This window comes from Phacochoerus africanus, chromosome 7 (assembly GCF_016906955.1).
Source record: "Phacochoerus africanus isolate WHEZ1 chromosome 7, ROS_Pafr_v1, whole genome shotgun sequence".
In the NCBI taxonomy this organism is placed as follows: Eukaryota; Metazoa; Chordata; class Mammalia; order Artiodactyla; family Suidae; genus Phacochoerus; species Phacochoerus africanus.
This window is the reverse complement of record NC_062550.1, coordinates 94,586,737-94,875,094: the sequence shown is the minus strand read 5'-3', so window position 1 is coordinate 94,875,094 and position 288,358 is coordinate 94,586,737. Positions and strand designations below refer to the sequence as shown.

The 288,358-nt window shown below is 40.7% G+C and overlaps 2 long non-coding RNA genes across 3 annotated transcripts; both read right to left on the bottom strand.

Annotated features, from left to right (window-relative positions):
• Window positions 1–32,173: 32,173 nt before the first annotated feature.
• LOC125131551 (uncharacterized) lies at window positions 32,174–36,503 on the bottom strand. Its single transcript, XR_007135968.1, has 2 exons — window positions 34,973–36,503; window positions 32,174–33,466 (listed from the first exon to the last, which is right to left on the bottom strand). It is a non-coding gene; the product is annotated as an uncharacterized LOC125131551 (long non-coding RNA).
• An 11,709-nt stretch (window positions 36,504–48,212) lies between these two features.
• On the bottom strand, window positions 48,213–280,914 carry LOC125131550 (uncharacterized). 2 transcript variants are annotated; one of them, XR_007135966.1, is made up of 7 exons: window positions 280,010–280,914; window positions 278,895–279,713; window positions 276,524–276,569; window positions 160,697–160,814; window positions 50,019–50,154; window positions 48,786–48,870; window positions 48,213–48,243 (listed from the first exon to the last, which is right to left on the bottom strand). It is a non-coding gene; the product is annotated as an uncharacterized LOC125131550 (long non-coding RNA). The 2 variants fall into 2 exon arrangements; XR_007135967.1 differs by lacking the exons at window positions 278,895–279,713; window positions 280,010–280,914 and adding an exon at window positions 276,684–277,317.
• Between the last annotated feature and the right edge of the window lie 7,444 nt (window positions 280,915–288,358).

Below are 288,358 nucleotides of genomic sequence, written 5' to 3'. Positions count from 1 at the left end.
TGGATTCCCACAGTTGACTCTAATGAGAAACACACTTTGAGCTATCAACTCCAGATGGAAATAAATACTAAGGATCCCACAAAGGTCCAGAGCCCCTCCACCACCCAAGACTAGCCTCCTCTAAGCAAGGACAGTTTCATTGCAGTGATCCAAATCTTGATTACAACATATCCTTAATTGTTGAGTCGGTGATGTTGCTTTTGGACCAGATTTCATTACCCTGATTTGCCTAAAAACAAATCCCCCAAACTGCCCTCAGAATCAACATACTGCTATTTGCATTTAAAAATTAAGGAATAGCTGATGCTCAAGAGAAAAAGAAAAAAAAAAGATCCTAGCTGTGAGAAGTTCACTTTAGGGCAGTTGCTCTGGATGGAAGTAAGGGCCTGAGGTCCCTAGGAAATGAGAAGTGTTGAGAACAAACAAAGGAAGGGTTATGCTTAACTCACTAATTAGAAGACTCGGTTTCTGAAATGAGGAGGTCATTGCAAGGTAAACAATGCCTGTGGGTGAATAGGGCTTTTAATGCATACTTCAGAAACTCACCCCCCACCTCCATAGGTCCCAAGTTATCTTGGAACTTATCACTTTATTTCTACGGCAGATCACAGAGATAACAGAATAACCAGTGAGACTATTACTCTCTCTAATTCTGACTGGTCCATTCTTTAAGTTTCAGCTCCAACGTCAAATTTCTCTAAAGTTCCCCTCAATTCCCAAAGAAAAGAAAACAAAATGTTGCACTAGGAAAGATGATGAACTTGGGATTCAGTTCAAATGTTGACTTTTTGGTCTACTTGCTGGGGACCCTGGACACATGACTTAACTGCTCTGAGCCTCAGATAGCTCTGATGATAATCTTAACTCACCAAGTTAGATTCGTATGTGATGGTACGTGATTAATAACTGTTAGCTCCCCGCCAGCACAGCATCCACACTGAAATCAGTACATTCATGTAAACATTTCGGGCTTTGCCTTATAATGGGATTTGAACATGCATAACTTGCTTCTCTTCCAAGTCATGCAAATTGCTTTTCAAGAAGGGGAGATGTACATCCTTGTAGGCTCAGTGTACCTTCTGCAGCATGTGTTCAGTGTGTGCTCTTTGCAAGGAATTCAGTTGTTTTTTATTCATGGTAAAGGAGCGAACTTTGCTTCATAAGGCAAAGCAAATAATCATTAGTATAGACATTTCTCCAAAGGAAACATACATACAGCCAAGAGTTATGTTAAAAAATGCTCAACATCCCTAATTATCAGGGAAATGCAAATCAGACCACAAGGAAATCACCTTACACCTGTTAGGATGGCCATTATTTTTTTTTTTTAAAGAAAAGAAAGAACAGTGTTGGCAAGGGTGTGGAGAAATTGAAACACTTGTGCACTGTTTGTGGAAATGTAAAATGGTGGAGCCACTATGGAAAACAGTATGGAGTTTCCTTAAAAATTAAAAATAGAACCACCATATGATCTAGCAATCCTGCCTCTGGATATTCATCCAAGAGAATTGGAAACAAGATTTCCAGGAGCTGTTTGCACTGCGGTGTTCATCGCAGCATTTTTATAATAGCCAAGAAATGGAGACAATCTAAATGTCCTTTGGCAGATGAGTGGAAACAAAGAAAACTTAACATATACATGCAGTGGGATATTAGCCTTAAAAAGAAAGAAATCCTGTCATATGCTACATGGTGACCTCTGAGGATATTATGTAAAGTGAAAGAAGCCACTCACATAAGGACAAATACTACACGACTCCCTTTGTTTGGTATATCTGAAGTCATCAAACTCACAGAAACGGAGCAGACTGATAGTTGCCGCGGGCTGGGGAGTGGAAAATGGGAAGGTGATGTTCAAATGGGTATAGAGTTTCAGTCGTGCAAGAGAAAAAAGTTCTAGAGCTCTGCTACAAGCAGGGTTAACCAATATGCACTTAAAAAAAAAGTATTAAGAAGGTACATTTCATGTTATGTGGTTTTTATCTCAATATAAAATAATAATTAATAATAATCTGTCACTAGGCCTGAATGCTTGTAAATCTTAACCTTTAGGACTTTCTTTAATATTTTTGGCACCCTGCTGCTTTAGTACCCCAGAGTTACAGAAAGTCAAAGTGTATTCGCCTCAGACCAGCACTCACCTCTGGAACAGTGGTTTTTGATCTGAGCGACAGTTCAGTCGCAACAGTTCAACCAGGCGGGGCACCAGAGTAACGTCAAATATAGGCGAAGGATTAAGAGTTCAAGCTAAGGAGGCGAATCCCAGTCACACCTCTTACTGGCTTTGGCTCTTGAGAGAATTACCTGGGCCTTTTGCTTCACCTCCTCAGATGTAAAACGAGAATAACAATGCTTCCTTCACAGCACTGTTTAATAACTAAGTGAGATAATGCATGTAAAGCACCCCACTCTGTCAATATATCTCTTACTTTTAATGTGTACTTAAAGTAGGTGAAGAACTCAGGCTGCCGATGAGTATGTGTGTATGTGCATGTGATTGGCTTGTTTTGTGCAGGTTAATCCTACGAAAGCATGACCGTCAACATTTCTGTATGGTTCACATTATTTTGTCGAGTTCCAATTTTCGTCACAGTGGGTTGCTTTAATTTTTTCATCTGCAAACTGTGCACTCCTGTGTGACACGCTGTACGTGCTTTTTCCCTCTTCACATCTCCTCTCCTCATCTCCACTCCAGTCTAGGAGGTTGTCTCTTACAGGCTCAGTAACATTTTTAAAATAAATCAATATTTTAAAAATTAATTTTTGGGAAAAAAGTACTGCAACTATTTCATCAGAAGAGAATAGAACTTTCTCATTTCTTTCCAAGTATTTCAAATTCAGAGTATTTTAACCGGAATATTTATGTAAACGTTTGCTTTCTGAGGGAGCTGCGGATGAGAGACTTTATTTAATAGAACCATACAGTGAAGGAATATAAGGGGGGCTGGACAGTTCATTTGTTTTGATTTCTAGGTTTATAATATAGGAAACCGAAACCTGCATTGACCTAAGGGCTTGACTACCCAGGGCTCAGGCTGTGCTCTTCAGGCTCCTGTGACTTGGCTGCACTGAATCAAGATGCCCGTCTTCACAACAACTGAGCCCATAGTTGACAGAACAGCTTTCAGTGGACTTTGGAGGATTTCTGTTTATGGGGGAAGAAATGTACTAGCATTTATTCCATTGTAACCTCTGAAAGTCTTTCTCCTCCTCTCCTCACAAAATTAAACACACACACACACACACACACACACACACTTTTTTACATATTCAGCCAAGAAACACATTCAAAGTCCTTCTGACCACCAGGGGGCCACCATGGGAACGGACAGTCCTACAGGGACTCCTGTCAGTGCTCTGTCGGTGCAAAACAATTGTGCGGATTACTAGAACTTGAAAGATACTGCTTTCCAGAAGCTGGAATCTTTGTTCGGATGATACAGTTTTAGCTGTGCAACGTCACTCTGTCGGTGAAACACAGTGTCGCCCAAGAGACCACACTGACATTGCTGACTCAGACGACACCATGCAAGCAGAGGTGGAGTTGAATGTTCTCTTTCATTAATTGAAGTATAGTTGATTTACAGTGTTGTGCTAACTTCTGCTGTATAGCAAAGGGATTTGGTATGTATGTGTAGATACACTCTTTTTTAATATTTTCATCAGGGTTTCTCACGGGATGTGGAATGTGGTTTCCTGTGCCACACAGCAGGGCCTTGTTGTTTATTCATTCTATATGCAGTAGTTTACATCAGCTAACCTCAGCCTCCTGTTCTGTCCCTCCCCCAACCACCTCCCCCGTGGCAACTTCAAGTATGTTCTCTATATCTGTGAATGTTCTTAAACCAGACTTTAAACACATATCCTTTGCCTGACATTCACAGTCTCTTGTAATTTTAACTTACACAAGCTGGAAAAAAAAAAATGACTTTCTAATAGAAAAGGTAGGTGTTCCCATAATTGTAGTGCTTAATCACTCCTATGACAGTTTGCTACCATTGGAAACTCAGATTTCTAATCCATCATGTGTAATGATAAGCACTGCATGTTTAGCAAAATTACATTAGCATTTCATTAAATATACACAGTAAAATGGGTGGCATTTCAAAAGCCCTAAAGACTTGTCATTTGCTGGAATCACTTAGGTTGGTAACTGTAATCACACTGCTCATTTGAAGCCAAGTCTCAATTACCCATGTATGGATTATCCACAAGAGACATTACATGATACTTCACATCAACAGTCACTGCTTCTTGTCTACAGATATGAGTCCAGAGGGCAAGAGGAGGGGATGCTTTAGAAAGCATTTGCTCCAGTGCCTGATTTCACAGATGAAGGAACTGAGACCGAAAGAGGTTAAATGACTTGTCCAAGGTCAGTCAGCTGATAAATAGTAAAAACATAGACCTAGAATTCAGGTTTGTTTGATGCTAAGGCCAGAGTCTTGCACCAGCACCTTCTAAATAATTTACACATTGTTTTATTTTTTGGTTCTTCAGGATTTAACTTGTTTTTAGTATGTAACAATAACCTGTTTATATCACACATGTTAACAGAAATATTACCACTACGACAACTATGCAAACAAAAATTGTACTTTGATGGAAAGTACACATTGTCTATAGCATGTCCCTCTCCATTTTAAAATGTTAAATCTGTGGAAGCTCTTAATACAACTTAGTAAGACATAGATAACTGAGAGTAGTGCAAAAATAAATCTTGTCTATAGACACAGAAGTTCTATCCAATGGGCATTCATGGCAATAGAAAAAAATGTGTTAGGATTTTGCCATCAGGGGTTATCTCATCATCATTATTAAGAATAAGGATGAGATGATATCACTCCAAGCCCAAGAAAATATAACTAGATTGTATACAGATGCACCTTTATTTCCAGCAGACACACTTTCAAAGGGGGGGTATTTGACAATATTTTGATACAATAAAATATGTAGCTCTCTCATTATTGTTTGTTCTGATTAGCCTTTATGCATTGCCCAATCTTTTGGCCTTTTATCTTTACACTTCTGCATTTCCAAATTTCCCCATCATCTAGATTTCTGCAGCATTCTTTTATGTTTTTCTCTTTGAGAATTAATCACATTCCAGCATTATTTACTGTCAGGGTCATTTTTACCTGGATCTTTATCTGCAAGGCACTAGCACAAGGATCTCAAAGTGATGTGGTAGCTTCAAGTCATACCTTCTATTTCAGTCCACTGATGGACTTATATGTCCACTAATACAGACATTCCCCCACTGAGAATTTGGTCCTCTAATTTGGCAGAACCAAAGGTGACGGGAAATATAAACAAACAGATGGGTTGTTCATTAAGAATGATGTTCGAGGCTAATGTTACTTCCTTTCTTTGCTTCTCAGACTCCTGATGCTCTAGCTGTTGGGTCAATATGTACCAGTCACAGGTTTAGTCTGTATCCCAAACTCTGCAAGGTGTTGTTCCTGGGCACCACGGCAGCATTTTTACAACTATCTCCTCAATCACATATCCATTGTTTATCAAGTGTGATGCAGTTTGCTTCCTAAATTTTTCTCACACTTGAACCCAGTATTGCTGTCTTATTTCAAGTCGTTATCATCTACTTAGATTTTGCAGTGCTTTCTAACTGGTACTTTTCCTTCTTGTCTCTCATCCACTTTCAATGGTGCCAATCACGATCGAAATAAAATGCCCTCCCCTCCAACTTATTTCTAGATCTGCGTTTGACACACTTCAATCCCTATTACTTTTTACTGCATTACTTATTATCCCACCCACAGCTTCAGCTGGCTCTTGAGACTTGACCACTGGCATTGCTTTTTGCTTACTTTGGATGCATTCTTTTACTGTGTTTCAAAACCTCCCTATACTGTCTCAAGTTATCCTGGTCTGGTCTACCCTGGACAAGGACTACTAGGTCTGGACCTTAGTACAGTGGAATGTTCTCTTGCCAAAAGTACCCTGGCCTACCAAGAAGGATCTGGATATTTCTTGCCACTGAACTGGTTGTTTCTTTATGCCATGGATGTTTTGTATATGCCATTCCTTCTATCTTAATGTCCTTTCCTTCTTCCTACTGGCAGGACCACCATTCAAGAATCAGTTACTAAAAGACAAAAAAAAAAAAAAGAATCAGTTACTGTATTGCTTTCTCTTATAAGCCTCCCATGGGCATAATAAAAATAAGAAGCCAGCCCTATAATATTTTTCACTGCATAGCAGTAGTATAATACTTGTCACAATAATAATAATAACACAATACAATAATAATGCAATGGCATAAAATTTGTTAATGCCTATTATATGCTGGTATCTGTATTAATTACAGGTATTACATTGGCCTGTGTGAATTAATATTCAAACTATAGACTTCCTGAGAAGAATCTGTTCTTTTCTCATTCAATATCTAACATGTGGTCTAATTTAAGGCTTCATGATTGGTGTTCAAATCTGAACTGAATTAAATTAAATTATTTGGGACACACTCAGTTTACCATCTTTCTTTCTACATGGTTCACAAAACAGTAATTCTTTGATATTATGTCACTTAACACATTAAAATTTCCAACTTAATTCTTGCCTGAGATTCCTTCTTCCAAACAACTGGCTTCAGTCTTGCATAACAATTCACTTTGCCCTAACTATAGCTTTTTGTCTCCACAATAACAGCTTCCAGGACAGCAGAAAGAACTTTAGAACTTGTTATTCCAGTAGGGATTGGTGAAGGTAAGGACAGAGAAGAGCAGGAAGAAGCCTCATCATGTTTGGCACATGGAGTGTTTGCTGTACTTTCTGTAACGTGTGCCTCTGTTAAAGTCGACGATTAATGTATTGAACAAGCAAACAATTGCTCAACTCCCTGCGTAGCTGGATCTCATTCAGTGTATGACAGGTAACTGTCATTTGAATCTGAGCTGAACTTGTTGGGAAATGCCTGTATGGCTTGTATACAAAGTCTTTTTTGCTCACCCAGGTTGAAAACATTTAGTTGTCTGCTCATGGGAAACTGAGAGTCTGCCTTGCCTCCAGGCACTGAAGCCTGAAACAAATTAAGTTTCCATCTCTCCTCTGGCTATTTGGGTTTGAACAACCTCAAAAGCAGTCTAGTAAACAAACAAGATTCCACTTGAGTTGCAGCCCTATTTATAATCTAAAGCCAAGGACTCCCAGACCAGGCTGGGGCATGTTAGATCTATAATAAAGAATCAAAGAATTGCAATGTAGAGGTAGGGGTAAGGCAGGGCAGTGCCGTTGAATGAAAATGGATGTGGTTGTCAATGTGTCTCCATGTGAAATGGAGGTCAGAAAAGCTGGGGAGTGTTCAGAAAGGGATCTGTGTCACAGCAGAGTGGCAGTGGGCCTGTGTCAATTAAAGAGCTAAGCCAATGTGAAAAGCATGTTTTCAACAAGTAAATAACCCTATTTTAGGAGACTGATTGCTAAAGCAGCTTCACTGCCTAATGGGGCTAGTCAGTCATTCAGCGTATATTTGCTGTCTGGCCTTGGAGCTGGCACTGCAATACAAGCAATGCAGTGGTAAGCCCCGTCCTGGGGCTCCAGTATTTTCATGTAGGACACTAGCAGAAAGGAATATAAAGAGATTTTTTTTTAAATCCTACAATTTGTAATAAAGGCCTGAAGGAAACAAAAAGTGTTGAGCTGTTTCTATTCATAGAGGTACTTGGGGAAAGAGCACAGAGATATTCCGATCTGTATCTGTAGAGTGCTCTCCCCACCAGAAAACTCCAAACACACATGCACTCACTTGAGACTCTGATCTTTGTGATACCTCATCTGAGGTCTGTTCCAACCATAAGTTTTTACTGCCTTGGACATTTCCATCATTCAACATGGGAGACCAGAGGGTCTGAATTATATTTATGAAGAACATAATTCCCTATTGAGATATGGTTCTAAGCTCCTAGTTTAATAGTTTAAATTGTTTGGATCAAGATGATATAAATCACATAAAGTAAATGACTGTCCAGTTTTTCTATTTCATTCAGTCCGGGTAGCCTGAATCCTGATTGCCTAATAAAGGTAATAATTATAATGTCACCTTCACATAGACTGCAGTAACTCTGCTCACAGCATGAAAGAAAAAAATATATATATATTACAATTATATCTTTATAAAAGAATTGTAATGGGAACAACAGGAAGTTACAAGAAACAAAATCATCATTAAAAGATAAAAACCTAATAGTATCACATAGAAGAATCAGTCTCTACTGACCGAATGATCTATATATTATGTTAATGAAACAGCATCTCTCTGAGGGAACATTCCTGCCCATCCCCTCATCACAAACAAAATTCTAATAAAAGCTGGATTTAGAAGAGGCAAGTACTAAACTGTGTGCCACACATCCTGCGATTGCTAGTAATGACATTAGATTGTAAATCCTCCAAAAATAAATTTCCATTCAATTGCTATTTTTAAGCATGTACAATAGATTCATTATGCCTTTTATTTCTCCAGCTGGAAAAATTAAAAAATTAAACAGATAAAATCAACTTTAGCTTTTTGAATTTTTCTTTTATTCTCTTGCTTGGTTTTTAAATGAACCTGTGGTATACAGATTTGAATTAATTTGTGAGTCATGGCACAACTTTCAACACTGATCCATGTGTGAGCCATCTTTTATTTTACTTAGTTGTTTGTTCATTCATTCATTTCAATAACTAATAAATATCTGTGAACCCAACATCCAGGCCAAGAACTAGAACACTGACAACTGTTTAAATGTATATTTACATACTTTTCTATTCTGTCCTCCTGTCTGTGGCTCCAGTGCAAGTTATCCGTCATACTGACTTTTGTACTTTTATTTGCATTGTTTTTTTTGTTGTTGTTGTTGATAGGCTAACTAGACTTGCCTAAGTTTTATTAAAAATAGCATATGCTTAAGCAAGTTTTTTTAATATTGAGATTTCTTTCTTTTTTTAAAGAGGATTCAAAGAAATGGAAAGATATCTCATGATCCTGACTTGGAAGAATTAATATCATTAAAATGGCCATACTACCCAAAGCAGTCTAAAAGTTTTGTCCAGATATATGCCCAGGAGTGCGATTGCTGGATCATGTGGTAGTTCTATATTTAGTTTTCTGAGGTACCACCATACTATTTTCCATAGCGATTGTATGAATTTACATTCCCATCAACAGTGGAAATTGTGGGATTTTTCTCTACACCCTCTCCAGAATTTGTGATTTGTAGACTTATTAATGATAATCATTCTGACTGGTGTGAGGTGGTACCTCACTGTAGTTTTGATTTGAATTTCTCTAATAATTACAGATATGGAGTTTTTTCATGGGCCTGTTGCCCATCCATATGTCTTCTTTGGAGAAAAGTCTATTTAGGACTTTTGCCCATTTTTCAACTGGATTGTTTGTTTTTTTGCAGTTGAGTTGTATGTGTTGTTTGTATAATTTGAAGACTAATCCCTTATCTGTTGCATCATTTACAACTATTTTCTAGAATTCTGTAGGTTATCTTTTTGGGGTTTTTTGTTTTTTATGGTTTCTTTTGCTGTGCAAAAACTTTTAGGTTTGATAAGGTCCCATTTGTTTATTTTTGTGTTTATTTCTATTGCCTTGGGAGAGTGACCTAAGAAAACATTTGTACAGTTGATATCAGAGAATGTTTTGCCAGTGTTCTTTTCTAGGAGTTTTATGGTATCTTGGCTTATGTTTAAGTCTTTAAGACATTTTGAGTTTATTTTTGCGCATGATGAGGGAGTCTGTTCTAGTTTCATTGACTTACATGCAGCTGTCCAGTTTACCTACTTAATGAAGAGACTGTCTTTTCCCCATTTTGTATTCTTGCCTCTTTTTTTAAAAGATTAATTTACCGTAGGTGTCTGAGTTAATTTCTGGGCTCTCTCTTCTGTTCCATTGGTCCATATGTCTGTTTTTGTACTAGCACAACAGTCTTGATTATTGTAGCTTTGTAATATTGTCTGATGTCTGGGAGAGTTATGTCTCCTGCTTGTCTTATTTCCCCTCAAGATTGCTTTGGTAAGCCTGGATCTTTCATGGTTCCATATACATTTTTGTATTGTTTGTTCTAGTTCCGTGAAAAATGTCATGGGTAATATGATAGGGATCACATTAAATCTGTAAACTGCTTTGGGTAGTATGGCCATTTTAATGATATTAATTCTTCCAATCCAGGATCATGAGATATCCTCCCATTTCTTTGAATCCTCTTTAATCTCCTTGATTAATGTTTTATAGTTCTCAGTATATAAATCTTTCACCTCCTTGGTAAGGTTTATTCCTAGGATTTAACTTTTTGGGGTGTAATTTTAAAAGGTATTCTTTTAATATTCCTTTCCTAATATTTCATTGTTAGTATATAGAAATGCAACTGATTTCTGAGTATTAATCTTGTATCCTGCTATTTTTCTGTATTTGTTGATCAGTTCAAATAGTTTTTATGTAGAGTCCTTAGGGTTTTCTAAATATAGTGACAATTTTATCTCTTCTCTTCCAGTATGAATACCTTTTATTTTTTTGGTTTGTCTGATTGCTGTGGTGAGGACTTCTGATACTATGTTGAATGAGAGTGGTGAGAATGAGCATCCTTATCTTGTTCCAGATTTTAGTGGGGAAGCTGTTAGCTTTTCTTGATTTAATATTATATTTGCTGTGGGTTTGTCATAAACGGCTTTTATGACGTTAAGATACGTTCCCTCCATACCCACTTTGGTAAGAGTTTTGATCATGAATGGGTGTTGGACTTTTTCAAATGCTTTCTCTGAATCTATTGAGGTGATCATGTGGTTTTTGACTTTTCTTTTTTAATGTGGTGTATTGTGTTGATTGATTTGCATATGCTGAACCATCCTTATTTACTTGGCATGAAACCCACTTGGTCATGGCGTATGATCTTTTTTGTGTGTTGGATTCAGTTGGCTAAAATTTCATTGAGATTTTTTGCATCTATATTCATCAAAGAAATTGGCTAGTAATTTTCTATTTTGGTAGTATCTTTGTCTGGTTTTGGTATTAGGGTGATGATGGCTTCATACAATGTCTTTGAGAGTGTTCCTTCTTCTTCAGTCTTTTAGAAAATTTTAAGAAGGATGGGTATAAGTTCATCTTTTCATGTTTTGTAGAATTTACACTGTGAGCCCATCTGCTCCTGGACTTTGTAGGGAGTATTTATATTATATATTCAATTTCATTTCTAGTGATGGGTCTGTTTAAATGATCTGTTTCTTCTTGATTCCATTTTGGTGAGCTGCATGTCTCTAAAAAGTTGTCCATTTTGTCTAGGTTGTCAAATTTGTTGGCATATAATTGTTCATATGCTCCTATGGTTTTTGTATTTCTGCAGTATCATTGAGATTTCTCCTTTTTCATTTCTTATTTTGCTTATTTGAGTTCTCTCTCTTTTGTTTTGGTGAGTCTGGCCAGAGGTTTTTCAATTTTGCTTATTAACCTTTCAAAGAGCCAGCTCTTGGTTTTATTGATTTTTTTCTATTTTTTTAAAAATTTCTATTTTATTGATTTCTTCTATGATCTTTATGATTTCCTTCCTTCTGTTGATTTTAGGGTTTTTTTTTTTTTTTTGGTTGTTGTTCTTTTTCTAATTCTTTTAGGTGGTAGATTAGGTTTTTGATTTGATTTTTTCTTCTTTTTTGAGGAAGGCCTATACTGCTATGAACTTCCCTCTAAGAACTGCTTTTGCAGCATCCCATAGATTTTTTAATGGTTGTGTTTTCATTTACCTTTGTCTCAAGGTATTTTTTAATTTCCTTTTGATTTCCTCATTGACCGATTGGTTTTTTAGTAGCATGTTGTTTAGTCTCCATATAGTCACTTTTTTCTCATTTCTTTTCCTGTGGTTGATTTCTAGTTTCATGCACTGTGGTCAGAAATGCTTGAAATATTTCTATACTCTTAAATTTGTTGAGGTGAGTTTTGTGCCCCAGCATGTGGTCAGTCCTTGAGAATGTTCCATGTGCACTTAGAAGGAATGGGTTTTTTTGGATATAGTGTCCTGAAAAATGTCAATTAAGTCTAACTGTTCTATTGTACCATCTAGGATCTCTGTTGCCTTATTGATTTCTGTCTAGAAGATTCATCCATTGATATGAATGGAGTGCTAGAATCTTCTACTATTATTGTATTCCCGTAAATTTCTCCTTTGATATCTGTTAGTATTTGTTGTATATATTTGGGTGCTTCTATTTTAGGGGCATATATATTGATCATTTTGTCATTAAATAGTGTCTTCCATTGTCTTTCTTTATTGCCTTTGTTTAAAGTATATTTTGTCTGATTTGAGTATTATGACTTCTGCTTTACTGTCTTTTCCATTCTCATGAAACAGCTTTTTCCATCCTCTTACTTTCAATTTATATGTGTCCTTTGCCCTAAGGTGAGTCTCTCATAGGCAGCATATTGTAGGCTAATGGGTTTTTTTTACCCAATCTGCCACTCTGTCTTTTGATTGGAGCATTCAGTCCATTGACATTTAAGATAATTCTTGATAAATATGTATTTATTGCCATTTTAAACTTTTGTTTTCCAACTGATTCTATGTTTCTCCTTTGTTCATTTCTTTTTTGGTTGGATGATTTCCTTTTATGCTTGTGTACTTTTCTTTTTAGTTTTTGTGAATGTAATGTGTGGTTTTGATTTGTGGGTTCCCTGTTTTTCAAGTATGTTAACTCCTCCCTTTATCTGCTTGCTTTAGTCTTATAGTCACATAGGCTCAAACATATTCTTAAAAAAAGAAAAAAGAATCTAGATTTTCCTACTTTCTTTCTCACATTTTGTGATTTTGATGTCCTTTTTTGCATCTTCATATTTATCCTTATCCTTGTGTTTATCATTGCTTTTACAAATTGTTTTTTTTTTCTTTCTTTTTTCCTTTTAGATCTGTAAGCAGGGCATGTGCCTTCTTAGGGGAGCGAGGGCAACAGGTGGCTCTCCACTGCAGTGCCCCTCTCTGTGGCAACCGCTGAGGTGACTGGGGCTGCGAGTGGTTCCTGTTCACAGACCCCTAGTAGTGATGGGCAGGGCCCACATCTGGAGTATGAGATGTTTGCAGCAATCTGCCCCAGTAGCCTGTACAGGAGGCACCATGCTGCCCAAGAGCTCATGCTAGAGGTCTCCTGCCATCTGAGAGCCCGTGTATGCTCAGAAAAAGAGATCTTATGGTATCCTGCCCTTCCTCCTCTAGCCCTCCCCAGCTGTGGCTTCCTGCTTCTCCTGTGGGCCCAGGCCTCCTCTTGCACTCCCTCGGCTCTGGTGCTCTGGTTCCAGCCCATGGTGCACTGCTCTCTAGCCCCTTAGGCTATCTTCACACAGCCCTTCTCCCTGGAATTCATCTCTGAAGTCTGAGTCTCAGCACCCAGCCCCCACCCAAGTGTCTAAGGCTGTGGTGTCCAGGGGCAGTGGTACCAATTGTCTATGCACCCCTCATTCTCCTTTGCCCTCCTCAGTTTGGCTGCTGCATTTTTCTCCAATTTGAGGTTCTCCTTCTCTCTTGGCTATTACCCCCTGTCAGTTAGGTGGCCTCCCAGGTTGTGGGTTCCTTTCCTCTTTTATAGCTTCTTCTCAGGAGTACTGGTCCTGTCCTCACTGTTTTTTTCTTCTATTTTCCCCTCTCTCTTTTTTTTTTTTCTTCCTTTTGTTCTACCTAGTTATGTGGAGACCTCACCCTCTTTGGAAGTTTAAGGTCTTTTGCCAGCATTCACTAGATGTTCTGTGCCTGTTGTTCTACATGTAGATGGTTTTGCGTGATGTGTTTGTGGGAGAACGTGAGTGCAACGTCTTATTCCTCCACTATCTTGATACTGCCCCCCCAATTTACTTTCTAGAATATTGGCTTTGTCATAAATAATAAATTGATAAGCATTCTATCCACATCATTTGACCTGTAGGACTAACCTATTTGCCTCTGCTGTGTGCTTATTGTTTTACCACCTGATAACTCCAGAAGTTCCAGAGTGAAAGTGGAAAGGCAAAGAATGGGTTCTGAATGTTGCTGATTCTCTAATTCATATATGGAAATTAGTTCCAACTTCTTGGAGGTTTATGTGAATTATGGAATTGAATTATCTTAGATCTGAAATCTGTTCTTGGGTGGATGTAGACTCTTTTCTATATCTTCAACTATGTCTGTGCTTATCTGAGGGCTGAAATATACAGATCAGCAGTAGAGACCATGTAAAAAGATAATTTCCTTTTTCTTTCCTGTTCTATAGGGATTTATTTGATTCCTAAAATAACTGAAGTAGCCTAAAACTTTTTAAGGAAGCTGTAAATCTCTGTTCCACTGGCATTGCTTAGGAGTATCAGGAAATATCTATAATTTATCACATGTACTCCATTATGGAAGCACCAGTTATTCTACGTTATGTCCAGAAGGCTGTAGGAGATATCCTCATATGTTGCAATTTTCCCCCTTGGGTATTCAATAGCAACAAACATTGTCATTTTTGCAAGGAATCAGTAAAGAGTCAAGAAGTAATTTAAAAGACAGAATCATATGGAGTTCCCATTGTGGCTCAGCAGGTTAAGAACTTGACATAGTGTCCATGAGGATGTGGGTTCAATCCCTGGCCTTGCTCAGTGGGTTGAGGATCTGGTGTTGCCTTAAGCTGTGGCATAGGTCACAAATGAGCTTGGATCCAGCATTGCCATTGCTGTTGCTATGGTGCAGGTGATAGTTATGGCTCCAGTTTGAACCATAGCCCAGGAACTTCTATATGCCACAGGTGTGGGCTTGGAAATAAAAGAAAAAAAGAAAAGATAATCACAGGCTCATGACATCCAGTCCAAATACCAGGGCTGCTACCTTGCTTGAGGGCCCAGGGCATCCCTTCAGGCAAATGGTGATATATTCATATCCTGAGTGATTGTATGGCCCCATTGGGGGAAAATGCAGAAATTGTGTAGTCAAAACTCAATTTACTCTCTTCTCAAAATAAAGAGCTGTTCCTTTTCATAATGATAATTTGCTATTAATTTTGGCAAAACTTAGAGTTAGATTTGTTTTTGAAGCTCATTCCAAGTATATTTTGCTATGTACTAATCAGCATAAAATTGTTTGGTGGCTTTTCAGAAAGAAAAAAAATATATATTTTAGTTATAAATAGTATCTCCTCACAAATGTGTCATTTTGAACAATTGATAATCCTTAGATTTCTTACATCTATTATTGTATCATGTTATAATAGCCAAACAAAAATAGGTCAATCTATATGAATTAGTTGAATATATTACTTATCCATTTTAACTAATTTAGACTTTCATAATTTTCCCATAAATAGAAATTAACCTTTTTATACACTGAATAATGTCCCCAAATTAGTTATAAAATATTTCCATTTAAAGTGTCCACTGTTAACAGCAACTTGTTTTAAGGCACTTGTTATATATAACATACTGTCTTCAGTAGATGCAAAAAATACTGCACAGTGGTGCCAGGGTGGTAGATAACTGGAACAGAAGAGAAACAGATTGGAGCATAAGTAGTTAGTCATAGTGGCAAATGGAACCTTGGCAGTGGAGCAGTATACCCTGCAATTGTTCTTCAAACCACACTCAAAGGATTAAATTCCTGACACACAACATGTGTGAAGGTAGGCAACAGGTACTCAGTGAATTCTGACTTTGTGTGTTAGAGGATATATCCCTTAGCTTTCTACTCTCCAGGGTAAAATACAGATTTTAACCAATCAACCAACAAATATTTATTGAGCCTCTGCTATGTGCCTAGCACTTGGAGAGGAACAAACAATTAAACAAATCCTATCCTCAAAGAACTCCTGATTTACATGAATAAGAAAGATTTATAAATATATAGATAATAGTTTTCAAATTTTTTTTTTGTCTTTTTGCTATTTCTTGGGCCACTCCCGCAGCATATGGAGGTTCCCAGGCTAGGGGTCCAATCGGAGCTGCAGCCACCGGCCTACGCCAGAGCCACAGCAATGCAGGATCTGAGCCGTGTCTGCAACCTACACCACAGCTCACGGCAACGCCGGATCGTTAACCCACTGAGCAAAGGCAGGGACCGAACCCGCAACCTCATGGTTCCTAGTCGGATTCGTTAACCACTGAGCCACGACAGGAACTCCGTGTTTTCAATTTTTTATTGTGTGCATTCATTTTATTTTTTTTATTCACTTAGTTCATTCAACAAATAGTGTTTTTCACATACCTAATGCATACCTATTTACCCCAACCTCTCCTAAACCTAGGACACTTAATCATTCTTAGAACTCGTGGGATCACATTAGATACACTTCGCATCAGCATCAGTGGCCATTATAAGTGATTTAAATTTTGCAAACAAAATCAACAGCTGGTGAAGGCATTGCTGCTTATATTGCAGAGCTGTGCCATCTGTTTCCATAGCACAATTTGCAACATTTCTTTAATGACACGTTTTATGATCATTTCATGTGTGGGGTTCATGATAAATCCTTGTAGTAGTGTCTTTGGTGGAATGAAGATTGGCATTTATAGTTTGGGGGAAAAAAAGCCCTACCTCATGAGATGATATTACTATATATCACTGAAATTAAAAGAACAATATCATTTAAATATCTTTAACATATAGGCATACCTCTTGACGCTGAGCACTGCTAGAGTAAAATCATATCATCAGAGATAATTTGCATTCATGGTCTCCAATGTCAGTTATTACCAAGGTATCTATTTCCCTGTGTTCTTCACTAGTCCCCTTTCACTCTTCCCTCAGATGCTGTATTACAAAATTCCACTTCTCCTCACAACCAGATTTGATGTCTCTTCCCTCACTCTTACTTATGGGCATTATATTTCACTTGATCAAAGTGAGACTAGAAAATAAGAGCTCTTTCGACGTTTGCTTCTCAGAGCCTACTGTGTATTTCATCCATCTGCATCCTTTCAGCATTTCTCCCTTTCTTGGTGAAAGATTATTTCCTCTTTCTATTTAAAGTTCTCTCCTACGAATTCCAGTTTCTCCTCAAGAACCTTGTTTCATCAGTTACCCTCCCTCCTCCCCCTCCTCCCTCTTCCTCCTCTGCTCTCTATCATCCTCTTCCTCACCCTCTTCCTTTTCTTCTTTCTTTTTCTTTCCTGGATCCTGCCCTGTAACTGATAGACCTGTCTATGTATATATGGAGAGTTAAGTCTCCCCAGTCTTGAATTTAGAAAATGCTTCTCTGTGACCGCATACTCCCCTCTACTCTGCTTCTTTACTTTCAAACGTCTTAAAGAATTTCCTGCTACACGCAGTCTCTACTTCCTAATAAGCAATTTATTCCTCACCCTGCTGTGATCTGGCTTTTGTTCCCTGTGGCCGCTAGAACTGCTTTTTACAAAGGTCACCAAGGGCTTTTGTATTTCCAAAGACAATGAATGATTCTCAGTTCTTATCTGACATGACTGTCTGCAGCATTTGACCCATTTGATTAGTCTCCCTCTGTTCTAAAACTCCGTCCTCTCTGTATCTCTGAAACACCATGACTCTTGGTGCTTTGTGCCTTTAAAGATGGCAGGCACTCTTGGCTTTCGTGGAACTTGATTTTCTTCTCTTGTCTTGGTTTCACTGGTGCCCCCCTTCCAGAAAACATGGAAAAGACTTTTTAATTTGGTTTTGTACTTGCACCAGAGCTCCCAGTAGAGTCAATGTTTTTCTGTCACAATTGTTATGTTCTGAACTCCTGCTTTTAATAAAGGCATCTAGACAATGCTGGCCAGACCCCTAGCCCTTTTCTGAGAGATGCAGAAAAGAATGTAGGAATTGATCTGTGTTCTGTAACTACTGATGGAGAATTAAGACTTCTCTATGAGTGGGATGGAAATCCTGTGAAATCAGATTGTTAAGATTATACAACTACAGATGTGGTAAATTCATTCGAGTAATAATAATAATAAAAAAGACTTCTCTATGAGTAATTAAGATGTGTGAACTGTTTGGCTCTCCATTCAAGGTCAGGGGTGATAAAATAATGAGAAATATGTAGTTTATTATGGGATTTCGCATGTGGAGTTCAAAACAAAGAGTAAGTAGTAGGAGGTGAAGATGAACACACGTCAAAAGCAGCATAGTCATGAAAAGCCTTGTATGTTATGCCAAGAGAGTAATTCTGTGCATTATAAACAAAGGAGAAAAATGTATGGAAGTTGTAAGGACACATAGCATTCCTCATACCCAGACATTTTGAATCATTTGGTCTGAGGTGAAGATCAGGAGAAAGTTTTCATGTAATTCTGAAGAAAACATTCAGTTGAGAATCATTATGGCAAGGAGTTTGGATTTTAAGAGAAAAAATTATATGACTAAGATAATTGACAGACCTAAACATTCATGTTCACCAACTTCAACAGGGCTCTCAGCACCACTTAGCAATTTCTGCAGTCTCTGCAAATAGCTTCTATCCTCACTCTCTATAAGTTGTGGCTATCAGATACATACTTTCTCATTTCCCCACAACCAAACTCACCAAATGTGTCTGGATCCATCCTTTACCTTTCTTCCTCCTATAACTATACAATCAATGTCCCTTCCCTCTCTTAGACTCATCTCTCCACCTGTGTTGCGGATGCCATTCCCTCCCATTCTTTCAGGGACTTCCTTTCTTTGGTAATAACCCCTCATGCTGGATTCTTCATATTATCACTTTTTTTTCTGCTACCTTTTTTTTTAATTAGCATTCAAATTTCTAGCAATTCTAATAACCTTAAAAAAAAGTCCCACAACATGTAACTCTCTCCAATTACCATACTTTTTCTTACCTACCTTTTGTAGCCAAATAACTTGGAGTTGCTTCTTTTCACATTTCATTCTCTCTTCTCTCAGCATACTACTAAAACTCTCCTTGCTAAGATCACAATGACCAGTCTGTAGCTGAACAATAATAAATAGCTCTCCGACCACTTAGACCTCTGCAAAACTCAACACAAAAGAACATGCCTTCCTCTGAAAAACCTCTTCACTAGGCATTTAGGATTCCCCCTTTCCTAGTTTCCCTCTTATTTCTTTAGACCCTTCTCCAGATTCTTTTCATGGGTTATCCTTCCCTACTTAACCTCTAATTTTTAGACTTCCCCATTGCTTCACCCAGGCATTCTTTTTTTTCCCCTCATTCTACATTTTCTAATGTCTTGGACTTTTCTACTCTCCGTTTTAAATACTATCTCCATACCAGAAGATCCCAAATGTATGCCTTTTTAGGTCTCTCTCCTAAGTCCAGATCCCTGTATGCAACTGCAGTCTCATACATAACTGTGTTTTTGTCCTTCTTTTCAGTATGCTTCTCTACCCATGCTGCTTCATGATCCAAAAGGCAGGATGTCACTTGTAAAAACACTTTATTTGCCAGTTTGTGTCTATTCAACAGATAAATATCTTAAATATATCCACTTCCTTTTGATGCTATAATTACCCTAGTCTAAGTTACCATAAAGAGTCTAAACCATAAAGTTCCCACAAAGTTCCCATAAAGTTGACTATCCAAACCATTATTTTAAAATGCAGACAGAGTAATTCTTACAAACTGCAATCAGAGTCTATCATTTTCTATTTAAAACTCCAAAACAATTTTCCATTGAACTGGAGACAAAATCCAATATCTTTTATATGGCAAATGAGAAGGAATTTTGTAGATATAATTGAGGTGCCAAACTCAGATAATCAAAAGAGAATTTTGCCTCAATGGATCTGATCTAATTAGGTGAGTCATTTAAAGTAGAATCTAGGCTTTCCTTAAAAGAGAGCTTCACAGCAAGATAGATTCTCTACAGCAAAAAAGAAGCAAACAACCATTGTGTGAACTGCCCCTCCAAAGGACCACACGGCAAGGACTTGGGGGCAGCCTTTAGTGACTGAGAGGTTGGCCTTTAGTACCCAAACCACAACCAGAAAAAAAAAAAAAAAAGGGACTTCAGTCCTACAACTACAAGAAACTGAACTCTGCCAACAACCCGTAAGAGCAATAAATATGATCCTGAGTCTCAGATGAGATCAAAGTGCTGACCCAAATTTTCGCAAATCCTAGGAAGACTCAGTTAAACCATATCCAGACTTATGGAGACCTACAGAAACTGAGATAATAAATATATGTTGTTTTAGGCCCATCAGTGTATGACGATGATTTGTTACTCAGCAATAGAAAAAGAATTCATCTCAGCTCATGGCTTAGCAACCAGAGATTTCAATTGCCTTGAGGTCTAGGAAGGAAGGCATCCAAGAAAATTCTTTAACTATCACAGATGCCACTTTGAGTCTCTTCTTAAGATTGCTACTTCGCAGAAAATAAAATTTAAAGACTTCATGTCCTCTATCAGTTTAAGTCTTCCCACATGGGTGTCCATAGGTTGATTCAGTTAATCAACTGTTTCATTCTATTCTGAGTTATTTTTTTAATTTTTTAATTTTTTTTTTTTTTGTCTTTTTGCCTTTTCTAGGGCCGCTCCCGCAGCATTTGGAAGTTCCCAGGCTAGGGGTCTAATCAGAGCTGTAGCCACTTGCCTACGCCAGAGACACAGCAACGCAGGATCTGAGCCACATCTGCAACCTACACCACAGCTCATGGCAATGCCGGATCCTTAACCCACTGAGCAAGGACAGGGATTGAACCCGCAATCTCATAGTTCCTAGTCGGATTCGTTTCCACTGCATCATGACGGGAACTCCTATTCTGAGTTATTCTTATGTTTTTTCCTATATTGAAATAATATTTCCACATAATAAAATCATATGGCTGAATTTGGGATAGCTTTCATAGTTTATACTGTCTTGTAGTTCTTCTACTAACAAGAAGAGAAGACTAATTTAAAGTTATAAGGTAAGAGGATATAATTCATGATGTCAAACCCAAGGAAGATCGGAGGGGATGGGCTCCAGAAAAGTGGAAGGAGTAGCATTAAACTGAACAATGGATATGCTGTCCATTAAGATGGGAGGGAAGAATGCAGAGAAGTGACTGGTTTACAGGATCCACTGCTGAAAGATCTCTGATTTTCTCTGATCTTTTAAAGTCAGAAGCTAACTCTTTTGCTCAGAAGAAGGTAGGTTACTGAAAAGGGTGAGATCTTGAAGGAAGTTATAAATGACATTTGGGGGAAATTTAGGAAGCATGAATTCAAGATATGCAGAAAGGATGAGGGATCCAAGAGGATCTACTAAAATATTGGAAAATAATGTATCATTGTTTGCCTCTATGCAAGGAATATATTTCTCTGCTTCATGTTTGGCTTAGTCTAGTGATTTGTTTTGGGCAATGGAGTGTGGGCAAAAAGGACAGTGTGTCAATTTGATCCTAAATAATAAAAGCATTACCTATTTCTACTCACTGGGAGTTCCTAACCCCTGGCATGAGAAAGACATGCCTCAAGTAGTTGATGCCCCTTCAGTCTGGGCATCAGGAGGAGAAATGAAAGAAGAACCAGAGTCAGAAGCCAAACCCAGTCAATCTATAGACCTGTCCAAACTAATACAAGGCATCCGCTGTGAAACTTGCAGCATGTGTGAATTTTATCTGGCAATGATCAATAATTGAGTAGCACACAGAGAGGTGAATGGTTAGGTCGGCCAGGGGCAGAGTTTTGCCAGGATGCAGCTGAAAGCAAAATGGTAATTGCAGGAAATGTCAGAGAGCCATTGAAATGAGGAGTATTCTGGTCTTGGCTGAATGCAAAAGGAAGTCAAAGTAGAAAGAAAGTGTAGGTTAAGACAAGATAGATCCACACACCAAGCTGTTTTTATGTCCAGAAGAAATCTCATTCATTATAAGGCTGATTCATTTAGTCAATTTTAAGTTCCTTTTTCTTCTCATGTTTCTTCTTTTCATCTCTCCAACCCTTATGCCTTCAGTTCAAACATTTGCTGAGTGCTTGGCATTGGGGATATAAAGAGACCTAGGTCAACATCCTTGAACCCGAGTTTGAGACCAGATGACAGACAGGTTCCATGTATGGGCTCTAGTCAACCATGCAAGGTGAGCTCAACTTTTGAATCATTATAGCCAGGCACCAGTTATGTGACTGAATAAGTTTCCGTATGATTCCAGCTCCTCAGACATTTCAGTTTTCCCAGTGAGGCCCTAGGGATTGTGGAACAGACCAAGCCATCTTTCTGAACCCTAACAGATTCCTGTCCCACAGAATTAATGGGTTCAATGAAATAGAGGTTGTTTTAGATTATTAAGTTTAGGATGGTTTTTACAAACTGGAATAATATGTGCTAGTACAAAATTATGGATAGCGCACGAACAATTGAGAAGGCAGTGGGTGATTCTAACTAAAGAACTCAGTGGGATAATCCAAAGAGACTTAGAGTGAAAGACACAACCACTGATCTCAGCAAACACCAAAACCGTTTGAAGGGTTGGATGCATTGATTTCATCACCATTTTATTAGTTAGCTGAGGCTGCTATGGCAAATTACCATAAACTTGGCGGCTTAAAACAGCAGAAACAGGTATTCTGTCACAGATGTGGAAGTCAGAAGTCTGAATTCAGTTTCACTGGGCTGATATCAAGGTGTTTTGGAGCAGCACTCCCTCTGGAGGCTTTAGAGGGAAATACGGTCCTTGCCCCTTACAGCTTTTGGTGGTTGCTGGCATTGCTTGGCTTGCAGCTGCATCACTCCAGTCTTCAAAGTCAGCATTTTCAAATCTCTCTCTTGTCTGTCTCCACCTGTTATTGTGTGTTGGACAATCTGCTGCTGCTGCCCTCTTATCAGGATATATGTAATAGCATTTAGAGCCCACTCTGATATTCCAGGATAATCTCCCCATTTTAAGATTCAGTCACATTTACAAACACCTTGTTTCCATATAAGGGATCACTCACAGGTTCCAGGGATCAGAATTTAATATCTTTGAGGGACCATTACCCAACCTATACAACCAATTTTAGGGTGACGCTTCAATTTTGAGAACTGTGTCTTAAAGTATATTGATATGCTCCTATTTCACTCATAATCCTCTGATCCAAAAGTCAAATAGTTCTCTAATTCGTCCAAAATTCAAAAGCCATATCTTGAATGGATGTGAGTTTCCATCAGCTAAAGTTTGGAATTATGTACCCATAACTCAAACATTACCCAATATGCTCTTCCGTCTCAAGCAAATGAGTAGGCTGTAAGAGAGTATACTGTATTTAAGGTTACTCTGATTGAAGTTGTTAGAAGAAATACATCAAGACATATTTTTTTCATATTACTCAACATGCCATTCCATATTTGACAACAGGAATTGGCTTGCTAAATTTTTATAGTAGAATAATGCCTCAGACAACAAATGTGTCTCACTCTACAGCCAGTCTAAGCTAAAATGTAGCAGAACAATATTTTATTTGATTGGCTTTTGGGCCCATATCTATATCTGTTTTGTGATCATCAGCATTATAATTTTATTCCTTTTTTTTTTTTTTTTTTTTACTTTTTAGGTCCGCACCTGCTGCATATGGAAGTTCCCAGGTCAGAGGCTGAATTGGAACTGCAGCTGCCGGCCTGCGCCACAGCCACAGTAACGTGGGATCCTTAACCCACTGAGGGAGGCCAAGGATGGAACTCGTGTCCTCATGGATGCCAGTTGGGTTCATAACCTGCTGCGCCACAGCGGGAACTCCATCATTATAATTTTGAATCACAGAATATTCTCTACCAGGATTCAAGAAGTTGAAGTAAAAAGTAGATTGCTGCTCTGTGATTAAAGTCATGAAGTATGTGTCCAGCAAGACTTGGAAAACTGAGTACCTAGGAAACCATTTTAGGCAACTTGCAAACCATCTTTTTTTGTTTGTTTGTTTGTTTGTTTGTTTTGAATCTCTTTTTTTTTTTTTTTTCCCACTGTACAGCAAGGGGGTCAGGTTATCCTTACATGTATACATTACAATTACATTTTTCCCCCAGCCTTTCTTCTGTTGCAACATGAGTATCTAGACAAAGTTCTCAATGCTATTCAGCAGGATCTCCTTGTAAATCTAGTCTAAGTTGTGTCTGATAAGCCCAAACTCCCCATCCCTCCCACTCCTCCCCTCCCATCAGGCAGCCACAAGTCTTTTCTCCAAATCCATGATTTTCTTTTCTGAGGAGATGTTCATTTGTGCTGGATATTAGATTCCAGTTATAAGTGATATCATATGGTATTTGTCTTTGTCTTTCTGGCTCATTTCACTCAGTATGAGGTTCTCTAGCTCCATCCATGTTGCTGCAAATGGCATTATGTCATTCTTTTTTATGGCTGAGTAGTAGTCCATTGTGTATATATACCACCTCTTCCGAATCCAATCGTCTGTCGATGGACATTTGGGTTGTTTCCATGTCCTGGCTATTGTGAATAGTGCTGCAATGAACATGCGGGTGCACGTGTCTCTTTTAAGTAGAGTTTTGTCCGGATAGATGCCCAAGAGCGGGATTGTGGGGTCATATGGAAGTTCTATGGATAGATTTCTAAGGTATCTCCAAACTGTTCTCCATAGTGGCTGTACCAGTTGACACTCCCACCAACAGTGCAGGAGGGTTCCCTTTTCTCCACAACCCCTGCAGCACTTGTTATTTGTGGATTTATTAATGATGGCCATTCTGACTGGTGTGAGGTGGTATCTCATGGTAGTTTTGATTTGCATTTCTCTTATAACCAGCGATGTTGAGCATTTTTTCATGTGTTTGTTGGCCATCTGTACATCTTCTTTGAAAAAGAAGACCACAGTTACAGGACTTACAGTTCTCGTTTTCAAAACTCCTTCACAGTAATCAAGACAGTGTGGTGCTGGCATTAAGATGAGACATATGGATCAAAGGAATTGAATTTACCAGTCTAGAAAAAAATCTTTACATTTATGCCCAATTGATTTTCAGGAAGAGTGCCAAGACAGTTCAATGGGCAAAGGAAAGTCTTTTCAACAAACTGGATGCCCACAGTCAAAAAAATAAAGTTGAATTCTTACCTTACACCATGTAAAAATATCAACTAAAAATAGATTACAGATCTACGTAGAAAAGTGAAAACTATCAAATTAGAAAAAAACTTAAGGATGAATCTCTGTGATCTTAAGTTAGGCATTGGTTTCTTCAATATGACAAAAAACAAACAAACAAACAAACAAAAACACAAGCACCAAAAGAAAACAGGAAACTGGACTCACCAGAGTTAAAAAGGATGCTATCTAGTGTGTGAAAAAACAACCACAGGATGAGAGAAACTATTTGAAAGCATATATGACTAAGGCTTTATATGCAAAATATACAAAGAATTTTTGGAGTTCCTTGGTGGTGGCCTAGCAGTGGTTCAGGTTATTTCTATGGCTTGGATTCCATTCCTTGTCAGGGAACTTCTGCATGCCATGAGTGTACCCCCTCCCCAAGAAAAATAATTTTTAATAAGTCAATAATGAAAAGACAGTCTGCTATAGACTGAATATTTTTGACTGTCCCCAAAATTCGTATGTTAAATTTTAATGCCCGATGTGATGGTATTTGGAGGTAGGTCTTTTGCTAGGTGATTAGGCCATGAGAGTAGAGCCTTGGGGAATGGAATTAGGGCCTTCATAAAAGAGACCCCAGAGGGCTCCTGTGCTTCACAGTGTGATGCACAGAAGGCAACCTAAAAGCCAGGAATGGGGGGAGTTCCCGTCGTGGCGCAGTGGTTAACGAATCCGACTAGGAACCATGAGGTTTCGGGTTCGGTCCCTGCCCTTGTTCAGTGGATTAACGATCCCTCGTTGCCATGAGCTGTGGTGTAGGTCGCAGACGCGGCTCGGATCCCGAGTGCTGGTGGACACAGCTCTGATTGGACCCCTGGTGTGGGAACCTCCGTACGCCGCAGGAGCGGCCCAAGAAATAGCAAAAAGACACACACACACACACATGCAAAAGCCAGGAATGGGTCCTCACCAAACACTAATTCTGCCAGCACCTTGATCTTAGACTCCCCAGCTTCCAGAATGTGAGAAATAAATTTTTATCATATATAAGCCCCTCAGTCTATGGTATTCTTGTTATAGCAATCTGAACTGACTGAGACATAACCAGATTTTGAAATGGGCACAGGATTTAAACAGACATTTCTTCAAATAAAATACGAATGGCAAATAATCACATGGAAAGATGCTCTACATCATTCATCACTAGGAAAAATGCAAGTGAGGGATTCCTGCTATGGTGCAATGGGTTAAGAATCTGACTGCAGTAGCTCAGGTCACTGTGGAGGCATGGGTTTGATCCCCAGCTGGGTGCAGTGGGTTAAAGGATCCAACACTGCACAGGTCAAAGCTGCAGCTCAGATTCAATTCCTGGCTGGGGAACTTCCATGTGCCGTGGGTACAGCCATAGAAAAGTAAATAAAATGTTTTAAAAATGCAAATAAAACCACAAGATACATTTTGTCTCACATTAAAATGGCCCAAAGGACAGATGATAAATTTGGATGAGGATGGGGAGAAATTGGAACACTTAGACGTTACTCATGAAGATTTAAAACAGTCCACGCATTTTAGAAAATGGTTTGGAAGTTCCTCAAAGTGGTGGTCACGAAGTTACCATGCACTTGTCTGTACCAGTACTAGATCGATATCCAAGAGAAACTAAAACACAAAACCCACTCATGAATGTTCATAGCAGCATTATTTGTTATGACTAAAACGTGGAAACAACCTAAATGTCCATCAACTGGTGAATGGATAATCAAAATGTGGCATTTTCAGGCAATAGAATATTGCTTAGGAATAAAAAAATAAAGTACCGACACATGCTATAATATTAGGCTAAATGAAAGAGCCAGTCACAAAAGTATAATTCCATTTGAAATGTCCTGAATAGGCAAATCCATGGAGGCAGAAAATTGAATAGTAGTAGTTCCCCAATTTGGGAATAAGAAAAGTTCACTAATGCATATGAGCTGGGTTTCTTTGGGGGATTTTGTAAATGTTCTAAAATTGGGCTATAGTGATGGTCATACAACTCTAAATATTCTGAAAACCCTTGAGCTTTGAGACAAGCAAACAAGCAGACCCACTTAGTAGTCAATAACAACAGAAATATAACAAATGCTCGAGAAAGTTTAGACCAGTGCTATAGTATTTTAAACAGCTGAGGAAAAGGCAGAGACTATAATTTAAGGTATAAAGGGTGAAATCATTCTAATCCAGGTCCAAGCATCCAGGGGAGTGTCCAATAAATCTACAATGATGACTGCAAGTTCCTTAATCTGGCAAGGTCCTCCTGAGATGGTAACATCCATCCCTCTGCCTCATAAAATCAAGGCCAGATAAGAAGGTCATTTTCAGTGCTGCTTTTAAAGCCATAGAAAAAAAGGTTCACAGCCACTTTCCATGTGGTCACTGGATCCAAGTGGGATGCTAAGTGGCAGGGGCAAGAAGTTCTCTGAGCCTTTGTAACCATGACGTTGAGGACTCTGATAAGCAGCTCTAGGTAAGAGATGGTGGTAGGACTATAGAGGTCCAGCTAAATGCTTTCAAGGAGAGTGTTCAAGACAGGGAGTGATATCCAGAAGATGCAAGAAAGAAAGAATAAGGCCAATAGTAGGCGGATGGAGAACCTAACAAGGGACAATGAGGATGGAATTGTGACAGCAGAATAAAAGCCTAAGTTTGAGAAGCTTTAATAAGGCTGAAAAGACGCGGGGTAAAAACAAACAAACAAAAACAAAGATTAAAGGGGGAAAAAGAGAACAGAGATTTTTGTTTTTCCTTTTTAACATGGCTACCTCTCTTTACTCCCAAATAATGATAAATATGGAGCCAAACCAGACATTTGGCCCTGCCATATGCTCTCTGCCCCACCAGGAGAAGGAGTTTTTTAAATTGCAATATTCAAAGTGATGAAAAAATATACAGTAGAATTGAGTTAGCAATAGAGTTGTCCAATCCTGGAATAACAGAGGTGAATTATGTACCACTTTCTCATAAGTTAGCTAAGAAATAAATACAAGCTGTTTTCTCCTATCCAATTTATAGTGAATATCAATGGTAAAGATAAGTATACAAATTAAAACAAAAGTTTTATGGTATGGTATAAATATGGCATGTGGTCATATTGGTTATCGACAAAAGCAAGTTTTTTAAAAAAAATTTTCTCTCTGCAGAATTTGATTTAGAGTAAATGGTCTGGGTAGAAATGATATCTATATATATAACAAAATTTCCAATTGTTGATGCAATCATTTTTGATATGAATAAAAACTTGATTAGCAAGAACTCATTTTCACTGAAAATCTTACATGGAAAATAATGATTCTGATGAGAATAATTTCAGCAAAATAAAAGTGAACATTGAAAAATGAGGTATGATTTGAGTGCTAGGTAGGAGTTGATTAAGGAATTAAATTGACTTGTGGGGGAAAAAAAAAAGTCTTCTCAGTACAGATTCCTTTTGTCTGAGTATATGCTTTTCATGTGCTGTGGATCCATTCTGAATATGTGTCTGCTGACACAATAGGACCCTCAGTATCCATTTCAGAGGAAGATTGATTTAGTTACTTTTCTGATAAACAGTGTAAATTCAAGAGAATAAGCAGCCCGTATTCCCTGTACTTGGCATGAGGAGGGAGCAGATGATCTGATAGGTTTTACTGCCTCTAATTTTTGTGACTAATAGAGAGGTTCTGTTTTGAAAGCACCCAGATCTGGCTCCATTCTGGTTTAGCTCAGAACAAGTGTGGAACAAACTGTCCTCTTTCTCAAGAGCCAGGCCCTCAGAACTATCTTAAGGATAATTTCGAAAGGCATAAGCAAACCAAGAATAGTTCAGAGTGGCCATGAAGCTTGCCAAAGGTTTAAATAAAATCAAAGTGGCCTAATTAAATTCAGTCAGGCAGAGGGGCTAACAGAAGTCTTTCAACATTAAGATGAGGGATACTTCTCATTCTCTGCCTTAAGTTTCCCCATGGAGGGACCACCACCGGAGAAAGAGCTCTGTCTGGCCCCTGCCCTCTCTTTCTCTTCTTTATGTGAAAGGTAAACTGAAAGAAGGAACTGGGAATCCTCCTCTTCCCTCCCTTTTCTCACTCTTTGGAAGCCAGTTTTCCCTCAAGGAAGATGCTGTCTGTTCTTCTTTTTGCTATAAAATTTACAGGGACATATACCAGTCCTTACTTCCATGTCAGGAACACTATGCTTTTCCTGCCTTTGCCTGATGAACAGTTTGATAAATGCCCCATTCTGGTGTGTATCGCGTTAGTAAGTCTGTTTGCCGCCTAGGTAAGTCGTTCTTCAATCCAGATCTTTGTCTCAAGTAAAGCGGATATTTCAATGATCCTCGTGATTCCCATGTGTCAGATGGTTTCAGACTCAGGCAGGGAAGAAAGAAATGGTATTTATAGATCAACACACACCCCAAGTTCCAACATACACCCCACTTTTCACTCTTGAGCTCTTTCCTTCTGTGGAAACCTATGAAATGTGTTTATGGTGTGTGGATGTGTATTTGTATGTGTGGGGGAGTGTGTGTTTGTTTTTCTGTTTATTTTTAGGCAAAGGAAATAAATGGTGGAATTGAAGATGCAGTTAGCATTTTGGAGGTCTTGTAGAACTTAAAAGCCACAGGCCTCTTTAAATTTTGAGGACACAAAATTCTAAGGGGAAAGAAAAAAAGAGGGATATGGGAAATGAGAAGAGCCTGAAGCAGGTGGGGCAGGAAACATGTGTTTATTAGCAACAGGCTTGTTTCATGTCGGAAAGACATTTGAAATAAATAGGACATCTTTTAAGATGTAATCTATAGGTGATATAAAATAAACAACATTCCCTTGAATAAATTTTCTCTTAAAATCTCACAGCAGACCCATATATTTTTGTGTGTGGGGAGCTGATCTGATTTGGAAAATCGGTTTGAATCTCATGAGACTTAACTTTTAAATAAAGTGGACATTGTTCATAGTATTATTATTTGGCGAACCAGTTGGTAGAATACGATGTAGGCTGTATCTTCAGACTCTATGGGGTGTATTCAGTAACATAATGGGAAGTATTCTGCCAGAGAAGTGTATGTACTCCAGGGACTCAGTGTCTATATGTGCTTGTCTTCGCTGTCAGCATCAATAAACATCGAAACTTGTCACTGCAATTAAATACAGAAAACAATATAAAACCTTTGAGAAACAAACGGAGAAGCGCTGAAATGAGACAGTGACGTTTCCAGTCTCTGTCTACACAGAGTGGCCCCAGATAAAGTTGTCAAATTGGTGAAGTTTGTCTCTCAGCTTCCTCTTTCTCTGGGTTCCAATCCTTAGGTATTTTATAATCTCAGGCCACTCTTTCGGGACTTTGAACTTGGCCTGTCTTGGCTGAGACAGAAGGAAGAAGGCTTTTCCCCAAATGCTCCAGTCCATTTCGCTGACTGCTACACATCCTTTAAGAATTAGCTGCAAGGTTTCCTTCTCTGAGTCAGAGCACCTGCGCTCTGTTTCTACAAAGCCCTGTGTGTACTCATACAAGGAAGAACAGAAGGGTTGTCTTAGCCCAGAGGATAAACTCTGGGTTTAACCTGTGCATGTAAAGGAACAGCGTAAGCAGAGAGCGCCTTCTCACAGCTCCAGTCACCACAGACACACCTGCCTGCTCTGCCTTTACCAGGTCTCGCCTTGCTCGGTTAATCCATTCCAAGCTGAGAGAAATGGGGAGAGAAAAGCCCTCTATCCATAAGACGAGCATCCCTAGTCACAGAAAACCTTCCCGTTGTTTTAACCTATGTCTAATGCAAAGTTTTGCTGAAATTACTAACAGGTGCAGCACCAATGAACTGTTTTGAATTTTATTGTCAGTGGCATTGTCAACAGGTACTTAACAAATATCCCTAGAGCCCTGCATGTTGCACTTGATGCTAAGAGCTCATCTTATTTCCCCTGAAGAACATTTTAATAACAATGAAATAGCTAAAAACTACACATGAAAGAGGAAAGGCTAGAGAAATGAAATAATCATTGGTCCCTAAGTAGGAACAGAGATCTTTATGACACGTCTATGCTCACAGATTTTTTTTTTTCTTTTTAGGGCCGCACCCACGGCATATGGAGGTTCCCAGGCTAGGGGTTGAATTGGAGCTACAGCTGCCGGCCCACGCCACAGCCATAGCAACTTGGGATCCGAGCCGAATCTGCAACCTATACCACAGCTCACGGCAACGATGGATCCTTAACCCACTGAGCGAGGCCATGGATCAAACCCCTCATCCTCTACTGTGCCACAATGGGAACTCCCTGTTCATAGATCTTTATCTAGACCTATATATATATATGTTTGGCGAACAAGTTGGTAGGATACAATATAGGCCGTATCTATACAACATATATATATGATTTTAGATACATCTAGATATATCTAAAAATCTTATTTGCAAGCAGAAATTGACAGAACATTGTAAATCAGCTATAATAGAAAAATAAAAATCAAAAAAATAAAAAATTAAAAAATAAAAATCTTATTAGAAGCTCTTTCTAGATTTAATATCAGAAGTAGATTATATATTTGATTTTACTGATTAAAGTTAATTGACTGGCATTAAGAATTTTTCTCAAACATGAATTAAATTTCCTAATTCAAAAGTGAGCTCTATGGTTAGAAAGACGGCAACAGTCTTGGATAAAATCCAGACAAGAGCAATAACATTGATTGAGGAATTTAGTGAAGAAATTTTGAGACTAAATCCAAATAGCTAAGGAAAGATATAAGCCTAAACCTATTTTAATTTGCAAGCCCCAAAGTAGTATGGAATTGGTTGATTCATACAAATGAATTCTCCAAAAGGGCTTTAAGATCTTTAGCCTAAATAATAGGAAGTGAGTAAATCCATGACATGGAGAGATCTGAACCACTGCATAGTAAGAGTTTTCCCAAGCAGTATGTTCACACTGAACACAATTTAAATAAAAATTTGACACAAATCATTTTAGGGATACAAGCTAATGATACCACCAGATAACTAAAAAAAACTTCATACCTAATGGGACACATTTGTCTGTTCACTAAGTAGCCTACTGTTTTGTTTAAGGTAGAATCTATTTAAGGACTGTTCAAAGGATGGGAATGATGCCTTAAGATGAGAGTAGGTCATAGAAGACATCACAAGATACAAATGTTTGAGCTGGTTCCTGAAGTGAAGAAAAAGGGGCTAAGAGCAGAGCCTGGAGGGGTGTCCAGAATCATTGGAGAGAAAAATATTTCACACCATGGGAATGAAATGAACAAATGTTTGGAGGTATGAGAGAGCTTGTTTATTGGAGGATTGTAGAAGAGTTAACAAGGGGCTAGATTATAGAACATAAGAGGGAGTATAAAACATCAGAGTCTGAAAAACTACACATCCCACCCTGAAGACTCTGAGTACCCACAGGCCTAAAAATCCCATCGTTAGAGATAGAAATCCTGTGACATCCCTCACCCACAAAATTATACACTATTTAATAGCCGATATTTTCATCTCTGTTCACAATGGGACATTGATCAAAACCTGATGGTAATTCATCATTTGATGAATGATGGACATTCATCAAAACACTGCCTTGGTTATAAAATTACATAAACAAGTTGGAAAGTTGGTGGGTGGGTGGGTGGGTGTGTATCCCAAAAAGGCTGCCTTCCATTTTTACCAAATTATCTTCTCTGTCTACCAAGGGATCAACCTCATTGTAAGCCCCAGTAGTATTCTATCTTTCCCGCAAAAGAATGAGAGGGAAAAGATAAATTTCCAGACATGGTTTTGCACACAAATAGCAGACATAGGTTTCTAAAGGACGATTTGCAACCTGTTAATAGTTTTTAATACACAACAGCTGCAATCCATGAAAGAGATAAATATTCATGGCACAAAGCATTTAGATGTATCAAATGTATATTCATGAACAAATGGCTTCCCCTGCCTTTAATAGTGGCTGCTGTGCAGTCAGTGAAGAATGGACCAAGCTTCTCCTGGCTGCTAACGCTCGGTCTCTATCCTACATCTCTTGACTGCCAGTTCTGCAGTGGTTACAGACAGGACCATACCCATGAAAAAACAAAACAAAATTGTACCCAGAATCACTCCTCACGCATTCCAGATTGGATAGCATCACATATTAACGGCAAATTCTATATGGCTGCCAACTTATTTTTCAGGAAAATGCATTATATATTCAAGCCTTGTGTGGCCATATGTGCGTGGTAATATCCGTGGTTGACCATCCTCTTTCAAAGACGCTTTGTCACAGTACTGCTCTCCCCATGGGCTGGACTAAGAATACTGGAAGGGGAATATGCATTCACTGAATAGCCTTCTCAGGTGATCGTCAGCGTCCAGTTGTCCTGCCCTCAATCAGAGCATTCTGTGCAGCCTGGAAGCAAAAGAATGACGGTGCGAACTCTTCTACAAAAGTCTTTGTTATTCAGTCAGGTTTGGTGGATGGCCTGTGCTTCCAAAAATTGGCATATTGTTTGATAAAAACTGTTGTTTGCTCCATTAATTTCTCCAGGAGAGAGGCAAGAATAGAATCAAGTGAGGAAATGTGCCTTTTGTTGAATAAGAATAAAGAGTCATTATCAGGTTTTAGGGCACTGAACAAAGCCTGCTAAAAATAAAAAAATAAGCATAATAATAATAAAGTGAAAGTATTTAAATTGTATCATGCAAGCAAAGGAGCTTGTCAGCTTCATAGATAGGGTCTCCTAGCTCCCTCTCTCAGTTCTTCCTGGTCAGCTCCCAGCCCTGCTTTGTAGTGTCACAAGAAAATAATTCTGACTCTAACAGAAACACTAGCTTTCCCCCTTTTTCTCTCTTGGCATTTGCTATTGATCCTCTCTAAGAGATGCGCTTTTAAGACCACTATGATAAACTGAAAATATGTTTTGATACCATTCCTTCCTACGTGTCTTTATAAGGATACCTCTTTGTATCTGAATTTTAGATTCCAAAGTTAAATTACACCCAATTCTTCTCAGTAGTTGATACATTATATTGCATCAGAATCTAAGTGGTAACCTACTGTGAAATCTAATAGCTCTTTGTTTTATGGGATTAAGATTTCATATAGTATGACTCACAGACATTGAAAAACTTATGGTCTCGGAGGAGACAGTTTAGGGGGTGGGGGTGTGTGCTTGGGTTATGGGATGGAAATCCTGTGAAATTGGATTGTTATGATCATTATACAACTACAGATGTGATAAATTCATTTGAGTAATAAAAAAATTAAAAAAAAAAAGATTTCATGTAATAACTAGTGAAGAGGAAGCACCTTACTGAATGTGCCAAGTTTCCAGAAATATCAGGAATTGTAGCTGTACTTGGCTAAGATGACATCACACCTTTCTATAAATGATACGGTTCCAGTATTTAAAATATAGTTTCAGTATTTAAAACAAAGCTAACTTTGCCTTGGATTATATTATGAAGATTAAACCTTCTATAAGGAGATGTTTCAGAAATTTCCAAAAATAAATAGAAGAGGCTGTCTATAGAAGGATGAATCCCTGAAGACCACCAGTTACTTCCCTAGATCCCTCCCTCTTCTAATTATACAACTGTATGCATTTCCCCGTCTCAGTGAAGTACTTAGTTATGTGTCAGATTCCTCTCTGTCAACTTTATGCATCCTACTGCTAATGAAGAGCAGTCCATGTTCATTTAATTCCATGCCACAATCGTTGCTTTATCAGAAGTAAAAATAATATAAAAGGCATAGGAATTGATCTCATCTAATTTCTCCATGTATTTGAATTATTTCTTACATGCCTATTATGTGCTGGGACTGTGCCATTTGCTACAGACACAGCATCTTCTCTCAAGATGTGTTTAGTCTAACAGAGAAGCCAAACAAAGTATCCACACAGTGAGAGTGCATTGTAGTAAGTGCTCCAGTGAAGGGAGTATAGGATGTTATGGGATTTGGAGAGTTCGAGACATTCATCTAAGGTCCCACAACAAGAAAGCAATGAAGTCTGGGTTTGATTCATTTTTTCCAGGATCTCAACACTGGGCATACTGCTTATGTGAAATACCAATTTAGCTTGTCCTACCTTACACAAAACAGCTACTTGAGAACAGACAGGAAATTCTCTCCCCGTGCTCTTGGGTAGAATTCGAATCATGTCACAGGTGGCAGATCTTAGCCATGGAGGAGGGAACAGCTGAGAGGAAAATAAGAACTCTCATGACCTGTTGAGGGAGAATCCCATTGTAAAACAGGAATGGCAGAAAGGCTGTGGCTGCAGGTGGGGTCTATTCCTGTTTCTGTGATGTGCTTTAATCTCCTTGGGTCTTGGGACCCGTCTAACTGCCCCCTGCATGAATCCACAGGCTGGAATGGGGTCGCTCCACCGGTTCACTGACCCATGGGGAAACTGTCACCACTGCTCTCTCTGGCTGCACTTGATAGGAAGCTGTTTTCTTGGGGAAGTTGGGATGCTGGCCCAGACCCAGCCTCTCACTGGCTCCATTGCTTTATATTTCCCACTCTCATGCCTGCTGGAGTCCATACTGGAATCCCCGTCCTAGCGCTGCCATTTTCCCCACATTCCACAAGTTGGTGGTTAGAATGTCCATTAATTTTTAGTCTTGTTAACAACCATCAACTATTCATGGCAGAAACTAACAGAAACACCTCACAATGTTTTACCATCATAGCCAACCTCAGAACCGTCCTTCAAAAGTTTGGAGGTGGGAATGACTTCTTCCCATTGCTCAACATTTTCAGAATTAAGAAGAGGGCCAGGAAGGAATGGAAACCAGGGCGTGAAGAGAAATGAGACTAACTATAAGCCAAATACCAGGCTGGGCACTTTCTAATTCTTTACTTCATCAACAACTCAAAATAACCCTTGTGGGCAGGTATTATTGTTTGAGAAAAAAATGAAATTGAGGTTAAATACCATTCCTGAGGTTATGCAGCCAAAATGTGCCAGATGGAAAAGTTAAGTCATGTGCCCCTTTCCACCACTGGTCCTTGGCCCTGAAGACAGAAGTGACCTGACTCCCAAGTTAAAGGAGAAGATGAGTGCAGCCTTTCCATAGAAACTGAAAGGCAGCTTGATGCACCTTTTCTGCTCTAAGTGCATAACAATGATAAACCAAACACAAAAAAAGGAAAAGAAAATAAGTCATGAAACTTCACTGGAAATGTCCTCCTGTAACACAAGGCGTTCAGGGCCTCTGAGTCACAAGTACTGGTAGTACCCCAGAGGGTCTGGAACTAAGCTCCTCTCCCCAGCTCCTGGGAAGACTGTTGCCCATGGTTCCTTGGAGCTATCAGGGAAGCTGGTGACTTGAGGAGAAAAGGGGGGTGGCCTAGACCCAGCCTCCCACTCACTCTGTAACTGGATTTACAACATTCCAGCTATCACCCCAGCACAGGATCCCTTTGTAAGTGCTGGTTCTGGACTGGGAGCTCAGGGGGGCTGTGCCAGGCATCACCTGAGGCAGAGGTGAGCATGGAAAGGAAAAGAAAAACACTGAAATGAGTGGTTTCTGTGATTAGCTCAATGTAATTACCTTACCCTAGCACATAATGGATTGATAGTAAGCAATAGATTAAGAAACTAAAGGCTAACTATTCTGAGTCCTCAAAATCTGTCATAAAGGATTATTAGAACTTGACCTTTTGGGGAGTTCCTGCTGTGGCACAATAGGATTGGCAGCCTCTCCGGAGGTCTGGGAGGCAGATCCGACCCCACATCTGGCACAGTGGGTTAAGGATCCAGCATTGTTGCAGGTGCTGTGAATGTCACAACTGCAGCTCCACTGCAGCCTGGATCTGATTGCTGGTCCAGGAACTCCACATGCCACTAGATGGCCAAAAAACAGAAAAAAAAAAAAAAGAACTTAACCTTTTTGTTATTTGAGAATTTTATACACCTTTCATTTTATACATATGCATATTTATATATTTTGTATACAGCACATACATTATACATGTATGTGTTTTATACATATACATTATATATAAATGTATATATAAATAAATATGTATATACATATAAGTGTGTGTGTATATATGTGTATGTATAAATATATATAATTAGCTAGCCTTAGAGAAATTTTATTTATAATTTGCAATTGAGAAGGTGTAAAGCTACTTAAGGTCACTCATATTGGGAAATTTGCCACTGTAGTTCTTGCAGTCATCTGCAAGTGTAGATGAATATCGTGGTTTTTCATTATTGGACCAGGAGAAATTGGCTCTTGAATTTAGGACAACTTTAAAACTAATGAGAACATTGAAGCTTCTATATCCTGAGCTAGTGTTCATCATGCACATTCTACTGACCTCCATTCAAGCACAGGGATTTTGTGCCAGACAGGTTTTGATGCCTCAGTGCAGTGGAAGCATAACTTTCATGCGTAGGTATATTAGGGTCCCCAGAGAAGCAGGACCAATGGGAGTATAGAGATATACAGAAAGAGATTTATTATGAGGAATTGGTTCATGTGATTATGGAGGCTGAAAAGTCCCATGATTTGCCCTTTGCCAGCTGGAGGCCCAGGAAAGCAGGTGGTGTCCTTCCAACCCAGTTCCAAAGGCCCAAGAACCAGGAGCACTAATGTCCAAGGACAGGAGAAGACGGATGTCTCAGCTCAGGGAGCAAGCAAAGTGGCCCTTTCTCTGCCCTTTTGCTCTGTTCACTCCCTCAATGATGCCTCATCACAGTGGTGAGGTGGTTTTTACCCCATCCACTGATTCATATGCTAATATATTCCAGAAACACCTAGAAATAATGAGGTGTGTTTTTTTTTAAATGTCAGGATATTCTTTATCTATACTGACAGGCAAATTTTATGAACAGTGGTCAGATCTGTATCAAGGAAGGCAAATAAGTTGATGTTTCACACACTGTGCAGGGTTTAGAGGCCAAGGTTTACAGATGAAAACCCAGAGAAATCCCCTACAACTTAAGTGCTTAACTGCTGACTTGGAAATAATGTTTTACCAGCTCTCTGGGCATCCCTTAGCCCCGTCAATTTGACACCTAAAATTGCCATCACCTAGGGAAATTTTCAAATTTTGAAATGCAAATTCTCACATGGCTATAAGTGACCTAGTTGTGGTGTATTTACACACCCATGTCAAACAACCAATGGAATTACTCAGAGCTGCCATCTTGAGCTCAGGATTCCTTCATGGGGTGAAAATTCATCTCCATAGGAACTGTCCACCTTTGGTCACCTACGTTCAAGCCTAATCAATTTCTCACTGGAATATACCTCTAGCTTCTAAGGATTCTGGGTTTACTGGGGACAGAATGGTTTACAATATGACTTTTGCTTAACTGAAAGAAGTGACTCAGGAGATAGGGAAAATCGACCTGAGTGGATTCAAGCTGACACGTCTTGTTTCCACATCATAAATTTATTCAGAAGCAAGAAGGTTTATGTGTTTTTCCCAGGTCTTAAAACTCCATAAAAGTATAAAAACAAGCAAAGACAGCCAAACACAATGACAAAAGTAGATAATCATTAACTGATACTAGTTAATGAATCCTATAGATAGGTTCTTGAGTAGGAAAGCATGACACGCTAGGAGCAGGTATGTTCCTTTAGAATCTAAGCTTCCCGATGCAGGCTGGCATAGGTATTTGTCCACAGCAGATGTGACCATGACCCTTTAGACTCAGTAGCTACAAAGGCCTCGGGAGACTGATGTCAGCCATGTCCAATCCTGCCACTCCCCGTTTTGAAAACCCCACTGTTAGAAAGGCACAGTGAGCAAGGGATTCTTCCAGCAGACTCGTGTTGTGGTCAGAGGACCAGCTGGAGCAGGTGTAGTAGGTAAATCCTCTTAGTTCTGTTGAGAAAGCCCATCCTTCTCCTGTTTCCAAATGGGAGCTGGATGCCCCGCATCTGAGGCAGGCCAGTAGCCTGGTCAGAGCTAGGGTGTTGCCACAACAGTGCTGATACAGCAAAAACACTGTTTAGTATAGACATTACGGTTTTTGTACACTCACAGTGAAGCAAAATAAAGCCAGTTAACTATCCCATGCCACAGCCCTCTAAGAAATACAGAAAAATTCCCACTCCAGCTATACAGCATATACAATTCACAATCTATGAACCCAAGGGGACTACCATTTAGGACTTACCCACACCCCCATACCCGGACTTCCATTGCTAGGTGAGCACGTGCTTCCTTTATGTCTCATTTACGTGTCAGCGTTGGCAACCTCTATTTTCATTTATATAAATGCACACTTTACAACAGGATGTTATAGCAGTCTCAAAGGCTCCATTCACCATTATTTGAAAGAGATTTATTCCCCTTCAATGACTCCTGTCAGGAAAAAAACTAATATGCTTTTTTTTTTTTTTCCTTCCTGAAGCAGGAGCCACTTTGGGGTGGAGGCAGCCAAGTTATTCCCTAATATATAAATCACACTTATTCCATCCTTTTGGAAGCCTAAGGGAGGAAAGGGGCTGATGTGTATGCACAGATCTTACAGGGCCAGGGGTTCTTTCCTGTGATTTCATTCCTTTCTCTCGAAACCCCATGAAATAAGTCATGTTATTAATGCCATTTTAATAACAGTTAATGATGAAGAAACTCAAGCATAGAGAAACAAAGTCATGGTCCCATCCAGTAAGTGTTGTACCTGGAGTTTAAACCCTCCTGATGTGCAACCAGCGTTGCTTTCGTGATACCACACTGTTTTCTTCCATTATAACACCTGTGTTTGCTTATTCTCCTCTCACGCCCCAGGACTCCACATCAAATAGAGGGTAAACTAGATGATGGAGGCAGTGTTTGAAAAGGGCAAGGCGTGCTGAATACGAAGCAAAGCTCAAAGGTTTGCAAAGTAATAATAAAGTATAGTTTTAGGGAAACCTTGTAAGACGAGGAGGGAGAGTGGGAAGAGGAGGGATGAAGAGGAGGGAGAAGGGGAACGTTTGACATGCTGAGGGCTGGTTCCAGTTTACTTTGCAAGGAAGGTCAGTGAGAACCAATACCATTTCTTTTCAGATTTCTTGAAACGCCCCCGCCGGTTATGTTTTTTGTTATCCTAGTCTTGTAGCAACTTGAAGGGGGAAAAAAAAACCTTTTCAAAGTTTAAAGAATTTTATTGTGGCTCTGCTGAGCTGAGGAGCAACTGGAATTAAATTAGGGGTACAGTGCGTCTGGCATTTGGAGGAGGCACCTAAATGGATCAGCGGGTGGTAGCAATGGAAAGGGGCAGATTTAATCATCCCTCAGACGTTGGGATAAGAAGACAAGAGTTCCACTATTTCCATTTCAATAATTTAATAAGAGCTGACATTTTTTGAGTATTTTTCATGTTCCCAAACCTGTTTTAAGCTTTTGCTATATCTGTTAATTCAAATCTCACAGAAACCTGTAGGATACATACTATTATTACCCTACCCTATAAAGGAAAAAACTGAGGCCCAGAGAAGTAACTTGCCCACAGTTACATAAGCTATCTTTTCCCCCCTTTTCTTTTCTCTCCTCTGTTTTTTCAACCATTTATTAAGAGAGAAATATGAGCTTACCTATCCCCCACTTACTCTTTAACCCAAGAAAATTTGGCTTCCATCCATCCTCTCCGCTCACCCCCAGTAGTACACACACATGGACCTTGCAGAAGCATCGTCCGTGACCTCTTCCAGCTCCAGGGACCTGTTTTTCTTCCTCATCCTACTTCACTGCTCTGAAGCATTTCATAATGTCGACACTCTCCAACCCTTTGAATACACAGGAGCTGCCTACACCTGGCTTAGTGCCTATTTTGAGATCCACTTGCCTTCTATCGTCTTAGTTATATCAGCCACTTATTACATTTCTGGGCCATTTCTGGCTCTGTCATTTGCCCTTTTCCAGTTCTAATGAGTGAGTCTCAATAAAATGTAGGAGGTGGGGACAGGGGAACATCAGGATCACTTGGATCCCTTGGGAGATTTTTTATTTTTTATTTATTTATTTGTCTTTTTGCCATTTCTTGGGCCGCTCCTGCGGCATAAGGAGGTTCCCAGGCTAGGAGTCGAATCAGAGCTGCAGCCACTGGCCTATGCCAGAGCCACAGCAACCCGGGATCCAAGCCGCGTCTGTGACCTACACCCCAGCTCACGGCAACGCCAGATCCCCAACCCACTGAGCAAGGCCAGGGATCGAACCCACAACCCCATGGTTCCTAGTCGGATTCATTAACCACTGAGCCACGACGGGAACTCCCTTGGGAGATTTTTTAAACTATTCATGCTCTCTTCTAAGATCCTGGGTGTTCTGATACATCCCACACGCTTCTGGTGAGTAGAGGCAGGAGGATGTATGTTTTCCTACCAGAATGCCTAGTGAATTTAACCAAATAGATACTTGAAAAGAAAGAGATTGCCCTTCCTTTTTGTTTGTTTGTTTTTTTTTTACAAAAGGTAATACCTCCCTCACTCCCACCTTCAAAATAGATACTCCTCCCAAGAATCACTTTTGCCTTCCTTTCCCTCAATTTTAAAAATCTTTCAAATGATGTATACTGAAAATAATGAAAAGAGGGAAGTAGAGGTAGTCAAGAGAAAAGAGAAATGGGTGGCCCAGGCCGGGTGTGTTTCTGCACAACACGGGGGAAAAGACATCAAGAAAGCCGCAGCCTTTAAAGCCATGTCTCTTCATTACGGGGAAATGGGCTGAGATGTGTAGCTAAATCTGGGAAGTCCAGGACGTCTTGGGGTGGAGAGAGGCTTGGTCACACCATCTGTTTGGGATTTCTGCCTTTACGTGTACAAGAGATTCCCTCCTTTAATTCTCTCCATTTCGAAATGATAATAAATCACGTGCTTGACTATTTAGGTGTCAATAAGCATAGTTCATTAAATAGTCTTACTGAATAGTAAAACTGCTCTTTTTTGGGTTATGTACTTTGCTAAGAACTTTCTGTGCACATATAATCTGGAGAAAATTCTAATTCAAAAAGATACATGCACCCCAGTGTTCAAGGCAGCACTATTTAAATAGCCAAGACATGGAAGCAGCCTAAATGCCCATTGACAGAGGAATGGATTAAGAAGATGTGGTATATATACACAATAGAATATTACTCAGGCATAAAAAAGAATGAAATAATGCCATCTGTAGCAACATGGGTGGACCTATAAATTATCATACTAAGTCAGTCAGACAAAGATGAATAACATGATATCACTTATATGTGGTATCTAATATATGATACAGGTGAAGTTATTTACAAAACAGAAGCAGATGCACAAACATAGAAAACAAACTTATGGTTACCAAAGGGGAATAGTATGGGGAGGGGTAAATTAGGAGTTTGGGATTAGCAGATACACACTACTATATATAAAATAGGGAACTATCTTAATATCTTATAATGGAGAAATATATATATGTATATATATATATATATGAATCACTTTACTGTACACCAGAAATTAACACAATATTGTAAATCTACTATAGTTTTAAAAAAATAAAGTCAAATGAAGAATCTTGCCAGGCAAGAACAGAGCAAGGATTTGAACTAGAGTCCATTCAGCCGATGCTCTTAAGCAATGCAATTCCACATCTAAATGTGATCACCCAAGATCATTAGTCATCAGAGAAATACAAAATTAAAACTACAATGAGACACAGCATGCACTAATCTGAATGGCTGAAATTAAGACTGGCATCACCAACTGTAACTCATACATCATTGGTGGGAGTATAAAACGCTGTAAACACTTTAGAAGTTTGGCAGTTTCTGATAAATTTAAATATACACTTGTCCTTTGACTCAGCAATCCCACTCCTATATGTTTACCCTCCAAGAAAGTAAAAGTATATGTCCATGTACAGATGGGCACTATAAAAACGTACGTAGCAGCTTTATCTGTAATAGCCCTAAACTGGCAACCTCCCAGGTGTGTGAAGAATGAAAAAATAAATTGTGATATATTCTTCTAGTGAAACACTACTCAACAATACAAAGAAATGAACTGCTAATACACTCAACACACAAACGCATCTCACAAATATTATGCTGGGGTAAAGGACCCAAAAGAGTACATGCTGTGTGATTCCATTTGCATGAAGTTCTAAAACTGATAAAACTCAATTTTGGGTAAAGATTGGAAGCTGTGGCTGTCTCTGAGGAAGGTGAGAGGGGCTGAACGGGAAGAGGTATGGGGGAACTAAGTCTTGATAGGCGTGTGGGGTTCTTGGGTGTATCAGTTCGTCAAAATTATATAGTTAATATTAGTACATTTTGATACTAGTATTAAAAGGTGAAACTAACCTTAAAAAGACCTGTATAAGGAAATAATAAAGTTTGGGGGAACAGGAAGAAGAAAAAGACATAGATGAAACAAGGACGGATGGCAGGGTGCTGATGCTGCTGAAGCCCAGAGATCAGCACTTGGGGAGACGTTCCACTACTCTGTTTACTTTGGATATCTTTGAAGTCTTCCATAAGAAAAACCTCCTTGAAATGATTACCAAGTCCTTAGTGTTGGATTGAGGCCAGATCGCTGAACCTCAGGGCCCAGTGCAAAAAAAAGGAAATCTCATCATGTTTCTCCCCTTCCGGGAGACTTCGCTGGGAAGTCTCTGCCCTGGAGAGAAAAGCGTGCGTTCCTCAGCACGGCTCTCAAAGTCCTTTACACCAAGCATCTATATCCAGAGGGGTATATGAGTTTTTTATGGTATATGATTGCATTTACTACTGAGACCACCTCTATGAGGTTCATCCCATTTTATAGGTGTAAGAATTTATATCTGTGAAGGGACCCAACTGTGGATGGATAACACGTGGCAGGGCTCAGAGAAGATTCAAGTTTTGGACCCCAGTTTTTTTGGGTTTTTTTCCTCCACTATTCCCGCTGCTTCCTCTGTGATAGGAAGAATACTGAAACAGTGACAAGATTTCAATCCCCTGCAGATATGCCCTGCTCTAATACCCTCCTTTGAATATGGGGCAGGGATAGTGAATATTATGGTGTACCTCTAGTTATGTACCACTTGACTCTGAGCTAATTTAAAGAGAGAATAGCCTGAATGGGCCATACCTAATCAGGTGAGTTCTTTAGGAGACAGAGGAAGTGTTAGGGGGATGCCCTCCAGATGACCTCAGAAGTGAAACAAATTGGCATGTTGCGACAGAGCCTATGGACCACCCATGTGGCAAGGACCTGAGGGTGACCTCCAGGAGCTTAGAGTAGTCTTCAGTCAATAGCTAGCAAGAAAAAAAAAAAATTTCTGGATCATACAGCCTCAAAGAAATGAATTCAGCCAACAATTCTGTGAGCCTGGAAGAGGCGCCTCAGTCTCCAAGAGATCATAGGCCCAAGCAGCTCTGCAATTTCAGCCTGAGCAGAGGACTCAGTTAATCCACAGAAACCTTGACATAAAAAACATGTGATGTTTTAAGTCACCAAGTTTGTGATCATTTGTGATGTAGCCATAAAAAGTAAATACCCTCTCCTCTGTCCCTTCTTTCCCTGTTCCTCTCAGTGCTGCAGTCTCAACTGTCCTTAGTTTCCTAATTAAAATTGTACTTCCATGACTGTGGCTTTGCAAAGAATGCTCATATTGTCTGGAATGCCCATTTCCTTTTTTCTGCCTCTTGAATATCACCCATCCTTCAGGACCCAAGTCAGCTCATCCTCTGCCAGAAGCCTGGACTGATTGCCCTAGGCTGACTACATTCCTTCCTGTTCTGTATCCCACTACACCCTGGGATCTCTCTCTCTCTCTCTCTCTCAAATGACTTAATTGAGAGCAAGAACTTAGAGTATTCACACTCATGACACTTAGAACTCGGACAGTGCTTAGAACATAGGTGACACTCCGTAAATTGTTGATTCGTTAATGCACCTATTGTTTTCTATTCAAACGCTTCTGTTTATTCAACTTAATAAACATTTATTTTTAGGGCCTTTTATAGCTGCTGCAGACAATAAAAAGATGAGTAGATCGTGTTCCCTATTTCAAAGAGGAGGAATGAGGTTTGCACACAAACAATAATTACGAGAGGCAGAACAACCTGTACTGCAGAAGAACCCGATCAGGGAGAGAGAGAGAAAGGTCCACAGGATGGAGGCGAGCACACATATGGCTTGTAGCCTCAGCTGTATTTTGGGGAGCAACATCTTCCCATCATTACAAAGCGGGTTGGGACAAGGACGGGGAAAGCAACGGCTGCTCTTCTCTCTCAGGGAGCTGGATAGTGAGCAGGGCTCTCGCAGCCGTCGCTCTTCTTCCCGGGCAGCTAGGAGCATGGCAGCGGTGCAAGTGGTTGGAGGAAAAAGCAGGTCACGGAGGAAGGGAGGGTTGTTGAGCGACGTCAGCTCTCCCCTAAGACCCTGTGGACACCAGGGCCGTGGGAGAGACAGAGCCCCGAAGTCTTGCTTGATGCTGCGTGTGTGGTGCTGCTCAAAGGAGCCAGTTCAACGGCTGCTGGTGTGAAACCCAAGGAAATGTCCCCACAGCGCTGATGTCAACATGCATCATGTGGGCCGCTTACACTGTGAGTCACACACCCACATCCTGTTGCCTTACAATCACATTACTTTTCCCTTTCAGTGACATATCAAAGAGGATGTGTCCTTTTCAGTTTGTTTCCCTTAGATGTCTGTTCTTTTTCAGCAGAAAGGAGATGTGTACATGAGTTCTGCCAACGACCACCACATGTGGGCCAGGCTTATTTCCCTCATGAAGGCCTGGAGCTGGTGCCACACACCACATGGTAATTTAATACACTTTGTCATTTGGTATCACTTGAGCACCCTCTTCTCTCAAAAACTCTCATCCATTTAGTTTGTACCATTCAGATAAACTTGCAGAGAATGACAAAGAGCATCTGTAATATTAAAATCCACTTGTTCCAGTTGTTCCTCTGAACTTACAAAATGTGGTGGATATAAAGTCCCCATTATATTTGACTCGATTCCATGTTTTTGAACCTTATCCACTTAATTAACCAAGCTGAAATAATCATCCGATTATTGGATCTGTGTAGGTGCTCATGGCAAGCCCTATTCTAAATTAAACTTCTTTTTAGCTCTGGAAGGAAGGGTATGATGGAAAAAGAAGTCAGGACTTACTGGAAATAAACCAAGACTATAGAGAAACTTACACCATTTTTTCTAGTGTGGAATATTTTCTCTGTTCTTACTTCTTAGAATCATGTGTGAGCTAAATTTGATAGTAGCCTGGTTACCTGGAGGAAAGGTCTCAGAGAAGCACCTCTTGGCAGCCCCCTCACTGGGGGACTTTCCAACACTCGTCCCAGCCTCCAGTGCACTCATTATAGTGATGACACATGTCTTGGCAGAATGTCTCCATGTTCAGAAGTAGAACAGCTCCAATGTTCCTGATTCTATTTTAGACTTGTACTAAAGTTATCTGCCCAGCACAGTCTGACTTCTTTAAACGTCCTCTAAATTTTTCAGACTTGGTTTGGTCAGCCTGCTAGTCTCATAGGATAAAGAGATAATATTGCCTTCCAGAGTTGGAGCCTAAATATTAGAGACGGTATTGTGAGAAGCCATAAATTTCCCCCAAGGGGGTCTCATTTACAGTGGTAGGATGCTTATAAGGCCAGCGTTGGTTTTCTCGCAAAATGGCATGTGAAACACAAGTTACAAAAATACACTCATGATTTGAAAGGTATCAAGGAGTTTTTAAAAATGTTCTACATGTTGTTTCTGTTCATTAACTGGTTTTAACTTTTCTTAGAGGACTTTTGTAATGAACCACTGGCTGGCCCAGCTAAATACCAAAGACTGAAAAGTCATTTGTGATGGGAAACAGGACAAATAAAAGAGGTATTACGCAAACATAATCCTTAACTTTCACAAGTTAATCTCTCAAAAAAAGGTCATCGTACTTTTATTCACTATAGAGTAACATCCCTTTTGGAAGTAGGTACATCAATTGATAAATAAAAAATATTTTGAATTTTCCAATGGGGGTACTTTTTCACTCACCAACAGTTTAAGTTTGGGAACTTATCTTTGTAGAGCTGAGGTGTTTTTTTTTTTTCCCCACTGTACAGCAAGGGGGTCAGGTTATCCTTACATGTACACATTACAATTACATTTTTCCCCCACCCTTTCTTCTGTTGCAACATGAGTATCTAGACAAAGTTCTCAATGCTATTCAGCAGGATCTCCTTGTAAATCTAGTCTAAGTTGTGTCTGATAAGCCCAAGCTCCCGATCCCTCCCACTCCCTCCCCCTCCCATCAGGCAGCCACAAGTCTCTTCTCCAAGTCCATGATTTTCTTTTCTGAGGAGATGTTCATTTGTGCTGGATATTAGATTCCAGTTATAAGTGATATCATATGGTATTTGTCTTTGTCTTTCTGGCTCATTTCACTCAGTATGAGGTTCTCTAGCTCCATCCATGTTGCTGCAAATGGCATTATGTCATTCTTTTTTATGGCTGAGTAGTAGTCCATTGTGTATATATACCACATCTTCCGAATCCAATCGTCTGTCGATGGACATTTGGGTTGTCTCCATGTCCTGGCTATTGTGAATAGTGCAGTAATGAACATGCGGGTGCACGTGTCTCTTTTAAGTAGAGTTTTGTCCGGATAGATGCCCAAGAGTGGGATTGCGGGGTCATATGGAAGTTCTATGTATAGATTTCTAAGGTATCTCCAAACTGTTCTCCATAGTGGCTGTACCAGTTTACATTCCCACCAACAGTGCAGGAGGGTTCCCTTTTCTCCACAGCCCCTCCAGCACTTGTTATTTGTGGATTTATTAATGATGGCCATTCTGAGGTTTTTTTAATCACATTTTGTCCCTATTGTTTTATTAAATGAATGAAAGTGAATAAATAAAAATAATAATATTGTGAATTGTAAATGTTATAAATTCAATACGATTGAAATGGAGATAAAATCATTATGATAAAATAGTACTAGATAGTTATTGCACTAAATCAAATCAACCATTCACTCAATTTTTTAAAAAAAAGTAAGTCACCAAAGATTATTCTAACAGAGATTTTACTTAGGAAGATCATAAGAATTATCTTAATCTCTGAAAATAAACAAATATGTCTTTGGTTTTCATACTTTAGATTATTGTGCTTATTTTCAGAGACACATAATATATAAAACAGAGTATTAATTATAATTGTTTAAAAGTTGGAGATAGAAATCAGACAGATCTGGGAGTTCCTATTGTGGCACAGCGGAAATGAATCTGACGAGTATTCATGAGGATGTGTGTTCAATCCCTGGCCTCTGTCAGTGAGTTAAGGATCCTGTGTTCCTGTGAGCTACGGTGTAGGCCAGCAGCTGTAGCTCCAATTCAGGCCCTAGCCTGGGAACTTCCATATGCTGTACCTCTGTACCTGTAGCCTTAAAAAGCAAAAAAAAAAAAAAAAAAAAAAAGAGAGAAAGAAAAAAAAATCAGACAGATCTGAATGAAATACTAGCTCCTCTGCTTACCTCTATGCAAGTTATTAATTATCATTGAGTCTTGGTTTCCTCATCTGAAATGTTAGGATCACCAAATTTGTTTCTTAGAGTTATTTCTGAAAGGAGAAAGATATCTTTTTGGATATAGAAGACCTATCCTGGTACTTACTATGCAGATGGATGGATGGATGGATGGATGGATGAATGGATGGATGGATGGATGGATGAATGAATGGATGGATGGATGGATGGATAGATAGATAAATAGATGGACAAACTACATATGTGTATATGTATGTATATAACTTATTTCTGAATACATTCCCAAGATAAACTGGAATGTATTTACTAAATAGTAAAAAAGAAAAAACTGTGGCCTATCTTAGGCTAGTAAACCAGGGAATAAGAAGTATTGTCATGCATTGGAGAAAAGGGGATTCATCTGCTCCTGGCCATCATGACAACACCTTGAGAAAACTCACCGAGACCCTTCATGCCCATCTGAGTCCAGGGTCCTGTGACCCACGGAGCCTCCCCAGGCAGAGATGCTCTGGCTCAATCTCTCACCTGAATCAAAAAGAAAGCATTCTGCATTAGGGTCAGGGTTCTCCAGAGAAACAAAACCAATAGGATGTGGATGTACAGAAAGATGTATTTTAGGGCACGGGTTCCCATGATTACGGAGGCTGCAGATCGGAGGTCTCCAGAGAGGGCCATCAAGCTGGAGACCCAGGGAAAAGACAACATTGCAGTTCAAGTCAGAGGCTGTCTGCTGGCAGAATTCCTTCTTCCAGGACTTCAGTTTTTGTTCTCTTAAGGCCTTTAACCGATGGGAGAAGGCCCACTGCCATCATGGAAGGTAACTGCTTTACTCCGGGTCTTCTGATTGAAATGTTAATCTCGTCTAAAAACACAGACATCTCTTCACAGAACTATCTAGAAAGATGTTTGACCCAATATCGAGGTACCGTGGCCTAGTGAAGCTGACACCTGCAATTAACCATCACACATCCCGGGAACATCATCCTCCACAGATGCTGAGTGCAGTGGTTCACATTCCAAGTCTCAGAGCCAGGCAGAAATGTATGCAGACTTTGCCTCTTTAACTTAGCAACTCTGCGAAAAGTATGTAAATGTTCTAAACCTTATCCAAGTAAAACAAGAACCAAAGCAAAGGATTGTTCGAATTGTTACAAGAAGAGAATTAAATCATCATGCAGTTGACATGTTTAGAATTGTACCTGGCATGTACTATGCATTCAAAGGTTAACAGCACCTTTTCAGGAGCTCCCGTCATGGTGCAGCAGAAACAAATCCGACGAGGAAGCATGAGGTTGAGGGTTCGATCCCTGGCCTCATTCAGCGGGTTAAGGATCCGGCGTTGCTGTGGCTGTGGTGTAGGCTGGCAGCTACAGCTCTGATTAGACCCCTAGCCTGGGAACCTCCATATGCCGTGGGTTTGGCCCAAAAAAGACAAAAGATAAAAAAAAAAAAAAAGTTAATAGCATCTTTTCCTGGTGGAATCAAACAAAAGTCTGGTTAAAAGGAAACAAGTCCAGGAGAGTCTATTGATGGTTTTGCCTTGCTTGGCTCCAATCAAACTCAAATTCTATTTCCTCTAAGTAATGCCTTGTTTTGTTGTTAAAATCAAATAAATAAAACATTGCATTTCATACTTTATAAAGACACTTCCCTCCCAGTTTGTCTTTCGGTACCTTTCCCCCTTGTCTCCTTGTCTGTCTGCTCACTGCTATTCTCTTCTGCACGTTTTTGCTCCAGAGAATGGCCAGGTGAAGGTCAGTAGATGTCACAGGGATAACAAAGGAGCGGAAAACTTTCTGTGCCTCTGTCCTGTAAGCACACAAATTAATCACACTTTCTTTATCGGTAAAGAGGCCAAGTAGGTCAGCCCTGCACTTGAACTTGTTCTCCCCAAATAAAGAGTGGAGATGGGAATGCTGGTTGATGTATTTGAACGAAATGTATTGGTGAGGCTTTCAAAGGAGGACCATTCTCTCCATTTCTGTACAGTTAGACCCACCAAGATGCACACAGACACACACTCACACACTCACACACTCACAGTTCACACTAGTGTTACTGAATTTCCTAGGAGTGGAATGTTTTTGCCCAACTGAAGCAGCAGCTTTCATTTGCATGCTTAGCTTCAAATTATCTCTGCAACAACCCATTTTCCATCCCAACCTACCTCCTCAGGAGAGCATGAGTGACAGAATAAAAAATATTTTGACTTTAGACTTTATCCAAGTTTACTCTAATTGTATGTGAATGTGGACGTTACTCCTAAACTGTTCAGAAAGAAATCATGATTACCCTTCGTCACCATGCAGTTTAAATAATAGCAGCTACTACATCAACATCAAAGACTCCTAGAAAATCTTCTAAAGATGCAAAATCTGGGGTATGAGCCGTCAAAGACTAATTGTATTGCAAGTGTATTATTGTGCCTGTGTAGCTGAAAGGACCCTGGGCTGGGAGACTTAGATGTGGATTTCAGTTCTTGATCTATCATCGACTGTTTATATTAAATAAGTCAATGGAAGCTTTCTGGGCCTCCATATTCATCCTGCTACCAGGATCCTTGTAAAGATTAATTGAAATATTGTACATGGAAAGCACTTTAAAAACTTAACTTATAGGCTAATAGAAATAGCCAGTAACAATAGCTAATATACATTGAGCACTCAGTATGTGCCAGCTACTTTTTCAGTAGTGAGAGTGTGTGTGTGTGTATCTCATGTAACTTTAGTAACGACACTCTAGAGGAGGAATTATTATTCAGTCCATACCACAGATGAGAAAACTGAGGCTTTTAAAGATAAAGCCACTGGACAAGTTCACAGCAATAGTAGGTGCTGGAAACAGGCTTCAAATCAGGCATGCAGGCTACAGCAATCCAACCACTAGGACCTGGAGAACTCACCCTGGCTCATTTTGCAGGTGACTCGGAGGCAAAGCAAATGCAAAGTTCACGCTGTAAAATGCTAGACACCTACAAGATGTTTCTCCTCCCATCAGTGCTCTCTTAGATGGGAGACAACAGCCAGGAGAATAAAGGGAAATTGTTCACCTGAGTGGGATGTCAGACCCAGATAGGAAGATTAAAAGGCTCAAAATGGGACTGTTACAAAGATAGATCGTGGGGCTGATGGAGAAAAGAACATGAAGAATATAGACAAAAGGACACGGAAACTTAGACAGGTGAAGACCTTATTTCTTGGCTTACTTTTTTCCCATGTTATTCTAGAAAGAACAGCTGAAAGCTGCGAAGTTCAGTGTGAGCTTTGGAGTCAGCCCTAAGCCCAGATCCCTGGTGTATGTGGGTCATGAAGCACGACATAAGCAACTTGGAGTATTTTCCCTTCGTGTTTAGACTAATAAAAGGGTCTTGTTTATTCCTTTCTGGATATACTTGAGCCCTTGTTAATACTTAATTGCCACAACAGACACAATGGGAAATAATGAGACAATTGGTAAGATGGTGCTTTTAAGGTTTTCCTGACAAGTTTGAAAAGCAGATCTAACTACAGACAGTTATCCATAGCGATAAACTGTGAAACCTGGGGAGTGACTGGTGACCCTCGTGAACACTAGCTGTAGTCATCCAACACTTGATGACTTCCGAGGAAGCCATATGGTGGTGGTTTAAGTATTAAGCTCCAGCCCAAGAAACTTATTTTGTATTTCGGTCAATTCATTTTGGAAACTTCAGTATTCATTTCATGTGTGGGTCAATAAAACATAACTTCCCCAAATTTAAAGAAACAAGTATTCTCTGGTGGCTTGGGGAGTCACTACTGTGGCATGAGTTTAATCCCTGGCTTGTGAACTTCTGCGTGTCACAGGCACAGCCAAAAAAAAATGTAAAGAAATTAGATATCGGTTTTAAAACCTGAGAAGATGGGAATTTGACTAACACAATGTGTTAATTATAGAGAAAAAAAATAGGTGGGTGCTCCTGCTGTGGCACAGAGGGTTAATGATCCAGGTTGTCTCTGTGGTGTTGTAGGTTCAATCCCTAGCCTGGCACAGAGGGTTAAGGATCCTGCATTGCTGAAGTTGTGGTGTATGTTGCAGCTCTGGCTCAGATTTGATCCCTGGCCCGGGAACTTCCATATGCTGTCAGTGTGGGTAAAGAAATGATGAAAAGAAAGAAAATAGGAGAAAAATTATAATCACTTATAATATTAAAAATCCAACTTTTCAACTTTGTTCCAAATATCAAAGTCCAAGGAAGGATGATCATTTGTGTTGGGCTATTTATTCATTCAACCTTTAAAATCATTTTAAAGTACTTCCTTTCTCAGAACTATCCCCAGGCATAAACACAAAATCAAAAGAAAATATTAATTAAATTGCATAATAGTCAATACTGTTATAATTTTACAGCTTAAAATTGTACACGAAAATAGTGTATGAAAATACTACCTTTTTCTATGCCTTCTTTTAGAGAATTCTAATTTTTAAAAGGTACTTTGCTTTGGGCCCTGATGACCAGAAACTGGGTTTAAGTCAAACTGACCCAGGGCTATAATCTTCCTTCTTTTGACAGAGAAAAATAAGGGCATGGTAATCATCGGGACTATTTCACCAAGAGAAGCTGAGCTGTATTTATTTCCATCCGAATGGAGAATCACTCTGTGAGCAGTAGTGTTTGTTTCTTTGCAGGTCTGGTTCCCTGGGGAAGGAGTTCCACTCCATCACATCTGTATCTCTCCCAGAGAGACAGAAGTCCTGTGCAATGTAAAGGCTTAATACTAATGAGATTGCCTGTCATTTATTAAGTATCTGCTATGGGCCTGTCATGACAACGTTTTAGGAGGGCATGATTTTCCTCATTGTACAGACAAGAAACTGAGGCCTCAACGACTTGACATGCTTTGCTTATCGGTAGTTCTGTTACCAACCAGGATTCTTAGACTCTTGAACAATAGAAATTGATAAGCAACAAGAAATCCAGGCAAGGCTTTATTGGGGCCCCTGCTGCAGCACGAAGAAGCAAAAGCAAGTAATGGTTTTCTTGCTCATTCCCTGAGGGGAGGGTTGAGCTGGTCCCTTACATGGGGTGAGGGCACAGGCAGGTCTAGGGGTTGAGCCAAAGAGGTGACTTGGGTGTCTGCCCACTGCCTTGATGGTGCTGTGTGCAAAGCATCCTGTTTTGCTCTGGACTTCTCATAAGTAGCAGTTGGGTTTTTGATCTTTTTGGTCTTCTTGTTCATAATTTGTCCCCACTGCACATGCGCACCATTATTTTTGTCCTTTATGGTTTCTTTGTGTTGTGTTACTCCAGGAGACAACTTGTCCAGGTGCAAACACCGCAGCAAAGGTTCCAGGTCCCTGGTTCCAGCCTGTCTCACTTCTATCCCATAACTCTTAACAGGGATCATGCCTATTATCATTATTATTAAAAATGAAATGACTTGATCCTGGAATTGTGTTGTAGCATGAATGCTAGCAGCTCATTATTTCACACAATGGACTGTCTCATTCACTGAAATGTTAACATCCATCTGTGATTTTGCATAAAATGAAAAACAGTCCTGGTAAACCAAGAAAGAATTCTGACAGCCTTTCAAATATATACTTGGCTAAGGTTCCTGGGAATAGTAAACCATGCAACTATACTTGAGAAAAGCCCATCCATGATGCAAATAAATGTCCCCAAATTGGGACCCCTGCATTCAGAATCAGTCATTGTTCCCTGTGTCTAAAAGGAAAATCTCTTAACTGAACATGCTTTTCAATCAGAACGAAATGACAGGCCAGACAGTGCAGGGTGAGGGATGTACTCTCCACAGGAAGCGAGATGGGAGGACGGGAGGATGGAATCTGTGCTTAGGACGTAAGTTGGCTGTTTAGTGTCCTCGTGCCGCAAATCCCCCCATGCCTTTCCCTTGGAGGGCTGTAAAGGGATGGGATATTTCCCCCCTTTGAAAAAAACAAAAACAAAAAAATTAACCTAGTAGGAGCATAAGAACAGAAAGTAAATGATTTCCAGTGAACTACATGCCATCTTAAAACAATGTCTCTGTCCAGTTTGATAGGAACTATACCTTCTTCCCCAGTGACAAGTGCCACGCCATCCACCACATCCCGGGGTCCATTCCTTTCTTCCTTTTCTTTTCCAGCTTTTATTTCCTTTGTGTCCAACCTCTCACTGTACAGTGTTAATCTCTCTGAAGTCACTGGGTACTTATTGTTAGGTTTTTTTTTTTTTTTTTTTGCCATTTAAACGAAGCATCATAAAGGGAAAACATGTTTTAAAAAAAACTAAGATCATTGATATGCAAGTATACACACAGAGAGAGCAAATGAAAACGAGTTTAATCAAACCATGCTGTTTGCTGTGAAGTGTTAGATTGGCTGACAAGAGACTATTTTATAATTTTCTCTAATGCTTTTTATAGATTTCTTAAAAATCCATTCTCATCTAATTTTTGAGAATGAGCAATTCAGCTTTTTTTGGAAAAACGTAACAAATTTGTTCAAAAGGAAAAACTACAGAAACATTTAAACTTGCTTCCAGTATATATATTTTTAAACAGTTTAAGAATATTCTATTTAGCAACATTTTGAGTGTAGCTTTAATAGCTTAGTTTCTAAAAAGGAAATATAATATTTATATCTCTGTCAGTTGTTGAGAAATTATTGGAGTTTTTGCTGTGGTACAAGGGGATCAATGGCATCGTGGGAACACTGGGACACAGGTTCGATCCCTGGCCTGCACAGTAGGTTAAGGATCCAGTGTTGGGGCAGCTGCAGCTTAGATCACAACTGTGTCTTAGATCTGATCCCTGGCCTGGAAACTCCATATACCTCCAGGCAGCCAAAAAAGAAAAAACAAAACACCCCCCCCCAAAAAAAATTCAAAAATACACTAAGTCCTACAAGTGCCAGATGAATTATACCCATTCACAACTCCTTTCGTAGAGTTTATTAATATGTTTGAAAAAAGAGTAGTTTAGGACCTCTCTAAAATCTGAGATTTATAAATCAGTGAAATTTATCTGGGTACAGCACAGACCTCAGGCGCTGCGCCACTGTTCCCTGGAACAGATGTTTTGGAAAACACATAATGATGGACAGACCTCTTTTATGAAAGTTTTCTAGAATGAGAGCTTTGGTCAAACTGGTCATGCCTGCATTAAAACCTTTTACTAAGCAGGACAGTATTTGCATTTTTGCATTTATCTCATCTGGCAATCTCATCTTGATTTTAAAAAAAGGTCAGGTTTCTTTTAACCTGATTGTATATTCCATGTTTTCTCAAATTACATTCCTAACATTTAGAATGTTGAGTCATCAAGACTGAATGTAAGACTTAGCATTTTTTTGAGCTATCATCTCAGATAATAGGCAAATGAAAAAATACACCAATCAAAATTCATCGAAAAATAATGACCTTTGAATAACTGGCACCTCAGCCTCTAAACAAGCAAGAGACACAATGGGTGACCTCTCCTGGGCTAAACTCTAGATCACCAACCGTGGGAGGGCACCCATGGCATAAAAGGGTACGTGTCTACTGTATAAAGAAAGTAATAAGGTTCATCTTCTCATAGTTTAAGACTGATGCCCACTCACTTCCTCACCAAGCACACAGCCTATGAGCCAATCCCTCCCAGACATCTTGGCGTGGCTTATAGAGTGATTGTTGAGAGTCTGACTATCTTTTTTTATAATCATGTTATATTGCTAATGGTTCCTTAGCCCGACCCCTCTGGTACTTGGGCATGAGGTATTTTCAGAGGCACACTGACTCATTCAAATGCTCAAGTACCATTTAGGACATTGCGGCTATAATCTAGTAAATGCCACCTGGATCTGGGCTTAGCCAAGCAAACATACCCAATTCCCATCTTTGACTTCACCGAGATGGAGGCGGGTCTTTACAATAAAAGGACAAGGTTTCTGTACGCAGTCTTGTTTGAGAACTGGAATTCAAACATTTCTAAAGGTTTTTATTACCTAACTTTAATTCCTATTACCCAGTGGACTCAATACAGTATTTCCTGATTTTACACAATTCCAAGGAACGAATAACACTGGGCTCCTAGAGTTAAATATATATATATATATATATATATATATATATATATATAGAAGGAACTAGATTTCACAAAGGAACTTCGCTAACTTTTAACTTTCCCTGTTTATAAAATAGCCAATCATTAAAAACCTATTTGGTACTGATAGCCTTACATTTTGCCTTTTTTCAGTCTAGAGAATGGGCTGTAGATTTGCTTACTGGCTCCTAGAGTTTTCTCCAACAGATTTTTACAAACATACATATTGTCGTATATGCATAATATCTGAGATGTAGAAAATCAGTTGCAAAGGAGAAAAGTGTGCTCCCAGTATGCATGTCCTAACTTAACACATCCTAAAGAATAAAACATGTCTTCATAATTTATGCAACATGAAGTTGGCTTCATCTGTATTAACCCATATTGGAATATTCATCCATGGTATTACATTTCAGAGAACTTACAGTGAAATGCTTTCAGTTATAAGTATTTATGGTACATGTGACAGAACAGCATCATATTCTAAATATATATTTATAGATAAAATCATAAAACACCTAAATGCCAGGCTTGGCTAAAATGTTAAAGTAGGAAATATATAATCTCCAAATGACAGCAATTGAATTCCTCTGATTCATTATATAGAATGAAGTAGCACTTTCATTATTAAATGTTTACAAACATAATAAACAATATATCACTTGTTCCATATGCATTAAAGTGTATAAACCAAAATAGACTGTTTTGAAAACTATTACATATATTCGTCAATCAAAAGAGTATTTAGATTTCAGCCTAGAAATTGGAAAATATAAATCAAATGTATTAGATATGACTGGGAAATTTATTTATTCTTATTTATTTTTTGGCTGCACCTGTGGCATACGGAAGTTCCTGGGCCAGGGACTGAACCTATACGATAGCAGTGACCAAACCACTGCAATAACAATGTCAAATTCTTAACCTGTTGTGCCACAGGAGAAGTATTAAAAATACTTTTGGGTTGAATGAAAGAAATTGAAAATTCACTTAGACATTCTCCAAGTGTGGAAAATATGGGGGGATGCATATCCCTCTACTCTTTGAAATAAATTTCATTTGAGGATGACTTGGGAGACTTATTTATACAGCAGCAGAAAAAATAAAATGAAAAGCAACAGGAGTTCCCGTCATGGTACAGTGGAAACAAATCTGACTAGGAACCATGGGGTTGTGGGTTTGATCCTTGGCCTTGCTCAGTGGGTTAAGGATCTGGTGTTGCCATGAGCTATGGTGTATGGTGTAGGTCGCAGCTGAGGCTTGGATCCTGCATTGCTGTGGCTGTGGCATAGGCCAGAAGCTGCAGCACTGATTCAACCCCTAGCCTGGGAACCTCCACATGATGTAGGTGCGGCTCTAAAAAGCAAAAAAAAAAAAAAAAAGAGAGAGAAAAAAGGAAGGAAGGAAGGGAAGAAAAGTTAACTGTCTGAAATTATCACTGCCCCCGTAAGTGAGAAGGATAAAGCTTAAGTGGGTAAGGCATTTTGACTAGACTTGGTGATTTCCTCAATCTTTACCTTTCCTAGATCACAGATGCCACTTGCCCTGGAGACTGGCCGAAGGACATGAGATGACAAAATAAGATAGTGGGTGAGTCATGAGAAATGAAGTAAAAAGCTTATCTCACTTTTTTCTAAAATATCCTTTTACTATGGCAACAGAGGAGGGAAGTCTTAAAATTGAACAACCAAAATCATAAAAGAAAGGCCTATATGTTAAGATTTTATTTTCAAAATAAGATTGCCTCATATAAGAGTCCACAAACACACACACAAATATTTCTGTGGGTTGATATGAACGTAAGCCCTACCATGCTTAGTGATACACTTTCTTCCTTTTTCAGAATCACTTTGCAATAAAAGGTAGACAGGTGGTTCCTCCTTCCTGTTGCTGATGCCCACACTGAAGCACTTTGGAAGGATTACGGAATAATGACAATATTCCTTAAAATTGAAAGTTTGTGAAAAATATTTGGAATATATGGATTATACTCGCAATTTTCTCTCTTTCTCTCTCTCTCTTTTTTTTCCAGCAACTAAGTAATTTTCTGCTCTCAAAAAGCTTATCAAGATTTTAAGGCATCCTGAGTTGCCAAGGTTGTTCTCAAGTGGGAAATTTATGGAGTGCTATTTTAACAAAAATTAAGTTTATATCTTCTCTCTGTTATCATGCAAACTTTCAAGAGTAAGAGTATTATAAACCCCTATATTGAAATGAGGAGAGCAGATGCTGCCAATCTGCTTTGTCCAATACAGCATCCACTAGCCATATGTGGCTATTAAAATGTTAAATTATTTTAAATAAGTTAAATGACATAAAATAGCAGTTCCTCCAGCACACTAACCAGATTTCAAAGGATTTTATAGTCACAAGGGGCTGGCGACTGTTATATTGGACACCACCAATATGGACCCTTGCCATCACTGCACAAAGTTCGTTCGCATAGTGCTGGTCTAAATTCTAGCTGTTATCCATCTTAGCCTCCTCCTTTCTCAAGCACCTCTAACTCACTGATGTCCTCTAGAATGAATGACACCGAGGGGGGGTGTGTGTAAAATGGACCATGATTCTATTCCCCCAAACAATGTTAAGAAAACCAGCAAGTCACAAAATAAACAGGGGCTGTTTGTGTGGATTCTCTTGATGTGGAAAGAGACCAAAATTCTGTTAATTAATATCAGTCAACGCTTAGACCATTTCAGGGATATACTGTTTTGTTTTGCTTTGTTTTGCTTTTTAAGGCCACATCTGAGGCACATGGAAGTTCCCAGTCTAAAAGTTGACTCAAACTGCAGCTTCCCACCTACACCACAGCCACAGCAACGCAGGATCTGAGCTGTGTCTGCAACCTACACCATAGCTCACGGCAACACCAGAGCCTTACCCCACTGAGCAAGGCTGGGGATTGAACCTGCATGCTCGGGATAAGCCTTTGGAGATGAGTTAGCTGGGGAGGCGCAAGGAGAAAACGTCTTCCCACAAGAGAGTCCCATGCAAAAAAGCCATCAGGTACAAGAAGCACCCAGGGAGTATGTTCCATCAGCTCCACCTGGGGATTCTCTTTAAGGAAGCAGATGGCTGCTTTGGCTGGAAGAGTGAAAACAGGGAGAAAGATGAAAACCTTAGTAGAAAGGACTGAATGTTGTTCTTACTGAACTGTCTGCCACAGATGGCCAGGCACTCCTGAACTTCTAAAGTAGGTTAATCTGAAGAGGCAGTGGTTTAGGGAATAGGAAAGCATTCAGGCCAGAATCCTCCATCTGCCACTTTCTACTTCTCTAGCTTTGGCCACATTTAACCTCTTTAAGCCTTCGTTTCAAATTGTATTCATTCTACTGAAGGTGAACCTCGTAAAAAGCATGGTGTAACAAAAGGAGAGGAATACAAAGAACTCCCACAAAGAGACGCTTAGCCTAGAGCTCTATGAATGTGATGACAGACATATGCAGAGTCTTGAAGGACACGATGGTGGAGGAAGTGGCATCTGGGCTACATCATGTAAGATGAACAGCACTTAAGGAAGGAATCAGTAGTTCATGGAGAGAAGACCATGACTAAAGAACGGAGAAAAACATATGGCTGTGAACAATTTTATCTCTGAAAAAACAGATCCTTCCCCAGTGTGAAAGAAGAGACGTTTATATAATAGGAAAACACAGGAGCCCTCTGAATCTGATTAGTTTTGAAATCTAAGGGAACCCAAGGGGAGCTTCTCTCTGGATAATCTGCCCTGGCCATGCCAGAGAGAGGTCAAACATTTTCAGCTTTCATTTTAAGAGGCTCTGGTTTTTGGTGTCTAGCCATGTATTATTGGGAACCCAAGGGTCCCTGGTTAATGTTTAGACAACTCACCCTCCAACCTCTGAGAAACTATTTGTGAGTCCCTGACCCTTTCCCCCAAGGAAATGTTCTTTTTGGAAGCAAGGATTAAGATGATGTGCTGTCATGGACAGTTGACCCACTAGGTCATCTCCACTTAATTTTTTATTAACACCAAGAAAAAGTCCCTGAAAAACACAAACTAATTTCTGACACTATTTTCTTTTTTTTACTTTTGAGGGCCACATCCGCAGTAAATGGAAGTTCCCAGGTAAGAGGTCAAATTGGAGCTGCAGCTGCCAGCCTATACCACAGCCACAGCAACTCAGGAGCCAAACCACATCTGCATCCTACACTGCAGCTCACGGCAACAGCAGATCCTTTAACCCACTGAGTGGGGTCAGGGATCAAACCTGCATCCTCATGGTTATTAGTTGGGTTCGTTATCACTGAGCCACAATAGGAACTCCCTGACACTATTTCCTATTGGTTATTTGTGACACTTGAACAACAATTCTTAAATTAAGGCTCCCTGAGAATCTTAATCCACAAATTTGTAGATATAAAGGAAGATACTCGTTTTCTCTTTGCCATTGTTGGTGGAGATGGGGTTGGAGAAGCAAGGTCTATATTCATCATCAGAGCTCTCTTTACTCTCCCATCCAGAAACAGGAAGGACAGAGCAGCACCACATTCATATTTTGAGGAGGGGACTTGGATCAATGGCAGACGTCAGTCCCATCACGTTTTTGTTAATACAGTCATCCCTTGGTTTCTACCAGGGTTGGTTCCAGGAACCCTTGAGGATACCCAAACCCAAGGATGCTCAAGTGCCTTATATAAAATGGCAGAGTACAAGGTACGTCATTTTATCATGCTTCTCTTATTGCCCTTTGCAGATACTGCATTTTCTGCAAATTAATTTGTGGCACCCCTACACTGAGCAAGTCTATCAGCACTGTTTTTCCCTGGCCTGTGTTCACATATCTGTCACATTTTGATAATTTTCACAGTATTTTACATTCATATTTGCATATAATCTCTGCACATCCTCCCAAATATATTGTTATCTCTAAATTACTAATAGTACCTAATGCAATGTAATTTCCATGTAAATGTTGCAAACACAGTGTAAATACTTGGTAAAAAAAACTGGTGGTGTGTGGCAAATTCAAGGTTTGCTTCTTGAAACCTTCTGGAATTTTTTTTAAAGTATTTTTGATCTGTGATTGGTTGAATCCACAGATGTGGAGCACGCAGAGGTAGAGGACTGACTGGAAAATTTAATGGCAACATAGCCATACGCATTTGTTTATACGTCATCTACAGCTGCTATCATGCTGGTCAAGTTGAACAGGTGCAACAGAGACCATAAGGTCCATAAAGCCTAAAACATTTACTATCTGGCCCTTTACAAAAAAAAAAAAAAATAGCTTGATCCTAGGTAAAGGAGAGATATACATACATGAGAAACAGTTTGCTCCGTATTTACCATGTTTTGGTTCATTTGACAAACATTTGTGAAGCACTTACAGGGGGATGTATCTGAGGATACAACAGGGAAGAGAACCAATAGAATCGTTTGCTTCACAAAGTTTACAGTTTTCTCAAGCACTGGTCCCTGATCAACTTTTCTCCTTCTTCTTTGTTTATTAAAGGGCACAAACAAGTATCTCTTCTCTTCCTATGTGGATGCCTTTTATTTCTTTTGTCTGTCTGTGGCTAAGACTTCCAATACTATGTTGAATAACAGTGGTGAGAGTGGGTATCCTTGTCTTGTTCCAGATTTTAGTGAGAAGGCTTTCAGCTTTTCTCCATTGAGTATTATCTTTGCTGTGGATTTGTTATAAATGGATTTTATTCTGTTAAGGTATGTTCCCTCTATACCCACTTTGGTAAGAATTTTGATCAAAAATGGATGTTGGACTTTGTCAAATACTTTTTCTGCACCTGTTGAGGTGATCATGTGGTTTTTGACTTTTCTTTTGTGAATGTGGTATATGACATTGATTGATTTGCATATGGTGAATCATCCTTGTGAACCCAGGATGAATCCCACTTGGTTGTGGTGTATGATCTTTTTTGTATGTTGTTGGATTTGGTTGTTTAAAATTTTGTTGAGAATTTTTGCATCTATGTTCATCAATGATATTGGCCTATAGTGTTCTTTTTTGGTGGTGTCTTTGTCTGGCTTTGGAATTAGGGTGATGGTGGCATCATAGAATGTCTTTGGGAGTGTTCCTTCTTCTTCAACCTTTTGGAAAAGTTTAAGGAGGATGGGTATAAGTTCCTCTTTGTATGTTCATTATACAGTAATGGAATAGGGTATCAAATAGAGTCACCAAATACAGGAGGCCCAGTTAAATTCAGCAAATATGTACTAAATTGAAATGGCAACTACGAATAAAGCCAAATCCTGTAAAATTATTTTCTTTCTGAATGGAGCTTAAAGAGAGGGCCAAAGAGAAGTGTTCAATACATTTAGAGTGTTTTTATTCCATGAACAAGGTGACAGAGGGTAATGATGGATAGAAGTGATTGATGGACTTTAACCATGAGGACAAAGTTTGTGTAGCTGTATGTGTCAAACTGTTTAAAAATGACACTAACAAACATTCTATTTTTTAAAAAAAGTAGTAATAGGGGAGCTAGGACTTCCCATTGTGGATCAGTGGAAATGAATCTGACTAGTATCCATGGGGATGTGGGTTCCATCCCCAGCCTCGCTCAGTGCGTTAAGGATCTGGAGTTGCCATAAGCTGTGGTGTAGGTTGCAGATGCAACTCAGATGCTGAGTTGCTGTGGCTATGGCATAGGCTGGCAGCTGTAGCTCTAATTTAACCTCTAACCTGGGAACTTCCATATGCCACAGGTGCAGCCCTAAAAAAAGCAAAAACAAAAGGGGGGAGGGATATAAAGAAAAAAGGAAGAGAAAGAGAAAGGTCCTTCCTCCTTTCTGGTAGAAGCGAGAAAAGAGACACTTGTACGTAGCACAGAGAGGAAAAAATCGAGTTGAATAATTCATGAGTGTTGAGAAGTGTGAGGAGTGCTCAGGTGTACAAGTATATGTCTCATACAGAAAACACCTGGCTTAAATCTGGGTTCTTAGTCCTCTGATAACCAGAAAAAAAGAATGGATGGGAGAAAATTTGATGGTGGCTGAACTTGCCATGTAGGTATAAAACCTAGACTGAGAGTGTTCACGTGGACAGAGTGGAAACCCTTCTAGCAGCAGGACAGTGGACCCTGCACAGCCTGTCCATAGAGATAGAGAGCATTCAAAAGGTCGTGTGGTATTTGCTGTCTAAAATAGAGGAAAGCATTAATCCGTCTCATCAGACTATTTGTGTTTACAGGCATCCGTAGATATTTAACTCACACACAGAGATGATACATAAAACCAGTCATAGAGACAGAGTTTGTTTGAGGCCTTTTAAAAATCAAACCTGGATTGAATTAGCTAAATCTTAAGCAGTCTCTAAATTTAAAACATAAAGAAGTGGCTTGCTCTCAGGTCATCCCTGAAGGAACTTCATCGGGGCTTTGGGTTGTCACAGTAGCAGACTGCAGATTTCTCCTCCCAAGCATTCCCCAAGAAGGAGTTTCTGATTCGTCACACATGTTCCCATTCACTGGTCCAGGGCCCTGGCAGAACCAGAGATTCTAAACTTGTCCGGAAAAGGGTTTCATAACACATCATGCATACCACTCTGCTTGGCGCCAAGAGCAGTGGCCTGTTCCAAGTGCATGCTCTTGGACATTCACGGTTGACTAAAGGGACCAGATTTTTGATAAACTAATGTAGGACAAAGGGAACGAGCCTGATAGCGCAGAGCCTGCAGCCGAGATAGGGAGGGAGGCTGCCATGGGGGAGGGGGGGGGAAGGTAAGGCTCCCCTGATGACAGGAATGTGTGACTCCTGGTTGAAGAAGGTTGCGCCCCGCAGTAAGAGGGGCGGGGGGGGGGGTGCTAGAAGAATAGTGGGAGACTTGGAAGAACAAGAGAGAAGAGAACAGGAAAAAGGAGAGCCTGGCGAGAGAGCAAATGTTCCAGGACAGATCATTTTGGAAAACATGGTGCCTGCCAGCTAGCCCAGGAAGTTCATGTTGAGAGCCAGCATCGGTACAGGGTAGCCATTCACCTTGGCTCTGGCAAGGCTGGGGAAGAGGTGAAGGAAAGGATGCACGGGGCACACATTGTGCTAAAGTTCTTTGAAAATGCCCGTTTACCTACAGAGGTAAGATATTCTGAAAAGTGTCCCTTTTCCATTGTGTTCATAATGATTTCAGCAGTGAACCATCTGAATTCAAAATTAAGATTTACTTTGTTTGAAATATTTCACCTTAGAAAGCTGGAGCAGAATCATAAGAAAAGGAATATGTTTAACTATTGTTGTTAAATCTAAGTATTCAGTCAGCCTTCTTCAGCCAGCCTTTTTCTCCTGCTGAATATTCAAATTGGAGAGCCACAGAGGACAAAGAGAGAAATAAATGCATTTCTGATTAGAAAATGCAAATTAATGCCTGCATTCTGGCTTAATTCCTCCAATATATCCTTTCAGTTGTTTTCTTTCATAACCACCTAACTAGAAAACTTATGTAAGTTTTTTTTTTTTTTTTGCTTGTTGGTAGGTGAGTGAGAGTCTCTCTGTAAATTTTCTTATTTAAAAAACATTATACTGATAATAAAGAGATGCAAATTAAAGCTGCAAAATAACAATTCCCCTATCAAAATGATGAAGATCCAATTGATAGTTCTCCAGGTTAGTATCGTTGTGACAAAACAGAACCTTCACATAGCCTTGGTGGCCTTGTTAAATACTATCAGTTTGGAATGACAGTTTGGAAGTTTACGCTCTAAATCCATTTCTCCCAAGAATTTTGCATCACTAGACTTACTCTACAGAAATAGTTGCCCAACTGAGCACTCATATATGAACAAGGATGCTCACTACAATATTTCATGGGTACAAAGAACTAAGGATGATTGAAATGTCCACCATGAGAACCGGCTTGTTAAGTTATGGTACATTCGTTCCGAAACATCCTGAAGAGCCTTTAAAAAGCTACAACATGGTTCAGCATATATTCTATATCCTCTCAATATATGCGATGAGGGGAGTGGGCTGGAGGAAAGGGTCACGGATTAGCATTCTAATATAATGATTTGAATCTTATTTTTAAAAACATGATCAGTGGATTGATTTCATGAATAGTTCACAGAGTTATTATACAAAGGAAACATCTGCTAGGATTCACAACAAAATATAAGCAGTAGCTACTTCTAAAGAGCAGCACGTTGAGTGTGGCAGAGACGGGGAACTTTTCCTTTCTTTTCTAACTCTACTATTAGTTTCCCTTTGTTTTTATAGGCCTGTGATTTCATAATTCAAGAATATTGATATATATACTCAGATGGTTTAGTTTACTTCTTTTCTGGAAAATTCTAGAATTTGCAGATTCTCCTAGGTGAGTGTCACCATATCTGGAAATTGCAGCATTTACCATTCAGTACTGATCCTGCTACTTTCTTTCGGTGATTTTTTCATTTCAGGCTCCCCAAATCCCTGGAAATAATGGCATCCTCTCAATCTAGCTTTTCCATCCTGCTCCATTCCTCCACTAACTCTACCTATGTCACAGGCAAGCCTTTGGGGATTCTCATGCAGAAAACAGGATGATATTCCTACCCTCACTTCCAAACTCTTACCATGGCAAAACTCTGCAAATTTTATCTCCAGTAATAACGATTGATGAGCTACCATTATATGAGAACCATTGTTGATGGAGTTCCCATTGTGGCTCAGCAGAAATGAAGCTGACTAGTATCTATGAGGACGTAGGTTCAATCCCTGGCTTTGTTCAGTGGGTTAAGGATCTGGCGTTTCCAGTGAGCTATGGTTGGGTCGCAAATGAAGCTTGGATTTGGTGTGGCTGTGGCTGTGGCATAGGCCAGCAGCTGCAGCTCTGAATCGATCCCTAGCCTGGACTTCCATATGCCACAGAGGCAGCCCTAAAAAGACAAAAAAAAAAAAAAAGTGTTGAATAGTAGAGCTAGAAAGCTAACAGTATCCAGTTGGGTGGTTTTCAACCTTCACTGCATGACAGAATCACCTGAGAAGCTTTAAAAGCAAAGGTGCTTAGGAGTTCCCATCGTGGCTCAGTGGTTAACGAATCCGACTAGGAACCATGAGGTTGTGGGTTCGATCCCTGGCCTTGCTCAGTGGGTTAAGGATCCGGCGTTGTCATGAGCTGTGGTGTAGGTTGCAGACGCAGCTCAGCTCCGGCTACAGCTCCGATTCAACCCCTAGCCTGGGAACCTCCATATGCCGCGGGAGCGGCCCTAGAAATGGCAAAAAGACAAAAAAAAAAAAAAAAAGCAGAGGTGCTTAGACTATGGCCAGACTAACTAAAACTAAGCCTTTTTAGAACCGTATCTAATCCTTTATAAGAAAGATAAAGACACTGATCAGCAGAGAGGATGAATTACTTGCCAAAGATCATTCTTGTGCTGATTGGAAGATGTGTTATTGACCAGATTTTAATTGCTTGTCTAGGATGCATTGTGATGAATAACCCAGAGACTAGAATTAAGCATAAATTTGCTATTAAAATTAGAAAACCAGGAGGTATATTTCTATCCCAAGACATATATTGCTTGAAAAGTACCTTTGTTGATATTTGTCCAGGTTAGTCCAATATTAGAAAAGTAAATCTCATGTTGCCTTGATTATAAGTAAATGATTTCTCAGAACATTGTGTCTAGAAGACTTTAATTGCCCTAGTAGCTTCCGTCATAACTCATCAGCCCGTCAAACATACCAATGGGAAGGCTCAATGGTAGATTTAAATGTCTTAATAAAAGAATCTTATAACAACCTGTATTATCTATGTTTATAGCTCAGAATTTATATTAGGCCAGAAAAGTAGTTTTTAAAATCATCCCCATATATTTAAATCTAGAAAACCATCTAAAATTAATCAAATTCCCACAGGGATTAATAAACAAGTCTTAATTTTTTTAATTTTTCTGCAAAAAAATCCCAGGGCAAATTATTATGAATTATTATGAATATTTGGGAGCCAGAGTTTGCTATTGATGGTTTTCAGGCAAAATTCTAAACCTTCTCTTGCAGTAGCCCAGCTTCCAGATCTGAGGTACCTACCTGCTTCCTGAAGCCCGTGTCATAAATAATACTCCCAGTGGATTAAGCGAATTGTTAGGGGCAAAGACTCTTTAAAAAGGATTAACTCTTTGGGATAGCGTTCATCAAATATGTCTTAATCCAAACATGGCTCGAGCTAGTACAAAACGTCACAACACATGAAAGGAAGAAAACTGCATGGTAGCATCTGACACACTCAGAGTCCACAGAAATCTGGAAGTCCATCTCTAGCACTTGCCATAACATGTGTAGATCAGCCATTCTAAAAATATGGGAATTATCTTTGATCAGCTGCTGCTTTTTGTTTTTTTCAGAGAAAGCATCAATCCTAATGAACTTTTCAAAATCCTCCATGAACAATATAGATAATCTAGATTCCAGCTTTAAATAGTTAAGTACTCACAGTTTCCTTCTCTTTGAATAAGGACGCTTTAGTTACTGCCTTGGGTGAATTCATTATCTTGCAGTTGTTTTGTTTTAAAAATTCATTGTTTTGGTTTATCTTTGTTTATTGTTTTTCCACATGAGGAAATAGTTAACTTAAAAACGAGTTACTCTTGGTGTAGTTGGGGCATCCTCGTTAAATCTCTCAGAACATTAATTTCTCCATCTTTTATTTTCCTTTCAATAAAATGATAAACCCTGTGGGTCTTTGCCTGAGCTAGACAATGTGGCATTTATTTATTCAAAAACAGTGCCCAAGAACCACCTAAAAAAGTTTCTAAATTCCTTAATAATATTATCCTAATCCATCATGTTGCTTGCTATTTGCATAGTCATTTCATTGGATAGTTTATGATAAATGGAAGGGAAAGGATTTTCTTACACGGCCATTTTTCACAAGGCTCGCTTTCTTATTAGAACAGCATTCAAGGCAGTTTCCTTCTGAGACCCCTTCAGTTAGTTCCAACTTTCTAAAGAGATTGAGGGGCTGTCCCAGCAGCCTGCTTATCTTATATACTGTCTGTCCTCCTCAGCCAAGCTCCCTCCCACGTTGACTCCCCAAAGACCATCTTCCGGAAAAAGTAATCATGAAACATCTCCTTCAAGTCTATGCAGCCGAGAGCAGAAGGGCCCAAAGCCCTTGTCACATCCAAAGCCTCAGGAGTTATTTTACTTCATTTGTCACCTCTTCCCAAGTACCTTATGACTAATATGGCCTGTCCAAACATCCCACAGCATATTCATCAATGGCTAGAGAATAAGTATTTTTATGGGTTGAATTATGCCCTGCCCCCAAATTTGTATGTTGAAGTCCTGTCCCTCAGAACCTCAGAATGTGACTGTATTTGGAGATAAGGTCTTTAAAGAGGTAAAGAAGGTAAAACGAGGTTATAAGGGTGGGCCCTCATCCAATATGACCACTGTCCTTGTAAGAAGAGACGACTAGGCAGGACCCAGACACACACACAGGGAAGACCGTGGAAAACCTAGAGAGATGGCTGACTGCAAGCCAAGGAGCCAGGCCTCAGAGGAAACCCTGCCCAAACCTCCATCTCAGATTTCTAGCCTCCAGAATTACGAGAAAACTCATTTCTGTGGTTGAAACCTCTTAGTTTGTGGTACTTGGTTATGGCAGCTCTAACAAACTAACAGAGCTATCTTCTCTCATTCAAGTCTGAGCACCACTTTGAAGCCCAGGACAAGTGTGGGAAAACCTAAGACGAGAGAGGTTTGGGCCAAGATCAGATACAGTCTCAGAGGTGTAGGAAGGAATTAGAATTTTATTCTGAATAAGACAGAGGGGGATGTGGAACATATTTGAACTGTTTGTCAACAGTATGGACAAACCCTTTTGAGAGAGTAAGATTTGAGCTGTTTTGATAGGCAGTGATAACAGCCAGACATGCAGTAGATTAAAAAAATCTAAGTGCGTGGTAGGAGCATGGACTCAGGGAACATACATGATGGAGTTACTTCCGTCTTCCGTCTAACAATAACCCATGTTGTGCTGGCTGGTATATAGTATGAGAAAGTCAACACGAGTTTAATGCCTTGATGCAACACAAATGATTCTGCTTCCTCAGTGAAAAAAGAAGCGGCAGTACCCAAACACCTGCCAGCAAAACAAGGCCGTTCTTTTGTCTTGTGAAGTTGGCTACTCAGAGAACAAATTATAATTTCTCCACATCTTACTTACATTCAGGTAATCTAAAAATATGTTTTACCTAGAGTCTGATATTTGTGGACTTGCAGCATTGTGCTAAACAGACATAGAATGGTAAGAAACTATAGGCTGGAGGACTTATTTTTCTTTTGCAGCAGGCATTAGGTGCTGTTAGGCTTACATTGCTAGTCATTGTATTTCACAAATAAAAACTAAAAATCATATTTGTGCTACCTTGTGACTTTTCTTTCTCACATCAAAATTCTCAGGTGACTCTATGAAACCTTCAGTAGGTCGTAATGATGGCGAGAGATTATCACCTGCTTGCCAGGGCAATCTGGGAGGATGGCACAAAGTTTTATAAATAGAAACGTTTCTTGCACTTCACCTAGCTGAAAGTAGTCCTAATACAATTGCGTGATACTTGAAAGATTGCATGATCGCCAGAATCAGTTCCCCAAGTTTTCCTGAGATGTTGTCCAAGTAGTTTAAATCTTGGCCATTGTTTCGCTATTGGGTTGGTGGGTTTGCTTTAGACTTCTAATTGGAACTCAGTGAGACGAAGTATGCAAAATGCTTAGCACAATGTCTGGTGGACCCTCAAAAAATGTGTCGTGAATGAATTATTGAATGAGTAAAGGAATATATCGTGGCTAGAGCAGGAATGCAGCTGGTGAGCAAGGAAACTGAAACTGTGTCCTAAAAGGTTGTCAGGAACTCAGGGCCGTATTATTTCTCTGTTTATTTCAGCGTCATTGTTCGTTTCTACTAACTGGCTTTCTCCACTGTTCTGTTTCCTTGGCTTTCCTAGTGCTCCTGAGTTTGAATCTGTTAACCTGTCAGTACATTATTATTTATCCACCCCTCAGAGACTGTATCTTATTCCCAGTTCTAAGTCTTTAGGATGATCTGATTGGTTCATCTTACATCAAGTGTCCACCAAAGAAAAGGTCCAAGTGACCTTCACCAGAGTAGGTTTGCACATGAAGATCACGGTTCCTGAGTAAATTAAGGAAATGGAAGACCACTTTCCAGATAAAAAGGAATTATTATAAGTTGAACAGATAACCAAATACTTTCTTCTGATGATTGATGGGGGGGAGGGAAGTAAAATGTTATTGAAGGAGGAATAAATGAAAGAACATGAGGAAAAATGTGAAGGAAAGATGAGAAAATTATCAACTTGGAATCAAAATGGAAGGAGAGGAGTTCCCACCGTGGCACAGTGGCAACGAATCTGACTAGTATCTGTGAGGATGCGGGTTCGATCCCTGGCCTCATGCAGTAGGCCAGGGAACACCAGTTCCACCCCCCTAGCCTGGGAACTTCCATATGCCACAGGTGCAGCCCTAAAAAGCAAAAATAAATAAATAGAAATAAAAGCTATTAAAAAATGAAAGGAGCGCTTTGGAGTCAATATCATGGAAGAATTATTAATAATTTAGTGGGTCATCTTTCTGCTCCTGGTTGCAAATGAACTTCAAGTTTTCTCAAATATACCTGTTTTAGATTAACTGTATTTTGGAATTCTGCTGTGTTCATCTCCTATGATAAATAAGCGATTTGTTGTCAAGAAATGTATACACATAGCATACACTTACGTGAGGATCAGGAAATGTGAAATCAACCTATGGATAATTTTTACATTTTTCTCTTCTTTCTTGCACATTTATAATTAAGAGTAGCACAAACATCCACTTCAGCATGTATTTTTGACATTTCTTCATTATTCAATGAGAGTAGCTTATAATTTTTTAAAAATCAGCTAAACTTGAGTTTCTGCTGAGGCAGCTGAGGATCCAAGCTGCTCTAGGCTACAAGCCGAAGTTTGGAAAAAATTCAACCTGCTGACTTTTATCCTCTCTTTTGGACAAGATGGCTGTGGGTAATTTGGTCCTCTGGCTATAGAACATGAACCTGTCTATCTGCATTATTAATGGATTTTTGATGGGATGAGAGAGAACAGTGATTTTGGTTTCTTTGTAAAGAGACTGAAAAGAATTTCTTCAGATGAAAAAAGTCAAGTGGACAGAAACACGATAATAACGAACATTTATAACTTGCTTATGATGTGCTGGGCTTTGTGCTGATTCATTCATGTAATATGATAATTAACCTATGGCATGGATACTAACATCACCCCATTTTAAAGGTTAGAAAACCAAGGCTTGAAGAAGCTGGGTAACTACTCAAGATTATAGCAGCTAACAGTAGGGCAGAACTGCAAGTTCACTGCATGTAATATACCTTTGCAACTATCATTCTCTGTACATCTTAACTTATTCTTCATGTTGAAGATTAAATTCCTGGCAGAGCCAAGTCATGAAAGTATTGGGGCTGAAATTTCTCTCTCTGGGCTGGACTATTCCTTGATTTTCTTTTTAAAGCATGAGATGAGGAGAGGGACATAGCACAAATGATGCTGAATACAGATAGAACTAAAACCACTTTCAAAAATCCCCAAAATAAAACAGTTGAAAAGGTTTCATGTGCACTTATTCCCTGGTTAATATAATGCACAGATTTGAGATACTAGTCGGACTTCAGCTGCTTCAATTTTTCTGAGCCCTAAAGCTGGAATTTCTCATTCATGGATAGGGAGAGGAGCAGCAGGGAGAAGCTGATAGAAGGGTCATGCCAAGACTATAATTAATTCTCCACAGGAAACACGAAAGAACTACTCCGTAAGAGGAGAAGACGTTTCTGACCTTCCTTACTCCTTAAGAGGGAAGAATGCTCTGGGTAGATTGTAAACCCAGATGCAAATGTACTTACAACTTCCAACGGCTCCTAATAAAATCCAACTATGACATCCATCCATGATGGAATCACATTAAAACTTTCTCCTGCTTTATTTTGGATAGAAATGGGCATATTTCTCCTTAATCTGTGTGTATACAATTGTCCCTTGGTATCCATAGGGATTTGATACCAGAACTCCCCCCCACCACCACAAGGAAACCAAAATCTGAGGTGCTCAAGTCCCTTTTCTAAAATGGCAGCATACAAGCATACCTTATTTTATCATGCTTCTCTTTATTGTGTGTATTTGCATTTAATCTAGGCACATCCTCCCACATACAGTCAGCCCTCTATTATCTACAAGTTTCACTTCCATGGAAATGGGGGGCCAGCTGTATTCACTGAACGATGCCATTTTATAAAAGGGACCTAAGCGTCTGTGGATTTGGGTACCCACAGGGGCTCCTGGAACAAATCCCCCACAGATACAAAGGGATGACTCTACCTTAAATCACCTCTAGGGTACTTAGAATACCCAATGCAGTGTAAGTGCTATGCAAATAGTTGCCAGTGCACAACAAATTCAAATTTTTCTCTTTGGAATTTTCTGGAATTTTAAAAAATATGTTTGATCTGAGGTTAGTTGAATCTACAGATACAGAACATGTAGATACAGAGGACCAACTGTAACTATGGATATGGATATATAAAGATACATATATATATCAAAAATATTCTGAACAGGAGTTACTGTTGTGGCACAAAGGGATCAGTGGTGTCTCTGGAGCACTGGGACGCAGGTTCGATCCCTAGCCCAGCATGGTAGGTTAAGGATCTAGTGTTGCCACAGCTGCAAAAAAAAAAAAAAAAATCTGAACAAAAAAAAGGAATTTGCATAGTTTGCATATTTTTATCATTTCTAAATGAGATAGGAAGATACAGATGTTATCTCTGTGATGTTGATTTCATATTTTGCTTAACATAATGGTCACGATTTATTGTTTCACCTATCCTTATAAGGAGAAAAATATCAACATATGGATGTTCCAAGAATTCCGGGCCCGTTTGTTTATTTTCCCAGTGATAGCCATACACTTCCCTCCCAGAAGCTTCTAGATTTGCTCCTAGAGTATGAATGGGAATAAAGGGAGACAGAATCCTCTCCCCAAGACACAGTAAATATGAGACAAGAGGAACAAGGGCAAAGAGATTTTCATGGGAAAAGCAGATGGTTTTGGTTTTAGAAGTTAAAACCAAAATCCTGAACCACAACTTCTTTTAACCCTACCATAGAAGTCTTCATCAAGAATACACTGGTTGTAAATCAAAGTAAATGGCACTCATCCTAAGCCTTCCTCCGATGCATAGTCTCCCTCTAGGCTAATGTGCAGATTCAGAATTGGAAAACATAATTAAATTGTATTGGATCAAGTATTCTCAAGTATTTTACAATCCAAATTTGAAGAGAGTTTGAACGTGCCCGTCAGCTTTGAGCTCTGCTTCTTTTCATTACTTTTTAGTGATTGCTTTGGAATTATACACTTGAACTTTCCACAGTCTTCTAAGAGTTAATATTGTGCTGCTCCATATAAAATGCAGAAATTTTCAGCCATATAGGTCCGTTCTCCCCTTTCCCTACCCTTTACATTATAATTTTAATATTCATTACATCTTGATATAGTAAATCTCCCATAGATAATACACTTTTTTCCTTTAAACATCATATGTTTTAAAGAAATGAAAGATAAACTAGTCTTTATTCTGATCTCTTCTAATGCTCTTAATTGCTTTCTGAAGCAACTAAAATGACATATATACCATACCTTTTTATATTGTTCCTCAGGTCCCTGGAACTCTGTTTTGTTTTGTTCCTCAGATTGAATAACTTATATCGCTCAATATTAAAGGTTACTAATTTTTTCTCTATTATTTCTATGCTCCTGTTAGCCTATCCAGTATATTTTGATTTTAGGTTTAAAGCTTTTATTTATAGAATTTACATACGATTTTTGATATACTGTTAATTTCTCTGCTGAGTTTTCTAGTTTTTATTTCTTATGTGTATATTTTCCTTTATTTTATTGTGCTTAGTTATAGCAGTTGCTTTAAATTCCTCAGTCTGCTAATTCTAACATCTGGTTATTCTTTGGATTGGTCTTGGTTGATTATCTTTTCTCTTCACACTGACCCATACTTTCCCAAATCTGTGTACATCAAATAATCTTGAATCGTGTCCTACACATATGAATGATCCAACAGTAATTTTTGCTGTTCTTATTTTATCAAGTAATTGATTTTGTTGCTCTCCAATGAGAAATTCTGTCTTTTGAGTGGCAACTAAAATATTAGTTTTCTTCTTTCACCCTCAGTTGGACTGCCTTATATGTGTCCCACAAAGGTATAGTTCAGGAGTCAGTCTAAGGTTTAGGCAGAATTTATATACAGAATTCAGAACCTCTCATCTCTGGCTCTCTCCTTTCCTGGATTCCCCCTCCCTTCACCTTCCCAGCAATTGCGACTTCCCTGATCTATGGCCTCTCACTTTTCAGGCCTGAAGGAATAATTCCACTTGGAAGAATGGGATACTCACCCATGCCATTCCATTCAGCCAACGGTCAACTTCTGCTCAGAATTAGCTCAACTTTCTTCACCCTCTAGAGTACTTTAAGTTACTCTTAAAAATCTGTCCAGAGATGTAATAATTACCTATAGGAGGTTTGGGTCAGTAAGAGATCACTAGGCTGTACCAGAATTCAAACCCAAAGTTATAAAATGTAGACATTGATTGTATTTATCATTTCTTTCTTTCTCCTCCTCTTTTCTTTTTTTTTTTTAATGCTTTATTTGATTGTAGAAACAAACTTTAAAGAAAGTTTGATGACTTGGGAGGGGCTGTGTTGTTATTTTAGTTTTTCTTTTTTTCTTTCTTTTTTTTTTTTTAGGGCTGCACATGCAGCATATGGAAGTTCCCAAGCTAGGGGTCACATCGGAGCTACAGCTGCTGGCCTACACCACAGACACTGCAATGTAGGATCTGAGCTGTGTCTTTGACCTGCACCACAGCTCAGGGCAAAGCTGGATCCTTAACCCATTGAGCGAGGCCAGGGCTTGAATCCGCATCATCATGGATACTAGTTGGGTCCAGTACTGCTGAGCCACAGTGGGAACTCCCTCATCTTTTTTTTAATGAAATGGGTAGTTTCTCTTTTTCTCAAATATATAAGGCAAATTTGCTGTGAAAATTGAAGTATTTGAATGGATTTTAATCAAAGAAAAGGAAATGTCAAAGCAGGGGTAGAGTGGGAGTTAATTCCAAACACAGTGATGATGCATCAGAGGACAGAGAATGTAAGAAAGGAGAACCAAGAAGAATTTGGCCAGAACTGGAACCCAGGTCTGAATTACTCCAAGGTGCATGCTCGTGACCATCCATGCTATAGTAAGGAAGCATATTTAAACTAAAGACTGAAAAACACCATTTAACATGAAGGAGAGAAGAAAAGCTAGTGAATTTTTTTTTTTCAAAAGAACATGAAGCAATTAGCAAAAAAATATTTTAGAAAACAGTGCTGTTTGTGTTATCTAATAACAGAAGCCAATTCTTTAAAAAAAGCTTTCCAATTTCTAAAACTGGAATGGCAAGCTCTTTATTTAGAGTTGGGCAAGGATCTTGAATGGAGTAGAAGAGGAGCAATGAGATCTAGTAAACGTATTTCAAGAAGCATTCTTTCTCTAGGATGTCATCTTTATTGCCCCTTATTAGGATTTGCTATTATTGTGGGAAATAAGGTAAAGTATTTTGACCATCTAAAGAAATTCAGGAATCCTGAGTCCTAGAGATAGTTGTAGCGCCTTCCTCAGAAGTACCTATTAGTTTATCAATAGAAAAGCTTTCTGACCACCTGCTTATATACAGACTCTGCTGCGGAGTCATTGACACATTAAAGACCACATTGATGTAGGTTGACAGAAACAACCTACTGAGCAACCCGAACAAGTGTTTGCATTAAATAATAATTTATACTATGCAAAGCAAGGGTGGGTGCATTCACTGCAGGGTGGCAGATAGAAAACTAGCAATTTCTTGTTTAGACAGAAAGCCCTGACAAGGAAGAGCTCATTAGGGTCTCTGGAGAGTGGCTGACAGCTGAGAAGCTGTCGGCTCTGTCAAAAGACCTTTGAAAATAATTCTTGTTTTTGAATCAGAATTTTCTGAATCACCAGCAGGATGCCAGAATCTCATTGTTTGCTTCCTTGTCTATTTCCTCACCCCTCCGTACTATTAGAATTTGCCCAAAGCCTTAGCTGCCTTCAAAACTCTTTGGCTTTGGCATGCATGCCCACAGACAAACTGGAATTTGTTTTCTCAGAAATCCCTTTGTTTATCCTTGCTTCTATTCTGGCTAATTAAGTCAGTCCTTGCTGTAAAATACGTCACACACACACGTACATTAACCTTGACTTTCTGTCCCTAAAATGAACAAAATGAAGATGATAGGAATAGAGTGCTAGACTTGCAAAAAGATTACTTATTCAAATGACTATTGTCAAAAAAAAAAAAAACCCCCACACATCCCTGCAGGCAAGTCCAGTGTAGGCACATAGTGGTCTGCCTCTCGGATTTCTTCTGCTTAGACAAGGCAGATTCTAATCTTCTATCCCAGAATTAGACTGCAATTCCAGAATCACACGGTGGTCCCCAGCACCACCCTTCCTAGACTTTGTCTGTTCCACTTCGGTGTCTTAATCTTCCCTCACATCCCCTCGCTGGCCCCGATGTGCCCACGCTCACCATTCGCTCACGGCACTGTGACCCCAGCTCTACTCCAGCTTCGTCTGTCCTAACAACTTCTGGCAGCACTTAGCTGGAGGTCACAAGGACCATCTTCATAAAGACGTTTATGTACCTTTTCAAATGTGAAGGAATGCATTAATAACAGTTATTATAAAAGTATGAGAATGCTTATCCTCATTCTACAGTGGAGGAAACTGAGGAATGTTCACTGCCAGCTGAAGGGTACATAGCCAATAAGAGACGACAAAGTCTAGATTCCTACTCAAAACTGGCTCCCAAACTCTGCCTTGGCGTAACCACCGTGCTAGACTGCCAGCCCAGAAGCAAGTGTCTCCACCCTTGGTGGATGGTTGGAGATGCTCTAAAGTTAGAGGATGTTGGGGACCTTACCTCCAAGATTCTGAGTAGTTCAAAAATGCCGCATCAGTAACCCTACCGCTGCTGAATGAATTCCTTTAATGAAATCACAGAACTTCTGTGTCCCCTTTGGTGTGTGGTTTCCTCGATTATCGTCACTATCGGACTGCTCCGGAGGTGTGGTAATGGTTGAGCTACCGGTCAACCGGAAACGGGTATAACTGCCACTTAGAGAAGACGACTAGGGTTTAGTAGAGTCATGGGCAGCAGTCATCAAGGTCTACTGGTCCACAAAACTAGTTAAGAATGAGGAGCTCATCTTTATGTTGCTCAGAGTTCTGGTTCACCCAACATATTTGTTAACTTAAATTCCCCTAAATAACTACTTTCAGAACATTCTGTTTTCCTGTGCTAATTTTCTCATGCTTAGCAGAAGCACCTATGTGTTCCAACATATTCTGACCTCTTGCAAAACCTTTTTTTCCTCCTATATCAGTCAAAATTCTTACACACAAAAAAATAGCATTCTCAAAGGCTTTAGATTTTTATAGAATAAATTTTTTTTTTCAGGAATGTGAGTAGGGCTAAGAGTGTCGTGCTAGATGGAAAATAAGTACCCAGGTACTAGCAAGAGTGGGCATCCATAACTACCTGCTGAGCCTAAAAAAGGCAAAGAAGAATAACTGGTGAGAGCTGCAGACTTGGAAGATGGACTGTCCAACAGGAGCTATGTCTCCAGAAGAATGGAACCTCTCTCCCCATGATGGTAAAGCAGGGAGACAACAGAATGAATAAATACTTTGATCTCTCTCTCTCTCCCCCCACCCCATTCTCCAGTCAGTTGCTGGGGCTTCCACTGGCTGAATCCAACCAGGAACTAAAATATAAGGAAACTGGAAATTAGGGTAATTCAGGGCACAGAGTATGACAGAGAAAAACAGAAAATTAATCTAGAGGGGCAAACAGAGAACCACCAGTACACCTCCCATCAAAACTACCCTCCCTAAGAAATGGCAAAAAGACAAAAAACAAAAAACTACCCTCCCAGGAAAGCGTTTAGGCATTTTCTACTGAAGCTAAACCTATATGTACCCTACGATCTGGAAATTCCACTCTTTGGTATATATATATATGTAATAGAAATATGTGCCTATGTCCACCAAGCTACATGTACAAAAATCATCAATAAATAGACCTATAAACAACCCAAATGTCTACCAACAGTAGAATGGTTAAGTTGGGTATTCATAGAAGAGTATACAGCAATGAAAAATAATAAGCCACTGATAAGTGCAACAGCGTGAGTGAATCTTACACATAAAATGTGAAGTTGAAAAAGCCAGACACCAAAAATAACAAACTGAATGATTCTGTTTTTTAAACAGGCTTAATCTCTAGAATATACAAGCAACTTATACAACTCAACAGCAAAAAAGCCAACCACCCAATGGAAAAATGGGCAAAAGACCTGAATAGACATTTCTCCAAGGAAGATGTACAGATGGCCAACAAGCACATGAACAAATGCTCAACATCCCTGATTGTTAGATAAATGCAAATCAAAACTACCACGAGATACCACCTCACACCAGTTAGAATGGCCATCATTAATAAGTCCACAAATAACAAATGCTAGAGAGGGTGTAGAGAAAAGGGAACCCTCCTGCACTGTTGGTGGGAATGTAAATTGGTACAACCACTATGGAGAACAGCATGGAGGTACCTTAGAAATCTATACATAAAATATAGAACCATATGACCCATAAATACCACTCTTGGGCATATATCCAGACAAAACTTTCCTTAAAAAAGACACATGCACCTGCATGTTCATTGCAGCTCTATTCACAATAGCCAAGACATGGAACCAACCCAAATGTCCATTGACAGACAATTGGATTAGGAAGATGTGGTATATATACACAATGGAATACTATTCAGGCATAAAAAAGAACTAAATAATGCCATTTGCGGCAACATGGATGAAACTAAAGACTCTCATACTGAGTGAAGTAAGTCAGAGAGAGAAAGACAAATACCATATGATATCACTTATATCTGGCATCTAATATACAGCACAAATGAACCCTTCCATGGAAAAGAAAATCATGGACTCAGAGAATAGACTTGTGGTTGCCAAGGGGGAGAGGGTGGGATAATGGAGGAGCTTGGGGTTAACAGATACAAACTATTGCCTCTGGAATAGATTAGCAATGAGATCCTGCTGTGTAGCACTCGGAACCATGTCTAGGCACTCATGATGGAGCCTGATAATGTGAGAAAATAGAATATGTACAAATATGTGTAACTGGGTCACCATGCTGTACAGTAGAAAAAAAAATTGTATTGGGGAAATAACAGTTAAAAAAAAAAAAGTCCTGAAATAGGCAAACCCAGGCTGTGGTGTTAAAAGTCGGAATAGGGTTTACCATTTGGTGTGTGTGTGGGGAGAGACAGAGCTGTGTACTGACTGGGAAGGGAAAGGAAAGAGCCTCAGTGTGGTGGTTACTTGCTTACATATACATATAAAAATTTGCTGAGCTGAACACTGAACACTGCTTCACTTCATGCAAGTTATATTTCAGTTCAAGCAACAATAACAACCCCCACTGCTACTATTACTACTCTCCCAGGTAGCAATGTCGTTGGCGAGAACAGCAAGTGGCAATCAAAAAATACTCTCTCCTGATTTGTACACTGGATATCCCTCACTGATAACAAAAAAGAACAAATTATCAATATGCAAACAGCAAACATAAAAGAGCTTTCAACTCCAGAAGACATTTAGGGAATAAATCCTACCTTCAGAACCAACAAGAAGACTGTGGATAGAGTTAATATTTTGGGATGGTCAGCCCTTGGAACCTCTTAAGTCATGCCTGGCTTGCTAATGCCTGTGTGAGCCTGGCTCACAGCTCTGTCCTAAAATGTTACTATATCGCATGGGGTTAAAGCCTCAGAATACGGTGACAGATAATCCATTTTCATGAAAAGTGGCCAGAAATACTGCATGACTGGTTTTCAAACATAATTTATTTTTTGCCTGGTAAATTGGGTAGAACATAGATTGAGTAAAATTATACAAACCCTCCTGGCTTGCTGTTTTCTCATTTACTACTAGGTTGGTTTTCAATGCAATAGTTATTAATATTTCTAAACAGGGTTTACAATTACATGACATTTTAATATCCTGACCCATGGATAAGAATTTAATAGATATACTTGCTATGCTTCTATCTCAATGGTCCTGAGCTGATGATGAAAAAAAACCACACCCTGAGAGCAAACTGTTCCTCATAAGAGTGGGATTAATGTTTCTGAGCACTATGGCTCCATTTTTCAAATTGCTTCTCCGTGGTATGTTACTGGGCAACCAAAGGGAAGTACATTGAATTGAAACACAAGAGAACAGACAATTAGAGTTGGTACTGGACAGATTTTAAGGATGCTCTCAAGACCAGAAGTGGAGTCAGCACGTTATTTATGAGTAATTTGCATAATCCATGAACCCAGGGCCACAGTAGCTTATAGACTCACAATATACAGTATTTCTCATATCTGTTCCCACCACATCTATTAAGAACTTCCCCCTAAGTTCCTCTCAAACTTGTATTCAAGTCCCAGGGAGTCATCTCCTATGGCCCTCATGAGCAAAACTGCAAGGCTACCATATGTCCTTCACCATTTTCCTCCTTTCTACCCAGCACAATCCAGGCATGTCTCCTAGTGGGCAAGTGCTGTTTTTTGCAGCACTCATGTCTGAGTTGAAGGCACTGTCTTTAGTCCATGCAGCACCGCACACAACACTGCTGCTGATGTCTTAGAGATATCAGTGACGCAATGTCATAGATTTTAGCAAAACCACCATTAGATTTGTTTGTTTGTTTGTTTTAGTTTCTCATAAAATATACGATACATACAAGAATATCATCTATAATTATTCTTATACAATAATACCTAAAATAATAAATAAAATAAGCCTCCTGTACCCACAATTCACCTTGAAAAATAAGATTTTTCTATAGCTTTTAAGCTTTCCCTACATCCCTAAACCCTTTCCTTTGTTCCCATGTTAACAAACTTTATCCAAGACATACTATTTCAGGTGCTGTTAATTTTAAAAATGAAGAGACACCTTTGTGACTCTCCCCCCAGAAAAGGTTAGCTAGGGTAGAACTATAGGGGAGCTCCCGTTGGAACAGCTAGGATGTAGGTGTGCAGCTTGTCTGAAGCATGGATCCCAGAGCACATGGCTGTTAGAACAATGAGCCCAGGGCCAGCACACGAGTGGTGAAGCCAAGTCTGATACTCCAGCAATGAGCCTAAAGCCTTAAGGCTAAAATGGTCCCAAGTTAAGGATATCTTGGCTTCTTGTAAAAACAGAGGCAGAAATAGAAGCAAACTCCCTCTGGAAGAAAGATACATTCATTTAGGTCCATGGATGTCGCACCAATTAAAATCAAAGTAAGTTCACAAGCTACAAAGAGTGAGTATCGACAGAAACAATAAATAATAGCTATTGACACTTCCCCATTCAGGGACTGTAGATACTGGAAATACCAGGTTCAGAATACAAAATAGGTATGTATGATATGTTTAAAGAAATCCAGGACCCAAAAACTACAAATGCAAACAAGAATTATCTAATATTGTAAAGGATCTGAACCTGGAGGTTTTAATCTTTTTGTGTGTGAGAATATTTTCAACTATTGTTTCAAAGTCAGTTGATCCTTTAGGAACATTCATGTTTCCGTATCCTTATGCATCAACTTCAGTAATTTCATTTTTCTTTGATATAATTGTTAGAGGTTTCCAAACTTATTGATATAAAGTTGTTCACATTTTCATCACATTTGATATCTTTGCTGTATCTTTAGCTACTTTTTAAAAAAATTCTAATGTTGTTTCTTTTTTTTCTCCCTTTTTATGACTCAAACTTCCCAGAGTTTTGTTAGTTTTCTCAAAGAATCAAAATTTAGTTTTGTTGGTCTTCTACAGCCAATGTCTATGTCCAATTTTATATATTTCTTCTCCTCCCTCCATTATTTCTATCTTATACTTTTGGCTTATTCTGTTGCTATTTTCCAAAATTTTTCCACTGAATAATGTGCCAGGTTCAAAATTCTACACTCTACTTTGTGATGAAAATTCTGCAAAAAACAACCAATTCTCTTTGTCAGAAAGTCTACCTTTTTCCTCAATAGAAGGAACTAGTGAGAGGACTGGATGGCAGGTGAAGGGGCTGGTTTATTGATGCTTGTTGATTTATCCTACCAGGCCACCCCACTTGCCTTTTATCCTGGCAGCAGAAGAATTAAAGTTTACAGCTTGCGGCTCACTGGGACACTCCCTCCACCCACCTCATTGTGCCCCCTCACAGCACCAACCATGCAGTGCCGATTCCTGATGTGTCAGAGGTGGGACAAAACAAGACCTCTCTGGATCTTCTGAAGTACCAGCACCAACTGGGCAGCCTCCCCTGTTCAGAGATTAGAGCCCCATTCTGTGAGTCCCTCCTCCAAGCCCCTGAGGTACCAGCAGCAGACAGTTAGGTGGCACCCTCCCTTCGAATTCTGAGTCCTAACTTTGTAGGCTCCTTCCAGGAAGCTTCTAAATTCTATTCATCTCAGCCTCTTCTTTTATTCTCTCCACCCCTAAGGGTGGTAGCAACTTTTCCTAAAGATCCCTACTAATATTCCCTTTGTTCCTTTTTAGTTCTCTAGCACTTGAATGACAAATTCCATGCATTAAATTCTTCCCATTGAGGGGAGACAGGATTAAGATGTGGAATAAAAGGACTAGAGCTCAACTTCTTGTATAGAAACAACAAAATTACAACCAAAGGCTGAGCAGCCTTCAGCCAAATGGACTGGAAACTTTCAAAAAGATACCCTACTCCAGAAGACAAAGAGGAGGCCACATCAAGAGGTAAGAGGGAAAATTACACAATATAAGCAACCCCATACCTCCCAGATGAGAAGCCCCACAGACTGGAAAGTAACTGTATCACAGAGACTCACATGCAGGAGTGAGAGTTCTGAGCCCCACGTCAAATCCCCATGCATGAGGATCTGGCACTGGGAGAAAGAGCCCCTGGAGCATGTGGCATTGAAGGCCAGTGGGGCTTGTGCTCCACAGGACTAGGGGAGACAGAGACCCCATTCTTGAAAGGTGCACACAGACTTTCACATGCGCTGGGTCCCAGGGCAGAGCAAAGGCACCATAGGAATCTGGGTCAGACCTGACTGCAGTACTTGGAGGATCTCCTGGGGAAACAGGGGGTGACTGTGGCTTGTGGGGGAAGAGCATTGGAGGCAGAGTTCTCGGGAATATTCATCAGCATGTGTTTCTCTGGAGGGGGCCATTTTAGGAAAATCTGGCCCCACCTATCAGCGGGGCGTTGAGAAGCCCCAGGCCAAACAATAATCCCAGGTGGGATCACACCCCACCCATCAGTAAACAGGCTGCCTAAACACCCCCCAGGCACACAGCCACCTCTACTCTCACCCAGAGGCAAGCCCCACCCACCAGAGGGATAGGAATTAGCCCCACCTACCAGTGGGCAGGGACCAGTCCCTCCCACCAGGAAGTCTACAGCAAGCTCCTGTACCAACTTCAGCCACAATGGGGACAGACATAAGAAGTGAGGCTACAACTCTATTGTCTGCAAAAAGGACACCACAGCAAAAACCTGTAAAAATGAAAAGGCAGAGAACCACAACTCAGATAAGGGAGAAAGGAAAAAACCCCAGAAAAACAGCTAAGCAAGGAGGAGATTATCAGCCTCCAGGAAAAAGACTTTAGACTGTTGATGCTGAAAATGATGCAAAACATTGGAAATAAACTGGAGGCAAAGACTGATCATTTACAGGAAACACTGAGCAAAGAAATACAAGATATAAATTCTCCCTGTGTAGCACTGGGAACTCTGTCTAGTCAATTATGATGGAACACATAATGTGAGAAAAAAGAATGTATACATGTATGTGTAACTGGGTTACCATGTGTTGCAGTAGAAAGAAAATATATATAAAGAAATTAAAATTAAAATTAAAAAAATAAATAAGTAAATTCTTCCTGTTGAAATACCAAGAGTGATTTGTTTCCCTGAATGAACCCCAACCAATTTAAATGTTCAGCTTATTTATTTTCATTTTTTCTTATTCTAAACATTTAAAGATTGTCAGATTCTCTCTTGGTACATCTTCCTGTATAACAAAGAAGAATCTGGAAACTACATCTCCCAGAATAATTTTTTCTGTATATTCTGTATTTGAGTGTGGATTAGAGTTTCCTTCTCTAAGAAAAGGAGAGGTGATTACTAGAAGCATGGGCAAATATCTGATATAAAATTCACAGTAGCTTATGGATGGATTCCCCCATTCCAGGGCTTCAGGCAGCTGAGATAATCAACAGGAGCTTCCTGAAGGTTTTTTAGATTCTTTGGGGCTTCTAATAAAGCACTGGAGAAGCAACTGGAATTCTTCTTACAACTGCCTTTTTTTTTTTTTTTTTTTTCTTTTTACAGCTGCATCTATGGCATATGGAAGTTCCCAGGCTAAGGGCTGAATTGGCGCTGCAGCTGAGACCTACACCACAGCCAAGGCAACACCAGATCCAAGTCATATCTGGAGCCTACAGCTCTACTTGCAGCAACACTGGATCCTTAACCCACTGAGCGAGGCCAGGGATTGAACCCACATCCTCACAGAAACTATGCTGCATCTTCAATCTGCTCAGCCACAATGGAAATTCCATGAAGTTTTTTTCTTTTTTTATAATTGTTGGCTCATCCTCAGGCCACACTTAGTAATTCTTTAGGTTCATCTTTTGTTTCCCACTAAAATACAATCATTTAGAGATAAACTGATTAACATCTCTTACTTTTTCTTGACTAATTATTAGTGAAGGGATTTCCAAATGGCTATTGATAAGAAAGTCTACTGAATATCTAGATTATTTTGAGCATTTAGAAATCATATCAAAGAAAAATTATGAGCTCATTTTTCAAGATTACACATGCAATTTAAAATACACAAATTGGCTCCCCATATATTAGCATGCAAATTTTTAAGCAGTAGATCTACACTGCAGCTGATCAGAATGGCCACAGGGGATATTTTAAATAGACACACACTTGGGCCTTATTTCTGGAAGCTCTGTCTGCAGTTGGGTTCGGATTTCTATATACATTTTAAAGCTCTCTGGGTGAATTTAGATGACCAGCTATGAATTGGAAGCACTACTTTGTACTACCTTTTGGTGTATATGTGCCATATGGTAGGTTCTTGTTAAATCGTCTATTTTATACAGTAGTCTGTATATGTTATTCTCACCCTCCCAATTTCTACCTCCCCCGGTGGTTTCACCTATGGTAGCCATAAGACTGGTTTTGAAATCTGTGAGTTTGTTGTTTCTGTTTTATAAATAAGTTCTTTGGTATCAGCTTTATTAGATTCCACATATAAATGATATATATTTGTCTTACTCTGTGTGACTTACTTCACTTGGTATGATAATCTTTAGGTCCACCCATCTTGCTCCAAATGGCATTATTTCATCTTATTATGGCTGAGTAGTATTCCACTGTGTGTATATACCACTTCTTTATCCATTCCTCTGTCAGTGACATTCAGGTTGCTTTCATGTCTTGGATATTGTAAAATTGTGCTGCAATGAACATTGGGAGTGCATGTATATTTTCAAATTATGGTTTTCTCCAAATAGATGCCCAGGAGTGGGATTTTTGGATCACACGGTAGCTCTGTATTTAGTTTTTTAAGGAACCGCCATACTGTTCTCCATAGTGGTGGCATCAATTTACATTCCCACCAACACTGAAGAGGGTTCCCTTTTCTCCACTCCCTCTGCAGCATTTAATATTTGTAAACTTTTTGATGATTGCCATTCTGACTGGTATGAGGCAATAAATACCTCATTGTAAGTTTGACTTGCATTTCTCTAATAATTAGTAATGTTGAGCATTTTTTCATGTGTTTTTTTGGGCCATTTGTCTGACTTCTTTGGAGAAATGCCTATTTAGATCTTCTGACCATTTTTTTAAATTGGATTTTTTGTTTTTTGGATATAAAGCCCCATGATATATGGGTATATTTTGGAGAGCAATTCCTTGTTGGGTGCTCCATTTGCAAAGATTTTCTCCCATTCCTTGGGTTGTCTTTTCATCTTTTTTTTATGGATTCCTTTGCTATGCAAATGCTTTTATGTTTAATTATGTCACATTAGTTCATTTTTGTTTCTATTGTACTACCTTTTAAATAATTTTGTGATCTTATGTTCTTAAATTTAATCCCAAGTTTTTTCCCTTACTTGTTTGCCTGCTTCATTGACTTCAGTGTTGAAGTCACTTGTAAGCTAGTGCTTTAGGGGGTACGAGTTAAAGAAAGAAAAAAAAAAATCCTTCTACCTGACATCGTCTCCCAAAACAAGGATCCTTTATTTTCTACACGATGTCCTTGACTATGTTTATTTCAGAATGAATGATAATGATAGGCTTGTGGAATCAAACTGTTGGGCTACATAGTTCCATTTTATAAATGCAAAACAAGTCAGGAATGCCAAATGGCAATGTCACAATCCTTCTGTTTCCTGCCAACTTATTTGCCTTATGGACTCAAATATGTTGCTCTCGAAGCAGATGGTTCTCCCTACCCTCCAGGTTATTACATAAGAAGGCGAGGTGCAGTGGATTGGGTCTGCTTGATTTCCAGAAAGACTAACACAATGCATGTGGCAAGGCCCCAGGTGTAGGCGAAAGAACAGGGCTTCAGAGCCAGACAGGCCTGGATTTAAATCCTGGCTCTGCCTCTTTCTAAACATGAGAACTTCAGCAACTCAGCTCATTTGGCCTCCATTGCCTCTTCTATAAGAATAGAGATGAACAGAATAGAGAACCCAGAAATAAACCCAGACACCTGTGGTCAATTAGTCTTTGACAAAGGAGGCAAGAATATAAAATGGGGAAAAGACAGTCTTCAGCAAGTGTTGCTGGGAAAACTGGACAGCCACATATACATCAATGAAACTGGAACACACCCTCATGCCAGGCACAAAAATAAACTCAAAATAGCTTAAAGACTTAAACTTAAGACACCATTAAACTCCTAGAAGAGGAGTTCCCATCATGGCTCAGTGGTTAATGAATCTGACTATGAACCATGAGGTTGTGGGTTTGATCCCTGGCCTTGCTCAGTGGGTTGAGGATCTGGTGTTGCTGTGAGCTGTGGTGTGGGTTGCAGATGTGGCTCGGATCCTGCGTTGCTGTGGCTGTGGCATAGGCCAGCGGCTACAGCTTGGATTAGACCCCTAGCCTAGGAACCTCCATGTGCCATGGGTGTGGCCCTTAAAAAAAAAAAAAAAAAAAAAAAAACCCTCGTAGAAGAGAACATAGGCAAAATGTTCTCTGATATCAACCTTACAAATATTTTCTCAGGTCAGTCTCCCAAAGCAACAGAAATAAAAGCAAAAATAAACAAATGGGACCTAATCAAACTGACAAGCTTTTGCACTGCAAAAGAAACCATTGAAAAAAAAGACAACTTACAGAATGGGAGAAAATAGTTTCAAATGATGCAACGGACAAGGGCTTAATATCTAAAATATACAAACAACTCAACAGCAAAAAAGCCAACAACCCAATGGAAAAATGGGCAAAAGACTTGAATAGACATTTCTCCAAAGAAGATATATAGATGGCCAACAAGCACATGAACAAATGCTCAACGTCACTGATTATTAGAGAAATGCAAATCAAAACTACCTCACACCTGTCAGAATGGCCATCATAAATAAATCCACGAATAAATGCTGGAGAGGGTGTGGAGAAAAGAGAACCCTCCTCCACTGTTGGTGGGAATGTAAATTGGTACAACCACTATGGAAAACAGTATGGAGGAGCCTCAGAAAACTAACTATAGCACTACCATATGACCCAGCAGTCCCACTCTTGGGCATATGTCCAGATAAAACTTTCCTTGAAAAAGATACATGCACCCCTATGTTTACTGCAGCACTAATCACAATAGCCAAGACATGGAAACAACCCAAGTGTCCATCAGCAGATGAATGGATTAAGAAGATATGGTACATATACACAATGGAATATTACTCAGCCATAAAAAACAACAAAATAATGCCATTTGCAGCAACTTGGATGGAACTAAAGACTCTCATACTAAGTGAAGTAAGTCAGAAAGAGAAAGACAGATACCATATGATATCACTTATACCTGGAATCTAATATACGGCACAAATGAATCTTTCCACAGAAAAGAAACTCATGGACTTGGAGAACAGACTTGAGGTTGCCAAGTGGGAGGGGGACAGAGTGGGATAGGCTAGGAGTCTAGGGTTAATAGATGCAAACTATTGCATTTGGAGTGGATAAGCAATGAGATCCTGCTGTATAGCACAGGGAACTATGTCCAGTTGCTTGTGATGGAACATGATGGAGGATAATGTGAGAAAAAGAATATATATATGACTGGGTCACTTTGCTGCACAGTAGGAATTACAGAACACTGTAAGTCAATTATAATGGAAAAATTAAAATCATAAAATAAAAAATAGAGATGATAATATCTACTTGTGTTAGTATGGGAAACTTGAATAATATATATATGAAGCAACTGGCAAATAGAAGACACACAATGAAAGATTTGCTTTTTAAGATTTTCTATATGAAAGGATAAGATTTCTCCTAAGCTTCCTCCAGAATAGCATTTTTCCTGAATTGAGGCAATCACCTGGCATGATTTGATATCATCATGAGCCAGCAATCCTTTTGCAGGAAGCTGTCACAGTGTTTGTTTTTAACCTGAGGCACCCAGAGACTGAGGACCCAGTCTATAAAAGGATGATACGTATCAGCGTCTGCTCTCTGAAAACACTGGAATCTTGACTTTGGTGGTCTACCCGAATTCAACCTTCCAGTTATCTAAAAAGAAATCTCTATGTGTGTGTATGCATTGTGGTGCTGTGGGAAGACAAAGGACTTTGAAAGGACCCCCAACAAAATTTGATAAAAAACACTGAAATGACTCAACAGGATGAGAACCATGTAGGAATAATTCAGCAGTCTATTTAAATACACTTACATGAAACAAATGACAAATAATAAGTAATGAGGGCAGTTGTGGCTCAATGGGTTACAAACCCTACTAGTATCCATGGGGATGTGGGTTCACTCCCTGGCCTCACCCAGTGGGTTAAGGATCCGTCTTTGTTGTGAGCTGTGGTTTAGGTTGCAGACAAGGTTTGGATATGGCAATGCTGTGGCTATGGTGTAGGCCAGTGGCTACAGCTTCAATTCAACCCCTAGCTTGGGAACCTTCATATACTGCAGGTGTAGCCCTAAAAAGCAATAAATAAATAAAGTAAGTAAGTAAGTAATGGGGAATTCAGAGTCATTTCCACTTTGGCTCCTGAAGAGGAATTAATAAAGCTACAGCAATACTCAAAGGAATAGTTCAACTTAGAAAATGTCTTGTTTCATATTCTGCTCAGTATTTTGTGTGCCTTGTACCCCTGTCCTCCACAAATAGGATGGTTTTCTTAAACTAGAGCCTTTGCATTGTTTTCAGGTTTGTTTGTTTTTTTTATCTTTTCTTAAGCAAAATTTTAAGTTATTTGCATTGAGTATTTCTTGAGCTACACCTCACATCTTTTACCCCATCAGAAGTAAAATCTGTCAGCCCTTTGCCTCTGCTGCACCCCATTCTCTTGCTTTCTGTGCTTGGACTTCTCTGACATCTGACATCTGATACCTGGGGAGACCCCACTGGTACCAATGCATGCATGAACCTGGAAAATCAGAGTTCTGTGGGGTAGCCTTGGGTCAGTGCACAGCTGGAGTCAGTGGGTAAATGCCTGCTCTTCAGGCTCACAGAAGTCAATTCAGAGTGCATTCTACAGGACACTTGGAGTGTAAAGTGGGACCAAGGTTCCACTGCCCACATCTGTGACCTGCTCAAAGATGTATCCTTGTCTGGGTGATCCCTCGTCCCCATTTCACTCTTCCTAGTCTTCACTCAAGACCCCCAGAGATAGCATCCTCAAGTGAACTACCTTCATAAAAGATCAGCGTCAGACTGCTTTCTCATGAGACCCCAGGCTAAGAGAGTAGCGCTAAGGCACAACTGCTGAGCGCCTGAGTTCACAAACCACAGGAAGAGTGGCTGGGCTTTGCTAGGCATGCACTGTGTCTCTCTCAGAATAGTTGACTATTCTGTATTTTCTCCCTGTGCTCTCTGTTCCTCTGAAGTGGCAGAGAAACTAATGTGCCTCTCAGTTCGGTGGGTCAGGACTGACGTTCTGCCTCTACTGGAGTCTAAACCAGCGACACCTTTGGGTGGAAAAGTGAAGTCATAACCACATTTGTTATACCCCACCCCTATTCTAGTAGAATGAGCTCTGAGACTTGCTGGTTCAGCCATTTTACCTACCATGTCAGGCGCTTAAACATTGCCCCTCAGCTTTCAGGGCCCCCAATTTTTTCCCCACAACATCCTCTCTCACCACCCCAGTAAAACAAGAATATGTCCTCCTAAAATTGTACTGTGTTGCTTTTATGTGAGCTGGACAATGTTACCAAACACTTAGAAACAGAAAATGATGGCACCACGTGGCACATTCTTGGCAAAACTTCTTTACCTTCTCTTGCTTTCCTGCTGGAGGACTTCCCAAGACCTGCTCTCCTCCCCATCTGCTCACAGCCAGGGAGTGTTGTCTCTGCTGTGTTCTCATGTTTACGTGTTACTCTGGGTGTTGTGCTTTTCCCTGCTGTGCCCCTTAGGGGTGGGTGAGGAGAATCAATCTGCAAAAGGGTAAAGCCACCCATAAGCTGCATATTTAGATCTGGCCTTGAAGAGATGGCTACAGATGGGGCTTCTTTCACTCTAAGCTCTATTATCACCCAACATATCTTCTGTTCTCTGGTGAGCTTCCGCCTTCTAATCAGCCATATGTTTCTGCTGGGCTGAGTCTTGTTTTTACCACAGGCAATCCTCCCCTCCTTCCGAAAGACTAAAGAATTTTCCCCTGATGGTTTTATTATCTTCCTTCATCTCCTGATGTGACCTCCCTGGTTCAGGATTCCTTTTCTTTACTCCCACACACAGAAGCGCAGAGAGAAAGTGACCTTTGGGTTCTAATCCAACTGGCCAGACCTTACTTGCAAAGCCTGGGGTCATGAAGTTCATGCAGGTCTGTCTTCTAAACCACAGAATACTGAAGACTAGATTTGGAAGAACAAATAGAAAGCAGCTAGTGTCGTATTTACTGAGGTTTCCCCCTAGCTATTGAGGGAAATGTTCAAATTGACTTTGACTATGTCAAAAGCCCAGGCCATCTCTGCTCAATTAGATGCTGCAGAACTCTGTAGAACACTAGGCATGCATGCCAACGGGTTCCATGAGGAAAATCCTGGCTTGCCCACAAGTCATTTTCATGTGAAGTATAGGGTGAAAGGGCAGGAAGAGAGTGATGCTGGGATATTCACCCCCTAACTCCTTCCCAGAGCAGCGTTAGCTGTGTCTCAATACCAAAGGTGACAGCCCCTATCAGAGTCCTCTCTGCACAGCTATCCACACCAGGTTCCTGAAGCCATGCCCACCCCCTACCTGTTCAGGCTTAAAAGTTGTAACTGCTCTCCCATATTTATTAACTCCAGGGTGTTTCATTATCATTCTTTCCCCCCTACATGGCCATAGCCTTACAAATGGTCCTTTATTAAACTCTCCTCCCTATTCAGTCTGAAAGTGTCACCTGTTTCCTGCCAGGACCCTGATAGCCGCTATGAAGTGGCTGGTGTTATCTATCTTATATCTATCTATCTATCTATCTATCTATCTATCTATCTATCTATCTATCCAGCTATCCAGCTATCCAGCTATATATCTCTGTTTATCTTCCAGTGTTATTGGATATAACTGACATACAGCACTGGTTAAGTTTAAGGTGTACAGTGTAATAATTTGACTTAAATACATCGTGAGGGGAGGTGGATCAAGAAGGCAAAGGAGTAAAATGGCACACACCTTCTCCCACAAACATTTAAAAAAAACACGTCTACCTGTAAAACACTCGCACAGAACATCTACTGAACGCTGACAGAACTTAACGCTCCAAAAAAGGCAAGAAACTCTTGACATAACTGGGTAGAACAAAAGCAAAAAAAGAGAGAGAGAGAAAAGGCCTAGCCTTCCTGAGAGGGAGCTGTGAAGGAGAAAAGGAACCCACATCCCGGGAAGCCACCTAACCAACGGGGAGCTCATCGGAGATGGAGAGACCTCAGAGTCGCCGAGAAAAGCGCAGCAGCTGGACTGAGGAGGGCAAAGTAGAGTGAGAGCCATCTGCATCACCACCCCAGACACCACAGCCTGAGATGCCCAGGCAGGGACTGGGTGCTGAGAGTTAGGCTCCAGAGGTCAGTCCTGGGGAGACAATTAGGGTCAGCTGTGGGGGCACAGCATCAGGGGCTAAGGAGCACTGTGCCACACACAGGGGAGCGGAACGCCATGGCAGAGGGAACCCGGGAGAAGGTCTGGGCCCACAGAAGCAAGGTGCCATTGTTGGGGAGGGTGAGAGGAGGAGGGGCAGACCACCATAGGAATCTCCCTGGGCACACATGCAGTGCAGGCTCTCAAAGAGCAGAGCACCTCTGGTGAGGGCAGTGGGTGGCAAGAAGCCACTTGCTTGGGCTACAAGAGACTGGGCACTTCTTGTGCAGGCCACGGGTGGCCAGGCACCTCTTGGGTGGGCTAAGGGCAGTGGGGGGCAAGTGCGGCCTGGTGCCTCTGAGTGATCTACAGGCAGCAGGGAGGATCGCGGCGGCCGTCTCAGAGGCCAGAGGAAGGTGTGGCCTGCCACCACTGGGGGCCTGTGAGTGGGCTCCACCTGTGGCCCCAGTCACCTCAGAGGTTGGCAAAAGAAAGAGGGCACTGCAACCAGGCGCCACATGTTGTTGCTCTCACCCCCCCGGGAATAAACCTGCCCCATAGCTGCCACTGCCAAATGCTCTGGGTAGTGCCCAGAGGCTTGATCTTTGTCTCTTCCCAAGCTGGTGCAGCACCTCTTGCGTAGGCTAAGCAGGGTGGTGTGCTTCTTGCATGGTCTGCAGGTGGCAGAGGCAAACCACCACCATTATCTCTGACTCCAGAGGTAGGTGTAGCACACTGCCACTGGGTATCCCTGAACAAGAACCACTTGCAGCCCCTACCACCTCAGAGGGCACCACAAAGGAGGACATTGCAATGGAACAAACACCATTTGTTGTTGCTCTAGCTCCCCTGGGAGCACACCTGCCCTGCTGCTGCCGCTGCCAAATGCTCTGGGCATTGCCCAGATGCTTGATCACTGTCCCGTCCCAGGAACCTGCAACTAGGAGCAGCCTGTGCAGCACCTCCTATGAGGGCTCAGTGAGGGGGGTGCTTTTTGCATAGTCTGCAGGTGGTGGGAGAAAACCACCACAGTTATCACTAACTCCAAAAGTGGAGCCTGGACTGCTACCCCTAGGGGTCTGTGAACAGGCACCACCTGTGGCTCCAATCACCTCAGAGGAGGGCACTGCAATCAAATACTACCTATTGTTGCTCTCACTCCCCTGGAACTCACACAACCTGATGCTGCCACAGCCAAATGATCTGGGCACGTTGTAAATCTGCCTAAGGCTCATTACCACTTCCCAGGGCCCTGCAAATAGGAGTAGCCTGCACCACCTTCCTGCAGGTCCTTGCTGCTATTAAGAGCCCAGCAACCAGGCACTGACTACTAGCCCTAACCATTGCCTCCTTCTCCCTGGAAACACACTCAGTACCCTGGGGATAACAGTCTGCTCACACCAAAGAAAGAGACAGCAAATATTCAAACTCCCACACCAAAAATAAATAGTAACCCCCACAAAATACAGACAGGTGCTCTTGCAAAGAAGTAGTCCCCGAAGACTACAGTTTGGCTTCCCTAAACTCACAAAAAAAGAAAAACATAAGCAAGGTGAAGAAGCTCAGAAACCATTCTCATGTAAGAGAACTGGAGAATTCACCTGAAGCAGCAAACAATGAAACAGACCTCTGCTGTCTGACAGACACTGAGTTCAAAAGAGAGACAGTGAAAATATTGAAGGAATTAAGGCTGAATGTCAAGGAATTAAGAGCAGATATGAACAGTAATGCAGACTCTTTAGAAAGGAACTAGAAAATATAAGGAGGAACATAGAAAAACTAGAAAATTCATTTGCAGAGATGCAGACTGAGCTAAAGGCACTAAAGAAAAGAATGAATAATGCAGAGGAACGAATTAGTGACGTGGAAGATAAAATAATGGAAATCACCCAATCAGGACAGCAAACAGAAAATCAAATGAAAAAACACAAAAGCAATATAAGAGACATATGGGATATATAAAGTGGGCCAATCCACACATAATAGGAATTCCAGAAGGAGAAGAAAAAGAAAAGGGGATTGAAAAATATATTTGAAGAAATTATGTCTGAAAACTTTCCAAATCTAAAGGAAGCTGATATCAAGAAACAGGAAGCACAGAGGACCCCAAACAAGTTTAACACAAATAGAATCACACCAAGACAAATTATAATAAAAATGGCAAAACTTAAAGAGAGGATTCTAAAGGCAGCAAGAGAAAAACAAAGTATTAATTATAAGGGAGTCCCCATAAGGCTATCAGCTGATTTCTCTACAGAAACACTACAGGCCAGAAGAGAGTGGCAAGATATATTTAAAGTTCTGAAAGGAGAAAATCTGCAGCCTAGAATATGCTATCCAGCAAGAATATCATTTAAAATGGGGAAATAAAGAATTTCTCCAACAAACAAAAGCTAAAAGAGAACAGCAATACTAAACCCATTCTAAAAGAAATACTGAAAGGGCTTCTCTAAAAATAAATAAATAAATAAAAAGAAGTAAGCAGAAATAGGATGGAGGAAACCACAATTGAAAAGCAAGTACTTAAATAAGTCAGCATACATATCTAAGAGGAAAAAAAGAAAAAACAACAACTGTAAAAGTGATGATAAATACAAGGGATTGCAAAAGGACAAACTTGAAGATGTTAAAAAAAAAAGGGCATCAAAATCATAGAAAGTGGCAAGGAAAATAAGAAAATATAGATTCTTTTTTTTTTTTCTAATAATGTACTTGAGCCTATAGGAAGGGGTTAACGTACTTAAAAAACAGGGCGACCATACATCAAAACCAAACATTATACTCACAAAAACTAAAAAGAAAAGTAGTCAAGCATAAAATAAATGGAAATCTTGCAACCAAAAAAAGAAAGGAAGAAAGAAGAAACACAGAATCAGCTGGAAAACAAGGTTTAAAATGGCAATAAATACATATCTATCAATAATTAACTTAAATGTCAATGGACTTAATGCTCCAATCAAAAGATACAGAATGGCAGATTGGATAAAAAGCAAAACCTTCAATCTGCTGTCTATAGGAGACTGACCTTAGGGCAAAGGACACATATAGACTGAAAATGAGGGGACAGGAAAAGATATTTCATGCCAATGGACAAGACAGGAAAGCAGAAGTTGCAATACTCATATCAGACAAAATATAGACTTTAAAATGAAGGCCATAAAGAAAGACAAAGAAGGACAGTATTTAATGGTGAAGGGATCCATTATGAAATGGATATTACAGGTGTTCCCATAGTAGCACAGTGGAAACGAATCTGACTAGGAACCATGAGGTTGCGGGTTCAATCCCTGGCCTCGCTTAGTGGGTTAAGGATCTGGTGTTGCCATGAGCTGTGGTATAGGTCACAGAGGTGGCTCGCATCTGGCACCACTGTTGCTATAGTGTAGGCCAGTGGCTGTAGCTCCAATTAAACCCCTAGCCTTGGAACCTCCATATGCCTCTAGTGTGGCCCTAAAAAGACAAAAAAAAAAAAAAAAAAAAAAAAAAAAAAAAAAAAACAGAAAAAAAGAAGGAAAGGAAGAAAAGGATATTACAATCATCAATATACGTGCCTCTAATATAGGAGCTCCCAGATACCTACAAGAAATACTAACAGACATAAAAAGAGAAATTGATGGGAATACAATCATTGTAGAAGACTTTAACACCCCACTTACATGAACAGACAGATCCTCTAGACAGAAAATCAGTAAGGTAACAGAGATCCTAAATGACATGATAGAAAAGTTAGATTTAATTGATATTTCCGGGACATTACATCAAAAAAAATCAGAATATACATTCTTTTCAAGTGCACATGGAACATTCTCAAGGATTGATCACATACTGGGGCACAAAGCAAAGCTCAAACTTAAAAGTACAGAAATTATTTCAAGTATCTTCTCTGACCACAATGGCATGAGAGTAGAAATTGACCACAGGAAAGGAAATAAGAAAAAACCAACTACATGGAGACTAAACAACATGCTACTAAAAAACCAATGGGTCAATGAGGAAATCAAGAAGGAAATTACAAAATACTTCAAGACAAATGATAATGACACAAACATTCAAAATCTATGGGATGCTGCAAAAGCAGTGCTTAGAGGGGAATTCATAGCAATACAGGCCTTCCTCAACAAAGAAGAAAAATCTCAAATCGACAATTTAACCAACCACCTAAATGAATTAGAAAAAGAACAAGCAAAACCTAAAAACAGCAGAAGGAAAGAAATCATAAAGATCAGAGAGGAAATCAATAGAGATTTAAAAAGTTAAAAAAAAAATCAATAAAACAAAGAGCTGATTCTTTGAAAAGGTAAACAAAATTGACAAACCTATGGCTACATTCACCAAGAAGAGGAGAGAAAAAACCCAAATAAACACAATAAGAAATGAAAAAGGAGAAATCACAACAGATACTGTAGAAATATAAAAACCCATAAGAGAATACTATGAACAAATGTGTGCCAACAAATTTCACAACTTAGAAGAAATGGACAACTTTCTAGAGACCTGCAATCCACCAAAACTGAACCAAGAAGAAATAGATCAACTGAACAGACCGATCACTAGAAATGAAATGGAATATGTAATAAAAACACTCCCTAAAAATAAAAGTCCAGGACCAGATGGCCTCACAGGTGAATTCTACCAAACATACAATGAGGAACGTTTACCCATCCTCCTTAAACTTTTCCAAAAGGTTGAAGAAAAAGAAACACTCCCAAAGACATTCTATGACACAACCATCACCCTAATTCCAAAACCAGATGAAGTACTACCAAAAAAGAAAATTATAGGCCAATACCTTTGAAAAATATAGACTCAAAGATTCTCAACAAAATTTTAAACAACTGAATATATAAAAAGGATCATACACCACAACCAAATGGGATTCATCCCAGGTTCACAAGGATGATTCAACATATGCAAATCAATCAATGTCACACACCACATTCACAAAAGGAAAGTCAAAAACCACATGATCACCTCAACAGATTCAGAGAAAGCATTTGAAAAAGTCCAACATCCATTCATGATCAAACCTCTTACCAAAGTGGGTATGGAGGGAACATACCTTAACAGAATAAAAGCCATTTATGACAAACCCTCAGCAAAGATAATACGCAATGGAGGGAGTTCCCGTCATGGCGCAGTGGTTAACGAATCCGACTAGGAACCATGAGGTTGCGGGTTCGGTCCCTGGCCTTGCTCAGTGGGTTGACAATCCGGCGTTGCCATGAGCTGTGGTGTAGATTGCAGACGCGGCTCGGATCCCGCGTTGCTGTGGCTGTGTAGGCTGGCGGCTACAGCTCCGATTTGACCCCTAGCCTGGGAACCTCCATGTGCCATGGGAGCGGCCCAAGAAATAGCAAAAAGAGAAAAAAAAATAATAATAATAATACACAATGGAGAAAAGCTGAAAGCCTTCCCACTAAAATCTGGAACAAGACAGGGATGTCCACTCTCATCACTGTTATTCAACACAGTGCTGGAAGTCCTAGCCACAGTAATCCGACAAACGAAAGAAATAAAAGGTATCCAAATTGGAAGAAAAGAGGTAAAACTGTCACTGTATGCAGATGGCATCATACTCTATATAGAAAACCCTCAGGACTCAACCCAAAAACTACTCGAACTGATCAACAAATTCAGCACAGTAGCAGGATATAAGATTAACATTCAGAAATCCATCTCCTTTCTATATACGAACAAGGAAATATTAGAAAAGGAATACAAAAATACAGTACCTTTTAAAATTGCAACCCCCAAAAAAATCAAATACCTGGGAATACACCTGACCAAGGAGGTAAAGGACTTATATGCTGAGAAGGAAGTTAAAGAGGATGCAAAGAAATGGAAAGCTATTCCATGCTCCTGGGTTGGAAAAATTAATATTATAAAAATGTCCATACTACCCAAAGAAATCTACAGATTCAGTGCAATCCCTATCAAATTACCCAGGACATTTTTCACAGAACTAGAACAAACAACCCAAAAATTTATATGGAAACACAATAGACCCAGAATTGCCAAAGCAATTCTGAAGAACAAAAAACAAGCAGGAGGCAGAGCTCTCCCAGACTTCAGGCAATATTACAAAGCCAGTCATCAAGACAGTGTGGTACTGGTATACCACAAAACAGACATACATAGAGAACCCAGAAATAAACCCAGACACCTATGGTCAATTAATCTTCAACAAAGGAGGCAAGAATATAAAATGGGAAAAAGACAGTCTTTTCAGCAAGCATTGCTGGGAAAACTGGATAGCTGTATGTAAATAAATGAAACTGGAACACACCCTCACACCATGCAAAAAATAAACTCAAAATGGCTTAAAATCTTAAATATCTGACAAGACACCCTAAAATTCCTGGAAGAGAACATAGACAAAACATTCTCTGATATCAACCTTACAAGTGTTTTCTCAGGTCAGTCTCAAAAAGCAACAGAAATAAGAGCAAAAATAAATCCATGGGGCCTAAATAAACTGACAAGATTTTGCACATCAAAGGAAACCATTTAAAAAAAAAAAAGACAACTTAAAGAATGGGAGAAAATAGTTTCATACAATGCATCTGACAAGGGCTTAATCTCTAGAATATACAAGCAATTTATACAGCTCAACAGCAAAAAAATCCAACAACCCAATGGAAAAATGGGCAAGAGACCTGAACAGACATTTTTCCAAAGAAGATATATAGATGGCCAACAGGCACATGAAAAAAAGGCTCAACATCACTGATTATTAGAGAAATGCAAATCAAAACTACCACAACATACCACCTCACACTATTAAGAATGGCCATCATTAACAAGTCATCAAATAACGAATGCTGGAGAGGGTGTCGAGAATAGGGAACCCTCCTACACTGTTGGTGGGAATGCAAATTGGTACAACCACTATGGAAAACATGGAGGTGCCTTAGAAAACTAATAGAACTACCATATGACCCAGCAATCCCACTCTTGGGCATATATTCAGACAAAACTTTCCTTGAAAGACACATGCACCCACATGTTCATTGCAGCACTATTCACAATAGCCAAGACATGGAAACAACCTGAACATCCATCAGTAGATGATTGGATTAGGAAGATGTGGTTTATATACACAGTGGAATACTACTTGGCCATAAAAACAAACAAAAGAATGCCATTTGCAGCAACATGGATAGAACTAAAGACTCTCATACTAGGTGAGGTAAGTCTGCAAGAGAAAGACAAATACCATATGATATCATTTATATCTGGAATCTAATATAAGGCACAAATGAACCTTTCCACAGAAAAGAAAATCATGAACATGGAGAACAGAACAGTGGTTGACAAGGGGAAGGGGAGGGAGTGGGATGGATGAGGAATTCGGGGTTAATAGATGCCAACTATTGTCTTTGGAATGGATAAGCCATGAGTTCCTGCTGATTAGCACTGGGACTATATCTAGTCACTTATGGAGCAGGATGATGTGAGAAAAAAATGTATGTATGTATGTGTGACTGGGTCACCTTGCTGTACAGTAGAAAACTGACAGAATACTCTAAGTCAGATATAATGGAAAAAATAAAAATCATTATTTTAAAAAAAGTTTTAAAAAAATAAAAGATACATGCAACCCCCGCACCCCCCCCCCCCGCAAAAAAAAATACATCATGGAATGATTACCACAATAAGTTTAGTGAATATCCATCATATCATGTAAATACAAAATAAAAGAAATGGAAAAAAATTTTTCCTTGGGATAAGAACTCATAGGATTTACTCTATAACAACTTTTGTATATAACATAAACAGTGTTAATTCTATTTCTTGTGTTGTATGTTACATTCCTCGTAATTATTTATCTTAGAACCAAAATTTTGTGGCTTTTTGAAGTGACTGGTTTTAAACAGCTCAGACTCCCAAGCTTCATGCAGGTATATGTCAACTGTAAAATATAGCCACAGGTAATTAAAAATAATTGTTGAATTAGCCAGTTGTTATTTAAATGAAACAGTGACTGGCAGCAGTTTTCATTTTGAGAAGGTCTGTGTGAACAATCATTTATTGCCAAAATCTACAAAAGATGAATATTAATTAATTGAGGATCATTAGTATTAAACGCAGCAAAAGGCTTCATGATTTTTTTTTTTTTTTGCCTTTTTGCTATTTCTTGGGCTGCTCCCACGGCATATGGAGATTCCCAGGCTAGGGGTCTAATTGGAGCTGTAGCTGCCAGCCTACGCCAGAGCCACAGCAATGTGGAATCTGAGCCACGTCTGCGACCTACCCCACAGCTCACGGCAACACCGGATTGTTAACCCACTGAGCAAGGCCAGGGAGCGAACCCGCAACCTCATGGTTCCTAGTCAGATTTGTTAACTACTGCGCCACGATGGGAACTCCATGGCTTCATGATTTAAAATAACTGGTAACTTACATTAAGTGCTGTGTGTCAAGCATTGAATCAAATGATTTACATTTTCAAAATTCTTACGAATTCACTTTTCCAAATTTTAAATTCTTCTATTCCTTACAGTTTTCTGTGAGGTAGATTATTTTTAGAATCTGACAGGTGTGAAAATTGAGACTTAGGGAACAGAAATACCTTGCCCAGTGCTACAAAGGCAGCCACTGACGAGCTGGTATTCGAACCCAGGCCATCAGAGTCCACAACCTAAATGCTATTCAGCTTCCTTCTTAGTTAATGAGGAAATAAATAAGAAAATATGACAAAGGGATATCTTTGTTTAAATGGAAAATATCTGCAAATTTCTGTATGGTATAAATAGGCTCTTCAGAATTATAAAGTATACTACTGCTTGTAAGACTTATTTATTCCAAGCTTATTTGTTGATTTTGTCCAATAAGGTGTGCCAAAGCTATTGCAAATTTTAAGTGCAGCTCGCAAATACAAATAACTCTTCTGAATTCACCAAATACACATGAGCACATGCACACACACACACGCAAACACCCGCACACACAGTCTAACTCTGTTAACTCTACTGCTTAGCAATTCCTCAACTGGGAAGCGGTTAGTCTTGGGTCTTCTTAAAAATCTCCTTATAAATGATGGCTGTGTTTACACACCTGGAAACATTGGGTTTTCCCTTAAATGAATCATTGTTTTGGAAGAGCATAAACAGAGCCAGGGTTAAGGAAGAGGATTTCTTTGTCTAGAGAAGGGTTGAGCATTTAAACAGCTGCTTGGTTTCACTCCAGAGGTGTTTGTATTTCATTGACAGATGGAGTAATTTCCAAATAGTTTTCAATCAATACATACTAGACGAGTAGTTGAGAATTATCTCTTAAGGGGAAAAAAAGAAAAAAGAAAAAATGCACTTTAAACACGGTGTCTTATTTCTTTTTTAACATCTGTTATTAAATAACCACCACAAAAACCACATGTTGGGACGTGAAATTCTATGCAGTGGTCCATATTAAAGCTGTTTATTTTCATGTCATTTGGTGGTTTTTGTCTGTGTGTTCTTATAACTGTTTTAAAGAAGAAGTGCTATATGTGTCTGAAGCATGGTTTTTGCCCAAATTTATATTCATGTTAGTCTTTACTTCGGCTTCTCTAGGAGGTATCAAATTATGTTAACAATATTTCCAAGGATTTTTAAAATAACCCCACAAGACATTATTATTGCTATTCTATACAGCCAGTGTTCACTTAGATTTACCCACATATTAACCGTCCTCTTTGGTCTTCATTTCTTCTTATGCTATCTCAGAGTATTTTCCTTTTGCCTGAAATATATCCTTCAGAATTAATTGCTTTCATGAGAGGTTGCTGGAGGCAAATTCTCTTTTTTGTTTTTGCTTAAAAATGTTTTTTTTTTAATTTCACATTTTCTCATGAAGTATAATGGACGAATATAGAATAGCAACTTAAGAATTACTTTCTGAGCACATTTCTGGTATTACCCACTGTCTCTGACTTCCACTGTGGCTGTTAAGTCAGCCATTGGCATCACTGCTTTGAGCCAGAGTGGATCTATTCTGTGCTGCCAGAATCCCGTTTTGGGATAGAAGGACGTTTATGCTCAGATGCTGAGAGTGCTACCAGCTGACAGCCTGTGCTTACCAATCTTATTAGAAATTGCTCTCAACTAAATAGACCCACCTCAACCAAGTTTATGTCTTATTTTTGAAGACTGCCTGTGTCTGAATACTGCTCTGACCCCTAAACCAGGTGACATGAAAGGCCGCCAGCTTTGAGTGAGGGCCAGCATGGGAAATGACTGTGATGCAAATGGCCATTTGGGCTATTTGACTCAGCAGACTCTAAGTTATTAGATGTATCAAAGGTAAGAAAAATACAGAGTGTAGTTTAAGGCAAGCCAAAATAGGAGAATCACCTTTAGAGTTCTGAAACAAAGCAGCATACATGTTTCCAAAACCTGCTTAAGCATGCTGCTTGGCCCAGGTAACGACTAAGTGCCTGCCCATGAAGCGCAAAGATACTGTGAGTCAGAGAGTTCCTAGTAGAAACTGGGTTCAGCCCAACACACCAGACTGGGTAAGCCCAGAGGAAATCAGTCATAGCTGAAAGTGAAATATTGGGATCAAAGAAAAGACATGGCCAGAGGTACAAATGTGAGACACAAGGAGATGGACCCATGTCACCCATCATGATCCCATTAGTACCTTTTCCAGCAGAAGACTTAGTTGATGGGCAGCCTATCTCATGACCTTGAATGTTGGCCAGTATCTGGGAATAGCTGAAAATGAACTTGGGCATACTACATCTCCAGATGGTCTGGAAGGTAAGGTCTGTGAGATAATACTGCTCCAGTGGGCAGATCTTTAGGCAACATACCTGATCTTCTTTATGTGGAAAGAAAGATGTCCTAGTATTAAATGTGCATGGACTCAACAAATAATTTGGCTGGTTAGTCAGAGGTCTGGAAGAAGAAATATTAGACAAAGACAAGAAGTTCTGAACAGACACATGCAGATAGGTGTTGGGGCATGAAGAGAAAAGATCTTTGCATTTACTTTACATGTTACCATGATCACAGAGTATCATCCAAGGATGAGGCACTAAACAACCAAGTAGAGAGAATGGCTGGGCCAGCTGACATCGACCAACCCCTGTCATCCACTAGCCCAGGGCTGGCACAGTGGGTTTGTAAATGTGGAGCCATGGTGGCAGGGAAAGAGGCTATGCCTAGACTAGGTATGGGAATCTACTCACTAATGTCCAGCCTGCCAGCAGCCCTGACTATTGCCGACTCCTTCTACAGGATCATCTCTCAAGGACACCAACAGCGCACTCAGTGGTGGAAGTTGCCTCCATTGGACCTTTCTGTCCGAGAAGGAACATAGATTCATTCTGACTCAACACCACATACTCTGGGTGTGAGTTTGACTTCTTATCCACAGGGTTTCAAACAGGACCATCGTTTGAGGGCTTTCAGAGTTCAAGTCACCCCATGGGATTCCCACACAGCATTATATCAGATCAGTGAGCCCACTTTATGACAAATACCATGGCATATGGGCAAATCCTATGGGATTCTCTGGATTTAGAGCACATCACCCTCAGGCTACAGGCCTGAGAGAGTGGATGAATGCTGAGTAGTCCAGGGGACTGGAGGAGGCTTAGGGCCCGAGAATTAAAGGTTCGGGGTCCACATCTTGTTACTACCATAGGGCATGGGCAAGGCCGTGGATATCACCAGCAAATTCTTGTACATTCCCAAAGGCGTGGCTAGTGCCATTCAGATATAGCAGTGATCAGGTTCATGTCAAAAGCCCAAGCAGAGGTAGTGGGGACCTGAGAAGGATGTGTGGACTAACCACTCCTCCTCAGTGTCATGATGTTCGTACCTTTCTGGGATGGAAGGAGGCAGTGAAGAGAGCCAGGCCCAGAACAGCTCTGGTAGGTGGTTTGACCTTTGATTTAATGAGTTCAAATCCCGAGTGGAGTTAACACGTTTTAATTACCTGTTACTATTTAAACAAGAAGAGACTATATTACTTTTCAGTGACAAGATGAAAAGGAAATTTTTAGTGTCAGCAGAAATGGGGCCACTAGAGCTAAGTTGGGCTCAGTTATAGAAAGGGTAAAGTTACATTTCTGCACTTTTAAAGCTGTGACTATTTCACAACACTACACATGTAATCTTCTTACATGTGGGTGCCCTGACAAGCAGCTTTGAAAACTTCTTAGAACCTAACTCAAAATTAGCCAACATGATCCATTCTCATCCCTGCAGGAGGGAAAATTTAATCATGAAGGAGGAGATAAATTCATCTTTTTAAAAATACAAATCAGTTTTCTTCATAACCATCTAAATGTCATTTAATGATTCTCTTATAGGCACATACGCTTTTTCAAAACACTCTTGAAATTCTACAAAACTCATCCATATACATTAGGGTAGCAGTGTAAAGTTGTTCAGCCACTGTGGAAAATGGTTTCATGCTTCTTCAATAAGGTAAACATAGAATTACCATATGATCCAGGAATGCCACTCCTAAGTATACTCCAAAGAATTAAAAACAAATATTCAAGCAAAAACTTAGCACAAATATCATAGCAGCACCACTCACAATAGCCTAAAGCTAGAAACAATCGAGATACCCATCAACAGAAGAACTGGTAAATAAAATGTGGTAGACCCAAACAGTGGAATATTATTCAACCACAAAAAAGGAATGAAACATTGATACATGCTACAACACAGATGAAGCTTGAAAATACTAAGTAAAAGCCAGACACAAAAGGCCACACATTGTGTGATTCCATTTATTTGGAATGTCCAGAACAGGCAAATCCACAGAAACACAAAGTAGAATTGTGGTTTTCAGGGGAAAATGAGGAGTGATTCCTAATGAGTGTGGAGTTTCTTTTAGGGGGAGGAGAATGTTCTGAAACTAGATAATGGTGATGGTCCCACATATCATGGCTGCCTTTAAGGCCCTTCATTGTACACTCTAAAATGATTAAAATGGTAAATTTTATGTTTATGTGTACTGTACCACAATTTTAAGAATTCTCCCAAACTCAATTAACAGGTATCTTTCTGGCTCCCCTAAGACCATTTTAGATCTCAAGGAAAGTTTCCTACCATTCTAACTAAAATGGCTCACCAGTTTTTCCTTTTAGGAGGCAACCCAAGACTCTGATTGCACTAAATAAAGTTATTCAGCTGTTTTACAAGGAAAACACCTGGCACCAAATCCTGTGCTCTTTAAAGAACTGCTAGCTAAGCCTCTTCCCCAGGGTAAATTCAGGGAGAAGCGCTATGAGTCTGAGCTTGCCAGGTTCGTGGGGACCACACCCAGAAGTTAATAAGTTGTTCCGAACTCTACTTGCCCCATCATAATAACTACTTCTCTTCCCAGTTTGTAGGTTCCCATCATCATGTGGCTACTCAAATGAGAACAGTGAAAACCACTAACAATTTGGAGACGAGACAGAGTCCAGAAAAGGAAGGAAAGTCATGAAGATATAAATTTAGCTTGAGGTGTTCCATGAACACAAGTCAGAGACCTAGAATTAGGGCTTGTCCTGAATTTCAAAGTTGACAAAATAGTGGCTTCTCTGAAAGCAGAGTCATTTGGGTAAGGAAGTCTGTCAAGGAGGCATCTGCATGAGCACAAGGGAATTGATCACAGAATGCAAAACTGTTGGAATTCAAAGCAAAAGACTCTTTGGGCCAACTGGTGACAACTAGTCAGACAGCGCACTGAAACATAAATCTGTGAAAACCAGCCTATAGGTAGCAAGAGAAAAAAGCTTCCTCTACTCCCAAAAAGAAAGTCACCAATACTGGCCAATACTACATATTTTTTTCTAAATCTTTACTGATATGAGAAATGAAAATGGTGCCTCATTATACTTTTAAAATCAGCAGTAGGTAGAGCACTAATTCGTATATTTACTGACCATTCAAGTTTCTTGCATTTGTTGTGTTTTCCCATCCATCTTTTCTTACTAGTTTACGAGACCTGATCACCAATCCCTCACTAAACCGTTGTCCCCCTCAGCTTTCTAGACACTGTCCTCCTTTTACCTGCCTGGCTGTTCCTGCTTAGTTTCCTTTGCTGCCTCTGTTTCCCTCAATACTTTGCCCCAGTCTGACTGCACCTTGCGAAGCTCTGTCCTTAGCCCTCTTCTTTCTGTAAGTGCACCTAGATGATTTCTTCTGTTCACAAAATTCAGCTGTTTTTTTCACATTCATCACCCTAAAATCTCTATCTTCTACCATGACCACTTTATAGATGCCCAAACCAGTGACTCCAACTGTCTATTCTGCTTTTTCATCTCTTTGTGCAGCACTTTCACTAAAACGTATCTAAAATTAAATTTCACCCACTCATTCCCTCCAGCCTACTTCTTATTTCCTGTTTCTATCCATAGTATCAAATTTATCAAAATTTCTCAGATTATAATTTCCTTCATTTGTTTACTTATTTTTTCAACAAATATTTATAGAGTATCTGCTATGTGCCAGGGACTATACTGATCCCTAATTATTTTATTTCCTAATCTTTTTTCCTTATATTAATTATATTATTAAATACGGTGAACTTTTCTTTTGAAATAATCTCTCAAATGTGTTACTTCCCTTTCACTCCTGTTGCCACCGTCTTAATTTCTAGACCTGCTTAATTTCCAGCAGGCCTTTGACATCTATCCATAGCCTCATCACATTCTTTATTCCTCACACCTGAGCAAGGTGAATTACCCTAAAACATAGCTCTGATCATCTCACTTCCTCTCTTAAAAACCATCTTTGGTGGTATATATACACAATGGAATACTACTTAGCCATCAAAAAGAATGACATAATGCCATTTGCAGCAACATGGATGGAACTAGGGAACCTCATACTGAGTGAAATGAGCCAGAAAGACAAAGACAAATACCATATGATATCACTTATAACTGGAATCTAATATCCAGCACAAATGAACATCTCCTCAGAAAAGAAAATCATAGACTTGGGGAAAAGACTTGTGGCTGCCTGATGGGAGGGGGAGGGAGTGGGAGGGATCGGGAGCTTGGGCTTATCAGACACAACTTAGACTAGATTTACAAGGAGATCCTGCTGAGTAGCATTGAGAACTTTGTCTAGATAACTCATGTTGCATCAGAACAAAGGGTGGGGGAAAAATGTAATTGTAATGTATACATGTAAGGATAACCTGACCCCCTTTCTGTACAGTGGGGAAAAAAAAAAAAAAAAAAAAAACATCTCTGAGGAGTTCTCTTATAGCTCAATGGGTTAAAGATCTGGCATTGTCACTGCTGTGGCTTGGGTAGCTGCTTTGGCGTGGGTTTGACCCCTGGCCTGGGAACTTCCACATGACAGGGGCACAGCCAAAAAAGGAAAAAAGAAAAACATCTTTGACACCAAATCTACAAGTAAAGAAAAATCCATTTCTTCAGCCAACTCTGATGGCCCTCAAGCCGTATCTCCCACTATTTGTTGTTGCTGATCCAACTGTCTATGAACACACTTGCATATTTGGTTTTCTTCCTCTTTTATGTTTTATTACTTTAGTTAATATATTTTTATTAAAATATAATCTATATACATAAAGATGTTTTCCTATGTAGTTCTATTTACAAATACCTATGAGATTAATAGTGTGAATGATTTTATTATCATTGCCACTGTTGAATATTTTGCTCTGAAAGATGATTTTTATACCTGTGTAACTTTTAGGTTCATGCACATTTATAGCTTTGGTACTTCTTGCACTGTCAAACACAATTCAATCAAACACAATTCAATCAAGATTATATTCACTTTCATGTATCGCCCAAAGTTGAAACAGAGTATAGGGTGGCAAAAGAGCAGTTCTAATAGACAAAATGAAATGGGAAGAAAATAATGGTAAAAGATTTAAAGAATTGCTCAGATTTTAAATTTCAATTGAACAGTATAATGAAGCCCCTAAAATCTCAACTTATTTGTGAAACTCAGTTTATATCTGTCTCAATTGAGCCCTATTTATTCTCTGAAATCATACCTTTGTTTTGAAGATTGTGAATCATTCCAGCTATCTCAGTATCTTAGAATTATCTTTCTTTTCATATAAAATGTATTTGTGGAAGTTCCCCTGTTGCACAGTGAGTTAAGAATCTGACTGGAGCCTCAGGACACTGCAGAGGCTTAGATTTGATACCTGGACTGGCGCAGTGGGTTAAGGATCTGGCATTGCTACAGCCATGGCTCAGATTCATTCTCTGGCCCAGGAACTTCCATGTGCCATGGGTGTGGCCATAAATATATATATATAAATATAAATATACGTGTGTGTGTATACATATATATATATTTGTGTTTGTAGGTAAGATATTTTTAAGTGGCTATATAAAAATAATCTAAGAATGGCTGCTGCTTTATTGCCAAAGTACATTTATTTTAAAATACATAGGTTCTCAGCGATGACTTTTTAATACTTTCTCAGAAAAAGTTTGCCATTTGGGTTGTTCTTCTGTATATTGCCTATGCATATCATTTGCCCATTTTTCTACTGGGTAATTTGCTCCTTTTTGACAATCTGTAAGAATTGTTTGTATATTATTTGATATATGGCTATTAATTCTGTTTCTTCATTGATTTTTTCCTATAGTATCATACACTTGTTTTCATGTCATTATGTTTGGTGAAATCTCTTTTTTGTTTTGTTTTCATAGCGTGGCAATTCCTGGTCTTGGTCAAGATCTCCCTGCCATCATATTGTACAAGTGAGATCCCAAATTCTTGTGTAAGATTTGCATTATTGTGCATATGAAAGTAACCCAATTTTGCTTTCCTCTAGTTTGAGAACCAGGGATCCCAGGACCATATTATTCAATCCAACTGAATTAAACTTCTGGAATACATTAAATTTTCACATAAATCAAAAAAATAAAATAAAATACATAGGTTCTATAAAGTACTGAGAAGAATTAAAGGGATTATCATTCTTTTATTTTTGTTGCCATCATGCTAGTGATAAGATTCTGCAGCAACAGCAGAATTGAGGGCAAGTCATCATTAATACTCTTGATGTGATTTCATAGCTGTTGGCCACCTGCCTGGTAACTCCATCTTCCTCCTCCAGAATTGGCATGTCCTTAATTTGCAGCACATCCCAGTCAGAGCAGAAACAGGCAGACTGAGTAACTGTAACATCCAGGGGCCAGGCTGTGTCACCCAAAACATCTCTATTTGTCCTTTTCCAGGGAATTTTTTTTCTTTTTCTTTTTCTTTTTTTTTTTTTTGTCTTTTTAGGGCCACACCTGCGGCATATGGAGGTTCCCAGGCTAGGGGTCAAGTTGGAGCTGTAGCTGCCAGCCTTCACCGCAGCCCCAGCAATGCGAGATCCATCCAAAGCACATCTGAGGCCTACCCCATAGCTCACAGCGATGCTGGCTCCTTAACCCACTGAGCAAGGCCAGGGATTGAACCTGTGTCCTCATGGATTCTAGTCAGATTCATTTCCACTGAGCCATGAAGGGAGGAACTCTCAGGGAAGATTTTAAATATTCAAAAATCTGCCTTTCTAGTCTTCTCTTTCTCAGGACAAAATTTCTATTTCCTTTAACTAGTCTTCATCTAACAATATTCTAGAAATAATACCTTCTGGCTTTTCATCTATACACAATGTAACTTAACTTTTAAAGCAAAATTTACATTGCCTTTTCTTTACTTTTCGTATTATACATTAAGGTACATTCTTTTTATAAAAATTAGTTTAATTTCCATAGGTATTATTTCAGAACCCCCCCATTTGACCATTTCTTTCTAAAATACTCATTTTTTTATATTTTTAATATAAGGCTTTAACATATGTTTGTTAGTCCCAGTATATAATGAAGAAAATTTTATTGCACTTACATAAACAAGAGAAAATTCTAAAAATTACAACAATACATTTCCAAGAGCATCTCACTTCATAGATAAAGAACACCCAAGCAATGGATTACAATATAATTCCTTTTTTACTTTTTTACATATAAGTATAGGCTGATTGTATTATCTGAGATAGATACTCCACAATTTATAATTTTATTATGAAAAGGAAACTTTACTCTGTGCTACTGTTAATGAAAAAAAAATATTGTTTTTCTGAAACCAAAGTAATTCTGACTTTTGAGTAGAATATCTCTATAGACATCCTTCTGTACCTTTAGTTATTTGTTCAAAGTAATTTTTAATGATTGAAGATATGTACTCTGAATATGCACACATATTCCTTCAACAGAAGTAAATATATCTTCTACACTGTTGAAAGTCTTCTGTCACATGTGCCTAGGGAATTTAGAGGGCTGGGTGGGGGAAGGTGTACATGGAAATTCTATTAAGTATTTCTTATTAATGTAAATATGGAAAAGAGTTTAAAATTTTCATCTGTTAAAATTCATATGATTTTAAAGCACAAACCCAGATCTGATGTCAGTTTCAATGATTAAATATTTTACATTTTATATCATGAGTTACAACAAAGTATGTTTTTAAAAAGTCATTTAGAGCATGAAGTCACATGACTGAAATAATTATTTCATTATTAGTCTCACATATATAATGTTCAATTATTATTTTCTCTTAATGACAAAGGGGGAAATCTAGCATTTGAATGAATCAACTAGGGCCGTGATTGGGGCCATTACTCACTTATCCCTAATTCAATATTCAATTCATTATTTCAGTTAAACTATAATGACAATCTTCATTCAGTTTAAAGACTTCATGGGGCCAGACACTAGGCATGCAGTCAGTCAGAAGACATTATTTTTAGTCTATTTAATATAGCACCACCCCAATCCAATGCTACATTTCCCAAGACCTCAGTGTGTGTCCTATTTTTGAAGGCTGAAAATATCTTTAGCTTAATCTTGCATTTTTGGCTGAGTCAGATAAGTTATTCTTAAGTCTGACATGCTTCCCTCAAGTTATGAAGGAAAATATTTTCAAAAATAGGGGTAACAGAAAAGGAAGGAAGGAGGGAAGAAAGAAAGAGAGGAGAGGAAAAAAAAAAATCCCCCATGTCTCCAAGTAAGTCAAGGCTATGAATCTCCCAAATGATAAACAAGCTACCTGCCTGGGCATGCTAGGTTCTAATTTTTATAGCCCATCATATAATGAGCCCTGTTCAGTGACTTTCAGCACTATGGCAGTCTATATGTCATGACAAGGATAGTTTAAAATTTACTGAGGTTTGCTTCTAGAAAACAGTGTGCCTTACAGGTAAAAGAGAATGATTTTATGTAACAGTAATGAGGGCCAGACATGTAAAGGGCACTCTACTAGCCCAAGAGTAACCAAAACATGGCCTTTTTTTCCCAAAGAGGTTACAGTTCAGTGGAGAAATAGGAATGAATATAACTCATTATGATATAAAGTATGGTCTGCATGGCAAATGCAATGTCAAAAGAGTCATTAATTTTGACTACAGTAGGGGTTGAGAACGGCTTCCCAGAAGGAAGTAACATTGAGTGTGGTCTCAGAGATCAATTAAACGGAGAGAAATGGAAGAACCTTGAAGACTGGGATTGATAATTTCAACAAAGATGCAGAGTCAGGAGAAAAGTAAGTCCGATTTAGGGAGCAGAATTGTTTCTTATGGGTAAAATACATGGTGACTCAGAGAGCTTAAGGCCAGACATTAGGGTAGAAAGAGGGCTGAGATGAGCTATGGAAAGGCCTCAGGAGCAGATGGAGGGATGTAAACGCTATTCTGTAACCAACGCCGTAAGCAGAGAAAGAGCACCATCAGTTTGGGGCTTGGCAAAGATAGTCCTAAGAGCAGTGTCAACAAACCAATTAGAAAGGAGATGGGTCAGAAGCAGACAAACCACTGAGAAGTCAGTTGCAATTGTGTGGGAAAGAGGAAAAAAAGGGTAAAGGGGCTTGAACTGAGGACGTGACAGCAAGAACAGAAGACAGTAAGAGACAGGTCAGGTGTTACCAATAGAACTTGAAGGCAGATGTCATAGGAGTGAGGAAGAGGAGTCAAAGGCAATCCCCGAGGGTTCCTGCCCCACGGTCGGGGTGGATAAAGAGCAAACACATTTACACCATTGTGGCTTTGCGAAGCCCTTCCTTCCCAATGTACCACCTACAGATAGTCCAGCCCTCTTTCAAAGCTCGGGTCGCAAACCTTTCTGCATAGCAGCTTCCCAGATGCCCTGTCCTATGCCTCACCCCAAATGCACATGAAATACTATTTTTACTTCTCCTGTCTGTCGTAGGTGGTTACTTACATGTCTGCGTCCCTGTGGATATGTAAGTGCTTTGAGAAACCAAGTTCCACTCGTGTTTGTATTTTCATAATACCCAGTGTGGTAACTGTTCAACAAATGCACGCTACGGCTATTTCATTTGAGACATTGCTCAATATTGTCATGATCAAGATGATTCAAAGAGAGGCAATACTGAGCAATGATTCTCAAAGTGTGGTACCTGTGTTAACTGGAGAAATATGGAAAATGATTTGGAGTATGGAAAGATTTTTAATGCTTTCTATTTTAAATTCCCAAAATGGAATAATACCCAGAAATGTAAGAAGAATGAACTACATTACATGACTAGGATAAATCACAAAAATATTGTGTCGAAGAAATAAGCTAAACATGAAAGAATGCCTATCACATGATTTCATTTCTATGAAACTCACAAGCAGGAAAAGTAATCTATATTGATAAGAATCATAACAGTAGTTGCCTATAGACGTAGGATTTGACTAGAAGGGTGGGCGAGATAACCTTCTAGGGTAATGGAAAAATTCTATATTTTAGATTAGGGAATTGATTTTACAGGGTTTTTGTTTTTGTTTTTGTTTTCAGAAGTGTTTGTATTGTAACCTTAGGATTGTAGTGTTTAACTCTGAGTAAACTTTATCTCAATTCAGGGGGAAAAAAAAACCACTCAGGGTTTGAATTTGAATACCATCTTGGTATTGTTCTTATTTTACTAGAGTATGATGACAACATTATGTAAGAACATGTTCATAATATTGAGAGATATTTACTTACATATATGTGGGTGAAATGATGTGATGTCCAGATTGCTTTAAAACAGTTCCTAAAATATGAACATGATTCAAAAGGAGATAATGAAAGCAAATATGTCAGAATATTTATAGATGGGAATCTGGGTGAGGGGTTGATGGGGATTCATTTTACTACTCTAATTATGTGTGTATTTAAATTTTCAAAATACATTTTACAAGAACTTCTTAGTAAAACATAAATCACCACCTAAATATCAAACTCCATACTCAAACAGCAAATTCTTTTGCCTCCAACTTGAAAACACATCCACAGTTCATCAAGTCTGCCCCCTCCACTGCTGTCTCCCTGAATTTCATCTCTCGGCAGAACTATTAGAGTAACCCCTGGAACCACTCTCCCTATGTCCATGGTTTCCCCATGGTGTCTATATTCCACTCTAAATTCAGAACCATCTTTTTTTCTTTTTACCACCACACCTGCAGCATAGGAAAGTTCCCAGGCTAGGGGTTGAATCAGAGCTGCAGCTGAGGCCTACACCACAGCCACAGCAATGCGGGATCCAAGCCGCATCCATGACCTACACTGAAGCTTGCAGCAATGCTGGATCCTTAACCCACTGAATGAGACCAGGGGTTGAACTCACACACTCATGCACACAATGTTGGGTTCTTAATCTGCTGAGCCACAACAGGAACCCCAAAACCATTTTTAAATAACCAAGTTATAGTACACATGTTATTCTACTACTCAAAATCATCTCATTTCCTTTCTCTTGAAAAGTTAAAATTCAAATTCTTTGCATTATCCTTGAAGGATCTCAGTGAACATGGTTTCATGCTTCCTCTTTGAATTCATCTACTACATTGTCCCCTTTTGTTCATTCTGTTCCAACCACACCGACCTCCCTTTATCTTAAAAAAAGAAAAGGCAAGCATAAACCTGTCTCGAAGCCTTTGAATTTGTTCTGCTCTCTACACAGAAAATTCTTAGCCCAGGTGGCCACATGGCTCACGTCCTCACTCTCTGCTCAAATGCCACCTGAGCAGAGACGTTTCCCTTGACCACCCGTATGAAATAGCACCATCCCACCCACACTATGCATTCTCCATTCCTCCACCTGTGCTATTCTTCTTCCTATCCTTCACCACCATCTGACTTGTTACATACTTTTTTGTTTGTTTGTCTCCTCTGACTGGAATGCAAGTTCCTACGGAGGAGGGCCATGGCTAGTTTTGTTCACCATGGAATCCCCAGCACCTAGGATACTGTATGACACAGAGCAGGCACTCAGTATTTATCCATTGTTGAAAATGAATCAATTGGTTCGTAGTAAATTTGGATTCAATTTTGGATTAGAAATTCAGGTTAGGCCCCAGCACAAAAGGAATTCTTTATTCCTCTCACTCTGAAAGTGTTAGCCCCCCAGGAACAGGATGGAGAACCATGGCTGTTTACCTATTTCATGTCAACAAGATTAGGTTACAGAATAGACAAGATCTTGAATTAAAGAAAGGCAGGTCCCAACAGGACTCTCCACTGGGTCCAGCCACCCGATGGGCATGTGAGTCATTCCTCACCAAGCAAGGAGGAGTAAAACTGGGCGTGGGAAACACCCACGTTATCTTCCTAATATAGTCTGGAGGGCCAAGCCCCTTTTTATGAGCTCAGAAATACTGGGTAAGGGATAGAACACTTCCTACCACAAGGAAGAGAATGGTTATGACTGTAACAATAGAGAAAATAGTGATGGGCCTTTTCCCATCTCCAGTTCCCTCCTAAGTCTATCGGAAACAAATGGCATTACAGGAATTTCTTTTCTTCTCCACCACCGTGGTTTCCACCATTTGTGCTCTAAGTCCAGGAAATCTGCCCCCCTACCCACAGACATGCACACAGAGAGAACTGTGTGTTGTATTGAAGGAGATGATGGTCCTTTCTAAGGATATGGCTATGTGTTAGGTAGGACAGTAATGGTCAGAATTTACGGTAACCATACACTTGAGAATCTTCTAGAACCAAGCCTGATAAGCCTTATAACTTACTAACTGTATAAACTTACACAAGTCAGTTAACCTCTGTGATTCAGTGCCTTATCTGCAAAACATAAATAATAATACTTCCTTCATAAAGTTGTTCTGAGAAATAAATTTATATATATATATGAATATATATATATGTCATACTATATATATATATATATATAAACACCTAGAAAAGAGCCTGGCTCTTGTAAAGACCCAATATTAATTATCAATTTATAGTTTTCTATAATCAACATTAAAATTGTTTTATGAGATTCTGAAAAATGTAATTATAGTATTTCCTCAGTACAAATAATGGAATAGTTTTCCTTGAAGCAATGATAAATAGAAATTTTATGTTGCAATTATTAACACAGGAGCTCTGGTGTAACCAATGGATAGTGGCAGTGTTCTTATATTTATATTCCGCTTTAACAAATAAAATGTATTTAAGGTATTTAATTCTTTACTGGGTGTTCAGTGATGAAAGAATGAGACTGATGCTGTAACACAAGGTTTCATTAAAGATTTACCTGACACCGTCTTTTATTATTATTATTATTTATTATTATTATTATTTTGTCTTTTTAGGGCCATACCCACAGCATATGGAGGTTCCCAGGCAGGGGTCTAATCGGAGCTGTTGCCCCCGGCCTACACCAGAGCCACAGCAACGCCAGAACTGAGCCATATCTGCAACCTACACCACAGCTCACAGCAACACCAGATCCTTAACCCACTGAGCAAGGCCAGGGATCAAACCTGCAACCTCATGGTTCCTAGTCGGATTCGTTTCCACTGCACCACGAGGGGAACTCCGACACTGTCTTTTAATGAAGACATTAGGTAAGGACATTTGTGAAGGAGGAGATATGACAGTAGGTGGAAATCAGATGCATAAGTTCCCCCAGAAACTGAGCTATTTAGCAAAAATGACTTTATTTCAGCAATTTGTGAGGGGAAAAAACAAAGAATAATAAGACATTAGGTTCTAGGATACCACTCACCAGCTCTAGAATTCTAGTCTAGGAGCCATTCTATTCAGCATTTGCTGTTAAGGATTTGGATAGAGACTAAGACGGCATGCATATCTAATCCCCAGTACCACAAAGGACAGCAAGGTAAGGAACGACACTGACAGTCAATCTGAGAATTAAAAAGAGCAGGACAGCCTGGAATGCTGGTCTGAAATAAGCTATCTGTAACAAAATATGAAGGCAGAATGATATTTATAAAAATGTAGAATGATGTAAATAGCAAATGACCATTCAGTGGTTAGTCATTCTTCCAGGCCCTTGGTTAGGAGATAGAGATACAAAAAAAAAAAAAAATGAAAAGCATTTTATCCCAGCTCCTCACAAGAATCAGTCTAATTGAGGAAAGAGAATCCTAAAAAGTGCAGTGATAAGCATATTTATACAAGTACAAAGACGTAACATCTGCCTCATCCAATGGAGAGTAAAGAGATAAAGACAGGTGTCCCAAGACAGTTACTGACTCACAGACTTGGAAAAGCTCATGGTTTCCAAATGAGACAGGTTGGGGCGTCGGGGGATGCACTGAGGTATGGGATGGAAATGCTATAAAATTTGGTTGTGATTGTTGTACAACTATAAATGTAATAAAAATCATTGAGTAGTTAAAAAAAAAGGAAAACAATATGATATGATATTTAAATGCACAAAACCAAATCTATAGACGTATTGAGGAAATGGATTATGGTTTTAAAATGTTGTATTGAAATAGAATTTTAAAATATTTTTAAAAAAATAAAAAATAAATAAAGGCAGGTGTCCCCGTCAAACAGGCACTCAAGCTAAGGAAGGTTTTAGTCCAGCCAGAGGACGCAATCTGAGAGAGACACATGGGTGAAGACTAACATGACGTGTGCAAAAAACTGTAGGCACTAAAACACAGTGCAAGAAATGGTGAGCGATGATACGGAGGAGCAGAGTGAGCCATGGAGGCTCTAAGTCACGTAAAGGAGTAGGACTTCCTCACTGGAGCAGGAAGAGCTGACGCAGAGATTCGGCCCCCAGAAGTGGCACGTGACCGCTCAGGAAGCCAAGTGGAGGATGATTGTGATGGGCGGGTGGAAAAAGGAGGGAAAGAGGAACCAGGGAAGACGGAAGGCCCAGACCTGGTGAGAGGAGCCAACGATTTCAATTTGTCCAGCGTTACTGTGGGCCACCCAGGCTCAAAGAGCCAGAAAGAGGGACTGAAATCCATAGAGAAACAGAGAGCCAAAGATTTCAATTTGTCCAGCGTTACTGTGGGCCACCCAGGCTCAAAGAGCCAGAAAGAGGGACTGAAATCCATAGAGGAACAGGGAAAGATAGTCAGAGAGATACACAGAAAACTCTTAGGGTCCTGGGGCATGGACGCCATGGAAAGAGAGTTTCAAGAAGGAAAAGTGATTTTTCGTATCCAACACCACATGTAAGATAAAGACTTTAAAATGACATTCAAATTTCACAGTCAGACAAATTGTTGGACTTAACAGGAACAATTTTGGTAGGAGTGGTTGAGATGGAAGACAAGCTAAAGGACATTTTAAAAAATAAATGAAAGGTGAGTAAGTGTAGCATGTAGGTTCTTTAAGAAGTTTGATCAGACAGAAAGGAACAAGGTACGGTTGTAGCCACAGGAGAGATCATTTCATTTGTAATGGAAGAGATGTGACACAGTTTAGAAGTAAAAGTGGCAGAACCAGTCAAAGAGAAAAGAAGAAGAAAAGAAAAGAATAAAAAAGACAGAGTCTCAGGGAGAAAGGAAAGAATGGATTTACACGGGTGGAGAGGTTAGTTTTGATTTTTAAAAAAGAGGGTCAGCTTAGCCTGTAAAAATGGGGAAGAAATGGTGATAAGTTGTGGTGGAGTCAATGGGTAAGAGCATATGGGTAGTGGAAGGTGGCCAGTTTCCTCAATGATATGCTATTGTTGTGGTGACAGTTACATTAAATCCCACATTTCTTTTCTTGTTTTAAGGTCTTACTACTCAGGATTCAGGAGTCCTGACTTGACAGTATAAAGTGAAAAAGATCTTACGAGTCAACCAGACACCAGGAGTGTTAGAAGAATAAATATGGTCCTAACACACTTCTGCAGAGACAGGCATCCAGGTCCCATTCCGTCACCATGTCTCATTTTCAAGGGCCACCTGAAAGAAGGTCATCGTGAAATAAGGCCACGGTCAGGAGACGAACGGGAGTGACTGTAACCCCACAAACCCACTCAGCAAAGATCACTTAAAGGACTTCTGGCAATTGTAACGTAACGTGACTTGGAGGTCTTTTAGCACTGACGTAATTGCTGGTGGTGAGCACATCATATAACATACACAGGAATAGAAATATAATATTGTACACGTGAGGCTTATAGAATGTCATAAACTAATGTTGCCTAGAATCTAAATCTAAAGGGTAGGAGTTCCTGTCGTGGCTCAATGGTTAACGAATCCGCCTAGGAACCATGAGGTTGCGGGTTTGATTCCTGGCCTTGCTCAGTGATTTCAGGATCCGGTGTTGCCATGAGCTGTGGGAGGTCGCAGATGCAGCTTGGATCTGGCATGGCTGTGGCTGTGGCGTAAGCCGGTGGCTACAGCTCCAATTAGAACCCTAGCCTGGGAACCTCCATATGCCACGGGTGCAGCCCTAGAAAAGGACCAAACCAAAAAACAAACAAAAAAAAGACAAAGTGTAAAAAAAAATAATAATAAAGGAGGTTGCTATTGTTTACCCAAAGAAAGGAATATTTAGAGATGAAGCCTTGCTTGTAGCAGGGAGTATATTTGCTCTAAAGAGCTCCATGGGGCAGGCAGAATTTGGATGTGACAAAGAGGTAAGTCTTATTTTAACAGGAGCAAATAGTCATTATCAAAGCCACACAACTCTCCATCACCGAAAGTGTATGAGGCTAGATGACCAAAAGTCAGGACGCTGTAGCAGGGACCCCTGCAGTGGGGAAAAGCTGGTTATCTTTCAACTCTAAATTTCCATAATTCTGTTTTTAAACTTCACGCACTCATCCTTGAGACATTATAGGGTGAGATACGGAGCGTATCAGCCTTGTGTCCAGTGGGACAGGAAAGCCAGTCACAGTGGGATGTGTAGGGTTTACACTGTAGGGATTTGGCCCTGAATTTTACATTTGGTTTAACTGCATGAGCCACTAAAAAGGCGATTTGCTGTTTCAGAGCAGTGAATTCCAACCTGAAGGGATGGTGTTTGAGAGGATGACTGGAGGCTTGTCATGGGGGCCAGAGAAGGGGAGGGCGGTGTGCAGATGCCCAGAGATGGAGAGAGGGGGCAGGAGACAAGCACCTATCTAACCCAGCATCCAAAGAGCCAAGTTTACCTCAGAGGAAAGGATAAGGAAACGAAGTCGACAGGACCTAAAAAGATCCTGGGCAGCCAGAGAAAAGTCATGAGTCCAACAGTCTTACGGGAGGGGCGAAGTTGCCTGCAGGTGTCTTCCATCACTCAGTGAGATGATTAATTGCAGCGAACTGAAAACCACCAAGCCTTGCTTCCGTGAGAAAGAGAGCATTTATATATGAGCTATAAGGATGTTCTAAGAAGTAGGACTTCAGGAAGGAACTAGGACCAGGAACTGGAGTAGGTCAAGGATTTGCATTTCTAATACATCCCCAGGGGATGCCCATGCTGCCGGTCCATGGACCTCACTTCAAGATCCAGTTCTTTAGAGCTTGTGAAGCATCTTTGCAGGTGCTTATTTAACCTTTACCACAATTCTGTGGAGGGGACCTTATTATGCTCATTTTTCAGGAGAAGAAGCAAAGGAATAAAGAACTTTAACACCCAGGCTCTTGCAGCTTCTAACCAGCAAAACAGAAGCAGGAATTTGGTTCTTATATTGCCAACTTCCATCTTTTCTCTCTACCCCACAGTTGTTTAGTGTAGGGTGGATGGCCAGCATCTGCCAGAAACCAATAAAAATAAATACTTAATGGCAGATCACTAATTCCATTTGTTCAATAATAACACAGCTAATAAAAATGTCGTCATACGCTTTAAGGACAATGGCTGTTATCTTATTATCCTACTAAGAGTGGGACTCAAAACTATCTCCTTAATTGTTTAGTGTGCTTTTATATCAGATGCAAATACTACAAACCTAAAGAGAGCACTGGGACAGCTGCATTAATGGACTGATTAAATTCTCTGTAGTTAAGCTGGCTTTTTTCTTTTCAGCATCTTTTTCCCTATAACCTGTACCTGTAGCCATAACTATGCTGAAACATTATGAATACTGTCTTGACAAAAATAATCAATCAATAATAAGAATAGAAATAGTTTTATTTGAGCCAAACTGAAGACTAGAGCCTGGGAACCAGCTTTTCAGATTACTCTGAAATACTGTTCTGGAGAAGCATGGTTTTCAGTCCATTTTCTTATCTTGTCAGAACAAACACCAAATAGAGATACTTTTCTTTACAGTTTCCAAAATGAAAACAGGCCGGTACGTACACAGTGAGTCAGTAAGGCTTTGGCACCTGGGGAGTCTTTTCATCAAAGGAATACCAGCTTCGGCATCCTAGGAAGGGAGGCATCTGATCTTTAAAATGGACATTCTTGGAGTTCCCTGGTGGCTTAGTGGGTTAAAGATCCAGTATTTTCACTGCTATGACTCGAATTCCTGCTGTGGTGCATGTTCGACCCCTGGCCCTGGAACTTCCTCATGTCACAAGTGTGGCCCCCAAAAAAGTGGCCATCCTTTACTTCTGGTCAATATGCCCTTTTCTTTAGTAATTAAAGCATATGTACAATGTATATTTGATAGATTACAAACAGGCTGTTTCAGTCAGCATGAAATTCAAGTGAAGTCCTGGATCAGCCAGAATGACTTTCCCATACCTCAATATGTGAAAATTTCTTTCATCAGTTGCCCTCAATGAAAGTAAATTTCTGTATATAAGTTCCCTTTGCAAAACCAACTTCTTTATTCTGTTCCTTCATAAGTTTCAGTGAAGTGTTATTTAAAAATGGTCAAGATATTCAGGCTACTTTTCCAGACTATTTATTTTCTAACTTAAAATCAGACTTGATTTGTAATAATTTGGTATAAAACAATGCTACACATTTTAAACTGTATAACCATGTAGTTTAAAAATAGCAAATCATGGTTCTAGAAACTTGCAAATTGTTGCAAGAATGGGTAAGAACAAAAGATGATAGCGGGCAGGAAGAGGTCTTCAGATTTTAATTTCTAGAGTGTCTATTTCAGCTTCATTTTTTTTTGTCTTTTGTCTTTTGTTGTTGTTGTTGTTGTTGTTGCTATTTCTTGGGCCGCTCCCACGGCATATGGAGGTTCCCAGGCTAGGGGTCGAATCGGAGCTGTAGCCACCGGCCCACGCCAGAGCCACAGCAACGCGGGATCCGAGCTGCGTCTGCAACCTACACCACAGCTCACGGCAACGCCGGATCGTTAACCCACTGAGCAAGGGCAGGGACCGAACCCGCAACCTCATGGTTCCTAGTTGGATTCGTTAACCACTGCGCCACGACGGGAACTCCCAGCTTCATTTTTTTAATGTAACGATGATTTAACAAAGGATAAGTGCACTATCAAGCAGCTTTCATATAAACAAATACAATTCCTTAGAGACACATGGAGTGTAAACAATTATAAGAAACAATGAAAGCCAGTAAGTTCTAAGGAGTTTCTGGCCTGAAAAGTAATGCTCATGTAAGTTGATTCTGCAAACTTCCATTCAACAGGTATTTATTTGGTACTTATTTTGTGTGAGGAACTATGCCAGCATTGATTCAGCACATCACAGCAAGCAGGACAAAGGTCCATCAAGGCCTTGGGTAAAAACAGAGTATATGCTGCAAGACTCTGCAGCCTTGAGCCTATACCACCCACGGGACCCGGACTCCTGCATCACCCAGAGTGTGGAAATTCGAAGCCATAACTTGAGCAAACACCAGTAGGAGATTTATCTTCTCCAGGGCTCGACAGGCACTCATGACGTCACCCCTACAAAAAACTCTGCAACCACACAGGACACACGTGGGACGCCCATGCAGAATTGTCATGCCAAATGTACACAGACAGTAACCTAGTGTACCGAAAGGAAACCGGAAGAAAATCAGAAGGAGAAATTGTACCCAAGGAGCTTCAGAAGAGAGCAAACAGAACAGTCTTAAAATGAGTATGTTTACTTATTCATATAAAGAAAGAATAGAAAATAAGGTAAAAAGGAGTAAATGATGATTTTTAAGAGAAAAAAGATAGTAGATTTTAAAGGGCCAAATAGAAATTCTAGTAATAAAAATTAAACTAAGCACAGCTAAAGAGAAAATACATGAAAAATAGATCTGAGAAAATCACCCAGAATGCAAGAGAAGTATTTAACTGAAAAACTGAGTGATGGAGGAGTTCCTGCTGTGGCTCAGTGGGTTAAGAACCTGACGTAGGGAGTCCCTGCAGTGGCGCAGCAGAAATGAATCCAACTGGGAACTATGAGGTTGCAGGTTCAAGCCCTGGCCTTGCTCAGTGGGTTAAGAATCCGGTGTTGCCACGAGCTGTGGTTAGGTTGCAGATGCAGCTCAGATCTGGTGTTGCTGTGGCTGTGGTGTAGACTGGCAGCTGCAGCTCCGATTCGACCCCTAGCCTGGAATCCTCCATATGCTGTGGTTGCAGCCCTAAAAAGCAAAACAAAAGAACCTGATGTAGTCTCCACAAGGATGCAGGTTTGATCCCTGGCCTCAGTCAGTGAGTTAAGGATCCATTGTCGCTGCAAGCTGCAGTGTAGGTCGCAGAGGCAGCTTGGACCCAGCATTGGTGTGGCTGTGGGGCAGGCTGGCAGCTACAGCACCAATTCGACTCCTAGCCTGGGAACTTCCATATGCCACAAGTGCAGCCATAAAAATAAAAAAATAAAGTAAAAATTAAGTGATGGAAAAATATTATTGAGAAGTTAAGAGACAGGAAGTACAGAATAAATTCCAAAGTATGCTGAATAGGAGTTCCAGAAGAAGATACTAGAGGAAGTGGTGGAAAAGGATATTTTGAATGATACTAACTTCAGCCTACCCATGAGCAGCCAATTCAACATGGCAACCTAACATCAGACATAATGGAGAAGGTCAAGTTCCTACCTCAGTGCATAATAGTACAGGTATAGAGCAGGAAGGATAAAGAGAGGATCCTAAAAGCTACAGAGAGGAAAGATAGATGATCCACTCGGGAATGACAACCAGACAGACACTGGCTTTCTCATTGGCAACAACCACGGAGTCACCCCCCAACTAAACCATCCTTTAGGAAGGAAGGCAGAATCGTGCTTTTCTCAGATGCACACAATATGAACAGTTTTACTCCTCACAGGCTCTCCCGAAGGAACCATGGAAATATACATATCAGCAAGAAAGAAAATGAACCCGAGGAGTAAAGAGAACAGAAGCAGTTGTGAGCAAATCGATCAAGAAAACAGACTGACAATTAACATTACATAAATATTCATGATAACAGCATTAGAGCAGTTTCAATACTTTTCTGCAATGTAATTATCCTTAGCAATTTTTTTCAAAAACAATACTAGCAGCAGTTAATATTTATAGATGCTTGTCATGTTCCAGGCACTATACTTTTACAGATTACCTCATTTAGTCCTCCCAACAGTCTTGCAACACATATCTACTTCTTTTTCCATTTTACAGACGTCAAAACTGAGGCATAGAGGAGTAATTTTTCCAAGGTCATGCAGATAGAAAATAATGAAAATGGATTTGTGCGACCTGGGAAGTCATTTAGCATTAAAGTGTCAAAACTCAATTTCCTCATCTTGAAATAAAGATGTGGATATTTGCTCTGACCATGCTACAAGGTTATAGGAAGATAAATAATACTAATCTGTGTTCAAATGCTTTAGAAATTGTATGTTACAATTTGAAATTATAATAAAAATAAAACAGAATATGTGTACCAAATTTTAAAAAGGGAATTTGGCGACACGATTAATAAATAATAGCATTTTTTATTTATCTATTTAAAATACTTCTTTAATAGGGCTTCAGTCAGTAAATGTAATTTGGAAATAGAGAAGTGTTTCACATATTTATTTGTTTGCTTGCTTATTTCTAACCCACCTTGATCCAGAAAAGATTTTCAGGCAGCCAACAGGGGAATACAAAAAAATTTAATATACAAGTATTCATTGCATTTTTTAATTTTAAAAATATACCTTAGAATTTCATTTCTAAATATATAGATACTTTGTAAGAGCAACTTGTGAGTTAATTTAAAATAAAACTCCACTCTGCATACTCTCTATCACCACCCCATCCCAACACGTACACACACACTCAAGGAACAAATTTAAGGAGCAGGAAAAGTTCATATTGTCTCTTTTAAAAAATGAAAATTGCTCATTTTCATACTGCTTTGGCACGGTTCAAGCTAATGATGTGCTAATGTGACATTAAAGCAGTAACTCCTGCAGCTCTAACAGCCTCATTGGGCCACTGACATCACAACACTGTTACTAAGGCATTGGATTCTACTTGATTTCCATAAGTAAATGGGATCTGAGACTCACTGCATGTTAATCACTGCAGTTTAGTAGGTCCTTATTTATTTCGGATCAGCATTTCATTGGCAAATAAAGAATTAAGTGAGAAAATGAACCAGAATTCAATAGAGACACTGGGGACTAGCCATTTCTTCTGGTGCCCATAAGAGAGACATTTTAAGCCTACAGCAAATGAGAACAGACATGGATAATAACACAATTTGTTACTTATGAATGCAAAGCTTTTCTGAATTTTTAGGAATTATCATGAAAACTATGCGTTGAACCTCAAAAAATCAATGAAGATTAATATCTGAATGCAAACGTTTGTACTATAATTTGAAACATGAGAAATATCTACCCATCATGCTTTTGAAAAATCCTGGGTATCCTGAATGCTTATGAACTGTGTGGCATCAGATGGTTCAGAGAGCCTCTCTGATTTAGAATTCTCAGGCAGAACGGAGAGAACACATGCTCAGTAAAGAAAAGCTTGTGCATTGTTCTGATTGAATGTTCACTGGCTCTTAAGGTTTAATTAAAAAAAAAAAGACTGAATATGAAATAAAGAAAACTGGGCTTACATATTGGCCTTGCCACTTAATAGCCAATGTGATTGCAGATAAATTCTTTAAAGATGAAGTTACACTTTCCACATCTAGAAAATGACAATAATGCTACCACCTACAGAGTTATTTGAAGATAAAATGAGAGTAGAGTCTAGTATCCAGTTATTTAAATCTGATTTTGAATTGAGGAGAGTCCACAAAAATTTGAACTAATCTTATTCACTTTGGGAATTTTGTTTTGACCTGTATGAAGCTGATGACATCCTTCTGATGGAAATGAAGTAACAGATTAAAAATAGATATTGGCTCAAGTTCCCATTGTGGCTCAGTGGTAAGGAGCCTGGCTAGCATCCATGTAGACTCAGGTTCGATCCCTGGCCTCGCTCAGTGGGTAAGCGATTTGGCGTTGCCTTGAGCTGTGGTGTAGGTCACAGATGCAGCTTGGATTCTGCGTTGCTGTGGCTGTGGGTAGGCCAGCAGCTGTAGTTCCCATTCAACCCCTAGCTTGGGAATTTCCATATGCCACAGGTACAGCCCTAAAAATTAAAAAAAAAAAAAGATATTTGCTCCACATTACCAATTATGGTAGTTATGATTGTATGGGACTGATTGAAAATACACGTGTGTGTGTGTGTGTGTGTGTGTGTGTGTGTGTGTGTGTGTACTCCAAGCTGTTACAGCATGTTGATTTAATCTTCGATATAATGAGTTCTGGGCAATGGGTTGGGTCACTTAACTTACTTAATCATTAAAAGGGATTGTATCAGTCTATCATTTTTGTTATAAAGACTATTGTTTGGGTTTTTTTTTCTGAGAGAGACATAATAAACTAGTGGTTTAAGAAAAAAATCACCTGGCTGATACACTGTACAAACATCAGAGCCGAAGGACTTATTACAAAGCATCTTGGCAATCATGATGCCAACAAAATTGACAAACCCACTTCCCATGCTCTGCTGAGCCCAAGACATCCTAGGAGGTGCTTGGACAGTCCTGGGAGTGGTGAGTGGGGAGGCTGGGGTGGGCTTGTGTTCCACTTGCTTAGTTTAACCCCATCAGCCCTGCTTTCATCCCTTTCAAACACTGACCTTTTGTCTAAGACATCAGTTACACAAAGGGTTGGGTTGCTATAAAAATATTTGACTAGCTGATCTATTCCAACTTTCTTATTTCAGAAATGAGGAAACTGAAGGCCAGAAAGGTGACACACCTCACCTATGATCCCTCAAAGTCAGTCCTCAAATCAGGACCAAATAACAGGTGTCCAGACTCCCAATCCAGGTTATTTCCAACACGTTGTTCTCTCAATAATAAGATTTATCCTTATCAACTATTGAAGCCTGAGTTCCATAGTAGTGATTATCTGCATATACTAATGATTCCAGAAAAATCTCTAAATATTTTCACCATTTAAAGATGAGGCTCAAGAAGTCAAACAATTTCCCAAGCCCACATTCAAATCCAGTCTAATCCAAATCTTTTAAGTGTATTTGCCAAATTCCATTTAACTTGGATGTTTCCTGTTAGCCAGCAAAACAACAGACCGTTGTAATACAATCCAGAGGGACACATAAGTGAATGTTTTTAATTGCCAAATTTGGACTCTACTCTTTATGTGTACTTTATTAAAATTGAGACACAATGAATATGGATGTCGAAAGGTCAAATGAAACCTTATTTGAGAATTGCTCTTGTCTCTTTCTGGGCTGGGATGATCAAAATCACCTTTTATTTTATGTTGGTTCTTTATTTTATTAGAATAAGCATGTGGATTTTCCATTCCTTAATGTATCATAGATTATGCATTTGGACATATTAATTTTTTTCTCATTCAAAAAGACTGATCCTCACATTACAAATCAAATCTGTACATGTGCTTGTAGAAAGACAATAATGCAAACTTTTTTTCCCACTGCAATTTGTCAAGTTTCATGTTTCAGACAGTTTTCTCTGAGTCATGGATCCACTAACACAGATAAGTAGTGTAGTTTTCACTATAACTGTGATATAAGTCTGTTTTGGTCCTATTTTATTTTTCTTCAAATGTGAATCCACATTTCATTTGTACAGAATGTCAAGGTAATTTCAAGGTGCATAGTCCTTAAATATCTCTATGATATGAAACAACTGCAGAGAAATCTTAAAAGAGGCTATAAGAGAAAAAATGATCTATAAAAGAAAATCAAATAAAAAAGCAGAATGACATAAAATTCATACCAAGTAGAGTTAGATGACCAGAAAGAGGATACTGTTCATCTTTTTAAAAGTTTCTTGATATTGTCTTTGGGCTTGAAACATTACATTTTAGTTAAGGAGAGTCTACCTTCAAATAATATTGTATTTAAGAGTATAGAAATTATTTCAAGTATCTTCTCTGAACACAATGGCATGAAACTAGAAATCAACCAGAGGAAAAGAAATAATAACTAACTGCATGGAGACTAAACAACATGCTACTAAAAAAACCAATGGGTCAATAAGGAAATCAAGAAGGAAATTAAAAAATACCTCGAGACAAATGATAATGAAGACACAACCACTCAAAATCTATGGGATGCCACGAAAGCAGCGCTTAGAGGGAAATTCATAGCAATACAGGCCTTACTCAAAAAAGAAGAAAAATCTCAAATCAAAAACTTAACTCACCACCTAAATGAATTAGAAAAAGAACAAACAAACTAAAGATAATAGAAGAAGGAAATCATAAAGATCAGAGAGGAAATCAATGAAATACAAATTTAAAAAAAATAGAAAAAAAAATCAATAAAATCAAGAGCTGGTTCTTTGAAAAGGTAAACATTGACAAACTTCTAGCTAGACTCACCAAGAAGAGGAGAGAAAAAACCCAAATAAACACAATAAGAAATGAAAAAGGAGAAATCACAACAGATACTGTTGAAATATAAAAACCCATAAGAGAATACTATGAACAAATGTATGCCAACAAATTTTACAACCTAGAAGAAATGGACAAGTTTCTAGAGACCTACAGTCCACCAAAACTGAACCAAGAAGAAATAGATCAACTGAATAGACCAACCACAAGAAATGAATAAAATGTAATAAAAACACTCCCTAAAAATAAAAGTCCAGGACCAGATGGCTTCACAGGTGAATGCTACCAAACATACAATGAGGAACTTTTACCCATCCTCCTAAAAATTTTCCAAAAGATTAAAGAAGAAGGAACACTCCCAAAGACATTCTATGACACAACCATCACCCTAATACCAAAACCAGATGAAGTACTACCAAAAAAGAAAATTATAGGCCAATACCTTTGAAAAATATAGACTCAAAAATTCTCAACAAAATTTTAAACAACCGAATCCAACAACATATAAAAAAGATCATACACCACAACCAAGTGGGATTCATCCCAGGCTCACAAGGATGATTCACCATATGCAAATCAATCAATGTCACACACCACATTCACAAAAAAAAGTCAAAAACCACATGAACACCTCAATAGATTCAGAGGAAGCATTTGAAAAAGTCCAACATCCATTCATGATCAAAACTCTTACCAAAGTGGGTATGGAAGGAACATACCTTAATAGAATAAGAGCCATTTATGACAAACCTACAGCAAAGATAATACGCAATGGAGAAAAGCTGAAAGCCTTCCCACTAAAATCTGGAACAAGACAGGGATGTCCACTCTCATCACTGTTATTCAACACAATACTGAAAGTCCTAGCCACAGTAATCCGACAAACGAAAGAAATAAAAGGTATCCAAATTGGAAGAAAAGAGGTAAAACTGTCACTGTATGCAGATGGCATCGTACTCTATATAGAAAACCCTCAGGACTCAACCCAAAAACTACTCGAACTGATCAACAAATTCAGCACAGTAGCAGGATATAAGATTAACATTCAGAAATCCATCTCCTTTCTATATACGAACAAGGAAATATTAGAAAAGGAATACAAAAATACAGTACCTTTTAAAATTGCAACCCCCAAAAAAATCAAATACCTGGGAATACACCTGACCAAGGAGGTAAAGGACTTATATGCTGAGAAGGAAGTTAAAGAGGATGCAAAGAAATGGAAAGCTATTACATGCTCCTGGGTTGGAAAAATTAGTATTGTAAAAATGTCCATACTACCCAAAGCAATCTACAGATTCAGTGCAATCCCTATCAAATTACCCAGGACATTTTTCACAGAACTAGAACAAACAATCCAAAACTTTATATGGAACCACAAAAGACCCAGAATTGCCAAAGAAATTCTGAAGAACAAAAAACAAGCAGGAGGCAGAGCTCTCCCAGACTTCAGGCAATATTACAAAGCCACAGTCATCAAGACAGCATGGTAATTGTATCAAAACAGACATACAGACCAATGGAACAGAATAGAGAACCCAGAAATAAACCCAGACACCTATGGGTCAATTAATCTTTGATAAAGGAGGCAAAAATATAAAATGAGAAAGAGACAGTCTTTTCAGCAAGCATTGCTGGGAAACCTGGACAGCTACATGTAAATCAATGAAACCAGAACACACCCTCACACCATGCAAAAAATAAACTCAAAATGGCTTAAAGACCTAAACATAAGACAAGACACCATCAAACTCCTAGAAGAGAACATAGACAAAACATTCTCTGATATCAACCTTACAAATGTTTTCTCAGGTCAGTCTCCCAAAGCAACAGAAATAAGAGCAAAAATAAACCAATGGGATCTCATTACACTGAAAAACTTTTGCACAGCAAAGGAAACCATAAAAATACAAAAACAAAAAGAAACAAACAAAAAACTTACAGAATAGGAGAAAATAGTTTCAAATGATGCAACTGACAAGGGCTTAATTTCTAAAATATATGAACAACTTACACAACTCTACAGCAAAAAATCCAACAACCCAATGGAAAAATGGGCAAGAGACCTGAATAGACATTTTTCCAAAGAAGATATACAGAAGCAAATGACAAGCACATGAAAAAATGCTCAACATCACTGATTATTAGAGAAATGCAAATCAAAACTATTGTGAGGGACCACCTCACACCAGTCAGAATGGCCATCATTAACAAGACAACAAATAAATGCTGGAGAGGGTGTGGAGAAAAGCAAACCCTCCTACACTGTTGGTGGGAATGTAAATTGGTACAACCACTATGGAGGTACCTCAGAAAACAATACATAGAACTGCCATATGACCCAGCAATCCCACTCTTGGGCATATATCCAGACAAAACTTTCCTTGAAAAAGACACATGCACCCATATATTCATTGCAGCACCATTCACAATAGCCAAGACATGGAAACAACCTAAATGTCCATTGACAGATGAATGGATTAAGAAGATGTGGTATCTAAACACAGTGGGATACTACTTGGCCATGAAAAAGAACAAAATAATGCCATTTACAGCAACATGGATGGAACTAGAGACTCTCATACTAAGTGAAGTAAGTCAGAAAGAGAAAGACAAATACTACATGATATCATTTATATCTGGAATCTAATATAAGGCACAAATGAACCTTTCCACAGAAAAGAAAGTCATTGACATGGAGAACAGGCTTGTGGGTGCCATGGAGGTGGAGGAGGGGAGGGAGTGGGATGGACTGGGACTTTGGGGTTAATAGATGCAAACTATTGCCTTTGGAATGCATAAGCCATGATATTCTGCTGTATAGCACTGGGAACTATATCTAGGCCCTTATGATGGGGCATGATAATGTTAGAAAAAGAATGTATGTATGTATGTGTGACTGGGTCACCTTGCTATACAGTGGAAAACTGACAGAACACTGTAAACTGGCTATGACGGAAAAAATAAAAATCATTAAAAATATATTGTAACAATTTACTCATAGTGCAAGCACCTCATACCAGTATATTACCAATCCTTCCCTCTCATTCTTTGCACTATTATTGTGATGTATTTCACTTTTACAAACCCAGAATCATTTGCCAATATTTTTGCTTTAAGCAAGTAATGATCTCTTGGTTATTAAAATAATGAAAAATAATACTTATTTTATCCTTTATTTTCACAATGTTTAGCATTCTTCATCTTTCTGAAGATATGTTTCTATGTGGTATCACAGTCCTTCTGAAGAACTTCCTTTAACATTTCCTGTAATACATTTATCCTGCAAATAAATTTAGTTTTTGTTTGTCTGCAAAAGTCTGTAATTCTCCTTTACTTTTTTAATGCTTTTTTTCTGAGTAAAGAATTTTGGATTGCAGTTTTTTTTTTCCCCAGTGCTTTAAAGATGTCACATCAGTGTCTTATGAATTGGATGGTTTCTGATAAGGTCTGCTGTAATTCTTACTCTTATTTGTTTTCTTTTCCCACATCCTTTCTCTCCTAGATTTCCTTTAAACAGGTGTTAGTTTATGTGATACTGTCCCACAGCTCTTAGATATACCCCCTTTATATTCCTTTTTAGGAGTGCACCTGTAGCATATGGACGTTCCCAGACTAGGGGTCAAATCGAAGCTGCAGCTGCCAGCCTTTGCCACAGCAACACTGGATCTGAGCTGCATCTGAGAGCTGCACCACAGCTTGAGGTAATGCTGGATTCTTAACCCACTGAGCAAGGCTAGGGATCAAACCCACATCTTCATGGACACTATGTCAGATTCTTATCCCTCTGAGACAGAACAGGAACTCCCAGATATCCTATTTTTTTATTTGTGTTTTTGCTTTTCTCCCTTTGTGTCTTACTTTGAGTAATTTGTTGACCTGTCTTCACTAATCTTTGCCTTGTCTGTGCCTAGTCTACTGATAATGCTATGAAAAGTAAGCACCTCTGTTACCATGGTTTTCCCTACAATTTTTATTTGATTCTTTCCTCTTTTTTTTTTTTTTTTGGCTGTGCCTGCCATTTGTTGAAGTTCCTGGGCCAGGGATCAAACCCATGCCACAGCAGTGACAGAAAACTCTGATTTAATTCTTTCTTAGAATTTTCATTTTTCTGGTGAAATTCTCCAGCTGTTTATGATTTTCACCCAAATTTTCACTAGAGACATTCACATAATAATCACAGGAATTCTAAATCCCTGTCTGACACTTCCAATACTCAGGTCATATCTGAGTTCCGTAGTTGCTTTGTCTCCTGATGATGAGTAGGGTTTTTTTCTTGCTATTTTGTGTGTCTCAAAATTTTTAGTTGAAAACGGGACATTGTATGTAAGACAGAAGTAACAGTAATGTAAATAAATATTATTTATACCTGCAAATAGGCACAGCTCTTCCTTTGTATAGATGGCCATAAAAGTTTTATTCATAATTGCCAAAACTTGGAAGCAGCAAGGGGTCCTTCTGTAAGTGGGTGAATAAATATAAACATTCCAGGCAATGGAATTTTATTCAAAGATAAAAAGAGATGAATTAAAAAGCAATGAAAAGATATAGAGCAAACTTCAATGCATATTATGAAGTGAAAGACATCAATCTGATAAGGCTACATACTGTATGATGCCAAATATGGCAAAACCATGGAGACAATAAAAAGATCGGTGGTGGCTAGAGGTCAGGGGAGAGGGAAGGAAGACTAAGCGGAGCAAAGAGGAATTATAGGGCAGGGAAATTATTCCATACGGTATTATTATATAGTAGCTAGTTGCCACTATACACTGGTCCAAACCCACAGACCAGTGGGTGAACACCAGAGTGAACTCTAATGTAAACTACGGACTTTGGATGATGTTGATGTAAGGTTTATCAACTGTAACAAATGTAAGGCTGCTTTGGGATGTTGATTGCAGGAAAGGCTGTATGTGGGAGGGAATTAGGATTCTGTGCACTTTCCACTCCATTTTGCTGTGTACCTAAAACTGGCCTAAAAAATAAAGTCTTATGAAAGCAAGGAGTAGGCAACACCCAGGCCCAGAAATCTAGACAAACTTTATGACAACCCCTATACCTTCCTAAAAATGTACTATGACAATGAGAAAACCAAATTTGAGAAAAACGATAATTACCCAAATAAAACCATGTGCAGCCAGGAATATGTAAAATACGCTTGGAGAGCAGTAAGGAGGCAGTAAGAGCGAGTGTCTCACCCTCCAGGAATGTTAGAAACAACCCTGGAAAAGCAGGCACATTAGACCAGATGCGTGGAGTCACCAGTCAGATGTGGGAATCTTTAACATTAGATAAGAAGCTCAAACTTAGAGGCCATGAAAAAGCCATAGACATTCTGTGCAGGACAGTGACATGGAAAAGACGGTCCTTTAAGAAAATGCGTCTGGTGGCCTGTGTAAGACAGAACGAAGGTAAGAGGAAGCAGAATCAAAGAAATGAAATATTAAATTACTACAGTAGCCTAGGAGTAAGGGGGTCAGGGGCTAAATTGGGAAGGGGAAAGGGGGAAGAAAGGGAACCACTGGGAGACACTGTAGCGAATGTGTCGGACTGGTTGACTGATTTGATAAGAGTGATGAAGAGAAGGAAGAAATCAAATACGCAAGACTTCACGCTGGGGTAATAGTGGTACAATTTTCTCACCAGTATCTTCATTCCCTCCCTTTCCAAGAGCCTTCTCTTCTGCCTTTAAACTTGCCCATGCTTGAATTAGCATAAATGTTTGGAAAAGGTAAAAAACATTTATCCTCAAAATGTTCTTGAGGTAAACCATTTCTGAAATATGAATGTGTTCACAGCTAAAACTCAATTTATATTCAAACTGTGGGTTAAACACTCTGTCCAAACATGACAGATGTTGGAATCAATTGGTTTGCAAGCCTTTTTTTTTTTTTTTTTTGGTCAGCTTCAGTACGCAAAATGTTCTGAAATTATCTTCTGTCAGATGCATTTACCAAGTCTTCACAATGCATATCTACCTCTATAACGTTAACTGAAAATTAAACTCTTGGCCTTTAGGAGCCAAAAAGAAAGGTAATTTTTTAAAAAGGGGGGGTGGTTAAAATTGGTAAGAGTAGACTAGAGACAAAACAATTAAACCAAAAATCCCTCACACATAAGAAAAGAATTTTCTCCTGTTGCAACCTCTCTATGTATTTTTCCTAATATTTTTGCTTAAGGTTCCAAAAAAATTTAAGGTTGCACTCGTAAGATCCTATAGGATTTTTTTAATCAGGTCCTATAAATTACATAGAAAAGCTTGACGTGTTTATAATATTGTATTTTAATTCAGTAAATCTTAATATCTCTTTACTGATTCGTATTATCTCAAATACGCTAGAGTCTGCTAAAAGTAATACTGTATACATGAAATGAGTCTGAAACTATTCCTATAGATTATCATAGGAATAAATAAATACTTATTATTTATGATAATAAATAATATCATAATTTATGATAATAAATATCATATCCCCTCTTTGTAAAAATAATGAGAATAGCAACAGCCTAAATAAATGCAAAAAGAATTGAGAGAGAACAATCAGCCACAAAGTCACCTGGCCTCTCATGCCTATTGACTCATCTATACACCAGGGCTCTTAATAGAACGTAATATAAAGGATTATGGAGATTAAATAAAATAATAAGTGCAAAGTACATAACCTGCTGTCTAGCAGATAACAAATTTTTAATATTATCTAATATTATTATATTATCATATCCCTTTAGGTTATCTATTTATGTTTATTTTTTATAAAAATCTCTTCATGTTTACTACCTATTGGGATCCTAACAATTTTAATTCAGATTTAGTGTGTTCTTTTTGTTTTAAAATATTAGCCCTTTGTGGAGTTCCTGTCGTGGCTCAGTGGAAACCAATCTGACTAGCGTTCATGAGGACGCATGTTCAATCCCTGACCTTGCTTGGTGGGTTAAGGCTCCAGCGTTGCCGTGAGCTATAGAGTAGGTCGCAGTCTCGGCTCGGATCTGGCATTGCTGTGGCTGTGGTGTAGGCCAGCAGCTATAGCTCCGATTTGACCCCGACCCGGGGAACCTCCATATGCTGCGGATACAGGCTTAAAAAAAATAAAAAGACCAAAAAAATTAGCCCTTTGTTCTGTTTACTACAAATACATTATCAGTGTTTTATTTTGCTTCTCAACGTGAGAATTGTTTTGCTTTTAATGATCTTACTTCTCTTTTCTTCTCAATATTTACATTGCTTTTTTTTGTTTTTTGTTTTGTTGGCTGTTCCCACAGCATGTGGAAATTCCTGGGCTGGGCCAGGCGAGGGATTGAACCTGCAGCACAGTAGCAACCCAAGCTGTTGCAGTGACAGTGCCAGATTCTTAACCCGCTGTGCTACAAAAGAAATCCCTACATTGCTTTTACATGTGGAAAATCTTCCCTGTTTCAGAATTACATGGTCACAGAAGTTTATTTGAAGTGTTTCTTTTTTTCTTTTCTCTTTGTTTTCATTTTTGTGGTAATAACTGGATACTTTACATTTAATTCTTTCGTGTAACTGGAATTGGGCAAAGGCAATAAGGTGAGGACCAAAATCTAATTTTTCATCAGTCATTGCTTACAATACAAGCATCACATATTAAATAATCCTTTCCTTCATTATTGATTTCTTACTATAGGCATACCTTAGCGATATTGAAGGTTCTGTTCCAGAAAACCACAATAAAGTAAATATCGCAAAAAAGTGAGCCACATGAAATTTCTGGTTTCCCACTGCACATAAAAGTTATGTTTATACTGCACTGCTGTCTACGAAGTGTGCAAAGCATTATGTCTAAAAATATAATATACATACCTTAATTAAAAAATACTTGGAGTTTCTGTCATGGCTCACTGAGAACAATCCTGACTGAAATCCATGAGGACACAGGTTCGATCCCTGGCCTCGCTCAGTGGGTTAAGGATCTGGCATTGCTGTGAGCAGCAGTGTAGGTCACAGACTCGGCTCAGATCTGGCATTGGCTGTGGCTGTGGCAGAGAGGCAGATGCAGCTCCAATTCAACCTTTAGCCTGGCAACTTCCATATGCCACAGGTGCGGCCCTAAAAAGATTAAAAAAAAAAAAACTTTATTGTGGTATTCTCAGTGGTTCAGTAGGCTAAGGATCTGGCATTGTCACTGCTGTGGCTCAGGTTCAATTTGTACCAGGAATTTCCACATGCTGCAAGCTCAACCAAAAACAAACAAACAAACAAAAAATCCACTTTATTGCTAAAAAATGCTAACCATCATTTGACCTCCAGTGAATCACAGTAGAAACATCAAAGATCACTGATCACAGATCACCATAACAAGTATAATGACAATGAAAAAGCTTGAAATAGTTTGAGAATCACCAAAATGTGACTCAGAGACACAAAGTGAGCAACCACTGTTGGAAGAATGGCACCAATAGTGTGCTTGATGCAGGGCTGCCACAAACCCTTCATTGTAAAAACCAAAAACAAATAAAAGAGTATCTGCAAAGTTCGGTAGAGCAAAGTACAGTAAAATAAGGAATGCCTGCATATATTCATCCTACCACATCAGTGTTCAGAGATCTAGCTGCTCAAATACCAACTATAAAAATCCAAGTTTAAAATCTGGAACAAGACAGGGATGCCCACTCTCACCACTGCTCTTCAACATACTTTTGGAAGTCCTAGCCACAGCAATTCGACAAACAAAAGAAATAAAAGGCATCCATATAGGAAGAGAAGAGATAAAGCTGTCACTGTATGCAGATGACATGATACTATACCTAGAAAACCCTAAGGACTCAACCCCAAAACTACTTGAACTGATTCATAAATTCAGCAAAGTAGCAGGATATAAGATTAACATTCAGAAGTCAGTTGCATTTCTGTATACCAGCAATGAACTATTAGAAAAGGAATACAAAAATACGATACCTTTTAAAATTGCACCTCACAAAATCAAATACCTCGGAATACACCTGACCAAGGAGGTAAAGGACCTATATGCCGAGAACTATAAAACTTTCATCAAAGAAATCAAAGAAGATGTAAAGAAATGGAAAGATATTCCATGTTCCTGGATTGGGAAAATCAATATTGTAAAAATGGCCATCCTACCTAAAGCAATCTACAGATTCAATGCAATCCCTATCAAATTACCCAGGACATTTTTCACAGAACTAGAACAAACAATCCAAACATTTATATGGAACCACAAAAGACCCAGAATCGCCAAAGCAATCCTGAGAAACAAAAACCAAGCAGGAGGCATAACTCTCCCAGACTTCAAGAAATACTACAAAGCCACAGTCATCAAAACAGTGTGGTACTGGTATCAAAACAGACAGGCAGACCAATGGAACAGAATAGAGAATCCGGAAATAAACCCTGACACCTATGGTCAATTCATCTTTGACAAGGGAGGCAAGAACATCAAATGGGAAAAAGAAAGTCTATTCAGCAAGCATTGCTGGGAAACCTGGACAGCTGCATGCAAAGCAATGAAACTAGAACACACCCTCACACCATGCACAAAAGTAAACTCAAAATGGCTGAAAGATTTAAATATACAACAGGACACCATCAAACTCCTAGAAGAAAACATAGGCAAAACACTCTCTGACATCAACATCATGAAGATTTTCTCAGGTCAGTCTCCCAAAGCAATAGAAATTAGAGCAAAAATAAACCCATGGGACCTCATCAAACTGAAAAGCTTTTGCACAGCAAAGGAAACCCAAAAGAAAACAAAAAGACAACTTACAGAATGGGAGAAAACAGTTTCAAATGATGCAACCGACAAGAGCTTAATCTCTAGAATATATAAACAACTTATACAACCCAACAGCAAAAAAGCCAATCAATCAATGGAAAAATGGGCAAAAGACCTGAATAGACATTTCTCCAAAGAAGATATACAGATGGCCAGAAAACACATGAAAAAATGCTCAACATCCCTGATTATTAGAGAAATGCAAATCAAAACTACCATGAGATATCACCTCACACCAGTCAGAATGGCCATCATTAATAAATCCACAAATAACAAGTGCTGGAGGGGCTGTGGAGAAAAGGGAACCCTCCTGCACTGTTGGTGGCAATGGAAACTGGTACAGCCACTATGGAGAACAGTTTGGAGATACCTTAGAAATCTATACATAGAACTTCCATATGACCCCACAATCCCACTCTTGGGCATCTATCCGGACAAAACTCGACTTAAAAGAGACACGTGCACCCGCATGTTCATTGCAGCACTATTCACAATAGCCAGGACATGGAAACAACCCAAATGTCCATCGACAGATGATTGGATTCAGAAGATGTGGTATAGATACACAATGGAATACTACTCAGCCATAAAAAAAGAATGACATAATGGCATTTGCAGCAACATGGATGGAGCTAGAGAACCTCATACTGAGTGAAATGAGCCAGAAAGACAAAGACAAATACCATATGATATCACTTATAACTAGAATCTAATATCCAGCACAAATGAACATCTCCTCAGAAAAGAAAATCATGGACTTGGAGAAGAGACTTGTGGCTGCCTGATGGGAGGGGGAGGGAGTGGGAGGGATCGGGAGCTTGGGCTTATCAGACACAACTTAGAATAGATTTACAAGGAGATCCTGCTGAATAGCATTGAGAACTTTGTCTAGATACTCATGTTGCAACAGAAGAAAGGGTGGGGGAAAAATGTAATTGTAATGTATACATGTAAGGATAACCTGACCCCCTTGCTGTACAGTGGGAAAATAAAAATAAAACAAAAAACAAAAAAACAACCCAATTAAAAAATGCTCAGAAGATATAAAAAAAAAAAAATCCAAGTTTTGCCTCCAACTCTCCTTCTGAATCTGCCGGCTCTGGTCTTAGCGCTTGGTCTACTCCATGGCTTCACACTGAGGTTTTCTTTCTCCCTACAACAAGCACGCTGATGTTTAACTTGGGTGGAAATCTAGGTCTCTGATGTCACTGCGCTTCTATGGAGCCACTGGCCAGCATCGCCAGTGGTGGTGACCAGATCTGGCGTCCGGGGGGAAGGAACAGATATGGCCAGATTTGGTAGGCTCTGAGCTATCACTCTGGTTTCCCTTAGTACTAAGCCCTTCAAACCCCCAGCTGTGTTTGACAGCTTAATTTAAACTAGGGGAGCAAATGTCCTCAGGGCTAAAGCAGTGATCTGCTCACCTCTCTAAACCATAGCTCTTAAATAAGTCCTTACTATTCCCATGTTAGATATTCAATGCCTTTATGAAAGGATTTTGTATTTTATCTCGTACTTGTAGTTGTTCTTGGCCTTTCCTGACTGGAAATAGACTTGCTCTGCATTATAATTTATCCCTTCAATTAAATTCATGTGTATTGGCTACCTATCTAAGCTGTGCATTTTTTCAATGCAGAATAATTCCTAGTTAAAGCAGTACCTAACCCATGGTAGACACTCAAGTACTATTTGATAATAATTATGAAAACAGTACTGAAGTTATCTGCCAAACAGAAAGCTTCAGATTGCCAAAATGGTTAAATAACTATAAAATCACTGAAATGCTGGCTCTTAAAAATGATATTTTGGAGTTCCCTGGTGGCTCAGCAGATTAAGGATCTAGTGTTGTCACAGTTGTGGTGTGGGTTTGATCCCTGACCTGGGAATTTCCACATGCTGTGGGTGTGGCCAAAAAATGATATTTCTTACCACAGAATACTTTGAACAAACGTGATTGGGGGAAAAAAGAGAGAAAATCTAGATTGTGTCTATAATATTTCTCTATTTATTCAATTCAAAAGTATTTATGAAACAAATGCAAAAGAAGTACAAATATGAAGATCAGGGAGTGAGAAGAGGAACAACAATAAATATGTTTTTTTCTGTTCTCCAACAAGAGTTTAAGAATGAATCGCTTTACATCTTTGATTTCATTAATAGAATGGAGGACTCCTGGATGTTCCAAATGTGTGTGACACTATGTAATTATATTTTATTTTTTACAGGTCTTCTCCACTCACAATGGAATCGTGTCCAGATAAAGCCATCCTAAGTTGAACATATCCTAAGTTGAAATTGCATTTAATACACCTTACCCACCGGATGTCAGAGCTTAGCCTAGCCTACCTTAAATGTGCTCAGAATACTGACATGAGCCTTCAGTTGTGGCAAAATCATCTAACACAATGTCTATTCTAGAATAAAGTGTTGAAGATCTCCAGTAACTTACTGGATACTGTGCTGAAAATGGAAAACAGACTTGGCATCTGGGTCTAGGATGCTCATCACTGTACTTGTTGTTAACCCTTGTAACCGCAGGGCTGACTGGGAGCTGCAGCTCCTTGCTGCCCAGCCTCACGAGAGAGCCTCTGACTACACATTGCAAGGCTGGGAAAAGATCAAAATTCAAAATTCGAAGTACTATTTCTACTGAATGTGTGTGTTGCTTTCACATCATCTTCAAGTCAAAAATGCTTAAGTCAGGAGTTCCTTTCATGGCTCAACAGAAAGGAATCCAACTAGTATCCATAAGGATGCATGTTCAATCCCTGGTTGTGGTGTAGGCAGGCAGTTGTAGCTCCGTTTGGACCCCTAGCCTGGGAATTTCCATAGGCCACAGGTATGGCCCTAAAAAGAAAAAAAAAAACTTAAACTCATAGGAGGAGCATTCATATATGTTTACACTCTGCTAGAACTTAAGTCCAAAAGGAAAGGGAAGGTTGGTTGGTTTGTGACTACTCCCAGTACTGAGTTCATTGTTCAGTACAAAGTAGGTGCTAAATAAATATTTATTAAATGAATGAGTGGATATAGTATGTCCAGAGGTGTAAGACCTGGTTCTGCCTTAGGGAACTTAAAATCAACACCAGGGAAAAATGAGGGACTAGCATCTGTTGAGCGTTTCCCACATGCCTGTTTCTATGCATTAAATCATTGATTGCTTGCAAGGACCTCATGAGACAGCTATTATTACCATAATTTGCAAGGACTGCTGCCTGCTTTTGAAGATGAGGAAGCGGAGAAAAGAGAATTTATCTGAGTGCAGTGTCCATGCTCATTCTTGGATTCCACAGTACCTCTTTATGAGTGAAACACAAGTGATAAAATACAAAACATAATTAAATTTTAAAGTGTCCAGGGGTGACTGTAAATGATTTAGAAATTCAAAAAACGAGAAGAGTGAAAATAAAAGAGTCAGAGTAGACTCATGGGGGAGTTGGGATGTGAGTTAACTCCTCACGTCTCTAGCCATAGAGTAGAGCAGAGGTCGTTTCAGGAAAAGCAATTGCAGAAGTCCCATCAGGACACGTTAAAGTCAATAAATGTGTTTTTTAATGGTGTTGTTTGATGAGCACTATAAACAAGCTGGAGGCCAGAAATGGTTTACTCATGAGCCGCATAATATAGCATAGGTGTTACATGGGCATGGGAAGAACAAGATTGATACAATCTTGGCTTTTGCTCTACATAAATCACGGAGTGGGGACTGCTTAGGATAGTCACACAGTACTTTACTAATCTAAATGATAATACTCAATATTTGAGTCTGCGTTATGCCTCATGATGACTGCATAGAAAAGCATGAAGAGCCAATAATACGCTCTAATTTCTTCAAAGAGCTAACATGATAATTTCACCCCTTGATGAGAGGAGTAATGCTAATTGCCCAGTGCAAAATGGGCCATGACCTCGATGAGGCTTTGAAAGGACAGCGTTCTCTAGATTCAGACAAAATGTAGACAAGTATCTTATTAGTTAAGCTTTTCTTTTTTCAAAGCAATGCTTATGGGCGTTATGCTGATTTGAGAAACCCCGCTCTGACTGTTAATGAAAACTTAATGGGGCTGACATAAGTAAGATGATCTTAAGACTGCCTCATTCTAAATTGCTTTTTGCTGTTGTTGTTGTTGCCTTCTGGAAAATTGCTGGGTCATTGAACACGGACGTCCTGCCAGGGTGTGGAAGGAAAACTGGTAAACAACCCTGAGAAGGTGAAGGAGATCCAAAACAGAGCCAGGCAGATCTTAGGGTTCTATGAAAGATAAAGCAGTAGCAACCAGGAGATCAGAGCAAAGGCTAAGAAACTAGTAATTTAGAAGTGATCCAAGCAAACCTAATTTTGCTTCCCAACACTACTACTTAATAACTTTGTTAATTTGGGGAAGTTACTTAACTTCTCTTAACCTTTAGTTTCTTTATCACAGAGATAGAGTTTAAAAATAGGGTCTACTGCAAATGCTTATTGTGAGGGTTAGGTGGAAAAATTCAGGTAAAAGTAGCATTGTGCCTGACACACATAATATCACCCCCCCCCCCAAAAAAAGATAGCTTTCTCTAATCATTATCAGCAGCAGCAGCACTGACAGGAGCAAGACAAATGTCCAGAAAGTAAGATATGTGAAAGGAAAAGAGGATTAACAAATTCTAGCTCCTGAGAACAGGCAAAGATCAAAAGGTCAAAAGTTCAGAACAGTAGGTACTAGAGTCACAAAACAATGTTGGAAGGGAATTTAGAGATCCGCTAGTCAAAAATCTTTGGTTTACAGATGAGCATCCCAACATGAACAAATGTTGGGTACCACTACTTTTGAAAAGATTTTGGCCATTTCTAATAAAATTCAACATGGACTTACTACATTTATATGGACAACTTAGTACGTCCATCCCTAAATGTCTACCTAAGAGAAATAACTTATCTTTACTAAAAGACCTGCACATAAATGTTCCCAGCACCTTTATGCATAACAGCCTAAACTAGAAACAATCAAATGCTCGTCGGCAGGAGAATAAATAAATAAATTCCACACAATGGAATAAATTAGCAAGTTAAAAAAAAAAAAAAAAAAGACTTACTGGTACATACAACCACATGGAAAAATCTTAAAACTCTGTGCTGAGCAGAAGCAGCAGCACAGAGGCATACATACTGATTCCAGTGATCTGAAGTTCTAGAGAATATAAACTAATCTCCAGAGATCCAGAGCATGCCCGTAACCTTCTGGTGCCTCGGGGGTAGGGAGGTGGGGAGTGAGAGTATGACTGTGAAAGTGCACGTTGGAACTTTCTGAAGTGATGGCAATAGACCTTTTAGCAATGTTTTGTATCCTGGTGCTGGTGGTTACAGAGTGTATAAACTTGTCAAAACTCATTAAAACTGTATCCTTAAATGAATATATTTTATTGTAAGTTAATTATATCTGAATAAAGATTATAAAAACAGAGCAAAAGACAGTGAGTTTGGGATCTGGCATTGTCACTGCTGTGACTCAGGGTCACTGCTGTGGTATGGTTCCCATCCCTGGCCAGGAACTTCTGCATGCTACAGGCATGGCCAAATATATATATATAATTTTTTTTTGTCTTTTTGTCTTTTTAGGGCTGCATCCATGGCATATGAAGGTTTACAGGCTAGGGGTCCAATCAGAGCTGTAGCTGCCAGCCTACGCCACAGCCACAGCAACACAGGATCTGAGCCACATCTTCAACCACATCATGGCAATGCCGGATCCTTAACCTACTGAGAAAGGCCAGGGAATGAACCCATGTCCTCATGGATGCTAGTCGGGTTCGATAACCACTGAGCCACAACAGGAACTCCAATAAATAATTTTTTTTAATTAGAAATTAAAACAGAATGAGAGAGATGGAGAGAGAGAGAGATGGCTTGAGGTCTTATTCTTTTCAGGGGTGGAGCTAGGATTCCAAGTCAGGTCCTTGTTAGTTAGTGAGTCAGCTAAGTCAGCACTTAGGTCCTGCTCCTTAGGCTGAGCATTGCTCAGTAATCAGTGAAACATCTTGCTCTACTTCCACTTCTTCTGAGAGCTAGTCTGGTGAAATGGCATCAGCCTTTTGGCACAAGGATATGGCTTCCCTTTTTACTTGCTGTGTGGCTTTGACCATGTTGTTGGACCTCTCTGAGCTACCTTTTACTCATTTTTCAACTGAGGATAAAATTACTATCACAGGATTCCTGTAAAGAGAAGGCCAAAGAATATAAAAAGTGACCAGAAGGAGTTCCCTTTGTGGCTCAGTGGTAACCAACCCAGCTAGTATCCATGAAGACATGGGTATGATCCCTGGCCCTGCTCAGTGGATTAAGGATCCGTGTTGCTGTGGCTGTGGTATAGGCCAGTGGCTACAGCTCCAATTTGACCCTTAGCCTTGGCACTTCCATATGCCATGGGTTTGGCCTGGCAAGGAGACCTGTGGGCCGTGGGTGTTGTTTTCACAATGTTAGCACAACACCAGCTATTTGGGCAGGTGCGATGACATATGTAATTTACTAACTGTTCAGAACATTGAACTCTACCTCTTCACTATTTGTACTTGGATTTGCAACATAGATACAAATCTTCGTATCAAATCCCTACGGTTCTTGTCATGCTTAGTGAATGTCTTTGGCACCAGTAGGAAATAGTTGCTTATCTATGTACACTTTGTAAATAGTCACCATTTGTTAAAATAAAAATGAGTAGATGGCAACCAGTGACCTCTCATCCTGGCTATTGCTAGCTATTCAAGTTTCCCAGGAGGAGAGAGGACAAAAAGCTTCTTTATCTTCTGCTACAAGCACAATCCACGTAAACACTGAAATGCCCTCTGGCCAAGTGCTGGGACACGGTAGAAGGCAACCCCAAGAAGCCTTGGGGTCATTCCTAGAGAGCACCAAGCTAAAGCCAGGCAAATCAAAGGAAACCATTAAAAAAAACAAAAGACAGCCTACAGAATGGGAAAAAATAGTTTCAAATGATGCAACTGACAAGGGCTTAATTCCTAAAATATACAAACAACTTATACAACTCTACAGCAAAAAAGCCAACCACCCAATGGAAAAAATGAGCAAAAGACCTAAACAGACATTTTTCCAAAGAAGATATACAGATGGCCAACAAGCACGTGAAAAAAATGCTCAACATCACTGATTATTAGAGAAATGCAAATCAAAACTATTGTGAGGGACCACCTCACACCAGTCAGAATGGCCATCATTAACAAGTCCACAAATAACAAATGCTGGAAAGGGTGTAGAGAAAAGAGAACCCTCCTACACTGCTGGTGGGAATGTAAATTGGTACAACCACTATGGAAAACAGTATGGAGGTACCTCAGAAAACAATACATAGAACTTCCATATGACCCCACAATCCCACTCTTGGGCATATATCCAGACAAAACTTTCCTTGAAAAAGACACATGCACCCATATATTCATTACAGCACCATTCACAATAGCCAAGACATGGAAACAACCTAAATGTCCATTGACAGATGAATGGATTAAGAAGATGTGGTATCTATACACAGTGGGATACTACTTGGCCATGAAAAAGAACAAAATAATGCCATTTACAGCAACATGGATGGAACTAGAGACCCTCATCCTGAGTGAAGTAAGTCAGAAAGAGAAAGACAAATACCATATGATAGCACTTATATCTGGAATCTGATATAAGGCACAAATGAACCTTTCCCCCGAAAAGAAAATCACGGCCTTGGAGAATAGACTTGTGGTTGCCAAGGGGGTAGGGGAGGGGGAGGGAGTGGGATGGACTGGGACTTTGGGGTTAATAGATGCAAACTGTTGTCTTTGAAATGGATAAGCCATGATATTCTGCTGTATAGCACTGGGAACTGTATCTAGTCACTTATGATGGAGCATGATGGAGGATAATGTGAGAAAAAGAATGTATATACATATATGTGTATGTGTTACTGGGTCATCTTACCATATAGTAGAAAACTGACAGAACATTGTAAACCAGCCATAATGGGAAAAAAAATTATTTAAAAAAATGAAATAAATCCAAATAGTAAAAAAATAAAATAAAAAATAAAAAGTGAAAAATAAAACCAGGCAAATCATGGCTGGGGTGGTTAAGAGGTTCAGGCAGACTGCGAGCAGGCAAACCATTGGAAACAAATGTTGGCATCATGTAAGTTGAATCAGGATCCAGGAGCAAAAAAATGAAAACCCAGGGGGAGATTCGAGGGAATTTCCTCTTTCATTCTCAGAGAAAGAATATTTTGATGAGGGTTCTTTTTTTCCTTTTTTTTCTTTTTCCTTTCTTTTTCTTTTTCGGGCCACATCTGGGGCATACAGAAGTTCCTAGGCCAGAGGTCAAGTTGGAGCTGCAGCTGCCAGCCTACACCATAGCTACAGCAACACCAGATCCAAGCTGCATCTATAACTTACACCGCAACTCACAGCAACACCAGATCCTTAACCCACTGAGTGAGGCCAGGAATCGAACCTGTATCCTCATGGATACTAGGCAAGTTCTTCACCTACTTAGCCACAATGGGAACTCTGAAGGTCCTTTTAAAGGGCTGAGAAAAATCTTTTCTCAAATCTACTGCTTTGCATCTTAAAGTAACTTTTCACAGGCAATCTCATTCACCTTGGCAATCTGCGTCTAAACTCCACTTTCATTAGCAGATAGTGAAAGCTGGTTGTGTTCATAAATGTCCTAAAGAAAAAATAGTTGAGAAAGAGTGCAGTGAGGGACTCGGTTTTTCTGTAGGAGGATCTTGAGTGTTTAGTCAATTCAGCCCACGCACATAGACTAAACATTAAATAAACTGATTGCAGTTTATTTGACTATTTCTAAACCACAGAAGCACTGAGCTGAAATCCAAACTTAATTTTAGACAAGCATGAAGACAGGACACGGCTTCATTTCCTGAAGTTCACTGAAGATTGCCTATAATTGTCCCACATATTGGCCAACCAGTGGTGACCACCGTGCTTCTGACAAAAGCTGCTGCCGAACCTATGTTGATTTGGATATAATGTTATCAAACCCAGAAAATTAAAAGGAAATAGAAATACTGTAAAGCATTACCGAAGTTCAATGATACTGCGTATAAATGATATTGACAATACATAGAAAGCTCTGTATTTTAAAACTTTGATTCACAATTGAAAATAAATGGTCATAACAATATTGATGTACAACAATAGATACTGACTGGGTGTTTTATATTTTTGTAAGTACTCCACATACCATTTATCGAAAATAGTTTGGAGTTCCCGTTGTGGTGCAGCAGAAACAAATCTGACTAGGAACCATGAGGTTTCGGGTTCAATCCCTGGCTTCACTCAGTGGGTTAAGGATCTGGCGTTGCTGCGAGCTGTGGTGTTGGTCGCAGTCATGGCTTGGATCCTGCATTGCTGTGGCTGTGGCGCAGGCCAGGAGCTGTAGCTCTGATGAGACCCCTAGCCTGGGAACCTCCATGTGCCTCGGGTGCAGCCCTAAAAAGAAAAAAAAAAAAAAAGCTCATTTTGGTCAATACATTACAGGTTCAAAGTGTCAGAAAAGTTCACTCTTTTAATACTTGTAAATATCCTGAAAGATAAATATTATTACCCTGCCAACCATTTTTCCTAAAGAAACCGAGTCTTTGATACGGCAAATTATTTTCCCAACTTTCCACAGGCAAGCACCAATGGCATGCTAATATTCAAACATCTTTGATTCCAAAATCCTTTTCAACTTTCCCATTCTGCCCTTTCCAGTAAAACCTGAAAACAAGTTGACACAAAACTGATGAATGAAGACTCTGCCCATGAGCAAGGCATACTTCATTATCACAGGACAAAATAGAAGTGTTTTGGGTGTATGGGGTGGGGGGTGCGAGAGGAAGAGAGAGAGAAGCACTCCTCATAGGAAGAAAATAATAACTGTTTCATTTCGTCCCTTATAACTTTCTCTGCACTCAACCTCCACACTGTTTTTTGTTTGTTTGTTTTTTTAATTTAAGCACTTTTGTATCTTAGCATTCCACGTTTCCCCTTCCGAACTTGAAAACTGGTTAACTAGGATTTTCCAAAATCCGTAAAATGGCAGCCCTCAATGTTAAAGAGGTTTTGCTGATATCAATTCTAATACATAGGTATAAATTAAATGGTGCATTTTAAGACTGGTTCACCCAAGCATTGTTCACTACGTGGTCTCATTTAACTTATTCACTTAATTAATGCTTATATTAATTTTAAGTATATTTTTATTTTTGTTTAGTTTTGTTTTGTTTGACCGTGCCCACAGCATGTGGAAGTTCACATGACAGGGATCGAACCCGCACCACACGAGTGACAACTCTGGATCCTTACTTTTTGGCCATCAGGGAACTTCTAAATATATTATTTTAAGGTATATCATACACATAGGATAACATGTGAGGAGATCTTGCTCTTTTGTATAACAGTGGTAAGGTAAAAGAGAATGCTATGTAGTGCAAAGATGGTAAGAAGGTTTCCATTCCAATCCTACTCCATCCGACGGGTAGCTGCTGCCTGAAGCAGTGCTCTGTAAATTATTTTGGGGCCAAGATCAGGATCCAAGAAAGGGAGTGTGGAGATTGATTGAGAATGTCTGTCTGTCATGGCTTCAGGAGTAGGGAATGACACATCTTATCCTGAACGTATTCTATCTTGCCAGACTAAGAAATAAAATATTCAATGTGTTCCATTAAAAGGCAAATTCATAATTTACATGTCAGTCTATAAAGAGTATCACATACTTATTTCTAACTCCCTGAGGTAGACTTCTGGATGGACTGAGTGATGGTTTTAATCCACGGCACATCGGGTCATTGGCGAGCCTGAGACCGCCCCCGTCTGGCATCTGGCTGGGGGTGTTTCGCTATGCGGGGTAGTAAAGCAGAGAGGTTGGAAGGAGAAAAAGGAAGGGAAAAGAGTGGAGTTCAAGACTGATCAGGATGTTTAGCAGTGTGCTCACTCTGCATGGGCAACATCTGACGTGGGTGCTGCCACATCAGCGTTCAACACACGTGGTCAGTGCAAGCGTTTGGCGCATTACTCTCCATTCCTACCTTCACCCCTGCCTCCTACCCCTGGACTCTCTCCAATTCACCCCGACCCTGCTTGAATCAGCTTAGAGTTCATACATTAATATTGAAATGAAAAACAGTGTAATCAAATAAAAACTGCAATCTATATGCTTATTTTTTTCCTAGTAGCATTTCATTAGATCCATCCAATTTTGGTTTACTTTTCTGAAACTGCCTACATTTGCAGAGTTAGCCTTTAACTTTCATATAGATTTGGACAGAGAGATGTTTATTTGTTTGTAGTATCTTAACACACAGAAGATAAAGTACATAAATGAAAAGCTGAATGAATATCCAAGCCCTCCCTTTCCTTCCAATTACCAAGAAAATGCGAGGGTCTCTGTTTCTCCTTTATTTGGCATTCATATATAAAAGCGGATTCTTTTTAGGAGTTGGTATGAGGGGATGAAATCATTGAGGTGTCCCTGACTTAAGTCTCAAATGTGCTACCTTGACAGGTAAGGTACAGTTTCAGAACTCATTCCTCTGTTGGCCAGTTCAGTTTTCAAGATCTTTGGTGCTGGATGTAGTTACCGGAATACTCACTAGACAGATACAATCATTCCTGTTTGTAAAGTCCCTGTAAGACAAGAAAGCAAACCAAAGCTCCCTGCTGTGGACTGTGGATTGAAATATATTTAGCCAATGAAAATTCAAGTCACAGTAAACACTGGAGGGAGGGGATTGCATGTATTTCTTGGCCAGGAGGTCACTGGGCCTTAAAATGCAAGGAGTTGAGAGGAAAATTTGCTCACTGCAATCTCCTCCAATTAAACTCCCAGGGAAATTTCTCATTAATCACTTGCTGCTTCAGACATGACTTTCTAGTCCCTTGTTTGGTGTTCAAAATCATATTCCTCTTTTCATCATACAGTCATCTTTAGGGTGCCGTAAATCTGGAAGCATATTGGGGAGACATAAATAAACCAAGCCCACCTTTAAAAAAGAGATCACGGTTTTTTTGTGGTGCAGAAAATAATGTCATTTAGTCGGGTCTCTGCTCATATATTCCCTCCTCAGAGCAGCTTTCCATCACTCTGCCACTTAAAATAGCAACTCCCAGATGTCCTCTCTTTTCTTCTTCTACTTCTTTTTCACTGCACTTACAACTTTCTGGAATTACATTGTATTTGTTTATTGTCATTCTCCTCCAACAGAATGCAAACTCCATGAAGAGAGAGACTCTACCTGTTTTGCTCACTGTTGTATTTTCAGGTGCAAGAGTTTTCTTGACTAAAGGAAGCTCTCGAATATTTGCAGGACAGATGAATGAATGGGTGCGTGAGCTGCAGATAGCTCACATGCGGTCTGAACTTGGCTTTTTGGAGTAAGACATCTGGGACTGAATTTTGTTTACACAGATTACCTTGGGAGGATTATTAACTTAGGCCTCAGTTTTCATCTGTTATATGAAGATAATAATACTTAGCTCATAAAGTGGTTGTGCCTGATGTGTAATGAGCACAATGAGTTAATAAATATCAGGTTTTATTATTGCCACAGAGGCATAGATACAACACAAGAAAACACACAGTCAGCTGTGTCTTAAAGAGGGGAAGGTATGACCTGTTTGTCAATTCTGCCAGCATTGACAAAAATACATGAATGTGAAACAATTTGAAGCTTTGCTTTTTTTTTTTTTTTTTTTTTTTGCTTTTTAGGGCCACACCTACAACATATGGTAGTTCCCAGGCTAGGGGTCGAATTGGAGCTACAGCTATAGTAGCTCAGGATCCTTAACCCACTGAGTAAAGCCAAGGATCAAAGCCACATCCTCATGGATACCCGTCAGGTTTGTAACCTGCTGAGCCACAATGGGAATTCCCAATCCAAAGCTTTTGAAGGGCAATGGAACACAGAGGCTAAGGCAGCCATCCAGAATGCCCCAACATTCAGAGCTGCCAGAGAGCGACATCACTGTCCTGGCTGGAGCAGAACCGCATAACGTGTTCTTATCAGTCACAGCAAGAAAATCCTATCTTCTCTGTTCATTCGTAGGACCCATATTTAATAAACTGGGAAGCTCTAGAAGAGTCTTTTCCCTAACTAAATACCATACGTGACCCTGAGACTTAAGATGATGAGATGATGGAAGTGGTCAAAGACAAAGAATCTGAGCCTCTTCCACCTGCCCCAGGCTGTTTAAACTTGCTTGAACCTCCCCACCCCATACACCACCCATCTGAAAGATGCAAGTTGCAAAGAGCAATGATAATTGAGACAGTTGTCTGGGACTCTCTCTTGCCCATTCTTGACCTGCCTTGAGCTGTCCTCACCTAACTCCAAATTCTTCCTATGCAATGCAATCTCAATCCCTACCTCTTGTGACCATGTAGTCTTAAAAGCCATCACTGGGGTTTGGGTCTTTTCTGTTGTAAAGGGGTCCTGGCTTAGTCTTTCGGCTCCCAAGACCCATAACTACATTGTGCAGATTAATCTTGCTGGAACCTCAAGCCTTAGATACCAAGACCTACCTCCATCCATGAGGTCTACACCCAAACAACTAGCCCCAAACATCATCTTTCAATTCTACCTACAAGGAAGAATATGGAGTCAGGAGACATGGGTTCAATTCCAGTTATAGGTCTTATAATTATATTCCAAGACTCAATAGGGGATTTCTCTGGTTAAGGAAACCCAACAGGCAAAGCAAGGGAGCACAAGACCTGACCTGTGACCACCCCTCCCCTAGGAGCCTGGCAGGGGCAGGCACAGAGGCCCAAGAGGGGGCACCCTGATGGCCTGTGTTTGAAGGAAGTCCAGCTGGGCAGGTAGAATATGGTACCTTGAGGAATAGCAGCAGGAGCAGGTGAAGAATGATTCAGGAGTTGCTATTGGAAGAATCTGACATAGAGTTAGAGGAGCCCTGGAAGGTTGGGCACACTGGGGACTTAACACACAGTAGTGCCTGGACAGTGGGATGAGCAAGTTAGAGAAAGAGAGGCATGGGTCAGTAGGCCACGGAGCCCCAGCTTCCTGGTGGCAGGAAAGACCTTGGGTTTTTTCCCCTGTGGGATGAAAAGAAGGAACTGCAAGGCACTAGTCTGAGTCACCATATTACCAAGGAAAGGAGGTGATGGTGAGGTTTATTTACCAGACCTGAACAGGTAGCTGATACACAGAAATAAAAATCTTGATTCCCCAGGTCACCTGCTCACCGTCATTTTTGTGGTTTCACACCTCTCTGTCTCCATTTCCTCATCTATAAAATAAACTGAAAATGTTTTCCATCCTACGGAGTTTTGGAAGCATCACATAATATTCAGGTGAAAGTCTTATAACAGTGTGTGGATTATATAAGCACTCAATAAATGTGTGCTCTGATTATTAGTTTGTAAGGTATACATCATTAAGATTTAATTAGCATTTATTTTTGGCCAGACACTCCAAGTCCTTATATAAATTACTTCATTAAATCCTTAAACAACCCTGTGAAATCTGTTCTATTATCATCTCCGTTTTGCCAATAAGGAAACTGAGGCACATGGAGCGAAAGCAACTCGTCCCAGGTCACACTGTTAGCAAAAGGCAAGCTAAGATGTAAGCCCAGGCAACCCGATCTCAGAGCCTGAGTTCTGAACACTCTGCTTACTCTGCTGCGCCTCTAACCAAGAGGTATAATCTTGGTCTCTGAGGGTTAAGCTATGAAATAAACACAGAGACATGCAAAATCTCTTCAAGCTGGAAGTCGAATCACCATCTGACTAGAGACAGCCTTCTTTGTAAACTCATTAGAGTTATTAATGTGATGATCTCAAAAGGGAAGTTGGTCAACCACAGAACAGAGAAAAATGAGGCTCCCAGAGACAAAGATGAGCAGTGCATGTGCAGCCCTAACCAAAGGTGAGAGGCCTTTGGTCACCAGACAAAAATATTAAGGAAATATTTTGTCCTACAGGAAAGAAAGGACCCCCAGACACCTTGGCCGAGGTATTCTTAAGATCAACCAACTCCCTCTGCTCTGATGTTTTGCTTACCAAGCAAATGTTTGATTACTTTGCCTAAGGGGGGAGAAATGTGTTGTTCTAGAAATTCAAGCATTTGGGGTAACTTTAAAAAGCAGGATTCTAGCTTAAATACCAATTTTTTTTCTATATTTATTTAGTGCCTCTTCTCATAAAGCTTTCTCAACCCTCAGTCAACACAACATCAAGTCTTTGAAGCGAAAGGCCAGACATGCAATTATACAGAGAATCCACTAAAGTAAGGGCTACTGTACAAAGGATCTAACAGCCAGCTGTTCAACCTCCCCTGCTGAAATGCATTCACTCCACTGACCAACTTTGCAAGGTCATCATGGCTCGAGATAAGGCCAAGCCAACCCCAAGATCATGAATGCTGCATCCTGGTATCAGAACAGAGAATTGTAAATCCTTCGAACAGTCTGTCCTAAGATTAGAGGTGGAAGGACTGAGCCTACACATGGGTACTCGTGGCTTATAGGACCTTTATAAGAATCAAAATCCAGGAGTTCCTGTGTGGATTACTGGGTTAAGGATCCAGCATCATCACTGCCATGGTGCAGGTTCAATCCCTGACCTGGAAACTTTGCATGCTACGGGCATGGCCAAAAATAAAAGAACCAAAATCCATGTGAAATTATCCTGTGGACTGTGTGTAACTACACAAAGCTAAAAAATGCTAACGTGGACCTCGAGTGCCTCAGGGCTGTCATGTACACAGCACTTGGCACACTCAAGGTACTGTTCTGAGTGTTTCTATCTATTAATTTATTTCATGCTCCAATCACCCTGTAGTGAATGCTATGGTGTGTCACCTGGAAACTGTCTTTAGGACAGACAGGCAGCCAAGACACTAATTCCCCAGCTACCAAGGTAGGGCTTGTGACAGACTACTCCGAGCCCAAGTTGCTCTCAAAAAATTGCTTTCAGCCACAGGGAATGACCTCACCAAAGGCTATGACCCCTGGCTAGTTGCTAGGGTGAGAGGGGACCAAGTCTCAGCCCCCTCGCCTTAACATCAGACCACAGTGAAGGACTATCCAGCCCCACAGTTCCCGTGGGAAGGGCTGAGGCCCCAGCTGTACCAGCACTGCCTGTCAACTTCTCTCTCTGCCCCTTCCTGCTCCTCTCACTCCCTTACTGTGCTACTTCCGGCAGCCTTCCACGACCCCCCATCTTTCACACATGTCTGCCTCTGTGTCTGTTTGAGGGGGTACCAAACTTCAGACAGACATTGGCAACTATTATTTTCTTCTCATTTTAGAGAGGTGAAGTAACTGGTTCAAGGGCATACATCTAGTAAGTAGCATAGCCAAGACTGGAAACCACACACATCTAGAAAATGTTCTTACTGTAATATCTGGCACAGGAATTCCTCTAAGTGAATGGACTGTTTGTGTCTGACATGTGCTTTGATTAATGGTTGGGCTAGAAGCTGAGCCTAGGATCTGATGTTGGTTGTTGCTCTAACTTCAGACGAAGGGAGAAGCTACTCTGGAAAAAAAAAAAAATAGCAAGACAAATGTGAAGCTGAGTCTTTAGAGATGAACCCAGGATGGAGGAAATAAGAAGGAATGAGAGTGGAGGCAGGGATGGGGCAATTTAAATGGGATGGAATCTGTGGGCTGTGTGATGTGATCCCTCCCCATGGTATGACTCCCTCCAAATATCCTCAGTAAAATCTACCCAGCTCGGAACATGTTTAGTGGTGTATTCACTTACTAGAGCTATCATAAAGAAGTACGGCAAGCTGACTAGATAAAGAACACGAATTTATTGTCACAGTTCTGGAGGCCGTATGTCCAAGATCAAAGTGTCAGACAAGCTGGTTCCTTCTGGCTGCGAGGAAAGGATCTGTTCCATGCCTCTTCCCCAGATTCTGGTGGTTTCCTTGCAGTCATTGGTGGTCTTTGGTGTTAAAAGTCTCAGCCCTGATCTCTGCCCTAATCCTACAAAGGGTTCTTCCTGTCTCTGTATCTGTGTCTAAATTTGGATGCCAGTTATCCTGGATTAGGGGTTCACCCCTCACATGTGTATGACTTCATCTTAATTTAATGGCATGTGTAACGACTCTGTTTCCAAATAAGGTTACATTCTTAGCACTAGGGGTTAGGACGTCAACATATTAGTTTTTACAGTACACAATTCAATCTATCACTGGTATGGACTGGCTTTCTGGAGGAAGCCTTTTTGAAGGGTTTGATTTCTACATTTGGGTGGGCATGGAGGTAAACAGAAAGATGCGGTAATGGTCAAGAGGCTGTGAGAAGAAATTGGGGAGTAGCCCAGTGCTCTCTCCGTTGTAGAAGTGCGATAAGAGACAAGCCTGCCCATGTTTCAAAGACTGGAGGACCAGCTGAAATCTGATGATGGTGTCCAGAAATGAAGTAATTTCAAGGACTACTATCCATTGCCCGTTCACTATAACCTTCAGACCTTACAGAAAGAACCAACTGCATCCTCCAACCCTCCAAAACCATCATCCACGCCTACAAATCTTCAGGTTCATTAAGAGGAAGAATTTCCTCTACTTCTTTTACCTCTTCTGCATGTCTAGCACCCAGGGAAATATCCCACTGGAGGGTGATTCCTGAGAGAGGGAGTTCACAATACCAAGATTTCTTGTGAACACCCACAATTTTTGATGATGTAGCACTGTGATGACTAAACTGACACATATCATTTTTCTTGGTGTCTAATTTAAAGAAAATCTTACAGTATTAGAAATACTGGGAGTTCCCATCGTGGCGCAGTGGTTAATGAATCCGACTAGGAAACATGAGGTTGCGGGTCCGGTCCCTGTCCTTGCTCAGTGGGTTGACGATCCGGCGTAGCCGTGAGCTGTGGTGTAGGTTGCAGATGCGGCTCGGATCCCGAGTTGCTATGGCTCTGGCGTAGGCCAGTGGCTACAGCTCCAATTCAACCCCTAGCCTGGGAACCTCCATATGCCTCGGGAGCGGCCCAAGAAATAGCAAAAAGACAAAAAAAAAAAAAAAAGAAATATTGTAGAGGAATTTGCTACTAAAATGGCCTGAGCTAAAAAATCCAGCTCTATCACTCACTTGCTATGTGACTTTGGGCGATTGACTCAATCTCCCTGTGCTTCAGTTCCCTTGTCTGTAAAATGGGGATAATAACAGATCTCCTCTTAATGGGCGGTTGTGAGAACTGAGTTAAACACTCGAGTACTGGCTCTCCCACAGGAAGCACTCAGTAAATGGCAGCTCTTATAATGTCACAATAGCTACTCTCCTTCACACTATCAAAATGCGATGCTGGAACAGTTATAAGATATGGTCAAAATACGTAGAGCACTTAAAATCATGTAGAGCAGAAGAAATAGCTCTTCGTCATAAGACTTATAACAGTGGGTAAAATTTAAATCATTGGTCAGAGATCAGGCAATATTCACCAGATATTTGGGCCATTAGACATACTTCATATAGAAACTATCTGAGCCTAGTACCTATATTTTCAGCCAACACAACTACATAATCAAAAATATAATACTCAGTGGAGAAAAGCTGAAAGCCTTCCCACTAAAATCTGGAACAAGAAAAGGATGCCTACTCTCACCACTGTTACTCAACACAGTACTGGAAGGCCTAGCCACAGCAATCAGACAAACGACAGAAATATAAGGCATACAAATAGGAAGAGAAGAGATAAAACTGTCACTGTATGCAGATGACATGATACTATATACAGAAAACCCTAAGGACTCAACCCAAAAACTATTTGAACTGATCAACAAATTCAGCAAACTAGCAGGACATAAGATTAACATTCAGAAATCAGTCACATTTCTGTATACGAACAGTGAAATATTAGAAAAGGAATACAGAAATACCTTTTAAAATTGGGCCTCAGAAAATCAAATACCTGGGAATAAACCTGACCAAGGAGGTTAAGGACTTATATGCTGAGAACTAGAAAACATTAATCAAGGAAATTAAAGAGGATGCAAAGAAATGGAAAGCTATTCCGTGCTCCTGGGTTGGAAAAATTAATATTATAAAAATGCCCATTCTACCCAAAGAAATCTACAGATTCAGTGCAATCCCTATCAAATTACCCATGACATTTTTCACAGAACTAGAACAAACAATCCAAAACATTATATGGAACCACAAAAGACCCAGAATTGCCAAAACAATTCTGAAGAACAAAAACCAAGCAGAGGCAGAACTCTCCCAGACTTCAGGCAACATTACAAAGCCACAGTCATCAAGACAGTGTGGTATTGGTACCAAAACAAACATACAGACCAATGGAAGAGAATAGAGAACCCAGAAATAAACCCAGACACCTATGGTCAATTAATCTTTGACAAAGGAGGCAAAAACATAAAATGGGAAAGACAGTCTTTTCAGCAATTATTTCCTTTTTTTTTTTTTTTGGTCTTTTTGCCATTTCTTGGGCCGCTCCCACGGCATATGGAGGTTCCCAGACTAGCAGTCTAATCAGAGCTGTAGCTGCCGGCCTACACCACAGCCACAGCAACGCAGGATCCGAGCCACATCTGCAACCTACACCACAGCTCACGGCAACACCGGATCCTTAACCCACTGAGCAAGGCCAGGGATCAAACCCACAACCTCATGGTTCCTAGTCAGATTCGTTAACCACTGAGCCACAATGGGAACTCCACAGCAAGTATTTCTGGGAAACTTGGACAGCTGCATGCAAATCAATGAAACTAGAACACACCCTCACACCATGCACCAAAATAAACTCCAAATGACTGAAAGACTTAAATAGAAGACAAGACACCATCAAACTCCTGGAAGAGAACACAGGCAAAACATTCTCTGACATCAACCTTACAGATGTTTTCTCAGGTTAGTCTCCCAAAGCAACAGAAATAAAAGCAAAAATAAACCAATGGGACCTCATCAAACTGACAAGCTTTTGCACAGCAAAGGAAACCAAAAAGAAAACAGAAAGACAACTTACAGAATGGGAGAAAATAGTTTCAAATGATGCAACAGACAAGGGCCTAATCTCTAAAATGTACAAACAACTTATACAACTCAACAGCAAAAAAGCCAACAACCCAATTGAAAGATGGGCAAAGGACCTGAATAGACATTTCTCCAAGGAAGATGTACAGATGACCAACAAGCACATGAAAAAATGCTCAACATTCCTGATTGTTAGAGAAATGCAAATCAAAACTACCATGAGATACCACCTCACACCAGTCAGAATGGCCATCATTAATAAGTCCACAAATAACAAATGCTGGAGGGGGTGTGAAGAAAAGGGAACCCTCCTCCACTGTTGGTGGGAATGTAAATTGGTACAACCACTGTGGAGAACAGTATGGAGGTACCTTAGAAATCTATACATAGAACTACCATATGACCCATAAATCCCACTCTTGGGCATATATCCAGACAAAACTTTCCTTGAAAAAGACACATGCACCTGCACGTTCATTGCAGCACTCTTCACAATAGCCAGGACATGGAATCAATCCAAATGTCCACTGATAGATGATTGGATCAGGAAGATGTGATGTATATACACAATGGAATACTACTCAGCCATAAAAAATAACAAAATAATGCCATTTGCGGCAACATGGATGGAACTAGAGACTCTCATACTAAGTGAAGTAAGTCAGAAAGAGAAAGACAAATACCATATGATATCACTTATATCTCGAAACTAATATACGGCACAAAGGAACCTTTTCACAGAAAAGAAAATCATGGACTTGGAGAATAGACTCATGGTTGCCAAGGGGGAAGGGGAGGGAGTGGGAGGGACTGGGAGCTTGGGGTAAATAGAAGAAGAATGTTGCCTTTGGGATGGATCAGCAATGGGATCCTGCTGTGTAGCACTGGGAACTCTGTCTAGTCACTTATGATGGAACACGTAATGTGAAAAAAAAGAATGTATACATGTATGTGTAACTGGATCACCATGCTGTACAGTAGAAAAAAAAAATATATATATATATATATAAATAAAAAATAAAAAATTTAAAAATTCATGGCTCAAGCATTGATGATATTAATTTAATTACATGCTTAGTCCATCAACATTATTAAATAGACATTCTGATGGCTTAAGAATATAAATACTAGGCCAAGTTGCATTTTCAGGGTAACCATTATTTTTCTCTTATTTTAAACATGTCTTGGAAGAAAAAAGAATGGTACCTCATAAACAAGAGTTGTTATAAAAATTCGTAATGATAAGTGAGGTATCTCCTTGATAATAAATGCCGAGATCTGACCTACTCACCAGGTTTGACTCTTTAAAAAATAAAACCTCCAAAATGATGGGATTCTTGTCTTAGCAAGTCTGTCAAGATCTCAGCTTTGGAAATACCTCCATTTAGAAAACAACAGTGGTTCCTCATTTGCAAAATGAGAAAATAAAGGTGTGTATTTCAAAGCATCAAGAGAATCAAAGTGAGATAATTTATATAAAAGCAATTTTAAAACTGTAAAATGCACATAAGGTAGTTATTATTATACTTATAGAGGGAATTACAGCTTCACAATAATTACTGGATAGTATTATGTCAAAGCAGAATACAATAAATTAACACATGGCTACATATGAAGGAAGGCAGGCAGCTATAGTTATACCTGGCTACCGCAAAGGAGACAGACGCTCCTGAGAACATACACACATGGCAGAACCAGGCCTCGAGCATTCCTTTTCTGATTTCTGATCTTGGCTCTGCCTTTGATGCTTTCTTTAGAAAAGGCATATGCAGGTATGCTACCTTGTGCTTCAATCTCTCAACTTAGCAGTTGCTGTCATCATTGTGTTCATGTCTCCTTTATCAGTAAAATAAAACACAATTCAAACTAACTTCTTCCCTTTTTGCAATTGAGAGGCAGCTTAAAAATATGGAAGAGGTAGAAAAGTCCATACATCTCCTGTAACAGTTCCCCTCATATCTTCCAGGGAGAACCCAAACTGGAACCATCTATCTGAATTTCAAATTTCACCGTCAGAAGGCCATCATACCAATTAACTGTGCTGCCTAACAAAGTGCCCCCAAACGAAGTAGCCTTAATAAGCACTTGCTATTGCTCAGAAGTTTATGGATGAGCTGGACAGTTCTCAGCTCAGCTGAGTTCACGTGCATCTGTGGTCAGTAAAGGACTGGGTGAGAACCTCTACTGCTCTTGGTAGAGCTTTCACACCTACCTGTGGGATGACTTCCTGTAGACTGGTCTAGGTTGGCCTCAGCGGGCACAGCTGGCAACTCCTTGTCATGCTTCCAGGATGCTAACCCAGGCTTGTACTTTGAGGCAGCAGGGGAGGTCTGAGAGAGGAAACAAAAGTGGGGAGAGCCTCTTGAGGCCAGGACTCAGAACTGGAACTTCGTTCCTTCAATTGAATTCTAGTAGCCAAAGCAAGTCTAAATGCCAGCCTTTAGACTGGGGAAAGAAATTCTACCTTTTGATACAATCAGTTGGAAAATCACAGAGCAAAGAGAATGGATACAAAGAGAGTTGGAGAATTGGCCATCTTTACACGAATTCTACTGTAGCCAGTAATATATTGTTTCACCAAGGGTGAGGGAGTAGCATATTAACACACATATTCGACATTTGCATTGATTAATTGGTTGTCATCTTATAGTATGGAAAGCTTCTCAGTTAATTGGGCAAGGAACTTGATAATAAAATATAACGGTTACTCATTTTTGTGTTCCAAACACTTAGCACTGCATCAGGAAAATAGTAGGCATTCCATGAAAATTATGAATAATGATAAAAGAAATTATAGTGGAAAATTACTCAGAAATCAAGAATCAGCTGAATCGCAATTCAGATATGCCAAAGAACCTGTACAATTTGGAAGGAAATAATTCAGCCTCCCTAGGATTTCTAGACACAGACTGGGCATTCTCTAAATTCTTCCCTTCTCCCTCCCTCCCTCTCTCCCTCTCTTCCTTCCTTTTCTCCTTTCATTTAAAAATATTGTCTGTAAGAACCCTAGAAGTTATGTGGACGTAACCCACTCATTGTATAGATGGGGAAACTAAGGCTAAGAAAATGAATCCATTGCTTTGAAAACACAGACAGTTAATACCAGAAGCCAGAACTCAAGTTCATGATTCCCAGCACACCTCTCCCATGTATTACTCTAGTACGTTGCTACACAGGGTGCCTTCCATGGACCAGCAGCATCAGCATCTCGGGTGAGCATCACAGAAATCAGACCCTCTCCCAGACCTACTGATTTAGAATCTGGGATTTACCAAGATCCCCAGATAATTTATGTGTGTTCAAGCTGGAGATGCTCTGAGCTTCCCAATAAATGCTTAATGGCAAAGAACACTAAAGTTTCTGGTTTAGTTAGGAGACTGTTCCCTTGGACACATTAACGTTGAAACCATATTTTCTACACACCTCTAACTCTTTTATTTAACAAACACCTCTGGAGACTTGCGCCGTCCAAGGTATTGTAAAAACATCCAGAGTAGGGCTTGCCCTCCCCAGCTCAGTTGCCTCAAGGGAGTCGCCCCTTCCCCTTTCCCCACATCCCCCTGCCTCTCTCTGTGCCCCCTCTTTGCTCTTGACCTTCTCAACCCCTCCCGCTCCCCGTCTTCATGATGCCACAACTGAAATCTCATTTCAAACGTTGTTGGTTTAAGAGCAAAGTATTTCGTTCATTTGAAATTCCAATTTCAGAATAGTGACTTAAGATGTTGGGAAATTCTTATCTGGCTCACTTCCAAGAAGCTTACGTTTTAATATCAGCGTGACCCTAAACCTTCGTATAAAGACAACCTAAGTTCTCTGAACACTTAGGGAGGAAATTCTCTACAAACATAGTTTGGGTTAGTCATACACTTCTGTTTTGGCTTTTCTCTTCTTCTTTTTTTCCAATGCCATCTTTACTCTAGGAAGATAAAATAAGATTGTCTTTTTCCCCAAATGTTTAAAGCCAGCACATCTACATCTATAATCAAACATTTATTTTTCTTTCACTAAGAAGCGAAAGAAAAAGTTTCATTATCAACAGATTAATTTCATCCAAGAACTCAGAATGAAACAGAGACCATTATACCAGAAATCCAGTAAATTAACTATTTTTTTTTAGTGAATAATATTCAAGATGGAGTCTTTACATTAAATAATAGGATCACAGGTAATGGTTATATGATGTATTCAATTCCTCTGAAGCTTATATGCCTGGCATTTTAAGTTCTGATGATTGAAAGTATTGTACTTTTCTCTCTCACTTGCGCTCTCTCTTTTTTTAATACTCCCTCATAGTCCTGAAAAGCCCTGAGCTCATTTTATTCTTCTTTCTTTCCCTTGTCTTCTCTCTCTTCAGAGATATTCCATGATGATGCTGCTTTTCAAAATCAAGACTGTTTGAACTTTAGCTGAGCGTAATGAAATTTCAATCTTTCACACAATGGCAACTACATCCTCTTTCTGCTCTCTTGGTGCCATCGGAATAGCAACTGCCCGGCGTGAACAATAGGACTACTTTCAGTTCTAAGGGATTGGCTGTTGCTGAACAGCAATGCATGGAAATAATCCTTGGCAGTCCCACGGGTGACATTTCTCATTCCTTATCACCCATGCTGCATGCAGCCGGAACTTGATAAGACACCCAGAAAGAAGATAATGGCTGCTATCAAGCTGTCTAGGTAGAAATAATAATAATAGTCTGTTTATGGAAAAGCAGCTGTCCTATTGTTTCGGATTCCATGAAATCTCAGAGTCAGAGCCTCTCTCCCATGCCAGCCCCATCCCTGGTCTCCATGCCAATCCAATCACTTTGGGGCTTTAATGATGGGCATTTTTTTCATGATCTTTTGATGCAATAGACAAGGATGCATGTAAATGTCCCATAACCATATTCAGTGGCAGGATATATTTAAAGACTAGAGAAGAAGAATTTTACAGGAAGATTTGGAGGTGGGAGGACTTGGCAATGACTATAGGAAAGCCCAGTATCCCTTTTCATTTTTATTTTTTTGGCTTTTTAGGGCCACACCTGCAGCATATGGAGGTTCCCAGGCTAGGGGTTGAATCCCAGCTGGAGCCGCCAACCTACGCCACAGCCACAGCAACACCAGATCTGAGCCACGTCTGCGACCTACACCACAGCTCACGGCAACACTGTGTCCTTAACTCACTGACCAAGGCCAGGGATTTAAGCCACTCCCTTAGAAGCAGTCCTATTGTTCATGCCCGGCAGATTCGTTTTCACGGAGCCACGATGGGAACTCTCCAGTATCCCTTTTTAAAATAAGCACAAAACCGGGGGGTGGGGGGATGTGCCTGAGCTGTGGGATGGAAATCCTGTGAAATCAGATTGTTATGATCATTATACAACTACAGATGTGATAAATTCATTTGAGTAATAAAAAATTAAAAAAAGAGAAATATATTAAAAAAGCTAATACTGGAACTAACTAACTAAATAAATTAAATTAAATAAGCACCAAACCCAGAATTATTACTGCAAATGAACAGGGCAGTGATCATTCTGGTCCAAAATCTTAGCCCCCACCCCCCACCCCAAAGTGCAAAATCTTAACTTTCTAAAAACAAAACATTAAAAAATGGTGATGCCGTGGGGGCCCACAAGATGGGTTGCATCTCCATGGACTGCGTTTTATTTGTTCTAAACAGCACAGCCCAAGGCTCAGAAGACTCTGCTGGTAAGGCTGGGGCTCTCCTTTTCTTTAGCTGGCTTTCTTCCCTGGCTGGGACCGAACAGGTGATCCCTTTATTTGCCAGTGTTCAGGCCTTGCTTTTAACACAGTCATCTTCACGTAGGGCTGTGTGCGGAGGCTATTTCTGTTCTTTATCTGTCCCTGTATCTCTGGTGACAGAACTAGGTAGCCAGGCCCTTCAGGGTCAAACAATACCACTGAAGAAAACCAAGTCCCTTTTCCCTCACTTGGTACTAAAACACAGCCCACGCCTGCCTGTTCATGTCCGGGGCCGGTGGAAACCTTCAGCCTTGAAATGGGGCCCCCCATAAGGGTCCAGTCCTTGCAGTGAACAGAGAGATAGGTTCCCTTTATTTCTCTTTCCCGTAGTCTCCATTACAGCCATCACACCTCTAATTTACCCAGGCTGAATTCACTCTCTCCCTGTGACCTCACAATGCCATGAGAACAAAGAGGGCGGAGATATGGACACAGGAAGTGGGGCAGCAACTTCGAAGAATTTCTCACTGCTGTTCTCACGACCCTGCATCACAGAACCACTCTAGAAGGCAGAAGCCAATTTCATCTGAAAAGTCCAGGACTCTTCCTACACAACAAAGCATACTCAACTGAACCTCTCCCAACACCCCATGAATATCCCACTCTAGAGACGCATAACTCAAGGGCTACTTTCTGTCTAAGACCTTCCTCTAAGCCTCTCTCCCCCTCTCCCACTCTTCAGCAGAATTAGTTTGATTATGGTATTTTGTGCATAGTGGCGTTATAGCCTTTTTTCAATCTGCATCACATGACTTTCTTGTCAACCAGAATGCAAACTGCAATAAATTAAATAAATGCCTTTTTATATTTGTACTCATTTTTATGAAGGCAATTTAGCAAAATGAATGAGGAAATGGGGTTTTTGTTTTTTTTTTTGGGGGGGGGGTCGGCCCTGCCTGTGGCATGGGGAAGTTCCCCGGACAGGGATCGAGCCCACACCACAGCAGTGACAACACCAGATCTTAGCCACTAGGCTACCAGGGAATCTTAGGAAATGGGTTTTAAAGCAGACATATCTGGATGTGAATCCTAGCTCTAGCATTAACTAGCCATGTGCCCTTAACTTTTTTGGCACTTAATTTGCTAATATACAAAATGGGGCTATTTCATAAAGTTTTTTGAAAGGATTAAGTGAATTTAAGTACGTGTATGTAAAAAGCTTAACGTGATACTGACATTCAATGAGCTCTCAACAAATGGTAGCTATGATGACTGTAATTAACTTAGTCTCTCCAGCCGTGCCATAGAAGACCATCAATGTATCTTCAAGAGTAATTGACAGAAAAAATGACGTATGGACATACATACAAGAACACAGACACATGTCATCACTCCTACCATAAATTGCATTGCTCTCTGCTTATCTGAGCTCTCAAAGGAGGATACAGCTTGTCAACCTATGGGGTGTATGACAGAGGGAAGAACATGATCACGAAAGGGTTGGCAGGAAATCTCTTTTCCAGCAGCTTTGCCATAAGTAGTGGCCTCAAGGAACCCACGTGTTTTCCTCTGAAAGTACAGAATGGGCCCTTCTCCTTGTGACACCCGGCTGAAAACACAGGTGGCGCAGGTGGCATTGTGCTTCCCACCCATGACCAGCAGGTCTGCAAAGGGAAAAGCAGAAGCCATCAAATCTGTGTCCACATGCCAGAATGTCACAGCAGAATTCAGGAAACATGGCGAGGTGGCCTTGAACTTGTACTTCCTTCTCACAGTAGTCCTTTTTTGCACAAATCATTATAAATAGCCTGGTCTCACACCACTAGTGACTATAAAATCCTAGAAGTGTCTGGATTCAGATGTGTCCTTTTCCCGCTAAGACACCAAAGGGGTTAATGTCTGGCCAAAAATCAGTCTGGCAGCTTCCACCCCACACATAATGGGCATTGTTGTTCCTGAGATTTTGTCTGTTTTTTCTGGCAGGCTTTACTGTTTGGAACTGATTCTAAAACAGAAAAGGAAAAAGTCAGTCTGCTTTTTTCAAGTGTACATGCAACAAACCATAAGGCTGGTCAGAGAACTGCTGTTTTGCTCGATTTCCAGGAAAGTTGTTGGCTTACTGTTCAGAGAAGATGGATTATCAACTTAAAATGCATTTACCTCAAAAGGAATTCATTTATATATGTGTGTGAGACACACATAATATCCTGAGGTGGTTGCCTTCTCTCAGATATGAAACAACACATTATGACTATATTAGCTGATAAGTGAACTGTGGCTGCCTATCCATCTGCATATGAAATCCATTTGCCTGACGTTATTAATGGGCTCACTCAGCAACCTTTCCAGGTCAGCTGCAATCTCAGGACCTGTTTGTCACTCCCACCTGATGGGCCCCCAGATGTTCTCATCTGAAACCACATGAATATGTCTTACTAAGTTACCAATACAACAAAAATCCCATAACAAAACACCAGATTCTATTCCAGTGGGAAGAGCCAAGGATTATTTTTTAAATTTCCAACCTGTCATAAACCAAGACTTTTGTATAAACCAAAATCATGCATTTGGATGTCAACAGCACATCAAATTGTTACAGACATTTCCAAATACTTTAGTCAGTCTCTATACTTAGCTTGTCATGGATCAGTAACAGATAGTTTGTGAATCACACTGCTCCATGGACCACACTTTGCTGCACCTTGGGCTTAGTTGTATTGCTGATAAACCACCTTCTAGATCAAAGTTCACAAACGTTTTCTCTATAAGGTCCTGAGAGTAAAAATGTAGGCTTTGTGGACGATGTCATCTCTTGTAACTCCGCAGTTCTGCTGTTACAGTGAGAAAGCAGCCATGGACCATAGGAAAATGAATGGGCATGGCTATATTCCAGTAAAATTGTATTTACAAAAAGCAAGCCACAGGTTTGGTCCACATGCCAGCTCCTGGATGGTGATGATTTGAGGATAGCAGCAAACATTTACTAGCCAACTCTTCTGTGTCAGGTCCTTTCTCTCCTCCCCCCTAGAGCCAGGAATCAGGTAACACTGTTTTAGTTTTACGAACAATGAAAATGTGACATCAACAAATGAAGCAATTATTTCAATTTATTCTGGAAATAGGTGGGTGGTCCAGGATCCAAACCACAGTCTCCAGACTCATATTATGCAACATGTATGTATAATGAGTGGGATGTCTTTTTCACTATGGATGGGAAACTTAAAATACTGGTGTCATCTTCTTCCCTTTCTCATCTCCCTACCCACCATTCACCTCAGAGGTACCAAGGTCTGAGTGTTCAGTCATGCTGTAGAGTCCCTAGAGAACCAGGGCCAGAGCTGGAGAATCTACAACACCCATCCAAATACTCACTTATTCACCAAATATGTGCTAAGCGCTTCCTCTGTGCCAGACACTGTTCTAAGCAATAGGGCCTTAGCAGTGAATGAAATACATAAGCCCCTGCCCTTAAAAGGCTTACATTCTAGTAAGGGGCAGTAGGCAATATGCAAAGAAATTTATATTATATTGGGGCATGAGTCAGGCTTTGAAGAAAAATAAAGCAAAGTAAGAGGATAGAGTGACGAGATGTTTCTCTTTTATCCAACTCTTGTATTCTTTCTTTACCAACTAAGATATGTAAACTCCAAACAGCTATATTTAATACATCTACTAGGTATAAATATACTACATTCACAGTACTTTTTTTTTTTTTTTGTCTTTTTAGGGCTGCACCCGCAGCACATGGAGGTTCCCAGGCTATGGGTCCAATCAGAGCTATAGCTGCCAGACTTTGCTACAGCCACAGAAACACCAGATCTGAGCCGCATCTGCAACCTACACCACAGTTCATGGCAATGCCGGATCCTTAACCCACTGAGCGAGGCCAGGGATTGAACCTGCATCCTCATGGCTACCAGTCTGGTTTGTTACTGTTGAGCCACAATGAGAACTTCTCGTAGTACTTTTGTATCATATTTTTACCAGATATTCTCCTCATAATTGAATGAGAAGGGACACCAAGGAAGAAACTGCTGCATTCATTCATGCTGAAAATATTTACTGAGTGCCTAGTTCGTGCCAGGCACTGTTTTTAGAACAAAGAATCCAACAATGAGCAAAATACACAGATCCTTGCTATCAGGAGTTTCCTTTATGGCCGGAGGAGTCAGAGAATAAACAAAAAACATAATAAATGCATGTTGAAAGGTGATAAGAACAAGGGCGAGAATAAAAGGCACAGCAGGAAAGGGAGACAAGGAGCCCCTTCAGGATGGGGCCGGGTTGTTGTTTCAAGTAGCAACTTTCCCTTGATGGAGGGGAATGTGACAAAAACAATGTCGGTGGGGAGTTCCCGTTGTGGCGCAGTGGTTAACGAATCCGACTAGGAACCATGAGGTTGCAGGTTCGGTCCCTGCCCTTGCTCAGTGAGTTAACGATCCGGTGTTGCCGTGAGCTGTGGTGTAGGTTGCAGACGTGGTTCGGATCCCGCGTTGCTGTGGCTCTGGCGTAGGCTGGTGGCTACAGCTCCGATTCGACCCGTAGCCCGGGAACCTCCATATGCGGAGGGAGCGGCCCAAGAAATAGCAAAAAGACGACAAAAAACAAAAAAACAAAAACAATGTCGGTGGGCACAGCAAGCCCCAGGTTGTAGTTCACCCATCACTACAGTCAGAGTGTCATCAGTTAAAAGAAAGCACAGGATGTTTTGTGTTGAGTGTTCTATTTAAGTCCATAGAAGTAAATGTTATTCTTTCAAAGTCATTTTTGCCCTTCCCTCTTCCTTGCTTCAGAGAAAAATGAGAGGCTGGCAGCTGAAACAATGCAGGGATGGGAGAGGGGAAAGGAAGGAAAAACGAAGAGCCAGCATTCACGCCAGCTGACTGTTTGAACAAGGATGTAGCTGTGACCCAGCCCTCCTGGGTCCCCAGACACACTTGTTAAGGAACTCACAAAAACAGAACTGGCAGACACTCAGCATTTTCCATTAAGCATGGTGTTCACTTTTTTCAAAAAGTAATGAGATGTTAATATAGATTTGAATTTTAATCAGACCCAACTTGGGAACAGAGTGTTTTTCTATAAATGTGAAATATTTCTAGGCTTTTAGGAAAATGCCATCCATATAAAGGCTAACTACCGTTTTACATATAAAACTGCCATTCTTCATTGGGTGTTCTGGAAAGACAACAATACAAGAATAAAATGATACAGTGCCACAAAGACTTCTTGCTTTCTTGTGAGTATTGTTTCCAAGTCTCTATATATTATTTAATAATTCTTACAAACTAGAAAACAATGCTTGTAAGCTTAAGGCACGAATTAGGAGGTTTCCGTTTATAAATTACGAAAACAGACATAACTTAAATCTAATTCCTGATAACAACAGTATTAATTTAAGAAGGGCATACATCCAGTAGGGTGGATTCTAATCCACATCTCTCTGATTCTAAAATCAGCACCTTAGCCTAAACTTTTTCCCTTTTTAATTTTTTTTTATTTTCCTCTTTTTTCCCTCCTAGTTTTTCATGGGTGTGTACTTCTTTTACATCTAAAAAAAAATTCCCTTTTGGAAAATTATTGTTATATTTATAATTATTGTTCATTACACTTAACTGATCACCAGTTTAGTCTGTAAACCTCAGAACAAAGTCCTCTGGGATGGGATGGGCAGCCTGGGTCCTGGGAGTCGCTATTACCTTCCTTGGATAAATCAAGCTGTTTTCCACATGACAAGTCTATCCCACAATCCATTGGTCGAACAATAGAAAATTGCCCCTCCCAGTCCACTTCCTACCCACCCCCACTGAGATTTCTCTTAAGGCCACTAAAAATCAAAATGACAATGTCAGAGCCAGCAGCTGGTGGAAGTTAGGGGGCTAGGGACAAGAATTCCCTAAGCTCCCTCTGCACTCAAGTCTGACATTCATGTTCTACAGAGAAGAGAGGCAGGTTCCCTTGAGTGCCTGTGTTTGGAAGATGGGCCTTTGCTGCACACTTAATCGTTTCCATCTGTGCATATATTTGATATCTAAATGTGTGTTTATAACACACAATCCTATTATTAAACATCCAGAGCAATACGATAAACGTGGCATTCCCCCTGTGGCTCAATGTGTTATGAACCCGACTAGTATCCATGAGGATGCAGGTTCAATCCTTTGGCCTCACTGAGTGGGTTAAGGATCTGACATTGCCATGAGCTGTGGTATAGTTTGCACACATAGCTCAGATCTGGTGTTGTTGTGGCTGTGGTATAAGCCAGTGGCTACAGCTCTGATTCGACCCCTAGCCTGGGAACATCCGTATGCCACAGGTGCAGCCCTAAAAAGAAAAAAAATAAGAAGAAAAAAAAAACAGATAAATGCATTGGAGGGAGAGGCATTATTTTACTCTATTATAGGATTTTTTTTCACGTTAAAATATAAATCCGTATAGCATTCTTTGCAAAGTAAATTGCCTGAAACTCTTAGAACACACAGACTGAGAATATAAACAAGGGTACTTATGGCAAAAGGGAAGGGCTGTGTACATAGATGGGGTGGAGGTCTGACAGGTGTTCTGATAAGCCCCTCTAAAAACTACCAGCCCTTGGAGTTCCTGTTGTGGCAAAGTGGTTAACGAATCCATCTAGGAACCATGAGGTTGCAGGTTCCATCCCTGGCCTTGCTCAGTGGGTTAATGATCCAGCGTTGCCATGAGCTGTGGTGTAGGTCGCAGACACAGCTTGGATCCTTCCTGTGTTGCTGCGGCTCTGGCGTAGGCCGGTGGCTACAGCTCCAATTAGACCCCTAGCCTGGGAACCTCCATATGCCGCGGGAGCAGCCCTAGAAAAGGCAAAAAGACAAAAATAAATAAATAAATAAATAAATACAAACCACCAGCCCAAAACCTCTTGAATAGATTATAGAAATTAAATGCATGCAACTTTAAAATCACACACAACATTAGGTACTAAGCATGAATATTATATCACTGAAAGAGACCACAGGTCTATGGATATAAATTTTAGGGTGCATCAATGGAGTTCCCTGATGGCCTAGTGGTTAAGGATCCATGGTTGCCACTGCTATGGCTCAGGTCACAGCTATGGCTTGGATTCAAACCACAGCCTGGGAACTTCTGCGTGCCACAGACACAGCCAAAAGGGAAAAAAAAAAAAAAAAAAAAAAAACAAGTCTGGGGTGCATCACAGCACTGGGAGTGGTTTTCAACTGGAACAATTTGAGCTCCACAGCTGAAGATTCTGATTCAGTGGATCTGAGGGGATTCAGGCAACATCGAAACAAGCCCTTCCCCCACCCCAACCTCAGCACTAGGCTACACAGCTCTTTAATATAATGCTTTTAGTTTATACCATGTATTTGGTTTCAAATGAAAAGGGGCACTGGTATTCCTCTGTCAAAACCTTCTCTCATAAACTGTGGCCCTATTTTTGTACCACATCACCCATTCTCCATATTTCTGGTATTGTAATTTCTGATACAGTGTTCCAGGTAAAGCTTCTGAGAAAAACAAGCGAATCGAAACCACTGTCCCTTCTCAATGCTTGATAACAAATGCCTCCTATGCGCTGTCCATCAGCTGGGTCTCCTGGAACAAAATTCTGTAGTGCGGATGACTTAATACGAATGTACTGCTCATGCTCCTGGAGGCTGGGCAGTTCCAGATCAAGGTACCCGCCCCTCTGGTTTCTGGGCTCTCCTCTTGGCTTGCAGATTGCACCTTCTCCCCATGTCCTTAACACTGCAGAGAGGGAGAGACAGACAGAGAGACACAAAGACAGAAACAGAGAGAAGACAGAGAATGGAGGCAGAGAGTTCTCTGGCACTCTTCCTCTTATTACAAGGTCATTAATCCTGTGTAGGGGCCACACACTCAAGACTGCTTCTAAACAGAATAACCTCCCAAAGCCCCCCCTCCAAATATAGGAACATTGAGGTGTTAGGACTTCAACATAGACATTTTGGAGGGACACAAACACTCAGGCCCTAACGTACAGAAAGATACACAACGCTAGACTCTGCAGAAGTGAGGCAGTGAGCGCCAGTCTACACATTGATGAGTCAATGCATCCTTCAAGGCATTAGAAGAATGTTAACTTATTTGAGAGAATGTACATAAATCATATTTTAAAAAAAAGATGCCGATATTGGTTTCCACCATATCCATAGTCAACAACTGATAGAAGCATAATGATGACAAAGAATGGCAGCCCAGAGTCTAGCGCTCAAGTTGTTTCCTTGGTGATAACTGCTTGGTTAACGGCAATGACTGTTCAAAGTGAAGTCCTAAAGAATGAATGAAGTTTTCCAACCACCTTTTCATTCTGTAATTCATCATATCCATGAATTATCCACTTTACTTCGCATAACTGCCTTTCTTATTTCATTTCTTTTTCTTACCTCAGACACCCTACTTTATAGGGTGCGCGTACTACCTACTTCATAAAAGGGCTACACAGGCTGGTAACCGTGACAAATATTTCTGTTTAGACATGCCAAAGACAGGAAGGCTTTCTTCTCCTCCTATATTTCCCATGAGTTGGTACTTAAAGAGGCTGATGAGCGAGGGCCTGTCCTGTCATTTTGTTATCTGCTTGCTCCCCCCCAGCCTTCGCTGGAAAGATTTCGAGCACAGACGCGCTATCAGATCTGTGCTCCTGGAAATGAGGAGTTTGTGCCGTGAACAGCAGTTACATTCTAATTACATTAATTCAGACTGCAATTTCTTTGAAATATAAAGGACCTGCTGTTGGGATGGTGTGGACAATGGAGGCTGAACATGTCAACGACATGACAAATTCCTCGGATGGAGTGCCAGATCTATTGTTGCCCAGGATTCTTTTCTGAGAGCACATTCAGCAAGCACTCTCACTGTCAGCTCTGGAGCAAGGAATTGGTTCATTTGTTATCTTTCCAAGTTGCAGGTATATTTGCCAGAAGAGTCTGCCAACAGATGAATTGGTAATTAAAATCATTTCCATGGTTGGAGGAATGATTCAGAAATTGGTCCTCTTTTTCTTTTCCTGTACAAGGAAACGACTTTGGTGAATACTGATATCGACTCGCCGCAGACAATAGTAGAACTGCGTGATTCCCTAGTGCCTTGCTGCTCACTTTTGTGCCTGAACCCCTTTACTGGGATTTGTCCTTAAGGTTTTCTAACAGAATTTTAAAGTTCTGTTCTTTGCTAGTGTTACATCCTCCCTTGTCTTGTAAAAGCTCTTTGCAGTTGTTGACAAAAGCTAACAGGGTTCAAATACACCTCACAGTATCCCTCAATTCAGAAAAAGGGATATTGTATCTCTTCCCTATGCCAGCTACTGTGCTAGAATAAATAATAAGTAGTGGTGACAGATGTACAAATATTAAGGAGTTCCCACTGTGGTGCAAGGGCTAATGGTCTGGCTTGTCTCTGTGGAGGTGCTGATTCGATCCTGGCCTGGTACAGTGGGTTAAGGAGCCAGCGTTGCTGCAGCTGTGGTATAATTTGCAGCTCCAGCTCAGATTCGATCCCTGGCCTGGGAAATTCCACATGCCGTGGGTGAAGTTGAAAAAGGAAAAAAATCAAAATATTAAAGCTGGTAATAAATTACATACTATAGATGCTAGTTCAGTACCTGCCCCTCGTAGTTACTCAGCAAATACCAGTTTTACTATTCTTCTCTCCTGTGCCCAGAAAGAAAGGCTCCTTTATAAACATCCACATGGGTACACAGTATCGTTATCACCAACACAACGACGAGATCAACCAGCATTTACTGCCAACAGTCTAGGCACTTTCACTGATTTTTTTCCCTGAGTATCTGTGATGTTTTATTCCTATCGCACTGATGAGGAAGCTGAGGCACAGGGAAGAAACGTGGGGGAGCTGACACAATGAGGAAGGGCCAGAACAGATGGGACCCAAGCATCTGAGTCTCACGCTTCACAGTGTCACATGACACCATGGAAATAAATTAACTGCAATGATTTTCCCAGGCTATGCAGTAGCGAAGTAATCCGCTTATATTTTAATACTCATTTGCTTGCTGTGTTTCATTTCTTCCTTCTTTTCTCCTCCCTCCTTCCTTCTTTCCTTCCTGCTCTTATCTCTGTATAAACAGCTGCTTCTGTTTTACTAGCAACGAAGCAAGGTTTTTCACCATCCTCAGAGACTCAGGGGAATCTTTCTAAGAGTCAGTAAGTGGAAAGTGTTTTAAGATAAAATGTTACACCACCACAAGAAGTACTTTCTTCAAATCAAAACAGCAAAATAGCGCAGATTTTTAGACACTGGTGACCTAGAAGTTTACCGAAGAGTTATTAATATATACGTCTATGCATGTATAGGCATATTTATTTTTACAGTAGAGCACTGAGGCATATCAAATGACATGAGGTCCTAGTCATAGTGACAGAAAAAACAAAAAACAACAACGTGTGTTTACTTGAGAGGATACCAGAGAGAAACGACTCATTATTCTGCAAGCTGGTAGACAAAGGCAAGGAACAAAGCATTTGCCTTGGGGTTTTTTTTTTTTTTTTAACACGAACTTCTCTTCACATAACCAAAATGGTACTGAGGGGGAGAAGTTTCTCCTTGAAGTAGAAGGATCCTTGTGAATACATAAAGAAGAGATCATTGATAGATACATCCCATTACATATTTATCGAAACCTATAGAACATATGACACGAAGAGGGAGCGCTAATGCAGATGGTGGGTGTTGAGTGACAGTGACGTGTCAGTATAGGTCCTCTCCTTGTCACAATGTACCACTTTGGGCTGGATGCTGATGATGGGAGAGGCTGAGGAGGTGGGGGAGTTGTGAGGGAGAAAGAATATGTGTGTACTTTCTACTCGATTTTGCCATGAGTCTAAAACTGCTCTAAAAAATAGTCTGGTTTTTTTTTAAATCATAAAATTAGGATGTCACATCTTTGCCACAGCTAATGAAATAAGAGATCCAAGCAAAAATCCTCAATTATTGATAACATTACACACACACAAATACATTTCTCTTTATGGAAATACATACCCCACCTTATGGCATAGTCTTGCTAAAAACACAGAACCAGAATCTGATAAAACTTCTACCTCTAACTGTACATGTAGAAAATGCATGGCAAGTACAAAGTACAAGAGCATAAATATATGGGAGAATGCCTCAAGGGACAGAATCAAGAAAATTCAAGGAGTTCCTGTCGTGCTTCAGAGGTGAATGAACAAGACTAGGTTCCATGAGGACGGGGGTTCCATCCCTGGCCTCGCTCAGTGGGTTAAGGATCCGGTGTTGCTGTGAGCTGTGGTGTAGGCCAGAGGCTACAACTCCAACTGGACCCCCTAGCCTGGGAAACTCCATATGCCACAGGTGCGGCCCTAAAAAAAGACCAAAAAAAAAAAAGAAAATTCAAGCTGTTAGAAAATTTCAAGGGAAAATAATCTCATTTCCTTTTTTTTCTGCTTTTCTTTTCCTTTTTTTTTTTTTTTTTTTTTGCTTTTTAGGGCCACACCCTCAGCACATGTAAGTTTCCAGGCTAGGGAGTCCAACTAGAGCTAAAGCTGCTGGCCTTTGCCACAGCCACAGCAACGTGGGAACGAGCAACACCACAGAAACAATCTGGATCAGAAGTTCCCATTGTGGCTCAGTGATAATGAACCCAACTAGTATCCAAGAGGACGTGGATTCAATCCATGGCCTCACTTGGTGGATTACAGATCTGGCACTGCTGTGAGCTGTGGTGCAGGTCACAGATGCAGTCTGGATCTGGTGTTGCTGTGGCTGTATTGTAGGCTGGAGGCTACAGCTCCAATTTGACCCCTAGCCTGGGAACTTCCATAGGCTGCGGGCGTGGCCCTAAGAAGAAAAACAAAAGAAACAAGCTGGATCATTAACCCACGGTTCCACAGTGGGAACTCCTCCACCTGCACTTTGACAAGCATTTTTTTTTTTTAATGAAATGCAAAAAGCATCAGATTATCTTCAAAACTAAGTAATTCTAAACCGCCACTTTCCCCGGCTCATTCCAACTCTTTGTGATCATTCTCTTTTGGCTTTGTATCCTTCTTCTACTTATCCTCACCACCCCCTGACAGACCAGAGTTTAAAGGAAGAAAAAAAAAAAAAAACTCACAGACGTGAAGAACAGGGGCCCAGAGGCCAGAAAAGATTAGATCGCACAGAAAGAAAAAAAAAAAAAAACGGTCCACTCTCAGAGATGACATGCCCCAAGTAGGAATTCTTCTGGTTCATTTTTCAAAGGCTGGATTTTTTGACTCTCTCAGTCCTGCTGGAGACTTGAGTTTGTCAAGAGCTGAATCTGGACTTTCTCCAACTCATGGCTGCATGTCAATTCCTCTGATTTCTAATAAAGCCAATTCTTATTTTTCCAACTTGCTTCCAATTCTCAAATGCAGCTCCAAAGAAAACAGAAAGTAATTAAAATGTCAACACTTCCCTGAAAAGGAACATAAACTCTATTTGGATTTTCTTCCCACTGGAAACGTTGCTTTTCTCCGAGGCACCAGCTCCGTGCGTGGTAACTGGCAGTCACCCACAGCAGAGCTGGTCAACAGGCAAAGCATGTCAATTCTCCTCTGTCCATCACCTTGTGTGCATTTCTTCCTCTCCTTGCCATCTTCCAAATGCAGAGATCATATAAATGAAGTACTTAAGTCTGTCTCTTATAATGGACTGATATCGACTCCATTGTAATATATCCAAATTTTATGCAATATGAAATACACTCCAGCAGCAATAAGCTATTTGATCTAATGTGAAAAAAGTAATGTGGCACCTAACAGCTTATTATTCAGTGCAGTGCAATAAATTAACGGAGCACCATTTTGCATAATGGGAGGCTGATTACTTCTTCTACCTTCATTTGGATTGGTTCAGGTGAATTACGACTCTCTTCAGAGTTAATCAGGTTTACTGAAACAACTACTCTTTTAAATGTACTATATTAAAGGATGAAGTAAGAGGGAGGCAAACATAGGCCATCATTTGGCGAGTGCCTGTTTTATAAGGTTACTCATTTAAAAGAGATTTCCCCATAAAGACGAAAATTTTGTGACCGCGGGTCCAAGAACCGCAATGCTCAATTTGGAAGAAACAAATGTTCACCACCCACCCCAGCCCCTTTCCTATCTTCTTCTCATAGATTCCTGCCAATTCCTTGACTCAATTTTGAAAAGCACTTTAGTGAAACTCTTGAGTCCTTCTTTCCAGTATCTCCTGACTCCAGTATCTCTCCCACCACATCCAACTACCTAGCCCTTTGGTGCACCTATCAGGCTGGCTGTCACCACTGGTCACTGAGGACAGAGGCTCCATCTAGGACCAACAGTCACATCTACACCAAAGGTCTTCAAAATGCATCAAAATGTATCAAAATACATGCCAATATTAAAGGCTGCCACATGGCCACAAGCGTCATTTTTAGGCACTGAACATGAATTGAGCGGCTCTTTCATCATTTTAGCACCTCTCTAAGAGGGGTACCATCTTCCCAATTTAGCAAATGGAAACTGAGTCTGATAGAGATGCATTGCAAGTGCAGGAATTAAATCTGGATAACTTCAAAGTCTATGCGACATGTTACTTTAGCTGCCGGAAAAAAGTATTAGCAAGGTAATATGTGTACATTTCTCCATCACTGTCAAGGGAAAAAAAAACCATCTCGGAATGGATGCTCTATTAGCAGTGAGGCTGAACATTCATAACTGTGTAGGTGGAGTTATTTTACAGTAGTTGAAATAGGATAAATATGCAGTCTACTGACTTTGCTTTTTTAAGGAGACATTTTCATGTATTTTCAGGATTATAAACTGCTTGAGGTCAGGATATTTATTTCTACATTTATAGTGGGACAGCAGTGTGGTTTGGTGTTTGAGTCAGAAAACCCCAGTTTCAATTTCGGCTCTACTCTAGTGAGTCCCAGCTGGTTTAACTTAAAAGTAGGTAAATATACGACACAGAGTTATTGGAAAGGTTACATGAAATAAATTATAGAAACACATAGCTCAGGAAATGCAATCACTGGGGTCTAGTTTTCTCTCCGTCCATCCCCATTCCACTCCTAGTGTCTAAGCATCGGTTTTCCTTGCACAGAGATATTCCATGGAAGTATCAGTAGGTCATGAAAATGTTATAACTAAAAGACACCCAGATTGAAATTCTCCTTCTTCCGTTATTTTCTCTTACAATTATTTGTTTCCCACACATTTATACCTACCTCACCAAAAGGAGATGTTTTAAAAGATGATTTTAATTCCAAAACTAGGAGTAATAGAATGAATAAAAGGTACCTGGCATTCATCTCTACATTTCTTTTATTCTAATTCTTTCTTATTGCTTCACTTCTTGTCCCCAGGTTGTGACAGTAAGTGCTGCTGATAATATAGGAAAGCTTCAGATCAAGATCAAGGGCATATAATTTTAAACTTTTATCTCCTCGCTTCTCTGACATGAAACTCTCCTTTCATTTGAGGGGGGAAAAGAGCTAAGTAAAATAGCAAAAGGTGAATCTTGAGTTTTTCAAAAATTTAAGAAGAAATTGGAGGAAAAGGTGAATGACAATCTTGTGAACCAGAAAAAAATTTCCATGGAAAAGCCTTGTGATAAGTGTCTCAAGCTTTAAAGACATATAAGGAGGGGGACATTTTTCTTTGGAAATAGTTGTATTTTGTTGGGCTCTGAATGAACTCTTTGATGACAAAAATTATTATTTTAATGAAGGACAATTTATTTCATCTTGGGTTTATGACATCTTTTCTTCTGGAGAATTTGACACATTTCTTTGAGTTAGAATATTATTTGACAGAATTTGAGTTGATAAAATAGCTCAGAGAGGTTAAGTAAAAAATACAGGACCATGCAGCAAATTAGTGACAGGAATTCAAGACTGCAGAAGCCTTACAAGGAGAAAACAACAGATACAGTGCTGGGTAGAACAACTTGCTTGAGGAAAGAAACTTTGCCCTTGAATTTTCTTCTCTCTACCCGAAAAGAATGCACAGTCACATCAGAGATGGGGGGCAGAAGGGCGTATGTGAAAGTACTTTGCCTAGAAAGATGGGAAGGGGTTCAAAAGGAATGCGGAAGGTGAGGGGGTTTTTTCTAAATTTTTAATTTTTTTAAATTTCCCCAATACATTTTTTTTTTCTATTGTACAGTAAGGTGAGCTTTGAAGAATGAGTAGGCCCTCCCAAGGTCCACACTGTGGAGTAGGGGTGGGGAGGCATTCTAGGCAGATGGCAAAACAGTGCAACAACATGAAAACATGAGTGTAGACAAGCCATGTTATAAAAGATGAAGCGGTGCTGCAGACAGGGGTGCCCACATTCATATATATTGAAACCTAATCCCCAATATGATGGTATTTCGAGGTGATTAGGTCATGAGTGCTCTTACAGAAGAGGCGGTGATTATGCCCAGTGGGATATTAGTTACCCATAAAAACGAAGGAAATCTGGTCATTCGTGTCCATTCATGTCCATCAACATGATGGACCCAGAGGGCATATGCCAAGTAAAAGAAGTCAGGCAGAAAAAAGACAAATATTGTATGATTTCATTTATATAGAGAATCTAAAAAACAAAAGAACAAACATAACAGAGGAAGAAGACTCATATATACAAACTGCCAGAAGAGAGGAGGATGGGGAGGGGGCCAAATACGGGACGGGGATTCAGAGGCACAAACCTGCAGTGATAAAGTAAGCGTCACTTGCCGCTTCCTTCCTATGGGAGGACACAGAGAAAAGACGACCAGGCATCGATGAGCTGGGAAGAGGGCCCTCCGCCTACCATGCTGGCCCTTTGATCTTGCATCTCCCAGCCTCCAGGCTGCGAGAAGTAAATGTCTGTCCTTATAAACCACCCGGTCTATGCTATTTTGTTAAGCAGCCTGAATGGACTGATACGAGGGAGTAGAAACTAGATCCTGATCAGGCTTGCCTTTTGGAAAGAGGAATGTGGTGAGAATAAAGCTGAAGCTAAAGCTGGGGACAGAGGGACCAATTAGGGAGTCCCTACAATCGTCAGGGGGTTGAAGGGAGTTCCTGCTGAAACGCTCCTTCAGTGGAGCTCAGGAGAGTGGAGTCTGAGTGGCTAGATCGCACATCAGAAACAGTCCTCATGGAGTTCCCATCGTGGCTCAGTGGTAACAAACCCGACTACTACCCATGAGGACGCAGGTTAGATCCCTGGCCTCGCTTAGTGGGTCGGGATCCTGCGTTGCCATGAGCCGTGGTGTAGATGTGACTTGGATCCCGCGTTGCTGTGGCTGTGGGGTAGGCCACCAGTTATAGTTCCGATCCAACCCCTAGCCTGGGAACTTCCCTGTACTGCAGGTGTGACCCTAAAAAGCAAAAAAAGGAAGGAAGGAAGGAAGGGGGGGGAGGGAAGGGTCCTTACACCCACACATCACCCTCTTATGACATGAAACCACATTCACATCTCAGCAATTTCCAGGGTGGGTTACTCACCTTTGACACTAAGTTACAAGTCAGGAGAAGCCTTAATTGAACACAAAGGAAACCATGAACCAGATACTGAAGGATACCAGTTTCCCAAGGGGTGACAGCGCAGAGGAACCCATGAAGGCCACCTAGGAGAAAAAGCCCAAGAGGAAGAAGGAACTTCCAGAGCTAAAAGGTGAAAGTCAAGAGGAGAAGCACGTCAGACACAGAGGCACCAAAGGTCATGGGCACCAAGTGCTGGGAGAGGCCACTTGAGGAAGGGGAAGACGAAGAATTCCACGGTCTGTACAAATGGAGACCAGGGGGTCACTGCTGGACCGAGACAAAACCAGTTTGTGCGGAAGGAGTCCCGAGGTCCTTTTACAAGTAAATGAAAGGAGTGTAAGGGGCTACAGACAGCATAAATGACACCTTTTTAAGACATTTAAGCTACGAGAAAGAAGAGGGAGGAGCTATCAGTGGAAAGGCTTGTCAAATCAAAGTAGGGACTTTTTCATTTTATTTTTTAAAAGGCAGAGAGCTTTGAACATGTTTAGGTCCTGATGCATCTAGGACAAGGCTATAGTCAGGGGATGTTCTAACCAACAGAAATATAGATGCTGAGTTCTCCTGTGGTTCAGCAGATTCAGGACCTGGTGTTGTCTCTGCAGCAGCTCAGGTTGCTTCTGTGGCTCAGGTCTGATCCTTGGCTCGGTAACGTCCACATGCCACGGGTGTGGCCAAAAACAAACAAACCAAAAAACCCAAAAATATAGATTCCAGAAGTGAAGGATCTGGGTGGGGCAGGAGACAGTTATCAGTATGTTAAAAAAGCGGAATTTCATCAACGAGAAGCAAGGAAATCCCTGTTTCTGGTGATAACATATAACAGAGCCCAAGTGGAAATAACACTTCAGACTCTAAAACATCAGACACATGCACCATCAAATCCCAGCTATGCCTCTTGGAAGCAGTGTCACCCTTGACCAAGGACTTCACTTCTCGAAGCCTCAGTTTCCTTATCCAGAAAGAGTGACAAATTCTCTACCCCAAAGAGTGATACTCCCTACTAACCCTTCCTATCCCTTTCCCAGCTTGATTTTTCCCTCTAATACTTGTAACTTTTTATTTTTCTTGTTTATTAGACTCTTCTCCCTATCTCTTCTATTAGACTGCAAACCAAACAAGAATGGGGATTTTTTAGGGGACGAGCCAGGCCCGCAGCATGCAGAAGTTTCTGGGCCAGGGATCAAACAGGCGCCATGGCAGCAACCTGAGCAGCTGCAGTGGCAGTGCCGGATCCTTAATCCACTGCATTACAAGGGAACTCTGGGAATTTTTGAAATTTTAATTTTATTGAAGAATAGTTGATTCACAATGTTGTCTTCATTTCTGCTGTGTAGCAAAGTGATTGGCTATACACACACACACACACACACACACATACACAATGCATACACATATAAATATATGTATTCTTTTTCATATTCTTTTCCGTTATTGCTTATCGGAGGATACCGAATATAGTTCCCTGTGCTATACAGTAGGACCTGTTGTTTATCTATCCTGCAGATAATAGTTTGCATTTGCTAATCCCAAACTCCCAATCCTTCCCTCCCTCCCCCTCTTCCTCCCCCTTGGCACCTCCAGTCTGTTCTCTGTATCTGTGAGTCTATTTCATAGACATGCTGATTTGTGTCATATTTTAGATTCCACATATAAGTGATATCATATGGCATTTGTCTTTCTCTGTCTGACTTACTTCACTTAGTACGGTAATCTCTAGTTCCATCCATGTTGCTGCAAATGGCATTATTTCATTCTTTTTCTTACATGTATACATTACAATTACATTTTTTCCCCCACCCTTTGTTCTGATGCAACATGAGTATCTAGACAAAGTTCTCAATGCTACTCAGCAGGATCTCCTTGTAAATCTACTCTAAGTTGTGTCTGATAAGCCCAAGCTCCCAATCCCTCCCACTCCCTCCCCCTCCCATCAGGCAGCCACAAGTCTCTTCTCCAAGTCCATGATTTTCTTTTCTGAGGAGATGTTCATTTGTGCTGGATATTAGATTCCAGTTATAAGTGATATAATACCATATTTCATTCTTTTTAATGGCTGGTATATCTATAAAGCACATCTGCTTTATCCATTCTTCTGTCAATGGACATTTAGGTTGCTTCCGTGTCTTGGCGACTGTAAATAGTGCTGCTATGAACACAGGGGTGCATGGACATGAGTGGGGGTTTTTGTTCATTGCTACATTCTCAGCAGTGCAGTGCCTGCACATAGTAGGTTCTCAGTAAATGACTGTTGAATGAATAAATAAATGAATGAAGTGAATGCTTCCGAGCAATTTCTCAACTTTAACGCTGTTGACACTTGCAGCCAGATCACTTGTTTGGGGTCCTGCCTTGTGTTTTGTGGAATGTTTAGCAGCATCACTGGCCTCTAACCCTTAGATGCCAAACGCACTCCACCCCCTGGTTGTGACATGCAAAAAATGTGCCCCAACATTGCCACATACACTCTGAGGAACACAGTCTCCCTGAGGTGAGAACTTCTGCTTCTGGAGTCAGTGCTACAAAAAACGCTAGTTTTTAATAGTGTTAGAATATGGAGGAAGGAACCAAAAAAAATGAAAGTAACACTTGGTCACCAAATTCTCCCACGACCTGCTTAGTTTGAGGTGAAGAAAAATACTGCTGCTGAGATGGTACTGGCTTCACAACACACTGGCATTTTAGTTATAACTTTACCAAGAAACATATTTAGAAGAAAACACTTTATAAATTAAGAAAGTGCCTTCTTAGTCTCTCATCTGTTAGTTGCATGTGACGTATTTTCTTTCTTGTCACCTCTCTGGACAAACAGTAATAACACAAATAATTATCCCTACCCACTTAGTCTGGTATCATCAAAGTTAATAATGTATGAGACAGAATTTAAGAGGCAACACTTTAAAGAGAATGCTGTCTCCCCTCCACAATCTAATTAATAAAGGATTACAGAGAGCCAGAAGATCCAGCTCAAGTTTTCCTTTTCAGGATTATCTCTCCCTTCAGATTTTCCATTTTACCACCTCATTCCTTTGCTCGGAATAGAAATCAACCATCTTATATTAAAAGGGCTAAGAATGACCTTTCAGAAACATGAGGATTTCATAGAAGGCAGAATGTTCCAAAAATTGCCTTTGGGAGCATAAAAAATGATGCCATAAGAAGACTCAGAAGTGACTTGGCCCTGTGTTCCCCCCAATTATAGACACCACGAACTGGAAGCAATGTCAGACCACCAGGGAGCTCATGGCTAGGGCAACCCTACATCTGGGGCTGCCTGCAACAGTCCTAGTTTATTCCTGCTGTCCCAGGACAGTAATTACTACCAGCCGTTTTCCCAAGGTCTGGATGTGAGGTATAGAGTCACCTTTACACAGACCTCATACGCATCTGACTTGTGCATAAAAGAAAGACAGTGTTGAGCGCTGGCTGCCTGTCTTCTTCTCTCCGGACCCTGAGCACCCCTCAGTTTCTTCTCAGCAGTCTGGCAGCCTAGCTACTGAGGGAGAACTTTCTGCAGCACAAGCTGAAAGATAAACTATCTGTGAGTCAATCAATGAGTCAGTCCACACAGCTTACTGATCTGATTATCATTTCTCTCCCCAGTCCCAGGAAAAGTACAATGGTCATTAGGTGGCCGTGTCCCAGATCCTGATTGCTCAGGTTTTCCAGAAGGCGCTTAGATTCAGAGAGGCCAAGTAAAGTGAGAGCTGACTCTCATCAGCCTGGCTTCAGATTCCTGAGCTGTTAAAAGGGCCCCAGAATGCAAGGTCCTGGCCAGAAGAGCCTTTGAGAAGAGTCTCCTGGCCCCACAGCCCAATACCCCTCCATTTGGGGAGGGCTGATATTGAGAGATAGCCAACTGAGCAAGGATGTCTTGACACGTTACTAGGAAGATAAGCCTTTCTTCTTCAGGACCAAGAACACAGCTTAAAAGATTACATGAGAATAAGGGGTCAGCACCCTATCTGTATGCCCCCTCGGACCAGGAGTCTGCAGGCAGCGGGACAGTTGGCCCTCGTTCCAGAGCCCCGCTGAGGAGGAGAGGAACTGAGGACTCAGGAACAGCTGGAAGGCAGCCAGAGATGAGACGGTGTCTGCTGGATGGGCCCCAGGCCTGTCTATGACCTAGCAGCCCGGCCTATCCAGCTGCAGCTCTCACCATGCAGCCCCTCAAACTCCAGAAGGAACTGCTTCTGGTGTCTCACATACGTCACAGTGCGTCTCCTCTTGGTGCCTCTGAATCGAGAGTTCCCCGGAGTGCACTGCAGGCTGGAATCCCCATTTTATTGTCCCCTCAAGTCCCAGCATAGATGTAATGTCCTCCAAGGAGCTCTCACTGAACCCCTGAACTGGGATTAGGGGGTCTCTCCTAAGACATCTGCTTTGTATTTCCTACTGTCAAGATCATCGCTCTTGGTTACAACTGTCTTTTTATTTATCTAGAACCTCTGCTCAGTTATAACCCCTTTGAAGTTAGGGACTGTGTCTTGTTCCCTGCTCCCTATTTTCCCCCAAGTAACACATGCCATACCTGGTATGCAGCAGATGCTCAAAGAACCCCTTTCGAACAAATGAATAATCAGTTTTACTTTGGTGGCAGGGACAGCGGAGCCTAAGGACATGAAAATGGCAGCTAACAAATAATAAAGTAAGCATTTACTTAAAAAACATCGTATAGAAATCACACAATATTTCCACTACCTGGTTATTTATATGCCACCTACCATGTACCAGACATTTTATTTGCAAAGTTATTGTTAGTATTAAATTAGATAATGCATATATTGATGTTTAATAAATAGTACCTGATATTATTGTATTACTTAAGTTTCCCTACAACCCTGTGAAGTATTTATGATCTGCCTGTTGAGGAAACTGAGCCTCAGAAAGGGTTAAAGTGACTTGATTGAAAATGGCAACAGCAAGACGCTAAATAGTAACTGCCCAACTCTAAGATTCAAGAATTTCCCTCTAGAAAATGGCTTGCCTATGAAACGAAAGGGAGGGAGGAAGGAACGAACGAATGAACGAAAAAGGGAAGGAGTGAGGAAATAAGAAGGAGAATTGAGATGATTTTTCTTTTAACCCTACTGAACCTTTATCCTTGCAAAATTCTTCAAACAATATGATGGCATTGCTTTCCATGTAGTACCCAAGCTCCGTCTGCTACAGTTACGGTTTATGAAGAAATATTATAAAAATGCTCACAATTCCTGATCTAACTGAGCTGTGACATTGGTTGGACATAATAACCAGCGAGAAGCTCTGTCCCCACCGACTCGTCTTGCCACTGTGTCCTCAGGGGGCACATCCTGCATCTGCCGGCGTTGTCCTGACTGTGGTCTCGCCGGCTGGCTGGTGTGAGTCACCACATCCTTGGGGAGGACGATGAGTCAGAATGCTTAACCAAGTACTTTGGCAAATTGAAATTAAGGATCTATAGGAAGGGTCATAAAAGTTTGTGGGGAAGTAGAGGAGGATGCACCATCAATTAGATGTTTAAACCTGGTATACAAACAGCCTTTCTCCAGAAATAACAAACAGCGAAAACAGGAGTTCCTGTCATGGCGCAGAGGAAATGAATCTGACTAGGGACCATGAGGTTGCGGGTTCAATCCCTGGCCTCGCTCAGTGGGTTAAGGATCCGGTGTTGCCGTGAACTGTGGTGTAGATGTCTGGCAGATGCGGCTCGGATCTGGAGTGGCTGTGGCTGTGGTGCAGGCCGGCAGCTACAGCTCCAATTGGACCCCTAGCCTGGGAACCTCCATATGCGGCAAGCGCGGCCCTGAAAAGACAAAAGGACAAAAAAGAAGAAAAAAAAAAGATAGCATCTAAACACTGTCTTATACCTAGTGGCTGTAGGAAATCCATCAGCCAGATCAAGACCATTTCTATTTGCCTCCAAAAAGAGAAAACCACTAACTGAGAAAATGCCTATCAACAATATAATGCAGAGAACTCAGAAAGACTCTAGTGGGGGGTCTCATAATTTCTTCTGGAAAGTTCTTGAATGATACAAAGATAACAGCATCGGGTATAACCATCCTGGTCAGCCTATACAACTACACTTCCTCCTTAGGAGAACACACACGAGGTGCCAAGCATTATACTAAACCCTAGGATTCAACTGTAAACGAAACAAAAATGATATCTGCCCTCGTGGACCTTATAGCCTGATATGAAAGCAGATAATTAAATAATCACAGAAATACATAGATGAATGTAAACCATTATATTCCTTTGAAAGAAAATAATCAATTTTAAAAAAAATTATTATATGATAAGCACATTTTAGGAAAGAAGTGTAATTGAACTTTTGACTATAATAACTGAAAAGTTACTCATAAATCCCAAATCGCAAAGCTTGCTGGGTTGATGAAGATAAAATTATTTCTAAATGTAGGCTTGTCCAATAAGAGAGGCTACTTTCAGAGTTCCCAGTGTGGCACAGTGGGATCAGTGGCACCTTGGGAGCACTGGGATGCAGGTTGGATACCCGGCCAAGCACAGTGCGTTAAGGGTCTGGTGTTGCTGCAGCTGCAGCTTAGGTCCTGACGGTGGCTTGGATCTGATCCTTTGCCAGGGAACTCCACATGCTGTGGGGTGGCCAAAACTGAAAGAAAGAAGGAAAGAAAGAAAGAGAGAAAGAGAGAAAAGAGAAACATAGCGATAAGAGACGAAAGAAACCAGAAAGAAAGAAAAGAGCGAAAGAGCGCAAGATAGCGAGAAAGACAGAGAGAGAAGAGAGAAAGACCCTCCCGGTCTCCCTCGCTCCATCCCGCCCGCCAGCCCTCCAGCAAGCAAGAAAGCCGGCCGGAAGAAAGCCAGCCAGAGATAGAGCAAAGCGGCGCCCTGCAGCTCGCCCTACCTCAAAGCTCCCGCCTCGCTCCCTCGCTCCCGCGCTCGCGCGCCGCCCCGCTAGAGCCACCCGCAGCACCTTCTACCAGCGCCACCTCTCGCCTTAATACTACGTCGCGCGGCTTCACTCCCGCCCGCGCGCGCGCCCCTCGCGATCCCCCGGCTACCGCGTAGTCCTCCCTCCTCCCCCTCCTCCGCGCGCGTCGCCCTCCATCCCTCGCAGCCAGCTCGCTCTCGCTCGTCTCCCTCCATCTGCTCCCTCTCGCCTCATCCCGCATCGCGCCTCGCTTCCCTCATACTCCCCTCGCCCGCCTCTCCCCTCTCTCCAGCAGCGCGACGCGATCCAACCCGGCTCCCCCGCTACCCGCCCCCCCGCCGCGCTTGGCTCTCCCTGCGCGTCCGCAGCCGCTTGCCGCTCGTCCGCCTCCCTGCACCGCCTCCTTTCCCCTGCCTTCATCCCTCCCCGCTACTCTCGCGTACTCTCCCCCCCCTCGCCCGCTGGCCCCCTCCCTCCCTCCCATCCCTCCCGCCTCCCCTCCTGGCCCGCATCAGACACCGTCCCCCCTCCCCGTCCCCCGGCAACCTCCCCCTCCCTTCCCTGCCATTCCATCCCCTTCACTCCGCTCCCCCTCCCCCCTCTTTCTGTTCCCCCTCCTTGCCTCTTCCCCTTTCTTTCTCCTCACTGTATCCCTCTCTATATACTGCGGGGATCAGTGAAGTATGAATACTCATTTTATTTCAGAGAATTATGAAACTTTGGAGTTGAGAGGACCTTTGAAATTAAGTCCTATTCCCCTCATAGTTTCACAGATGAGGAAACTAAGATCCAGAAAAAGCAAATGACTTGCTCAACATCACCCAAATATTCGTATAAGAGCTGGAAGTGAAACTCGGGTTTCCTCTTTCAGGGCTCTTACTTCCAAACCAAGTTGCAATAAACCCTTTACTTTTTTGTAAGGGTGCTAACTGCCAAAGAGGTCATGGTTTGTCTTTTAAAAACACGCTCTCTCTCTCTTCCCCAACCCTGCTGCACCGCGCCCCCGCCCCAGGAATGAAAGAATATGCTTAAGGCAAAAGCTATCAACTAAATAGTAATCTATCTAGCTTTCCACTATTAGCATTATATGGAAAACAGAAAAAATGTGTTCTTTGTTAATTCAATGCCTAAAAGACGCTTTTAGACAAAGCCCAGTCAATTACTCCAGATTCTTTGCTGTCTGCTTGTAGGTTTGTTTGATTTTATACAGAAAATGGTTAGTGTTTAAACAGAAAAGCCTACAATGACCAGACCGGAACTTTTTCAAGGACTCAAAATAAATATTATATTATTATACTTAGTCTTTGACAAGCAATATTTGTTCCAAGGTGACAGTCATGGACCTTCCATACTGTAGTTATTCAGAGTTCGCCTCAGCAACTTCATTTATTTTACAAACTCAATCATAAGCTCAGACGACTAGGAAAAAAAGACAATTCAGAAACACACATTTTAAGCATAAATTTCTTCAAAAGCAAGGTAAAAGTTTAATAGGTATTATCCACACTTGAGAGTTAAAAACATTCTTAGGTCTCCTGAAATCTGGCATCATCTTAATCTGAATCATCTGCTCGAAGCAGAGGCAGAAGTAAGAGAGGCCAGAGAACCTCACCTACGTACCAGGATGTACACCCTTTCTCTTTAGCCTGAGATAAATGATCTTGTTAGTCCCTTGTAGCATCCGAATATCCTGTTCCTTTCAGTTCTCCTTTTTATTATTTGCTGCAAAACCTAAATAAGGCTCAACATGTGTCTCAGGGACAAGGAGAGCTAGCGTTAAAAATAAGACGCATAGCAAAGAAGGCTTCAGGTAAAACCTAAAGGCACACAGGAATCATGCGTATTAAGATAAAAATAGTCTAATGGAAACAACCTAAATGTCCATTGACAGATGAAAGGATTAAGAAGGTGTGGTACAGATACACAATGGGATACTCCTCAGCCATAGGAAAGAGCAAAATAATGCCATTCACAGCAATGTGGATGTAATTAGAGATTCTCATACTAAGTCAAGGAAGTCAGAAAGAGAAAGACATTGTGATGGAAACTGATGGAGGATAAGGTGAGAAAAATATACATATATATGTGTATATGACTAGGTCACTTTGCCATACAGCAGAAATTGACAGAACACTGTAAATCAAATACAGTGGGAAAAAAAATAAAAATCTTAAAAAAAGAAAGAGAAAGACAAATACCATGTATCACTTATATGTGGAATCTAACATATGGCACAAATGAACCTACCTACAAAACAGAAAAAGACTCACAGACGTAGAGAACAGACCTGTGGTTGCCAAGGGGGAAAGGGAGGGAGCGGGATGGACTGGGAGATTGGGGCTAGTAGATGCAAACTTTTACATTTAGAATGGATAAGCAATGAGGTCTGACTCTATAGAGCACAGGGAACTATAACCAACCTCCTGGGGTAGACCATAATGGAAAACAGTATTTAAAAGAGAACGTGTTCATATCCATATGACTGAGTCACTTTGTGGTACAGCAGAAATTGGTACATTATAAGCAAACTCTTCTTTAACAGAAATTTTTTAGGAGTTCCCGTCGTGGCGCAGTGGTTAATGAATCTGTCTAGGAACCATGAGGTTGTGGGTTCGATCCATGGCCTTGTTCAGTGGGTTAAGGATACAGCATTGCCGTGAGCTGTGGTGTAAGTCAAGCAGACATGGCTCATATCCTGCGTTGCTGTGGCTCTGGTGTAGGCCGGTGGCTACAGCTCCAATTAGACCCCTAGCCTGGGAACCTCCATATGCCATGGGAAACGGCCCTAGAAAAGGCAAAAAAGACAAAAAAAAATTTTTTTTTAAAAAGAGAAAAATATTCTAAGCAAGCACCCAGAAGTTAGACATGTTGAGATGTTGATACTCTCAAAATAAAAAGCATTAAACATATACAGATCTATTTTCTTATTTAAAAAGGGGTATTTATACATCATTTTTCTAAATTTACATGAGTAATAACATTGGAATTCTGAGTATGTTTGGCAAGCTTGAAAGAATCATCATTCCTTCAACCTAAGAGAATTACATTAATTTAGATAAACCACACTTCCTGGTATTCATTTCTTACACACAATATAGTAACACGAACACTAACCTTAATACTATTGCTGAAAATGCCTTAGACAAAATTTTATGAATTAACCTCTAAGGTTTTACATCATAATTTCAGAGATGGAGTTCCACGGCAAAAGCAATGACTGGTACCAATAAATGAGAACAGTTTCTCTTAAAGAAAATATACCTTAAAGAGCACAGAAATAGCTCTTTAGCAATCCTATTTTTATAGAAAACATTTTAACTTTCTAGTAGAATATTAATATTCCTTGCATTGGCTCCAGCAGCAAGCAAGAAAGTTGATAATGCAGATCCAGGAAATGAGGGGATTGCCAATTAAAAACGTGGGGAGAGAAATTATCCATTTCCCTGAAGGAACATACAGAGTCCTTTTCAGATAAGTACATTTAAAGAAAACTGTTTTGGACAACACCACTTCCATTGTACGCTTTTGGCTTTCTTTCATATGACTCTGTCTTTACAGATACTCTTAGTCCTGGTGGGGAATCTATACTGGAAATGCTTCCTTTGCCACTAGGCAGAGAATATACACAGTAATTAAGCATCAGAGTTAAAATGTTATTGTTGGTTTTTGTGTGTGGCTGGCAAAAAAGACAGATTTTACCAATATGGTGGGTTATACTAAACAAAAATAAAGGTGAGCAGACTATTAAAAAAAAAAAAAAAGCCTAAAGGAAGGGAGAAGACCTTAAATTTTCTTTTTGAAACAACGTAGCAGTAATAGACCAGCTGATTAGCGGGACGTTGTTACATATGCTCTGTATGCTGCCCAGAAATAGGAGCAAAATGGCAGAATAAACATCCAGTGTCTCCCACTCTAACTTCTTTGATGAGGTCAAAGAAATATATTTATAACAGCACCGGAAAACGAGAAAGAGTGGTGTCCACACTAAAGAGGTAAGATAACTGTCAAAGATACAGAGCATCGAGGACTGACTTCTTGGTGAAACCAGACCTGGAAAACAACGCAGAGGAGCGAAGGAGTGTGGGATGAGAGAGATTACAGGGAACTTCAGGCAGAAGGAGGTCGGGGAGCAATTGTCACAGTGATTAATTGGGGCAGTGCCTTTAGAAGAACTGGGTTTGTCAGCCCGCCGCCCACTTTCTGAATACACAGAGCCAGAGAGAGCAGTGATTGCCCAGAGGCTGAAACAGAGGAACGTGGGCTCAGGGACCAAAGAGCTGGGGCAGTTCGTTGTCACAGGGAGCTAGTGATGCTGGCCTCTCCTCCCTGCAGGATGTCTTCTGCCTCCACAACCACTGAGACAAGGCCTGTAATCTGCACCAACTTCACCTAAAATGTAAACAAGTTATTCAAACTTGTATGCCAACAAAACTCAGAAGGCGAGACAAGGAGAAATACGGGCTATCGTAAAGAAACAAGAAAGAAAAAGAAGGCATGGTACAAGGCGGAAAAAGAAACAATGAAAAATGTATCGAGTTTAAATCCCTTTTTTATGAATAGCATAAAAATTACTTTTATTATAATTTGGAATTAAAATTTCAGATGATCCCAAATTGGAAAGTGATGAAGCACAAGGAAAGAAAAAATATTAATATTATTTTGTTTTCTGGGAGCATCTAAATGCTGATGATGAGCTCTAGTTGGTGTCCAAAACTAATTGTTTAAACATATCCTAAGAATTTAAAGATAAATTTTCTGGTAAACATAGTGGGTTAAATACACATATTCATTTTATCTCCTTTGAAATGCCTCTAAAAACGTAAAGTGAAATTAAGTACACACCTACACACACACACACACACACACACACACACATACACACTTTAAACCAATAATAGCAAAGAGAATTGGAAAGGAAATGAGAGCAAATGAAGGATGTACAACAAAGAGAGAAAGAAAACCGTTGGATAAAGTGGTAACTGACTTAATACATTAAACTAAATTTTATGTCTGAAGAGAGGGAAATTAACAGGAAAGGACAATTTGTGCAGGAAAAAAACTCCAAATACTTTAGGAACTGGAGGTTCCAAGTCTCTCCAAAGACGAAGGTGAAAGTTTGTGAAACTAAAGAAAGGAATCTTCGAAGAAAGTCTGCATAAGGAGCCGTCAGCCCCCCAGCATCCTCCCCTGTACCACCAGCCAGTGAGTACCTCTAACACAGCTTTAAAAGATACAGGAGAGGAAAAGATTCGGAAGAGACGGCATCTGAGAAGTTCTACATTCCAAGAGCATGAGGCACAGCTGGGAGATTAAAGGACGATCTGCAAGAACGCTGGGACCCCTCCAACCCTCGCGGCAGTTTCATTACCCCCATCCCACTCTGGACAGGACACTGGAGAAATCCCCTCTGCAGAAACCATGCCATCCTAGACAAGGATCCATTGACAAGGTTGAACCCAGCTTGTATAGGCAGTATTTTTTTTTTTTTTTTTGGCCACACCCAGGGCACATGGAAGTTCCCAGGCCAGGGACTGAACACATGCCACAGAAGCGACCCCCAAGCCACAGCAGTGACAAGACTGGATCCTTAACCTACTGAGCCACTGGGGAACTCTGTGCAGACAGTATTCTTGATGGAGTTGTTTATGACAAGTGCATTCTGAGTGTCTGAACACCTTCTCTGATTGAGTGATGCCCATCCCATGCCATACCCATTGTCAAATATTCTTAATGTTACACTTGGGATTTCCCAGTAAATAACAGGTTCTACTCTTAGTTACTATGAAGCCCAGGAGTCAGTAAGACCCAGCCTTATGCACAGAACATTCAAATCAGCTATATGGAGCCTCAGTGTTAAATGTGAATAGTCAGCCAAGGGTTACCAGATATTTGAAGAAAGACGCCAATATGCAAAGCAAAGATTAAATAACAACAATAATAATAAATAAACAGAATTTGTTGATAGCAGAGGTAATGCAGGGAGCAGGAGAAAATTTCGAAAACATTATACTTTCAGAAAAATATAAAAAGAGATTTATCCACGAAACAAGAATAGGATGCTATTTTAAAAAGAAAGAAACCATTAGAAATGTAAGAAAGAATCCTTTCCACATAAACAGAACGTTTTTAAGCAAAAAAAAAAAAAAAAAGGTTAAGAGCATAAAGTAGAAATTTCCCAGAAATTAAATCAAAGTAATAAAGATGGAAAGTTGGACAGAAGGAGGGAAAGAAAGTGAATCACAGGATCAATCCGGAAGGTTGGAGATCTGAAGTATTGCTTTAGATAAACAGGAAGGGGAAAATAATAATGAATTAATACAAGACAATACATCACAGTTGAAAAATTATACAGATTAAAACCTCAGAATGACAGCAATGTACTGAAACATGGGGCTTGCTGTTAAAGAACTATAGATACTCACTGAGCAAAGAGTTATGAGCACATTTGCTTTAAGGTAAAATAATTAGTGATGAGTCTTCCTGCATTTGAGGGGTTCAACAATCACGAGACCACAACATGCCAATTTTTCAGGAGCAGTTGAGTTGGAAAAAACGGTTTTCTTGTGGTTCAAGGAAGTACTGTTCCCTGATAAAAGAACCATTATCTTTCACTTAAGACCAAGGTCTTCCTTGGAACTTCATACTTCAGATGGTTACCTCTGAAAACTCACGACTGCCCCCAAGGAGGTCTCCACTAACTGGCCTAATAATGCCTAGAATTCATTTCTCTATCTGTCCAACTTTCATCCAGAATAAGAATCTTGAACAATCCTAGAGATGTACCTCCACCAACAGCAGCATAGCTGTCATCAAACATTCACTGAGTCCTTGCCCTGTGAGCATGAAAATACTTTGGGAAGCAGGATTATCAGGAAAAGAGAGATAAGCAAAACAACTGGGGGGGGGGGAGGAACTTTTTATATGGAAAATTTCAAAAGAAAAAGAACAATATAATATAAACACCCTTACATTCAGCTTCAACAATTTTCAACTCTGCTCAACCTTATTTTATGAACACCCCATCGAATGTTCCTCATTCCCACGTCCATTGGATTATTTAGAAACAAAGCTAAAACATCACAGCATTTCACCTGTAAATAAATATATGTATATACTTTCGAATGGATAAGCAATGAGATCCTGCTCTATAGCACTGGGAACTATATCCAGTCACTTACGATGGAGCATGATAATGGGAGAAAAAGCATGCATACATGTATGTGTGACTGGGTCACCTTGCTGTATAATAGAAAATTGACAGAACACTGTAAACCAGCTATGATGGAAGAAATAAAAATCATGAAAAGTATATATATGTATATAATATATAATTATATATGCATCTATATGAAATGCGTATTTCAGAAGTTAAGAATTTTTTAAAATGTAACAATTTATTATCATAACTATAGATAGTTAACAGTGAATCCATAATATTAATAACTTTCTAATCAGTGCTCACATTTCGCCAACTGTCTAATAATTTTATTTCCCTTTAGCTTATTTGAAGCAGAAGCTAATTTCTATTTGGTTGCCCAGTGGTACAGTGTACTGGAAAACAGAATATATTCTGGATTATTTCTTTTCAGTTTTCAGCTTTCAAATTTGACTTGGTTACCTACAGCTTCCAGAGAGGACCAATGGTTTTGGGCATTTGAGGGGGTTTGGAGGGAGGCTGTGTGTGTGTTTTAGAATCACTCTAAGTTTAAACATGATTATTTCAATCCACTGCAGTTGTTATTTTACTAATGCTCAAGTTGTCCCATCTTAGGCTGTAGAAAGCTGTTCCTTGTTTGTTCCAGAGTATTTTAGACATAATCCCCAAATTTACAGATAGTTTGCCTGCTCTTAAGTCTGGTAAATTATTCTAGGCTCATTGTTACACGTGTCCTACCCAAACCTGGAATCAATTCTCTCCTAAGAAGCCCTGATTATTTTTAGGGAGAAACAGTATTGAGAGACTGAAATCTGAGTTTTGAACCTGGTTAATGAACACAGGGATGTTCATTTTGACTGAGCTGCTCATTGTTTCCAGGTCTTTTCTGTGAACAGAGGTAAGGAATCCATACTGGGTTGTTTTGTTTTGTTTTGTTTTTTGTATTAAAACGCATCACAATTTCAACTGACAATTACAATATAAATTCAAGATTACAGGGTGTTTACTTAACGCTATTTCATCTTAAATTTGAATTACCTTCTTCCATGCCAAAAAATTTAATTCCTAACACCGACATAGTTTCTCATTTGTTTTATTCCACAATATACACAAGAATGACAGAGAGAGAGAGTGGAAAAAAAGAAAGGAAGAAGGAAGGAAGGAAGGAAAGGAGCAAAGAAGGAAATCTAAAACTGTCATGATACTATCATCAACAGTAAAATTAGAAGAAAACAGTTTAAGGTTTCTTTTTTGTTAGAAAATGTTTGTTCTTGGGGTACTTCTACAGATAATTAGTCACTTGAAATAATTTCTCTCTCTATTTTGAAACTCAGGTTCATATGTGCTATTCCACTTTCAATTTTTAGAGATTGCTTTGTCTTGTAATTAACTTTGTTTTATAATCAGGCAAAATATGTATACATATATTTTTTCTTTTTAGGGCTGTACCTTCGGCACATGAAAGTTCCCAGGCTAGGAGTTGAATAGGAGCTGCAGCTGCCAGCCTACACCACAGCCACAGCAACACCCGATCCAAGCCACATTTGTGACCTACAACAGAGGTTGAGGCAACCCTGGATCCTTAACCCATTGACAGAGGCCAGGGATCAAACTGGCATCCTCAAGGATACTAGTCAGGTCCTTAACCTGCTGAGCCTGCCATGGGAACTCTTAAAGCGCATACATGTTTTTTAATTCAAAACAGAAACAAAATATTCAAAGACATTTAACTTCTAATCCTGTCCCCTCCACCTTGTTTCCTCACTCACTCCCTCACAAATAACTTTTTCCTAAGTTTTTTTTTTAAATATAAGCAAATTTATATTCAGATTACCTTCTTCGTAGATAAATGGCAGCATACCATAAACACTTCGTGCCACCATGGTTTTTTTAACTTAACAATAAATTGTAGCAATCATTCCATAAACTTATTAATTTTTTAAAGTATGTTATTTTGTAGCCCAGGTGAAAAATTTGGCTATAAAATAGGAGCATTAGTAGGCGGCTGCTGGGAAAAGGAAGATTTAATCCAAATGAATTATAAAAAAAAATATGCAGATTGGAGCTTTGTAGTAAACCTTCAAAAAATGACTCACCAAATTCACAGCATCGTGCTGGGAAAAATCATAGTAGGTGGCTTTGCTTCTGAGAGGCATACACAGTGTACAATTTTACCATGCAAAATGCTTTTGCTACTACAATTTTCCCTTGCTTTGCCTTTTTGAAAAGTAATGTTCCTTCCTATTTTAGCAGCACCATTTGCATTCCTATTATTCACACTGAACTGGGATTTCCATTTTTATCTTCCCTTTGTTACTTGTTTTCATTCCAGCACTTTCTCTTCTTGCTCTTTGCCTTTCGTTTATCTTGCCCTTAAATGGAGGCCTCATGCTATGGGAACAGTGCCATGAATTTTTTTCTCCATCATGTCAGGCCTTGTCCCAATTTAATAATATAAGTTCTCTTGACCCAGTGCCAACAAACCTAGGACGTCCCACACACGTTTGCTATGGAAACACCTTCATGACTAATGGTCCCTCAAATCAAGGCATTTTAAGTGGTTTTCGTTTAAAAAAAAAAAATTCTGTAGCTAAGGAAAAAAAGACACCAATTCTCTAAAAATTGTGAGTTGCCAGATGCTTACAACCCCATCCCAAGGTATGTACGTAATGAAAGCAAGAGTTCATGCATACTCATCCCTGTCTTTGAGCAGCCTCTGTGCTCTTCTGCTGGGCTTACAAGTTCCCCTGGCCTGGGTTGTGCCAAGTTCTTTCCTTAGAACAGAAGCACAGACATTCAAGACCCTGCGTGATTTGGAAGCTGCCAAATCACCGGATCATGTCCCACTATTTTTCCTCTCTATTTTCCCTCATAATTGTAAACTCTACAGACACCAGCCCCCACCCCCAGGCCACTTTGCCTTTGTTCAAGCTTTGCCTTTGCCTGAGAAGACTGGGTTTGTCTTCCAGGTGAATCTCTCTTTCATTCTCAAACACCTTGGTCAGGCATCTTCTTCTCTAAGACTTCCCTGACCTGCCTTTTTCTCCTGCCCAGGGACAGCTGATCATTCCCTCTTCTGTATGATTTCCTATGTGTCCTTGGAACTGTGGCCACTTAAATGGCAGAGACAGTGTTTTTATTCATGCTCCAACCCCTGCCACCATGCCTGACAAGGAAGGGTTTTGCTCAATTAATGATGGCGAATTAAATGACTTGGATGAGTAAACGTGCATGTGATGTGCTCTCCAGAGGGGAAAAGGGGGACTAATATACCGTCTACATACCTCCTGCATTGAAATGTCTATATTTAGATTTCCTCTGTTCCATGTCTCTGTTAGAAAAGGATGGAGTTTTAATACATATCTTTGGCTTCTGACTGTGAAGAGTGGCATAAAACAGTGGACACAACAGCCAGACAGAAACAAGATGTTGGCTTTTACTTGAAAGAGGCCAAGTGGGCTTTGCCACTCTCTGTTCTTTTAACACTGATCTTCAAAACGCACTCAGACAATCGACCCTCCAAAGAATCCTCTATACCCCATTCAGGGCCTTCGTGTATGGTGCCTCCATGCTGCCCACATCAGCCCAGTCTCGCTTCCGTCATGACCCTCCAATCTTCACCTTCCATTCCCTACCCTCTGCCCTTCATGGAAGCCTGGCCTGGCCTGTAGGTCACGTCTCCAGATTTCAAGTGGTGAGTTGCTAATCTGATTATTTTCTCTCTCCCAATGAGGAAAGAGTAGGGTGGTGGCTCCCTGGTGCACTGAGATAAAATTACAGATGGCTTTGTTCCTGTATGTTTCTGTTCAGTAGATCTCAGCTTGACAAAGGGTGTCTCCATTCCTTTTTAGAGCATCTTCATGATGCCAGGGATGAGGCAGGTTTTGGAACTGACCAATGAGAAGCACAATCACAGGATGCGGGCACGTTATGCTCTCTAACAAAAGCCATCCAAAAAACACACCCTGCTTTACGGTCCACCTCCTGGATGGCAAAGCAGTGACTCTGCAGCTCAGTGGAGACAGAAGGAAACGATTTCCTTTGTAATCCACCATCGGAAGTCATTCCTATTCTAGTTATGCCTTCAGCATCTACAAACGCAATGAACTAACTTGAGGTCAGCTCCCTGACCACAGAAGTGAGATTTTATTACTTAATCCATTCATGTCTTTGCAATAAATGTGATTTTTAGATACAAGGTCATTTGGAAGCTGATAAATGTATTGTACAAAAAGGCAGTTCTCAGCCCTCCAGTCCCAACTGAGGGATGGATCGGAAGTCAGCAATCCCAGTCCCTAGGAGGACCTCACTCCCACTGCTTTTTCTCCCATCAGAGGTCCTCACACCTTTCCCCAACAGCCACTCTTCCTTTCCCGACTCTATAGCTGCAGGCCTCTGGAGAGCAGATTTCTCCAACACTAAACAAATAACTTTTTTTTGAGACTTATTTCCCACTCATTAATACTCTCTGGGCTTCCAGTAAAATTTGAAGTTTGCCTCACATGCCAAAGGAATTGAAGACCTACTTTTGGAGAAGATGGAAAGGGGATTCTCAAGGCAACTGGGGAGACCGATCGTTAACCAGCAGCGTAAAAAAAGGGGAGGCAGTGGCGGCCCATTTCCTGGGTCTCACAGGGCAGCATCTTTATGAAAAATGAGCTCAGCTGTTAACAGCCCAGGGGGCGGGGGGAAGCGCTATCTACCACATCACAGGCAGCACAGAAGAACAGGATGTTATGAGAACAGCGTGAACCTCAGAGCCAGAGTCAAAACCATGCTCAGTGCTCCCCAGGCACTTGTTTACCTTGTTTTCTTCCAGCCTGACGAGCAAACCCTTCTCTCATGCAAAGTGTAAGCAAAGTACCTGAGAAAGGAGCTGTGCAGAACTGATACATCTCCTGAGGTTCACTTCATGATTGAAAAGAAAGCCCGCTCTGGTTTATGACAACACACCACCAGAGTGGCCTGAGGCTCCTCCTCAATCCTTAAAGGGCCCACACTTTCGCTCCATGTCCCCTCCTGTGTAGCCCAAGGAGCCCCAGAGCCACTGGAGGATATGCATCTACAGGTCAATTCCTTTCCACCAGACTCTCGGACTATACAAGGAAGAGGCTTGAGATTCTACTGTAGACACTGCCTGGGAGTTGACAGCAAAACCAAGTAGTAACGGGGTACTGACTGCTCCACTGAAGGTGAAGAAAATGTAACCCCCCAAAGTGGCTGTGCTTACTAAATTCTCGTTATCCTCAGGACCACCCTCTGTAAAAATGAGCGCTCCACCAGCTGTCGGTTTCAATTTCATCAAGTATCACTGCCAAGTTGATAGCATACTGGCTAAGAAAGAAGGGCTTATCTGGGTTTGAATCTGTTTCTACTACTTGCAGGGGGATCTTGTGCTATAGTTACTTAACTTTTCTGGGCCTCAGGGTTTTTTTGTTTTTTTTTTTCCTCAAAAGATAAAAAGGACTATTGTAAGAATTAAATAAGACAATACATATGAAGGACTTACACAAGGTCTGATATTTGAGGAATGTTCAATAAGTATTATGCCAGTATATTAATCAGGACCCCATTGGTTGTAAGTGAAATAGCTCCAATACAAACTTGCTTAAACCAAAAAAAAAAAAAAAAAAGGAAATTATTGCCACACACTCACACGCTGTTGAAAGTTCCAGGGGCCAGTTTGGTTCTGGCACACACAGACCTGGAAGCCCCAGAACTTGGTGCCCAACCCCAAAGCCTTCCTGCCTTCTTCCACCTTGTGGCTCTGCCATGCTCTTTGGCTTTCATTCTTTGGCAGGATCATTCCACAATTCCAGGCTTCCATTCTCCCAGCTGAGAAAGCTGGGTGAAGAAATCTCTATCAAGAGCTCCTTCTTTGTAATCTCTCTGATGGGACTAGACCATTGCTGAAGCCCTCCCTCCTAGCTTGAGAGAGAAGATGTGCTCGTTGGCCAGGCCTGGGTCACGGGTTTATCAGGGAGCAGAAGGGTGCCGATGCCTCGCCTATGCTGCAGCAACGGAGGGTAGCAAAGGAAGACGAGGGTGCTCTGCCACCAAAAAAGGGGGCATGGATGCCAAGTAGACAGCCCTACAGTCCCCCAAACTAATTTTTCTTTCCTTAAAGTCACTTGCTGGGTGAAGAGGGAATATGCAAACTTCACCTTCAAGTTGTGACAGCAAGGTCAGCTAAGGCTAGGATGGAACAAGTTCTCCCGGATGCCTGCCAAGACGAAAGAGATAGGTATGTCAGATCTCTAATCTCTCAAGATACTGAGTTGACATAGGTACCCAAAGGCCATTCCAGGAGTGGAAAAGCTAAAGGTTACCTGCGGGTTGGCTTTTCCTGTTCACCGCGTGTGCACCTGGCATTTTTTTAATTGGTTCTGATTCATTTGAATCTTTTAAATATGTATTGTCTGTGTTTTCATATTGAGAAGAAGTTCGTGGAGAATTCTGTGGTGGTTTAGTGGTTAGGACTTGGTGCTTTCACCACAGTGGCCCGGGTTCAATCCCTGGTATCCCACATCAGGCTGCTGCATGTCACAGCCAAAAACATTCATCAATCTGGTATCTTCTCATTTTGCCCTCATTAAATATCACTTAGAAATAGTGTCCCTTAGGGAGCTCCCTGGCAGCTCATCAGGTTAAGGACCCAGCATTGTCTGTTCAATCCCTGCCCCAGGAACTTTTGCATGTGGCCAAAAAAAAGAGAAAGAGTGTCCCTTCATCCTAGTGTCCCTTCATTCTAGTGTTTCATCATTTGGTGAATAAAGAGGAGAGCTCGAAATATCCCCAGGTTTCTAACACCCTTGCCAAAAAGATTACAGCTTTTTAAAAAAAATTTAAACAAACTCGTATGACGTGTTCCTTTTTATAAAACCAAGTCAGGACCAGTTCTAGAAAGGCAGGAGATACAAACAGGTACACAGAGACGATAGCATCATCCTCCAGAGCAGCTGTGGTTAAGTATCTTCATGTTCAGCCTTTTCCTATGGCACCCTGGCTTACTGAATATCTTAAACCGAAGGAGTTTGACAAAAACAGCAGAAGCTGGAAGTGCACTCTGATCTCTTCCTCCTTCCTCTTTCTTCCCCAAGCAGGCCTCCTGTGAAAGGGGCCCTTCCTGCACCCAGGGGAACAAAGCATCCTGGCCCATGGAGATAAAGGACACCAGGAAGAATCCTAGCAAACAGGCTTGGCTACGTTTCCCCAGATTAGGACACATACCTCTTACTCTGACACACTATGCTCCTCATCGAAGCCAGCCCAACTTATTCAAGTTTGTTGTTGGGTCTTCATTTCCTTATGACGGCATCTGTGTCACATAAAACCTATTACATAAATGTATATGCCTTTCTCTTGTTAAACTTTGTCAGTTGCATTTTCAAGCCCAGGAACCATGAGGTTGCGAGTTCGATCCCTGGCCTCGCTCAGTAGGTTCAGGATCCGGCTTTGCTGTGAGCTGTACTTAGGTTGCAGACGAGGCTTGGATCTGGCATTGCCCTGGCTGTGGCGTAGGCTGGTGCCTACAGCTCCGATTAGACCCCTCGCCTGGGAACCTCCATATTTTGCAGGTGTGGCCCTAAAAGGACAAAAAGACAAAAAAAATTTCAGGCCAGCCAAGGATCCTAAGAGAGTTGAGGAAAGGTTTTCTCCTTCCTCCTTGTATAGATGAGGTTTTGTTTATTTAACAAAAATGAGATTTTACTCTTTACTGCTTATTTCACTACTCCATCTGTTGAAATTATTCAATATTATTTCTACTTAGTTCTTTATATGAAGTGCTCTTAACCTTTGAGTGACAGGCAAGTTTATGTTGAAATCCTTTGATATTGAAAATCTTGAGCCTATAGGCATTTTTCTGGGGAGGGGGCTGATGACTTTTATCATGCTCTCCAAGGATATCAACAATCTAAATTAAAAACCCACTGTTTTACACCCTCTTTTTTTTTTTTTTTTTTAGCTTTGTAGAGCAGCACCCATGGCCCATGGAAGCTCCCAGGCTAGGGGTCGAATCAGAACTACACCTGCCAGGCTACGCCACAACTACAACACCACCAGATCCGAGTCGCGTCTGCGGCCTACACCACAGCTCATGGCAACACCAGATCCCCAACCCACTGAGCGAGGACAGGGATTGAACCCGAATCCTCATGGATCCTAGTCAGGTTCGTTAACTGCTGAGCCATGAAGGGAACTTTACACTCTCATTTTAAATGGTAGAAAGAGATATACCCAGCAGGGCGATGTGCAGATAAACACCATGATCTATTCAACCACTTTCTTCTGGTGAGACGTGCAGGTCAATTCCAGTTTGGGGCTGATATAAATAATACATGCTGAATACTCCTGTTGCTTTCAAGTGTAACCATATAACTGTATTTCCCCCTGATGCTGCAAGATATGCAATGGCGGAGAATTTTCAAGTGTGGAATAACACAGATTAACCAACTGCCACAGATCTTCGCAGGTGGTTGTTTACCCCAGAGCCCCTTCATTGTTCAAACACCACCACCTAACTCTTACTGAGAAAACCCGTCCTCCTGCAAGGACCAGCTATTGTGGGGAAGCAGCGAGATTTCCTGCCTTTGTCTGGCTTTGTTACTTGAAGTCCTGCCCATCACCCCAGGCAGAGTTGCAGCACCTCTGTTTACATTTTTTGTGAGGACTGTGAACAAGCCCAGGCAAAGCTCGATAGCACACTGTTCCTTGGTCACAGACTGAGCTTCTGGTGCTCCCCTTTGGGGAGAGAGCCCGGTTCTGAGAGTCAGGGGCACTGCCAATGGGAAATGCACCCAGACAGAAGCCACAGGTCTCCTTCCTCGTAGTTCCCAGGGTGGAGGTAGGAGGAGGCAGAAAGCGTGTAAGAGAGAAAGTGATAGAAAATCAGGCCTTCCACAGAGTTTGACTCAGAGGCACGGAAAAGTCCCTCCAAAGCAACAAAACAGGACTGCCAAGATGGTACTGGGGATTTGTAAACTAAAGTTGAGCACATACGAATTTGCCTTTTCTCATTGGAGGCAAGTTTAATGTGACCTTTCAAATGGTTATTCTCAGGGCGACAAAACGACAGCACAGAACAAGCCAGCCCATGTCAGGGGTCATCTCCACATTCATGAAATACCAGGAATGCCCCGCCCTGCCTTCACATCTGATATCTCCTGGGCAAGGATTTGGGCTCAAACGCACCCGACTTAAAGCTACAGGAGCACCGCAAGATTACCATGTCCCCCGCAAACCGAGATCCAGAGTTCTTCTGCCCAAGCCTCTGAAGGGACACACCTTTTGCGTCCTTCCGAATAGCGCTTTCCTTAGAAGCCCTGTGCCCCAGGGTGTGTTATCACGCTTCCACAGATGGAGAACTGAGAACACAAGAAGATTACAGGGCCTATCTACAATGACCCAGCAAGTCATCCGCCAAACACATGACTCCTGATGACTGCTGACCCACAAATGCTTCCAGGGACAACTCAACCTCATCTCTGTGTCTACACAGAAAAAAAGAAGGGACATGGTTGACTGGCCCAAAAGGGCTCACAGTGTTCTGAAGATAGCAAATTCAATCAGAGCCTCATCTCCCAGATCCAAATCGGGCCTGACAGAGGGTCTTCATTACATCTAAAAATCCTGCCTGTTTAGCTCCGAGTCCCCTGACTTGTTCATGTTGCTACACATCGGCTCTTCTAGAGTCAGCGAGAGCTCCCCACAAAGTGCCTGCAGCTGAGGTTCATCCGGTATGAAATAAAGAACCAAAGTTCTATTAGGGAAAACAAAAACAAAAACAGAAGACAGTGTAGCAACAGCAAGACCAGACGAAAGAAACAGCATCTCTAATGGCCTAGAAAAGGGCAAAAGGAAAATCCACATTTAAACAAACAACAGCAACAACAACAAACACAAAATATTTCAAGGACATTATCCCATTCCCATCGTGGACACTAAACTTCTCTTTTGGAGTTGAATTTCATGTCAGCTAATTCCTATTTCATATATTTTCTGTTCCAGGTCAGAAAAATGGCACCTTCTACATCTGAAAGAGTTGATCTAACCCCAGACACGCCCATTTTCTTCTTTCTTTCACAATGGAATCAAACGCCTTTACTTCTCCCGTGGTGCCAGTGAGACCAGCCCTTCAGATAAGCAGAGTCAATGGCCATTGAGTTAACGTGACTTGAGAGCGGCCAAAAAGCCTGGTTGCCAAGGTGCCCAAGGCTTCCACCATTAAAGCCACTTGGATGAATGGAGCGTTGCATTTCCAAAATGCTCCTGTCACAAATACTAAGGTAGGACTTGCACCATGCCCAAGCCATCACAGTCACTCCATGTTTATTGAATGAATAAAGGGATGATTGTGCCCTGCGAAGGATAATAAGCTGTGATTATACTGGTTAGAGTCTATGCCAAATATATGTGAGTATCTGGAATATATTAACTCATTTGCTCCCACTACAGTGGTCTCCTCTTTATCAACAGGGGATATATTCCAAGACGCCCTGTGGAGGCATAAAACCGTGGATAATACCAGATCCTCTATATATTGTGTGTATAAGCATACATGCCTATAGTGAGGTTTAACTTAAAAATATAGTACAGTGAGAGATTAACAATAATAACTAACAATAAACAGAACCATTAGCACGGCATACTATAATAAAATTTCTGTCAATGCACTTTCTTTCTCAAACTATCTTATCAAACAAATTTAATACCTTTTTCATCTTAACTAAGCACTTATTACACACTGTAGCCAACACTTTTGCAGTCTGAGGTGCTACAGCCAAACTAGCATGTTTTTTTTTTTTTTTCCTTCTTCATGGTCTCACAAATAGAAGATTTGGTTTTACCATAGAACTCAGCAGCCTCGACATAGGATTTTTTTCCTTTCCTTATTAAGTTAAGAACTTTCAACTTTTCCTTTAATGGAGACCTTTTACCTGCTTCTCCTTGGCTTTCTGAATGGCATCCCCACTCTTGTGCTTTGGGGCCCTTATTAAATAAAATAAGAGTTCCTTGACCCAACAGGAGATCTGACAACCAGGATAGCTACCAAGCGACAAACCTGCAGGCAGCGCTGGACAAAGGGATGATTCTTGTCCTGGGCAGGATGGAACAGGCCTGTCTAGACTGCGTTACACTACTGAGGACAGCAGTGTACAATTTTAAACTCACAGATCGTTCATTTCTGGCAAATTCCAATGAATACATTCCAACTGCAATTGGTCGCAGATACCCAACACTGCATAAGTGAAACCATGGATAACAGGGTACTGGATGCAGTGCTGTGAGGTAGATGCTCAGGTTGGCCAGACCCTAATAAGCCCCAGCCAGTTCTTAAAGAGACGGAACATGGGACAGGAAAGCCTTGACCATGGCCAAGGCGAAGAGATATGAGAATGAGGGGCTGGAAAGATCCTGAGGTTGACAGAGGGGGAAGAACCCAATAGGGTAGTTCGGTGTCCTTGTTGCCAGCACAGCAGGAGGGTCCACATGGGTCTCCCAACCCCCCAGCTGAAGAGGCTTTCCATCTAAGGCGCTCCTGGCTTGTGGTCTTCACACAAGTTCAGGAGTTCAGACCCCTGCCCTCCTGTTCCCTAGATGTAAGATGAAGGGCAAAGTCTTTAACTTCTGTTGCTCTGAAATGAACATAAGAACTCTCCCCTTGGGCCACTGTAGGAATTACATAACATGATACCTATAACAGATGCCAAAGAAGAGGGCCTGGCCTGGCCTACGAAACACTCGTTCATGTTTGTTATGATTTTCATTCGTATGTCCACCATACTCCCTGCAGAGTAAGACACTGGGCGTGGGAAGTTTATTTCCTACCATTACAGCTTCTACAAACACAGCGTGGAGAAGCTGACGGCCTGTCTTGGCAGCTATAACCTCTGGTCAGTTTCCGCACGTCACATGAAAGCGACAGATGTGTGCCCTTCACCTTTATATACCTGCCATAGGCCAAGTACTGGATCTCTCCCTGTCTCCGTTGCTCAACCGAATAACTGGATTATAACAGTATACGTCTCATGGTGTTGCTGAGGGAAGGCGTCAGATGTGTTAATTCCCAAGTAGAGTCTAGACCAGTGTCAAGCAGATAATAAGTGTGATTATTGTTATTTCACTTGGGTATGTGTGTGCTGTGCGTTTCTCATATTTTTCTAGGGATGAGTAAGACATTAATAATCAATTTTCAATTTTAAAAAATCCACTATATGCATGGATATTTCCCATACTCGATGCTTCTGCTGTGCGGAGTATGGCTGCGGCCAGTATGATGTTGCTAGGGAGACTCTATCCTCAGCTTGGCATATGCCTACTGAACTGGTCTGAGTAATACATCCTCACCCAATTGTGGCTCTGTTTTGAAACCACCTTTTAATGCTGCCGGGGTGGTTAAGGTCACCTTAAAATATGAGTAAAAGCATTGTGCTAGGGCTTGTCAAAGAGGGCTAGAGGTGGTCACTGGATTACCTCTCCTCCCTTTCTGTGCCACCCTGGGCATCGGTCTAGAATCACAAAACTCTGCATCCAATCTCAACACCCACAGCGGCCCTGGGCAAGAGACTAACATGCCCATTTATATTCAAGTGGGTAAAATGCAATGGCTCTTTCCAACCCTGGGAAAATGTGTAGGCAGGAATGGGATGATAAGCAGAGAAAATAAGGTTTGGGGTTTTTTTCCCACTGAATTTCAAAGTCAGAGAGTTTCCTGTGTAAGCAATGCTATTTAAAAAAAAAAAAAAAGTCATTTCAACCTACCTCATCTAATGCAAACAGCTTAAAGAACCTAAAATGATGATTCCTAGAATATTTCTATAAATACAAATACTTCTGTAAAAGAAATATGCACACATATGTCCATAAGATATTGGAGATGGGTGATCTACTTCTAACCCTCACAACCTCTCCACATACACAATAGCTTAGTTGTGTAGCTGTCTCAGCAGCTGCTATTTATGCTTTGTGTATGCGTGTCTGTCTGAAAGAGACATGTGCATTTCACATCTCAGCCCCACCGGACGGTTCCCAAGTTAGGGAAAGGGCAGTGCTGTGTAATAGCAACAGCAGAGAGATGTCTGCTCATTGATATGCAAATGACAATAGCAGGCTTTCTGCTGTGTGTAAGGAATCCCATGACCAGTTTGACCACAAGCAGGTTATTAAAGTGAAACAAGGCTATTTTGTCCATTATGAAAAGCACTGTCCTGTCTCAGTGAGTGTCTCATTCAGAGCTCTTTACATTTCCACAGACAACCAACAATAAATTAATATGAATACTCCTTCAAATCCATCTTCTTTTTTTTTTTTTTGAAGAATAATAGCTGTTCAAAATCTTGGCATTAAACAAGAATCTAAATCAAGCAGAAATAAAAACAAACAAAAAAAATCCAGCATTTGGTCACCCCATGTATGTTAAATCATTCATAAGTAAAGCCCCTCAAAGCCCTGGAAGAGAGTTCAGAGACATCTCATTTTGAAGTCCTAGAAATTGAGATCCAACTCTAAATAAGAACAGTAATAGCAAGTAGATATATAGATGTAGATATAAATATAGATAGATATCACGTAAGACGTTTATAAGTATTTACTTTGTGATGGAAAATACATGATGCGAGTACCTATTATTGAGTTGACACATTGCACACATTATATCATTTAATCCTAATAATGACCCCGAGAGGCAGATACTATTTTAAACATAGACGGAGGCTCAAAGAAGTCCCGTAATTTGCTGGAGACCAGAAACCTAGCCCATGAAAGGTCCAGGATTCTAATCCAGGATTCCTATCTACTTTGGAATGGGCTTCTTAACTGTCACCCACACATCCCCTCCACAGAGATTCAGTGATGGGAACCAGATTACAGCTAGCAAAACATCCTGGGGACTCGAGATTTTGCGTGAGTTTGACCAAAGATAAAAAAACTGCAGTTTTGGTGGCGGGGATGGATTAGGAGTTTGAGATTAGCAGATGCCAACTATTCTACCTTGAACAAAGACAAACACCAATGTCCTACTGTAGAACACAGGGAACTCTGTTCAATATCCTGTAATAACCCATAATGGAAAAGAATCTGAAAAATAACGTATGTGTGTAACTGAATTTCTTTGCTGTACAGCAGAAATTAACACAACACTGTAAATCAACTTTAGCTCCATAAAATAAACTTTTTAAAAAAGCTGTAGTTCAATTTATAGGAATGTTATTAACTTGAAAAATCATTGTGAATGATCAAGTTATCTATAATAAATTTTTTCTTTCACTCACTTTTGCATCTAACAAACATTTATTGAGCAGTAATAAGAGTCAGGCACATGCCAGAACCTGGAACTGAAGCAGTGAACCAGACAAACATAGCCCAGATTGTATTTAATGTGCAATCCTCTGGGGAAGAAGGACATTTAAAAAGTCATCTTTCATTACCACTGTGACCAGTACACAGGAAGAGAAGACCTCAATATAAGGAAAACAGATGAAAGGAAGATCCAACTTAGTCTGGCAAAGTCTGGAAAAAACCTCTCTGAGGAGGTAACATTAAGAGGCTTAGAGACACGGTAAGAGTTAGCCAGATATAAGAAGATCAATGTGGGGAAGGAGGGTGTATCAGGATGGTTTAAATTGTCTGCAAGTCAAATAAAACTCAATGCAAATTGGTTTTAAACAATAGAAGGTATTTATTGGGACCGCTTCAGGCACAGTTTGTTCAAAGCTCTGGTTTTGCTTCTCTGAGATTCTAAGTGACCTGCCAAATGTTATAGGTTGGTTTCAGTCTCTTGGTTTCTATCATAATAATAGCTACCAAGAACAGCAAGAGTTTATTTGCTTATATTCACAGAAAGAGAGAGTTCCCTCTTTCTACTGATGAGGCTACCCCAAACCAACCCTTCGAACCAGTGGATGCCTCCCAGTTGACTTAAGTTGTGGCTACCTGAACCAATCATTTTAGCCAGCAGAATGGGGTGTGGGGACCCTTGGACACTGGGGTGAATCTCTTCCATTCAAATCTATGGCTGCTGAGCACTGATGGGATGCATGTAGAGGACACAACATCCACTCCAGACAGAACGCTATTCTGATCAAGGATGGAGACATGCAAAGAACCTCAGGTGATTCGATTAGATTAGAGGTGTAAGGAACTAATCCTAAATCCCAAGTGAAAATCAGAAAATGCAGAGGAGGAGTTCACATCATGGCTCAGTGGTTAACGAATCCGACTAGGATCCATGGGGTTTCGGGTTCGATCCCTGGCCTTGCTTAGTGGGTTAAGGATCTGGCATTGCTGTGAGCTGTGGTGTAGGCCGGTGGCTACAGCTCTGATTCGACCGCCAGCCTGGGAACCTCCATATGCCATGGGAGCGGCCGTAGAAAAGGCAAAAAGACAAAAAGAAAAAGAAAATGCAGAGGAGACTGGCATGAGACAAACTGCCCAGTCAGGGGCCAGATCATGCAGGGACTTGAAATCCACATCAAACATTTTGGATGTTTTCCTAAGGTTAATGGAGAGTTTCTGTTGTCTGATCAAATTTACATATTAAAAACACACAATAAAAGAAAAAAATTCATCAAAAATATACATGTATAGGCGTTCCCTTCAGTTAACGAACCCGACTGGGATCCATGAGGATGCAGGTTTGATCCCTGGTCTCGCTCAGTGGGTTGGGGGTCCAGCGTTGCTGTGAGCTGTGGTGTGGGTTGCGGATGAGGCTCAGATCCCTCATTGCTGTGGCTGTGGCTATCGCTGTGGCCCAGGCTGGCAGCTGTTGCTCCAATTGGACCCCTAGCCTGGGAACTTCTATATGCTGTGGGTGCGGCCCTAAAAAGAAAAAATATATATACACATATATATCTTATACACATATGTATATACATAGTCTCTGAAAAATAGACAGTAATGGTAAATGCAGTCACTTCTAGGAAGAGGTCCTTGGGGTACCAGAGGGCCGACTTAGTAGAGAGGCGTTTTATTGCATGCAATTTTGAATTAGTCTCTCTGGTTTTTGTGTGTGTGTTTTTTTAATTATATTCAAACATTGTTTTAAATTTTTTTTTTAAAGCAAATTGTTTTGAGTGATTTGTCTGTCCACTGTACAGAGGTGGGAAAGAGAGAGTATAAGGAGACATGAAGCTACCGCAACTTGCCAGGCAGGAGACAGTGATCTCTAAGCTTTCGATGGTGGAAAAAAAGGATTTGAATCCGGTCTCCTGAGACTGAGAATGCTGTCCTCCTGCAGCACCATAACTAAGCCTTACGTTTTTATGGAAGGCATGCAGAGGCGGGGCAGCGTACAATGGCTGCAGAGCCCAAATTATTTCTGAACATGAGATGCGATGTGGGAAGCCACACTGAGAAGAGCCAGAATCAATGGGGGCCTGGGGAAAAGGAGCTAGCTTTTATTTGTGCAGAGGCACAAACTTATTTGATTTACCTGAGCTATTGATACCCTCAGCTGTAAAATTACGCAAATGTAACACCTTTGAAAATGAGACTCTGCATCTGAGTTGAACTCTTGAGATTCCAGATTGTGGAATGTGAGCCTTGAAACCTCTCTAGGAGGCAGCTCACACCCAGCAAGAAAATGGGAAGCTGCAGCCTACACTCCCTTTGCAGGCTGACTTCAAGTTTGTGCTGCATAGAGTTGAACCGAATACTAAACTCTGTGTCCACATTGCTGGCAGAAGTAAAGACAGAAATGATGAGCAAGAGAATGAATGAACATCAGCAGCAATTTTAGCAATAACTATATCTTAACAAAGTATACAGTGAATCTGGGGAGAACACAAACACTCAGTCCATTGCAGTAGGAATCTCTGTTTACGTCATGCTTCTATCTCATTCTGTTTAATCTTCCCCACCTCACAATTCACCGCCCCCAAAAATCCAGTCCTTATCTTTCCAACTGGATGTAACCACACCTTTGAATCTCTTACCATTTCATGATACTTCCCTTATCTCATTTGTGGTGAGTGAGCTTAGGTGGTAACAAGCAAGTTATCTGGAAACTGGGTTTAAACTTTTGGTCTACAGATTCCTATCTTTACTTTGGGTAATTTACTCTACCTTTCTGTGAATCCATTTCTTCACCTGTAAAATTCGGATAGTTATGTCAAGTATTTCATAGTGCTGTGAGGAATGAATAGGTTAATATATATTTATACATGTACATACATTCATATATGTATATACATGTATTTATATACATGTATTTATATGTGTGTATATACAGTTATATAAACATACATATATATATATATATACACACACACACACTGTAAATTCTAGATAGGCATTGGTTACTATTACTATTATTACTATTGTACATAATAGTTATTGGTATATTTGTTGTATCTCTTATCTAGATTATATGCACTTTGGATGATCTGTCTGATTTAGGTTCTTTTTGCAACATAGTATATTGATCATCAATTGCTGTGTAACAAACTACCTAAAAACTGAGCAACTTTTTTTTCCTTTTTTTTTTTTTTTTTTTTTTTTGCTTTTTGGGGCTGCACCAGAGGCATATGGAAGCTCCCAGGCTAGGGGTTGAATCAGAGCTACAGCTGCCGGCCTACACCACAGCCACAGCAACGCCAGATCCTTAACCCACTGAGCGAGGTCGGGAATCAAACCCTCATTCTCATGGATACTAGTCAGTTTCATTAACCACTGAGCCATGAAGGGATCTCCCAAACTCAGCAATTTAAAATAACAAACATATATTTTCTCAGTTTCTATGAGTCTAGAAATCTGGGCATGGCTCAGTCTCCGGCAAGACTGCACTAGAGGCATCCACCAGGGCTGCAGTCATTTTAGGGCTCAATTAGGAAAGGATCCACTTCCACACTCATGTGTGTGACTCTTGGCAGCCCCAGGTCTGCTGGATATTATTTGGAGACACCAGTTCCCTGCCATGCAGATCCCTCCATAGGGAAGTGCAAAACATGGCAGCTGGCTTTCTCAGAAACCCTGAGAGAAAAAACAACAGAAGTCAGAGGGTTTTTGTAAGCTAGTTTCAGAAGTGACTACCCATCACTTGTGCTATACCCTCCTTGTTGCAAGTGCATCCTTAAGTCCCGCCTACGCTAGAGGGATGGATTACACAGGGCATGTGGACCAGGAGGTGGGGGGCCCCCAGAGCCCATCTTCAAGGCCGTCTTCCTCACACGGCAAGAAAACAGAAAATGTGCATTATTAAGTATGTTATCCTTACCAATAGCCCTTGTAATTCTGAAACCCAGCCATCCAAACAACTGAACAAGTTAACTGCACAGGTGATTGTGCCTAAGAGAAATCCATTCATTTGTTCACTTAATAAACACTAGTTGATCCCAGATTTATGTCAGGCACTGTTTGAAGAATTAGGGATACTAAGCTGTTTGGTTTTTTTTAAATGGGTTTTAGGAGTTCCTGTTGTGGCTCAGCACAAACAAATCTGACTAGTATCCATGAGGATGCAAGTTCAATCCTTGGCCCCGCTCAGTGGGTTAAGGATCTGGCACTGCTGTAAACTGTGGTGTAGGTCACAGATTCAGTTCAGATCCCACACTGCTGTGGCTGTGGCAGTAGCAGAGGCCAGCAGGTGTAGCTCCAATGTGATCTCCAGCCTGGGAAATTACATATGTTGCACCTGCAGCCCTAAAAAAAAAAAAAAAAAAAAAATGGGTTTTATATCTGCATAGGATCTGGCCCAATTTTCTCATTTAACAAATAAGGAACTTGATGCTCATTTAAAATAAGAGTATATTTTGTTATTTTTAAACCATGCTTCAATAAGAGCTACTTTTAAAATTTATGTCATGAAAGAATGTAGTGTGAGGCTTTTGTATTCATTGTCGGCGTTATAATTTACTAGAACACACAAGGAAATAAGATGTAAATGACTACAGGTACAGAAAGTTCAATGCGTTTGGAGTCTCTAGGAAATTAATCTGCATATATTTCCTCTCAGCTCTTCAAGTGTGAGGAATATGAGTCCTTAGAAACATCAGAGAAGATATATTTTGATTCTTAAAGAGATAAAGAAACACTACCATTCATCTACCAAAAATACACAAAAAAACTCACAAGTAAAAAGTGTGAGTCTGAGAATAGACAAAGTAGTTGTCCCAAATCACACAGTAGTAGCAAAATTGATGCCAGGACACATACCTCCTAATCTGGGGCTTTGTCCTCCTCTGATGGAAATGCTGGGATTCCCTGATGCATTGTCCTGTGCAACCCCTCCCCCCACTTCTTTTTTTCCCCCCCGCCCTAAGGCTAAACCTGCAGCATATCAAAGTTCCCAGGCTGGAGTTCCCGTCGTGGCGCAGTGGTTAACGAATCTAACTAGGAACCACGAGGTTGTGGGTTCGGTCCCTGCCCTTGCTCAGTGGGTTAACAATCCGGCGTTGCCATGAGCTGTGGTGTAGGTTGCAGATGCGGCTCGGATCCCGCATTGCTGTGGCTCTGGCGTAGGCCGGTGGCTACAGCTCCGATTGGACCCCTAGCCTGGGAACCTCCATATGCCGTGGGAACGGCCCAAGAAATAGCTAAAAAGACAAAAAAAAAAAAAAAAAGTTCCCAGGCTAGGGGTCTAATCGGAGCTGCAGGTGCTGGCCTACACCACAGCAAAGCAGGATCAGAGCCATATCTGTGACCTACAGCATAGCTCAAGACACCCCTGGATGCTTTAACCCACTGAGCAAGGCCAGGGATCAAACCCACATCCTCATGGATACTAGTTGGGTTTGGTACCATTGAGCCACAATGGGAATTCCCTCCCCACTTCCATTTCTATGAATTAAATAGAAGAGTTGAATCAATGAAGAAAAGCTGAATCAAGGAAACATTCATTGTCTTCAGATGCTTGTAGTTTTCTTAAAATCAAGACAAACTCTAATCTCTGAAGTCCCTACTTTCCCAACAGAGATCTTCACTGACTCCATTGACCCCCACCTTCCTTTGTCCTGATGTTTCACAGAAGCCTCAGTACATCCCCTGACAGAGATAACGAGGTAGACATCACCTGCATTTGACAACCTCAGAGAAAGGAACAAGCACCATTCTGCTGGAGCCACAAACACAGCTTGCCCGCAAACTATAAGAGCTACAGCTCTCTCCTTGTGCTTTCCTAATAAGGCTGATGTTCATTTCTTGCTTTGTTTTGCTTCCCTTCAACCAGGAAGCAATGCTTACATATGTCCAATTCAACAATGGCACATTGCCCTGCTGCTAAAATAAAATAACCCCTGTCCTATTCATCCCTGGGAATGGAATGCACTTCAAGAGACAAAGACAAGAATTTCGTGGGATATACGCACACTCCATCAATTCAAGGAGAGGGCATTGAAACGGAAACATTGACAGGTAATTATCAAAAGCACCTTAGAAAAGCAAGTTTCTGTGGACAAGAGCTGCAATTTATTATTATTGTTGTTGCCAGGCTCCCTCATGCTCTCCATTTATGATTCAAGAAATCTTGTCTCTTTTGATGAATCTACCTCTTGATTTTCATTAAGATGTCAATGCATTAGACAAAAGGCCTGCTGAGCACAACAAAACCCATGGTCACCTGATAGAGGAAAACAGAACTTTACACCTGTAAGCCAAATCACAACTGCCCTTGCGTATGGAAATGTACATGCACAAACCCACATGCGCGCGTGCGCACACACACACACACACACACACACAAAAATTGTTCCTGACAGTTCTGGAGATGACATTAGGAGTCTTTTAGCCAGGTTAAAGTGGAAAATGTTATGTTTGACAGTTATAGACCATGTACAACTGAAACCTGCCACCTTCCACTCCTTTAAGTCTGTTTTGCTGTTATGTTGCTGAAACCCTAGACTGGTCTGAACATCCTGAGAATCTCTCTCCTTCAAATATTCTCTGGCCCCTTTGCCCACCTAGAGATCCTGAACTATGCATGGTGTCCCTTGAAGCATTATTTATTCCTGAAGTATCTGCCCCAATGTTTGAGCCACTACTTTTTGTTTGTTTGCTTGCTTTTTATTTTATGTTATTTTATTTTTAGGGCTGTACCCACAGCATGTGGAGGTTCCCAGGCTAGGGATCAAATCAGAGCTATAGCTGCCAGCCACAGCCACAGCCACAGCCACGCAAGATCCGAGCTGAGTCTTTGACCCTCACCATAGCTCATGGCAACAGCAGATCCTTAACTCACTGAGCAAGGCCAGGAATCGAACCTGCAACCTCATGCTTCCTAGTCGGATTTGTTTCCACTGCGCCATGACAGGAACTCCAGAGCTGCTACTTTTTAAAACCTTCCCAGCTTCAAATGGAGTGGGGATGGGGTGGGGGGAGTCAGTCAATAGGGGTATAAGGCAGACCTGCCAACTGAGCAAACCAGACCCAGCACTGGGTGTTTGGGGAATCATTTCAATAGCTTCTTCAGAAGCCAGTCCACTGAGATATATGGATTTTTAAAATCAGTCTATGGGAGCTCCCGTTGTGGCTCAGAGGGTTAAGAGTCTCACTAGTATCCATAACGATGTGGGTTCGACCCCTGGTCTCGCTCAGTGGGTTAAGGATCCTGTGTTGCTGCAAGCTGTTGTAGGTCACAGATGTGGTTTGAATCCCGTGTTGCTGTCACTGTGGTTGGCAGCTGCAGCTCCAATTCAGCTCCTAGCCTGGGAACTTCCATTTGCTGCAGGTGCAGCTGTAAAAAGCAAAATAAATAAATAAATTAATTAATTAATTACATATCCTGAGCCAGTGGCACAATCTCAGAGAGCTGTCAAGACCAATAACCTTTTACAATAATACATTTGATGTGAAAAAAGGGAAATGGGATTCTCCCAGGGCTCAAGGTTGAAAGACTGGAAAGAAAAAAAAAAATTTCAAAACACTTAAAATTAGAAGATAGGAGTTTCTGTCGTGGCGCAGTGGTCAACGAATCCGACTAGGAACCATGAGGTTGTGGGTTCGGTCCCTGCCCTTGCTCAGTGGGTTAACGATCCGGCGTTGCCGCGAGCTGTAGTGTAGGTTGCAGACGCGGCTCGGCGGCTTGGCTCCCGCGTTGCTGTGGCTCTGGCGTAGACCGGTGGCTACAGCTCCGATTGGACCCCTAGCCTGGGAATCTCCATGTGCCGCGGGAGCGGCCCAAGAAATAGCAAAAAAGACAAAAAAAAAAATTAGAAGATAAATGTAAATCAACACCTCCATTCCCAACATAGGAAAAATGTTAAGCTTAATGTGTCCCAGAAAGCAAAATCTAAAAGTTCATATTTTAAAATACCCATGCAGAGCATTAATTTTAAGGTAATTAGGAATAGCTATTTTCTATTTGTCAGAAATCAAATATGTGCACTCTGAATAAAGACTTTGTTACCGAACCCATAAATAGCCATGAAATATGAAGTTTGCTGTTCATATTATGTAGTACTTTAAAATCTAGTGGGTCTTAAGAGAAAATATAAAAGTGGAAAACTGGATTTTTAAAAGAAGCTATTTCCCCCCTCCCCCCATGCAACCTCTTTTCCCATCCCCAGGTACACTCAAGAATATAAAATATTTTAAAACAAAGAACAGGAGTTCCCATTGTGGCTCAGCAGTAGTGAATTGACTAGTATCCATGAGGATGCAGGTTTGATCCCTGGCCTCAGTCAGTGGATTAAGGATCCAGTGTTGCTGTGAGCTGTGGTGGAGGTCGTGGTGGACACGGCTCAGATCTGGCGTTGCTGTGGCTGTGGCACAGGCTGGCAGCTGCAGCTCCAATTCAACCCCTAGCCCCCTAGCCTGGGAACTTCCCTATGCTGTGGGGGAAAAAAAAATCTATAAATAAATAAAACAAAGAACAAAATTAGAAATTGCATCCACTGTCATATTCTGGCTTTGTTTCTACCCGCCCTTTCTTTCTTTCTTTCATTCAACAAGGATTCATAGAACTTCCCTTTGACTAAGCACTGGAATAGAAAATAAAAGATGAGTAAGTTACACATAGCCCCCACCCAGAGCTGCTCATCTCTTAGTGAGAGTGACACACATAAACAAATACTTATGCTCTAAGGGCTACATAAAGACACAGCCTTATTGGAGCCCAAAATGCTGAGCTGTCTAGCACTGGGGGACTTGAAACAGTCTTTGCAGAGGAGGTGACATTTAACCCGCGTCTTAAAATATGAGTAAGAGTTGGCTAGGTGGCAGGATGGGAGTTGCCTGTGTATTTCAGAGAGGATGAAGCATTTGCTTTGACTGAAGCAGAGTGTTCACAGGGATGGATGGAGGAGGTGGTGGGAGAGGCAAGGTAGGGGCCAGCCTTTCATGGCCTCATATTCCATGCTGAGGTTTTCCAACCTTACCGCACGTGCAATGGAAAGCCACCAGAGATTCCTAACGAAGAAAGATTTTCAGGGCGTTCCCATGGTGACACAATGAAAATGAATCTGACTAGTATCCATGAGGATGTGGGTTCGATCCCTGGCCGTGCTCAATTGGTTAAGGATCTGGTGTTGCCATGAGCTGAGGTATAGGCTACATACAAGGCTAGGATCCTGGGTTACGGTGGTTGTGGCGTAGGCCAGCGGCTGTAGCTCCTATTTGAGCCCTAGCCCGGGAACTTCCATATGCCGCAGGTGCTGCCCTAAAAAACAAACAAACAGACAAAGAAACAAACAAAAGAGATTTTCATACAAATGAGGTGGCACCACAGAGGAAAGATGAGAAGGTCCAGTTAGAGCGAGTACTTTACATGGCTACACTCAATGACACCTGCTCCCTAGCCAGGCCAAGCCGAGTTTCCCTACAAGGTGGGTCTCATAAGTTATATATCCTCTGTTTGTAATCACTATCCCATTCGTCTTTATTTATCTCCTCCTATCAGTCAGTCAATCAATCATTTCATCATTCAACAGACATTCGCTGAGCCCTTCTAAAATGTCAGGCACTGTGTGGGGCTGGCAATTAGCAGCACCTTCGAAGGACAGTGCTGAACGAACCCTGGCAAAGCTTACAGTCTAGCAGGGCTGACGGATCTGTTTAAATAGAAGCAACCGCAGGATGTGCAGTGAGAACGATGGTGGGAAGTGATGGGGGTTTCCCTGAGGAAGTGACGGCGGCGAGCTTGTGACCCGAAGGATGAGGAAGCTCTAGCCAAAGCCCATGCGTTGGAGTAGAAGGGGGAAGAGGCAGACAGAGCCCAGCAAATGGGAAAGAGCCAAAGGCAGGAGAAAGCACGGCACCTGGGAGGAAGTGAAAGGCAGTCCCCGTGCCTGGAAATTCCACCAAGCTGGAGAGATGGGCTGTCCTCCAGCCTCACCACATACACACTTGACCACTCTGCGGAACTGTGGGAGTGGAGGTACATGCGTGTGTGAGGAGGGTTTTGAGGAGGCTCATCATTTCACGCCACTGTATTCACCTAGTGCTCAGGCAGGCATTTGTTGCTCATCTGCATTTTTAGAAATGGAAAACCAGAGGACAGAGAAGGATCTTAGAAACCATCCAGAACAGCACTTCTCAAGGTGTGCCCTGTGGACCGACCATGGCGTCCCTGAAGAGGAGACCAGAAACCTGCCTTTTTTCATAAGCATCTTAGGGGATTCTTCAGTACCACCAAGATGGAAAACCACCAGGCCAGCTCAGCTGCCCCCATTTCCAAGTGAGCACATGAAGGAGTGAAGAAAATAAATAATTTGTCCAAGACGGCATCTTAACCTCAGCACGCCTGATATGCTGGACCACGTAATCCTTTGTTGTTGGGGGCTGTCCTAGGCCCTGTGGGACAGTTAGGAGCATCCCTGGCCATTATCAACCAGATGCCACCAACAGCCCTGCAGCTGCATCAACCAAAAATGTCTCCAGCCAGAGCCAACCATTCACTGGGGGACAAAGGCACCCTTGATTGAGATCCACTGTGCAAAGTCATCAGAGGCAGAGGCAGAGGCAGAGGCAGGGCAGTACTCAAGAGTCTGGATTCACAGCCCAGCCACCTTCCTGCGTCTACTGGATCCTCTTTGGCTGTGAGAAGCAGAGGAGAGGCCGGGTGCCCTGGGCCATCAACGCCATGGGGTTAGCGCAGAGCTGAGGCCAGCACAGAGGACAGCATTGCTTTCTTCCGGGAAGCTGGGACATTACTTCTGGCTTTTTCCACGATTTCTTGTGAAGTTAGTCATTGCTATTTCTATTTCTCCACCTGTTTAAACCTGGATCTTCCAGGAGAACTGGCAGGATTTGGGTTGGCAACATCTTGGAAACCCACACAGAAAGGTGCCATCCAAAAAGCTTTTTTAACTGAGACTGATTTAAAAGTGGCCCTGTGTAGGAACCAAGAGTGTCGTGTTCTAATTTTAGCACTATGCCAGGAAGAGGAGTGTGGTGGTGAGCAGTGGAAAAGGGAGCAGGAAATGCTGCTGCTGGTTCCCAGCTCCATTCCAAACTACCTTTGTGGTCTTTTGCAAATCACTTTGGCTTTCTGGTCTAGGAGACATTTCCTATCAGATAAAGGCATGAAAATAGGTCACTACATCTAGGCTTGGACTCACCCTGAGCCCTCTGCCCAAGAGGACCTACGACTGGTCCTTCCAAACCCAAATTCTACCTTGTCTCCAAAGTCCAGCTCAGCCATGATTCTTCATTTTCTTTAGCTACAGTGCTGTTGTGGTTATATCAGGGAAATTCCTCGTTCTCAAGGGAGGCACATGATTTCAAGAATCAAGTGTCATGATATGTGTAACTTACTCTCAAATGCTTCTGAAAAATATATAATATGTATATGTATATATGCACATATTTTTAACACATGGGGGAAAGCAAATATACCAAGATATTACTAAACGTTGAATTTCACTGAAGGGTATATGGGCATTCACTGTATAATTCTTTCCCTTTTTCTGCCTGTTTTAAATTTTTAAAAATCAAATGTTGGAGAGAGAAACAATTCTAATTCTATCTATTCCACAAAGCCTTTCCTGAATAAGCTGAAATAATTCCTCTGAATTCCCAGAGCACTTATGTACGCTGTGTTTATCACTTTCCACGTTGTATTGTAGTTAAGTACTCACATAGTGGGTCATAAAATTGCTAAACGCAATACTCAGCTATGCAGAGAACATTTGTGCCAAAACTGCTCTTTATTTAGGCTACAGCTCCTCTGTTCTTCCTCAGGAGACCCTGTGCTCTTGCAAGCAGGGGTGGGGGGAAAGTAAAATTTAGTCCAGTCTTGTTATCTCAGATTGATCATAGAAAGTAAACAGTCACTTTATTTATTTATTTATTTTTGGCCATGACTGCTGCATGCAGAATTCCCCAACCAGGGATCGAACCCACGCCTTAGCAGTGACCTGTGCTGCTGCAGGGACAACACTGGATCCTTAGCCCACAAGCCATGCCACAAGCGAACTCCTAAACAGTTGCTTCAGGCAACTCAGTCACATTTGGATAAAGGCCAGACTTTAAATGTCCCCACTCCTGGAGTTCCCACTGTGGCTCAGTGGTTAAGGAATCCGACTAGGAACCATAAGGTTTTGGGTCCGATCCCTGGCCTTGCTCAGAGGGTTAAGAATCCAGCATTGCCACGAGCTGTGGCGTAGGTCACAGACACGGCCCGGATCCCGCGTTGCTGTGGCTCTGGCGTAGGCCGGCAGCTGTAGCTCCAGTTGGACCCCTAGCCTGGGAACCTCCATATGCCATGGGTGCGCCCATAGAAGAGACAAATAAATAAATAAATAAATGTCCCCACTCCCTCTTTATTTCCCCAGAATGGCATTTAGGGGCAGGACAGAAACTGGGTTTGGGAAACATCATGGGAACTCTGAAGATCAAGTTACAAACCTGGCCCATATTAGTTAGTACTAGTTAGTGGACCTCTCATGCAGATGTTAACTCTGCACCTGGCGACAAGGTCCTTGAGGGACATTTCCAAGTTAGGAGAATCAGTAGATAAAAGTTTCATCTCTGTGTGGGGCCTGGGCAGTGTTTTATAATTCTGTAATTATAAACCCTGACATCCGCATGCTCTCTGCCCTGTTGCTTCTACCTCCACAGGGACCCCTGCTATCATCCCTCACTGAAATGTCAAAAAGTGATAAACAACAATTTGATATGAATAGTAACTACTGTACCAAGTGCCTAGTATGAGCCAGGATCTGGGCAAAGCTCTTTGCAAAGTAATATTTCATGTCATCCTCAAAAAATCCCGAGGAGTTGGTACTATAATTTTCTTTTTTTGGTTTTGATTTTGTTGTCGTTTTGTTTTGATGTGGCCTCGCCCACTGCATGCAGAAGTTTGTGGGCCAGGAACTGAACCCATGCCACAGGAGCAACCTGAACTGCAGCAGTGACAATGCCAGATCCTTAACTGCTGTGCCACAAGGCAATTCCTGTAATTATCTTATAATAAGGACAGTGATTGGTATCTTCTTTGCCTGATGACTGAATCAGTCTTTTTCAAACTCTCTGTAGCACTGGATACTACTGACTCTCATGTTATATCATATTTGAAACTTACTTTCTGTGACCTCCCAACTTACTTTCCCAACCACCTCTCCTCCTCGCTTTCCCTTCTATCTTCCGTAACTGCTGTAGGCGCTTCCTTTTATCTTCCATAAATGCTGTAGGTTTTCCGGCCATCCTACCTTTTAAAAGCACATTTTGCCTTCGCTCCAGTCTTCTTCCAAATCCATCATTAAGAACCGGCTTTTTTTTTTTTTTTTTTTTTTTTTGCTTTTTAGGGCTGCACCAGAGGCATGTAGAGGTTCCCAGGCTAGGTGTCAAATCAGAGCTTCAGCTGCCAGCCTACACCACAGCCACAGCAACACGGGATCCGAGCCACATCTGGGACCTCCACCACAGCTCACGGCAATGCCAGACACTTAACCCACTGAGCAAGGCCAGGGATCAAACCCACATCCTCATGGATACTAGTCAAATTCATTAACCGCTGAGCCACGACGGGAACTCCAAGGACCAACTTTCATTCAATCATTCATTACACTTGTGTAGATAGAGCACTTAGTCTGTGCTCAAACCCACTGTCCTCCATTCTAGAGAAACAAAGCTAAGAAAAAGGAAAGGAGACACGAGCCCTGACATTGTGGAATCTGTAGTCTGGTAACCATCCCTGTATCAATCTTACCCAATTATTCAATCAAGAGATGCTCTCTCGTGCACCTCCTTTCCCATCTGCATGGTACCTGTATTGTCCATTGGACAGTCATCCAGTACAACTCTGCAGAGTTATCTTACTCTAGGATTAGTTTGAGGATAACAGTAATATGATCGGTAGCTTTCACTAACTGAATCTCCTCTATGCCAGGCACTCACTCTACTTACCCTGTCTCTCGTTTTCTCACTGACATTGCCTGAAAGGGATGATTTTCTCTCTTTCTAACAAATGAAGCACTTGAGGTGCACAGATGATAAGTGAACTGCCTAAGGGCAGTTCATAATTAATGAATGACATTATCAGTGTGAGAACACAGGTCCCCTAGCTCCAGAGGCGCTCTCCGCAACACATCACAATGTTTGGACTTCATTGCACCATGCACAGAGGTAGGGAAGAGTCAGTAAACAGTGAGACATGATAATGGCAGGAAGAAAACATAGTTTTGCAACTTAACAGACTTGCATGCAATTTCTAGCTACACCACTGCTGGGTGATGTCATTTTGAGCAAATGCATGAACCTCTCTGTACTCTGATGTCCTCGTTTTAAAATCACCACTGCAAGGGAGTTCCTGTCGTGGCTCAGTGTTTAACGAATCCAATGAGAAACCATGAGGTTGCGAGTTTGATCCTGGCCTCGCTCAGTGGGTTAAGGATCCAGCGTTGCCACGAGCTGTGGTGTAGGTTGCAGACACGGCTCGGATCCCACGTTGCTGTGGCTTTGGTGTAGGCCGGCAGCTACAGCTCCGATTAGACCCCTAGCCTGGGAACCTCCATATGCCATGGGAGTGGCCCTAGAAAAAGCAAAAAGATGAATTAATTAATTAATTAAATTAAAAAAAAATAAAATCACCACTGCAAAATATAAATAAATAAAGCCATTTATCCCACAGGGTTGTTGCAAGGATTAAATGAATAATAAATACTTTCAAAAGCACCGGGTATATCATTGACGCCTCTCCTCCCTTTGTGGATGCAGATCCTTTAGAAGTTTGCCACCCACCTTACTGTCACTGATGCAAGTTCTTAAGTTTGATACTAAGGAACCCCAGCAGAAGGGCCTTTCAAGGACCTGCAAGTACATTAAAGAGGCAGATCCTGGCACTGAGAGAGAAAAGCAGTACAGTTAAGAGGAGATGGAAAACCAATCTAGAAACCAGGCAACGGGAGGCAATGTGGCTCCTTTTGTTAGGAAAGCTTTTCCCAAGCAGGGCCCTTGAAGCTTTTCCATGTCAGAAGCATTTTAAATGCTTTGCTCAGGTGCACGTATATGATATTGCTTCTGTGGCAAAGAAAGCATAGTCTTATCAAAATGCTATTGATTTTTTTCAGAAGGAATCTCAAGCCCTTATTAATGGAACCTTGCAAACAAGCTCAAAAGCCCACTCTTTTTTCTATAGGCTGGCTATCCACTCCAGGACATAGCATAGCTAATAAACTTTCATGCTTATTAAATTTTTACTAAGCATTCTGAGATCCCTCATACCTCTACCACTTTGTTAGTCCACTTTTTTTAAAAAAAGCACTATGAGGAGATTATTATTTTGTATGTTGCAAGTGAGCAAACCGAAGCTCAGAAAGGTTAAGTGTTTTGCACAAGATCACACAGTTAGAAGTTGTTGGTGAGATTTGAGTTGATTCAGTCATTTATTCAATAAATATTTACTATTAAGTGTCAGGTCTACATGACTCTAAAGTAATATTCTTTCCCCTCTCTAATTCTTCCTAGTAAAATAAATGATATAATAACATTCCTATCATTAATAATGTTCTCTCAAAAAGTGAAGCAGGGCGTTCCCTTCGTGGCTCAGCAGTTAATGAACCTGACTAGGATCCATGAGGAAGTGGGTTCGATCCCTGGCCTTGTTCAGTGGGTTAAGGATCCAGCGTTGCCCTGAGCTATGGCGTAGGTGGCAGACACGGCTCGGATCCCGTCTGGCTGTGGCTGTGGTGTAGGCCGGCAGCTGCAGCTCTGGTTTGACCCCTAGCCTGGGAACTTCCAGATGCCGTGAATATGGCCCTAAAGATAAAAAACAAAAAACAAAAAGGGAAGCAGTTTGGCCTTATGGCTTAGAAAAAACATAATCAGGCTGATTGGCCTGGCTGAGCAAGTATCCACATGGCTCAACATGACTCCACTTTCAAAGCTGGAGGCTTAAAAAGAATCGTCCTGCACAGTCAGAAGTGCCATTCTCAGACAAGAATATGTGAGTGTGTGTGCTTAACTGCCTATAAAACTTTGTGAGGATGATACACTTCGGAACTTCTACTTATTCGAAAGTTGAAAAGAAGTGAAAATCAGTACATGCAACTCACTCAAGAGGGAAAAGCCAACTGTCCCAGGGCTTTGTAGTTATAAAGGCAGGATGATCCTTTTCAGTAACATAAGTGAAGCGTTTTAGCCTCATACCAATCCTGTGAGATCCAGAGGGTGGTGGCTGTTGTACCCACTCCTGAGAGACTGAGGTTTGGGTTGTAAAGGTTATGGACACCTTAGGCCCGTCCAAATTCACATCACTATGTAATGGCAGAACTAAGGTTTGAACTTAGGTTCTACCTTCGGGTATGCAGCCTGCATTGGTCAGGATGAGCCAGGTTATGCTGCAGCAACACATGGCCTTCAGATCGCAAGGGCTCACAATAACAAAGCTTGATTTCTTTTTCATGTCCCATGTTACCTGCGGCTTTGATGTAGTTTGTGTTTACAGCTGGACCCAGAGGACAAAGCGACCTCTACCTGGAATAGCCAGTCACGGGGCAGAGTGAGAGCAAGAGGGATGGACCTCACACTGGCTCTTAAAGCCTCTGGTAGAAGGTGACCACCAGGAATTTCCTGGTGGCACAGTGGCTTAAGGACCCAGCGTTGCCACTGCTGTGGCATCACTTCCATCCCTGGCCTGGGAACTTCCACATGCCTATGCGGTGGCCAAAAAAAAAAAAAAAAAAAGAATAAAGTGACCGTCATCCTCAGTTCATTGGCCAGAACAAGTCACATGGCCTTGTGCCCATACAATATAGCAGAGATGTATTATCCTTCCACAGCGAGAGGCCCCAAAGAGGAGTAAAACTGCTTCCGTTTCTATCAGGGTAGTGATGAAGGAAGGCATCGTGATCCTCCTTCCCACGTACAAGGAAGTTATTCTCTAATCAATACGGTACAAATTAAGAAACATTTCAGGTAGGACCGACCCATCTCACATAATGTAAACACGAAATGACTAAACGAACGTAATATTTTAAAAAGCAACAGTTCTAAAATATGCCTGTTATGCATGAAACCCGCATTGGCAAAGAAAGCAGCTTTTGCTCTGGGAATAAACTTTCCGTTTCTGGCAGGAGAATTGGATAGCAACACTGAAGTGGTCCAGTGAATGGGCGTTAGAGTGTTATATTTGAATGTGTAATGAATAAACATTGGCAGAAACCCCGTTTGCCACGTGACTCCAAAACAAACACCAGTCAGTAGGGAACTACCAGCTGTGCTGAGTAGGGGGAAGAAAAAAAAAAAGCAAAAGCACACATACACCCTCCATCCTTGGAGCAAAAATCCCCTGCTGAAATCACCTCCCCCTAGAAGGCAGGGCACAGTGGAGTCTCACATGTGTTCCAGCACACAACCCCACCCTTGGAAAGTCCTCCTGGTAAAGCCATTTAAACAAAGTTCAGAGGAAGACAGAAGTAGGACATGAAACAGAGTTCAGGCTTTCACAGAATCTTGCTTTCCCTTGTGTCAAGTGGCAGTTTTTGTTTTTGTCTTTTAAAGGAGCATTTAGCAAAAGTTTAAAGTAGCTAATTTCTAATGTCGGCTGACTTAAAATGTCCCTTACAATTCTAAGCTCCTATGATTCCGTAAAGAAGTTTCTGGGATAAGAAGCAACAAATCTGTTTCCTTTTTTTTGTTATTTTATGATTTTTATTTTTTCTATTATGGTTGATTTACAGTGTTCTGTCAATTTCTACTGTACAGTAAAGTGACCCAGCTATATATATATATATATATATAGAGAGAGAGAGAGAGAGAGAGAGAGATGAGTGTGTGTGTGTATTTTTTTCTTCTTCTCACACCATTCTCCATCATGTTCCTTCACGCAACTCTATTTTCTTATTTAAGGATTGAAATAAAGAAAAAAAGGATGTGCCTTATATAATAAAATTTAACAGGGAACAACACTAAAAAAAATGTTCTAGAAACTATAAAGTTGTCTTGTATTAGGCAATCTGCATATAAAATTCTCTTGCTTAAAGTTTTTTGGCATTGAGTCCAGACTTGCTTTGTTGAAGTGGCACTTCTCTAATACTCTTTCAGGGTAGGGAGGGGAGGAGGAATGCCCTGACTTAGAACTTCACCTTAGACGCTCAGTAATGGCCACCCAAGGGAAGACTCATAAAGAATCACTGCCCTTTAGTTAACTTTCAAGCATGAGACACAATGTCCTCGGATAAAGGAGAACCATTATTGCCTGTCACATTTTAGATTAAATAATTACATTTCTATGTCTTGCTTTTTTCTTATGACTTTAAATAGAATTCATGGTGAAAGGAACCTAGATTATTAGGAAACGTTTCTGAGTAGGTCGAATTGTGCTTTTCTGAAATGCTTAGACGGAACTATAATTTTACTGGCATAATTGTTGCTAGCAAACCTCCACAACTGATATTCATATTTTAATGTCGCTATAAGTAAAATTGTGTCTCAGGTACCAAAATGCCAAAATGGAATATATAAGTGAAAGAAAGTAATGGTGGCAGGGGAGAAATGCATGTTAACTATGTTTCTCTGACACCAGACTTGGCAGCCTGCTGCTTCTCTAGATACTTTCTATAGAAAGAATTAATGGGCAGGAGATGTGTGGTCTTTTTTTGAATCTAACTGGATATAGAAACTCCTCTGATGGCTAACAGAGGCAGGTAGTACAAGAGGGAAGCCCGCAAGAAAAGATGAGGTTCATGTTGAGAAGAGAGGATGAATTACAGTGTCACAGGATCAAAAGGTTTGAAAGAGGGTTGGGTCAATTGGGTCTTAAGCATACCTGTCTTCCTTCCAAACTAGTTCAAATTTCTCTTTGACTCCTAAATCAAATGTTTGGTAGGTAGTAGTAAGATTCAGTGAAACTCTACAGGGAATTAATAATTATATATGTGCATACATACATGGATGTGTGTATACATATACACATGAACATATCTGGGGGATATATGTAAAAATATATATGGCTGTGTATCTATATATCTGTATGGAGAGACATATAGGTACAGATATATACACATGCATGTGTATATAGATAGATACTCACATACATATGGGTATATACACATACACAAATACAGACCTTCCTTGATTTATGATAGGATTACACCCTGATAAGCCCATTGTGAATTCAAAATGTCATAAATCAACGATATATTTAATACACCCCATCTACCAAATTTCACAGTTCAGCCTAGCCTACTGAAACGTGCCTTACATTAGTCTTCAGTTGGGCAAAATCATTTAACATAAAATCTGTTTTATAATGAAGTGTTGAATATCTCATGTAAGTTATTAAATACCCTAAGTGAAAAATGGAATGATTGCAAGTGTATCGGTTGTTTACTGTTCTGAGTGGGAGCTACCATCACTACCCAGCATCATGAGAAAGTATTATACCACATATCACCAACCCATGAAAAGATGAAAATTCAAAATTTAAAGTACAGTTTCTACTAAATGCATATATCATTTGTACCACTGTAAAAGCAAGCTATCAGAAGTTGGGAGCTTCTGTACACATACACACACACACACACACACACATTCGTATACGTATTTGACTATTTATTCACTGTACTTAAAAACAATCAAGGAGTTCCCCAGTGGCACAGCAGAATGAATCCAAATAGTATTCATGAGGCTGCAGGTTTGACCCCTGGCCTCGCTCAATGGGTCAAGGATCCAGCGTTGCCATAAGATGTGGCATAGGTTGCAGACAGCTCAGATCTGGTGTTGCTGTGGCTGTGGTGTAGGCCGGAAGCTATAGCTCCGATTGGACCCCTAGCCTGGGAATTTCCACATGCCCTGGGTGCAGCCCTAAAAAGCAAAAAGAAAAAAAAAATGAACCCCACTCTTAACGCCATTTACAAAAATAAATGACTGGATTAAAGACAATTGTAAAAAAAAAAATACCTACAAGAAAATCTGGTACATTGCATGTGTATACATATATACAATCTTCAGGTAAAAGGCAACTTTCTTGCTGATGCTTTTTTTTGGGGTTTTAGGGCTGCACCTGTGGCATATAGAAGTTCCCCGGTTAGGGGTTGAATCGGAGCTGCAGCTGTTGGCCTAACGACATCCACAGCATTGTGGGATCTGAGCAGCATCTGTGACCTACACCACAGCTCACAGCAACACCAGATCCTTAACCCACTGAGCAAGGCCAGGGGCTGAACCCCACATCCTCATGGATATTAGTCAGGTTCTTAACCCACTGAACCACGACAGGAATTCCCGATACATTTCTTGACCCATTAGGAAAAGATAAACATAACTTGATCATACTAGAATTTAAAAAAAATTTTGACAAAAGAAAGATTCTCCTAAAGGGTAAACAGACAAAAGACAGGTTTGGAAATATTTGTACCACAGTTGACAGCAGTCTTTTTGTTTTGTTTTTACCAAACTGACAAAAACAGACAGACTCAGGAAGAAATGAATAAAGAAACAGAATAGGAAACTTAGAGAGGAGCAAACCCACATGGCCAGCAAGCAGATGAAAATACGCTCACATTAAATCAGTCAGAGAAATGCAAAGTAAAAGAACAACAGAGTATCTTTAAACTTATCGGACTGGCAAAAAACTGAAATGAGCACTAACTTGTGGAGGTGTTCCTTCTATGTGAAGAAAACATTAAGTATTAAAACTATTTCAGCAAGCCATTTAGCAGCATATATAAAAAATTAAAGAAGCCATTTAGCAGCATATATAAAAAATGAAACCCACACCTGAATGTGCCATTCAACACGACAATCTCCTCTTGACACCTCAAGGATTATCTGTGCACAGGGATGAGTGTAAAAGGACACTAAATAGTAGCGAGAAAAGGAGAGGGGGACAGGGATCCGAGTCACTGCTACTCACTGACAATGTCTATAAAGATGACAGCTCATCCACAGCATGCATTATTACACAGCACGCATTCCAAAGAATGTGTTACAACTGGACAACAGCCACTTTGGAGGGATTTCTATACGGATACACTGTAAATGAAAATACGCATAATAAGAAGACACAGAAAGTGTGACTTCCTTACTCAATGCTCACAAGATGAGCAATAACCAAACCTCCTCCATACACATGTGAAGTATAAAATGTTTACAGGTGATTATATGAGGAAGCGGGAAAATATAGAAGTACCTGTCAGGTGACTAACAATAGTTCCACAACAGGGAGGGGTGTAGAGGGGATGCCAAGGAGGAAAGAGAGAAAAGCTAAGGCCAAATGTCAAGAAAAAAAAAGACTGCTCTAAAGAACAGATATGTGTGTGTGTGATTACATGTATGCATTTATGCAAAGTTATATATGGGTATGTGTATGAAAAATTATGAAAAGAATGAAAAGCTATTCCAAAAGCAAGCTCCAAACATGATAATAGTCATAACAATATGAAATCGAATACATATTGAACCCTTACTATTGACAGCCACCATCCTAAGCATGTATTATCTCATTAATCCTCATAATGACCCTACAATGGAGACTATTAATATCTTTGTTTTCTCCAAGAATCCAACTTACTCCTCCATAATTTGAAAGCCGAACACTTCATCGGCTTCTTTAGCAATCTAGGTTTGTTTTCTTTCGTGATCTTGGTTTGTTTTCTTTAGTGTCTGGATCTAGAAGATGGTACCATCAATAAAGCTATGGCTGCCCAACGCGCCAAGGTGGGTGTGCATCATCTAAATCAAGCTCAACATCAGCTTCTTCCATCACTCATTCATTCAACAAGGAACCGCTGAACAATTCTGCACAGGGGTGGCCATGGTAGCCTCTGAGTCAATAGCTTAGGGTGGCTAACAATTCACACTGCCCTAGTGCATTCTGACCTCTCATTCTAAAACTAGATGGGAAAACTGCCTGACCTTACTTTGACAACCTCGTTGGGCAAGATTCCAACCCTTCCTGAAGGAAAGACAGCATTCAGTGACATAGCAATGCCACCTGATTCCAACTGAGCAATGGAACTAAACAGTGAAAGTCAAGGAAGCCGCAGAAGCAGCCTTCACTTAGCAGCCCAATGCTGGCACTTAGCAAACCATTTCTTCACCTGTGTTTTAGAAAGTAGGGGTCGAGAGTTTCTTCTTCTATTTTCATATCTAACTGAGCATTCTTTAATCTCCAATCTTTTTTTTTTCTTCCATGCCCACAGCACATGCAAGTTCCTGGACCAGCGATGGAACCTGAGCCACAGCAGTGACGACACCAGATCCTTAACCACTACACCACCAGGGAACTCTTGATCTCCAGTCTTGATGAAGGGATGCCAAGCACCAGAGCATCTACAAGGAAGACCTTGATGGTCAACCACTCCTGCTTCCCTCCATTTGTCCTCATTCTCCTCCAAAACCCACTGTGTGCAGCTCCTTAATAAGGTCACAGTGTTAAAATAGTGACTAGGAAAAAAAATAAAAATAAAAAATAAAGTGTTAAAGTAGTGAATGGGATCCAGATAAGGCTGCAAAAGTTGTTAATCAATTTACTGAATACATAAACATCACTGAGAAAACCCAACGTATTGTCCCTCTCCTTTGCATCTGGATCCCAAATCCCGAAATACTGAATCTGCAAGTACACAAATGAAGAAGTGCTTTGTTGTCTCACAGTTTTGTCTGTCTGAGAGCCAAGACATTCAATCATGCATGTGTGTTTTTGCAGGCCCCTCGCTTTCCCCTCTCGTCCTTCCTTTGGCTGCCTCTCACACCATTTTTGGCAAGGAACACCCTGGAGCAGCCTGGAAAAGTTTCCATGCAGTCACTCCCTTTGGTTAATTATTAGCAGCTCTGGTAAAAATCGCTGGTGGGGCTGCTGGAGGTTTTTTGTTTAACTATAGAGCTCACTCGTTTGGAGATTTCCAAAATCTTGGCCTCCAAAGGCTTGAGATAACGTGGACAAAGGTAAAACACTGAACTGAGAAATGACGTCTATTTCCTTTTCTGGGATTAATTAGCTGAGGGATCCTGGTCAAAGGAGGAAAGGTAACTCAGAAAGTGACACATTAGAAACTCAGACGGTGTCCTCTCATTTAATTCTAACAACCTGTCACTTACATTGTTACCCTATTAGTATTTCCATTTTACAAAGTTGGAGCCTCCTGCAATTTATTTACCCAAGTTTCAGGTTCCTTACCTAAGAAAATAAGACATAAAAAAGGTCCTTCTAACTCTGTAAGCTCAGCAGGCAAAAATTTCTCTTATAATTGCCATATACCTTCTCCCTTTTCAATCTTGATTTCCCCATAAACTCTGGGGGCAAATTAACAAAACTGTATTCTGCACATGAGATGCTAAAAGAGCCATTCACCCGCCAGCGTCAAGAGAACACGGCCCTTTTTCTCCTGAAGCTATTGCTTCATCCCGGTTTACATTGCTCAGTTCCGTCAGTTTAGAGCACATGAAAAAGCAGAACTGGGCTGGCTGGTTCATGCTGCTGGTGAACTTTGTGCCTCAACTGTATCGTAACCCCAAAGTTTACTCAACTCCACCTGGCAGTTCAGCTCCTTGAGATAAAGCAGCTTTTCTCTGAAGGAAACCAATAGCAGTTTATCTTTATGCTCCCCGGCTGGCAGACAGCTGGTTGAGCATCTAATGGACAGTCATCTGCCAGTGAAAGGTAACAAAGCACACGCATACACACACACAAAATAAAACACAAAACAAACAAAAACAAAGAGAAACATAAAAGGAGTCTTGCCACATCAGAGGAGTCAAAACCAATACCTTGTTTAGGGAGCCTTGTTTAGGACCCAAGTAAAGTCTTCTTTTGGGAAACTATACTTGTGTGTGTGTGTCTGTCTGTCTGTCTGTGTGCAGATGCATGCGTATGCTTTAGGATTATGTGGATGCATGCACGGGAGGGGATGGGGAACTGTGAGTAAAAGAAAAGGGTCCTAGAAAAACAGCTAGTGAGAATCCGGAAGCAATTCCGATTTTCTACACTCCAAAGTACTATAAGGTTTGGGGAGTGTCCGTTGTGGTGCAGCGGAAACGAATCTGACTAGGAGCCAAAGTACTATAAGGTTTGGATCAATTTCTCAGGCTTGAAATGGAATGTTTCATTTTGTTCATCTTTTCAAAACCATGTGTGTCATTCTCTTGGAGAAAATTATACTGATAGCAAGAAAGCAATAAAAATAATTTTTTAAAATATATATATATAGGAAAACATACAATGCAAGACACGTGGGCGAGAGTGGCCTATGCACTGGTGATCTGGTGGTGATGCTCGGCGACAGACAACATTCATGCTGCAATTTATAAAACCACCCGAAACCTCCATATTCACGTTTCAAATATGGAAAAGGACAATGGGCTTTTCTACTTAGTGTTATGAGCTGAACTGTCCCCTTCCAAAGATTTTGAAGTCCTAGCCCCAGGTACTGGTGAATGTACCTTATCTGGAAACACAATCTACAGATGAGAGTTAAGATGAGGTCATACGTTGAGCTCTACTCCAATAGGACTGGGTCCTTATAAAAGGGGAGGAACTTGGACACAGTGACATATATGTACACAGGGAAAAGACCATGTGAACAAGAAGACAGAAATCAGGGTGAAGCAATCACAAGCCAAGGAGGACTAAATATTACTAGCAAATCCTCAGAAACTAGGAGACAGGTTTGGAACAGATTCTCCTATACAGTCCTCAGAAGGAACCAAGCCTCCCGACACCTTCCCCTTGGACATCTATCTTCCAGATCTGGGGTTTAAGCCAAGCACTTTGCGACACTTTATCATGGCAGCCCGAGCAAATGGATACACTTAGGTGTTCTCAACTTCACCTCCTGAAACCGCACACCCGTCCTCTGACACCTTTATCTGCACAGCATCTCCAAAGGAGAGAAAAGAAATATTTGGGAACTGGGTTTTTCCCCCATCCTCCTCTTTTTCTTGAATCCAGTGTTCACTCATTTCCAAAGAGGTATCCATTGAAGTTTCCAACATAACTGTAAGAGGCTAATTCTGCCCATGAGCCAAGTAGAGAGAAAAATAAAGAATATTGATCTAGGAACTTTTCTCCCCCAAAAGCTTGAGCTAAGGACTCTTGTGCATGGATGAAACAGCAGCAGTCAAAGAAAAGGTGAGCAAAACCAGGATTCGCCTCTAAAGGGGGCGATTTAATTTCAGTTCAAATCTGAGGTCAAATAAGCTAGTTAGATTCAGATATTCTGTTTGCAACACACACTTCAAGACTGCAGTACTGACTTGAGCTATATATACATTCAGACAAATTTGGGTTCCCTGTTTTGTTGCTATTGTTGCTTCCTAGAGAGTAGTGGATAGATCCTAATACTTAGAACTAGGTTGGAGTTATCTGTTACCTTAAAACAATAGCCAAATGACTGGCTGGCATTTGGAAAATATATTTTTGTACTAATTTAGAAAGGGGAGTGGATTCAAGCAGCAGAGGGGTGAACAGATGGCAATGCATGCTGGGAGTTCCTGGCAAGGAGTCAGTCACTAGACGGGGTGGTTGAATGAAACACTTTTGTATCCAGGTTGCAGGAGATACAGGAAGCTCTGACTAGATTTGGCAGCTTCTAATGCAAAATGTATTAAAGGGGAATAAATGTGATTATAAACAAATGACAATTTATTTTTCATATCTCTGATCAGTTCCCTCAGAGAATTTTCCTGCAAGGGTTTAGCCTCTTAAATCACTTTTCTAAGAGAGGAGGAGGTTCAGATGAGACAGTGGGGCTTCAACTGATCCATATCAATAAGCTTTGAAAAGATGGCAGCAGTCTAAGAAAAACTCCCAAACACAAAGAAGATCTGTTCCTTTCTAGCTATGACAAAAATCACAAAAAAATGTCGAATAAGATGACATTAATAAAAGGTTAGGATCTTGATCTGTCAGTAAGAAAACCAGAGGCTCTCAGCTGTTCTGGAAAAAGGAAGCTATCACTCTTTGTGATGAGGTTTCTTCTGCCAGGTAACACAGGCAATTGATAAGCAAATTTTGCCACGTGGCTGGTCACTCCGAGCATATGTCTGACAGGGACACTTCAGAGATAGGTATTTCTTCTGAACCTAGGCAGTTGAAAACATTCTTCCTTGACCGGTTTTGAACCACACTTCCTTACTCACCATGGGTCAATTTGGCTGGGTCATGATAACCAAATATGTGCTCACACATTATTTTGAATTTTTCTGTAAAGGTGTCTTTGAATGAGATGAACATTTAAAATGGTGGATTTTAAGCAAACCAGATTGCCCTTATAATGCTGGTGGGCCTCATCTAATCAGTTGAAGGCCTGAATAGAAAAAGACTGCAAGAGGGAATTCTGACAACAGACAGCCTTTGGACTTCATCTGAAACAATGGACCGCCAGCCTGCCAGCCCACTGTGCAGATTTTAGATTTGCTCTCCTTCATAATTGCATGAGCCAGTTCCTTAAAATAAATCTCTTTGTGCATGTATACACACTGTGCTGGTTCTGTTTTCTCTGGAGACCCTGACTAACACACTCACTTAAAGATCTGTCCCCAGAAGCTGTCTAATAAACCTTCTAGCAGATGCCAAAGATAATTTAAATTCCGTTTGAATAATGCTTAAGGGTCAGCTGCAACAGACAGTGGTATAATGACATACATACATTTCAAGTAAGCAAGATGTTTTAGTGAGGCTTTAAAACATCAGTTCAATTTTCAAGGGAAAGACGAATGGTCTACTGATTTTCTCTGGGGTCATCATGTGGCTGCACCCACAGAGAACATTCCCACAATGTCTATCCACTCCATATTTGTCATCCATCTCCCAGCAGAATGCCTGGCATGTAGCAGCTGATCAATGAAGGGACGGAATTGAATTCTGAAATGGTATGTGCTGAGTAAGTGGCCTCCACCCTCTTCTTCTGGTATTTACCAATCGCATTCCCAGAAACCAGGTAACCGCAGCAGAAAAAAATATTTAACACATGCTGAGCAATCACTATATGCTAGACCTTGTTAACAATCAAATGCACCACTTTACTTTCCCTCAGAGTAACTTCATAAGGTAGGGACTTGTATTATCTCCATTTTACAGATAAAGAAACAAAGACATAGAAATCAAGTAATTAAGTAATTTGCCAAGGTCTCACACACATATTGAGTCACACACCCAGTAAGACGTAGAGCTAGGATTTGAACTCCAGTAATGGATCTAGAAGATAAGCAAGTCTCCAGAAGCCCCTAACCTACTCAGTGTGCTGAAACACTGGAGCCTGGTGAGAGGGATTAAATTCATGCTAAGAAGAAGAATTACAAGAGCCTTGATTCAGCATTTAGTGCGGATTGGGTAATCCTGTGTTGTATGGGACTGTCCAGGGCACTGTCGGGTGTTCAGTGACATCTCTGGCCTCCACTCACTGGATACCCCATCTCTCAAGTTGTGGCTCAAAATTATCTTCAAACATTGCCAGATGTCTGTTTGGGGTGAGGAAAGACCACCCCGGTTGACAATCACTGGCTTGATGGACCAGAACTCATCAGCCTCTAGTGAAGCATTTTTATCTAAACCCAGTGTAATTACAACATCACTCCATATAGGTATTTACACAAGTTCCTCCAACAATTTTATTCAACATTTCCCTAAGGATAGTGTATGTAGCTATCCTTAACGATGAGATTTTTCTAGGAATTCCCTTGAGGCTCAGTGGGTTAAGGATCTGGCATTAAAGATCACTGCAGTGGCTCCAGTCTCTGCTATGTGTGAGTTTGATCCCTGGCCTGGGAACTTCCACATACCACAGGCAGGGCCAAAAAAGAAAGAAAACAAAAGAGTTTTTTTTTTTTTTCTTTTTCTAAAAGTGGATAGAGCTAAGAGGGGAGGTGAAATAGCAAAATTGCAAACAAGGACACAAGGGGAATTTTCATTCTGTTTAGTGACCCTCTTTGTCCTTAGGTTAAGGCCAGGCTACCTGGGGGCCTTGTATTTCCCTGGATGTGAAACAACAACTGACTGGAGGGCCCTGCCCCCTGGTGATGTCAGAACATCTGCCACAGTTCCCAGAAACCTTTTGAGGCTGATGAAGAAAGGATGGAAGCCACTCTTGCTGCCACTAAGTTTTTGCATATTCTGTTCCCTCTGCCTGGAATTCCCCACCTCATTACTTGCAATCATAGCTCCCAGGTCTATTTCCTTGGTAAAACACTGCCATTGGAAATCACCATGTTTGTTTATTGGCTTCCCTGCTGAATATTTGTCTTCACCACTCCCTGCCCACCACCAGAATGCAAACTTCATGGGACAGCGATCCTTAACTCTGTCTCTAATTCCCCGAAAAAAAATCAAGACCAGCACATAATGGATGTTCCATACATGAACACTGAATGAAGTAACTAATTCTAGAAGCTACTTTACACAATTCAAGAATTTTGCCTGTCTTTTTCCGAATCACAAACAGTTCATGAAATGATCTTTATGGGGGAATGAGGCACGTGAGTCAACAGGAGTCTTCAAAGTTGAGTCACTGGCTGTCATATTGTTGTATGATTGGAGGAGGTGGTTTAGGCCTCCCAGTGACCTCAGAAAAGACGTGCAGATAAACCCTCGCTAATCTGCCAAGACCTCCGGATCCCAGTGTGGAACGCTAGTCCCCACATGACTCAGCCACCAGCCTTTCCCACCACGCACTCACTCCACCCTTGTTATTCCTTCATGTGTGAAGAGTCTTGGGACTTGCCCCAACTGACTCTGTGCTCAACACTTCATTGCTTTGTACTCTCTTCTTTCTCATTCATGAATTCTCTTGAGAAATGGAAGATTTTATGGGGGATAAAGAGAAACACATATGTAATAGAAAAACAAAACTGTGAAAAGAAAAAAAATGTTTTAAATCAAACTATGAAATGACTATAGGTTGATTCATCAGCAGGAAACACATGGAAACCATTATCCCAAATTTCAACAGTTATGAAACCTGAAACCCCCCTTCGATATTGTTCGGAATTACGTATTTGGCCTTCAGGAATTCATGTTAATTGTCTGCTTGAATACCAAGGAAAACATCTAATTGACTGGTTGAAATACTCATAAATGGATCTTCTGATTTTTTTTTTTTTTTAATATTGGAGAAACAAGAAACAGATCACCTAAAAAGAGTCTCGACTTGATGCCTCTGCGGCTGGGAATTCTAAATCAAGCTTGCTTTGTATCCAAGGGTTGGAATGAGGTTAACAGGGAAGTGGTGGCAGGGAGCACTGTGCTATTCCGCCTTTGCCTTCTCGGCCTGTTCTAGGCATGGCTACCACTGTGCAAAAGCTCAGGTCACATCCAGCAGCCAGAGACTAAATGTTACCTCATAGTTTTCTCTCCAGGTTTGATTTCTAGTATGCTATTCCTCTGCTGGTATAATGACCATAATGATATCATATGGATGGAGCTGACCTAGCCAACCAATGATTCTACAAACTATCCCCAAAGGCCACACAGTAACCACGATAAAGACTTTTCCTATGAGTAACACATCACCAGAGCAAAAAAAAATTTCAAATCCCTTTGAAACTTCCACGCAAGCAGGGCAAAGGGCTAATCTTGTTCTGCAGTTTCTTGGTCGGGCAACTAATACACTCATTACATTTAGTCTCTCTCTCTCTCTCTCTCTCTCTCTCTCTCTCTTTCTCTGTGTGTGTGTGTGTGTGTGTGTGTGTGTGTGTGTGTGTGTGTCTGTCTGTCTGTCTGTCTGTCTGTCTGTCTGTCTGTCTCTGGTCAAATGAATTACTCTCATTTCTAAGGTCTTTGGATTCCTTTGCAACCATGAGCTCTTTGCACAAAGGCTTTGGTTTCTCTGCTTCAATTATTCGTCCATATGGATATAAAAGGACATGAAAACTATCAACTGTCAGCCGATGTTTGTAAAGTAAACTAGACGATCTGAGAAAATAAGAGAAGCCATAAGTATGGACAAGACAGGATGTATTTGGTAGCTCAGCTATGCCAAATACTGTTGACAGTACACTCTTAAATTAAAAAATGTTTAGTCACCAAAAGCAAAAAGTCTCACTAGTTAAGTAGAAATAAGAAAGGGCATTGACAAAAACAACAAAAATTTACTACCAAATGCTGAGCAACCTTCAAGCAAATGGACCATAGGAAGTCCCCCAGACTGGAAAGTAACTGTATCACAGAGACTCACCTACAGGAGTGAGAGTTCTGAGCCCTACATCAAACCCCACACACATGGGGATCTAACACCGGGAGAAAGAGCCCCTGGAGCATCTGGCATCGAAGGTTGGTGGGGCTTGTGCGCAGGAGCTCCACGGGACTGGTGGAAGGGGATACCCCATTCCTGGAAGGTGCACACCGACTTTCACGTGCACTGGGTCACAGGGCAAAGCGGGGTCTCCATGGGAATCTGGGTAAGACCTGACTGCAGCTCTTAGAGGACCTCCTGGGAAAGCAGGGGTGAATGTGGCTTGTTGTAGGGGAAGGACATTGGAAGCAAAGCTCTTAGAAATATTCACTAGCATGGCTTTCTCTGGAGGTGGCCATTGTGGGAAAAATCTGGCCCCACCCATCAGTGCTAAGAAGCCCCAGGCCAAACAACAATCCAGGTGGGATCACAGCCCCACCCCTCAGTAAACAGGCTGCCTAAAGACCCCCCAGGCACACAGCCACCTCTAATCCCATCCAGAGACAAAGCCCCACCCACCAGAGAGATAGGAATTAGCTCCATGTACCAGTGGGCAGGCATCAGCCCCTCCCATCAGGAAGCCCCCATACAAACTTCAGCCACAAGGGGGGCAGGCGTCAGAAGTAAGTGAGGCCACAACTCTATTACCTGTAAAAAGGTCACCACGCCAAAAACCTATAAAAATGAAAAGACAAAGAACTATAACTCAGATAAGGGAGAAAGAGAAAAACCCAGAAAAACAGCTAAAGTGATGAGGAGATTTTCAGCCGCCAGGAAAAAGGCTTTAGACTGTTGATACTGAAGATGATGCAAGACATTGGAAATAAACTGGAGGCAAAGATGGATAATTTACAGGAAACACTGAGCAAAGAAATACAAGATATAAAACTTAAGCAAGAAGAGAAGCAAAATACAATAGCTGAAATAAAAAATTCATTAGAAGCAGCCAACAGCAGAATACAGGAGGCAGAAGAACGAATAAGCAAGGTGGAAGACAGATGAGTGGAAAACATGGATGCGGAACAGAAAAGAGAAAAAAGATTGAAAACAAATGAAGAGAGTCTCAGAGAACTCTGGGGCAATGTTAAACGCACCAACATCTGTATTATAGGGGTGCCGGAAGGAGAAGAGTGAGAGAAAGGGACAGAAAAAATATTCAAAGAGATAATAGCCAAAAACATCTTAACATGGGAAAGGAACCACTCACTCAAATCCAGGAAGCACAATGAGTACCACAGAAAATAAACCCAAAGAGAAAAACCCTGAAACAAATAGTAATCAAACTGACCAAAATTAAAGACAAAGAGAAAATATTGAAAGCAGCTGGGAAAAGAAACAAATGACATACAAGAGAACCCCAATAAGGTTATCGGCAGATTTTTCAGCGGAAACTCAGCAGGCCAGAAGGGAGTGGCATGACATACTTGAAGTGATGAAAGGAAAAAAACCTCAAACCAAGATTACTTTACCCAGCAAGGCTCTCATTCAGATTTGAAGGAAAAATCAAAAGCTTCACAGATAAGCAAAAGCTAAGAGAATTCAGCAACACTAAATCAGCTTTACAACAAATACTAAAAGAACTTATCTAAGCAGAAAAGACAGCAACAGGAAACAAAAAGTACAGGAAACAAAAATGACAAGGCTCACCAGTAAAGGTATCTATAAAGGTATGAAATCATCCATGCACAATTATGCCACCAAAATCACAAATCATGAGAAGAAGAGGTTACAAATGCTGGGCACTGGACATGCACTGGCAATTAAGAGACCAACAACTTAAAACAATCTCACATATATACATAGACTCTTATACCAAAACTTCAGAATGACTGCAAACCAAAAATCCACAATTGATACACAAACAAGAAAAATCAGGAGTTCCCGTCGTGGCTCAGTGGTTAACGAATCCGACTAGGAACCATAAGGTTGCAGGTTCAATCCCTGGCCTTGCTCAGTTGGTTAAGGATCCAGCGTTGCCATGAGCTGCAGTGTAGGTTGCAGATGGACCTCAGATCCTGCATTGCTGTGTCTCTGGTGTAGTCTGGTGCCTACAGCTCCGATTAGACCCCTAGCCTGGGGAACCTGCATATGCCATGGGAGTGGCCATAGAAAAAGGCAAAAAGACAAAAAAAAAAGAAAGAAAGAAAGAAAGAAAGGAAGAAAAATCAATGCAAATACAACACTAAAGATAGTCATCAAACCAGATGAGGAGAGAACAAGAGAAGGAAAGAAAAAAGAGCAATAAAAAAAAATCCAAAGCAATTAACAAAATGGCAATAAGAACATACATATCAATAACTACCGTAAATGTTAATGGATTAAATGCCCTAACCAAAAGACATAGACTAGGTGAATGGATACAAAAACAAGACCCATACATATGCTGTCTTCAAGAGAGCCATTTCATTTCTAGCGACATATACAAATTGGAAGTGAGAGGATGGAAGAAAATATTCCATGCAAACAGGAATCAAAGGAAAGCTGGAGTAGAAATACTCATATCAGACAAAATAGACTTTAAAATGAAGACTATTTTAAGGGACAACGAAGGACATTACCTAATGATCAAAGGATCAATCCAAGAAGATGATATAACAATTTTAAATATCTATGCACCCAACATAGGTTCATCACAACATATAAGGCAACTGCTAACAACCTTAAAAGGAAAAATCAACAAACGCAGTAACAGTGGGGGAATTTAACACCCCACTTACAGCAATGGACAGATCATCCAGACAGAAAACCAATAAGGAAACACAGGCCCTGAATGAAGCATTAGACCAGATGGTCTTAAGAGATATTTATAGGACATTCCATCCAAAAGCAACAGAATACACATTCTTCTCAAGTGCACAAGGAACATTCTCTAAGATTGATCACATCCTGGGCTACAAATCAAACCTTGGTAATTTTAAGAAAATTGAAATCACATCAAGCATCTTTCTGACCACAACAGTATACAACTGGAAATCAAAAACAAGAAAAAAACTGCAAAAAACACAAACATGTGGAGACTAAACAACACACTATTAAACAACCAATGGATCACTGAAGAAATCAAAGAGGAAATTAGAAAATACCTAGAAGCAAATGACAACGAAGACATGACACTCCAAAACCTATGGGATGCAGCAAAAGCTGTTCTAAGAGGAAAGTTTATAGCAATACAAGCCCACCTCAGGACACAAGAAAAAGCTCAAATAAACAAGTTAACTCTCATCGAAAGCAGCTCGAGAGAGAACAGACAAGACCTAAAGTTAGTAGAAGAAAAGAAATCATAAAGATCAGAGCAGAAAGCAATGAAATAGAAACAAAGAAAACCATAGAAAAGATCAATGAACTGAAAAGCTGCTTCTTTGAAAAGATCAACAAAAGTGATAAACCTTAGCCAGACTTAGCAAGAAAAAGAGAGAGAGGACTCAAATCAATAAAATTAGAAATGAAAAAGGAGAAGTAACAATGGACATCGCAGAAATACAAAGGATCATGAGACTACTGTATTCAACTGTATGCCAATAAAACAGAAAACCTAGAAGAAATGGACAAATTCTTAGAAAAGTACCACCTTCCAAGACTAAACCAAGATGAAATAGAAAAGATGAATGGACCAATCACAAGTACTAAAATTGAAACTGTGATTAAAAAACTTCCAACAAACAAAAGTCCAGGACCAGATGCTTCACGGTCAAATTCTATCAAACACTTAGAGAAGAGCTAACACCTATCCTTCTGAATCTATTCCAAAAAATTGCAGAGGAAGGGACACTCCCAAACTCAATCTATGAGGCCACCATCACCCTGATACCAAAACCAGACAGAGATACTACAAAAAAAGAAAATTACAGGCCAGTTTCATTGATGAACACAGATGCATAAATGCTCAACAAAATACTAGCAAACCACATTCAACAATACATTAAAAGGATTGTACATCATGATCAAGTGGGATTTGTCCCAGTGATGCAAGGATTCTTCAATATCTGCAAAGCAATCAGTGTGATACACCATATTAACAAACTGAAGAATAAAAAGCATATGATCCTCTTAATAGATGCGGAAAAAGCCTTTGACAAAATCCAACACCCATTTCTGATAAAAACCCTTCAGAAAGTGGGCATAGAGGGAACCTACCTCAACATTAGAAAGGCCATATATGACAAACCCAGAGCTAACATCATTCTCAATGGTGAAAAGCTGAAAGAATTCCCACAGAGATCAGGAACAAGACAAGGATGTCCGCTCTCACCACTACTATTCAACATAGTTTTGGAAGTCCTAGCCATGGCAATCAGAGAAGAAAAAGAAACAAAAGGAATCTAAATTGGAAAAGAAGAAGTAAAACTATCCCTATTTGCAGATGACATGATACTATACCTAGAGAATCCTAAGGACTCTACCAGAAAACTCTTAGAGCTCATCCATGAATTTGGCAAAGTCACAGGATACAAAATTAATACACAGAAACTAATGGCATTTCTTTATACTACCAATGAAAGATCAGAAAGAGAAGCAATCCCATTTATCATCACATCCAAAAGAATAAAATACATAGGAGAAACCTACCTAAAGAGACAAAAGACCTGTACTCTGAAAACTATAAGACACTGACGAAAGAAATCAAAGATGATACATAGAGATGGAAAGACATACCATGCTCTTGGATTGGAAGAGTCAATATAATCAAAATGACCATACTACTCAAGGCAATCTACAGATTCAATGCAATCACTATCAAATTACCAAGGACATTTTGCACAGACCTCAAAAAAAATATTTAAAAGTTTGTTTGGAAGCACAGAAGACCCAGAATAGCTGAAGACATCTTGAAAAAGAAAAATGGAGGTGGAGGAATCAGACTCCCTGATTTCAGACAAATCAACAATCATCAAAAAAAAGCAATAATCATCAATCATCAAACAAAGCAAATCATCAAAACATCAAAAAAAAAGCATCAATCATCAAAACATCATCAAAACTGTATGACAGAACTATAGGTCAGTGGAACGGGATAAAAAGCCCAGAATTAAACCCATGCACCTACAGCCAACTAATCTATGACAAAGGTGGCAAGAGTATACAATGGAGAAAAAACAGCCTGTTCAATAAGTGGTGCTGGGAACACTGGACAGCCACATGGAAAAGAATGACATTAGAACACTCCCTAACAGCATACAAAAAATAAACTCCAAATGGATTAAAGACCTAGATATAAGACCAGTTACTATAAAACTCTAAGAGGAAAGCATAGGCCAAACACTCTCCAACATAAACGACAGCAACATCTTCTCAGATCCACCTCTTAGAGGAATGACAATAAAAACAAAAATAAACAAATGGGACTTAATTAAACTGAAAAGTTTCTGCACAGCAAAGGCAACTCTAAACAAAACGAAAAGACAACCCACAGAATGGGAGAAAATCTTTGCAAATGAATCAAATGACAAGGGATTAATCTCCAAAATTTATAAACACCTCCTACTGCTCAATACCAAAAAAAAAAAAAAAAAAAAACACAACCCCATCAAAAAATGGGCAGCAGATCTAAAAAGACAATTCTACAAAGAAGACATATGGATGGCCAAAAAACACATGAAAAGATGTTCAACATCACTCATTATTAGAGAAATGCAAACCAAAACCACTAGGAGGTACCACCTTACACCAGCCAGAATGGACATCATCCAAAAGTCTACAAACCATAAGTGCTGGAGAGGGTGTGGAGAAAAAGGAACCCTATGACTCTGTTGGTGGGATTGTAAATTGGTGCAACCACTGTGGAAAACAGGATGGAGATTTCTTAGAAAACTAAAAATAGAACTACCATTTGATCCAGCAATCCCACTCCTGGGCACTTATCCAGGGAAAACCATGACTCGCAAAGACACACGTACTCTGATGTTCACTGCAGCACTATTTACAATAGCCAAGACATGGAAACAACCTAAATGTCCATCAACAGAGGAGTGGATAAAGAAGATGTGGTACATATACACAATGGAATATTACTCAGCCATTAAAGTGAACGAAATACCAGCATTTTTAGCAGCATGGATGGACCTAGAAATTATCATGCTAAGTGAAGTCAGTCAGACAATGAGACACCAACCTCAAATGCTCTCACTTAAACGTGGAATCTGAAAAAAGGACAGACAGAACTTCTTTGCAGAACAGAAGCTGACTCACAGACTTTGAAAAACTTATGGTTTCCAAAGGAGACAGTTTAGGGGGTGGGGGGATGCACTTGGGATATGGGAAGGAAATCCTATAAACTTGGATTATGATGATTATTGTAGAACTATAAATGTAATAATTTCATTGAGTAATTAAAAAATTTAAAAAAGAAATGTATGCAGAAAAAAATTAATTTGTGATGATGGTTGTACAACTATAAATATAATAAAATTAATTGAATTAAAAAAAAAGAAAGGGTATTGGTAAATTTTGGCGTAACAAACACCATAGCAGAGGAATGCTTCCCAGGGATGAGCTTCCGAGGACTGGCTCGGAAGAGACCTAGAAACAAGTTTCTGCAAAGGAAGAAAACGGACAAGAGAGTGTTCAGGCAATGGCTAGAAACAAACACTAAGAGCCTCTGCTCCACACACAGGTAGAGAAATTTCTGTGTGTGAAATGCAGACATTACGGAGAAGAAGTAGCACCCCACTGAAAGGTGCCTGCCCACGACACTGCCTGGTGGCTCCCGTGGCATAGTGCATGACACATGAAGGCCATCAGGAGCTTCCAGTGAGAGTGCCTGAGTGACCGTTCCTCGGATTTACAGTGGTCATCAAATCAGGAGCATTCACTCGACAAGTATTTACTGAGGGCTTGCCATGCTATACGCACTGTTCTAGCTTCTTGAGACTCAGGAGTGAACAAAACAGAAAACAGAAACATAAAAACCCTGCCCTCATGGTGCATATATTCTAGGGGAGGAAACAGATGATAAAAAGCAATAAAAAAAATATGTAAAATGCTGTAATTTATACAGATGCTATGGAAAGAGATTGTGAAGGTGGAGGGTGGCCGTGTCACTTTAAACAGGGTGGTGGCGGTTAGGAAAGACTTCGCAGAGACGGGACATCAGAGGCATGATTTAAACGCAGTCACGGCAAGAACCAAGCACCCAACTGGGGAAAGAGGTGGATAGCCACACTTGGCTTTTTCCTGGACCAGTCACTGATTTAAGGTTGGGAGCTGTGACGTGGTTGACTAGCTGCAGGTGCTCCTGTCCTCCTCACCTGGTGATCTTCTATTTGGCCCCCAGGTTCCAGCTGAATGTTAATTTCCTTGGGAAAGCATTCCTTTTTCTTTTCTTTTCTTTTTCTGGTGCAGGTTAGAAATCCTTTCCCCCTGTGTCCCCCAGAGCATTCTACTTCCCCTATCAAAATTCTCACAACACTTTATGCTATAACTTGTTGAACTGTTTTCTTCCCATGTTGTTCAGAAAGGAGTTGAGAAGACCCTCCGTCCCGCTCAGCACCTGTCCTGATGCCCAGCGCAGTGCTGAGGAGACGGCATTGTGTTGGGAATCAGACCACTTGGATTCACAACCTGACTCCACCACTCACCTAATACCTGCCTTTGGGCACGTTACTGAACCCGTCCAGGCCTCAGTTTCCTCCATCTCAAAATGAGAGAACAGGGAGCTGGCTCAGTGGGTTAAAGATCTGGCGTTGTCACCACTATGTCTTGGGTCTCTGCTGCAGCACAGGTTGGATCCCAGGCCCAGGAACTTCCGCATGCCATGAATGAGGCCAAAAAAAGGGCGCAGGGTGGGGGGGGGAACACAACAGATCTAGCAAATGCCTGGCACATAGCAGATGCTTGATAAATGAATCTAACGATCCCCACAGCCTCCAGCAAGACCTGAAATCCACAGTGAGTGCTCCTTTCTGAGAGGGTGCATTGGCAACAGTGTGTCTCAATGAGATAAGGATGAATTTTAGACTCAGGAAACCGGAGTCAGTTGGAATACTGAATTCAGTCTTCAGTAATTACAATAAATGAGGATTGAAAAATCTCTCTTTCAAAAGTTTCTTGGGGATTAAAAGAGATAACATACAGAAGAGGCCTGAGAAACTGGGGTGCTCAGCTGCTTATTCGGCCATCACTATTGCCCACACTGTTTATTCTTACCCCACCCTTGCACTGCCTTGTAGGACATTTTATAAACATTTCTTGTGTAGTCATTCTACTTTTCCATAGGCCCACGCTCTGGCCTCCCCAGAAGACTGTAAGTTTTTGTAGATAAAACCCTGTACTTTATTTCTCAGAGATTCTCATGATGCCTTCACAGGGCCTTTCTCAGAGTAGATATTCAATATGGATGGAGTGAATGATAACTGGGGTGGGGGAGCGAGAGAGAGATCTTGTTAAGTCAAAGGTCACATGGAGAGGAGTTCCCTTCGTGGCGTCGTGGCGCAGTGGTTAACGAATCCCACTAGGAACCATGAGGTTGCAGGTTCCATCCCTGGCCTTGCTCAGTGGGTTAAGGATCTGGCATTTCCATGAGCTGTGGTGTAGGGTGCAAACCTGGCTCAGATCCCGCGTTGCTGTGGCTCTGGCATAGGCGGGCAGCTGTAGTTCGGATTAGACCCCTAGCCTGGGAACCTCCATTTGCTGTGGGAGTGGCCCTAGAAAAGGCAAAAAGACAAAAAAAAAAAAGTCACATGGAGACTCATGGAAATCAATGTAAATGACTCATGCCAATAAACTGACTGACATAGATTTCGGGCTTCCTTCAGAGGAAAAAAATTCTATTTCCATCCCTAGGATAGATTATTTATCTACTCAGAATCTCTTAAATGCATTCTTGCCAAAGAAAAAGATGGCCTCTCCGAGATCCCCTCTCTCTCTCTTTCTCTCCTTCTCTTTCTTCCTCCTATTTCTTAAAGGTAATTTTTAAGTAAATTTAGACAGAGAGGGAACAACAATATTGTCTGAATGAAATGCATATTTTCCCACTTTTACAAATGAATTGTTCCAAGAGACAACACAATTACAGTTCAAGGTATTGCTAAGAAAAACTATTTTTAGATGAAAAAAAAAATCTAACTGCAGATAAACCAATCTGCTATTTTAATCCTAAAGAGAGCAACTTTGCATTATGTAAAAAAGTAATGCACTCTTTCTGATGACTAGAGAATGCCTTACTAAAATCTTATTACCTATTACTAAAAAATGTATTACTTACTTATTACTAAAACATTATTAGATGCCATGATACACCATTCATAGGTTACTATTTGGTCAGCTGAGTGCTGAGAGATGAGAAGTTTAAACAAAATAAGGGAAGGTGGCTCTGCATATGGGAAAAGATAATTACTTCACAAAATAGACTCACCAACTGTAAAGCACTGAATTAAGGCATTTATAAATCCTCCCTTCAAAAGCACACACAAATACTTTTTAAATACTTAAATGTAGCAGTGTTTCTTACTCTGGGACCCAAAGGGGCATGAATTATACACAATTTTAAAATTTTTGCATATTTACATTAATTATATATTTTAAAATTATTTTTCAGTTGTAACAACAGAACTGTACTGGTTTTCTCTTGCTGCTGTAACAAATTACCACAAACATGATGAGTTAAAACAACACAAGTGTAATCATCTTCTAGTTTTGGAGGTCAGCAATCTGGCACGGGTCTCACTGGGCTAAAAGCAAGGTGTCAGCCAGGCTGGGCTCCTTTCTGAGGGCTGGAGGGAAGAACCTGCTTTCCTGCCTTTTGAACTTTGAGAGGTTATCCCCACTCCTTGGCTTGTGGCCTCTCTCTTCCATTTGGAGACCAGTGATGTGCATCTCTCTAATCCTGCTGCTGTTACCACATTTCTCCTCCGACCCGAGCCTGGAAAGATTCGCCAAGTATCAGGATTCAGGTAATTAGATTGGGCTCAGATGGATAATCTCCCCATTTCAAGGTCCTTAAACCTAATCACATTTACAAAGTCCCTTTGATCATATTTATAGGTTGGGGAGATTAGGATCTGGATTTGTGGGGGCAGGGGCCAGAGGAAGTGGGCAACATTCTGCCCAAAACAGGAATTCTTTTTCATTTCTAACTGGCAACTGAAAAACAGTTTCCTAGACTAAGATATGAGGTTCCTAAATCAGGATTTTTCAAACTGGAGTAGGTATCTACATTATTTTTCAGATAGTTCGGATTTGAGAAACAGGTTTTTCCATCAGTTCTAGACCTGCTGTCTAATCAGAGGGGGCTCTGCCACCCTCTGCCACCAAAGACTCCATCAGATGGGGATGCCATTTTGCAAAGAAGCGTTAAACACTTCAAATTCAAGAGGGTCCGTGTTGAGGAGTATAGATATATTGTATAAAATGTGTTGCCATTTCTAGAGAGACAATTCAATAATCATTTTCCACTATTGTGTATCAGTATCATCCTCACTGGCTAGAAAGAAGAGAGTCCATTAGAAACCACTTCCTGAATAGCATAGGAAAAAGACTCTCACGAAGGAGGAACTAGAACTCTCACTAGAACTGGAGGAACTTACACTTGTCTGCCCTTGTCCCTTTGTGACTTTATTTTTATTTTTTGGCCATGCCTAAAGCATCAATGGGGAAGTTCCCAGGCCAGGGATCGAACCCAAGCCACAGCAGTGATAATGCCAAGTCCCAAACTACCAGGCCATCACAGAAATCCCTCCATGATTTTGTAATATAGAAGAAACAGCACATCTTCATTTAATCAATATTAGAAACAGAAATTGGCCATGTTGCAAAGGACAGCTGTTCTAAGAAGACAGGGGGTGGCATTACAGATACATGGAAAAAGATCGTAGAGAATGCTGGTTCTTAACCAGGGTTCTGCTAATGAACTTCTGAACCCCTAATATTCCATTTGTGAATTTGTCTTAGGAAGAAAGATCCTACCATTCACAGATTCTCAGAGGTTATGTGAATTCCCAAAAGGTTGAAAACCATTGTTGTCACATGGAAGAAAAGAGAATTTTGAGAGTTATGAGAATCAACCCATAAAATGGAAAACTGGAATGAATGACCAGGAAAAGGAGAGGGTGAGAGGTTTATTTATATGTTCACATGAGTAAATGTTCATGAAATGATTGTTTCCAAAATAAATGGGAGAGGAAATGGAAACTTCACAGAGCTTTTGGCATCACCAGCTGCGTTTCCCTCTTCCTCTCCCGACACTGCATAGCCCAACTCTGCCACCTGGTCCTCTTAGGAGCGTGGCACCTGGCTTTTGGCTTCAATTCTTGAACTGCTCAGGACATTGGTTTCAAATATGAAGGTACTACATTTACAAGGTCCTAGGAGTGCAGATGTTCTAAAGGCACAATTTTATACACACACACACACACACACACACACACACGCAGATACATGGCATTTTGTAAAAGGGACCATTACTGCAAAAAAAAAAAAAAGTAATGTGAGGTTTATTCACACCTCCCCCAATGTCCTTTTTCTATCAAATTAACCCAGAATGGAAAGAAAAAAAGGTAGAACCACTCTGAGGTGGCCTTTTTTAACAGCACATTTTTAATGGTACAGTTTTTCACCAACATCCCAAAAGAAGAGAAGGCCTTACCAGCAAAATGCAGTGGGACTCTGCCCCAGAAATAAAGAGGGTGTGGGAACGGTCTTCTGGAAATGTTTATTCACATTTACCTAGGTTTACTGGGTTAAACGCCAAATTCTACAACTGAGTCGACATACTCTGATCTCTCAGAAATCAGAGTCTTTTTAATCACTTTCTTTCACATAAATAGTTTGGGTTTCTAAATCTCTGCCTTTCCATGATAAATACAGCTCATTCACATTTTGTTAAAACACTCCATGTTACTTCTTGGATTCCAATTACCCAACAGAAGGTGCATTGAATTTGCCTGGGAAACAAGGACAATGTCTGTTTGTAAAAATTTATGGCATTCCCTCCCTCCCCTCCGAGTGTTTCAGACATCTAAGAAAGTCAAACCCTGGGGGAAAATATAAACAGGCTGCTTGGAATAGACACACAATTACATATCTTATTTGTAAAAAATACTGCCACCATCTTGCCAGGCAGTGCAAAAAGAAAACATTTATCCCCACATAATTCACACAAACATTTTTTTCCTTCACCCTCACCAATGCCTAAATGGCTTAAATGATAAATACATCATTTGGTGGAAAAATACCATGGTTGCAGGTGTTAAGGTTCCAAGCGTAAACTGGTGATATTTATTAAGCGAGGCAGTAAATGTTAGATGGATCAATAAGCCTAACAGAAACGAACACAAAAATCTTAAAAATAGCACAGCAAGAGAATATATTTAAACAAATTCTTCCTGGTGGTTGGAAAATGCATTCAAGTCCCTAGAAGGCAAGAGACTTTATCATATATACGTCTGCATATACACATAAACATATGTGTCTTGCATGAAACCTTGCACCTGTAAGTACCTCAAAGGTCGAATAAAACTGATTACATGGGGTGCCCGGAGGAAAGAATTCAGGATTTGGAATCAAACATATCTGAGTTAGAATTCTGTATTTGCTATTCTTAGCTGTTTGATTTGGGGCAAAAGATGTTGCCTCTCTGAGCCTTGATTGCTCTCCTCGAGTATAAATGAGGGAAATAATGCCTCTCTTGTAAGACTGCCGAGAAGACGAGCTTGTACCTGGCACACAGGGTGCACTAGAGAAAGGAAATCTGTCAGCATCAATCATTTAATTGCTGCAGTCACCAGACACCGAGTTCCCATTCTCTCCCCCGTACTGTGCCTTCACGGGACCCCGGGCATACCTTGTTCTTGGTGTACTAAGTGCATATTTCAACGCACATATTTTTGTTTCTCTTGCTCAATTTAATTTACATTGTGAACCCTCACTCTGCCTGCTGGTATATACCTAAGCTCAGGCAAGTCGAGGTCCTTCCGTCATCTTTTCTCCAGGGTTATGCTATGATTTAGAATGTAATATAAAAGGAAGGTAGAAGTTTTCCGTTACTGTGATAAATACGATTATCCCAATAAGGCGACGAACACTATTACAATAGGATAAGGATATTTTGAAATATTAATAGCACTTCTCTAGAACCCCCCGCTTCGGCTCCATTTTAGCACTATGAGATTCTTCACCAAAAGGATGAAAAAGCAAAGTAAAGGTTTTCAAGTTTCCAAAGCCTAGGCCTCAGGACAAAGAGATGACAGGATGGGGTTAGAGCCAGATGTCCCCCATACCTCCTCCCACCCGCCAGCTGAATAATACCGACTGCTGAATAACAGTTCCCCAGGGGATGGGGAGGAAGACGAGTCGGAACCCAGGAGATCTTATGTGCAACCAGGTCTGCAAAGCGGGCCCACGTGCAGGGAAAGACAGAAGGACAGGGCTCCCCAAGGACCCTGAACTCCAGTGACGGAGGAATTTGTGCCTCTGTCTCTCCTGAAGCCTGGGAGGCACACTGAGACCCCACAGAAGAAAGGCCCGCATGCTGTATCTAAGAGAGCCTCATCCAGTTGACAGAATGGGCTCATGTTTCTGAGGGTGATCCAGGAAGTGAGAGGCCATGGCACAGCCTGGGAACATACAGGTCTGTGTGCTCAGGAAGAGCACCAAAGCACGGACTTGGCTAGATCTGAGAAGCCCTCAAAGATCTCACAGCCGGCCCGTCTGGACTGACAACCAAAGGAACAGCGAAGACAGCAGGCATCGATCGAGTGGAGGCCAGCAAGAAGTGGTGATGGCCAGGAGTTCCCCAGTGGCCTAGGGGTTAAGGACCCAGTGCTTTTACAGCTGCAGCCTGGGTTCGATCCTTGGTCTAGGAACTGAGATCCCACATTAAGCCAGTGTGGAGTTCCCACGGTGGCTCAGTGGGATTGGTAACATCTCTGCAGTGCCAGGATGCATGTTCAATCCCCAGCCTGGCACAGAGGGTTAAAGGCTCCAGCACTGCAGTTGTCACAGCTGCAACATAGATCGCAACTGTGGCTCAGATCTGGTCCCTGGCCCAAGAACTCCATATGCTGCAGGGTGGCTGAAAAAGGGGAAAAAAAAAAAAAAACCAAAAAAAGAAGGGGTGATGGCCAAGTCCACATTTCCTAACCCAAGCGCTCTGGGTTTCTATGAGCCACATAAGTCACATGGCTCTAGATATAACCGCAGAGAAGAGGCAGAAGTATCTGCTTTTTCTGAGCTTAGGTATCCAACAGGAGGCAGACTGAAGGGAGTTCCTGTCGTGGCTGAGCAGTAATGAACCCGACTAGTATCCATGAGGATGCAGGTTCGATCCCTGGCCCCACTCAGTGGGTTAAGGATCTAGCATTGCCATGAGCTGCGGTGTAGGTCACAGCCAAGGCTTGGATCTGGCATGCCTTAGCCCAGGAACTTCCATGTACTTCGGGTGCGGCCCTAAAAAAGACCAAAAAAAAAAAAAAAAAGAAAGAAAAGAAAAAAGAAAGGCAGAATGAGGATTCAAAACAGAAATTAAATCGGTCAATAGGAAAAAAAAAAAAAAAAACTATGCGAGCGGAAAGGTGTACCTCTTGTGCTAAAGACCAGCCTATGTCCAAGATCCCGTGTTTCCAAAGAGAAGAGGCTGGAAGGATCAGCATGGAGGAGCCTGACTTTAGCACTGAGAATGGAAGAGAGTTTCCTCTGGGCTCTAGAGTGCCCTGGACAGAGGGAGAATCTGCGCCGAGGCAGGCACAAAGATAGGAGGGGGCATCTAGAGGAAAAGAAATTGATTTGCTGTGGCTGCTCTTAGGGGACAGCTTGGGGCCCAGGTGGAAAGGAAAAACTCGGTGGGACCATGAAGATTATTCAGAAGCTCTAGGACTTTAGAAGGAACATTCCAGCAGCTGCAGATAGAAGTGATTTGGAAGGGAGAGTGAAAGACCTAAAATTAGAGGCTGCAGGTCCAAACTAGATCAGGCAGAAAATGAAGACAAGTGACTACAGGAGAAAGCACATCAGAATGAATCTAAAGAAGACATCCCAAAAGGAATAAATATGGAAGAACAGGCAGAAATAGATTGAAATGACATTTAGTTCACTCATAGGACTCCTAGTTGTGTGTTGAATTCGGGGTTGTTTCTCATCTAGACTATAACCAGCACAGTCAGAGTGGGATACAATCCCCTGAACTGCTTACCAGTGTGTTGTAAGCCTGCTATGCTAGCCCTTACACGCTAAGAGCATTCGGGAGAAACATGTATGTATATATCCTAGCATGGATATTTATAGACCTTTTATTTTTAGAAAATATTTTAGAGATAAATAAAATTATAATGGAACAACTCTGCACAGCTATGATTAAAAGACTGTGCTGTCATTATAAAATTAAATTTAAAAAAAAGAGACACTGTTCTGGAGTCATGCCGTCCTTAAATTTGATTACTGGCTACACCGCTTAGCAGCTGTGTGACACGAAGGAAGTTACTCAGTTTTTCTAAGCTTTAGTTTCCTCATCAGTAAAACAAGAAAGATAACGGAACCACCTCTTTGGGTTCTCATCAGAGTTAAAACAGTATAATACAGGGGAGTTCCCTGGTGGTCTAGTGGTTAGGACTCGGTGCTTTCATTGCTCTGGCCTGGGTTCCATCCCTGGTCTGGGAACTGAGATCCCACATCAAGCTCCTGCACACCAAGGCCAAAAAAGAAAAAAGAAAAGAAAATCTTATATACCTGATACATCACAATAAAAACATCAGATATATGACATAATATATCTGAACAGTGCCTGACTTATACCAAGTGCTATATTGGCTGTTATTCTTTCGAGGACTGAGACAACCCACGCAAAACACTTAGTGTTCTGCCTGGCACAGCATGTGCCATCATTAGATGGTGGCCATTACCATAATTACGAGGCAAAGTCACTCAACACACCCTTTTCCTTGTTCAGCCCACAAGGGGCCGCGATGGCAGCAGCAGGGGGCTGGACGCTTGCTGCTAGAGCAGCTGTGCTGGTAAACAAAGCTTCAGCTGCCACTGAGCTGTCCTCCCAGAAAGGCTGGACTTGCTCCTGCCCAGCTCTGACAAGGGAGGGAACCATCTCCCATAAAAAGCCTTTTAGTATCTATCTCCGCTTTCCTCCCTTGGTCTTGTGGAAGAACAGACTCAGGCACAGGGCAAGGCCAGGAACACTTACTTGCTCTCAACAGGCTGACACTGCACAGTCTTTATGGAGCAGCACTGTCCTTCTCCTGATGGCTCCTGGAGTCAGGCCTTGCCACCACAGCTGCCTTCCTCTCCTTTCTACGGAGCTGAATGCTAGTCTTCCCAGGATGGGGTGATGACATCCTTTGTCATGTCGGAGAATTTCCACACGAAAGCACCTCAAAAATCCACACAGGAGTTCCCTTGTGGCACAGCAGGTTAAGGATCCAGCATTGTCACTGCAGCGGTTCGGGTCACTGTGGTGGCATGGGTTTGATCCCTGGCCTAAGAACTTTCACATGCTGCAAGTGTGGCCAAAAAAACAAAAGAAAAAAACCCATACAATTTGCCCTTCTAATAGACTTTATTTCTAGAGCAATTTTAGGGCCACAGCAAACTGAGTGCAGAGATTTTCCCATATAATCCCCGGCCCCACACAGACAGGCATTCTCCTCTCCCCCAGAGTGGTACACGGGCTTCAGCATGATTACACAAAGCCCACAGGTGACAAGAGGGTTCACTCTTGGTGGAATACATTCCACGGGTTTGAACGAATATATACCAACATGCATCCACCACTCTCGTATCATCCAGAGTAGGTTCACTGCCCCCAGACCCTTGGTGCTCTGCCTCTTATTCCCCAGCCCTTATCTTTTTATCATTCTTTGGTTTTGCCCTTTCCAGAATGTCATCATACTTGGAATTATACAGTATGAAGCCTTTTGGGTTTGGCCTCTTTTACTTCACAATATGCATGTAAGTTTCCTTTTTATGGCTTGATGGATTATTTCCTTCCAGCGCTGAATAATATTCCAGTGTCTAGACATATGGCAGGTCCCTTACCCATTCATCTACCGAAGGACATCTTGGCTGTTTCCAAGTTTCTGTAATTATGAATAAAGCTTCTACAAACATTCATGCAGAGGCCTTTGTGCATGCACCACTTTTCAGTTCACTTGTGTAGAAACTAAGGAGCACGATGCAGGGTCATATGGTGAGGGTATACTTTGGGGCAGGTCTATGGCTATTGCTTTTTCTGTAAGCCATGAAAGAAACACAAAAAAAGACAGACCACAGTGAAAGAAACAACACACACTGAAGACACACTCAACTCAGAAGTACAGAGCAACTGCCCTTGCTCAAACCTGTACAGTCTAGTTTGCTGGGTCAACTCTTATTGGCTGAGAGCACATGATAACACTCAGAGCGTAGGAACCATAAGGCATCACAGTGCACTTAATAGATTACTATATAAATTTTATTTGAGGAAAATAGTTCAGAAACAAATTATCATTCTGATGGGTCAACTATGTAAAAACGATGATAAAGAGAATATCTGGGGTAGGTGGGGAGGGACTTCCTCCTGAAGCGCTACCCTTCCAACTTGAAATAAAGGCTGACTAGAATAAAGCAAATGGTCTTCATGGGACCCTGAAGACCTCCTGAGACTGGATAGGAATTTATCTTAATTTGGTCAAGGAAGCCAAGAGGGCATAAATCCCTGAATCTGTCACAGAAGGATATTCTAGGCCTGATATGGTCTTTATGCACTGTGCTTGAGAGCATGGAAATTTCCAAGAGAATATTCCCAGAGGCAGGTCTTGGGTTACCTAAGCGCATTGTGTCTGACACATGGAAACTGTACACGGAGGTATTTTAGGTGTTGCCTGAATCATGCAGAAAGCTTGAAGGAGATACTTGTCTCCATTATGCAACGCCGCGTGTCAGACACATACGTTCATAAATTCAATACAAAATGCTGAGCTCAGATATTACCCATCGGCAAAACACTTACGGAGGTCTCTTGTTGGAAGGATCAACTCTTAGCGGATGTGGGAGAGCCCATTTCCTTCAGCCATTCTCCCTGAGCCAGCACCAAGGAGGGGCTGTGCAACCCCGAAAGTCCGGGAAATGAATCAAGGGGGTCCTCTCTCTTTGGGAGATAACTAAGCTCACAATATCATAATGTCGCCAAGCCTAATACCAAAGGATGCAGAGAGTATCCGCTCTCCGTGTCACACATGGAGAGCTGTGTTAGACATGCTCCTTGAGCTGGCCGTTCAACGTAGTCCCCCAGCTCCAGGCGGGAAATTGACCCAGCAGAGGGTTCTGATACACATCCTTTCTTTATCCCTCTCTTCCAATAGCTCCTCGAGTAGAGGAAATAGTACATCAGAGCACAGAGGCACCTGGGATTGATCACACCAGCTTTAAAGAAAATGCATTTGACTCCTACACTCAAAAATTCATGCTGGCCCTCAGCTAAAGGTCAACAGTCATAATAAAAGCTAAATTCTGTGTTTTTGCTTTCCTTCAATAGATTATGTGTATACTCTATATGATTTTTTTTTTTAATTTAAGACTTTAAGAAATATATTTAGAGGAGTTCCCACTGTGGCTCAGCGGTAATGAACCCGACTGGTATCCATGAGGATGTGGGTTTGATCCCTGGCCTCACTCAGTGGGTTAAGGATCTGGCATTGCTTTGAGCTGTGGTGTAGTTCGCAGTCACAGCTTGGATCCTGAGTTGTTGTGGCTGTGGCCAACAGCTCTAGCAATAATTCAACACCTAGCCTGGAGGCTCATATGCCTCACATGAGGCCCTAAAAAGCAAAAAAAGAAAGAAACACACTTAGACAGTATAAATTAGAATGTGACAAAATTCATGGGTCCAACCTCTTCATTTTTGAGAAGGAGAAAACTGAATTCAATAGAGATGAAGTGACTTTCCCCAGGATAAGGCTCTCATTTAAGCTAAAAGACATGATAAAATGGACTCTTGTTGCTTTTGCTACCAAAGTCCATTGGCCCTTTTCCTGGTTATCCAGTTTTCCTTAGGGGACGTCCCCACCCCCACCCCCAAAGAAACAGACTCCATACATGCTTTTACAGCCATGCCATTCCAGTGGAGCAAGAGACACAAGCATAAAACAATCAGCACACATCACTGCTCTGACCACAATAATTGGTTCAGAATTCAGCGATGCTCCAATCAGAGCCAAAGAGACAAAATGAGATTTTTCTGTGTGCTATTTTTTTTTTAGGGCCACACCCATGGCATATGGAGGTTCCCAGGCCAGGGGTCCAATTGGAGCTGCAGCTGCCAGCCTACACCACAGCCACAGCAAGTCAGGATCAAAGCCACATCTGCAACCTACACTTAGCTCACAGCAACGCTGGATGCTTACCCACCGAGTGAGGCCAGGGCTCAAATCCGAGTTATCACGGGTACTAGTTGGGTTTGTTACCACTGAAGCAGGACCTGAACTCCAAAATGAGATTTTTGCTGCGGGTGCTGACACAAAGACCTTTACTCTTCCTATAGAGTTGAAGCACAAGGATCTAAGAATAGGAGACATATAACTCTTAGAGCCACAAAAAGACTGATTTAAATAAGAATAAAACCAAAACATAGAGAACAGAGAATGCTTTCCTAATCTCTTTATCAAGCCTTGCCTAAAGCCAGCCGGAGCCCTTGAGTTTTCAGATTCATTGAGCCAATAAATTCCTTTTCTAACCTAGAAGTCATCTTCGAACTTGGTATTCTTCTGCCTGAAACACCCTCCTCCAGATAACCTCACAGTTAGCTTTACCTCTTCCTTCAGATCTCTACTTAAATGTCACCTTCCCAAGGAAACATTTCTGAAGGACCATATTTAAAATTGCAACTCCCTCCTCAACGCGTCCATTTTCCTTCCTTTTTTCCCTTCACGTTGCACTGAACAGCCTCTAATGCGCTATAGATTTCACGTCCTTCCTTCCTTGTCCACTTTGCTCGATGAAGGCACCGATCCTTGTCGTGTTCAACACTGTGCTCTCAGGCCCTGGAAGGACCCACGCGTGGTTCAGGATAAGCATCCAATAAAAGCTGCCCAAATGAACGAATGATTCACCATACTTAATATATTGCCCACAAATGATTTTCACTGTAAGCGTTTGGCTGGCAGGCATAATGGAGACAGGACATGACCCCAGGGGCAGACCTGGACAAGTTACCAAAGTCTCAGGTCCTGACAATGATCTCATTGTCTTTCTCTTCTACAGAATCTGACTCCTCACTAAGTTACCTGAAACCCCAACGACCTCAGCTTTCCCTTCTAGAAGACTAAAATTTGACTTCTCCCTCTTCTGGCCCTTATCTTTTGGGAAAGTCCTCTCTTTATCAAGGAAACAATTAAGAAACACACTAGGTGCTAGGTTATCAAAATTGAGGATGTGAAACTCTGAACCCCCGCAGAGATGAGAACAATACCTATTCTGACTCTCAGAATAGCATCTCTCAGGAATTTTCTCATAAGCACGAAAGATGAGTACGTTTTATGTTATTCAAACACACACACACACAGGAGTTCCCGTCGTGGCTCCGTGGAAACGAATCTGACTAGGAACCATGCAGTTGCAGGTTCCATCCCTGGCCTCACTCAGTGGGCTAAAGAAGCCAGTGTTGTTGTGAGCCATGGTGTAAGGTGCAGACACGGCTTGGATCCCACATTGCTGGGGCTGCGGCGTAGGCTGAGAGCTGTAGCTCCAACTGGACTCCTAGCCTGGGAACCCCCATACGCCACGGGTGTGGCCCTAAAAGGGCAAAAAAATAAGAATAAAATAAAATAAAAAATAAAACACACACACATACACACACATCCTACCTTCCCAATGGCTAAGATAAGAAATAAGCCAGAACGTGGCCCTACAAGATGCTGTTAACACCTATCTCCTTGGCAGCTCCAGGATAAGAGTATAACTTTTCTGTCCCTTCCTGCGTTCTTTCCTTTGACTTCAGATTAACACATAGGAGCCCAGGAAATTCTCCAATCCCTCTGCAGCAATCCAAAATTAACTGCTTTACATCCCTTTTTGCACATTTTTTGCTGGCCTTTTGAAACATACCATCTCTCAGTCCAAATGAAATAGCTGGCAAAACCAGGCAGGGGGATAACTCATTTTACTGTGAGTGGAACTAAGAGCAATAAACCTGCAGCCCTGGGAAAACTCCAGCACCCCCTCTCTGTTACGAAGGCAGACTTAAATAGACAGGGCCAAGTGTTCCATGAGGGTTTAGGTCCTTCAGCTAGGGTGCAGTTGACAGGACAAACACAGATTAGTTAATCATTATTTCCTGCCATTTCCTGATTATCATTATCCACTAGAATTTATTAACAAGGTTAACCAGTTAGGTATGCAAAAGAAAACCAAATAAGAATGTAAGATGCTGTCATTAACCCACGAGCACCAGGTCATGGGTTTTCCACTAGTAGGAAGGAATTCCCGCTGCTCGTATCACATATCCCATCCCAGCCTCGCTAATCAACAGCTTCACACATTTGTGAACTGAGTGGCTAAAAGTGAGGTATAACTGGAGGACAATGGTTCGGATGGGCTTCTGTTTGTTTTTTGTTTTTGGCCTCGCCCACTGCATGCAGAAGTTCCTGGACCACGGATTGAACCCACGCCACCGCAGCAACTCAAGCCACAGCATGATAATGCCAGATCCTCAACCCACTGAGCCACCAAGGAACAACCAGATGGGCTTCTGACCCTAAATTTGATATCAGTAGAAGTATGATTTACTCCGAACATTTCAAATGAAAAGAACGTTTGAACTTTTGCAAACCTTTATTGCTCACGCCCGTGAACAAAGCCTTGGGTTAGTGCTCATCCTTAAACACAAACCTGACCATTCTCCTGGCTTCCTAGGGGGACCTACGGTGTGAAGACAGATAGCACGTCCATATGAACTACCAAGAACTCTAAGAAGAGGTTAAGCATCTTGGGATTACAGGAAAGAGAGAGATGAATTCAAAGTGGGGGATCTCGGATAGTTTCGGAGAGGCGATGGGGCAGGGAGCATGGCTGAGACTCGCGTGGTCTGCTGCATTCATTCACGAAGGATTTCACGTGTGCTCCTGCGTGAGGTACGAGGGCTGGCACAGTGGTGAGACGAGTCGTCCAGATCTTTTCACTCACAGAGTTTAAAACAACGTGGGAGAAACAGTTAATCAAATAGTCCCATGAATCAAATAGTCCCATGAATATGTCTCTAATATTGTGTCCCTTTTGGTCCCAGAGCCATATCAGTGTTTACTCTGACCCAGCACAAGAATGAGAAACAGGACAGGCTCTCTGCGAAGGGGTTGTGGATGTGTGAAGGGATTCTGGTGTGAGAGTTGGCGAATGAGTGACAGGCACACAACCAAGTGCAGCTGGCAGACAAGCTGCGGAGGGCACGGCTGGCAAAGACTGCAGTGGGAAGGTCACAGAGGGCAATCAACCGAAAAGCGACTGTGTGGCTACAGCACAGAGAGATGGAACAAAGAGCTGCAGCAAAGATAGCAAGGGCTGTGGGAGTCTGAGCAGTTACCCACCCTGGCCAGAGAAAAGCGTATACAGCTGAAGACTGAACAAACTGGAAACAATGACTGGGCCCTTCGCATTCTGGAGGACTATGCAAAGCAGGTCAAGGGGTTTGAACTGTGTTCTACAGGCAGTAAGAAGTTAAGACAGGCACCTGGGGATGGGGGCACACCTGTTTAAGGGCAACAGTTCTAGGAGCAATATTCAAGTGGATTTTGTGAAGGGAGGGAGAGGAGAGAAGGAAGGATAATGACTCGGGGGAACCTGGAACAGCCAAGGGAGAGGGAGCAAGATCTTGAACCAGGGCCGCAGGTCCCCTAAGAACTGAACCGGTGTAGAGACTCTATAAAGAAGAATCGACACGTTTTGTGGGTGTGACGGGAGGCGGGGCGGGAGAGAGAGATAAGAGACAAAGATCAAAATGATGCAAAAGGCTGAGCCTAAACATAATGCGGAGGACACCAACACCAGGACTGGGGAGTAAGAAGAGTCAGAGGCTTGGGGTTGTCAGATTGGTTCCAGATACACAATGATGACTTCTGAGGCAGACAAAGAGCTAATTCTGATAAGCTGGCATTTTTCAAAAGTTGTTGTTTTTGGAAATAAAGGAACACAGGTCAACCGACACTATTTTCTGGGTACCTACTATGTGCCAGGCATTATCTTATACACTGAACAGAATTAGAAATCAGACCTAATTTCTGCCCTTGGACTACAACTTGTATGTGAAAGGTTATTGGTAAAAAACAAAACAAAATAAAATGAAGTAAAATACAATAAAATAAAAAACAGAGAAACTCAAAGGTCACATGACGAAGCCCCAACTCAACCATAAATAAGTGATATATAAGTGAGACAACAGTTCAAAGAAGCGTCCATTATCTAGTACGGAATTTGCAGTATAGTGTCGTGAAGGTTAGGGGTCGCCTTTTAGGAGAAACATTAGAATGCAAATTCAAATCACCAGCTCTCATCAAAGGGGAATAGACTTTAAAAGCTCCTTGTGAATTTCATCTAAGAATTTAGAGGACACAGCAAAGGACAGGATAAATCATAGATTCTCATTCTTTGGAAAAGAGAAAGAAGGCATAGGGAAATCCCGCTAGCAAGGACACTTCAACATCTTGGCCCTTCATCAATAGGGAAAAAAAATAAACCTTGGCCATTTCAACTTCCAAGTAAGTGACAAAATTATCTCATATTAGAGATCCTAACGCTCTCAGGCCTTATTATTCTGGAAAACAAACAGCTAATGGACAAAATATAATACACTAACTAAAATTATCTTCTAAAGGAACAAATACCAAAGGATCATTAAGGGCTCGAAATAAGAAAACAGATCTGAAACTAAAAGTAAACTAAAAACTCTTGATTCATTTAAAAGCTGAAAACAAAATATATACACACACGCACATATCTACATATATATCTCTATAGAGAGATATAGAAAGATTACATAGCTTTAAATAAATATATATGAAATTAAGTGAAAATATTAAAAAAAATTTACCTAGGCAATTAAAGGTAAAACAGCTATATTATTCTGTCAGGGAGTTTATTAAAAATCTGGTCTACTTAACCAGCTGGTGCTAAAGTTCCTTAGAAGAGTAAATGTGAGAAAGCACCCATGGCATATGGAAGTTCCTGGGCCAGGGACTGAATCTGAGATGCAGCTGCGAGCTCCGCCACAGCTGTAGCAACACTGGATCCTTTTGCCCACTGTGCAGGGCTGAAGATCGAACCTTCACCTCTGCAGCGACCCGAGCAGCTGCAGTTGGATTCTTAACCCACTATGCCACAGCAGGAACTCTTCCACTCTACTATAAATCTGTAAGAATTTAAAAAAGTGCAGATTAATAATGGAGTTCTCTTGTGGCCCAGTGGGTTAAGGATCCAGCACTGTCGCTGCAGCGGCTTGGTTTGATCCTTGGCCCAGGAACTTCCACATGCCATGGCCAAAAATGAATAAATTAAAAATAAAAATAAAAACAGTGCAGATTAGCCAAGTAGATCAATGAAATAAAACAGTGTCCAGACATAGATCAAGCATGAGAATTCAGTGAGTGAAAAAGGTTCATTTCAAACCAGTTGTAAGGACTGATCAGGACCTACATAATCGGTGTCAGAATAGTAAGAAACTCATTTAGAAAAATTAAGTATGGAGTTCCTGTCGTGGCGCAGCGGAAATGAATCCGATTAGGAACCATGAGGTTGTGGGTTCGATCCCTGGCCTTGCACAGTGGGTTAAGGATCTGGCGTTGCCATGAGCTGCGGTGTAGGTCGCAGATGCAGCTTGGATCTGGTGTTGCTGTGGCTGTGGCTGTGGCTGTGGCGTAGGCCAGTGGCAACAGCTCCAATTTGACCCCTAGCCTGGGAACCTCCATATGCTGCAGGTGCGGCCCTCAAAAGACAAAAAGAAAAAGAAAGTATGATCTCCACAGAAAAGGAGCACATTGATGCCACTGATTTTGCCCCAAGAACCCTTTCACTCTGGTTCTATCAATACAGAGAATTTTTTTTAATAATAATTTTACCAAAACTGAATGAATTTTCCTTGGAACATTTTCTAGAATCAAACTGTTTTTATTTTTCCTTGATGAACTTGCTACATAGCATAATAAAACATTTCTCTGATTATCACCATGTCCTTCTTACCAAAAATCACTTTCATCAAGCCTAAGAATGTGTTTTTCACATAAATCTTATAAGGGCTTATAGCGCTGTTCTATCCTTATCGAATCTTATTAATTAGAACTTCTGCCCCTCTTAGTTTTTCTCTATGACCATTGTTTTTAATCAGATGTAATTTTCCCAAGTCAAATACTGCAGATATAAATGTGTCAAGAAGATTTATTCTTCTTGAAGCAACTAGTTTGTAGCTCATTTTGCCATGTGCAGTTGTAACTGTCAGCGTTAATTTGTGCTGATTACAAAATGGTGGGGTCAAAACATCCTATATCAGATTCCCACCTCGCGATGTATACACAAATAAATTCCAGATGGATTAGAAATTGTACAATAAGCCCAAATAACAAAGGAAAACATAGTTGACTGCACACATAAAACAATGTATACCGTATAACCATGGAGCCAAGAAAGCTTTTCTATGCATAACTCAAAAATCTGAAGCCATAAAGGAAGTCTGACTCCCTTTCCCATCCCAGATGAGCTATAATACTAACGTTTTTCAAATGTTCCATGGAGGGTGATCTAGGGATCTAGAGTCAGGATTTCTTGCCATGGGAGGGGGTGGGAGTGAGGGGCTGATTAATAACAGATGTAAGTGGGGACAATGGATATTCAAAGGGTCTGTGGAGGCAGATTTGAGTTTTTAAGTCATTTTCAAATATTTTTATCATTCCAAATGTCATAGATCATCACAATTAAAAATGTAAAACAATCCAAGTTTAGCATAAAGTAAAAATAGTCATTACCCCTAAACCTACTTAGAGAGCTGCCTGCCTACTCTTGATAATTCAATGAGAGTTGCTCCAGGTCTTTTTGTTTGGTTGTGGTTTTTTATTTTTTGTTTTTTGTTTTTTTTCCCCTGCTGTGCCCACAGCCTACAGAACTTCCCAGGCTAGGGATCAAACCAGCACCACAGTGGAACCAGAGCCACAGCAGTGGAAACAGCAGGTCCTTAACCTCCTGAGCTGCCAGGGAACTCCTATTCCAGGTCTTTTTTTCTGTTTGTTCAGATTTTTGCTTACTGTCCTTAGAAACTGGAAGACCACGTTTGTTTGTTTTTTAAAGCTCATACAACATTCTCAGATACTCTCTCATATGTTTGATTTTTTTTCTTTTTTTTTCCATTTTTGCTGCCCCATGGCATATGGAGCGTCTGGGCCAGGGATCTGATCCAAGCTTCAATTGTGAGCTAAGCTGCAGTGGCAGCAACGCTGGATCCTTAACCCACCGTGCCAGGCTGGGGATCGAACCTGCATCCCAGCACTCCCAAGATGCCACTGGTCCCTTTGCACCACAGCAGGAACTCCTCACACATACAGTTTTAGAGGAAATCATAATATACAAAGTTGATCTATCTCGTTTCATGGGTTTAAATACTATTTGTACACATCCGGGCACACTTCATAAAGAGATGGAAGGAAGCTAAGAACTGAGACACCCATCAATAAGAGCGATTGTTACCAAACTGGTACTTTTAACATATTTTCCCTTTTCTAAAAAAACATCTTATTTTCTCTTTGATATAAAGGAAATCTACGTTTCCCATAAGAAACACAGAAAAGCACAAGAGGGAAACAGTCACCCACAATCCACCATACAGAGCCAACTGCTGTATCTTTTGATGAAGAAAGATTCTAGGTTTAATAGACCCTGAACAGCGGCCAACCAGCTTGCGAAGCCAGAGTTCACCAAGAAGGTCCCAACACTGTAAGATAAGGCGGAGAAGGTAGGAAGTTACAGACCACACACCCAGTAGCCCCTGACAAACAGGATGAGGAAGAAACAAAAACGTGCTCCGTAGCTCTTTTTGAAGACACTGTTCACACTAAGAAAGTCAGAGCTCTGAGCAGAAACAGACAGCAGTCGTGGGATGGGCAGATCCATGTCTGTGGGCTCAGAGAAACCTCCCACCTTGAGCTGGGACCCCAACACTGAGGACTGGCAGAGGGAGTCTGGAAAGCGAAAACACGGCAGTAAGAAACTTGATAATTGGACTCTGCCCACCCCCTGCGTTTCCCCACAGAATTCCACTTACACCGAACAGACACCTTTGGGACATGTCAAACCTGAAGTACTTGCTTAAAGTCCACAGAGCCATTGGCAGTGAGAGACAGAGGACAGAAAGGCAGCTTTAGCAAGAACTTCAAAAGCTGGGTCCATTTTAAGCTAGAAAGAAAAGAAAGTGTCTCAAACGTAACAACCATTTTTTCAGATAAAGGTGATGAAAACACTGGGATTGTGGAGGACGTCTCACCCCCCTAAACGCACCCTCAGACTCGAGAAAGGATCAGAAAGGTGCATGAAGCCCCGACTCTGTGGTTCTGCAGCAAGCTTAAGGCAGGGACCAAACTCGTGCTGCAAAGGATCAGAGAGTAAATATGCTAGAATTTGCAAGCCATCCTATAGTCTCGGAAGCAACTACTCAGCTCTGCAGCTGCAGTACAAAAGCAGCCACAGACCATACATAAATGAGCGGTGGAGCAGTGTGCCAATCAAACTTTACTTCTGGACGTTGCCACTTGAATGGCATAGAAATATCATATGTCACCAAATACTCTCCTTTTGATTTTCTCCAATCATTTAAAAGCACAAAAACCCGTCTTAGCTTTGTTAGCTGTACAAAAACAGGTGGCAGGTTGCATCTGGTTCCTGGGCTGGCCCTTAGCTTCCTGACCTTTGGTCTAAAAGGAGAGTTTGTGCCCCAAGTTTATGTTCTAACAACACAGATAAGCGCAAATGGGAAAATCAGGAGGCATTTTAAATGGACAGGATTTCGGCTTAGGTGGGGGGAGTCCAGGTGACGGAAGAACTTGGTGGCCAGCAAACTTGGGTTGGGAGGGCTGGGGGGGCAGAAGGTATGGGAGCACAGGGGGACTTCCTAAAGGGGCTGGTACCCAAGGTGTATCTCCACGGAGCTGCCCTGTAGCATCAGGGAGAGAGGGGTGAGAAAATGTCTCCCTACCCAATTATGCATGCTCTACTTTCCCAGGGAATCAGGCCAGTGAAAAGATTAGCAGCAAAGTCAAATTTAATTCAAAAGACCTTTTCCTTTTCTTTCTTTTCTTTTCTTTTTTTTCTTTTTCTTTTCTTTTCTTTTTTTCTTTTTTTTTGCATAGAGACGAAGCCCTCCTTTGTACAGAAACAAAATCTAACAGTTCTCAGATCACCTCGACTTTGGTTTATCTTTGTTTACCTGTGTGCACCAGGCTCTCATGCAAATTCCAGCAGCCACTTCCAAATAAGTCTGAGCTTGGCCTTGATGGATTTATTTCACATTTGCTGCAGGCACAGGCCACTGCTATTGAAGAGAGAAAAATACCAGCCCCTCTACAGCCGCTTGCCCAGGAGTCCCGGGCCTGCCTGGCAACGAGCCTCTCTGCTCCCTCTCCAGCTCCGGCCTGCCGTTACCTTGCCATTGAATAGGCTGGTGTAAGAGTTCAAGGCAGGGTTTGCACTTTCCCAGCCATTAGCCAGCTGCCAACGCATTTCATTATCTTAGGAGTGTTTTGTACATCAAAGCGAGCCCCAAACAGTGTGATCAAGTGGAAGTAACAGTGCCTGGTCAACATTATAACATGCAGCATTTTTTTTTCATGGATATAATGCCATCTGGCACCCAGGAACAGCAAAGACCAGTGATGGAAAAATCCTGCCGCCCTGTTTTGCTTATTGGTGTAACAGTTAATCCCGATAAAGGCCAAGGCCTCAGAGCCACTGCCCTGTTGCTATCTTGCATATCTATTGTCTTACACAGGCAGAGCTGCCCTGAACCTTCGAAATCAGAGGCTGCACATGGGATTGTTGGGGGAGGGGGAAAGCAAGGACCAGGGGGAACACATCCCAGAGAGCTGGGGAAAGAGGCATTATTTGTCTTGATGTTTAATTGTTTCACACACACACACACACACACACACACACACACACACACACGGAGGGGGACAAAGCTTTAAAGATCTCTCCTTTTCAAGCTACCAGATTGGCTGGGAAAACATCAAGTCCCTGGCCTTGAAACCCTCAATAATTTTCAAACACATTGAATTTTAGATCACAGTGCACCAACCCCTCTCCCAAATCAGAGACTCCTAAACTTATTTCTGGCAACAAATTTCTCTCTGAGCCTTTCATTGCTCTATTAAAATCAAGGAAGAAAACATTTCTTTTTCTGAAATAACAGCCAAGAGAGTTTCTGAATAAAACTCTTATGTAGTACATTCAAAATCCTGCCTTCTCAGAAGCTGGTTTTTCATTTAACAAATCAGGAAAAACACACGCACACACACAAGTATCTCATTGCTTTCATTTTCACATCAATCTTCGAAACACAGAAGAATAAGACCCCAAATGAACAATCTCCTTCTCTGCTGACTTGAGGACAAACAATCGGATTTATGGTATCTTTTCCCCCTCGGTCTCAAGTGCAGTTGCCTCAATGAACTGCGACTGTTTACAAACTCGTTAATGATTTTTTCCACTGGTTACACCAACTCCGCCCTCTTCCTATCTCCCCTGCTGACAGCCCTCCCTCTCCTTCCCTCTCTGCAGGGGAGGAAGCCTGAAATTTTGAGTAGGACATTTCCTTCTCTGGGTCAAGTCCACATGGAAGGATGATTTTGCAGTGGCCCTATTAGCAATTATGTAAGCGTTTCCAAAGCATGGAAAATTTTCTAGGGCAATTGATGCCTATGCATAGTTGTAAGACTCCATGATCTTAAAAATAAGGAGATGGCACCCAATAACCAACCTGTGGTTTGAAACATTCTCAGAAAATCCAACTTGATTTACCTTCTCCCACTGTGTTTCCTTTCGCTGCCATAAACTGTACTAGAATTCTAACACATTCTGAAGGGACCGGGTGGCTATTTTAGGCTGGCATGGAAACAGCTCCGAGAAATGGAGCCCCGAGCAGCAAAAATAAAAACAAAGTTCTCTGACCTTCAATATCTTCAATAAGATGACGGTTTTTCTCACTTTTTTTTCTAAATCTAAGATCAATGAGAAAAAACCAAAATGAGCCAGAAAGGAGAATAACTGAAATCTTTGGCAAAATGAGAAAGAAAGAGTACACGATACCCAGGTTCCCAAAACATGGTGGTCAGATATCAAAATCTGAACCATTTATCATCTGCTTTATACTTCACATTTTATAAAATGCAGTGACTCTTTTGCTCTAGAAATAAACATTTGCATGGACAGATTTTCGGTACCATCTCTTACAGGTGAAGAAACATTAAATCAACTGTTCAAAGTAACTTAGTTAATGGCAGAGCTCAAATAGAACGCAAGACGTGTAACTGCTAGCGTACGGCTTTTGCCGTGGCACGCGCTTACATGCACACGCGCGCGCGCACACATGCATTCATTCATCCATTCAACCAGCATCGGCTGCCTGCCCACCATGTACCAGTATTATGGAAAATATCGTAAATACCTTTTATAAGAGTAAATAAGAGATTCCTGCTCTCAAGGAATTCATAATCTAATAGTGAGGGGAGACAAAGAACTGCCACAGAGAGTGGCAGGTGCTAGAGGGGGCAGTACAGCGGCAGCAAAAAGAAAAAAATACATCAGTCACATCAGTAAGGGGCTTCGTGATTCTGACTTTACGCTGATGTTAAAATAGTGCCCTGCTATCGTGTTGAAGAAGTCAAATAAGCCTTTGTCCTCAAATTATCCTAGAAAGAGAATCAATTACTTGCAGCATGTCTTAAATTCCACTTTAGGTAAGACTTAATCTTTCTTGTGCTTCCTCTGATTATTCTGGATTTGCTGTGCATAATTTTAAAGAAGTGGGGCTCTGTGGTTTTCCCATTCGGATAGTTCTAAAGTGACATTCACTGTAGGATTTGGCCGACACACTAAGAAGCTGAAATTTGGAAAGGAGTGGGCAAAAGGAAACTAATTCAGATGAGAAAATTACACATAATTTCTTTCCTCTCATTTTGTGAAAGTCTTAGACCCACAGTTGTTAGGGATTAAAAAGAACTTTAAGCAAATCCCTGCTTCTGCAAGAGTTTGTTTTTTTTCTCTTAAAAATTTTTCATCTAAGTCCAAGATTTAAATTTCTAAATTGACAGTTCCATTGTAATTCTGTCTTAAGGGGCTGTCCATTGATATCTTCCTGATAGTACTTTGAGAGTCATGCTCATTATTCTATTTTTTTTCACAACTAGGTAAATGTTCTGATTGGAAAGTTAGTGACTATCTTGAGTTAATACCCAAGTACCTGATTTTGTGCAAATGTAGTAAGTGGGGAGGGAATGATACTATATTAGGGTGCTTACTCTGAGCCTGGCTTGATAGGCAGATACAGTAGACAAACTCTCAGTCTGTCTGAAACCCAATGTATCTTCCAGAATCTCTAATTCAGCACCTACCAGTCTCAACCTGGACAGAACTGGCAAGATGGAATAAAATTATTTGATAGACTGGTCTTATTTTTTTGTCTTTAAGTGAGTTTCAAGAACAAAAACAAAAGTCAAACTGTAGTTGGGATAATAATTTCCTAAAATTTTCCCTTTCCCTATTTCTCTCTCTTCTCTTTCCTCTTGTATCTCTGCCTCTCTCCCTCCTTCCTCTTTTTGTCTCTCTGACTCTCACTAGCCTATAGCATAAAACTAGAGAAAAGATGGGCATGTAGGTAAAATGAGTCAGATGAGACCTACTGTGTATATAAAGACTATAACATAACCTACCATTATCATTGGTTTAATGTTTTCACTTGTTTACAAAAAAAATTGTAAGGGTTTTTTTTTTGTTTGTTTTAGTTTTGTTTTGTTTTTGAGCATGGCTTATAGCAGCTTGATATGGGAATCTCAGTTCTCAGACCAGGGATTGAACTTGGGCCACTTGAAAGTGACAAGTCTCATTTTAACCACTAGACCACCAGGGAACTCCCTACAAAATGTTTTCTGACATACACAGTTATCTGCTTAAAAACGTGTTGTGAGAATTAAATATGCTAATGGGATTATCCACAATATTTCCTGACACATAAAATGCTGTCAATTAGTATTAGATGGTATTATTACTCATGCTATTATTTTCATCACTGTTATTATAGTCATAGCTTAGATAACCATATACTGAACAGTTCAGCAAGTACCAGTGCATGTTTAATTGGTCATAATATCACTTAGTTTAAGAAGGAATTATTCTATTTATGAGACCTAAATTCCTATTAAAACTTACCTACTTTGGGAACATGAATACTGAATTTCTTCTATAAGCTGAAAAGTACAACTATACCTTAAGTATAACTTTCTCTGAATGTTTCCTATACAAGAGTGGCCTTTAAAATAATCCTGAATAGTTCTAACTTCCAAGGAAAGGCAGTCACATCCCAACTCCGGTCTGCTTCACAAATGCTTCTTCCATTATGTCCACTTTATCTGCTGACAATGATGGGCTATTAGCCATGCCCTTAGCATGCCCCGTACTTCCTTCCCCCTCTATACCTGTGCTTCTCTAGGACTAGTCCCTCCTCTCTCTATATATAGTTGGCTCTTCTTTTCTTTTTTTTAACCTAGTGTGACAATATTGTTCTTTTAACTGGACTATGTAGCCCATTTATATTTAATGTAATTATTGATATGAAGCCGTTTGCTATTTGATTTTTATCTGTACTACGGTTCTATATTTTTTCTTTTCTTTAAATTATTTTTTTTATAATTCCATTTCCTCCTTCAATTAACTTGGTAGCTATACATTATCTTATTATTATTCATTATTCTAGAGATTACAACATTCATAGATGACATATTGTAGTCTAAGATATATATTTACTTCTTCCCCAGACAATGTAAAAAACTTAGAACCCTTTAACTGATCTTATCTTTTAACATGCTATTTGTGATACATTTCGCTCTACAAAATACTATTATTATAGTTTTATAACAACATCAAATATTTATCCTTTTTGAGGTTCTTAAATCTATCCTATATCTTTGAGTTTCCATTCGAAATAATTTTCTTTTTTCAGAACAGAACACCTTAGTATTTCTTCTTGTATGCATCTGTAGTTAAAAAATTTCTCTCAGTGCTTATTATCAAAGAATGCCCTTATTTCAAGCTCGTTTTTGAAGGACATGTTTTCAGCTTATAAAAACTCTTTTTCAAGAGTTTGCCCATCATTTTTAATGTATAACTCAATTGTCTTAAGGCTTACTTTTTTTTTCCCTGTAGGAAAATCAATTATAAGTATTACGGTTGCTACTTAAAGGGTTATTTTTCTTTTTTTCCTTCCTCGCTTCCTTCTTTCCTTCCTCCCTCTCTTTTCCTTCCTTCCTCCCTTCCTCCTCTTTCTTCTCTCCTTCCTTCCTTCCTTTCTTCCTTATCCTAGCTGGTTATATGACGCTTTATTTGTCATTTTGCCTTGGTGTGGTTTTCTTTTATGTATCTGGTTTGGGTTCATAGATTGGTTTTTTTTTTTAGATTTTTTTTTTTTAAAGAAAATTATCATTCATGGTTTCTTTAAATATTGTTTGTCCCTTATTATCTTTCTCTTCTCCTTTTGGGAGTCTTATGTAACATATAAGTTTGAATTTCTCGCTAGTTCCCCTATGCTTCTTACATTATTTTCTGTGTGTGTGTTAATCTTTTATCTTTCTGCACTTTTTTCATATTTATATATATATACTTTTCATATTTATATATATATATATATATATCTTTTCATATTTGTCTTCCTGTTCACTAATTCTCTCTTCTACATGTTTAGCTTCATGTTAAACCTATCTATCAAATTCCTGATTTATTATATTTTTTTGTTCTAGAATTTCCATGTTGTATCTTTTTATAATTTACTATTCACTGTTGAAATGATCAATCTCATGTTTTATTATCTCGGATGTATTATTTATGTTTACTTTAAAATCCACTGTATGAATCTAATTTTAAGACTCCGGATGAGCTCCTTATACCATCTGTTGTTTCTTTTGATTTTCCATTACACTGCCTGGATTCCTTATATGTCTGGTTATTTTTGACTAAGTGTCAGATAATGTGTAGGAAAATGGTAAGAGGAAATTGAGACTAGGACATTACCTTCTTTCAGAGATGATTTTGTTTGCTTCTGATAGGTGGCTGGTGACACAAGCAATCCTGAATCATGTTAATTCAATCTTGAAATGACATCATCAGTCCCATCTGGGGAAGATCTATTTCAGGACCAGCCTCATTCATGGAACATAGCTCTTTAGTTTGGAGTCTCTACTTAAAACTTGTGAAAGTACCAATGCTTCCCTCCTTGGCAGCACTGAATTCCTCTTCCTCCTCTAGACCTAAGGGTTTGCAAAGGCTCAGCTCACCTTCTCAGCCACCCACTTAGCTTCCAAAATTGGCAGACCCCTATAGAGGAGAAGTAGACCCAAAGGCAAGGCTCAGTTCTCTGGGTTTCCTTCTTTTCTTTGACTTATTAGCATTTAAATGGCTTTTTCCTTTAAAATTGTGTGGATTTTGTAGTTTTCATAGCTGGAGGGAAAGGATTGTTTGCTAATGTCTTTGTTTTCACACACACAAAATTTAACATTATATAGTTATATTTCTTGATTGTTTCTGTCATCCCTAGAAAGGCCTACGCTATTCCATTTTACAGTTAAATTCCATCTGATACTGATTTTAGCATGAGCTGTGAGATGAGGAACTAGCCGTATATATTTTTTTCCTGAATAACTAAGTATTATCTAATTATGTATTGAATAATTCATATATTCTTTTGGAATTTACACAAGCAAACATTCTATTAATGCACTAATGTGCTAACCCATCTTTATATTACTTTGGTCTTTTTCTGGATTTTCTATTCTGTTTAACTGTTTTCTCTATTTGTTTTTGCACCAGCACTCCAATATTTTAGTTACCAGAGCTTTATATTAGGTTTATACATCTGGTGAGAAAAGCCTTCCTTCTTCTACCCACACTCATTACCCCTGTTTTCTGTTGTTGTTCTTTTTTTTTTTTAATAATGATTTTTATTTTTTCCATTATACTTGGTTTACAGTGTTTGTTCTTGTCATTTTTAATTCCCTGGCTAGTATATTGTGTTATGCATTATCAGATGCACGTTTTTTTTTTTTTCTTTTTCAGGCCACACATGCGGCAACTGGAGGTTCCCAGGCTAGGAGTCAATTTGGAGCTGCTGCTGCTGGCCTACACCACAGTCACAGCAACACAAGATCCAAGCTGTGTCTTCAACCTTCACCACAGCTCACAGCATTGCCAGATCCTTAACTCACTGAGCAAGGCCAGGGATTGAACCCTCATCCTCATAGATACTATTTGGGTTCCTCACTGCTGAGCCACACTGGAAAATCCCCAGATGCACTTTTTTTTTGGCGTTTTTAGGGCCACACCTGCAGCATATAGAGGTTCCCAAGCTAGGGGTTGAATTGGAGCTATAGCTGCTGGTCTACGCCACAGCAATGCGGGGTCCGAGCCATGTCTGTGACCTACACCATAGCTCAAGGCAACACCAGATCCTTAGCCCACTGAGTGAGGGCAGGGATTAAACCCACAGCCTCATGGTTCCTAGTGAGATTCTTTTCCACTGCACCTCAACAGGAATTCCCCAAAACAGAGTATTTTAAAGAGGACAGACATCTTTATTAAATCAACTTATTAAAATTGAGTTTTCCTAGCTAGAAATATCTTAAATCTCTCAAAGTTCATATGTTTTCATATAAATACTTTGTTTCTTAATAAGTGTATTCCAATACATTTTATACTTTTTATATATGAAATATTTTCTTCTTTTTTTTTTTTTTTTTGCTTTTTAGGGCCACACCCATGGCATATGGACGTTCCCAGGCTAGGGGTCAAATTGGAGGTGCAGCTGCCAGCCAAAGCTACAGGCACAGCAATGCCAGGTCCTTAACCAATTAACTGAGGCCAGGGATTAAACCCATATCTTCATGGATACTAGTTGGGTTCATAACCCACTGAGCCACAATGGAACTCCCAGTTATATTTTCTAATTGGTTATGATTTGTGATAGGGAAACTCCTGATTTTTTACTTATCAACATTAATATTGCAAAAGCAATCTTACTTATTATTTCTTATTTTTTTCTGGTACATTGTGTTAGTTGATTCATTTGCCTTTTGAAGATAAAGAATTACGTTGTTATCCAGTAATGAGAACTGTGGTAACTTCTTTACAATACTTATCTACTCTGTTCTCTTGAACACTGGCACACTGGCTCATATGGGAATTAATCTTAAATTTCAGTTTTAGGCTTTGAGCTTTAATTCACCCAAAGGAACCTTTTATCATAATATTAATCTCCCCACCAAAGTGGTTGGTTCGAAGATGAGTAATACAGGCCCAAACGCAATGGGGCATGGCACATCACCGGTCACAGTGAATTTTTTTTTTTTTAGGGTTTGACATGTGATTAAAGAGTTTTCAAGATTTTCAGAAGAGAAGTTTTCTCATTTTCTGGACTTTGAGGTATAAACACATGGGAGGCCTGGGGCCTCTGTGGCCATTTTGCTCCCAGGAGAGAAAATAGTCTAACACACAAAGGAACACAGAGCTGAGTGAACTGAGAGAAATCAAGCATCAAAACTGAAACAAACCATGCTTGAAAACAAAACCTATCCTGCAACATTATAAGAGCAAATACATCCTCCTCTATTTTTTGAAACCAGTGCACATTATTTGCAACCCAAATTATCCTAACAGATATACCTTGCCCAATGTCATATGCAAGAAACACGCCTAAAACAGAACGATAAAGAAAGTTTGAAAATAAAGGATGTGGAAAATTACACCAGGCAAATGTAAGCAAACCGAAAGCAGAAATGGCAGAATCGCAATCAGATAAGCAGAATTCAAGATCAAGACCGTAAGCAGGGAAAAGAGGCATATTGCGACATCTTCAAGTATAATTAGTGAATTCCTGTACACCAAAAACTACAGTAGCAAAATATATAAAGCAAAGCTCTGACAAAGACAGGTATAATCATTATAAAAATCATAGCCACGGTGGGGAATTTTGCATGAGAATTTGATGCATCAAGCAGATACAAATAAGCAAGGTTATGGAGATATAAATAATAGCAAAAAAAGACAACCTAAACCAAAAATAACATGTTCTCTCTCTTCTTGACCTAAGAAAATATTTGAATCTAATGAACAACCTACCATTAGAAAGAGTCTAGGCCGAGTTCATGTTACTGCAGAGTTTAACCTGCAAAATAACAAATAAAAGTTCAGATAATACTCCACACTATCTCAGCTGTCACTGTACAACTTAAGAGCTGAATATATTTAGAAAATTTTAACAGATTCTCTAGTTTCTCACCTCTTGAGAACATATTCTTTGGCTTTCTCATCCAAACCCTAGAAACCAAATATGAACTATGGTAACTCTATCTGAACTTCTGCTGTCTGAATTCAGGCAAATACATTTGAATGTGAGGAAATACATGCAATCCCTATTTTAACTATCTTAGTCAAAACGTTCTGGACTCCCAGAAGTTCCCTTGTGGTGCAGTGGGGTAAGGATCCAGCACCACCCTAGCTATGACACAGGTCACAGCTGCGGCAGGTGTTTGATCCCTGTCCCGAGAGCTTCTGCATGCCATGGGAGTGCAGAAGAAAAAAATGTTCTGGACTCCCTACAATGACTGAAAACTACCAAGATGGTCTGTTAAGCTAGCACAGGAATGCCCAATTTAAAAATATAAAAAAGCAAAAAAAAAAAAAATCTACTTATGAAAGCAAACGTTCTCATAAAATATTAGCATGTTAAATACACCAAATAAAAAGTAACATAATATAAAAAGTAGATGCATGTCAGAAAAGAATAATTATACTATCAATTCAAAGGAAAAATATCGGGAGTTCCCATAGTGGCGCAGTGGAAGCGAATCCGACTGGTATCCATGAGGATGTGGGTTCAATCCCTGGTCTCACTCAGTGGGCTAAGGATCTGACATTGCTGTGAGCTGTGGTATAGGTTGAAGACGTGGCTTGGATCCTACGCTGCTGTGGCTGTGGCATTAGCCAGCAGCTGTAGCTCTGATTTGACTCCTAGCCTGGGAACCTCCATATACCACAGGTGCAGCCCTAAAAAGAAAAAAAAAAAAACAAAAAACAAAAAACCTGTAGATGTAGCAATGTAAATATATTTTATGTAAATATATCACAAAAAAATCCTAGTAAAAGTTCTGAACAAATAAAAATACATTATCATCTCTTATTTATCTAAATATTCCCATTCTTGTTTCTTTTTCTGATATCTTTTAAGAAATCTATCTAAACATATTAAAGAACTTTTAATAAAAACAGCAAGAAATATTTTATAAACAGTAAAATTTAAGCCATTGTCATTCAAATCAGAAATCAGGAATTCCTTTCATCACTATTATTTTTCAAAATTATGTTAGATGATCCGAATGCATAAGGCAAAAAAACCCCTATATTAACTATTACATATGTGCATATGTGTACATGTACATACATATATGAAAAAAGATGTTACGTTTCTTTGCAAATTTCATATTATATTAAGTCCCAAAATGCGCAACTAAAAATTTACTGAAGCTAATTGGGAAAACTTGGCAGGGCATCAAAATATATGAAAATATGGACAAATTAATAGATTTCTTGAAATGGACATATTATCCCAAATACAGTAAAGATATAAGGTATAAAAATATTCAGAAATTTAATTAACAGGAAAATAATGGGTGGTTCAGTGGTGACGAACCCAACTAGTATTCATGAGGACGCAGGTTCAATCCCCAGCCCTGCTCAGTGGGTTAAGGATCCAGTGTTGCTGTGAGCTGTGGTGTATATCATGGACCTGGCTTAGGTCCTGTGTTGCTGTAGCTGTGGCACTGGCTGGCAGCTGCAGCAACAATTTGACCCCTAGCCTGGGAACGTCCATATGCCATAGGTGCAGCCCCAAAAAGCAAAAAATAAAAACAAAAAAAAAACAATGGGAAGATATATAAACAAACAAGATATGAATGAATGCACAAATATAGTTTTCCTAGATGGAAAGACTTAATATCATTAAAATGTGAATCCCTCCCAAAATAAAGTCAATGCAATGACAAAATTCCAAAAAATTTTATTTAAGCCTTGCTTTATACATTATGTATTTTATAATATAAAATCTTAGGATATAATAAAAGAAAAATTTCCTGAATAACTTCCTGAATATGAATTCTGAAAACGCTCACTGAGCTCTAGAAATAACTTAATAGAACTTTCCCTCCCATCTATAAAGTAGGAATAGGCCTGTTCTATCCTCGGGAGCATAAAACAAAAAGCCATAAATAGTATAGTAAATACCCACCCTCCCACCACCTTTCCTGAAAAATAAATAAAACATAACCAATGCCATTGAAGCTCACTATGTATACATTTCAGAGTCCATCCCCCAGTCCCTTGAGGTAGCCACTCTTTCAAATTAGTTTATCATTCCACTGCTTTATATTCTCACAATGTGCTATACATATAGAAATGTTTACATGCTTTTAAGCTTGAAATAAATAATAAAAACCTGCATGCATTCCTCTGCCATTGCTTTGTTTTGGAAAACAGCATGTTGAGAAAATGCCTGATGCATTATTTAGCTCCAGCCCATTCTAGTTTTTCATCTTTCAATGCTCAAATCATCCTTGTGTTAGGTCTCCAATTCTGTGAGCTCCTGGTAAATTTCTTTCATTGCCTTCTATTTTTCCACTGCCTTCTGTGTGGTTCTTCTCATGCCTATCCTCCACATCACTGATCTTCTTTCAATGCTGATTCTGCTCCTCTGCTTCTAAAGTCATTTTCATTTCAAAGCTGATCATATTCTCCCCTTCAGTTTCTTAAGCATACCAGCTCTCCTTTCCATTCACCAGGACTTAAATTCCTTTGAAGGGACTGAGGAAACTTAGTCTATTGTTTTTCATTTCCTGAAGTAATTATTATTCTAACGTGTGTTATGTGCCACTTTCTTTCACAGGTCACATTCCTTTTTCTTTTTCTTTTTTTTTTTTATGATTTGTAAGGAAATCCCATTTTTCCTGCTTTGTATTCACCTTTTACTGGGTACTTTTTTGTCTGCTGCTGATACAGCCCAATAGCTTTGGTGGATTACCATCATATCCGTTCAGTGTTTACCTGGTCCCCTTGAATTGTCTCTTATGGCTCTGGCTGGAAATCTGGACATTTGAGACAATGTAATGTCTATTTTTTTCAGTCATCCAGAAAACTGAGGAGGGAAGAGAAGGTAGACAATAGGTGTTGAGTAGCCAAAGCCCAGCTGTGGTTCTGTAGGCACTTTTCCAACAAACGTCTTGATCCTCACTCCACCCAATCCAACTAAGAAAAACACCTCTTTTTGTTGTTGTTGTTGTTGTTATTATTGTTGTTGTTGTTGTTGCTATTTCTTGGGCCGCTCCCGCGGCATATGGAGGTTCCCAGGCTAGGGGTCAATTGGAGCTGTAGCCACCGGCCCACGCCAGAGCCATAGCAACGCGGGATCCGAGCCGCGTCTGCAACCTACACCACAGCTCACGGCAACGCCGGATCGTTAACCCACTGAGCAGGGGCAGGGACCGAACCCGCAACCTCATGGTTCCTAGTCGGATTCGTTAACCACTGCGCCACGACGGGAACTCTGAAAAATACCTCTTAAATTCTTGTTATTCTCTCACTCCATGGTGAAAAGTTAATGCCACAGGAAACCAGGTTAGTGTGAGAGCTCTTGGCTCAAAGGCTTTTTGTTCTTTCTTATTTATCTCTATCGGACCAACTTTCTCCAGTAGATGCTTGACTTGCAGGTACTCCTCTGTTTCCCTCCACTCTCTTCTTGGTGGCCTCTTTTTAAGAGCAGAGTAAGGAATCCTGTTCCTGGTCACTAGGTCTCTCTTCCCCTCCAGCTCCCCTAACAACCCTGTGGTATAGAGATCTAGCCCTTCGTCCCTCTCTTTCAGGGATTATTAGAGCAGCCTTAAAAACTCTTTTATTTCCTAAGAACTGCACTATTTGAAACAGAACTGGATTTTTGTTTACTACCTTTGCTGAAACTGTCTTTAACTGGCTAATCCTCAGTCTGTGGTATGATGCTGTGGCTGTCCCATAGTTGATGGAGCAATGAAACAACCATGAAATTTTCGTGGGGAATAAGGGAACCAAGTGCTCTAACATGGATGGAATCACTCAAGGATCTTGTTAAATTGCAAGGCGGGGCCTGAGAATAGGTATTCCTAATGAGCTCCTAGATGATGCTAATGCCACTCACTGCAAACCACACTTTGGTTAGAAAGATCATGTATTAAGGTCCTCCAGAGAAAAGAACAATAGGAATATATAAATATCGGGGAAGAGATTTCTTATGAAGAATTGGCTCATGCAATTATGGAGGCTGAGAAGCCCAATAACTGCTGTCTGAAAGCTGGAGATTCAAAAAAGTGAATCTGTGATGCACATCAAAACTACTACGAGGTACCACCTCACACTGGTCAGAATGTCTATCATTAATAAGTCTGCAAATAACAAGTGCTAGAGAGGGTGTGGAGAAAAGGGAACCCTCCTACACTGTTGGTGGGAATTGAAAATGGTACAACCACTATGGAAAACAGTATGAAGATACCTCAGAAAACTATATATAGAACGACCATATGATCCAGCAATTCCACTCCTGAGTATATGTCTGGACAAAACATTCATTCAGAAAGATATATGCACCCCTATGTTCACTGCGGCACTATTCACAATAGCTGAGACATGGAAACAACCACTATGACCACTGACAGATGAATGGATTAAGAAGAGGTGGTACACACACACAATGGAATACTACTCAGCCATAAAAAAAGAACAAAAATAATGGCATTTGCAGCAACATGGATGGAACTAGAGATTCTCATACTAAGTGAAATAAGACAGAAAGAGAAAGACAAATACCATATGATGTCACTTAAATGTGGAATCTAAAAATACGGCACACGTGAGCTGTGGTGTAGGTTGCAGACGCGGCTTGGATCTGGAGTTGCTGTGGCTCTGGCATAGGCCGGCAGCTACAACTCTGATTTGACCCCTAGCCTGGGAACCTCCATATGCCGTGGGAGTGGCCCAAGAAATGGCAAAAAGACAAAAATTTAAAAAAAAAATTTTTTTAAATTAAAAGATAAAAATAAAAACATGGCATAAATGAATCTATCTACAGAACAGAAATAAACTCATGGACATGGAGAACAGACATGTGGTCAAAGGGGCAGGGGGAGGGAGTGGGATGGACAAGGAGTTTGGCATTAGTAGATGCAAAGTATTGCATTTGGAGTAGATAAACAATGAGGTCTTGCTGTATAGCACAGGGAACCATATCCAATCACTTGTGATGGAATGTGATGGAAGATAATACGAGAAAAAGAAAATATATATACATATAACTGGGTCATTTTGCTGTCCTGCAGAAATTGAGAGAACACTGTAAATCAACTATAATAAATTTTTAATCTAAAAAAATTAAAAAAGAAAACAAAAAAAATTTTACAAAGAAGAAAAAATTTTTAAAAAGAAAAGAAAAGATTGCCTATGGTGTAGTTCAAAGGCTTGAGGATCTTCAAGAGCAGAAAACTGTCTCGGCTCAAACAGTTAGCAGAACAAGGAACCGAACTTCCTTAGCCTGTCTGCTCAATTCCAAGCCCTCAGCAGTTTGGATGATGCCCACCCACCTGCTTTGCTCAGTCCACCTACTCAAATGCTAACCTCATAGAATCATCCTCATGGACACAGCAGGAAGTAATGTTTAACCAGTTATCCGGGCATCCCATGGCCCAGACAAAGTGACACATGCCACAGACCATCACAGTTTGTCATCATGCAGCAAACAAAGCAAGAAGGAGCTACATATCTGACCAAAGTTGTTTTTTTCTTTGTACAGCCACACCTGCAGCATATAGAAGTTCCAGGTCGAATCAGAGCTGTAACTTAGGCCTATGCCACAGCCACAGCAACACAGGATCTGAGCCGCATCTGTGACCTATGCCACAGCTTGTGGCAATGCCAGATCCTTAACCCACTGAGTGAGGCCAGGGATCGAACCCACATCATCACCGACACTATGTCGCGTTCCTAACCCCCTCAGCCACAATGGGAACTCCTTCGAAATTTTAAATAATATTTATAAAATGTGACTACATCATAACCACAGTGATAAATCCATGGACTATCTCTTGTAACTCCTACAATGATCTTGTGAGATAAGTACTATATTATTTCCATCTCATAGAGAAGGGAGTCGAGGCACAGATGGATTCAGGTACCACTTTGAGATTAAACATCAAGCAAGTGGCAGAACTGAGCCATCCAACTTCAGAGCCTCAACTTGGTCTTTTTTTTTTTTTTGCTATTTCTTGGGCCGCTCCCACGGCATATGGAGGTTCCCAGGCTAGGGGTCGAATTGGAGCTGGAGCCACCGGCCTACGCCAGAGCCACAGCAACGCGGGATCCAAGCCGCGTCTGCAACCTACACCACAGCTCACAGCAACGCCGGATCGTTAACCCACTGAGCAAGGACAGGGACCGAACCTGCAACCTCATGGTTCCTAGTCGGATTCGTTAACCACTGCGCCACGACGGGAACTCCTTTTTGTTTTTTGTTTTTTAAGGACAAGGTCTTAGAGTTTATACACATACCTTGAGCTCTAGGTACTGGAACACTCTGTTCACTGCACTTAAGCCTTCGGTCTTGACATCATTCCCTTTGCCCTTCTGGCTTCCCTCATCAGTTTCTTTCAAATGCCACTTTTCTTATGACGCCTTCCCTAAATTAAACATTTCACTCTGTACCTTCATCGTCACACAACATATCCTATCTCACTGTCAGATTTAGTCAGTCTGGTTTCTGCACGAGCTTATGACCTCCTGGTGGTTGGCACGATGCCTTCATGTCCTTTGAACTTTCGTCAGGGCTGAGCCAAGTGCTGCGCATTGGTTGATGCTCATAAAACCAGATCCTGAACACATATTTCAAAGGAAAGGAGGAGTTCTCCATGGGACACAACAGGATTGGCGGAATCTCTGCAGTGCCAGGACACAGGTTCGAACCCCAGCCTGGCACAGTGGGTTAAAGGATCTGGCGTTGCCACAGCTGCAGTTTAGGTGGCAAATGTGGCTCACATCTGATCCCTAGCCCAGGGAACTACCTATGCCTCCAGGTGGCCGAAAAAATTTTTAAAAAGAAAAGAAAAAAGAAAGGAAAGGAAGGAAGGTTTAGATACAATGAACGTGCCTGGACTGGCTAAAGGGGAGACAACAACAGCTTGAAACAAAGTTTAAAAAAACCTCAAAGTCCTCCCTTGAGATCCTTTCATATATAAAAACTTCCCAAATCCTAACTTCTTTTCCTACTGAACACAACACTCAAGAACGAGCCATTTTTGGAAGTTCCCGCTGTGGCCCAGTGGGTTAGAAACCCAACTCGTATCCATGAGGATTTGGGTTTGATCCCTGACTCAGTGGGTTAAGGATCCAGTGTTGCCATGAGCTGTGGTGAATGTAGGTCACAGATGCTGCTCGGATCTGGTGTTGCTGCTGCTGTGGTTGTGGTGTAGGCTAGCAGCTGCAGCTTGGATTCGACCCCGCCCAGGAACTTCCACATGCCACAGGTATAGCCCTTAAAAAAAAAGAATGAGCCATTTCCTCCTCATTCTTTGGAAAGATATCATGCATGTGTTTTTAGTATGGAAGAAGAAAGACATCAGAAACTAGATTTGCCTTTGAACAAAAATCAAAATTAAAAAAAACACTGAATGAAAAAATATTTAAGAAACACAGGACTCAGAAATTTAAAAAGAGATAAAGAGATTAAGATTAAATTCTATGCTGTCAGAGGGGAAGATAAGACGTTGCCTGCTGTGGGACCACACCTGGGGAATGAGTTAACGCAGCCCTGATCATGGGTGGGGGAGGGGGGTGTTACTGATTGATTCTCAAGTGTATTCCACGGGGCCAAGCCTATCCTTAGAGAAGGCCAAGAAAAACCTGCTTATTTGTATCTTCCATCACAGGCTAAGGAGAGAGCCCTTGTGACTTCCTTTCCCCCAACACCAATTGTGAGTGCTTTAATTTTCTACAAATTCTCTATTTGTCTTGAGACAACATGACCTGCAGAGGTAGGGAGGCTGTGTGTCATAAAGCACTCAGAAAGCCATAACGAAGAGAAAAAATGTGGACTCTACAAAAAAGTCATAGCAATTGTGCTCAAGACAAATTCATTTCTTCAGCCTCTAAAAGAGCTGTCAGCAAGAAATGATTTGTGGCTGAGTTTACAAAGTCAACCTACAACACTATTAAAAGCTTTACGTTCTCATGACTGTTTGCATCTCCTTTGCACTTAGAATGATTTCTTTTGCTCACTTTTTTTTTAAATGAAAATAACAGTACAGACATTCAGATCTTATTCTAAGAGTCCAATCTTTAAAAAAAAACAAAAACAAAAACAAAAATACATCTAACAACTTAAAATACTTCGTGGAGGCCTATTCAAGAAATGGTCTCCCTTCACCTGGAGTTTGGGAAACTGGCTTCAAAAGGCAAAGGAATCCAAAACTTACTGCCAGTTTTTTTTTTTCTTTTGTTCTGTCTCGTTTTTACTGAACATCAAGATTTCTCACAATAGGATATTTTGATTATTTTCTCACCATGCGACAGAAGGGTTCTTAATTTTTTATTTCAATCAATCAGGTATTTCTAGCCAAAACCCTTTCTTCTTCCTCACACTTAACCTCCTCGGTTTCTGTGCAGGAAAAAGACTTTTACCTACTTCAGGCAATAAGCCATACCGTGGAGAAAATACCACACAAAACAGGATTCTCCTCTGCAAATCAGCTCATATTTGTAGCCAAAGTTTTACATTGTGGTGTGTGTTCATTTTCCATTCCCCCCACTAAGTTGTCCCTGTTGAGAAGTTCTTAGCACCTGGCTCCAGAGAAAGTGTCCTAAGAGCTTTCGTGAATGACTGCTTCACGTTCAGCATCTTCTGACCCTTCATCACCAGTCAGAGAAAGACTCTGCAGCATCACCAGTAACCAGCTCTCTGGTTTCCTGTGATCACGGGGAAAGAGGCTTTACGTGCTGGAGAGAGAGAGACGGCAAGAGAGGGGAAAATGCTACTTTTCTTCATAAAAGCATGGAGTTAGCACTGAGAAGCTACTCCAAAAGAAAAATGGAAGCAAATTCAATACTCAAAAATAAATATAAACAACAGAAATAAAATAAGCCAAGGTGTATACTGCAGCATCTTATGTGTTTCCTAACACAGGTCTGTAGCTATTCCCAGAGTGACACATACCCTCCCACTCTCACTCAAGAGCAAGGTGTGCTGGTGAAAGCAGCCAAAATGTAACTGATTATCCCTGCGCCGGCTCCCATTAACCCCTCCCAGCTAGTGGCTTTCCCATTTAGGCTCCCTAACGCCCTCTGAACTAGACGACCTTATCCCAAACCTAAGGGCCACTTGCGTTTCTGCAATTCAACATTTTTCAGATTTCAGAGAGTCCCTAAGGAGCCTGGACTACACAAGTACGAAGCCCTTCCTTGGACACTGTCAACCACGTGGACATTCCTGCAGCACAAAGTGCGCACAGATACAGGAGGAAGGAGGTTGCTGCTTCAGGTCACGTCCGGTTTTACTGCCCCAAGTGTTGTGCCAAACCTAGATCGAAAAACACCCCAAACCTGCTTTCCGAGGGTGAATTTCGGAGTTGAAGGTTGGATGTGCTATCAACTCCATTTTCCAGGCCAAGACCCTGGGGCTCAGAGAGGATGGGGTGCCTTGTCTATTGGCACCGGCAGCAGTGCTTGGGCCAGAGTCAACCAGGAAATCTCAGATTCCAGAGCCTGTGCCTAAATGCCCCCAGCCTGGCCCGCAGGCTTTCTTGGGGTGTCTACAGAAAGGAGATGTGTCTGAAGTCTTTCTGCCACCCCAAAGACTCAGACTTTCCTTCCCATCCCTCCGGCTCTCATCATTTGTCTTCTCCGTGACCTCACCCAAAAATGAAGAAGGGAAGATACTGTTTTCCTTCAGCTATCACAGACATAGGCAGCATCAGCCTTGATCTCTTTACTCCCTTAGGAATCTGAGGTTTGCTCCTGAGAGATGGAGTTGAGAAGGAAAGGAAGGGAGAGTGCGGAGAAGGGAGGGGAGGGTGGGGACGCCGGGGGTGGGGAGGGGAAAAGAGAGAGAAAGGACCAGAAGCCTGGAATCCAACAGTGGTCAAAGCATTATAAAAATCCTAATGATTTAAGATGTCTGGGCTGCTGTAGTGTCCGCTGCCCCCATCCTCTCACTCCCCTGCTACAGCCGGCTGCATAAGGAGATGCCTCTAGGAGTGGATGGTGGCCAGGGCTTCAGATCCGGGCAGTACAGCCCCCACAGGCTGGTAAAATGTTCAGCTCACTGACCTCATCCAGCAGTGGTGGGGGTTCAAGGGCAGAGTTCAGAGGAAAGGGTGTGCTACCTAGGGATGTGTGAAAACTTGAGAATGACATGGGACTTTATCGGGCTAGAAGAATGGGGGGTCTGATCAACCCAGTGCTCAAGGAGTCAGTGACACTGGCTGCTTTCAGGGTGATGGGAGGTACCACGACGTGCAGACGGACTTGCGGAGAGACAGCATCTTCAGCACTGCCCCTCTTACCGCCTCTGCTCTAATAGGCTTTCTGCCAGGAGGGCACGTCTACCTGAAATTACACACCACCCTGAAATGACCAAGGGAGCTTGTGGTTTGTGATTGTTTTGATATTTATGTATGTATTTATGTATGTATGTATGTATGTATTTTGCTGGGCCTATTAAAACAGGAAAAGGGTTGAGACCCACTGTGGGCATTTTAAATTTGAACTCCTAACAGCTACACCTGAGCTTGGTTGACTAAATCAAAGCCAGAAAAAATCAAGCACCCACAAATCAGAGGCTTGCACGGGCACAGCAGCCTTAGTGTCTAACTTGGGTCCTTGGAATCAGGGAAGCCCCACTTTTTTGTTTTTGGCTTTGTAGGGACATATCCATGGCATGTGGAAGTTCCCAGGCTAGGGGTAGAAACGGATCTGCAGCTGCCGGTCTACGCCACAGCCACAGCCACGCCAGATCTGAGCCGCATCTGCAACCTATACCACAGCTCCTGGCAACACCAGATCCTTAACCCACTGAGCAAAGCCAGGGATCAAACCTGCATCCTCATGGATACTAGCTGGGTTGTTACTGTTGTGCCATGAGGGGAACTCCAGCCCCACCTATAAATTAGTGCTGCCACATTACTATTTTGGCTGCTATATTCATAGATGAGCACTTAATCCAGGTGTCAAGTATAAAGGGACATCACCCCTTCTTTCCGGAATGGGAGGCTCCATTTGCTACCATGCCATTTTTTAATGCTGTAGCTTTTGGTGCTTCACCACCAATGTGTGGCTAGGACCTTGTCAGTTTGCCAGGGTGTATCCTGCTGTTTCCAAACACGGAGAACTCCAGTCTCACCAAGAGTCTATGTGCCCCGTGGGCCCTCCCTAAATGCTGGCAATTCGAAAAGCATGTAAAAATTCTACCCTCCTGGTTTCTACATTTTCTTTGTCAGGTGCTTTAGTCTCAAAGGAAAAAGATAAGGTTTTAACTGTTTCACCAGGGGCATACTTTTCTGGTGTGACGACAGACTGTGGGAAAAGAAATATTTTTCTATCTCTGTAATTTTATCAAAATCAGTGGCCAGGCATCAGAATAAACTCTACTGTAAAAAAAAGAGAAAGAAAAAAAAGACAGCTTATCTGCACATCTCTTTCCCTGCCCTGATTTAAGAAGAACATACTTAGGGAGACATACGCGACATGTACATGATGCAGAAATTTCCCTTTTGCACCATTTCTTGAATATTACCCTCTCTTCTTTCCAACACTAACCCTCTACCCAGCAAACATATATAACACACCCACCCATACAAACATTCTAGGTTTTATTCCCCTGAAATAAATTTCTAGTGA